General features: G+C 47.0%; 1 protein-coding gene and 1 long non-coding RNA gene across 2 annotated transcripts; one reads left to right on the top strand and one right to left on the bottom strand.

Moving 5' to 3' along the window:
* Nucleotides 1–67759: 67759 nt before the first annotated feature.
* Nucleotides 67760–279190, top strand: LOC131582243 (uncharacterized). Its single transcript, XM_058845199.1, has 9 exons — nt 67760–67924; nt 74908–75006; nt 75441–75548; nt 75832–75903; nt 159666–159737; nt 275341–275439; nt 277484–277658; nt 278186–278212; nt 279187–279190. The coding sequence occupies exons 1-9, from the start codon at nt 67828–67830 to the stop codon at nt 279188–279190; spliced, it is 753 nt and encodes a 250-aa protein (XP_058701182.1). The 5' UTR covers nt 67760–67827.
* LOC131582053 (uncharacterized) lies at nt 136102–136710 on the bottom strand. The gene is made up of 3 exons (XR_009278261.1): nt 136558–136710; nt 136203–136274; nt 136102–136120 (listed from the first exon to the last, which is right to left on the bottom strand). It is a non-coding gene; the product is annotated as an uncharacterized LOC131582053 (long non-coding RNA).
* Nucleotides 279191–288358: the final 9168 nt, after the last annotated feature.

The raw sequence follows: 288358 nt of genomic DNA, 5'->3' as shown, positions 1-288358 counted from the left end.
CACAAGACCTGGGCCTGTATCGCAGGGCAGTTGCCTACCTCTCCAAGCGGTTGGATGCAGCAGCTACAGGGTGGCCGGGGTGTCTCAGAGCCATTGCAGCAGTGGCAGTGAACGTCCAAGAAGCACACAAGTTCACCCTAGGCCAGAAGAGTATTGTGCTAGTGTCCCATGCAGTGTCAGTGGTCCTGGAGGTAAAAGGTGGACACTGGCTTTCCCTGCTGAGATTCCTGAAATATCAAGCCATTATGGTAGAACAAGATGATGTAGAAATTGCAGTAACTAATATTGTGAACCCAGCTTCCTTTCCTCAGTGGTAGCATGGGAGAACTGGTGATCCATGATTGCCTGGAGACCATCCAAGCCACCTACTCTGGTCACCCAGATCTCAAGGACACTGAGACCTGGTTTACTGAGGGAAGCAGTTATGTCAGCAGTGGAAAAAGACACCCGGGGTAAGCGGTTACCATGAGTCGAGACATAATAGAGTCTGGACCATTACCAACCAATACCACAGCATAGAAGGCTGAAATAATTGCCTTAACCCAGGCTTTAGAGCTGGCAATTGGAAAGAAATTAATATTCACACAGACTCGAGGTATGCTTTTGAGGAAGTTCATGCACATGGAGCCATCTGGAAAGAAAGAGGACTGTTGAAGTCACAAGGAAAAAGTATTAAATATGCACAAGAGATAATAAAACTGTTGGAGGCAGTCCAGTTACCCGAAAAGGTAGCCATCATGCATATCAAGGCACACCAACAAGTGAGCTCTGAATTGGAAGAAGGAAATGAGCTGCTGGGCAGAAAGGTAAAAGAAGCAGCTAAAGGTGAGGTGATTGTTGAGACAGTTGAGTCCGCTTTAATTCCAGATGGTTAAATTTCCACTGAAGGTAAGCCAAGGCATAGTAAAAAGACAAAAGATTTATTGAGAAAGAAAACGGAAGTTATAACCAAGAGGAGTGGGCTATTACAGATGAAGGGAAAGGGAAGCTTGTGATCCCCTCTTACATGTTATGGTCATTAGTGAAAGCAGAACATGAGAAATCACATTGGGGAATAGATGTTCTGTACAATTATTTGAAAGACAGAATTAAAGCCAGGAACTTGCAAAGTACAGTAATTCAGGTGACTTGACGATGCAGCCTTTGCTTCCAAACTAATCCCAAAAATATTCCTAAACCAAGGCTTGGGCAAACTGGGAAAGGACATGGACCTGGGCAGCAAGGGTAAATGGATTTTTCAGAATTACCCAGGAAGGGTGGGTACTGATACTGCTGTGAACAGATACCTTTTGTCATGGGGTAACTTTACCTTTAAGATAGCTTTGGGAGCTAAGGAAGTTGAAGCTGCTGGAAGCTGATGGGAGTCTTTTCTCCTGACCAATTATCAGTCATTTCTGAGAATGGGCGGTGGTTTTAACCATTCAGAAGTGAGATCAACTTGTGAACACCCCCTTAAGACGTAAAGTCAGAGCTCTCTTGTTCTCTTTGTTTCCTGTCTGTGAAAGGTAACAGAGCTCCGGCTGGCTTCCCGTCCCCTGCCCAGGCCATGCGGCCCGTGCAGGGGCTGGGCTGGGCCTGCCGCAGCTCCCGGCCGGGAGATGGGGCCTGCGGGGCTTGCCCCAGGCTCTGGCCGGGCCAGGCCGGTCCCTGGCTCCACTGCAGTTTTTGCTGTGATGAAATTCACCAGAGACTGATGAGTAAAGAAAGGAAAAAAGCTCTTGACCTGCGGCGTGCTGAGACAGTGACCACACTCTCCAGAGCAGCCATGAAGAATCTTCTATCGCAGACAGCTCCAGCTGCTGCTCCGGCAGAGATCACAGAACCTTCTACAAAAGCCTGGGCAAGATTTTAAACCTTTCATTAACCAGATGAGTCTTGCAGATTAATCTTTTATTTCCAGAGAAAGAAAAAGAGAGCCATCAACATGTAAAGAGACTTTATAAACTATCAGAGACAGTAAAGAAAAGAATTAAGCTTCAGAAGAGGTAGAGAATAAGGAGATGCTTTAATTAAGCTGAAATATTTTTCTGTTAAAGTTATGGAGATGGACAATAGTGTCCTGAAAAAACTCCTTTAATTCATGACAGAGTATATTGGGAGGAATGGAGTGTTCAAAGTGTGGATTTTGGGCAAAAGGTAGAGTAATTGTGATACAGTGAGGTGCTGGAACCGAGTGAGGCGAAGTAATAGTTGAAGATTTGAAGCCTTGAGAGGCAATGAGAAAATTCCTGTTTCCAGAGAAGCTCACAGAGACAGATGAAGAGAACTTTTGCCTTTGAATAACTCATCCTTAAAAATGACATCCCTAGAGTCATTGACCCATACACACCTCAGAGTGATGTGAAATGGGAGGAGAAAATCTGATGACATATTTCTGGGCAGCTGGCATCAGAGAAATAGAAAGCTACAACAGAAATAGTTTTCTTGTGAAAAACTCCATTGATTAGCAGAAGACTTCTGTTTCTCTACAGAGACTGATGAAAAGACTCTTATAACAATTGGGACTGATTTAAACACCAGAGTTCCAAGTTTTTTGTCCCTATGTTGTCATGTGAACAAGGGAATTTTTGAGTAGTGGGGGAGGAAGAGGTTTTCTGGAAGTTATTCTGGTGTTCTTTTTCTTGTAGTTCTGTTAATAAACTTTCTTTATTCCTTTTAAGTTTAAAGCCTGTTTTGCTCTTGCTCTAATCCATATCTCACAGCAAGAAATAAGTAAGTTTTCTAGTAATTTTTTAGTTACTGCTTTAAAACCACGACAACACTACTGTAGAACAGTACTGTACTACTGTACTGTATCGCAAGTGGCAAAAATTCCTTCCCAGGATGATTCCAGCAGGGGCAAGGCTGCAGACAATTGAATTAGGTTTTCAGGTACTGTGCAGTCTGTAGCCATCTGACCCAAGGGCACAGCTCACACACACACACATATATATATATATATATATATATATATACACTTTGAAACATCTAAGCATGGGAAAGAGTGCTCTGGCTTGCTAAAGAACTCAATGTTCAGCCACTTGCAGTGGGGCTGTTCTTAGGGGGCACTCAGAAATAAACCAAAATAAGGCCCTTTATGGCTTTGGGGGTTAGTGTTTCTTGGGGTTTGTTTTGTTCATTGAGGGGTGGATTTTTGAAGATGTGTAGAGAAATTCTAGGGGCAAGCACTTCACACTATTAGACCACGCTAGTTGTCTTACCACTGACCACAATGAAAAATAAATTACTTTTACCTGGAATTATTGGTGATTCAAGATGTGACAACACAAATCTTGTAGCCTTACAAAAGCAATGTGTATGGACATTCAGGTGAAAAAAACATGCATAAATATTCTATTCATAAAAATGAATCAGTTCCACATTTGCACACTTGTTTGTACAAAATTAAAGGGGCAAAGGACTGACTTTCAACTGATACTCCACATTCTTAAACAGAAAAAGTTACCAAAGGACAAATGTAACACTGGCCATTAAAGAAAGGAAAGGTTCCACCTTTCTTCTGATAAGCACTGGAAACAGCACACGGAATCAATCTCTCAGTGAGCTTATTCTTTGGAAAGGGGACTCCTCGTTCCCCAGGGGTGCCATGGTCTGTTGTGTGCCCACAGGTCACTGTCCTCACCTGCCTCCCAGCCTGGCAGCTGAGCAACAGGGCTTCTGGCTTTGGGTAGGGCACCATTTGAGACCATTTGAGTCTCGCAAACGAGACTGTAGGATCTGAAATAACATAAGGCTAAATTCAGGAACTTGTCAGACACAGCAGGTCAAGTTACTGAGCAGCACAAAGGGTTCTGTGTTTAAGAACCTGTCTTGAAAGAGACACCACGTGTGTCTTACCTGGAACTCAGCTGCTGGTGCTGGACTCATCAAAGCAGACACTGCCTGCTACCACACTGTCAAACAAACTTGAGGGTTGGGCTGGAGATGGAAGGAGAGGTAAACAATTAACAATTTGCCTAGAAAATGAGAACTGAATTTAAACCAATTTTTTGCCTTTTCCTCTGTTCCAAAACACAGAGAAATAGAAAGGAGAATCAGAGATTCCTTTCTTCCATCATGGTATTATCCAGTGCCCCCAGCTGTTTTAGATACCTGGAAGGTGGGGCCAGAGTTCAGGTCCTCAGCTTTTGTGACTTGCATTCACTCCTCAACCTCTGCCCATTCCTTAGGGTGCCAGGCTGCTTGGCAGTATCTTCACTCCAAGCCCAGCATCCTCACTGACAGCTAAGGCTGCTTCTGATTGTGCAGATGAAGCTCAGTACCAGTTGATGCAGCTCTCCAGCTCTCCAGTCTCCCTCTACAGCAGCCTCATTAATCGAAATGGATGTTGGCAAACTGCAGTAAATGCCAATGAAATTTCTTCAGTGTCTCCTAAGTTCTCTTGAAAACTGTGTACACGGAAATTCAGACGTTTCACTCGGCTGACCTGCACTGCTGACACTGCAGCACACTTTTTCAGAAAAGCAAAGGAAAACAAAATACAGAACCTTCTCCTGGCACATACAGGTCACAACTAAATGACTGAATGGAAAATGCTTGGTTTAACCAAGTTCTACTGAACAAGCCAGAGTGAAAGCTTCAGGACATCACCTTATGTCGGGGGGAGGGAAGAGCATATTAAAAATAAAAGCAGAGGAAGTGCCACAAATGCTTTCACTGCACTGAGCATCTCTGCGATTGGCCAGGGGAGCTGTTGCTCCATAAACTCTGCCTGCTCCTGCCCCACGGATTCAGCCCTGCTCCCTGTTACAACAGACTGAAGCACAGCACAGCAAGCTGTCCCCAATTACTAACCCTGATGGCCATCCTCCCTCAAGAACAGTAACAAGTTTGCCCGAGATCCTAAACTCTCTCAAACTGAGCTGTGCGCAGGCAGAAAATTATAGTCTGCAAACGTTTCATGCTAAGCCTAGCAAACTTGTGTTCTGTAACTTCTGGTTTCCTAAGCAACAGAACACGGTTAAAATCCCTCCTTGGGTATTATCAAATAGGAATCCCTTTCAAGTGTGTCATCATTGTAAGAAGGAAAAGCAGGGAAACAAAGGTGAAGCAATTTCAAAAGGTACTAAACTAAAGGCAGAAAATAAATTAAACACCCTCCTCAAAGAAAAGAAGCCTTGGGTTTACAACTAAAATACCTTTACAGAGGATTATTTTAGATTTTTAAGCTAAAGAAAAATGTTTTCCTTTTGTGTGGGACCCATGTATTAAAATCAGCACAGACAAAACTGTACCTGAGTGTCTAAAAGTCTCACCTGTCCCAGGAGGAACTCTGAATTGGAAATCAAAGGTGTGCCCTAGCCTGGGGAAAAGTGCTGAAAAAATACCTACTGCTTTAAGATATGAAATGGAAAAACTAACATCCTGCCTCTTCAGCTCCTACTCTAGTGCAAAGCAATGTTGAATTTGGAACTAACCCCAGAAACTTAATAAAATTAACAACTTTAATGTCCTGACAACTGATATGCTGCAGCAAGCCCTGAAGGGCCCATGGGATTCAGTAATACACTTTGATCATAAAAAGAGGTGTTAAAGTGAATGATCCCAAATACTGGACCGAGCTACTGAGAAAATTCCTTACATATAATTAAAAAGATTGAGTTAATAAGGATATTGCATTAATTTGGGTTCATCAAGAAAACAACTCTAACAGCTTTAGGTGTCATCTTGAAAACCAGCATTAATGTGGAAGTGTTGAGCAGAAAGTCAGACTTAAATAGCCAGCATTGAAACTCAGTTTATTTGTGGGGAATAGGAAATTTCTCATGCAATTACAAAAAGTAACTGGCCAAGAAGTCACAAGTCCTTCATCACAGGAGTCACATGTGGAAATTACAAGATATGCTTTCTTGGGGGAATTGCAGCAATACATGAGAGGTATATAATAAATAATTGCATGTACGAACAGGTTACCAATAAACCTGAATTATTTAGTTCTGGTTTGAAGAGTATTCTCACTCCTCAGTCTCACCACAGTTTTATTCCTATGCAAAGGCGCAGTAAAATGACTGTAGCAGCCAGGCTAGGGCCAGATGTGACTGCTTCGAGTTTTAGAAGCCTTTTAGGAAGCCCGGACACTTGCTCAGTTTGTGAACCCCCTCCAAACTCTGTGTTTCTATTTGGGTACTGTTGTACTCAGTCCAGCTAGATTAAAGCTAACTAGAGATGCCTTCTCAACATAGCAAAGCCATAGTCTCAGGCTCCCTGGGCTTGTAGGCAGCATGTCCTCACTCCCAAGCTGTACAAGCTATTTTTGGATTGCACAAAATGGATGTCAACAGACCTGCTGTAATCAAACACTGGTTAAAAACAGCACCTGTCTTCAGCAAAGAGACGGCTCGTGATGGCTTCCACAGATGTTCCTAAAATGCTCTGCTGCTCTAATCAGTTTTCCAAAGGTCCATGCATCACGCTCTGTAGGGAAGGGCAGAGTGTGCACATGGCAGACTGACATCAGGTGAGGAAGCAGAAGAAAACAGTATTACATAACAGAGACCTGGCTTTGAGTCTAGAAGCAACCGGTCTCTCGTTTGGCGTCTTTCTTTTGTCACCATCTTTCACACCCTCCCACTTACACTCCAAGGTCTGCAAGCCTTGTCTGGAAGCACACGGTGCCGGCGTGACACACAGCCCAGTGCCAGTGCAAGGCTCCACACAGTGGCAGTGTGGCACACGACAGCAGTGTGACACTCACGGCAGCACTAGGGTGACACACAAAACACTGCTGGTGTGACAGAGCTGGGACATGCGGGCAGAGCAGGAGGTCTCTGTGTGCCAGCTGAGGTGCAGAAAAACACAGCTGTCAATGTAAACACGTCAGTTCTTGATCCTGTGTGTAGGCAGACCTTGGACCTGCACAGTTGGCTAAAAAGCAAGTGCATTGCTTTACCCACAAAATGGAGTGGGCACGGTGCAGACATTTAAGATTGACTGCCTGGAATGCAGAGCTTGGGCACAGAAAGTCAAAGCTCAATAAGCACAGGTCTGACGAAAAATGCAAGGAAAGGACAGAACGAGGGGGCGATATAAAAAGCCGTGCTCGCTATGGCCGCCCTGGCTCCCCCCATTCAGCCTGGGCCGCGCAACAGAAACCACCATGTGCGGGAGCTGGGGCCGTCCTCAGGAAAACCTGCCATAGAGCGGGGCAGGGGCTGCCAGCCCTCAGGGAAACCCGCCATGGAGGGGGCAGGGGCTGCCAGTCCTCAGAGAAACCCGCCATGGAGGGGGCAGGGGCTGCCAGCCCTCAGAGAAACCCGCCATGGAGGGGGCAGGGGCTGCCAGCCCTAAGGGAAACCCGCCATGGAGGGGGCAGGGGCTGCCAGCCCTCAGAGAAACCCGCCATGGAGCGGGGCAGGGGCTACCAAGCCCTCAGAGAAACCCGCCATGGAGGGGGCAGGGGCTGCCAGCCCTCAGAGAAACCTGCCATGGAGGGGGCAGGGGCTGCCAAGCACTCAGAGAAACCCGCCATGGAGGGGGCAGGGGCTGCCAGTCCTCAGAGAAAGCCATCATGGGGCATTCCTGGGGCTGCCACCCCTCAGGGAAACCTGACAGGGCAGCCACCTCCAGAGGCTTTGATGTACTTGTTTCTTGGTTTAATTCAAAGATCAATTTAACATCTTTGCAAACACACATGACATATAAGGGTACTTAAAAATTGAGTCTGATCTAATTATCAAAGATAAAGCCTGTTCCCTCTAAACTTATCTTTTCATGATTACCAAACAACATGTGAAAACAATACTTTTCTTATATTTGACTTAAAACATCCGTAATGCCTTCATTCTGAAGGCAGGAGAAAAGAAAACAATAAAAATAGAATGTAGGCAATCTTCAAAAGGCACAGAGAAGAAAACAAAAATTAAATAGGAGAAGCTTAGAAAAAATAGTTTTTCTCCTTCAAATAGCAAATACTTAGAAGATGAACTTTTGTTGTCTTACTTATTCCTCACCAAACAAGGCACTTTACAGCTTTGTTGTCTCCAATCGCTGACTTGCCATTTAAGCTCCGGTTTAGTGAAAATACACAACAAGGGATTCTCCATGGAGGAAGGTTGCAAAAGCCTCTGGATTCCTGACCATTCACCTGTGCCAATGCTCACAGTTATCTCCTAACACACCTGAGCTTCCTGTCTTTCTGTGAGGGAAGGATTCGGCTCAAGTCTAGGAAACCGGGCAGGGGAGACCAAAAGCTTCCCCTGAGATGCTTTCTAGAAGGCCTGCAAGGACCCTGTCTTTCTTCGGGACAGAGTGTGATCATTGTGCACAGTGTCTTGCCCTAGATGCCCCTTCTATTCCAGAAGGACTTTTGTCCACTTCATCGCTTGTCTATCCCTCCAGTTCCAGGACCTCCAACCTGCTCTGTAAGGTACTAAATGTGAAAGTCGACTGCGAGGTTTCAGAATAAAGCAGTGAACATGGCTCTAACTAGGTTTTTAAAGTCAGGCTTACAATATATTTTGAGAAGGAATAGAGAAGGGGGAGATTCCACACCAGAATCCAGCACAGTCTGGCCAGCTTTCTCAGCTGGGTTCTTGAAGCACAATGCCCAGCGCTCGCACTACGCCGTCTTTACCTGTGTTCTGGTGACCAGGTCACCATCCCATGGTCAGGCCCAGGATGATGTTGGTGCCAAAGTCCTGTTGCCTGCAAACATCACACTCTTTTTTTACCTAGCTGGAGCTGAGTTCAGCCTATTTGCTGAGTTGACTTTATCCGTGTTTTCCTTATCTTTGCACTTCTACCAGATGTCTTTATGGCCCCTAAATCCTGCATCCTTTGTGTCCCCTGGCAGTGGGCATCCTTCTTCTCAAGCTTTGTCAGCCTCCCTCTGGGTCTGAGATCGCTGAAACTGAGCCTTAGAAAGACAATTCTAGCAACAAGTCCTTTACTTTCCTAACACCTGGACATCACTTGGAGCTCGCAGGCCGCTATTGTGTGTCACAGGTGAGATGTCTCTTCTTGTCGATCAGGCTTGAAAGCGTGTAAAGCTCAAGCATGAAAGGCCATCCTTTCTTCAGGAAATGTGACCGAGGCCGCAGTTTGCAACAGCTCCGCGCCCGCACCTTCCTGAGAGCCAGAACGCTGGCGGCGCCATTGCAGGGCTCAGGGCGCTCCCTGCTGGGCGAGAGCCGCCATGACAGCGCGGGCGCCGCGCGGCGGGGGCTGGAGGGCGGGAAGGGGAGGGCGGGCGCGAGGGGCGGGGCGGTTGGTGTCCAGAGCCGGGCTCGCGCTGCTCCCTCAGAGCGTTCCCGGCCCGCGGTGGGGAGCCGTGCGGCTCTTCCTCGGGCTCTGGGAGAAGCGTGCGGCCGCTGCTGGGCCCCGGCCCGCAGATCTCGCTACTGGCCGAGGCTGCAGGGCCGGAGCTGCCGTGCAGCGTGGCACTGCCAGGGCCTCCCGGCCGGGCCGGGCTTGAGGTGCCGACACCTGAGGGAAAGCCCGCCATGGCAGCGCTGGGGCCGCTCCTACCCCGGGGCCGCCGGCAGGAGCCACGGCTGGGACGTGCCGACAGACCAGCACTGCTTGGACGTCTTCAGTAGATGGAGACAGTGGCATCACAAGAGAGCAAACTACTACAAACACCTGATACAAAACTCCAGAGGGAAACCATAGAACTGAAAGGAAAATGAAGGTGTGCCAAAAGATAAAGAGCAAGAGAAGGAAGACTGAAAACACACCAAATCTTAATCTTCATAGTAATTTTTGCTATAACAAGGGAAACGTGATGATGGAAAAACCTACCAAACGTTTTGACAATAAAAAAGGGCCTGTTTCCTAATTTTACAAGCGTGTTAAACACTTAAAATAAAGCAGGCACCATTCCTTTGTCTGGTCATGCCAGTTTAATGATGCCATTTGATACAGTTGTCCCTCAAATACTTCACGTAAAGTGAGCTGAGTATTTAGATTCCAGGGAATCCATGCATAATTAGTAAAAGAAATCTGCCATTTTGTAGTAGTTCTGTAGTTAGCTAGTAAAAGAAGTCATCGTTTTGCCAGTGGTGCTGATCCGTGACCATCCACGCAGGTCGCCTGGAAACGGATTTTTTAGTAATGGACTGCTACAAAATAACGTGTTTTCTGCTGTTAGGCTGGTACAAACACATTCACTTTTATGGTAAAAACCCAAGTGACCCTAGCAGACTGCTCTTTCTTTTCCACTTGTCGTAGATGTAAATCCATGCAGGTTAAAATATGACCACACCTTGGTGCTCTGTCGCCTGCAGCATGCATCTGAGCCACCTGTGTGAGTCTGAGTCAGGCACCTGCAGCGACAAACGGGAGAAATACGGGCTCTGTTCCCGAGTGCTCTGCCTGGTGAGTGGCTCCAGGCACTCCCTCCAGCATTACAATGGGCAATCCCTGCCACCCTGTCCTCATCAGCTCTTGCCCTTCAGTATTTTGCCTCTCTGCTTTTTTGGCAAGAAAATGAACGTATTGGACTCGTGGGCTTTCACTCACGAGATATCCAAATTGCAGTCAGGTGTGGCGGGTGGCACGGAAGATGAGAGCCCGGCAAAAGAGCAGGAGGATTTGTGCCAGGAGAGGTTGGCCAGAGCTTAGCCCAGACCCCCAGCAAGAAAGGCCGGCCATGCAGCCGGCTGTGGGACAAAGTCTGGCTCCCAGCAGCTATATGGAGCCTCTGGCACAGGAGCTTCCCTCACCAGCTGGCTCTGTGGGTTGAGAGCCAGCAGCGGCCCCATCCTGCTCCCTGCCCGGAGCCCTGGGGCTGCCTGGGGAGGCCCCCAGGCTGCCGCTGATGGGGCTGCTTGGCTCATTCCAGCACTGCTGTGTCTGTGGCCAGAGCGGGGCCACCATCATGTGCTGCAAGGAAGGCTGCGACAGATGGTTCCACCTGCCCTGTGCCAAGGAGGGCGGCTGTGTTACACAGTACATTGCCCCATACAGGTAGCTCCTCTCCCATTCTGGCCAGCCCCGGGGAAGGACCCAGCAGTTCTCATTTTTCCCATTTCTTTGCCCCCAGGTCCTGCTGCCCTGAGCACCGCCCAGAGCAGGACTTGTTTGATGTGTTTGAGGCAGCAGTCTCAATTGTAGTTGTAGTAGTAGCTCCAGTTGTAGTAGTAGCGTAGCAGTTGTTGTTAGCAGCCTCAGGACACTTCTAGACGTGCTGGGCCTGACCACAGAGAAACAGCTCCTTCCAGCAAAGCTGAACCCTGAATCCACCTGTCCTGTCAAGGAGTTGCTGGCACAGGGACACTGTCAGGGACAATCCCCAGATGCAGCCACTCCCAGCAGCGACGTCGGGCCTCAACTCAGATCTGGCAAAGGAGCATGTAGCATTATCTTTTCTTTCTAGTGCGTTTGCTGCCATTAGGGAAGGTGAGCAAGGTCAATACAGGCAAAGATTTGAGATTTGCAGGTCTCTGGGAAAACCGTGTTAGCTCTTGCTGTTCCTATTGGCAGAAAAGAAATCTGTGCTTAAGACATCGATTTCTATGTCCCCGTGTATTAAGTGAGAAGTCATTTAAGGATGTAGCTAATTAAAAAGGACACTTGTTCCTGCCTTTTAGACTCCAACCACAAATGTTTCCCCACTGCTTACCTGTCTTGGTTTGAGACAAGTTAGGAGGAAATATCCTGAAAGGAGCATCTCTAAAGAAGGCAGATTTTGGCATGGCCTCCCCCCACCAAACAAAAGGAATTTCTTGGAGCAAAGGGAAAAAACCTGTTTATTTAACAAGCAGAGTGCACGCAAGCACGGAGGAAAATGGATACTGTTAAGTAATAGACCTTCTGGCTGCAGAGAAAGCTGGCAGATTTTAGAGTCCTGCTTGGCTCCTCCCAAGGTCCAGAGCTGGGATTTGGTGTCCTGTGGCCTCCCATGCCTGGACTGCGGCGTGGGGCTCCCAGTGATGGTCTGGTTTCTCAAACTGGAGCAAAGCTGAACAGTTGCAGAAGGAGCCACAGAAATGATCAGAGAAGCTGTATGCAGTCCTGAGAAACTTCTTGCCTCAGCTAGCAAAATTGAAGCTAGCTACAAGCAAGAATTTAACTCCCCCTATCTCTGCTGAGAAAGAATCAATGCTGAGAGTGGAGGAGAACCTGTGTTTGAACAGACAGCCAAAAGAACACCCCTGGTTTCCCCCCACCCCCTGGGCCTAGCTTAAAGCTGCAGGACCCATGTCTGGGCATAGAGCAGATGACAGGGGAGACAGTGTCATACAGTCAACCCAGACATTGCCCTTGAAAGGCAACCACTCCTTCATAGGCCTGGATACATTTAGGGAAACATGAAAAGCAAGGCAGTGCTTAGGGAAGCTGTGTTTTTTCAATATATTTGCTAGAAGGAAAACATGGACCAAACTAGCAACGTTCCTTTACTGTGGGAAAAACATCCTCCTGTTTTGGACTACTGAGACAAGGACGGTTGAAACTTTTCCAGTCAGACGTACACAGAAAACTCCCAAGGAATTCTCTGGGTTTCCACTGAGTCAGTGTAAAAGATGATGTTTCTCAGGAGCTTAACACTAATACTTAATACTAAATTTTTAATATGAAATGTCAAAGTCATTAGATTATTAGATGACAGGCAAATTGCGGTTGGGAGGCAGCTGCAGTGGTCCCCAGCTTTATCTCCTGTTCCCAACAGTGATCAGCACGGGCATGAAATCAGGTTCATCTCAGTTCACTGCAGTGAGGTCTTGAGGAAAATGTCGGTTCACCAAGAGCAGGTTTGGAATCTGTGCAGTGCAAGAGACTCTGCACAAGCTCTCTGGGCAACCGACTGCCAGGGGCAGGAGCCCTGGCATGGCCGTGCCTGAACAGCACCTTTCTGCCTACAGTGCCACCTTCGATGGCTGCCCTGGGGCCTGGGATTGGACCCTGCACTTGCTGCAGGAGTCTCTGGCCTGGTTCCGTGCTGACCAAAGGCTTGGAACCATCTCAGAACCTCGGTCCCCAAGGGGGCGGCCTCAAGCGGTTGCCGGGCATGTGAGGCCATGGCTGCCTCAATCTTGGGAGCAAGATGCTGATGTCAGAGGAGTGGCCATTGTGACACGTGTGACCAAAGCCCCAAAAGGGAAGGCTGGGCTCAGGCCGTGTGTCAGTGCGACCTGGCAACGGGAGGAGAAGGTAAGGCAGGGAGGCAGCTGCCCAGGGACCAGAGGGGCCCCACACCTCGGGCCTCTGGGCCCTTGCTGCAGGCTCACCTGCCTCTCCCTTCCCAGAATCAGCGCAGGAACATCCAGAGGAGACGGCGGTGTTCCTCAAGGCGACGACGGGAGCAGAAGGCGGACAGGAGCAGGGCTCACGCAGGGCTGACCAGGGAGTAGCACCCTCGTAGCTCTGGGCCTGTTCTCCAAACTCCCATCACTCTTCTTTCTCCCACAGAGAGAGAGGACCAGCACCTGGCAGAGACAGCGGCGTTCCTGGACAGGGACTCAGCGCTGACAGCCGCCATGTGCGACAGGGAGCAGGAGGGCCCTGATGGCAGGGAGCAAGGTGAGGGCAAAGCAGCCCCTCCCACAGCCTGGCCCAGGGGCTGTCGGGATGGCCAGCGTGGGGCCCAGAGCAGAGGCTGGGGGAGACAGGAACTGCTCAGCCAGGCCGGGGCTGGGAGCCTCCTTCCTCCTCAAGTGGGGCCCAGCTGGGCCAGGGGGCAGCTGGTGGGAGCCCCGTGCCCGCAATGGCCGCTACTCTCCAAGGCCTCCAGCCCTGCCCATCAGCCAGGCATGCAGGCAGGGACAGAGCAGCCCTTGGGGCCGATGCTGCGGGCTGAGACCCCCACAGAGCTGCTCACGCCCGCTGCCATTGGCTCTGTCCTCTGCAGCATGCCTGCTGTGTCGCCGTGCAGAGGCTGACCCGGACACCTGCGGCGACAAACAGGAGAAATACGGGCTCTATGCCCACATCTTCTGCCTGGTGAGTGGCTCCGGGCACTCCCTCCAGCATTGCAATGGGCACTCCCTGCCACCCTGTCCTCATCAGCTCTTCCCATTTTCTGCAGTATTTTGCCACGCTGCTTTGTCGGCAAGCAAAGAAATGTGTTGGACTCCTGGGTTTTCTTCTTCGAGATATCCAGCTTGCAGTCAGGCGGGCGGCATGGAAGGTGAGGGCCTGGCAAAAGAGCAGGGAGATTTGTGCCAGGAGAGGTTGGCCAGAGCTTAGCCCAGACCCCCAGCAAGGAAGGCCGGCCATGCAGCCGGCTGTGGGACAAAGTCTGGCTCCCAGAAGCTCCGTGGAGCCTCTGGCACAGGAGCTTCCCTCACCAGCTGGCTCTGTGGGTTGAGAGCCAGCAGCGGCCCCATCCTGCTCCCTGCCCGGAGCCCTGGGGCTGCCTGGGGAGGCCCCCAGGCTGCCGCTGATGGGGCTGCTTGGCTCATTCCAGCACTGCTGCGTCTGTGGCCAGAGCGGGGCCACCATCATGTGCTGCAAGGAAGGCTGCAGCAGATGGTTCCACCTGCCCTGTGCCAAGGAGGGCGGCTGTGTCACACAGTACATTGCCCCATACAGGTAGCTCCTCTCCCCTTCTGGCCACCCTCGGGGAAGGACCAAGTCGTTCTCATTATGCCCATCCCTTTGTCCCCAGGTCCTTCTGCCCTGAGCACCGTCCAGTGCAGATCGTGCAGGTGACTCCAGAGCCAGGCACCGAATGCCCCATCTGCATGGAGCCAGTGGAGGACAGGAAGACGTTCAACACCATAGTGTGCCCGACATGCAAAAGAGCCTGGTTCCACAGGGACTGCCTCCAGGTGGGAGCCATGCCCTCAGGCCTGGGACACAGCAGGTGCTCAGCAGCACCAGGGCCTGGCTCACACAGCTTCTGTTTGCCCTGCAGGGACAGGCCATGCGCGCTGGTCTTTTGTCCTTCCGCTGCCCCCTCTGCAGAGATGATGAGGAATTCCTTGTCGAAATGTTCCGCGTGGGCATCCGAACCCCCGTCAGGTTGGTGTCCTTCTGCAGGGCTCACAAGGCAGGAGGGTGCAAGTGCCGTGCTGTGCCAGGCCCTGCCCCAGCAGTCCAAGCCCTGCCCCATCCAGGGAGTCTGGTCTTCCGCTTCTCAGGGGACTTGGAAAAGCATTGGAGGAAGAACAGGGTCACCCTGTTACCTCCGTGAGGGCAGGGCAAAAGAAACACATCAGCTTTTCCTTTCTCCATCAGAGAGCCAACATGGGAGGACAACAACGCCTTTGCGGATCTAGGAGAGAGGCACAGCAGGTGCAATGCCAGGGAATGCCTTTACCCAGGAGGCAGGGAGGAGGCAGAGGAAGAGGGGTGAGTTGGGAAGCTGCACCCGGGGCTCTGCAGGGCACCTGTGTCTCAGGAAGGGCTCAAAGCAGAAGGAGCCAGTGGTGCTCGGCTGCACAATCCCGTGCTGGGACACTTTGTCTTCAGAGCCATCAACCCGTTTGTTTTCCCAGGCCCTGGGAGCTGCTCCTGTGCTCCTCCTGTGCTGCTGAGGGCACCCACAGGCGCTGCTCGGGCCTGAGAGTGAGGAGAACCCACTGGGAGTGTGAGAGCTGTGCTGGTCTCGGCACGGGTATGAGGCAAAGCAGGCGGGTGTCCCTGGGCTGGGGGCAGTTCCCAGGCTGGGCACAGCAAAGCCCATGGGCTCCTGGAGGGCTGGGGGCAGTGCTCTGGTCGGGCATGGCCTGCTCCAGGCCTGACAGGCCTCTGACATTCCTGTTTGGCCTTACAGCCGCCAGAGATGAGCCGGAGCTCAATGGCCCCAGCCTGACCAGACAGTCAGGACTGGAATCTTCTCGGTGCCTCTCAGAATCTGAGGCCATCAGCCCCACCAGCAGCCCGGTGTCATCGGGTCTGGCTCCCCGTTCTCCATCTCCAGAGGCCAGCAGCCACAGCAGCTCCCGGCGTGCAGCCTCATCCTTGGCAGACAGCGGCAGCCCAAGCACATCAAGGCCAAGACACAGCAGCTCCATGGGCCCTGGGGACAGGGTCCATTCCAGGCGTGCTGGGCCTGACCGCAGGCGAAGGCGCTCTCGCCAGCAGAGTCGGGCCCCAAATAGACCCGTCCGGTCGCAGAGTCGCCGTGACAGGAGCAGCAGGACAAGAGCAAGGGCTGAGAGGCCCAGGCACAGGGAGACACCATCGCAGGCTTCCCCCAGATGCAGCTGCTTCTGCTGTCAAGCTCGGGCCTTAAGTCCACCTGTCTGGTCAAGGAGTCACTGTGACCAGAGCAGCAGGAGAACATCAAGGACAGAGAGGCCCAGGCAAAGGCAGACACCATCGCGGGCAGCCCCCAGACTCAGCCGATCCCGCCAGGAAGCTCAGGCCCAGAGTCCACCTGCCCGGTCGAGGAGTCGCCGAGACAGGAGCAGCAGCACAACATCGAGGGCAGAGAGGCCCAGGCGAAGGGAGACACCATCGCAGGCAGCCCCCAGACGCAGCCGCTCCCGCCTGCCACGTCAAGTCTCGAATGGACCTGTCCAGTCCAGCGGTCTCCAGGACAGGAACAGGAGGACAGCAGCAAGTGCTGAGAGGCCCAGGCGAAGGGAGACATCCTCGGGGACGTCCCCCAGACGCAGCCGCTCCCGCCTGCAACGCCAGGCCTCAAACCGACCTGTCCGGTCCAGGAGTCGCCAGGACAGGAGCAGGAGGACAGCAGCAAGTGCTGAGAGGCCCAGGCCCAGGGGGACACCGTCGGGGAGGTCGCGCTGGAGCAACCGCTCCCGCCAGCCACGTCGGGCCTCAACTCAGACCTCTATCAGCAGCCCGTAGTGTCATCTTCTCTTTCTAGTCCCTCTGCTGCTGGAAGTGAAGGTGAGAAGGGTCAATACAGGCACCTTGAGATTTGCAGGTCTGTGGAAAACCCAGATTAGCTCTTGGCATTTCTATGATTCTTGATTTCTATGTTACCGTGTATTGTGAAGGGAAACGCCACCTGAGGACGTAGCTAATTAGAAAGGACACTCATTGCTGCCTTTAGACAGATATTTCCCCACTGCTTACCCTTGAAAGTGAACCGATCCTTAATGGCTTGGATACGTTTAGGGAGACATGACGAGCAAGGTGGCTCTTAGGGAAGCTGTCTTTGAAAAGGCCGTGTGCTGAGTTGCTAGCCTTGATCAATCTCATTTCAGTAAAGCCTTCCTTCAGTAAAGCGGAGGGAGAAGGAAGAGAGTGAGACACTGCCTCAGGTGTCTGGAGAAATCGATTGCGACACTGCTGCTGATTTAAAAGACTTGCTTGGACCTTCAAAGGTCAAACCGGAAAAGACAATGGAAATAGCCTGGGACAAAGAGGATGCGAAGGACTCTGCCCCAGACGAACGTCTGGGACCTTTGCCTGAAAACGACAGAACTCAGGAGTCCAGTGCTTTCCAGTTTTCCTTCTTTGGAGACACAGAGGAGTTGGGCATCAAAGAAGGTAACAGCAGAACCCTCCTAACGGAGCCATTTCTAAGGAACAGCTTCTGGCAGGCACTGTAGAGCAATATGGTGTGAAGAAGGTCACAATCCAGAGGATTTTCAGCAGCAGAAGTCAGTAATTATGCTGAAGCATTTTGATCTTCATTTCTACTTGCCAAGGTTGTGGGAGATTAATGAGAGGTAACTGCTGCTTGCATCTCAGGAATTTTGAGATGCACGCCTTGAGAAGGCATTGGGATTTTTGCAGAGTGGTGAAAAAGCTTGTTGTCGTGCCCTAAACTTCGCAAACAGGGGAAAAAGGTGACACAGCAGTCATACCAAGTTACATGGAACCCAAGAGGATTTGAAGGAAAATGGGTGTTAAGGTAGAGGGAGGAGCAAAATCCTGGAGTTGACCCCAAGCTCCATGAACATTCTGTTAGTTACTGAATTCTATTCCTGGACCTTCAGAAAAAGGAAACTGAATGACACTGAAGGATCATTGGGGTGTCCTAGCCTCAGATAAAATGAGGCCTTATGAAATGAAGATGAAGGAATGTTTAATCAAGTCACAGTCAGGTAGGAATGAAAGGAAACCATGCCGAGTTATCCAAAATCTTAAAAAACAACACCACAAAGCAACAAGCCCACCACACTTGTGCTGAATTCAGGAGCTATTCACTGTCTTCTGGATGCAATGATAAATATTGAAGAATACATAGGAGATGCCTAGAAGAAAGTGGAAGATCCTGGAGCAGAGCTACAGCTCAGGAAATCAGGGAGGAGAAGATTCCGTCCTTCCTAAATCTGTCTTCCCCAGTGTAAATATTTCACTTGAAAGGAGGAATTTTTCCTGGCAAGCAGAGAAATAATCTGGTTTTGGCTTTCTTTCTCTTTTGGTGCTGGTTTTGCAGAGCCTCACGTACTTGGAACGATAAAGCCGGAAAAAGTCCGGTGGCAAGAGGATGCACATTTCCAAGACATCACTTCTGAGGGTGCTGATGAGCCTGAGATGTCAGAAATTGAAAAGCACCAAGAAAGGCAAGTTCCATTTGTATTTGTTGTCTACTTGGCTGTAGTAGTTGGATGCTGTGGGAATATGAATGGCAGCACTGAGGAAATGGGAAACTGACACTGCACACCTCTGAGCAAGGAAAGTCATCTTGGAAAACCATTGGTGCTGTGTGGAGTCCAGAGTCCCAGCAGCCCATTGGATGTGAAGTTGAATGTGAAGAGAGAGAAGTTGAGCACAAGAAATTGACTGGGTTGTTTTGGTTTGGCCAACCCCAAACTGAGTTTTGCCAAAAGGCAAAGACACAGTCAGTTTTCTTGTAAAAAGTGGGGTTTTTTTTAATAGAAGGCTTTATTTGCATACTATGGAGTAGAGCTCTTCCATGTATACCATTTCTCTGAGGCACCACAGCTCTAACTCGTGCTCATGGCATTTGATAGGACCTTTTAGGATGCTAAAACCCCTTTGTACTTGTCTAGGGTTCTTTCTCTACCACGCACAGAAAGTGCTAGAGTTTTCTTCTTCTCCATAGATGACGAACGCCTAAGAGGTACGACACAACTTCTTCAGTCCCCTTTTGTATATTTTTCCCTTTTAAACCCTTACTGGACTTGAGTAAGGAGGAAAAAATGCTGCCTGGTTATGAATGCTCTGTAGTCAAAATTTGCCATCCTTTCTTGTGGTCAAAGTTGTGGTAGAATCCCATGAGAGAGTCCTGGTAAAAAATAAAGGCTGAGCAGCTTTCTGCCTTTCCTTTCTTTCAGATAATTACCTCATAGCTATAGGAACTTTTAGAGCTTAGCAGAAAAATAGTCACTAGACAGGTTACCGAGACATTTGGGATCCTTTCAGGTAGGTCTATCTCCTTGAACTTTTTTTCCCGTGTTTCTGGTGTTACCATTAGGAATGCCGAGTGTTCTTGTCAGCCACGTACGTCCGTGCGGTTCTTCATCCTAATGAATCTGGGGCTTTCTCTTCTGAAGCCAGTGAATTTTCTATTTAAAAACAAAGACAACAACAACAAAAGAAAACATACACAGCCCCAAAAAATTACACAGGCCACCAAAACAATTGCTTGTTCTATTTTGTAGAACATAGTCTCAAGACAGGCTTAAATGACGTTCGTTTCTTGAGACTTGTTAGATAACACTGATGAAATGTATGGCTGTGTTCATAGAGTTTCTGCCCTGCAATCTTCCAGCCCGTCTGATTTGCAGGATGTGTTAGAATGGAGATCTCAGCCCCTGGAAGGCAGCACTTCTGGGGGCAGCTGTGGGATTCTGCTGCTGAGCATTTAATGAAAGAGCTGCTGTTTCACTGCAATTTAGATTTCAGCATGTTCAGGGAGACAGCTGCTGCCTTTCATTTTTCTTAGTACACCAGGCTGCAGTAGGGAACATTTCTGTTGGAGCCGACATGTGGTGGGGGGCAAGAGAATAGGAGGGACGTGAAGAATAGAGCTTCTGACTTGACCGTTGTGTTGTTCATTCATGATTGTTGGGAGCAGCAGCAGAATCAGAAGGGTTGAACCCTATTGATTGGTGTTGTGTTTTCTTTTGTGCAGAGGGCCCAAAGTTATTTTTTGTAGATCCGTAGAGCTCAGTGAAGACAAAGTGGGTTGGGAAGACAGATGTAGATTATTGCTTGAGGTGAGTATGGAACATCTATCTGTTCCCTGGTAACTGTGGCTGAATGCTGAGCATGGGGAGGGAACACGGCTATGGATGTGCATGCAAAATTAATTCAGGACCTCCAGAAGAGCCTGAACCTTTGTAACTGTCAGGGAACAAATAGTTGCTAGTATACTGGTGTGTGTAACATGATGTTGTGATGTCCAGCCAAGTAAACCACTGCATCTCTCTATGTTACAGGAGCAGCTAGCTAACTAAATGTAAGGGACGTGTTTAAGAGAACCAGTGAATTTAGAGACTTCTGCGAGTAGTGGATTCAAAAACTTCGCCTAGGAATATGTTAGATTTTCATTAATTTCTGGATCGTCTAAGGAAGCATAAGAATTCCATACGGAAACTGAACCCAAACTAATAAACCCTTTCTTGAAAAGAATCGTGTCATATTTGTTCCTTGAAGAAGTCACCAAACAACCTTACCTTTTAAATCCTTTCAAGGATCTAACAGGAAAAAATATTGGCAAACCCGGTTAGGCAGTGTTTGCGAGCTGGCGCTGATGCTCTCGGGTTCCGGGGAGCCACGGGAAGGCTCCAGTCCAGACTGTCCGGTCAGGCTGGGGCCATTGAGCTCCAGCTCGGCCCTGGAGGCTGTGAGGGCAATCAGCAATGTCAAAGGCCTCCCAGGCCTGGGCCAGGCTGGGCCAGAGCAGTGCCCCCAGCCCTCCAGGAGCCTACGGGCTCTGCCAAGCCCAAAAGGACACTGCCCCCTGCCCAGGGGGCTTGGCCTGACAGCCGTGCCCAGAGCAACAGAGCTGTCACACTCTCCGCTGGTTCTGGTCGCTGTCAGGCGTGAGCAACGCCCGTGGGTGCCCTGGGCAGCACAGGAGCAGTACAGGGGCACTTGCCAGGGCCTGGGGAAGCACAGGAGTCAGCTTCTGCTCGGTGACACAGCAGGCATGCTGCAGAGGACAGAGCCAATGGCAGCGGGCGTGTGCAGCTCTGTGGGGCTCTCAGCCCGCAGCATCGACCCCAAGGGTCGCTCTGTCCCTGCCTGCGTGCCTGGCTGATGGGCAGGGCTGGAGGCCTTGGAGAGCAGCGGCCATTGCGGGCACGGGGCTCCCACCAGCTGCCCCCTGGCCCAGCTGGGCCCCACTTGAGGAGGAAGGAGGCTCCCAGCCCCGGCCTGGCTGAGCAGCTCCTGCCTGCCCCAGCCTCTGCTCTGGGCCCCACGCTGGCCATCCCGACAGCCCCTGGGCCAGGCTGTGGGAGGGGCTGCTTTGCCCTCACCTTGCTCCCTGCCATCAGAGCCCTTCTGCTCCCTGTTGCACTTGGCGGCTTACAGTCTCCAGGGATGAGCTGGAGGTCAATGGCCCCAGCCTAACCTGCCAGTCAGGACTGGAGTCTTCTTGGGGCCTCTCAGAATCTGAGGCCATCACCCCCAGCTCCAGCAGCCCAGTGACATCTGGTCTGGTTCTCCATCGCCAGGGACCAGCAGCCACAGCAGCCCCCGGCGTGCAGCCTCTTCCTTGGCAGACAGTGGCAGCCCAAGCACACCAAGGGCAAGATACAGCAGCTCCATGGACCCTGAGGACAGGGTCCATTCCAGGCGTGCTGGGCCTGACCGCAGGCGAAGCCGCTCTCGCCATCAGGGTCAGGCCTCAGATGGATCCGTCCGGTCGCGGAGTCGCCGTGACAGGAGCAGCAGGAGAACGTCAAGTGCAGAGAGGCCCAGGCGCAGGGACGCACCATCGCAGGATGACACATCCTGGTCATCCCCCGATGTCTTATCCATCCACCAACGTATCTCAATGCATCCCAATGTTCCACCAGCCACACTGGGCCTCGAGTCCAGCATTCCACTGCCCTCCAAAGTAGAGGCCCGACCCCCAGCAAGGAAGGCCGGCCATGCAGCCGGCTGTGGGACAAAGTCTGGCTCCCAGCAGCTACACGGAGCCTCTGGCACAGGAGCTTCTTCCACCAGCTGGCTCTGTGGGCTGAGAGCCAGCAGCGGCCCCATCCTGCTTTCTGCCTGCAGCCCTGGGGCTGCCTGGGGAGGCCCCCAGGCTGCCGCTGATGGGGCTGCTTGGCTCATTCCAGCACTGCTGCGTCTGTGGCCAGAGCGGGGCCACCATCATGTGCTGCAATGAAATCTGTGGCAGATGGGAGTGTGACAGCTGTGCTGGTATCGGCACGGGTATAAGGCCAAAGAGCCGGCTGCCCCTGGGCTGGGGGCAGTGCCCAGGCTGGGCTTGGCAGAGCCTGTCTGCTCCTTGGGGGCTGGGGGCTCTGCTCTGGCCTGGCCGAGGCCTGGGGAGCCCTTGGCTGTCCCGCTTGCCCTTAGAGCCTGCACTTGTGAGCCAGAGTTCAATGGCCCCAGCCTGACCAGACACTCAGGGCTGGAGCCTTCCTGTGGTTACGCAGAATCTGAGGCCATCAGAATCTGCCTCTGCACGCTCCACCTCCAGGGGCCAGCAACCACAGGAGCCCCAACATGAAGCATAACAACAGTCACTGCCATCTTGCTCTCTGGAGAGCAGCAGCTGCAGCACACAGAGTGAGGCAATAGCAGCGTCAACATACAGCAGCTCCCCAGACCATGGGCACCATGAGCAGTGCCTGTTGTAGTTATAGTAGTTGTAGTAGTAGCAGTACTAGTAGTAGTACTTAGCGGCCTCAGCACAGTTATAGACATGCTGGGCCTGACCACTGGGGAAACAGCTCCTTCCAGCAAAGGAAAAACCTACCAAATGTAACCAGTATTAAAAAGGGCCACCTTCATAATTTTGCAAGTATGTTAACCTCTACCAAGCAGTCATCTATTCCATTGTGCAGTTCTGATGAGTTTGGCGGGAGAAATGCAGCACTCAATATGAATGATCAGCAAGTCTCATTTATTGGTAACTCTAAAACCACTTATATAGCATCAATAATTAGGCTCATACATAGTGCAAAAGCAAGCTCATTATTGGATATTTTCATTTAAGGTCAGCTCCACCTAATTTCACATTCCTGTGATCGCTCATCTATGCTGAATTCACATTCTTCTGATCACAGAGTCCTGTTCTCAGTTAACAGTTATCACTAAGGTCTTCCTGACTTTGCAACATCTCACACTAACTGTACTCTATTGTCTAATTCTTTCCCAGCTAACTGCTGCATGGGAACATGAGCTTTGCTAGCTAGCCATTCCTCTATAATTCCCCTGTTTTCTTTTTGTACTAACAAAACTGTAGAAGTAGTCTTCTTTACCATGTTTTGCAAGCATTGCAGTATGCAAGGAATAAACAGTAACACAATCACAATGATCAATATAACAACAATTGCCATTTGTGCCAAATTTTTTAACCATCCTGTGAGACCTAGGAATTGAAACCATTCCTCTAATGGATTTGTTTCCATGGTTAATTTTTTCATATTGTTCTGTAGTTGTTGAAGACGAGCATGAATAGACACCGAATGGTCAGAAAGATTAATGCAACACATCCCATCAAAGTCTTCACAGCCATGGCCCTGTGCTAATAGCAAAAAATCAATAGCAGCTCTATTCTGCAATACAGCATGCCTAACACTCTTCATATCTAAAAGCAAATCAGACAAAACCTTTGATGTAATGTTAAACTATTTTCCTGTCCAACATGCCAGTCGTCGTAACTGTGTCAAGGCTTGAGCACTAGATACTCCAGGTGTAAAAATAGATGACACAATCACTGTAGGACATTCCCAAAGTTCAACCTGATCTTTGCATTCTGGCCCCAATTGGAACACACTTCTCTTTATTCGTAACCTGGTTCTATTGGCTCTTAACAGTTGCTGTATAGTGGGTGCAAACAATGTCAATTTCCCAAAATAACAAGGCCCTCCATAAATGTTTGCTGGCAGTCCTTGCCATGCACGATCTCCACAAATTAGAAAAATACCAGGTGATAATTGTAGAGGTGTACTGCTAGAATTTACTTTGTGAGACCAATTGCCACAGTATGCATCATTATTTTGCAAATATAGCAAATTTTGTGGAGAAACATTTGGCCCATGAGACCTTTGTGCATGATTGTTCCTAGCCCAATTGACAAAAGTTAAACAATAATTGCTAGGGGCTGAACCTAACAGTCTTAACTCTTGTGGTTCTGACCTTGTAACATTTAAACCTGTAGCAATGTACCAATTTTGAGCACCAATGGGATTTGCTGGAATTAAACCTGTGTCACAGATATTGATCATGAATTTACCTGATGGAATTTCACATAATGTTTTGTTTGCTTCCTTGGGTGTTTTCCAATTCTTTGTCCAGTTTTTAAACATTGTGGCATTAAGTGAATCATCTAAAGGTGCGCCCACCAAACAAGTTCGAAAAGGATCTGAAGGGGTAGCCATTGAAAGGCAAAAATTATCCTGCCCAGTTTGATTAGCCCACATTACCCACATATTTTGTCTTTCATCCATGTCGATCAAAAACCCTTCATTTCCCTTTATCATGGTAAACCACCACAACAACCTGATCAGAGACAGTCTTTTTTAAGGACTTTAAAAGGATTGCGGCAGTTCAGCCAGCATCTTGGCTGAATCCCATGTGAGATCTTGCTTCCCTTTTCTTTTACCCCTCTGCCTCGCCCGTCGATTCGGTTGCTTTGAACCACAGGGTGTTCCATCTTCTCGGCAGCAGGGATAACTTTCAAGGAAAGACCCTTTTTCTCGAGACTGCCGTTTTAAGAATTGCTCCCAATTTTTATTTTTTACCCCTGGAATATCACACCTGACTTGTGTCAGTGTTTTGCGACAACGTATTGCGGTTATTTCAATAATATATGGTAAAGGGGTATTAGGATGATAACAATAATTTTCTGGATTTATCCCAAAAGCATAAATCTCCCACCATCTCTCAGATCCTTTTTCAAATTGTCCTGTTTGCACACCTTCCTGTAATGCAATCTAAGTCAAATTTCTTTCAAAGTTGTAACACTCTGTACAAATCCCTCTGGGGGATCGACCCCACTTAGAATGTGTCCACCACTTTTCTTTACACACTTTACAAATGTAACATACAAAAGGATAACATTCACAATTTGGTACTGTATACAAGATTTGCATGTGAGAGTTCATCAGATCCCCTCTCTATGTTGATGGTAGAGAGCAAGAAGTATCTGCTAAATTTTCTGGATCAGCTGAAGGTAAATCACTGGGATCAGCAGGTTTAGTCCATCAGCTTCAGCACCCAGACAGGCCCTGTGGGGGTAGACACACAAAGATAACCACGTCCCCAATACAGTACCTTGCTGGGACCTCCCCACCGACCTGTTTTTGGATCTTTATAGCGATCCCATATTGGACTTTGGGTTTTCTCTGCTTCAGGTGCACTATGACGTATTGCTGCAGGCAAATCACTGTTTCCAAAAATACACAGAAAATTTAAAACAAATAAACAACGCAATAATCGTTCTTGTGGATCTTTGATCTCCCTAAATTTATTCAGATATTGTTTTAAAGTACCATTTGCTCGTTCTACTATTGCCTGACTTGTGGGGGAATGTGGAAACCCTGTTATGTGTTTGATTCCCCATGATTGCATCACCTGCTTAATTCTACTACTACAGTAAGCAGGTCCATTGTCTGTTTTAATAGAACGTGGAACTCCCATGACTGCAAAACAATTTACTAAATATCGCTCAACATTCCATGCTTTCTCACCAGATTGAGCTGTAGCCCAGATGTAATGACTATAAGTATCGATGGTGACATGTACATATTTAACTCTCCCAAACTCTGCAACATGAGTAATATCCATTTGCCACAACTCATTAGCCTGTAATCATCTAAGGTTTACCCCAAGACCCAATCCACTGCCTTGATTATGAAAACTACAAATAGGACATGCTTTGACAATAGCCCGAGCCTCCTCTAAAGGTATCTGAAACTCCCAATGGAGACCTTTTGCATTTTGATGAAAGATGGCATGAGCTTCTCTAGCTAATATCTGTGATGGGACAGGGCTATTTTGTGACAGTGAAACCAGTGAAACCTTATGGAGGCTAGCTTTAGAGCAAGCTGCAGGCCCCATGGCCTGTCAGCCCTGCCTGGGAAGCTAGCCTGGGAATTTCATGGGAGGATTCAAAACAATCCTCAAAGACAGAAAACAGCCTGCAGGTGCTGTTTTCTGATTCCCGTGTTTTCCTTGCAGGAGAAAGTCAGGGGGTGGTAAACCCCACTGACCAATGATGGTAATGTAGCACTATACTAACCAATAAGAGTTTCCTTTCTGTACTTTCGACGAACTAGTCTATATAACATGACTGAAGCAATAAACTAGATTCTAAAATAAACTAAATTCTCTCCTGTTCTGACTCCTTTGAGAGTCCGTGTCATTCTTCCCGCCGTTCCTAATTAGAACGACATCTGGCGACCCCGCGTGATGACGGACCGACCCTCCGAGGTCTGATAACCCGACGTGATGTGCAGCCGACCCCCGAGGTCAGAAAGCAACCTACGTAAAGACATCTGCTAATCCCCTGAGGGTAAGCAGCGAGCGGGGAAAAATACCAGCCCTTCCCCCTAGAGGGGAAAGTGGAATTCTCCCGGGCTTTCCAAGAGGAAGCTGGTTTCTAACCAACGGGATAGTGGAGCCTGCCGGAGAGCGGGCTTGGAACGGCCTATCTTGGTGAAGCAGAGCTTGAAATCCCGGGTCCAAGCCGATAGCGTTTGCATAATTGCATTCGCGGAGCCGCCAAGATAAAAAATTTTTCATAATGGAGAACTGTGATTTAGCTGATGAGCAACTTGTCAGCCTTGCATGGCAAGACGCCTTGCTGAGCATGGGACTCTGTATTCCTGAAGAAGATATACGCGCTTTGTTCCACTGGGTGAAAGCGCAGGAGTTTGCTATGACTGTGAATGATGTGTTTAACCTTGAGATTTGGTGGTCAGTGGGAGACCACCTGTGGACTAAGCTAGCTGCGGGAGATACCAGTGCGTGCAGCTTAGCAGCAACTTGGGGAGTGATTTTTAAGGCACTGGAACAGTGCCAGCCTAAAAACAGTGAAACCGAACTGTGTAGCAGTCCTTCAGCTCTGCCCGGACCCTTAGAGAACTTTAGCAGCGGGCAGGAGCAATCCGTAGACCAGAGATCTCCCTCTCCAGAAAAATTTAAGCGCCCGCTGTCCGCAGAGCTCGGCGTGCAAGTTTTACCAGCAGAAAAACAACGAAAGAGCAGAAATCGCGCAGCTCTGCCTTCACCGCACCCGCAGGTGCCGCCATCGCCAGCGCCGCGAGAGCCCCCTCTGCCTGCGCCCTCCGCGGAGCCTCCGCCGGCCCCTCCAGGACCAGCGTTGCGAGCACTGCTGCCAGCGGCTGCCGTGGAGCCTCCGCCGGTGCCCCGAGTACCTGCCAGGGCGGCCGCGAAAAACCCTCTCTTCAGCTTCCCCCGCTCCCAGGGGGCGAGGGGGCGCCGCCGCCATCGCGGAGCCAAGGCAGACGCCCGAGCACACAGAAGAGCCGCAGCCACCGGTAAAATCCCCACAGCGGCAGCAGCAGCGGCGAGAAAAAAACGAGAGAAAAGGTGGAAAAGAAGGAAAAAAAAAGCTAACTCAGGACGCCGCCCGCCGCCACCGGCCGCGGGCCGGGCGGCCAGCCGGGCCCCCTAGCTCCGGTCGGCTGCAAAAACCCCCTAAAAGCCGAGCCGAAGCCCGGATCTGGAGCCGGGGCCGGAGCCGTGGCGAGCATTCCCCCCCCACACACCCATCCAAAGTGCCGGCCGAAAAGCGGCGGGGGAGGGGGGGGGAGAGCCCAGGCCCCCTTTCGCTCGCGCGCGCGCGCCCTATGAGCTCCTTTCTTCTGTGCCGCCGGAAGCAGCGCGAAACCGGGGCACCCGCGTGGACGCCCCTGCTCCCCCCGCGCGTGCGCGCCCCGCGCGGAGCGAGCCGCGAGGGTCAGCGCGGAGCCGCGGGACCTGCACAACACCCCCGCTGCCCCGCGCTCGCCCGCGCTCCAGCGGGGAAGCGGCGGGGAAGACGGGGAGCGAACTTCGCTCCCCCCCCGCTCCCGTCAGCGCGGCCCGCGCGCGCACGGACCGTGCTACAGGCGCCGAGCCGGGTTCTGTTCTTCTGCGAACCCGAGCCGCCCCGCGAGACGGTGCCGGGGCTCGAGCAGTGCCCCGGCCAGCACGCATTCCCCCCGCCTTGCAGGGGGTGAACCGCACCAAAGTCCTGACCACTCTAGTGTTCTTTTAAACTACTATATTGACAAGTTAGACTGTCAGTTTGAACAGACTAACAATGTTTTGTATTAGTTCACTGAGTTAAGGGTATTTGACTCAACCGTCAAATCCTTGCAAGGAAAACAATCTTTAAACATCATCATAAACCAAAATTCCAAATTAAATATCCATTCCAATATCTAGTAAAAGAAACCACTTGTGCCGTGTTTGTTCTCCCTCCTGCAAGGGCCCAGCAGGATGTTACAAACACTGTACATTTTTTATTTTTTTCCTAAACCGAAAGGGTGAATTATGGAGGCTAGCTTTAGAGCAAGCTGCAGGCCCCATGGCCTGTCAGCCCTGCCTGGGAAGCTAGCCTGGGAATTTCATGGGAGGATTCAAAACAATCCTCAAAGACAGAAAACAGCCTGCAGGTGCTGTTTTCTGATTCCCGTGTTTTCCTTGCAGGAGAAAGTCAGAGGGTGGTAAACCCCACTGACCAATGATGGTAATGTAGCACTATACTAACCAATAAGAGTTTCCTTTCTGTACTTTCGACGAACTAGTCTATATAACATGACTGAAGCAATAAACTAGAGATTCTCTCCTGTTCTGACTCCTTTGAGAGTCCGTGTCGTTCTTCCCACCGTTCCTAATTAGAACGACAAAACCTAGCATTTCCTTCTCCTAAACCCACATCCCATTTGTGGCTACGAATATGGATAATAGCAAAGGCAGCAGTCCTCAACTTTACTGCTCTTTGAAGTTGCAAAAACACTTCATATAAACGAGGGTTTTTTACTTCCTTAATGTCTGCTTTTTCAATACGTTCACTTACTCCTGCAACATATAAAGAATCAGTTACCACATTAACAGGACTCTTAAACTGCACCAAAACCCAAACAACAGCGACTAATTCCAGAGTTTGTAATGTGTCCTCCTTTTGAGCTGGAATAATATGATGATTCCATTGTCCTTGTGAATCTTGCCATGTCGCAGCAGCTGTGCGAGATTTCTTTCCAGCATCAGTGAACACAGTTGATGCCCCTTGTAATGGCACAAATGATCGTTTGGGCTTTTCAATCCAATTCTGCTGACCTGTCCATTGTAGTGGTATTCGAGGCACTTCCTCAGTACTGACTACACTGCTGTTGTCAAGCAATGCTTCTTGCAGTGTGGAACTGTGAATTAAATACCAATCTAAAGTGTCCTTTTTTATTGGTATCTGAATTTCAGCTGGATCTGCACCCATAATTTGCCACAATCACTTCCGCCCTTGTTTTATCAAATTTGCTAAAATTTCAATTTTTTGAATTAAAGTATGTCTCTGTTGTAGCGGTGGCAACAACCACTCTAATACCCATATCTCCCCTGTTTTCTTTTGTTGCTGTGTTAAGGCACCGATGAGATGTTGAGGTCCAAACCATACAGTAAGGTTAATGTCCAAGTCTGGATCTCGCCTACGAACAACACCTGTCTGGATACAGTCCATTATTTTATTGAGAGCTTCCTGTTGTTCACTGGTGACCTGTATAGGTGCTGTAGGATCAGTACCTTTTAACAAAGGTCATAAAGATTGTAAAAGTTCAATAGGAATACCCACAACAGGTTTAAGCCATTGTAAATCTCCTAGCAATCGCTGAGCATCATGAACAGTATGAAGTGACATGTTTAATGACAGTTTCTGAGGGGCAACATAGTGCTCAGTTAAAGTCCACCCGAGATATTTCCATGGGGATGACTGCTGTATTTTCTCAGGTGCAACAACCAGTCTATTCTGAAGTAGTTGTGTTTGAATGTCGTTAACTTGTTTATCTGCAAAAGGTTGTGACTGAGCAAAAAGAATATCGTCCATATAATGATAAATAATAGTTGTAGGCCACCGAACACATAGTGGCTGCAAAGCATTATCAACATAAAGCTGACACAAGGTAGGAGAATTACGCATACCTTGTGGTAAAACTGTCCATTCAAATCTCTTGTCTGGTTCTGCTTGATTTAATGAAGGCAAGGTAAAAGCAAATCTGCAAGTATCCTGTTCATGCAGTGAGATAGTGAAAAAACAATCCTTTAAATCAATTATTAACTAGGGCCAATCTTTTGGTAACATTGCAGGATTGGGCAAACCAGGTTGTAGCGCCCCCATTGGCTCCATTTGTTCATTGACTGCACGTAAGTCATGCAGCAATCGATATTTTTCCAGACTTCTTTTTTATAACAAAAATAGGGGTATTCCAAGGACTTGTTGACAGCTTTAAATGTCCTTGTTGATATTGTTCCAGCACTAATTGATGAGCTTGTTGCGGACTTTCCCTTTTTAAAGGCCACTGTTCAACCCATACTGGTTCCTGAATTATTCATTTAAGTGGGAGTGGGAAAGTCCAAACAATGGCCTCTATTCTAAAGGGTGCTCATTTGTCAAAATAACACCAAGTTGTGACAAAATATCTCGCCCTATTAGACATTGAACTTTGTCTGATAATGGGACAATTGACAAAACAGAACTGATGACCTTCCCATCTAATTGAATCTGGATTTGTGGAGACTTTTTTGCTAAAGTTAAGCCTCCCACCCCTGTAACAGTAACCATACTAGGCAACAAAGGCCATTCCTGGGGCCAATACTGTGGAGCAACAATACTTGAGTCCACCCCAGTATCCAATAGTCCTTCTAATTGGTGGGATTCTCCGTTATAATTGAGAACAACTGTTCGCTTGGGTCGAGTGTTTAAGTCCAGAGTAAGTAATGTAAGTCCTCCTGTAGAACCAAATCCACCTGTACCCTGTAATTGATTTTTCAATGGTGTCAACTGATGGGTATATTGCGGTAGTGGCACCAATTGTGCAATTCGCTGTCCCTTATCAATTCTGGCTGGTGGTGCCAGTGTATATGCCATGATATATATTTCACCAGAATAGTCCACATCAATTACTCCAGGTAAAATAAACAGTCCCATTAGACTAGCAGATGAACGTCCCAACACTATTGCACCCATAGCTTTTCCATTTATTATCACTGGTCCAATAATTCCCGTGGGAATTTTGTAGGGTTGTGATGTCAATAAATCCACAGTCACTGAGGCTGCCAGGTCCAGGCCGAGGCTCCCTGCTGTGGCAGGCTGGAGGGAAGTTGCACTGATGTTCCAGCAGCTGCTATTTGTGTCCTGGCGCGGCGGCTCCTCGCGCTGACCTTCCCGTTTCCAGATCTCCGGCGGCAGTCATTATCAGCGTGGGTATTGGACCGACACTGATTGCACCAAACAGATGGTACAGTACATTCCTTCCGAATATGTCCAAGGTTGCCACAGCGAAAATATTGGAGTCGGGAGGCTGGAATCCTGCCATTGTTGGTTGTGGCCGCTTGTAGGGGTGCAAGAGCTGCTAAAACCTGACTTTGAGTAGATGCAGCCTGCTTCTTTAACCCTTGCCCTAGTTCTTTAATTGCCTGGACTAACATTGCCTGTGACCCCACTGGTATATTAGACATCCTTTCTAATGCCTCTTCAATAGTCCAGTTAGCATTTAGGGAATTTAAACCTGACCTGGTTGCTGGATTACAATTCTGTAATGCACATTGTTTTAATAATGCTTCCTTCATATATTCAGGAACACCTGCTCGCTCTATAGCTGTAGCTGCTTTATCAATAAATGCTCTAAATGGCTCATCTTGCCCTTGTTTAATACCCATATAAGATGAAATACCTCCTGGCTCCTTAATCCGATCAAATGCAGCTCGTGCTAACCGCATTCCTTCTCTCAACTTATCTGGTCGCAAAATAGCTTGTGCTTCCACTTGACTATATGCTCCTAAGCCCATAAGTTCTTCCAAAGTTAGCCCATGCAGTGGATCACCTGCCTGTCTTTGCACATTTACACTTTCTTGACAATAAGCTTGCCAGTGTGCATTAAACAACAGCTGCTAATGCTGACTAAGAATCAATTTCATAATACTCCTACAATCTGCAGGCAACAAAATCTGTGTCCCCCACAAATAATCAATCATTTGTCTAACCGGTTCACTGGTCACTCCAAACTGACTGACTGTAGATCGCAACTGTGATAACCACTTCCAATCTAAAGCTGTAATTTGAGTTTGCATTCCTCCCCCTTGAATCGGTGCAAAGGTTACGGGACATGCTACTTCCAATACAGCATCTGCTATTTCCTGATCTCCCTCTTGCAAAATATTCCATGCCAATGCAGCCCATGTCTCCCTTCTTTCCCGTGCAATAGCCTCACCTAACTCATTCCCTACCTCAGGATTTCTCATAGGGGAGGGTGGTAACGGTGCCGAAGGCTCCTCTCCAGAATTAAGGTTAGTAGGTGAAGGTATTGAAGATGGCACAAAAGGATTAATAGCTGTGGCAGGGGTCAGTGACTGCGTGGGGGGAGTCAAAAATACTGTATTTGTGGCGGGTGGCAATGGACACTCATTAATTCCCTCTAATAATCTATTTTTTGACATGGCTGCAGATGCCTTTGTGGCAGTTGCCTGTTCAGCCTGATACTGCAAAAGAACATTATGAACTGTCCGCCACAGTTTTCCCAATTTTTTACCAGTTCTATCATCATTTAAAAGAGCTTCCCACAATTTATGTCCAAATTTTCGCCACTCACTTAATTCATGAACTGTATGGGGATTTTGAAAACAACCCTGAGCATACCCATAAGCAAGAAGTCCAGGAAGCTCCTTGCGCAAATCAAAGTCTTTAACCTGTCGCTTTTCTAAAAAGCAAGTAAATAAATCATATGCTGCTTGCCTTCCCATCTTACCGTCAGCGCGCTGTTGCAGCCCCTACAAGGTTTCAGCAGCACGTTACGGCAGGACTGTCCCCTGAGGTCACCTGGGGCGCGGCAACGTTGCTGTGTGATCAGGACTCTCCTGTGAGGTTGCCTGGAATGCAGCACAGCTGTTGCATTTCGCCGTCCTTGCTGCGGAGGACCCGTACCCTGACACCAAATCCCTTGGCCGACTCCGACTCCTTTTTAAAGTCCTAAAAGTTCCAAAGGTCCCAAAGGTTCCAAGGGTCCCTAGGGTCTCAAAGGTCCCAAAGGTCCCTGTTGTTCGGGTGGCATTTTGATGAGTTTGGCGGGAGAAATGCAGCACTCAATACGAATGATCAGCAAGTATCATTTATTGGTAACTCTAAAACCACTTACATAGCATCAATAATTAGGCTCATACATAGTGCAAAAGCAAGCTCATTATTGGATATTTCATTTAAGGTCAACTCCACCTAATTCTACATTCCTGTGATTGCTCATCTATGCTGAATTCACATTCTTCTGATTACAGCGTCCTGTACTCAGTTAACAGTTATCACCAAGGCCTTCCTAACTCTGCAACATCTCACACCAACTGTACTCCATTGTCTAATTCTTTCCCAGCTAACTGTTGCATGGGAACGTGACCTTTGCTATCTAGCCATTCCTCTATATGAAGTCCCAACAGGCTGAGGTGACAGCATTCTCTGGGGTAACAGTAAACTCTGAGGTCACGGCAGGCTCAGGGAGCACAGCAGGTTGAGGTCACAGCAGTCTCTGCCGTCACAGAAAGCTGAGGTCACAGCAGGCTCTGGAAGCACCACAGGCTGAGGTGACGACAGGCTCTTAGGTCACAAAAGGCAGAGACCACAGCAGGACCTGAGGTCACAATAGGCTGACATCACAGCAGACTCTGAGGTCCCAGCAGGCTGCAGTCGGTGCAGGATAAGATCACAAAAGGCTCTGGGGTCCCAGCTGGCTGATGTCATAGCAGGCTCTGGGGTTACAACAGGCTGAGATCACAGCCGGCTCTGGAGACATAGCAGGCTCTGGGGTCACAGCAGGCTCTGAGGTCACAAAAGACTGAGGTCAGGGCAGTCTCTGAGGTCACAACAGGCCAAGATCAGGGCAATCTCAGGAGTCAAAACAAGCTGAGCTCACAGCAGACTCTGAGGTCACAGCAGCCTGAAGTCACAACAGGCTCAGGGAGCACAGCAGGCTGAGATCACAACAGACTCAGGTCACAGCAGGCTCCAGCGTCACAGCATCTGAGGTCACAGAAGGCTCTGGAGTCACAACAGGCTGAGGTCACAGCCGGCTCTTAGGTCACAAAAGGCTGAGATCACAGCAGGATCTGAGGTCACAACAGGCCAAGATCAGGGCAATCTCAGGGGTTACAACAAGCTGAGGTCACAGCAGGCTGAGGTCACAGAAGGCCCTGTGGTCACAGAGGTCCCAGAGCCCCGCTCTTGCACAGCACCACAAGGACCGAGCAGTCAGTCCTTGACCATGAATGTTGCGGCAGCTGCAGCAGCGGCGGCAGCAGTGGTGCAGACATTGGCACAGCGGTGACAGGACAGTGGTGGCAGCAAGAGCTGTGGGACGGGCAGAGGGCAAGGCATCATGGCCCTTGCTCTGTGCCTCTTCCTCCTGCTGCTCCTGGCAGGGGCCCTGCCTGACAGGGCTGCCCAGGCTGCTCCACAGCGAGCATGGCGAGCAGGTGAGCAGGCGGCCTGGTTGCCTTTCCCCGGATGGTGTTCCCTTCTCCCTGGGAACCGTTGGGGATCCCTGCCCCTGTTTGGGGCTTTCTGTCTCTGGATCTAAAGCTCAGTTGGTTCCCATGTTGAATAAATGGTTTCCTGAGGAGAAGCACCTCTCCTTGGAGTCCCATGCCTGTCACCAGCAACTGCAGCCTCCCTGGACTTGATCATGCAGGCCCGGAGCATAACACTTCTCAAGACCCGTCTGCTCCCAGGATGTGCTCAAATCCTGCATGATAGACACAGTAGTGACACTGTCCACTGTGCCACTTGTGCTTCTATGCTGCTATTTTGGGATCCAGAAAGTGTACAAGATCAGGAGGTAATTTGTTGATTTTTCTCCAGAGTTGTCTTAAAACTCTGCCCACAGCACTGGTAGCCTGACGCATAGTCATGCTGCTGTGCACTTGTTTGTAGTCAATGGTAGTCCACAGAATTCCGCTGAGAGTTCTGCTGCTGCCCAGGCCTTTCATTGCCCTCCTAACTGCTGGGCCTTGTCCTGGGGAGCCCGCTTGTGCTGCAGCCAATGCTGGCTCCCACGGAGGCTGCCTGGCCAAGAGCAGCCCCAGGAGCAGCAGGCAGAGGCAAAGCAAGGTGGGCAGGAGGAAGAGCGGGAACGAGATTGCCCTTGAAAGGAAGAAGCGCTCTGAGACCTGCTCCAGGCCAGGGACCCTGCCCAGAGCCATGCCCTGCTCGCCGGGCTCTTGAGGGGCAGCTCTCCAGCTGGGCCAAGCTGTGCCAGCAGCTGCAGCCGTGCTGGGTGATAAAAACAGGGCCAGGAGACCTTCTTCTCCTGTTTGAAAGACTTTATTCGAATCAGCTTTGGGTGGGGGCCCGACGGGTCGCGCGCACACCGCCGGCGCTCCCTGAAGCGACTCAGAGGAGGAGGAGGAATGCGGCTCTGCCTACGGGGTGCAATGGAGGCCAAGCCGGGATCTCCGTCCTCGTGGGTACACCTGGAGTCCCCTTTGGCTCGAAAGTCCAGGGGTGTCACCTCTAGCGAGTCTCTTTCCGGTCATGGCGAGGAAAGCGGAGTTGGTGGGTCGTGTCCCTTGATCCCGACCTTAGGGCATCGCTTTCAGTTTCTTTATTCAGTGTTCCGATGCTCCATAGATCGGGTTTTTTGTCCAAGGTGGTGTTTTTCGGCAGCTGATTTACATAACCCCCAATCGCCATTTCGGGAGGTCCTCCTGTCCGGCTGGTCCCGGGGTCGGGGATGCCCCGGCGCGACAACCGAAGCTGGGGGACTTCAACATGGCGACCGGAGGCTTCCCGAAGCGGCGGCCGGGAAGGAGAACCTCCCGAAATGGCGACTGGGGGTTATGTAAATCAGCTGCTGAAAAACACCGCTGGGACCTTACCCCAGAGAAAGGGTCGGGTGGACCCTAGGTTGGATAGGGGTATAGGGAGAGGCAGAGCTGTGAACCTGCTAGGACCTTACCTCAGAGAAAGGGTCGGGTGGACCCTAGGTTGGATAGGGGTATAGGGAGAGGCAGAGCTGTGAACCTGCTAGGACCTTACCTCAGAGAAAGGGTCGGGTGGACCCTAGGTTGGATAGGGGTATAGGGAGAGGCAGAGCTGTGAACCTGCTAGGACCTTACCTCAGAGAAAGGGTCGGGTGGACCCTAGGTTGGATAGGGGTATAGGGAGGGACAGAGCAGCAAACCTCGCTGGGACCTTACCCCAGAGAAAGGGTCAGGTGGACCCTGACTTACAGGGTTAAGTAGACCCTGACTTCAATTAAAGAGTAAGAAAGTTGAGTTGTTTTGAAGTTTTATCTGAAAGAAGCAAAGGTAAATTTTTTTTTAGGAGATATTTTCTTTTGGAAAGAGGCCAGGAGAGTTTAGTTGCAGTCCAGATTTGTGTTGCCCGTCATCAAATTTCAGTTCGGGTAGGGGCACCTTATCCATTATAGTTTGAGGCCTGGAAAACATAGGGGGTGTGTGAGTACCGGGAAAGTTGAGTTGTTTTGAGGTTTTGTTTGGAAAGAAGGAGAGGTAAATTTTTTTTTATTATTTATTTTTGAGAGATATCTTTTTTTAAGAGGCCAGGAAAGTTTAGTTGCAGTCCAGATTTGTGTTGCCCGTCATTAAATCTTAGTTCGGGTAGGGGCACCTTATCTATTTAGTTTGGGGGCCTGCAAATATGGGAGGGTGTGTAAGCAAAGAGAGTACTAAGAGAGCTAAGAGTATTCCTCCCAATAGTCCCTTAGCGAGATTGTTGGACAAATGGGACGATTGGGAAGTAATGAAGGAGCTGGATAAAATAAAGACAATCCACTTTTGTGTGGAGGTGTGGCCTAACTTGAACCTACCAGAACGGTGGCCATGGGTTGGGACACAGGACTAGTGTATGTGTAGGCAACTGAATGAACATCTAAAGGCACAGGACGGGTTTGACCTAGAAGAAATACGGTATGCTGCATGTTGGCTGGAGAATGTTACAAGAGATAGAGAAGTAAAAATCTGTAAGTTGCAGCATAAAGGGGAAAAGACTGAAGAGGAGGGGAGGAAGAACAAGGAGTGGGACCCCCTTGACTACTTGCCCCCTCCAAATGTTCCTGCCATTCCCCAGAGTGCATCTCCGGCTCCCTCTCAGGTGCACATGACTCGTCCTACAGCTATCCTTCCTTTACCACCTCCATCCTTTCCAACGACTACATCTCCTATAACTCCTTCCCCAGCCGTTGTTCCCTTACATCCTCCTAATTGGGGTCAGAGCAAACCAACACCACCATTGCCACTGTCACCTCTACAACCTTCTGGTGATCCTTCACCTACTGTCCCTCCACAGTCCAATGCTACTACTAGCCCTCAACAGGGATTTACTTCCCAAGCAGATGGTCCTAAGGCAGATGACGGACAATATTGTAACACTCGGTCCAAGGCTTCCAAACTGTTCCCTCTTAGGGAGGTTCCTATGGGAGGGGCAACTGGTGGCATCGGGTTTGTGAATGTTCCTTTGACTGCTTCAGAGGTCAGAAGTTTCAAGAAAGAAATAGGGAATTTGGTGGAGGACCCAGTTGGGATAGCCAAACAAGTGGACCAGTTTCTGGGACCCAACATGTATACGTGGGGGGAACTTAATTCAATCTTTAACATACTATTCTCCTCAGAAGAGGTCCGGCTAATAAGAATGGCAGGAATACGGATTTGGGAACAAGAAAATAGACCAGGACCCCCGGGAGATCAAAAAGTACCCATAGCAGATCCCCACTGGAACCCCAATGAGGAGGAAGGGAGGAGAAATATGAGGGAATACAGGTCCCTGATGGTGAGGGGCATGAAAGAGTCAGTCCCCAGAGGGAGTAATGCCAAATTGGCATTCGACGGCTCGCAGGAGAAGGATGAGACTCCGGCAGCCTGGCTAAATCGGCTAAAATGGAACTTTCAGCTGCATTCAAGTATTGACCCAGATGGCCCGGAAGGCCAGATGCTCCTGAAGGTGCAATTCGTGACAAGGGCTTGGCCGGATATCAGGAGAAAATTAGAGAAGATGGAGGGCTGGCAGGAAAAAGACATCAATGAACTCCTGAGGGAATCTCTCAGAGTATACCTAAGGAGAGAAGAAGAAAAAACTAGAACAAGGGCAAAGATAATGGTGGCAGTTGCCAGAGAAAGTGCAGGATCAGAAAAAAGAGCTCCGGCAGCAACAGGTCAAGAGAGGCCAGGGCCAGCAAAACCTCGGAAGAGGTATCCAGAAAGAACAGGGAAACCATGGGCCGGACGTTGCTTCTACTGCAATGAGGTTGGACATTTTCAGAAAGACTGTAAAAAGTTGCAGGTTGATGAAGCCATTGCCCGAGAACACGATGTTCTAGAGAAAGTTTTGAAAGGGGATGATTAGGGGTGTCGGGGGCTTTATATAGTAGAGGACCCCATGAAACACCTGACAGAGCCCTTGGCAAACTTTGAAGTGGGTCCATTGAGAGAGGACATGGAATTTTTAATAGACACTGGCGCAGAAAGATCTAGTATAAACAAGTTGCCATCAGGAGTCATCATAGGTGAAAAGACCTGTGAGGTAATAGGGGCAGAGGGGAGACCATTTAGAGCTCCGGTGATTGAAAATGTAGAGATAAGGGGAAACTCCAAGCAATGCAAGGTGAATTTCATTTACTTACCCAAGCTGGAAAGTAACCTACTAGGGAGAGACCTTCAAGTCCGTTTAGGTGTGGGAGTAATCCCTGAGGATGGGAAGATGGTGGTAAAAATTATGGCACTTACCCAAAACGAAATGGAGGAAATTAACCCAGAAGTGTGGGCTGGCCAAGGAGAGAGAGGACTTTTGGGGATACCCCCAATAGTGGTGGAGATGGTGAAAGATACCCCACCAGTGAGAGTTAAACAATACCCCATCTCACCGGAAGGAAGAGAGGAGTTAGCCCTAATAATCAGGCAACTGTTAGAAGAAGGGGTCTTGGAACCCTGTATGTCCCCTCACAATACACCCATTTTGGCTGTAAAGAAAGCCGATGGAAGTTATCGGCTGGTACAAGACCTACGAGAAGTCAACAAAAAGACTGTTTACAGGCATCCTGTTGTGCCAGATCCCTATACCCTCCTCAGCAAAGTGCCGAGAGAACATCAATGGTTTACCACCATAGATTTGAAAGATGCCTTTTGGACCTGTCCCCTCGCAGAGGAGAGTAGAGACTGGTTTGCTTTCGAATGGGATGATCCCGTCACCAGGAGGAAACAACAACTTAGGTGGACACGTCTCCCCCAGGGATTTTCAGAGTCTCCTAACCTCTTTGGGCAAGCATTAGAGAAGCTGTTAGAACAATTTGATTTGGAGGAAGGGGTACAACTGCTCCAATACGTAGATGACCTACTGGTCTCGGGAAAGAGCCAAAGTCAAGTAAAAGGTACCAGCATACGGCTTTTAAATTTCTTGGGCAAACAAGGATTGAGAGTATCACAAAATAAATTACAATTTGTGGAATCAGAGGTAAAGTTCTTAGGCCACCTGATTGGAAGTGGTTATAAAAAACTGAGCCCGGAGAGGATCTCGGGAATCCTGTCCATTGAGCCCCCAAAGACTAAGAGGGATGTGAGGAAACTGCTGGGGCTGGTAGGATATTGCAGGTGGTGGATAGAACGATACTCAGAATGTGTAAAATTTCTGTATGAGAAGTTGATCAGCCCGGAACCCGTACACTGGACAGAGAGAGATGAGGAGCAGTTGCGGAACTTAAAGAGCAAGTTATCCACAGCTCCAGTCCTGAGCCTGCCAGACTTAAGTAAAGGATTTGATTTATTTATAAACACAGAGGGTGGAGCAGCATATGGGGTACTGACCCAGGAATGGGGAAATTGCAACAAACCAGTGGCATACCTATCTAAGCTACTGGATCCAGTGGCCAGGGGATGGCCGGTGTGTCTGCAAGCAATTGCGGCTACTGCTATCCTACTGGAGGAGGCCCAGAGACTAACCCTATACGGAAAAATAAAAGTGCATACCCCACATGATTTAAGAACAGTGCTCAGCCAGCAAGCACAGCAATGGCTCACTGATGCCCGAATTTTGAAATATGAAATCATTCTGATGAATACAGACAATTTGGAGATCGCCACCTCCAAGTGCTTAAACCCAGCCCAGTTCCTTTCTGGGGAACCCCTAGAAAGCTTAGAACATGACTGTATTGAGCTTATATCTTTACAAACAAAAGTGAGAGAAGACCTGGGAGACACACCTTTGCCGCATGGTGAAATCATGTTTATAGATGGATCCTCAAGGATGACAGGGGGAATGAGGGCCTCAGGGTATGCCATAGTGGATGGGAAAACAATGCAGGTAATGGAAAAAGGAAAATTGCCATCAAATTGGTCGGCACAAAGTTGTGAACTTTATGCTCTAAAAAGAGGTTTAGAGTTGCTGGAAGAGAAATCGGGAACCATCTACACGAACTCAAGATATGCACTTGGAGTAGTACACATATTTGGAAAGATCTGGGAAGAAAGAGGTTATATCAGCTCGAAAGGGAAGAATATAATTCATGAAAAATTAGTTAAACTACTCCTAGAAGCCTTGAGAAAACCAGCAGAAATAGCCATAGTTCACATAAAAGGACACCAGAGAGCTGATACCCTGGAGGCAAGAGGAAATAGGATGGCTGACCAAGCAGCGAAAGAAGCAGCATTAGGGCTGGAGGACCCAGTTAAGTCTTTCCACTTGAAAGAAGCACAAGAACAAGAGGAAGGGGACATAGAACCTATATATAGTGAAAAAGAGAGAAAAGCAACCAGAGAACTGGGACTACATCAAGAGCAAGGGGGGAGATGGCTGACTTCAGATGGGAGACAGTTTTTAAATCAACCTTTAGCCAGGAGAGTACTCTCTGAATTACATGGACAAACACACTGGGGAGTACAGGGGTTATGTGACCATTTCCTGAGAGAGAATCTATGCATGGGAGTGTATGGGTTAGCTAAAGCTATCACTAAGGGGTGCATAACATGCCAAAAAGTAAATCAGAGGGCAATGAGAAAAACAGAACCAGGAGGGAGGGAAATAGCTCAAAGACCATTTCAGAGTGTGCAAATAGATTTTACCGAAATGCCTCTGTTGCAAGGTTACAAGCACCTCTTAGTCATAGTTGATCACCTAACCCACTGGGTGGAAGCATTTCCTACGAGAAAGGAGACAGCCCAAGTGGTAATTAAGGTCCTATTGGAAGACATCATCCCGCGATATGGATTGGTAAATCGCAAAGATTCAGATCGGGGCCCACATTTCACGGCTAAAATCTTACACCAGGTCATGAGAGCGTTGGGAATAAAGAGGGAATTGCATACCCCATGGCACCCTCAGAGTTCTGGCAGGGTGGAGCGAATGAATAAGACTTTGAAAAACGTGCTTACTAAGTTAATTGAGGAGACCAAAATGAACTGGTTAAAGTGCTTGCCTTTAGCTCTTTTACGGGTCAGGACCAGGCCTCGGGCGGACCTAGCAGTTTCCCCATATGAGATGCTGTTCGGGCTCCCATTTCTCACTACTTCCCTTGGAGTCGGGAGCTATTCAGATGGAGAAACAGCTACTCGGGAATACCTAAAAACTATAGGGAGAGCTCTAGAGGACTTACGTAAAAAAGGTTGTCTTCCTCAAACTTCCCCCTTAGATGTCAAAGTGCACAACATCAATCCGGGAAACTGGGTGTTAGTGAAATCCTGGACTATTGCCCCACTGACTCCTAAGTATGAGGGCCCCTTTCAGGTCCTCCTCACGACGAACACTGCAGTCCGGACACAAGAAAGAGGATGGACACACATCACTAGGGCGAAGGGACCAGTGACACCCCCTGACCCGGAACAAGATCATCCCAAACCCACTGTGAAGCCCCCTCAATGGACAGTGTCTAAGGACTCAGGGAATCTAAAGTTAACTTTCAAGAAGAAGACTCCCAGTAAGAGAGGAGTATAAAAGACTTTAATCTGAAGTTATCATTGAGTTGTTCAGACTGTTACCACGTTTTTAAAGTGTAAAGTTGTTACACCCTTAAATTGAAAAGTTGTTGTAAGGTTGTGGTTATACGTCTAACTTAAAATTGTTACAAAGTTGCTGTAGTTCAGTGGGAGAAGCTAACTTTGTTTCCACAAAAAGGAGTATTTTAGGGCTCTCCGAGGCTTAAGCCAAAACTCCCGCTAGGATCTCCCCTACAGAGAAGTTTGAGAAGAGGTTCAGAGCAGAAGGAACAAAAATAACTCCTCCCGTGCACCTCTTAGAAAATCCCAGGAGGCAAGACCAGGTAGGCTGATCTCCAGTGATGGCCTATACTGGACTCTTAGGGAGTGTGGTGTGGCTCTTGCTGATTCGGGTCTCTAAAGGAGATCCATCAGGACCATGCACCAGGTGCTACCAACCTCTCTACTACGAAGAGGAGAGAAGTTCCTTACTGCAAATCCATATGAATTTAAACCCTAAATGCATAAACTCTTCCGTAGCCATGCCATGTCAGGAGGACGGACAGCGATATTGGATGGCTAAAAACACTGCCACATACCGGCAGAGACTACTGGGGGAGTGTCCTGTGGGACAATGGCTGTGCTTCAGAGATGAACTCAGGCAGAACAGACCCATTGACCTGATAAAAGAAAAAGAAATAACTCATCCCAAGGATGTGGGAGGGGAATTGGACCTTCCAAGGGGGAAAAACCTATTTGTGGACCTGGTGGAGAGAATAAGCCAGGAATTAAATGTAACCAACTGCTGGGTGTGTGGTAACACCCAAATGACTGATATCTGGCCTTGGGAAGGTATCAGTTTAGGACCCTTGGAATTACTTAAGTGAAAGCAAAGTAAGCCAAAACTCCCATCTTTAGGAATAAGAAAAATAGAACAATGGAACCTAAAGAACAAGGTGATAGGAGAGGAATGTATTTTGAGGAGAGGAGAAATGTTTGACATCCCAGTAGGAAACATGGCATGTAAGCGTTATCTGAAGATCAAGAAAGGAATAACTCGATGGGTACCTAAGGCCCCCGTAAAGTACTGGTCTATAGAGAAAGATTCCCACAGTTGTACCTTTCACGAGGGACATCAATTATACGAATGTGCAGGTGGGGAGACAAACCCCTTCTGGGCAATGAAAGAACTGTCTAAATTCTGGCAGACCCCTTCAGCAATCAGTAGTAATTTCTGGGAAACACCAGAACATTTGTTCTGGATTTGCGGAGATACTGCATACACAAAACTTCCAGGCAGCTGGGCAGGAACATGCACGATCGGAATAGTGAAGCCTGCTTTCTTCCTATTGCCAAAAGAACTTGGAGCAAATCTGGGGATTCCACTGTTTGATGATTTAAAAAAGGACTTACACCGCCAAAAGAGAGGGACCATCCAAATGGGAGGTGACCAAGAATGGAAAGGAAAAATCTGGAGCCCAGAAGAGATCATCAAAACTTATGGACCTGCTACCTGGGCCCAAGACGGGTCCTGGGGATATCGGACCCCAATTTATATGCTGAATAGAATAATTCGGCTACAAGCAGTACTGGAAATAGTGTCCAATAAGACCGCCCTGGCTCTAGATCACATCAGTGACCAACTAACCCAAACTCGCTCCGTAATCTACCAAATCAGGCTAGCAGTTGACTATCTACTGGCTGATGAAGGAGGAATCTGTGGTAAGTTTAATAACTCTGAATGCTGCCTGGAAATAAATGACAGGAATGAGGTAATCAAAAATATATCCCAAGGGATCAGAAAGATCGCTTATGTGGGAACCTAACAGTGGACACCCCTGATCAGCACGAACTGGTGGGATGGGTTTTGGTCTTGGAAGGGAGAGTGGTGGAAGAAAATAGCCTTTATCATCATATGTGCTATTACTGGGTAAGTCTTCTTGCCATGCATACTTCCCTGTGTAACCCGACTGATTACCACCTCAGTGAAAGCCAGCCTTGAAGTTCCAGGAGGATTAAGACAATCAAAAGAAGTAAGTAAAATAATGGTACTAAACACTCCTGACAGCACAGAACAGGGGGACGCTAAAGAAATCTATCTTAGGTTTCAAAAACGAAAAGAAATTTACATCCCAGATGCTGAGGCACCAAACTGATGCGGGTTTACAACCCAATCAAAGTATTAGAGGGGGAATTGATATAAATAAGCCCACCTGCAGTCCACGTTCCGCAAATGTTCTCTCCAGTTCTCTCCAGCCTCTGTTCCAGGCGTTCCGGTTCTGGGCCCGTGCCAAGCTGTTCCCTCGTTACTCCTGTCCGGCAGCGCCCGGGGTCGGGGATGCCCCGGCGGCCGAAGCCGCCAGCCAGGTTTTTCCGTGTGTTTCCTTCCAGCTTCTGTTCCAGACATTCCGGTTCTGAGCCCGTGCCGAGCTGTTCCCTCGTTACTCCTGTCCGGCCGCGCCCCGGGTCAGGGATGCCCCGGCATGACAACCGAAGTTAGGGGACTTCCAACATGGTGACCGGAGGCTTCCCGAAGCGGCGGCCAGGAAGGAGAACCTCCCGAAATGGCAATTGGGGGTTATGTAAATCAGCTGCCGAAAAACACCACCTCGGACAAAAACCTGATCTATGGAGCATTGGAACGCTGAATAGAGAAACTGAGAGCGATGCCCTGTGGTCAGGATCAAGGGACACGACCCACCAACTCCGCTTTCCTCGCCATGACCGCAGAGAGACTCGCTAGAGGTGACACCCCTGGACTTTCGAGCCAAAGGGGACTCCGGGTGTACCCACGAGGACGGAGATCCCGGCTTGGCCTCCATTGCACCCCGTAGGCAGAGCCGCATTCCTTCTCCTCCGAGTCGCTTCAGGGAGCGCTGGCGGTGTGCGCGCGACCCGTCGGGCCCCCACCCAAAGCTGATTCGAATAAAGTCTTTCAAACAGGAGAAGAAGGTCTCCTGGCCCTGTTTTTATCATTTACCTTTAAGGTAGTTTTAAGAGCTAAGGAAGTCGAAGTTGCTGGGGACTGACGGGAGTCTTTTCTCCTGACCAATTATTGGTCATTGCTGAGAATTGACAGCAGATTTAACCATTGAAAGGTGGGATCAACTTGTGAACCCTACCTTAAGATGTAAAACCAGAGCTCTCTTGTTCTCTTTGTTTCCTGGCTGTGAAGGGTAACAGATCTCCAGCTGGCTTCCCATTCCCTGCCCAGGCCATGTGGCCAGGCGGGGGCTGGGCTGGGCCTGCCGCGGCTCCCGGCCAGGAGATGGGGGGGCCCTGCGGGGCTTGCCCCGGGCTCTGGCCGGGCCAGGCCGGTCCCTGGCTCCGCTGCAGTTTTTGCTGTGACGGAATTCACCAGAAACTGCCGAGTAAAGAAAGAAAGGGGCTCTGAACCTGCAGCAAGCAGAGACAGCAACCACACTCTCCAGAGCAGCTATGAAGAATCTTCTATCCAAGACAGCTCCAGCTCCTGCTCCAGCAGAGATCACCGAACCATCTACAAAAGCCTGGGCAAGATTTTAACTCCTTCATTACCCAGATGAGACTTGCAGATTAACCTTTTTATCCAGAGAGAGTAAAGGAGAGTGACCAACGTGAAAAGAGACTTTATAAACTACCAGTGACAAGAAAGAAAAGAAGCTTCAGAAAAGGTAGAGAATAAGGATGATGCTTTAATTAAGATGAAATATTTTTCTGTTAAAGCTATGGAGATGGACAATGAAGTCCTGAAAAGAACTCCTTTAATTCATGATAGAGTATGTAGGGAGGAATAGAGAGTTCAAAGTATAAATTTTGAGTAAAAAGTAGAGTAATTGTGATACAGTGAAGTGCTAGAAGATTTTGAAGCCTTGGGGGGCAATGAGAAAACTGTTTTCTAGTGAAGCTCACAGAAACAGAAGAAGAAGACTTTTTGCCTTTGAATAACTCATCCTTAAAATGCCATCCCTAGACTCATGGCCCATACGCACTTCAGAGTGATGTGAAATGGGAGGAGAGAGCTCTGATAACAGCAGTTCTGGGCAGCTGACATCAGGGCAATAAGAAACTATAACAGAAGTAGTTTTCTTGTGAGAAACTCCATAAATTAACAGAAAGAGACTTCTGTTTCTCTACAAAGACTGGTGAAAAGACTGTAGCAGGAATTGGGACTGTTTTAAACATCAAAGTTCTAAAGTTTTTGTCTCTGTTGTCATGTGAACAAAAGAATGGTGGGTAGTAGGGGATAAAAAGAGGTTTTCTGGAAGTTTATTCTGGTGCTCTTATTATTGTAGTTTGTTAATAAACTTTCTTTATTCCTTTTAAGTTTTATGCCTGTTTTGCTCTTGTTCTAATCCATATCTCACAGCAAGAAATAAGTAATCCTTTTCTTTAGTTACTGGTTTAAAACCACGACACCTGGTCCCCTGTGTGTCCTTCAGCCACCCAGTTCTGATGGCGCTGCGCAAACCATCAGGTCTCTATATCCTTCTTTTCCTAGCGTTGAAGAAAATGAACTGCTCTACCCCCACGGGGCTGAGAGCCAAGATGGCACTGGCCATGTGTTACCTGGCCACATGGTGAATCCTCCAGTGTATCCCCTTTCTCCTACCCACAATCCCTTCCACCCACGGGTTCCTGCTCACTACTCTTATCACAATCCCTTTCTTCCCTCTGACATTCCACTCCCTGCACCATACCCCTGCCCTGCCTCCCGATGTTGCAATCCTGCTCCCCATGCCTCCACCCCCTGTCTCCATGGGGAGGGTGGTGGTGGGAGAGAGAGCTACACCCCTTGTTCCTGCAGAGGGGCAGAGGGAAGGGTGTCCCAGCCCTGCTCCCTGGGGCGGGGGAACGGGCCCTCGCCCAGCTCCTGCGGGGGAGCAGCTGAGCCCCTCCACAGGCCCAGTGAGAGAACGGGGCCCCCAGAGCCCGGCAAGGGTGGGTGTGGGTGGGGAAACCCAGGGAATACCAGCCCTGGAGAAGATGAAGATATGCTTACAGCTGCTCCTGTAGTATATAATGCAAGCAGAGGAGTAATGCAAATCCAACCTCGGCCTTTCAGTTACCAAGTGATCAGAGAGTTATGTAAAATAAATAAAAAAAAAAAAAATTCGGTACGGATAGTGAGGTTTTAAGTGGAATAATAAGAACTATATTGAAATCACAGGATTTAATTCCTGCTGATCTTAAAGATTTATTCCAGTGTCTACTGACTCCTGCTGAATCATTCTAAATCATCCTCAGAATCACCCTAAAATAGGCACATTTGAAAGGAAAATATCACATGTGAATCACAAACACAAATCCAGTTTAGCAAAGAGGCAAGGCAACATGACAGGCAGTTCTGTGTTAGCATTAGCAGTCAGATTAAACAAATCTATTCTACGGAATACCCTCTTCTTCAGTGCCTGCCCTGATGCTCTGCCATCTCACACACTGGAGTGTGATTCACATACTGCAGGCCAGGGTTAGGTTTTTGCAATATTTTAAATGGGTGTGGTCAGCACGATTGCTGGGGATAAGTTACTAGAGAACTAAACAAAATGTGTGCACCATCCCAGGCTGGACTTGACTAGGCCCATGAATTTTAGAAAGATGAGGACAAGGTAGCAGAGCAAATAGAACAATATAAAAATCAGCTGAAAACAAAAGGAGGAAATGGTAAAGGAGTTATTTGTGCACTTTTGAGGGTTTATATTTCTTGGGTGCAAAGCAAAATCAAAACCTCCCAAATGCCCAAAAGATTGGAAATGTAGAATGTGCTCCATAGCAGACTGTCAGACCACTGGATCCTTCAAACAATTTTATCATGGTGCAACAGTGGCAGCTTGAGCTGGTGCCTCTGGGGGACCCTGAACCAAGAACCCCATGGCTTTTATACCCTCCCAGCCGAATTGTGATAGTCTGGGGTCTTCCTGCTGTGTGCCAGTCACTGTGTCCACAGGCCCTCTGCTGAGCTATCCCTCTCCTACAGTCAAGTTTAGTCCATCAAATTTGGCTTTCCTCTCTGATCCACCACAAGGACCACAAGAGCACACCGTCCTGAGGGTGTAAAAATACCTGCACTTGCTGGAATATTGCTACTGCATGTTAACTCTAAAGGCAGAGAGGGCATCTGTAGGGATGTGAACTCGTTTCCCTTGTCCCAGCTGTGCTGCACACAGCAGAGCTCCTGGGTGTTGGTGCTGGCTGGGACAGCACCACGGGCATGACAGGGAGTTGCAAACAAATTGTTTTCAAAAAATCTGCACTCATTAGAACACACTATATAGCCTGGGATTTGAAGTTGTTTCTCAGTTCATCTTTAGAAAGGCCTAAAGAAGTCTCCTATGAATTGTTTCTCTCCCTGGCATGTCCAGTTGCGGCCCCGAATCCCCCTCAGCATTCCCAAGGTGCTCACTCGGAGCCCCGTTCTGTGGGGAGAGCGCGGCACAGAGCGAGCCGCTCCCGCCCGGGCTGCCCACAGGCCCGGAGAGCCGGGCAGGCCCCACGGCTCCTCTGCCATCGGTTCTGTTCCCCTCAGAGCTGGCTGGGGCCCGGTGCCGCCGCTCTGCCGGCGGGGCTGTCTGTGTTCCCAGCACGGATGGAGGCAGTGCGGGCTGTGGCGCCTCATCTCGGGGTGCTCAGCACTGCCTGAGCCGTGCCCGTGCAGCGCCACCTCGGCCCCTCGGCACCGCCATCCCAGCACGGCGGCTGCCCCTGGGTACCCCTGGGCTGTGGCAGCCCTGAGCTGGACCTGCCCCAGGAGGGATCCCGGGAGTGACCCCGTCCCTTGAGTGCCTCAGAAGAGAAGTCTCAGAAGAGACTCCAGCCCCACTGCGTGCAGCAGGAGGGACACAAAGCACCAGCAGGCTGATGGGAGCCCACAGCCCTCTCCACATCTCAAATAAGAACGCAAACCCCCCTCATGTACCTCAGGAGAGACCCCATCACCCTGCACACCTTGGGAAAGATCCCAAACCCCCTGCATGCCTCACATAGGATTCCAAATCCCTTGCATGACTTACAGGGAACCCCAGTGCCCTCCATACCTCAGAGGGAACCTGAAATATCCCTGTGTGTCACACAAGGGACCCCAGCCTCTCGTGCACCTCATGGGGGACTCCAAAGCCCCCACGTGCCATACAGGGAAGCCCAGCCCAGCTACACCGAGTATTTTGACCTGGAAATCAAGTGTAATTGCAGCTGGGTTCTTGTGCCTCCAGTGCTGTTTGTTAGCCCCATTGGGGCCCACAGCTACATGGCCCTTCCCTTCCCTTCCCTTCCCTTCCCTTCCCTTCCCTTCCCTTCCCTTCCCTTCCCTTCCCTTCCCTTCCCTTCCCTTCCCTTCCCTTCCCTTCCCTTCCCTTCCCTTCCCTTCCCTTCCCTTCCCTTCCCTTCCCTTCCCTTCCCTTCCCTTCCCTTCCCTTCCCTTCCCTTCCCTTCCCTTCCCTTCCCTTCCCCAGAGCAGCAGACCCCGTGCAGCACCCTGCAGGATTGGTGATGGCCCATTGGTTAGGTCCTATCAAGTGGGTGTTAAGTGGGGAGAGACTTTGTTTTGCCTGATGACATTGCTGGTCAGGCTGTGTCCCTAGAGATGGTCTTGATGGTTCCCACATTTCCTGGGCACTCCAGTGGAGGAGGTGCAGGTTCAGGTGGTGCCACTGAAGGAAATGTGCCCTCACCCCAGGGACGCTCAGCTTGGACTCCCCCAGCCCCTTGGGGCCCCGCCGCTGGTCACCGATGCCCCTGCCTGGCTCCTGCCTGCCCACACCGTGGTCAGCCCCGGCAGCTCCTGGACATGGAGCTCAGCCAGGGCTGGTGCTGTCTGGGCTTTGCTGGCGGTACCAGGCGGACACTGGGCTAACAGCTAAAACTATTTATTTGAAGAGAAGAAGGGGCCATCACCTACATTGGTAGATGGGCTCACCTTCAGTATTGTTTAGAGGGCAGGGCCAGGGGGCTCAGGGACAGAGGAAGGGCCATGTTGGTCCCAGCTGGGGCTGGAGGGTACTGGGCTGGTCTTGGGGTCTCTACAAGAACTAAGGAACGGGATAGGCTGGGGCAGAGAGAGATCAAAAAAGGGAGTGAAGGCAGCTTGGGAATATCTATGAGGAAAAGAGGGGGCAGTGGGATCTACAGGGTTATAAGAGGTGTATTCAAAGAGAGCAGTCCTGGGATCCTCTTCTCAGAGTCCATGAGAGGGCTGCTCAGGCCCTTATTACTGCCAGAGGTGCTGCTCAAGCTGTCTGGGTGTTTAGTGCAGCCACTGTCCTTCAAATGCTGTCCAGAAGTGCTCCCGTGGAGAGAGGAGGTGGCTGAGGCCCCCAGCTGCCGCTGGCACACAGGGCCCCTCCTGCACAGCAGGGCCCAGAGCGGCCAAGGCTCCCCAGCACGGCTGCAGCTGCTGGCACAGCTTGGCCCAGCTGGAGAGCTGCCCCTCAAGAGCCCGGCGAGCAGGGCATGGCTCTGGGCAGGGTCCCTGGCCTGGAGCAGGTCTCAGAGCGCTTCTTCCTTTCAAGGGCAATCTCGTTCCCGCTCTTCCTCCTGCCCATCTTGCTTTGCCTCTGCCTGCTGCTCCTGGGGCTGCTCTTGGCCAGGCAGCCTCCGTGGGAGCCAGCATTGGCTGCAGCACAAGCGGGCTCCCCAGGACAAGGCCCAGCAGTTAGGAGGGCAATGAAAGGCCTGGGCAGCAGCAGAACTCTCAGCAGAGTTATTTGGGGAACCACTGACTACCCACAAGTCCACAGCAGCCTCCCTGGAAATGTTTTCTGTCTACAATAGGCTTTCTAAAGAAGCTGTTGGAGGGAAAGATGAACAAAACACTCACCGTTTTCTCTTGCAGGCATACCAGATTGCAAAGCAGCACAACATGAAGATAATCTCCATACAAAGCACAGCTGCTATTAGCTCTAGCCAACAGAAGAAAGCTCTAGCCAACAGACAGAAAGCCCTTTCAATGTCCTTTTGGGAATCAGGAACTTGTGTTGTGCTGGTTGCATCTGTGGGAGCAATGGGCAGTGTAAGCCTGTGATGTACTGCACTGCTGAGCAGGCACCATGCTGGGTATGTCTCAGACATTCTCCGTTTCCCCCAGAGCTGGGGCCTGCAGGCACCTTGCTGCCCCTTGGCACAGGCTGTGCCACCCAGCAGAGCCCAGAAGGCCGGGAGCAGAGCCCAGGGACAGCGCAGCTGCTTGGGCAGGGGCTCCTTCCAGGGACATGAGCCAAAGTGTCAGGGACCCTGAGCAGCCACAGCCACCCCAGACCCTCCCTGCTCTATGACAGCTCCCTCAGCCCAAGGGGACAGAGCCAGGCCCTGTCAGGAGCCAGTGCAGGCCCTGCCCAGTTGGGAGCCAGGGCTGGCTGTGGCCCTGGGCTCCCAGCAGGGCTCCCGCTCGGAGCTGCTCCTGTGCCTTGGGCCTCTGGGTGCTCAGTGCCAGCTCTGGGAGCAGCTGCAGAGGCAGTGATGCTGTTCCTCAAGTCCCATTTCCCAAGGGGTGGGAATGAGCTCCAGAGGCCTCAGAGCTGAGGCGCCTCCAGCTTTGGCTGCCGTCGGCCCTGGGGGGAGAGCTGCTGGCACACAGGCCCTCCGAGGGCTGAGCCCAGCACAGCAATCACCTCCTGTGTCTGGGCCCGTACTCATGTGTGCCATCACATTCCTTCCTGCAGCAGAGGCTGCCGACAAGTGACCGCTGCCTCCAGGAAATGCTGCCTTACACAGACCCTCTAGGTCCATGTCTTGAGAAAGATTGGAGGCAGCTGGATCATATGGAACTGTTCCCCATTTGTGTGGTGGCATCTTCAGGAGCCAGTATTTATCAATGAGATGGACCAGGAAAGTGCCCAGGTTATTTGGCCTCGGCCAGGGCCCTCCCTTCTCCAAACAGCTGCCCTTTCTGATCTGCTCAAAGACTGGGGAATTGCAGGGGATCTCAGGGTGTGCATGGCCTGTGCTGCAGTTTGGGCTCCCTGTCAGCTGATGCCAAATGCCTTCCTGTGGAGGCTGGGGAGAAGCTGCAGCCAGGCCAGGCTGGGAAACAGTCCTGCAGGGCATGAAAGCAGCAGGGGGCCATGCAGGGCACAGCATGTCCAGATGGATAGAGAAAGCCACCGGCTGCCGAGTCTCAGGAGGAGGCTTAGGGGGACATGAACCCACCAGGCCCTTTCTGCAGTTCCTCCAAAATTCGTTTCCTGATGTCGTCTGACTCCTGTGATTCCTTCTCTCCTCTACGTTTGTCCTTCTCTCTCAGAGGACATCAACAGAAAATATTTCCATTTCCCAGTGGTTCCCACAAAACCTGTGCTCATCCTGTGCGGTCAGCAGGGAGACCGTACTCACCCCTGCGATGGAAGTGGGGCTTCTGCACACCAATCAGCAAAGGAGCTGGGAAAGTCCTCCCTGCAGACACACCTGCAACTCAACAGCCACAGGAGATTCTGTTACCTGGTTCCTGCCATGTTGTCAATGATTATTTCTCCATGGGACACTGAGAACATACCTGCAGGAGGCGCAGAGGGCTTCAAAACTTTATGGAGCCAAGCTAATGGAGAAGCCTTGCCTGGAACCTTATCTGGAAGGGAGCACAGATGAGAACCTTTATCAGGGTTTCCTGGGATCCCTTTCTGCCTTAGGGATTTGGGCACTGCAATGGGGCTGGGTAAGGCCATGGGAGCCAGGTGTCAATGGACATGGCCAAAGCTGCAGAGAGGCCAGAGGAACTCTGGGCTGCCTCCTGGTCACTCTCAACACCCTTTCCATGCTCTGTGTAACATCCGTGAAGGCACTGCCAAGCAGCAGAGGTTGCAGCTCAAGCCTCAGCAGGGCTCAGGCCCAGAGGCACAGCAATTACCTCCTGGGACTGTGCCTGGCATGGCCTCCCTTCCTGCAGCAGAGTCTGGCACAGAATCACTGCTTCCTTCAGGAATTGCTTCCTGCTGCACAGGCTCTAATTTCATTCCTGGAGAATGGAAGAGGGACAGCTGGATCAGATGGAGGTGTTCCTCATTGCGGAGGTGCCATCTCCAGGAGGCAGTATTTGTGAAAGGCATGAATAAGGATCAGCAAACAGCCAGGATTTCAGGATTGTCCCTGGTTGGTCTCTTCTCCAAACAGGCCCTAGACCTGATCTACCCGGAGACTGGGAAATTGCAGGGGGTCTCATGGTGTGCATGGCCTGTAGGTGCTTTGTGGGGGAGTGGAGATTTTTATGGTGTAAGTTTTAGAAACATTTTAATCTCCTGCTCAAAATTTTATATATATATATATATATATATATAAAGGGGCAATTATTGTGAGGTGCCCCAGGAAGGCAAAGATTTAGTTTCAGATAAGCACTGTTAAAGTGGAGGCAGGGCTGAAATGCCTGGCTAGTGTGAATTTTGACCTTCTGCTTTGGGGGATGGGCTGTGTGAGGCCTGGATGAAGTTGCTCCATTCCAGACTCCCTGTGAGCAGTGGCCCAGGAGTTCTGGTTGGGTTTGACCCCCTGGGGTTTCTCCCTTGTTGTGTTTCTAGTGGTCCTTGACTCTGAACTCCACCCTAGTTCTGTCCCTCAAAACTCCTCACCCTGCCTTTGTTTGGGGCTGTAATAGATTGCTATTGTTTGTTAATCAAATTTATATAATAAGATTGTTTAATACAATATGATTGCTGAAACTCTTTGCTTAATACAATGTGAGAGCTGAATCTGCAGAAAGACCAAACCACAATATCCAGTTGTACAAACAATAATTAGAACATCTCCTCATCAGAAGTCGTATAACTGGTATAGAACCAATGCCTGCGCACTCACATCAAGAATGAGGCAGATTACAACCACCTAGCAACTAGTGACACAAGCGCAGGTGCAACCCAGGAAAAGTAATGAAGACACCTGTACAGGAAATATGAACTGTATAGAAGGGGAAACGTTATCAGCCAAGGCACACGCTGTTGGTGGAGCGGAGACTCCCCGGCCCGCTTGCTGAATTAATAAAATTGATTTTCATGAATGATCATTTAAATTGGCTCTTTGATTTAGTCACGACAATTTATAACAGTGGCTCTCTGTTTCTGAATCTGAGTTTGTTCCCATGCTGAATAAATGGTTTCATGAACTGAAGCCCGTCTCGTTCCTGTCCCATGCTGCTTCCTGGTAATTATAGCTTCTCTGGACATGATCCTGTGGTTGCAGACTGCAGCAATGGGTCTACCCATGTTCAGCTGTCTTGATGGCTGTTTTTGTGGTCAGCAACACTTGCACAGGTCTATGCTACTTTGCTTCTAGTGGTGCTTCTTTCCACTCCTTAACTAGGACCCAGTCTCCTGGCTGGATGTTGTGAACAGCAAAGTCCAAAGGCAAGGTCTGTGCCAGCTGAGTTTCCTGTTGAAGAGATTTCACAAGAGTCAGTATCTGGGCCACAAATTGTTTTAAATATACATCACTTATCTTTAGCCCTGCCCCAGGCTGAGAATTACAAGCATGAGGAATTCTAAACGTCATTTTAAAGGGAGATAATTCACTATCTTCCCTGGGTCTGGCCCTTATTCTTACTAAAGCCAGTGGCAAGAGCCGTACCTACAGCATCTTAGTTTCTATCACCAGCTTCAGAATGTGTTTCTTCATTTCCCCATTCATCTGTTCAACTTGGCCCGAACTCTGGGGGTGCCAGGGGGTTCCACTGTATCTCTAAAGCAGTCATTACTCCTTTAAGAATTTTTCCTGTAAAATGAATTCCCCTATCTATTGCCTCCACAATCCCATATCTTGGAATTATTTTTTTCCAAAAATACTTTAATAACTGACCCTGTAGTTGCTGAAATGTCTGGAAATGCATCTGGCCACCCTGTTAACTGGACATACTATTACCAGAAGATATTTAAATCTTGCCACTCAAGGCATTTCAGTAAAATCTACCAGGCATCTCTGGAAGGGATGTACAGGCCAAGGCCTCCCTCCCCTGGCAAGTTTCTTTGTAACTGTTATTTGTTTTAGCACAAATTAAACAATCTTTAATAGCTTGCTTTGCCAGGGTAAAAAGACTTACGGCAGCATACATTTTGAGGAAGACTTTTGCCAGTCTTTGGGAGCTTTAATGCCTTCTTTCACGAAGTTAACAATTGTAAGGCCAGAGCTTTTGGCATCTAATGTTTACCATTCCTTACAAACTAATTATTTTCACTTATCCTTTACCTTACTCTTTTTAATTATCTCAAGTTTCTCTGGTGGAAAAGACTGGTTTTTTGGTAGCAGTGCAGTTACTGGGAGCAAGGAGAAGATCTTCGAGACTTCTGGCAACAATGCAGCTTTCTGAACTTCTTTATCAGCCTGTCAGTTTCCTATTGCTTCCTCTGAGCACTGTGCCTGCTGTTCCTTGATGTGTATTATCGCCACCCTTTTTGGTAAGTTCACTACCTCCAATAGGTGGGAGACAAAATTCTCAAGAGCCAACATCTTTCCCCTGCAAGCTAATAAACTCTTTTTTTTTTTTTTTTTTTTTTTAGTTTCTCAAATGCATGTATTACTTCATATGCATATTTAGAATCAATAGAAACGTTTACTCTCTTGTCTGCTGTCTGAGCTGACCAGGTGGGCGGTAACCTCTGCCTTTTTTTAAAAATTGCTTTCTATTGATGATAGAGTATCTTGTAAATCATTTCTCTTCTAGCACTCTTGAAGACTCATTTACAAACACATTTTCTCCCTCAGGCCAGGGAGTATCTCATAAATCTTCTCTTGCTTGGATCTGGAGATTTACTACCTGAATGCAGTCATGGGTTTCTTCCTGTTCCCCCTCTTCAGGGTGATTCAAACAGGAGGCTGGGTTAAACCTTTTCCTAATTTTAAATTCTAAATCCTCTGGTTCCATTAAACAAGACTCATACTGGAATAACTGAGCACTGGTCATCTACTTAGAGGGTCTCTTAGTTAACAAAGCTTTAATCTGATGTGAAACTTTAACAATCAGATACCTTCCCCCTTGTCAGCTTCCAGGCTTTAGCCATGATCAGTGCTGTGGCTGCACAGTTTTGCAGACAAAGGGGCCAGCCTCTGGCCACCGGGTCTAAGGGCTTGGGAAAATAGGCAACAGGCCTCCGTGTTCCCCCATGCTCTTGCACCAGAATTCTTTTAGCATCACCCTGTTTTACATTCACATATAGTTCTAATTCTTTTTCTGAGTCTGGAAGACCTGAGACTAGGGCATTAACCAATTTGTATTTTAATTTTGTAAAGCTTTGCTTTCCTTCTGGTGTCCATAGGATGACATTAGGATTGTGTTGGGTTAAAAAGAAATATAAAGGTCTGGCCACAACAGAAAAACCTTCAGTCTATACTCTGCACTACCCCAATAACCCTAAAAACTGCTGTAACTCTTTTTTCAGCTGGGCTAATGGTACCAGTAAAATCTCTTTTATTGTTTCTGGATCAATACACCGTAACATTCCAGTCAGAATACATCCTCAACATTTGACCTTTTTTTCTACTAACTGTCCCCTTTTTTTGGACATTCAAGTCTTTTTTTAGCAAGAAAATTAAGCAGCTTTACAGTAGCCTCTTCAACTACCTTTTCCTGTTCCCCTTATAAAAGCAAATCATCCACATACTGCAACAACCTAACTCCTGAGGCTGGTGTAAACTCTTAATATTTTCTGCAAAGCTTTCCCAAACAAAACCGGTGACTCTGTATATCCCTGAAGGAGGACTCTCTATGTCAATTGTTGCTTCCCTATTTTCTTTCCTTCCTCTTGTTCCCACTCACAGGCAAAATACTCTTTACTGTCTTCTGGAATTGGACTCCCCTAGGAAGCATCCTTCAAATCCAGGACTGAATAATACTGATGTGAAGAAGGGATCTGGTTCAGGATTGTATAGGGATCTGGAACTGTGGGATGCCTTGATTTGACATTTCATTAATTATTTTTAAATCTTGTACTTTCTTGTAGGTTCTAGCTGGTGCTTTAACCAGCAGGATAGGGGTGTTGTAGGGAGACATACATGGCCCTAAAAGACCTGCTTGTAGCAGGGACTCAAGGACAGGCTGTAACCCCTTCTTTCCCTCCCTTGAAAGAGAGTATTGCTTTTTAGACACCACTTGTCCTGGTTGCTTCAAAGTAATTTGGAGAGGCTCTTTGTCTAGCTTTCTGTATTTCTCTGGGGCTACCCACACTACTGGGTTTATTTTAGCATAAGCCTTTTCAGACATTTTCCACAAAGATATTACAGTGTTGGACTCTGTGTCATTTTTTACAATCCTAATTTGCATTTTCACTCTAGCCATCAAATCTTTCCCTCTTAAATTACAATCACAATTAGGAAGAAACAGGAATTTATGCATTTTAAAGCTGTCCTCCACATCTATTAAGAGAGGTTGAATAAAATGCACTGCTTCATCCTTTCCACTCATTTCTTGAGTAACCAATGATCTTTTTGGCAGTTTCTGCCCCTTAGGTATAAAATTTAAGGTGGATCAAGAGGTCCTTGTGTGTGTACCAGAACACACCTCCTCTCGCTCCAGACCCACCTTAGAAGTTCTCAAGGGCTCTAAAGTGGTGGGTCCTTAATATCATGGGAGCTCCTGACACTCTTAACAATCCATTTTCATGATCTTCTGGACTTCCTCCTCCTGAGGGTCCAGCTGTTTCTGTGGACATTCCCTTTGCCAATGCCCTTCTGCCTTGCAGGCAGCACACTGGTTCCTCCCCAGCCGCTGTTTGGGTCGGCTCTCCCTGTCGAGGAGGGAATGCCTCTGCCACTTCCTGTGGCCAACCCCATCCCCTCTGCCCCGGGGGACCCCTTGAACCCTGTGGTGTACTCATTTGGGGTTGCAAAAAGTCTGCAAATATTTTCACCCTAGCCTTTGCTTTTTCCTCATCCCTCCTTACATATATTTGCTGGGTTTTCTTAACCAATTCCTCTAAAGGCTTATTGTGCCACTCTTGATCTTTTTGTAACACTTTCCTTATATCAGGCTAGGCCTTAGTAACAAATTGTACCTTCAGCAATGTGTCAAAGGCTGGTCCTTCAGCATCCATCCCCCCATGCTTCCACAAGGCGCCTCTAATCCTCTCTAACCAATGAGAGGGGCTTTCATGTTTTTCTTGTTCTAACCACATAGCCTTAGCTATGTTGTTAGTTCTGGGAGCTGCTGATTTGATTGCCCTAATCAAATAAGCACGCTAATTGCAGAGGTGAGCCACACTGGCCTGGTTATTTGGGTCCCTGTCGTGGTTTTAAAGCATTAGCTAAAAAATCACTAGAAAACTTACTCATTTCTTGCTGTGAGATATGGATTAGAAGAAAGAGCAAAACAGGGTTAAAACTTAAAAGGAATAAAGTTTATTAACAAAACTACCAGAATAAGAAACCAGAATAAAACTTCCAGAAACCCTTTTTCCCCACCACCCAACCATTCCCTTGTTCACATGACAACACAGAGACAAAAAAAACCTGGTGGTTTAAACAGTCTTAACTTTGCTATAGTCTTTTCATCAGTCTTTGTAGAGAAAAAGAAGTTCTCTTCTGCCAATCTATGGAGTTTTTCACAAGAAAACCATTTTTCTCATGCCTTTCTATTTTTCTGATGCCAGCCGCCCAGAAAACTCTGTCATCAGTTCTCTCTTCCCATTTCACACCACTCTGAGGTGTGTTATGGGTCCTAAGTCCAGGGGTGTCATTTTTAAGGATGAGTTATTCAAAGGCAAAAGTTCTCTTCATCTGTCTCTGTGAGCCTCTCTGGAAACAGAATTTTTCTTTTTCCCTCTTAAGGGCCACAAATCTTCAACAACTATTATTTCTCTTATTCTGTTCCAGCATCTCACAGGATCACAACTACTTCACCATTTGCTTAAATCTACACTTTGAAGTACTCCATTGCCCCCAAAATACTCTTTCATTAATTAAAGGAGTTTTTTTCAGAACATTCTTGTCCATCTCCATTGCTTTAACAAAAGAATATTTCAGCTTATTAAAGCATCTCCTTATTTCTCTCCCCATCTGAAGCTTAATTCTTCACTGTCTTTGATAGTTTATGTTGTCTCTTTACCTGTTGATTACTCTTTCTTGCCTTCTTCCTGGAAAAAGGATTAAATCTGCAAGTCTCATCTGGGTGGTAAAAGGGTTAAAATCTTGCTCAAGCCGCAGGTGTTGATGCTGCCCGGTTTCAGCTCAGCGGCACCTAGAGCCAGGGACCCCCCTGGGAAAAACTTCAGCCACTCCAGAGGCTTCCCAGGAGGCTGCAGCAGAGCTCGGCCCAGCCTGGGCTCGGGAGAAACCCCGCAGGTCCCATCTCCCGGCCGGGAGCCGTGGCAGGCCCAGCCCAGCCCCTGCTGGGGCTGCATGGGCTGGGCAGGGGATGGGAACCAGCTAGAGCTCTCTTACCGTTCACAGCCAGAAACAAAGAACAAAGAGAGCCAGAAATTCCCAGGCTTAGGTCTAAAGGTGGTGTTCACAGGTTGATCTCACTTTTAAATAGTCAAAACTTCTGTCAATTCTCAGAAAAGGCCAGTTATTGGCTAGGAGAAAAACTCCCGTCAGCCTCCAGCAGTTTTAACTTCTTTAGGTGTTTCTCTTTGTTTTCTTAAATGCCAATCTATCACAGTCCCACTGGGGCTCTGCCTGGGGGTTGGCATCATCCACTGTAGGTGCATTAGGTGCAGCCCCCCTCCACTGCTTGTGGATGTCCATCTTCCCACAGCTGCCGAGCTTTCTGCAAAATTGTTCAGTTCTCTGATGACCCAAACAAAACCCCCAGAAGAAAATCTCAGTCTTTCTCTGTATAATCCATGTTTCCCAAATCTTCCTCTATCTTTCCCCCACCCCAATGGGATCATCTTAATATGAGTGTAATTCTTTTTTCAATCCTCTTATATCCTGGGTGCTAAGTGCTACAATTACAAAGCCAAACCCTCCCCCCTGACCTCCCAAAGGAACTTGGCCGAGTGGCATCTGGTGTACCCCTGTCTTTGGGTCTGGGGGGCTTCTCATGTCCTAAACTGAGCTCCTCTTCTAGTTCTAGGGGATGATATGATATGATATGCTGCTCCCCTCTCACTACACCATTATTATTTGCAGGTGGGACCATAGGAACAGCATTTCCCTGATCCCTTTGCTCTGGAAGTTGAGGATACAGGGGACCTGCAGCTGGCAACACTGGGTTACAAGACAGGGGAAGGTGCTGAAAAACATCCTAATCTTCACTGTTTTCCTCTTCCTCCTCTTTTTCTTAACACATAGATTTCTCCTGCTGCTTGTCAAAACCGTATCAATCTACATTCCCTTTCAATCTATCTTTTCCAATTCTCCTCTACCTAGTTCCACAAAATTCGACACAAACAAATTCCATTTGTCTTATAAGGTGGCCATATAAGCCTCTTTGGCAATTTAAATTCTGGCCACACAAAATAAGAATATTTTACCATTATCTCCCCAGTTACCTCCGGGTGAATGCATAATCTGTCCCAAGAGCTCAGCATTCTCCCCAAGGGATTTTTGGAGGCTATTATGGGACTGTCATTCCTTTTGCTGGGGGCCCTTCCCAGCTTTACCTTTGCAACCCTCCATGGGTGCCCTCTCAGATTTACCTGTGCTACCCTCCATGGGTGCACTCTCAGGTTTGCTCCCCAAAGATCCCATTTTACTCACCAGTGAGATTTTCAGTGGTCCTTCCCTGTGGTCTCTTCATGGACCCCCCTGGTCCACCTCTCGTCTGTCTCCTGGACAGTCTCGGGAGCCCAATCGATCGCCCGGTGCTGGCCACCACCAAGGGCAGCTGACCACCAAAACTGGGTGAGGCGCCTTCAGCTGCGCTCACTGCCCACCGCCCTGGATGGTGGAAATATCCCAGACAGAGCTGCTATTTTGTCAGGAAAATTAATCTACAAACACCAGAGGTTTATGTCCAAAACGGAGACAGAGGAGTCCTTTTACTTTATTCGAATACAGAGGCCATGGGGCATTCCCCAGGGGTCTCTCCAATTTTTGGAGGATGCAGCCTCCTTTATATCCTAATTTCCTGGTGACACATCCCTCTCTCTTTCCCCATTGGCTGAGGTACTTGAGAGGTACAGACTTCCCAGAGTGCCTGATACCTAAGATTCCCCTCTAATGTTCCCTCTTAATTTTTAATTCTTATAGTATTTATGGTTTTTTGCCATTGTTTCTTTCCTCTTTCAATATCCAGTTTTATTCATCAGCAAACTTACAGTTTGTTTCTAAAGGCAAATATCTTTTTTCTATTAATCAATCAGTGGAATCTTCCCACTGTTTCTTTTATATCTCAATGCTAGTTTTATCTACCAGCAGACCCACGGCTTGTTTGTAAAGGCAAATGCGTCATTCCTCTCAGCCCCACAAAGATGCTGCTTAGATTCTGCAGACCCCATGTGCTGGAACCAAGCTCAAAGTTCTCCACAGAAGCCCAATTAGCCACAGGTGAGCCAAGAGCATCTCCAGAAGCTCCAAGGGATCCTGACAGATGAATTTCTGTCCCTCAGGAAGGCAGGGCTGGTTCTGAAGGTAAAGGGTCTGACCCTGCACCCACCGGTGCATGGCAGCAGCCGTCCCATGCTTTGTGCAAGGCACACAATGTGTGACACTTCATTCAGCACAATACTTTTGGAAGTAAAAATATTTGTTGGGATTAATGGTGTTAGCACTGGCTTAGTCAATCTTAGAAAGCTCTTTAAAAAATCAGCCTGGGCAAAAGCTTATTTTTTATGTTAGTTTGCTTTTGAGGTTCGTTCTTTGCTTTGGTGCTCAGAGATTATAGAGGGAGGGTCAGATTTTCTGTTCAACTTGCCTGTCAGTGTGCAGGGGGTGAGAAAAGAAGAACAGCTGTTCACCAGCTGCTTTAGGAGCTCAAAAAGCAATTGTGATGTCCCTAATGAAGGGGTGGGGGCACCGCTAACAGCCTGGATTGTCCCCACCTGTGTTCCTCTCCTTACCACAGTGCCGTGTAGATCCAGAGCCTTATACCTCGACATGATGGTGCAAAAGTGCCCCCAACACCCCCCTGTTTGCAAAAACAAAGGCTTTGTGCTCATTAATATGAAAAGCTGTATGGGTGGCCTGTAGTTAATGTTCTTTTGTTGCCTGGAGCCCTGTCAGTGCTCACATCTAAATGACTGACACAGCCTCAAACTGCTCTTAAGACTGATTTGATCAAAGGGACTGGAAGCTCTGTTGGCTAAAAATTCTCTAGGAAAACAAGCGCAGGAACTAGGAGAATATTGGTGACAAAAGCAGAGTGCAGAGCTGAAACTTTGAGGCCACCTCACTGCTGCCTGCCCCCACCCTTTTATTTTTAATTGATTTCATATTCTGAGTGCCAGTCCTTACCTGAAATGGGCCCTCAGCAAGGAGCTGCTGGGCCTCCTGGCTGTGTCCCTTTGTGCTCCCAGTGCTTCTGGTCTGCTTTGGCTGGGAAACTTGTCCATCATGCACTCTGGGGCTGTTTCCTGTCATTCCAATGCACAGCCCTTTCCTGCTGCTTGCCATAGAAATACTTGGATTATTTTATTGGTTAACTTATATCTTGCACTTGATGACATTAAATTGTGTTAATCAGACTCTGTCATATCTCGAGTTTCTGGAACACATTTTCAAGCCTTCCAGCTGCAGCCCAAGGGAAGCTGTTTCTGTCTGGCATCACAGAAGTGGCAGGTTTTTTGCAAAGACAGCCCTTTACAAAGGACTTCTTGCCTGCATCAACATCCAAGGAGGTGCTTTCAAAGACAGACAAAAAATCCACAAGGAAACAGCAAACCGACCAAACAACATATTATTTTTAGCTCTCACTTTTAATATTTTCCAATCTGTCCTCCTTTTCCACTGCAGTGTTTTTTCTTTGGACAGAAAAACAGCCTTGCCAGATGATGTGACTTAACAAGGAAAACAGAACTTACACACAGTGGATAGATTACAGGTAAACATGCAGAGCCCCATTATCACAGACATCATCTGCTATAATTTCTATGTCCCCTGCCTCTCTGTCACCACTATCTGCCCAGCAGCAGCCAGGGAGACAGAGGAGATAGTTTTAGCTTAGAAAAGAAGAACCTAAAAACAAGGCTCTTTCCCTTAGCTGAGATGCAAGTGCAGCTTTATTTCTTGGGGTCCCACGGAGAAGAGCAGGAGGGAAAGAGGAAGAGGTACCGATAAGCACCCCTTTTTCAAGGCAGGGGGAAGAGGGTGGTTTACATTCACACAACCAGTAAGGGGAACTGGGGAGAAAGAGATAAGGGAAAGAAACTTAAAATTCTGTATTTTCGGGGGTACATTCTTTGGGTCATACCATTTTTCCTAACTGCATTACAACATTGTCCTACAATCATCTTCAGCTAGGTCTTTAGCTACCTTTAATACCAATAGTTTTTCTGTCTCTGTCAGGGCATTGAGCAATAGCTGTAAATCTCCCCAATCTGGTGAATGCTGCTTAACCATAAACCTCAGTTTCTTAGCAATGCCTACTGGATCACTCTGATAACTCTCAGCAGTCTTTTCCCAAACCTCCAAATCCATTGTAGAAAAGGGAATCTTGACTAATCTTGTCGTTCCCTCAGGGGTCATTGCTTCTCTCAGAGGTGCTTGTATAACCTCTTTAACCTGCTTTCAGGTCCTGGAAGCTACGGGGCTTGGTGGGGGAGACCTAGTAGTTTTGGTATTTGATGAGGAAGGTCCAGGCTCCTCATCCTCACTGTCACTGCTAAGCAATGGTGGTTCTGAGCCTGCTTCCTCTTCCACCCCCCCTCTCTCTAATCTTCTAAGAGGTGGTCTTAACAAGCTTGCTGTTTCCCGTTCCAAAAGCTCTGTTTGGTATGCTTTATCAGGGTGAGTACATCTTTGATTTATTGAGCATGTTCTACAACTCAGTTTAGACTTTCCCTCTTTAGCTTTGTTATCTTTCTCCAGGGCTAATACCAAGGGATCAGACAGTGGTCTAATCCCACAATCCCTCTGCCACTCGGGCTGGCCACAAAGGCTGAAAAACATATCAGCATAAGTCACTTCCAGCCACTTCTGCTCACGCCAGAGGAAAAGCATTAACTGCAATCAAGTTTCATAGTCCAGCGTACCATTTACTGGCCACCTCACACCCCCATCCAGCCTATATATGGCCACCATTGCATACAGAACTTAACAAGCTCCCTCTTGGCTTCTGTACAACCATATCCCACTAGTTCTTTCCAATGTGCTAAAATACATCCTAAAGGACTACGCTTAGGAATTCCTTTACTCTCATTTGCTCCCATCCCAGAAATTCTTGTTCTCCTAACGTTTCTTTATCCCAACTTCAGAGTTTCACTTTGTAATATTCAGGTACCCAATTATCTTGGGCACACTCAACCCTAAGAATTTCAATTGGTTTCTTTAGGGTCCCTGAAACTCCGTTCTCTAATAACTCAAATATCTCACTGCTGCCACGGGTCACTCTACCAGTTACTAGCAAGATTTTTATTGCTATCTGGATGGCTTTATTCTCTTTTGTGCTACAAAAACAACAGAGTCCCTGCTTGGGGATCCTCCACCTAAATACTCATCGAAGCCAAGATTCTTGACAAGCTACACAGTGAAACACAATCCAAAGAGCTACAACCACAACCTTTCTTTAGACAAAAAAATTCCTTTTCTCTAGCTCTCCAACGCCCCTCCTGATCTCTAGGCATACAGTCTACAGTTATAACTCTTGTCAATAAATGGTGGTGTCTCCTCAAAAACATTTATCACAATGCAAACCACAAGGAAAAGGGGAGTTTTTATTAATGGGGTCTCATGCAATCAAACATACAACCCAACCGCTTCATCCTTTTCTAGCCGCTCGCGGTCATCCGGAGTGGAACCGTAGACAGGGACTCCCCACTCGCCCCGTGCCGATAGCATGTCTCAAACACACACTTTTGCTCACCTTTCAGGGCTCACACACACACAATGCTGGCTCTGTCACTCGAGCCTCTCCTGGTTCCAAGCCTCTCCCTCTTCAAAACTACCAGCCCAACAGCCCACCAGTTGCTATAGATCACCTCTGCTGAGCCTCTCTCACTAATAACATAAATCACTCTGCCAAGCCCCTCTCAGCTAAAAACACAACCCAAAATCAACCTTTATAGCTCTCACCAGGACCTTTCCTGTCCCCAAACCTATAATCATTACCACAAACTGTGACTTATCAAGCCGTTTTTTAATCACAAATTAAACAAAACAGGGACCACCACTGGACCAAAACACAACAAACCATCAATCCTGTTGTCACCACCGTTTCACTTCAAAAGACTAACTGTTAACCCCCAGTGCCGCTCCTGGCACTACTTAAAACACAAACCACTGGCAGCTTATGGTGCACTTCTTGCCCTTAACTTAAGAGCTCAAACTCTTAAAACCAATTTTTCTGTGGAAATATCAAAGCAAAGCCACAGAGGCATTTGTTGCACGTAAAGAGGTCTCTTTACTATTTACCAACAGCCTTTTAACCTTGCATATGCCTTACACCACTTCAGAGGTACCTGTTTCAATTTTAAACATACATTTACTGTCCATAGTCCTGGCAGTTCCTAGTCTTTCTCCAGAGTGTCAGTGAGGACACAGGAGCCCCCTTCTCCCAGAAATATCTGGGTGGGCCCAAGGGGGTCCCAGACCCCTGCTGGCCCCTCGGCTCTAGAGAGCAGAGTCCTGTCGCAGTCGCCAAAATGATTTACCAAAATATGGATATGATCTTGTATCAGTATCCAACTATAACGAACCAAGACTCTTTAACTGATTAGGGTTAAAAAATGTATGTTTATTGGCAGCGCTGGGCTGATGTGCAGGGTCACCCCTTAATTCACACGGCCCCAAATACAGGCAATTACAAACTTTTTATTTACCAAGATATTGAATACAAATACATATTCACAACCCAGTTACCACCCACTCCCTGCTTCCTATGCTAATTAAGAAAAATCAATTAAGCATGCGCAGTTTCTTCCTTGAAATGAGTCAGTGGTCTCGTTATGGAGAGTGGTCATACAAGGGAGGAAAGGATATGGCTCTTCCTCATTCTGACCTTTCTACCTCTTCAATACAAAGTGGCAAATGAACCCCTGGCCATGCTCCTAGTTTCATGTTTCCAAGTGGTTTCTGATTTGCAATTGTCTTACGTCCTTGAAGTTCCTTACAAGATTTCACGTTTCCCATTAAAAGCCCAGCTGAACAAACATAAGATTGACAGACAATTAGTTATTGGCTAATGATTAGCTCCTAAATCCAGTAGCGCCTCCCTATTAAATTTAACAAGGATTAGGTTTTTTTATTAGATTTAACAAAAATTAATTTTAATTAACGCCTTAGCTTTTCTAGTATCTCACATTCTTCAAAGTACATGTTTCAGTGTGAATGGCAAAAAGAATTTGCTTGTCAATAGATGATTATGTCCCACTCCAGAATGAACAAAATCTGCCGTTACTTGGAAGAAAGTAGACATGGAGCAATGCAGTATTTGGGTTTTATCCAGTGATAAATGGGGCAAGAAGCTGTAACAGCTTAGCTGTTTGACAGAACACAAGTACTGATAGAGCCAATAGTGCACCCAGTTTGAAGGCATCTTCAGGACATTCCTTTATTGCTTAACAAGGAATGGGCAGCAAAATGCTGGCATTTCTCTGAACTGGAAGCCATGTTCCTCTCCTGTTTCTCCTTGAGCACACTGCTTTTTGCAGACTTCACTGGCCAGCCCATCAATCCTCTCTTGGCCAATAGCTAAATGGCACAACTACCAAAACACAGGTGCCAGCATCATCACCCCAGCGTTATTCCAGCACTGCTTTGCACAGGAACACAGAACGGCTTGGCTTGCAAGGGACATTTAAAGGCCATCTAGTCCAATGCCCTGCAGTGAGCAGGGACACCTTTAGATCAGGTTGCTGAGTGCATGACCTTGAATGTAAGCAGGGATGGATGCCCACCTCTCTGAGCAACCTGTGCCAGGCTTTTAAAACCCACAGTGTAAAAAATGGCTTTCTTATGCCTAGGCTGAATCTACCATCATTTAGATTAAAAACATTCCTCCTCAGTCTTGTCACAACAGGCCCTACTAAAAAATCTGTCCCGTCTTTTTTACAAGCTTTCTTAAGGTTCTGAAAGGTAGCAGTCAGGTCTCTGTGGAGCCTTCTCTCTTCCAGGCTGAACACCCCCAGCTATCCCAGCCTGTCTCCAAAGCAGAGGGGCTCCAGCCCTCAGAGCATTTTGTCCCTCCTCTGGATTAGCTCCAACATGACCATGTCCTTCCTGTGCTGGGTGCCCAGAGGTGGATGCAGTACTCCAGGAGGGCTCGCAGCAGAGCAGAAGGGTGATGGAATCTCCTCCTTCAAGCTGCTGGGCACCCTTCTGTGAAGGCACATGGCTGGCTCATGCCCAGCCTCTCATCTAGCAGCAGCCACAAGTCCTTCTCAGCAGGGCTGCTCTCCATCCCTTCATCCCCAGCCTGTGAGATCAGATGGGCTGGAACCCTGTCATAGCCCTTGGACAGAGCTGCTGAGCAGGATGAGCTGCCTACTGAAGGAGGCAGATCCTACTCCCCACACAATTCCACAGTGGCCATGAAGTCACAGCAGGCACTGGGGTCACAGCAGGCTGAGGTCACAACAGGCTCTGAGGTCACAGAGGTCCCAGAGCCCTGTTCTTGCACAACACCACAAGGACGGAGCAGTCAGTCCTTGACTACGACTGTTGCAGCCAGCAGCGGCGACGGCAGCAGCGGCAGCAGCAGTGGTGCTGACATTTGAACAGCGGTGTCAGGACAGTGGTGGCAGCAAGAGCTGCAGGACTGGCAGAGGGCAAGGCATCATGGCCCTTGCTCTGCGCTTCTTCCTCCTGCTCCTCCTGGCAGCGGCCCTGCCTGACAGGGCTGCCCAGGCTGCTCCACAGCGAGCATGGCGAGCAGGTGAGCAGGCGGCCTGGCTCCCCTTTCCCGGGACGGTGCTCCCTTCTCCCTCAGCAGTGTTTGGGATGGTTTTCCACAGGGCTTTATGGAAGGTTTCCTCTGTGGGAGGGAGAGAGTCCCCAGAGGCCCCGGGCTGGTCCTGTTGAGGCCTGACCAGTGATGTTGCACAGGGCCTGCAAAGAGGGGGGAGAGAGATCGGAGCCAGCCAGAGTTCCCTGGGCCCCTCTCCAGCTTTGGCCATGTCCATTGACACGTGGCTCCCATGGCCTTACCCAACCCACTTGCAGTGCCCAGTTCCCTAAGGCAGAAGGGGATCCCAGCACACCATGGAATGGTTCTGATCTCTGCTTCCTTCTAGATTGGGACCGTGACAAGGAGTATATAAAAAAGCTGGTAAATGGTGGTTGGGAGACCTTTCCAGATGCTGGAGGCAAGTTCTCAATGTCCCCTTCAGCACAGAATAATCAGTGTCAATGTGTAAAAGTGCAGCCATGTGCCATTTCCCGTAAGAGTTTGAAGGTTGATGGATTCTGGAAGCCATTCTATGCTCCCTTTGGGAGCCCTGAGTGATCCCACAGCATGGCTGTGGGTGGGAGGAAGGAGCATTTAGCTGTCTTATGAGTCTTCTTCCCATGTGCAATGCCAGTGCGTCCATGTGCTCTGTGCAGCCATGGAGAAGAGCAGAGAGGGAAGGGGCCAGGCCCGGAGCTGTGCCCCAGGGCTGTGCTTTGCATGGCTCCTTTGCCAGCTCCAGGGAGCCTGACGATCTCCGACAGAGTCATGGGAGCTGTTCTGTCCTACCTTTCCTTGCAGCCAAGCCTCTTGGTGAAGGTGATCTGGCTTCCCAACTCATGTCCAAGACTGAGCCTCTGGGAGATGGTGAGGGTAGGTCAAGGCCTTTCCCCCTGGGAATGCTGCCAGCTCAGAGCCCAAAAGTCATCCTGATATCAGAGATGACAGAAGCTTCTGTGGCTGCTGAGTTACAGGTGTGTCTGCAGGGGGAATTTTCCCAGCTCCTTTTCTGGATGCTGCACCCAAGCCCCGCTCCCATCGCAGGGGTGAGTAGTGTGTCCCTGCTGACCCCAGAGCCTGAGCAATGATTTTGTGGAATCCATTCCTGGGAAATTTTCCTCTAAGGTCCTCCAACAGGAAGGAACAAAGCTACTGGACACAAGAAACCCCGTGAACCGTCTAATACCATGCAGCAAATGCTGAAGGAAATGCAAGGAGGACAAGGTGGGTCCATGTCCCTCAGCCTCCTCCTGAGACTCAGCAGCCGGGGGCTTTCTCTGCACATCTGGACACGCCGTGCCTGGCACAGCAGGAAGGGATCCATGGCAGCCTCACTGCCTTGCTGCTGCTTTCATGGCCTGCAGGGCTGTCTCCCAGACTGGCCTGGCTGCAGCTTCTCCCCAGCCTTTGCAGGAAGGCATTTGGCATCAGCTGACAGGGAGCCCAAAGTGCACCACGGGCCATGCACACCCTGAGAACCCCTGCAATTTCCCACTCTCAGGGTTGACCAGAAATGACAGCTGTTTCGAGAAGGATGGGTCCTGACCAATCCCAAAAGTTGATATGATTTCATGATCCTTATCCATGACTTTGACAAGCATTCCCTCCTGAAGATGCCACCTCCTATCTCTGAGACGGTTCCATCTGATCCGTTTGTAAAACTTTCTTTTTCCAGAGATGAACCAAAAGGCTGTGCTGAAGGCAGTGTTTCCCAGAGGAAACAGTGGCTCATGGGCAGCCTCTGCTGCAGGAAGGGAGGCCATGCCAGGCACAGTCCCAGGAGGTAATTGCTGTGTCCCTGGGCCTGAGCCCTGCTGAGGCTTGAGCTGCCATCTCTGCTGCTTGGCAGTGCCTGCCCTTCAGGGATGTTGCACAGAGCATGGAAAAGGGGTTGAGAGTGACCAGGAGCCAGCCCAGACTTCCCCAGGCCCCTCTGCAGTACTGGCCATGTCCATTGACATGGGGCTCCCATGGCCTTACCGAAACCCTTGCAGTGACCTGTTCCCTAAGTCTGAAGTGGATACCAGCACACCATAGAAATGGTTCTGATCTGTGATTCCTTCTAGATTGGGATCGAGACATGGAGTACATGAAAATGCTGGTCAGTGGTGGTTTGAAGACTTTGCCAGATACTGGAGGCAAGTTTTCAGTGTCTCTCTCTGCATGGAATAATCAGTGTCAATGTGGCAAGAGCCATGTCCATTGACATCTGGCTCCCACAGCATTACCCAAACCCCTTGCAGTGCCCAGATCCCAAAGGCAGAAGTTGATCTCAGCACACATTGGAATGGTTCTGATCTGTGCTCCCTTCTAGATGAGGGTGCTGAGACAGCTTCTCCAGCAGCTGGGATGGAAGATGGTTTGGAACCATTAGGAGGTTCTGCAGGTAAGTTCTCAGCTTCTGCTCAGAGCATAATCATTGACAACCTGCCAAGAAACAAGTGACAGCTGCTTCTGTGGCTGTTGAGTTACAGGTGTGTCTGCAGAGAGGACTTTCCCAGTTCCTTTCCTGACGCCTGAACGCAAGCTCGGCTCCCATCGCAGGGGTGAGTAGTGTGTCCCTGCTGACCCCACAGGCTGAGCCCTGGTTTGTGGGACACGTTCATCTGAAATGGAAATACTTTCTGTTAAGGTCCTCCTAGAGGGAGGAACAAACCTACAGAAGATATCAAGTCCCTGGAGACATCGAAACACATGGATGAGATGCTGAGTGATCTGGACAGACACCGTGGTAGGTGCATTCCTCTCAGCAGCTGGGGCCTTTCTCTGCACATCTGGACACGCTGTGCCTGGCACAGAAAGAAGGGATCCATGTCAGCCTGGCTGCCCCACTGCTGCTTTCACGGCCTGCAGGGCTGTTTCCCCAGCCTGGCCTGGCTGCAGCTTCTCCCCAGCCTCTGCAGGAAGGCATTTGGCATCAGTGGACAGGGAGCCCAAACTGCACCTTGGCCGTGCACACCCTGAGATCCCCTGCAATTTTTCAGTCTCAGGGTAAATCAAGATGGGCAGCTTCAGGAGGAGGGAGAGTCTTGTGTCAGCCCAAAGAGCCTTGGACTTTTCCTGATCAAGCAATCATGACCAAGACATGGATATGTCTTGGACAAGTATTACTTCCTGAAGAAGCCACCTCCATGATGGCCAGTAGTTCCATCTGATTCAGCTGTGCCTCTTCCTTTCTCCAGAGATGTACCAAAAGCCTTTGCAGGAAGCAGAACTTCCTGGAGAATGGAAGGGCTTCATGCCAGGTGCCTCTACACAAAGGGAGGAGATACCTGACAGTGCTACAGAAGGTATATTGCTGTGCCAGGCTCAGCCAGGCTGAGCAATCCTGCTGGGGCCCCTCCATACGAGACACGTCCCGAAACACCCTGGGAGCGGCTGCATCGGGTGTCCATGGCGGGGAAAGGGCAGAGGAGGAGGCCAGGGCTCCAGTGTGTCCTGACAGGGCCTGGCTCTGTCCCCTTGGGCTGGGGGAGCTGTCACGGGAAAGGGAGGGTCAGTGGTGGCTGTGGCTGCTCAGGGATGGCTTTGGCCTGTGTCCCAGGAAGAAGCCACTGCCCAAGCAGCTGCGCTGTCCCCGGGCTCTGCTCCCGACCTTCTGGGCTCTGTTGGGGGGCACAGCCTGTGCCAAGGGATGGCAAGGTGCCCGCAGGCCCCAGCTCAGGGGCAAACAGAGAACGTCCTGGCCGTATGCAGCGTGCTGCCAGCTCAGCAGTGGAGCACAGCTTGGGCTCAACGCTGCCCATTGCCCCCACAGATGTTATCACAGAAACAGGAGTTGATATTAAGAATCCAGTGCGCCTATCAAGAATTGTTGGCCCGCGGGACGTGCGCAAATCCTGTGTGAGAGACACAGTAATGACAGTCTTCACTGTTCAGCTTGTACTTATATGCTGTTATTTTGGGATCCGGAAAGTGTACAAGATCAGGAGGTAATTTGTTGATTTTTCTCCGGAGTTGTCTTCAAACTCTGCCCACAGCACTGGTAGCCTGACGCATAGTCATGCTGCTGTGCACTTGTTTGCAGTCAATGGTAGTCCACAGAATTCTGCTGAGAGTTCTGCTGCTGCCCAGGCCTTTCATTGCCCTCCTAACTGCTGGGCCTTGTCCTGGGGAGCCGGCTCGGGCTGCAGCCAATGCTGGCTCCCACGGAGGCTGCCTGGCCAAGAGCAGCCCCAGGAGCAGCAGGCAGAGGCAAAGCAAGGTGGGCAGGAGGAAGAGCGGGAACGAGATTGCCCTTGAAAGGAAGAAGCGCTCTGAGACCTGCTCCAGGCCAGGGACCCTGCCCAGAGCCATGCCCTGCTCGCCGGGCTCTTGAGGGGCAGCTCTCCAGCTGGGCCAAGCTGTGCCAGCAGCTGCAGCCGTGCTGGGGAGCCTTGGCCACTCTGGGCCCTGCTGTGCAGGAGGGGCCCTGTGTGCCAGCGGCAGCTGGGGGCCTCAGCCACCTCTTCTCTCCACAGGAACAGCTCTTCCGCTCCAGCAGCCTGGCGAAGAATGTGCCACTCTCCCTCGTCCACCGGAAGCTTAGAGACTGTCTGGTTTTACTGTGCCCATACAGGGTCTCAGAAGCAGGAGTTGTCTTGCAAAGAAGAGCAGCAGCACTCCCTGCCTCCCCCACGGTCCCCCAGCCCGGCTGTGATCCCTATTTCCCCCGAGATCCCCCCACCTCCTCCCCTCCCGAGCCGGCCGCCCTGGTCCAGCTAGGACTGAAAGCAGGCCAGCCACAGCAGGCCTTGGGCCACCAACAGCGTGCTCTTGGCTACAAATAACACTTGTTGCCTATGGGTAACAACCCATACAGAGGCAGTTTTCTTACTGTTTTCCCTTCAATAGGAAGGGCTGAATATTCTTCCCATGCCCACCTCATCCTTTGCTCTTTTGATTTTTATGCTGCTGGCTGCTGGCTGAATCTCTTCAAAGAGCTTTATAACTTCGCATGTTTTCCCCACCTACTAGGCCATAAAAAAAAAAAATTAAAAAAAATTTCAATTTATATTTCATTTTTAGAGTGATTGGGCCACTCCAATTTGGAGCAACTCATTTTCCATTTCCCTTTTCCTTCCTATCTACAAAAAGTTCATCTGGACATGCAAATCAAGAGAATTACTGAGATTCACCTCAAAGCCCAGAGGAGAATCTGGCACAAAATATTCTCCCTGTGTACTGCCCAGCAAGAAACATTCAGAGGAAAATACAGTGGCAGCTGAGGCTCGTGTAGCTCCCAGAATCCTGAGCCTGCAGAGGAGCCAAACACAGCCTGGTAGTGGCTGAGGGGACTTCTCCTCACAGACTCCTCTGCATGTGTGTCCCTTCTGGAGGGGAAAGCTTTTAAAGCTTTGCCTTACCTTCCTCCTGTGCTAAAATGTAAGGCTTCTCCTTACATTTACAGAGAAAATACTGAGCTACAAACAATTCTCCATTCCTCACCAAAGCTACTCAGGTGCTCGACTTCAACAGCAAAACCAAATGTGGTCAGAAATTTCCCATCAAAGCCCATTTGTAGAGAAACCTCACCATATGTCAGCAAATAATTATTAGCACCGTTCACTCAAGAGATTGCTCCTTTTTTATCCCAGAGAGAATATTAGAACCATTTGTTCTTGACAGGACTCCTTGGACAGCCCCCAGAGCTGCCTCCTCACCACGCCTTGCCTGGGCTGTTCATGCAGCCTGGTAGCACCACCTGACTTTGCCACCCTGTTCAGACCTTGGGCATGGCTGGTGCCACGGTCCCCTCTGGTGCCACGGTCCTCTCCTGGATCGTGGCGTGTCCCTGCTGCTGGAGGAGCCCTGCTCGTGCTGCTGCCTGTGTTCAACCAGGCCGGGGTGCTACTTCCCAGCCAAAGAGAGACTAAAGTCACTGCTTTGGGCAGCTCATTGGAATGAGTTTAACGCTTCCTCATCTCTATCAAAGACCACTTAAAAGCCACAAAGCAACAGCATAAAGTCACCTCATCTACAGAGGTGAGGAGGCCTGAGTGAACAGAAGGTCAGCTTTCAAGCACACTGGGTTTTTAATTTAGTGGAATCATTCAGTCTTTCACAAGCCTTACTTGTCAAACTGGACTGTGTCATGCTCCTGTCTAGCTTGTGCTAGAGAGGAGGCAGGGAGAAATTAGTTAAGGAACCAGAAACACTGGGGGTGCTTAGGCTTGGCTAACAAAGGGAGCATGGTGGCACTGGCCTACTTTGCCTGACAACTTTTGCCTGATATAATGCATCCCTTTTCCTGCTGGATAGAAGTGGACAAGGCTCCACTGAGGGCACCATGGAAATGGTTCTGATCTGTGATAGCTTCTAGATTGGGATCATGAAATGGATTATCTAGAAGTGCTGGTAAATGATGGTTTGAAGACCTTGCCAGATGCTGGAGGTAAGTTCTCAATGTCCCTTTCATTGCAGAATAATCAGAGTCAATGTGGCAAGAGCTCACTCATGTGCCATTTCCCTTAAGAGTCTGAAGATTGATGGATCGTGGAAACCTTTCAATGCTCCCTTTTGGAGCCCTGAGTGATCCCACAGCATGGCTGTGCTTGGGAGGAAGGAGCTTTTAGCTGTCAATCTTCTTCCCATGTGCAATGCCAGTGTCTCCTTCAGTGTGCTCTGTGCAGCCATGGAGAAGAGCAGAGGGAAGGGGCCAGGCCTGGAGCTGTGCCCTAGGGCCGTGCCTTGCATGGCTCCTTTGCCAGCCTCAGGGAACCTGAGCTGCTTCTGCTGCTGCTGTCAAGCCCTGGCCCTGCCTGGTGTTCAGGTCAGAGCTGCTGGCAGCTCCAGGGTTTCCTTTCTGCCCTGACTGTCCATGCATGTGGCTCCTTCCATCCCAGTGTGGGGCCACTCCAGGCACGTGGTCCTCCTGCCCCTGCTCCTGAGGGGAAGGCAGAGATGACAGAATGCCTTGGACGGTAGCAGTCACCCTGATGCACTTCATGCTCCTCCAGACTGAAGGAGAAATGGAACTGCTTTCCATTCAGGTCCTCCTACATGGACGAACCAAAACATAGAAGACGAGAAATCCCTGGAGGCATCCCGACTTCTGGACAAGATGTTGAGTGATCTGGAGACACGCCGTGGTGGGTGTAATTCCCTCAGCAGCTGGGGCCTTTCTCTGCACATCTGGACACGCTGTCCCCGGCACAGCAGGAAGGGATCCATGGCAGCCTGGCTGCCCTACTGCTGCTTTCACGGCCTGCAGGGCTGTCTCCCAGACTGGCCTGGCTGCAGCTTCTCCCCAGCCTCTGCAGGAAGGCATCTGGCATCAGCTGAAAGGGAGCCCAAACAGCAGCACGGTTCATGCACACCCTGAGATCCCCTGCAATTTCCCAGTCTCAGGGTAGTTTAGGTGTAGGTGCTGTTTGGAGGAGGAAAGGTCCTAGCTAATCCCAAACGTTGATATGATTTCCTAATCTTTATCCATGGTTTTGACCATTATTGTCGCATGATGATGCCACCTCCCTGGAAGGGGAACGGTTCTGTCTTATCCATCTGTGCCTCTTCCTTTCTCCAGAGATGAAGAAAATGGCTTTGCTGAAGGCAGTGTTTCCCGAAGGAAACAGTGGCACGTGGGCAGCCTCTGCAGAAGGAAGGGAGGCCATGCCAGGCACAGTCCCAGGAGGTAATTGCTGTGTCACTGGGCCTGAGCCCTGCTGAGGCTTGAGCTGCCATCTCTGCTGCTTGGCAGTGCCTGCCCTTCAAGGATGTTGCACAGAGCATGGAAAGGGTGTTGAGAGTGACCAGGAGCCAGCCCAGAGCTCCCCAGGTCCCTCTGCAGCTTTGGTCATGTCCACTGACATCTGGCTCCCACAGCATCACCCAAACCCCTTGCAGTGCCCAGATCCCAAAAGCAGAAGTTGATCTCGGCACACACTGGAATGGTTCTGATCTGTGCTCCCTTCTAGATGAGGGTGCTGAGACAGCTTCTCCAGCAGCTGGGATGGAAGATGGTTTGGAACCATTAGGAGGTTCTGCAGGTAAGTTTTCAACTTCTGCTCAGAGCATAATCATTGACAACCTGCCAAGAAACAAGTGACAGCTGCTTCTGTGGCTGTTGAGTTACAGGTGTGTCTGCAGAGAGGACTTTTCCAGCTACTTTCCTGACTCCTGAACGCAAGCTCGGCTCCCATCGCACGGGTGAGTAGTGTGTCCCTGCTGACCCCACAGGCTGAGCCCTGGTTTGTGGGACACGTTCATCTGAAATGGAAATACTTTCTGTTAAGGTCCTCCTAGAGGGAGGAACAAACCTACAGAAGATATCAAGTCCCTGGAGACATCGAAACACATGGATGTGATGCTGAGTGATCTGGACAGACGCCGTGGTGGGTGCATTTCTCTCAGCAGCTGGGGCCTTTCTCTGCACATCTGGACACGCTGTGCCTGGCACAGAGAGAAGGGATCCATGGCAGCCTGGCTGCCCCACTGCTGCTTTCACGGCCTGCAGGGCTGTTTCCCCAGCCTGGCCTGGCTGCAGCTTCTCCCCAGCCTCTGCAGGAAGGCATTTGGCATCAGTGGACAGGGAGCCCAAACTGCACCTTGGCCATGCACACTCTGAGATCCCCTGCAATTTCTCAGTCTCAGGGTAAATCAAGATGGGCAGCTTCAGGAGGAGGGAGAGTCTTGTGTCAGCACAAAGAGCCTTGGACTTTCCCTGATCAAGCAATCATGACCAAGACATGGATATGTCTTGGACAAGTATTACTTCCTGAAGAAGCCACCTCCATGATGGCCAGTAGTTCCATCTGATTCAGCTGTGCCTCTTCCTTTCTCCAGAGATGGACCAAAAGTCTTTGCAGAAGGCAGAAATTCCTGGAGAATGCCAGGGCTTCATGCCAGTTGCCTCTACACAAAGGGAGGAGATACCAGACAGTGCTACAGAAGGTATACTGCTGTGCCAGGCTCAGACAGGCTGAGTAGTCCTGCTGGGGCCCCTCCATACAAGACACGTCCCGAAACACCCTGGGAGCGGCTGCATCGGGTGTCCATGGCGGGGAAAGGGCAGAGGAGGAGGCCAGGGCTCCAGTGTGTCCTGACAGGGCCTGGCTCTGTCCCCTTGGGCTGGGGGAGCTGTCACAGGGAAGGGACGGTCAGGGGTGGCTGTGGCTGCTCAGGGATGGCTTTGGCCCATGTCCCTGGAAGGAACCACGGCCTGTTTGCTCTGAGGGAGCAAATTGGTGGCAGCACAGTGGCAGTGCCACACAGGGACAACTCGTGTGTCCCCTCCTGGCTCCTTTTGCTGGCCCTGCTGGAGCTGGCCCTCAGCAGTCCCCAGCTCATCCTTTCCTGGGGATGAAGGGGTGGAAGTGCCCAAAACCAGAGCCCCAAGGCAGTGCCCGTTCTGTCACCCCATACCCAGCCAGCAGCTGCCTTTCCCACCTGCCTTCTCCGCCCTTCTGTGCATGGTTCCAATCATGCTAACCCCTCCTACACCAGAGGGATTCGGTTTTGCCAAGGGGATGGGATGTGGCAGCCAGTGTTTCTGCAGCTTTTCTTCCCTGAATGAATGCCTGGAAATTCAGGCAGCAGCTTGGTGATAGCTGTGCATATCCCTCCTCCATCTGCCTGCCCTGACTCTCCACAGTCCTCCCAGTAGCAGACTCTCTTACAGCACAAGCTTTGTAGGTGATCAACAGATTACCTATCTTGCCTTATGCTTCCCTCCTCCCAAAAAAGACTGATTTCACACACAAACATCACTTTCGAGAAAAAAATTTACTTATCTACCCCTTTCAAAAACAAGCTGGAGTCCCCATGGGAGGCTGTGATCCTCAGAAAGCTGGGCTCCCAGTCCAGAGCCACTGATTTGCGGTTACAACAAGAACCAACACCAGGCAAGGTTCCCAGATCATACCCAGCTCTCAGCCACACTGTAAATACCCTCGTGCTCCTCAGGACACTGCCAGGAGCAGAGGCACCCAGGGGTAGCCTGTCAAGCAGCATTTAAAACTGCATGGACTCTGAGGAGGCTGAGACTGAGCTAATCAGTGTCACTGATGTGAGGAAATACACTACAGGCAACTCCTGCACTTCCACTGACACAAGGCAGTTACTCAGCAGCCCTGCAAATATTTGCTCTGTTTGGCACTCCTGCTGAATCACTGCCTGTGTTTGCTGTGCTGTTCCCTTCCCTTCCTTCTCCTGGCTGTCCTTTCAACTTTGTCAGTGTCGCATCTGCCTGCTTAGCAGCATGATTAAAGTCCAGACTGATATTTGCCTCTCTCATGCCTGGCTGGGGGTATCCCTCTTTGTGGTACTCAGCATGTTGCCCTGGATTTGCCTTGGGAATCTGAACCTCAGCTACTCAGAACTGCAGCCCCTGAGAAAACCTAAGGAAAACTTAGCAGTCACATCCTAAGGAAAGTGAAAAAGCCAGGGAAAAAAAGCTAGAAAAGGATGTCCTGCTGTAGAAGTAAAACTCAGGTTAAATGGATCTGGTTTTACAGATTTGTGTCCTGACATAATCCCAGACTGAAATTCAAAGACTGATCGAGGTTGTGGGGGAGACAAGGTGGGCAGGAGGAGAAGGTGCTCAGTGTATCCGCTTCAGTCCTTCATTAGAGGAAAGAGATACCCAGGTATACCTCGTTCCACCTTCCCTATAGCAGAGGATCTTTAAGACCACCTGAAGATCTGAAGATTAACATCCCTTCCAACCCAAACCACTCTCCAATTCCCAATTCCAGATGTGAAACCTGATGTGTGCTCAAGTCTAGCAGCCTGAAAGATGTAAAATGCATCAAGAGACTGGCTCTAGCTCAGAGACCATTCATGGTCTCTGAGAAAAGAATTTTTATGTGTTTTCATAGCTTTTCAAAATACCCATCCGAAAATCTGGCAAATTCTGATAAAAATGAATAGGTATGTGTGGCCTTAAGGGATCACAAAGTTAAAGCTCAGCTCAGAGACTGAAAACATAAAGCATGGACTGAAGCTAGACCATTATTGCAGGTATCTGTATCCCAGGATCTGCCTGTGTTCTGTGCACCATTGCACATAGGAACACACTTTAGAAAAAAAGAAATGGCCGGGCAATAAATGCCCAATGTAATCTCCGAGCATTAGGAAGTCACTTCTGTGGAGCAAACAACTTCAGCCTTTCACAGCATCGTTCTAAAACCACTTGAAAAATAATGTGTAGACGCTGGGACTGACTGTGGGTTGCAATCCCTCCTTGTTCCAGGAGAAAAACCTTCCCTGAAGGCTGCCTGAGCTTGGAGTGCTAATTGCCACCACAGCACCTATCACCCCTTTTGGGAACAGAGGTGTCAAGTGCTGTGGATCAGATTTCAGTGGAAAGACCCCAAACCCTTCACTAAATCTCCAGAATGAAAATCAGGCCCTGTGCTTTGTTTTGTGCAGAGCCTCTGCTCACAGCAGAACGTTTCAGGGAGGCTTTATGGTGTCCCATTAATCTTAACACTGAAAAATCTGGTACTCCCTGCACATCTGCTCTGCTTTTCCTCTCTGCACTTGACCCCATCACACGTCCTTGGCGTGAGTTCACACAACGTCAGAGTATCTGGGGCTCCACAGGGTGAGGTCAGCCGACTTTAAAGCGCCTTTGGCAGGTTTAAGCCAAGCTAAGCGCCTTTGACAGGTTTAAGCCAAGCTCTGAGTACAGAATTTTCACTCTCCTGGAGCTGGCAGGTGTGAAGGGCACTGCTTGGCACAAAACTACACGAGGCAGAAATAGGAGCAACCAGAGCAAAGCCAATGCTTATGAGAATCGCAGAAGAGGAGGTTTCGCTCCCCATTTCTGTGCCAGCAAACAGGCAAGGGTGGCACTTCCAACCAGTGTACATCTGTCATGTGGAGCATCACTCTGCTGTCACCCACGAGCCACCGTCACTATCTGAATGACATTGATAAATTAAATTTCAAAGTACACTTTAACATACAAGTAAGAAATAAAATTAAACCATTAACTTTGGCTTCTTGTTGAACAGGTAGTTCTCTTTGTTGCAAAGTATTTTTTCCTCAGATTTCTAAATCAACCAAACCAAAAAAAAAAAAAAAACAAAACAACAACAAACAAACCAAAAACGGAAAATATTCCAAATGTTATAAGCAATAGTTGGGAGACAAGCTGGTCCTTGGAGTCTGAAATGTCTGTGTGTCCATTAATGAATGTACATTGTCCTGTTTAACTCCTAATGCTGCCCACATTCCCCAGGAACAATTCCTTCAGCAGGGAAAAAAAAGAGTAAGAAAACCAAAATAAGAATGTTCTCCGTTTATTTTGTCAGTAAAACTGTGTCTGCACTTCTGGAGCCCTGGCAGGGATATTGCTGGGTAAATGCACGGACTTTGAACAAAAGACCTTTCAGCAGAGCCAGGGGTTGGGGGTCTCTCACAAAAGCTGTGATTAATCTCTCCACAGCAGAATTATGCACCAGGTTTATTCCTGTGCTGCCAACCTTGCACTTTGCTGCCTTCTTCCCTCTCCCCCTGTTCCCCGCCTGCTTTTCTCTCTTTCCTTTGCGGCTTTGTGTTCAACATCATTTACAGTTTCTAAAGAATGTTTCAAATGCTCTTAAAAAATAGGAAATTTGAAAATTAGATAAGTATAAAGCTTTTGAGCTAAACACTATGCAGGATACCAATGATCCAAGCTTTGATTTCGTATCAAAACCCCATCATTAAAGATATGAGACCCTTAGAGGTCAGACCTGTACTGTTTGTAAAATTGAGGAACTGTCAATCCATAAGCCTTGGCACTTGCTTTCAAGTACGAAAAACCATTTTAGACTGCAGTTCTCCAGCCTTACCAAGAAAGGCCCTGCTTCTGGCAAGCAGCAATATTTTGCATTCAAGAACTATTTGCTCCTAGTTAGGGTGCACCTTGCTTACAATCCAAATTACCTATCAAGTGGTGTCAATTTTAGAACAGAAAATTATTCATTCTGGAAAAGCAGCCTTCATTCCTTCCCATTCCAAGCAGAGGGAGCTTGCCTATAGCAGGTTCCCAGGGACCAGCTAAATAAATGGAGCTGCTCCCTGAGCGAGCAAAAATCACCAGCAAGTAATTGATGCTTTACTACCTCATGTTCTCAAGCCAAACCTTTAATTCTATTAATCCACATTTATCTGTCATTACATCCGGGAAATAAACAGCAAATAACCCTGAAACAGAGTCATTACCCCACGGGCAGAGCCTACACAACACCCTGAGCCTTCCAGTTTGTCTGGGCAGCGCCTGCAAGGCAGAGCTGAATTCCGCCCATCTCTAAAGGCTGTGGAGAGCAGAGCGGGGAGAAGGAGCAGCTCTGCTCTTCTACCGTCAGAAAGGAGCTGTCAAAGCATCGCTTCCTTTCCTCCCTCCTCCCTCGCCAGCCTCTTTCTGCCCGGGGACAGCAGCTCAGATCAAAGCGGGTGGGTGAGGGCTGCAGCTGCACACACCAAAGGCGGCGAGCGCGGATGGGCAGCGGCAGGCAGGCAGGCTAGCTCAGCACCACGGCACCACGCCGGGACAGGGACACACCTCGGGACAGGGACACACCTCGGGAGCAGCCTGAGCCCAGATCCGCCTCTCAGCCGATGCTCTGCGACACGCTAGAGCTGTCAGCACCAAGGCTGGAGGCCAGGAATGAGAAGGGGGCTCTTTGGGTGGGCCCCAGAGAGCAGCACCGCCACCAAATGTCACAACGACAGAAAACAGGGAACGAGGCTGTGTGAGGGCTCTTATCCTGGGAAGGATTAGGGGGAGGTTACAACTTCTCAGCAAATCAGGGAGAGCCAGGGGAGGTGCAGAAGGTGGGGTTTACAATGCTCTAACAAATGGCGAAACACAGGGAGGGGACACAGACTGACAAGCAGACAAACAATCCACTGGGGCGTCGTGGTTTAGGGGAATTCCAAAGGGGAGGGCCAAGCCGGGGGTCGGCACAAGGGGGGATTGACAGGGAACCCGCTGGAACAAGGGACAGGAATCGGGGTGGATTGGCACTCAAGGGGAAAGGCATAACGCAGGATTGACAGCCCGGGGGGGAGGCACAGGGAACATTTCAGGGTGAAGAGGCAGGGCAGGGACAGGGATTGGCAGGCGACTGAGGAGCTACAACTTGGGCCGAAGCAGCTGAGCTGGGGGGTGGCGGAACATACCAAGGGAAGGGAACACAGTATTCACAGCAGGAAGAGCACAGATGGCCACAACACTCATCTCTGGGTTCCTCCAGTTCGTGGGGCACAGAAATCCCTACCTCTTCCAGCCCTAATCCTGCCAGGGAGGCTCCTGCATGGAGAACAGCACCAGCCAGGTGTGCGTGTCACCTGTGCTCCAGGGGTGTCCTTGTCCTTGAGTCTCCTGAGGGAGCCTGCAGAAAGGCTCCAAATAACATTGAAATGGCTAGTTTTAATGGAGTTCTGTGTTGAAACAGCTCACAATGAGCAAGATGAATGTGAGCTGGGAGAGCTGCTGAAGTACATAAAGAAAACCAGGCACTGTGTTGTTTTTAAAGGCAGGTTTATGAACCATCCATCAACTCAACATGCAGACACCTGAGTTCTCTTGCAGGGGTTTATTATTTTTGGTGAAGGAAAGCAAACCAATGCTTTTGGAGTTTGGTTTGCATTTTAACCAAGCTTAGAATGAAGCAACTTTTTCAGTGACAGAAGTCTTCCCAGCACCCTGGGGACATATGCTGCCATGCCAAGCTTTACAAAAATGCTTTCTTTTTTCCATTGCTTTGGAAGTGAAACTGTAAACCTGTGATCTGGCCCAGAATATAATATATCAAGTGTGAGGTCTGGGGTGAGGGCTATAAAACAGGTGTAAAAAAGCTTATGTGGCTTAGATTGTGTATCCGTAAATTTAAAGGGCTTCCCATCCCTCCTTGATTAAACAAATTCATCTGCACACATTGGTAATGTAGTTAGTGGATGAGGTGCATTGTAAAATCACTCTAGATTTTATATTTTAGAAGATTAATTTGTCTTTTAAAAGCTGCACCCTGTCTGATGTTAAACCCCAGGATACATCAGCTTGTTTGTCTCTTGTTAAAGCCTGCAGAAGAGACCATTGGTCAGAGATGAGTCTGAACCCATCTCTGCAAGTAAAAACAGTGAAGTTCCAACTCAGTCATTTGATTCGTGTCTCCACTAAAAGTGCATTTGAACCACAAAGCTTGGATTCAGATCAGAATATCCACTGAGGGGGAGATGGAAACCTAACTTTGGCTTTATCCTAATTTCAACCACAATTGGTAGTCTGGAAACATGTTTTGTTTGGAGAAATCTGCTTTATATCACATGCTACGAAGAGCTACAATCCTGTGATTATGATTTGACTTTTAGGTGAAGTACTACTGGAAATAAAGATTTTAAAATTGCTCAGTTAGTCCAGATACAAAAAACCAGGATCAGCTGTGAAGAATCACAGAATGATCTTAGGACACTGAATGATGGGATGGTGGCAGGAACCACATATATGAAATCAGATTCATTTTGGGGGCTAAAAACCAAAATTAACCCCAAGCAATGCTTTCAGCTCCAGTGAAGCAAATACAGTAATGAACTTAGAGATTATTACAGCTGCTGAAGAGTTATATCCTTGAGCTTTATAACTCCAAGACTGCATCTGCAGTTATTAAGCTGCAGGGAGGAAAGCAAATAAAATATTAAAATGTGTTACAAAGGGAACAGAGAACAATACAAAGAAAATAATTATGCACCTTCACAGAACATGTGTATCAGAGCAAGGAAATTCATGATGGTTTCACTGAAACGAATTAAAGTGAAAGTGAAAAGAATAGGCAAGGAGACTAGCTCCATTTCTAATGCCTTTATTGAGGTCAGCTGTAGGTGGGGGAGCTTGACCACTGCTATTCACAATGAATGACCCAGAGGAGGCATTCAGCTTTGCCACATGGCAGAGCTAGGGCTTCCATCCTCATGAGAGTCCCTAGGAAGACACTGGCTCGTTGTAAATCTTGGGTAGTCATGGATAGCAAGTGTTGTTTTAGCTATGGCAACGAGGTGCAGAACATCAGTCAGCTGCGCAACGTTCTCCCTTGCTCCTCAATGTAGTTTGGAGTCCGGTTTGTGCTTTGGCTCGCTGATTCTAGGGGTCTTCAGCTGTTAATCCCACTTCTCCTGGGTGTTACCCCCCACGGGAGTTCGGCTCATCTACACACTGGGTGCTGTCATCAGTTGCCATTGGGGGTACTGGCTGCAGCAGAGGCAATAGACAAGGCCAGGTGGCATTAAAAAAGCTGTTACAACAACATTGATATTTACCAAACATGACACAGCATGAGGTATTTTAACAAAGAAGGCACCTTATGGTGACAACATTCTACTGTTTAAACTGTAAACATCTTTGTATACTGGTCAGGAGGTCACATTTTATTCCTCACAATATCCCTCCTCTATCTTTTTGATCGGGCCTTGGGCCCGCATCAGTTCGGCTCCTCTGGCTCCTGGAAATACAATTTTCTCAACTTCCAGTATTGATCATATACCATTTGGGCAGTTTGATGTTTTTGATTTCGATTTTCTACTCTCTTCATTTTGATTTGCTCTTGATCCCTTACCCCTGGGATTTGGAGGCTTGCTTGGACTGTAGATGTTACTGTTCATATTAGGCATGGGAATAGATATGGTAGGAACAGAAAACTTACGAATGTGCTAGCTATGATAAACACTGCTTTCTTCCACCATCCTCCTTCAAATGACCAAAAGTCATCCCACCAATTGGAATTTATCAGGGGAGTCCAATCTTGGGTACCCACGTATGCAATTTTACGTATTTCTTTAGAGGTATTTTTGATTACTTCAGCTTTGTCGTTGATCTCCAAGCAGCACTCCAATCAATTAAACTTCCCACAAACTCCCCCTTCATCAGCTAATAAATAATCTACTGCGAGCCAGATTTGGTAAACTACAGCTCGAGTCTGGGCTAACTGATTGCTAATGTGGTCTAGAGCAAGGGCTGTTTTGTTAGAGACAACCTCAAGTACTGCTTTGAGTCGAATTATTCTGTTCAACATGTAAATTGGAGTACAATAACTCCAAGATCCATCTTGGGCCCAAGTGGCTGGCCCATATGATCTGATTATTTTTTCTGGGGTCCAGATTTTTCCTTTCCATTCCTGAGCACTCCCCATGTCAATTATATGTCATTTCTTTTGGTTAGCTCTTTTTAGGTCATCATAGAGTGGGACTCCTAGACTTGATCCCGACTCCTTTGGGAGGAGGAAGAAAGCAGGTTTGATAATTCATACAGTGCAACTCCCTCCCCAGTCCCCAGGGAGATGAGTGTTTGCTGTATTCCCACAGATCAAAAATAGGTGTTCAGGAGCTTTCTGGAAATCATCTTGTACCTCGATAGGGCATTCCCAATATTTGGATATCTCTCTAACTCCCCAAAAGGGGTTTATCCCTTTCTCAGCACATTCGTATAGCCTATATTCTTCATGGTAAATACACTTTTTCCCCTTTTCCCATGGACCAATATTGATTGGGTCCTCGAGGAACCCAATGACTATTTACCTCCTTTACTATCAAGTACCTTTTGCAAGCCATTTTTCCTACTTGGGTTTTATACCTCTTCCCTGCTCTTTTTATACATTCTTCACCAATCACGATTTCAAACCCCACTGCTCTCTTCTCCTCTCTCCTATAGCTTGGGGTTTTTGTTCCATTAATTTCCATCTCAAAATTTCAAATGGTCCCAAACTGATTCCTTCCCATGGCCAAATTTCAGACATTTGGGTATTCTCACAAACTCAGCAGTTTGTAAGATTCAGTTCTTTACTGATCTTTCCTATTAAGTTTATGAACAGATTCTTTCCTAGAGGTTCATCTAAGGTTCCCTTTTTCCCTATTAGTGACTTTTCCTTTACCATGTCAACCAATCCCTCACATTCGAAACAGAACCAAGCTTCTTCTACAGGGCATTCCCCAAGCAGGCGCTGCCTAAATGAGGCAGCATTTCTCGTAACCCAATCTGTTTTCCCATTCTCTTGGAAGGTGCCCAATTGGGAATGATCAAAACAAGTGGGGTTAATGTTTGTATGGACCCTCATTAGGGACCCGAGGTTCTCTCCATCATAAAGAGGGTGATAGCACTTTGTACATCCAGCTCCTGTACCCTCTACAATGTTATTCATGAGTAGGACTAGTATCAGTCCTCCCAAGAGTCTGGTATGAGCCATTCGTGGTGTGGCAGGCTTCATGGCTCACCTGCTCTTTGGCCTCACCTGGTCTTGCCTCTTGGGTCTGGGAGTTTTCCTGGAAAAGATGGTAGAGCCCTCTCTTTGTTCCCACTTTCTATTAATTTAATAGCCCTTAGGGAATATTCTGCAGGAGATGTCGGTCTTCAATACCTTTCCTTTAACTTCCAATCTTATAATTTGGTTCCATAACAGTTAACAATAACCCTCAATATAACCGTCCCTACAATAACAGTTGACAATAAGCATTGGTATAACCGTTCCTACAATGACAGTTAAAAATAACCGTTGATATAACAGTTCTTATAATGACTGTTGGCAATAACCATCGATAGAACCGTTGTCCTAGAGTGACTTTACCTTTAGGATAGCTTTGAGAGCTAAAGAAGTTAAAGCTGCTGAAAGCTGCTGAGAGTTTTTTCTTCTGACCAATTATTGGTCATTTCTGAGAATTGGCAGCAGTTTTAACCATCAAGAAGTGAGATCAACTTGTGAGCACCACCTTAAGATGTAAAGCCAGAGTTCTCTTGTTTTCTTTAGTTTCCAGCTTCTGAGGAAATAACAAAGCTCTGTCTCAACCTCTCTCCCCACCCCCAGCCCCCCGCTCCAGGCCAGACAAAGCCGCAAAAAGCAAGGAAGAGAAAGGGAGCCAGCCAGCCTGACTTGGTTTGCAGTTTCTGCTGCTGAACTGAAACCTGACACCATGAACATCTGCAACTTTCCAAGACTTTAACTCTTTTACTACCTCGATGAAATTTACAGATTACTCCTTTTCCCAGAAAAAGAAAAAAGAAAGAACTATAATCAACATGAAAAAGACATCATAAAACCATCAAAGACAATGAAAAAAAGAGTTAAGTTTTAGATAAAGAAGAGAATAAAGAGATGCTTTAATTAAGCTGAAATATTTTTCTGTTAAAGCTATAGAAATGGACAATAGTGTTCTGAAAAAAACCCTTTAATTCATGACAGAGTATATTGAAAAGAATGGAGTGTTCAAAGTGTGAATTTTGAGCAAAAAGTGGAGTAGTTGTGATAGAGTGAAGTGCTGGAACAGAAGGGAAGAAGTAATAGTTGAAGATTTGAGGCTGTTTGAAGCAAAGAAAAAACTTGTTTCCAGAGAAGCTCACAGAGACAAATAAAGAGGACTTCTTCCTTTAAATAACTCATCCTTAAAAATGACCTCCCTAGACTCATTAGACCCATAACACACCTCAGAGTGATGTGAAATAAGAAAACTGATGGCAGATTTCCAGGCAGCTGGCATCAGAGAAATAGAAAGCTATAACAGAAAAAGTTTTCTTGTGAGAAACTCCATAAATTAGCAGAAAAAGACTTCTGTTTCTCTACAAAGACTGATGAAAAGACTAGCAAAAACTGAGACTGTTTTAAACACCAAAATTCCAAAGTTTTTTGTCTCTATGTTGTCATGTAAACAAAAGAATAGTTATGTAGTGAGAGAGAAAGGAGTTTTCTGGATGTTTTATTCTGATTTTCTTATTCTTGTAGTTTTCTTAATAAACTTTCTTTATTCCTTTTAAGTTTTAAGCCTGTTTTGCTCTTCTTCTAATCCATATCTGACAGCAAAAAATAAGTAAGTTTTCTAGTGATTTTTTAGTTACTGCTTTAAAACCACAACAACAGTTCTGCAGTCTATGGTATTTTTCAACTAGTCTTTGACTGTTTCCTAAAGGTCACTTTGAGATCTGCAGGATTTTGAATCGCAACCCACTCAGAAGAATTGGTGGGTGTCGCTGCTGGATCCAGTTTATCATCGGGAAGTGGTACAGGTCCTTTAATCCTGGTGATACGAGTCCAGCCCTTTTCCTGGGTCCGTACTGTGATGTGGGTGGTAAGCAACACCTGGAAGGGACCTTCGAATTTTGGAGTTAGTGGGATGCCATACCACGACTTAACCAATCCCCAATCCCCAGGGTTAATCTGATGGGCATTGGTGTCAAGGGGAGAGGTTTGGGAAAGGAATCCCTTTTTCCTGAGATTTTCTAATGTCCTTCCAATAATTCCTAAGTATTTACTTCGTGTTATTGCCTCTCCTTCTGAGTAATCTCCTGCACTGTATGGTGTTATCAGGAAAGGGAGCCTGAACATCATCTCACATGGGGAGACCCCAAGGTCTGATCGAAGCCTCGCCCTAACTTTTAAGAGGGCAAGGGGTAGACACTTGAGCCAGTTCATTTGGGTTTCAGCCATTAATTTGGTCAACACATTCTTTAGGGTTTTGTTCATCTTCTCCACCCTCCCTGAGCTCTGGGGGTGCCATGGAGTGTGTAATCTCCATGTCATTCCCGGAGCTCTGATTGTTGCTTGTAACATTGGGGCAATAAAATGTGGCCCTCTGTCTGCATCGAGGTTATTAACTAGCCCATATCTGGGAATGATATGCTCTAATATTATTTTGGCAACCACTTCTGCTGTTTCTTTCTTAGTTGGGAAGGCTTCTACCCAGTGAGTAAGATGATCAACTATTACTAATAGGTGTTTGTAACCTTGTATAGGAGGCATCTCTGTGAAGTATGCTTGTGTGTTTTGGAAAGGTCTAAAGGTTAGTTCTTTCCCTCCAGGCTCAGTTTTCCTCATTACCTTCTGGTTCACCTTTTGACAGATTATACACCCTTTGGTTATAGCTTTTGCTAAATCATATATCCCAATACACAGACTTTCCCTTAAGAAGTGGTCACATAAACCTTGGGTTCCCCAATGAGTCAATACATATGTCTTGGTTAGTATCTTTCAGGCTAAAGCATTGTTTAAAAATTTGTGGCCATCAGATGTAAACCACTTCTCTTGTTCCCCTTGATGTAGTCTCAATTCTTTTATTGCTTTTAGTTCTTTTTGACTGAATATTGGTTCTTCCCCCTTCTCTGTCCCAGGTGGTGTGTTATTTAATTTGAGAATTCTTATTGGCTCCTCCAGATCCAAGGCTGTTCCTTTGGCTATCCAGTCGGCTAATTGATTTCCCCTCTCTTCCAAGGTACTCCCTTTCTGATGTCCCCTGATGTGTACTACCGCTATTTGTACGGTAGTTTAGTAGTCTAGGTTTAGTAGACTAGGTAGTACGGTAGTCTAGGTTTAGGCAGAGATTCCAATACAGATCTTATTCATTCTTCATGTACCAAATTCTTCTCTTTTGAATTCAAATATCCCTGCTCTTCCCATATTTTCCCAAAAGTGTGGACTATTCCAAACACGTATCATGAATCGGTGTAAATAGTCCCTCTATCTCCTTCTAACAAATCCAATCCTCTTTTTAGGGCATATATTTCACAGCACTGGGCTGACCAGTTGAGAGGTAATTTCCCTTTCTCTAGAATTTCCATGTTTTCTCTTTCTGTCCTTACAATTACTGCATATCCCAAGTTTCTTTTGCCCTCCACTACTCTTGAGGACCCATCAACAAATAATATCTTTCCACAGGGCAGAGGTACGTCTTCTAGATCTTCCCTTACTTTAGTCTGTAGATTTACAAATTCTAGACAATCATGTTCTAGCTCAGGTAAGGGTTCCCCCGCTAGAAATTGTGCTGGATTTAAGCTTTATGAGGTGGCCAATTCTAAACTATTTGTATTCATCAAGATAATTTCATATTTCAATCTCCTGGAATCCTTTAGCCAATGTTGGGCCCTCTGACTCAGGACAGTTTTAAGATCATGTGAGTGTGAATTTTAAACTTTCCTTGCAAAGTCAATTTTTGGGTTTCTTCTATCAGAATAGCTGCCGCCTCTATTGCTTTTAGGCAGGTTGGCCACCCTCGAGCTACTGGATCTAATAGTTTTGACAGGTAAGCTACTGGCTTTTGGCACCCTCCCCACTCTTGAGTCAATACTCCGTAAGTGGCTCCTTCCTCTGCATTTATAAACAGATAAAATCCTTTCTTAAGGTCAGGTGGGCTTAAAATTGGTGCTGAAGATAACTTCTCTTTTAGATCACTCAGTTGCTTCTCATCTTCAACTGTCCATTCTATGGGTTCAGGATCCACTAGCTTATTATGGAGAAAGCTCACACTCTGGGTGTACTGGTCCAGCCACAATTTACAATACCCGAAAAGACCTAAGAGTTTCCTTACATCTCTTTTGGTTTTGGGTGGTATAGATAAGATGCCAGATACTCTTTCAGAGCTCAGCTTTTTGTATCCTTCCCCAATTATGTGCCCTAGGTAAGTGATTTTGTTTTCTACAAATTGCAGTTTGTCCTGGGACACTTTCATGCCTTTGGTCCCAAGGAAATTGAGAAGCTGGATCCTGGTCTCCCTTACCCCGCTTTTCTCTTTTCCAGATATTAGCAAATCATCCACATATTGTAGGATTTGTAATTAATTTTCAAGAATGAATTGTTCTAATAGTTCTTCCAATGCCCGCCCAAAGAGATCTGGGGATTCCGTAAACCCCTGGGGTAGGCGTGTCCATCTCAATTGTTGCTTTCTCCTTTTATCGGGGTAATCCCATTCAAATGCAAACCAATTTAAGTAATCCTCAGCTAATGGGCCTGCCCAAAATGCATCCTTCAGATCAATGACTGTAAACCATGCATGCTCCCTCGGGATTTGACTTAGGAGAGTATAAGGATTGGATACTACAGGGTGCCTAGTAATAGCTCTTTTGTTTACTTCTCTCAGGTCCTGGACCAGCCTGTATTTGCCTTCTGCCTTTTTAACTGCTAGTATGGGGGTGTTGTGAGGTGACATGCATGGTTCCAGGATACCTTCTGCTAGTAGACGTTCAATCACCAGGGCTATTCCCTTCCTGGCTTCTAGGGATATTGGGTATTGCCTGACCCAAATGGGAAGGGGTTTTTCTTGCATTTTTATTTTAATTGGTGGGATATCTAGATAGCCATAGTTTCCTTCTCCTGTCCATTCTTCTAGATTTATCTCTTCTATGTCTTTGGTAGTCAGCCTCATGATTGGATCCACCATTCTATTTGGAATAATTCCCACCCCTAGCTGGACTTGTAAGTCCCTTCCTAATAAATTGCATTCTAAAACTGGTAAATATACAAAGTCTGTAAAACACTGTCTGGAGATCCCTTTTACTTTGACATTTTCTACTACTGAAGCTTTAAATGGTCTTCCCTCTGCCCCAGTATATCACAGACCCATTTCCCAATAATAACTCCCTTTGGGAATCTGTTTATACTTGTTCAATCGGCTCCTGTGTCAACAGGAGAATTAAAGGAGAATTCAAATTCTTCACATTGGGAACCCACTTTAGAGTTTACCAGGGGCTCTTCTTGGTGGCTGATTGGGTCCCCTAAAGTATAAAGCCCCTGACACCCCTAATCGTCACTATCATCCCCTCTCAGGACCCTTTCTAGAGTATCTTGCTCTCAAGCTATGGCTTCATTGAGTGAGAGCTTCCAACAATCCTTTTTCAGGTTTTCTCACAATAATAGCATCTCCTGTTCTCTCCAGGCTTCCTGGTTTTAACCCAAGGTGGCACAGGTTTACTTTTATCCTCCCCAGGTGGGGGCCTCAGTTCATCTCCACTTGGCTGGTTTTTGCCTGCTCCTATGCTCTCCCTAGCCACGGCTACCATAACTCTTGCCTTTGTTTTAGCTTTTTCTTTTTCCCTTCTCAGATACACTTTCAAAGCCTCCTTCAACAATTCATTCATTCCTTTTTCCTACCGATCTTCTGTTTTTTCTAGTTTCCTCTTTATATAAGGCCACAATCTTGTAACAAATTGTACCTTCAAAAGGACTTGACCTTCAAGACTCTCAGGTCAATGTTTGAATACAATTGGAAATTCCTTCTTAATCTATTTAGCCAGGCTGCTGGGGTTTCATCCTTTACTTGCGTGCCATCGAAGGCTAGCTTCATATGGCTACCTTGAGGGAGGGATTCTCTTATCCCTTTTATCATCAGAGATTGGTAATCCTCCATATTCCTCCTCCCTTCCTCTTGATTTGGATTCCACCCAGGGTCAACTAGTGGCAACTTTTGGTCACCTGGAGGTCCCAATCTATTTTATCTTTTCCATACTCTTATCCCTGCCATCCAAATCATCCTGACTTCTTCTAGATTAAATAAGATATTTAGGATGGAATTTAACTCACCCCACGTATAGATGTAGGGACTTAAGAATTGATCTACCTGATTGGATATACCTATGGGGTCTTCTACAAGATTCCCCAACTCTTTTTTAAAACCCCGGACTTCAGAGGCCGTCAGTGGGGCCTTCACAAAACCAATTCCTCCAGCCACTTCACCCATCAGAACCTCCCTCAAGGGAAAGAGTCTCTCTACCTTACATGCCTTAGATCTAGTATTACAGTAGGGCCCTTCTGTAAGGTTTATCTTTTGATCAAGAGTGGGAGATAAAGGGGTTTGATGGATGCTAGAGGAGGGGCCAGGGTTAGACATGGATGAACCCAACTCCCAGCTGGGAGGAGGCAAAGGAACAGTAGTGGGTGAAGGAGAAGGGACCGAGTTAGTCAGAGAGGTCACAGGGGGTGGAGCTGAGGAGAATGGCAATGGGGTTAGGTGGAGGATCTGGGTAAATTGAGAGAGAGGTGGTAGTTGGAGGTGGTAAGGAGATTACAGCTGTTGGAGAAGGGATGGGTAAGGGTTTTGGAGGGGAAAGAACTGGGGTCTCAACAGAAGATATGATGGGGGTGTTCACGGAAAGGTAAAGCTGAGGGATCTAGGGGAAAGGCCTGGGGTGCTGCTGGGTAAACAGGAGAAGGGGTTGGTAAGTAATGAAGGGGGTCCCAGTTGCTATTAACTCTTTTCTCTTGTTTCTTTTCCCTTTTATTCTCTTCTTTTTGTTCTCATAATTTACAAATTCTTACAGTCTCACCACCCTTTGTCGTGTCCCTCTGCCAACAAGCTGTGTAGGATAGTTGTTCTAAATCAATGTCCTCTTGAGCCTTCAAATGCTGATTTAGTTGGGAGCACATCCATGGGTCCTTGGTTCCACACCATGGCCACTCCCCTTGTAGTTTTAACTTGGGCCAGACTTCCATGCAATAGTATATCGTTCTGATTTTGTCTAGACTCTTCGTGGCCTCTTGTGCCTCCCATCAATCTAACATTTGCCCCAGGGGGCTACTAGGGGGAATATTCTTTTTCTCTTACGCCTTCCTTTGGAGCTTATTTCCTTACTTACACACTTTCCCATCCCCCACTTCCTTAATCAGACCTTCACTAAAACTCTGAGGTGCCCCCACCCAAACAAAAAGTTAAAGATGGGCAACACAACTTATAAGTAACTTAAACTTACGTTGGTCCTCATACTCTCTGGCCTGCATTCTGCTGCCAGGGGAATGGAGAAAAATGCATTGGCAATGTCAATAGTGGCATACTACTTTGCTGCCTTGGACTCCAGCTTGTACTGGAGCTCCAGCATGTCCAGCACAGCAGCGCTCAGAGGTGGAGTCACTTCATTCAATGCACGATAGTCCACAGTCAATCTCCATTCTCTGTCAGACTTGTGCACAGGCCAAATGGGGCTGTTGAAGGGTGAGTGGGTTTTGCTGACCACCCCTTGGCTCTCCAGCTCTCGGATCATCTTGTGGATGGGGATCACAGCATCTCGATTTGTCTGATACTGCCAGCGGTGCACAGTCAAGGTGACAATTGGTACTTGCTGTTCTTCCACTTTCAGAAGTCCTACTGTAGATGGATTCTCGGACAGTCCAGGCAAGGTGTTCAGTTGCTGGACACCCTCTGTCTCCACAGCTGCTATTCCAAATGCCCACCTGAATCCTTTTGGGTCTTTGAAATACCCACTTCGGAGGTAGTCTATGCCCAAAATGCATGGGGCCTCTGGGCCAGTCACAATGGGGTGTTTCTTCCACTCACTTCCAGTCAGGCTCACATCAGCTTCCACCAAGGTAAAATCCTGCGATCCCCCTGTCACGCCAGCAATAGAAACAGATTCTGCTCCCACATGTCTTGATGGGATTAGCGTGCACTGTGCACCAGTGTCAACTAAAGCCTCATATTTTTGTGGTTCTGATGTGCCAGGCCAACAAATCCACACAGTCCAAAAAACACGGTTTTCCCTAGCCTCTACCTGGCTAGAGGCAGGGCCCCTCTAAGCCTGGTTATTCTTCTTTCCTTGGGTATGTGTCTTGGAAGTTCCTTCAAGGGGATCGGACATGTCATCATCATCATACCTGGCAGTTCGGCTACGGGCAACTGGAGCTGCTTCCCTTTTGGTGGAACTTCCTTTGTGACTCTTCTCCTCCTTCAATTCACGCACCTGTTGTGCCAGAGCTGCAGTAGATTTCCCATCCCATCTCCTCATTTTTTCTCCGCAATCACGCAGGTAGAACCACAGCTCAGCTCGTGGGGTATACCTTCTCTCCCGATCTGGGGAACGCCTGCGTTGAGTGCCAGGACCTCTGATCTGTACTGCTGAGATTTGGAGAAGGTCCTCTTTAATCTCATCTCTAAGTTTCTTGTCACTCTCCTCTATCTTATCTTCTAATATCAGCAGACGTGTTTCCACAGCTGCGATTCTTGCATGTGTGGGGCCATGCACGGCATCTGCGTATGCTCGAAGCTTCTTTGCCATATCAAGCACAGTCTCCTCTCTTTCATCCCACTTCATCATTGCTAAAGCAGATGCATATTCTTGCGGCCCAAGTCGTACCAATTTTTGCCACATCACGGATGTACATGGCACCAAGTCTGGATTCGAAGTTGGTATGTCATCTGAAAAGACAATCTCTGCCACTGCCATTTCTCTCTGGCATTGGATCCCTTGTTCGATGGTTTTCCACTGTGTTTGCTGCATGTAGAGATCATCTACACACAGATATCTTTGGGCTACACTTTCCAGGACCCGTGCCCAGAGACTGGGAGGGTTAGCTCCCCTCATCATCTCCTGGTCAATAACCGGATCATGTGACAGGGATCCCAGATGCCTCGCTTCAGTGCCATCCAGAACTGTAGCCTCACCTGCAGCATCCCACAGACGGACTAACTAACTAATTATAGATTCATCAGGTCATCGAGTGTAGTCCTTCTTCAGGCCATGAAGGTCTTTCAGGGAAAAGGACTCAATATTAGCCTCTGATCTTGTGCCAGTTGCTTTGACTCTTGATTTTATGTCAGGAGGCATTGAGGGTCCTTCTCCTGCATCATCATCATCATCATCCACTGGTCAATCTGTTTTGTCTGTGCACTTTCCACTTCTTGTGCTAGTAGCAACAGCCATTGGTTGAGGCTTGCTGTCTGGTTTAGCTACCAGCTTTGTAACTGGGAGGTTGGCTGCAGCCTGAGTAATTGGGGTAACTGTTGATTTATCTCCCTGTCCCCTTTCTCCTGTTTGCTGCCCTACAGTATCCAGCAATGTACGATAAGCATATGCTAGGTCCCAGCTTACTGCAATGATCTTTTTTTCCCTTGGAATCATCCTGACACTTCTCTTTCAGGTATTTCCCCACCTCAGCTGGATTCTGAATTTGTTCGTGTGGAAAGTCCTAAACTATAGGGTCAGAAAATTGCTTCAGAATTTGGCCCATATCCTCCCATTCTCCACACCACTCAGGATTTTCCATGCCTGGTTCAGGGGTCTCATCAGTCCCTCTAGAAATCTCAGCCCTCATTCTAGAGAGGCTGAAGACTGCATAGAGGAAACTTGCCAGATTAAATGCCAGAAAGATGGTCTCTTTAACATTCAGGGGAAACTGAATAATCTCCAATAGTGATGTAACAGATTCAGAGGAGAAGAAGGAAAGGAAATGTTGAAAAGCCTCATCCCCTTCTCCTCCTCTAACAAACTGGGTGCATAACCATACCCATGAATCCTTTGTACCTGGAACAGACTCCAGCACCTGAATAAACTTCTTAGAAATCCTAATCACTAGGCCCCGCCCAATAGCTATTCTAATCCGTGCCCCTCTACTGTAAAAGCTATGTGTTAGGGAAAATACCAGGGCTAGTTGTGGATAAGAAAATAAACCAAGGGACCATAAAGGTATTAAAACCTCAAAAAAGCCTAGCAACCAGAAACACATGAAGGCCTGCACCCCAAAAGACATTATTGATTCAAACAGCATGGCTGGATGGCTAGGGACTGCTTTATCTTATCCCAATACAAAGTAATTGCCACTTCAGTACAATCAGTACAGGGTTTTTCTACTCTCTCGTGCCCCACATTGGGCGACAATGAATTAACTACACTCCTGTCCTGCTTTAGGGCAAATTTGGGAGAAAAACCTCCAATGGGGCTCCCCCTGGAAGCAAACCCACGTGGCACCTTTTCTCCCACCCCCCAACTGGTTCGGGAAGAGATTTCTCTGAGAGAAGTGGAAAAAACCTGTTTATTTAACCCAGCACAAGAATGAATGATATCAAATTACAAAACCTCTCACCCTTCAGAAGAGATGACAAACTTCAGAGGGTCTCTTTCCTGTGGGTGTTCGCTCTGTTATCAGTCCCTCTGGTGCTGGAAAATGCCGCTGCCCAGGCTGGGCTCCTGGTAGTCCACGGCTGCAAGCTCCCGGTGCTCCCCCGAGTCCCCCGTCCAGAGCAGGTTCGATTTGTTTCAGAAAGGGGAAAGAAAACAGTCCAGGAAGACCTCTCTGCTCCGGCTAGCTGGAAAGCCAAGGCGATCTGTCTGTTGTTGTCTGTCTGTGCTGTAGTCAAAACCCTGTCCCGGGATGCGGGGGGAGCAAGTACAGTCTCTGATAACAGACTCGGTGGTTCTTCTCCACTCACTTTTACTCTTAGATGAAATTTTAAGAATGCAAAACCTGTCTCTGGGTTAGGTGGATGAATGGGGATACAATTTAACATCATATTCAACCCAGGACAAGTTCCATTAAAAATTAATACAATTTATTGAATTGAATAGCAATCTGGTATAAAAGAATACCATCTAGTAGAATAATACAATTTATGTATGTAATTTGACAGTAATTAGGTATGATTAAAACAGAAGCAAAACTGACCAGGGTATGGAGAGGGCTTCTCAGCCTACCTCACATACAAAACAAAGCAATTCAAACTAAACTTACATACTGTATGCTTATAAATATTCATTAATGATTCCCGTAAGTTTCCTCCTACTTCCAGTTCTTAAATTTTACATCACTATTCTTCATGGCACATGCCTCACTTGTTGCTAGGGGTCTCCAGTCTTCTTTTGGTGGTCTTTGGATGAAGGCTTACACTCATCCTCATTTTCCAGGATAACCTTACAGGTTGCAGTGTTCGTACTAAGCGTTGTGTTATGTAAATAAGCATTATATTCCATTAATTAGTCTTACATTTTATAATTTCAGGCCCTGTGCTTAAAGTTGCTCCAACTTTGTCCATCTCCAAGTCGATTTTGTCTTGGCACATTACTTACCTTAAACTACATCCTGTATCCTGTTTTTAACATGTAACATCTGTAAAGGGGTCCATCTGCCTTGTAACACTAAATCCTCTTATTGTTTTATAATAATAACTTTTTAAATAGTTAATATTTAATTAGCACAAACCATCTCCATTTATCACACCTTTTACAGCAAGTGGCTTCAGTTTGTTCATCTTGTCACCAATGATGGGAATCAATCTCTTTAACACCACTGTAGTATTAAGTGGCAGACATTACTTTCTTGAAGTGCTGCATGCACAGGCCATTGGGACCACAGGCACAAGGCACAGGAGCAGCCCCGAGCGGGAGCCCTGCCACAAGCCCAGGGCCACAGCCAGCCCTGGCTGCCAACTGGGCAGGGGCTGCACTGGCTCCTGACAGGGCCTGGTATTGAGAGACCTCCAGCTCTTCACCAGTCTTCACAGAAGTAATTGTGAATGCCATTTATTTCTATCTTTAGCACACCTTTTATAGGGTTCTACAGGGTCTGCAGGCAGAGCAAGCTACTATTGGCTAACACACACAGTTTACATTTTTTCTCTTACACACAGGGATATTGTTTTGCTTTACTCTCTCTTCTGCATGAAGGTTTCAAGGACTTTAGCCCTTAATATCACGACTTATTTCAAAGGCTGGTTTGTGCAGACAGGCCTTTACTAATATATAAAATATATCAACAATTCCCCCTTTCTCTTTTTGCACAAACCAGGCTTTGGATAAGATAACATACAACTTAGACTGTCATCTCAATTAACATTGTAAGTAAAGTCCATCCCCCTTCTAGCACAAGAGACTTCAACCATCCAGTGATGCCTCAGCGGGCGAACCAACTTCCGATGGGATCACTATCTTCCTTCAGGGCATGCAACCCATCCTGTAGCTGTTGTAGTTGCTCATGGATGGAAGCTGAATGATCAGTAAGATCCAAGAAGCACATGCCTTCAAACTCCCCACAACCATGTCCTTGTGCTAAGAGCAAAAGGTCAATTGCAACTTGATTTCATAATACTGCATGACATACACTACTCACATCAGCTGAAAGCTCACTCAGCATTGTGGATGTTAAGTTCAATTCTTCCTTAGTCTAACAAGCGAGCCTTTTTAGAGTTGCTAGGCCTTAATTCATTCAGGCTTCGCTTTGACTGTTTGATGTTCTTCATTTTGCTAGCTATATTCAACAATAGATGTAAGCTTGGGTGGAACAAAGTGAGTTTCCCAAGATAACAGGGTCTTCTATGTGGATTAGCAGGAATCTAATTCCATGGTCTATCTCCACAGATTAGGAATATGGAACTAGGTGATCGTTTTGGTAATTGTCCTGTGAGATTGCACCACGAATAAAGGCTTTACTTTCAATGGTAGTAATGAGATCAGCTATAGGGTTGACTGCAGCCCAGTGCCGCATTACTTTGTTAGAATGACTTTTTGTCAGGGGTTCAAACATTATCCATCCACCTGAGGTATTGGTGGAACATAACAAATCTAATTCTTCTGAGGGTTCTATGGTAACATTAAGAACTTTGGTAATTTTTGCTTGCCAACAGGCTTCAAGTTGTCTTAATGTGAAGCCAGCAGTGCGACTGCACTCTTGGAACATTGCCAATCGATTCAGTCGAGTCTCATCACTAATTAAACCTTTAAATGCTGGAGGATCCCATTCAGGGACTCCTACGAGACAGGTGCGAAAGGATCTCCAGGGGTGGCTAGGCTCAAACACATTGACCTTTGGCCAGTTCAGTGTGCCAGAGTGACCCATATGTTCTGTCACTTTTGGATGTTAGTTAGCAGACAGTTGGTCATGACTATACACAACACAATTACCATAAGCATTTTACCATGTAAATGACACCATATTTGCAAACTCACAGCTAAAGCTTCAATCGTTAAATGAACTTTCAAAGATGCTTACACTACCTCTTGAAGGGGGAATACTTATACTTTATACTAACATAACAATTACTACACAGGCTAAACTCTTTATCTGAAACTATTATCTAACTACTTTTAACACACGTGCTCTGGTATATATGTAGTCTAAGCGTGAAAGCAATTTGCTAAAAGGGTAAACACACAACTACAATTTGCTTTATATACAGTTAAATGAAGTCTCTACACCTCTTAGATCTTCTATAGAATTTCTCCAGCACGATTCAGTCCTGGAACTTTCACTGCTCCTGTGATGTCAGCTGGCAGTTGATCGGTGACTGAGGGCTTTGATGTTCAAGTTGTTCTTCAGATCCTTCTAAATCTTAAAACAAAGGATACCTGAAAAATTGGTAGAGACACAACATCATAATAACAACATAGAATTTCTGTTGGCAACTGTCTGTGTAGTGTTCAGACACAACTGTGTCCTGACAGCTCCACTTCTGATCCATGTCTGGAGTATCAAGGCTGTGTGATGACTTCTCTGTTCACTGGATCTCGTGTGTTCAGAGGCACACAGTCTGGTCAGATGGACAGGTGACCTTTCTGAACCTGCCAACAAAACACAGACACTTCTCTCCTTGAAGTTAATGAATTACACTAACCAAATGCTTTTAGGGCATCCATTTCCCCCGTTTTTCTTAAAAAAAGATAAAAATGAGATGTACTTCTGTTATAAACATCAACATCAACACAAAACCATATACACAATTACTAAGAACCTATACCAGTTAAAAATCAATTAAATCATAAACATTATTAATAAGATATGTAATATAAAACTACTAGTAATTACTAAAACACTGCACCAGCATCCCATAGTTAGCAAACAAACAGAAACAAAACAATCAGTGAAGGATTGGGTAATCACTTCCGGAAATGATTCTCCAAGCCCACTTCAAAATTGATCCAGCTGTCATATTAATAGGGTCAAATTGTTGAGTCAAAAAGTGACTCAAATACGGTTTTGGTACAGAAAACATCTGGATCTGTTAGCAAACATTCTGTCCAGGTAAAGTCAAGGCTTGGCCAGGGCCTGGCTTTAAACTGGAAAGATGCCTCTTAACTCATTTCTAAAACAAGGTTCTCAATAGTAGCAGCTATGAGATGTTTACACCACAGCAAACTGTTAAAATGCATTTGTACAAAGCAAATGATCAGAAGCCTTAGGTACCAGACCAATTAAACCAAGCAGCAGTTGGTTTAATCTGAAGCCTCTCCTATGGCAGCTGATCCTCAGCAATGGCACATCTTCTTAAAATTCTGGAAACACAAATAATAACAAAATAACACAAAAAATAACAAAAATAAGAAAGCTATGACAAACAAAAACTGCAGAGATTGCAACAACCAATAGAACTCCCAATGAAGTCAAGGGTGTCACAGACTGCATTCACTTCTATCCACAAGCAGGTGTTTGCCAGTGTTCCATCACAGCTGTCTCAGCTGTGGCCGTCCTCCTCTCTCTAGGAAAACAACTATACTTTGCAGTTTAAACAAGTGTCTCCAACAAAGCACAAAACAATTTCAATCAAACAATATCTAAACCAAACAATAATTATATATGACAAAAGGAAATAACAAACTTAACCTTAAAAGAATATCTAAGTTAGAAAACTTAACTTAAAAACATTCAAGCCTAAACATTATAAAACTTGACTATCCTTAATTTTATTAACACTTAATCTATATTAAATGAAAACATAACTTAATCTTATTCTGTTACTACAAAAAGCAACTAAAAGTTTGATACATACCTTTCAAACACAATATAACAGTAACATGGATTCACTATAAAGATTATAAAAATGTAACAAATACATCACAATTCTATGTCATCTAGCTTTGAGAATAACCCACAATAACTGCAAATGTTACTAAAAATACTTATTCATAACAGGAATTTACCTAGTATATGCTGAAATTGGTTAGGATTTTAAAGTGCAGCTTTTCTAGAGAAAAACCACAACACAGGATTTGGCAAGTTGCCATCCAGCTTTTGTAGCACTTTTCAAGAGTACTACATTTACATTTTTCCAGAAACATTAAGTCCAATTCTTAAACTAAAATCTAAAATCCAAATTGGTATATATGCAGTTATATGTGTTTTATATAACAAAAGGACTCACATTGAAATTATCTTCTTAAAATTGTGGAAAAAACAAGCAAATGGCTAACATATGCTCTAACTTAACTTTGTCTTGTACAGCAAAGTTCTCTTAACTAATTATTTTTTAAACCACAAATCTCTTCTGTAGATAACATTAATTGAAAGGTTTTCCTACAAGCTGTAAATCACACCATGTTTTAACTTTAGGTTCTAAAACCAATTATTGCAAGGCAACTTCTGTTAAACACTTTTTTTTTTTTTTTTTTTTTTAACTTTCGAAAAACCACAATAATTTCTCCAGTAAAACTCTAAAAACTGCAATTGCATGAACTCATAATTACTTAAAACACAAACTTAACTCTACAATGGTATATAAAAACATTTTGAAAACCCAATAAATCATGACTTTTTAACAAACTGGGTACTATCCCCCTGCTTTTTCTTAGAGAGGGAGCGGGGGGGTGAGCTGCCCACTTTGCTGCTGCTGCAGCTCTGCTCTTATCTTTCTTCACATTCTCCACATACTCTCGCAGAGAGGAAAAATGGAGAGAAAGAAAAAAAAACCTCACAAAGTTAACTTTAACAAATGCAGTTTTTTCTCTCAATCTCTCTTGTTGTTCGCTGATAGAGGAAAAAAGGGCACGATTTTACAAAAGCAGGCGATGTTACAGGAAAAGTCTCTCACGGCCAGATGTTAACAACGGCGATCCTCGCAGCTTATCAGCGTGGCCTTGGAACTTTTCTTGCGCTGCTTCTACCCCCAGGGTGTAGAAGCACCCCAGGGTGCTCTGCGCCCACCTTGCTCCCCCATGTCCCCCTGGTTCGGGTGGAAACCAATCTAAATTTGGCTTCTTTTCTTCCAGGGTGGTAAAGATGGAACTTCAATAAGGTTGTAATGCTAAAAGGGACTCCAAAAATGAAGCAAATATTTCTGGATGTATCACATCCTGCCATAACTGAACAGATTCTGTTCATTGTTTCAGCGTTCGCTGTGGAACTTTTTTTTTTTTTTCATTATTTTCTCTCTTTGACTCTCCCTCCCTCTCTCCATGGGCAGCATAGATAGGAGAGCTTTCCCAGCGGTGGGAGATAAAGGCATCTGCCGCTGTGACGCAGGGAGAATTACGGGGCTCACAGCCTCAGCATATCTCACTTTTCTGGTTTTTAAGGTATTAATTACAATTTGCCAAGTTCGACCGAGAAACACAGTGTCCTCGCTCTTTTCCGTAATTGTAGTTTCCCATATCAGAGCCGATATATCAGTCCGTTCTTGCACCGCAAAAAGCAGTGAGCACTGCAAATGCTCATGACAATTAGCCTATATAATGAGCATATCCAGGTCCTTTTTCTTGGCTGCTCCGCCTCGTTTAACGAGGATGCAGAGAAGCAGTTTATCTGCCGCTGCAAATTCCACATCCATGCTAACGGCTCGCGGCAGGAGGGAAGGTTGCGAGCCTTCTACCACGCCCCTGCCTTCGGACTCCCCCAGTGACTCACGCCCGTTGATTCGTGAGCCGCCTATCTGGTACCGATCCAAGGCAGCATCTGTCTGCACTCAGATCCGCTCCACCAACCTCGGTCCAAGGCTCCGTCCCACCGTGCGTGGCTCCACTGAAGCCCCCCTGCCCGCAGGGTGTCCCTTTCAGAGCGCCAAATATTGAGAGACCGCCAGCTCTTCACCAGTCTTCACAGAAGTAATTGTGAATGCCGTTTATTTCTATCTTTAGCACACCTTTTATAGGGTTCTACAGGGTCTGCAGGCAGAGCAAGCTACTATTGGCTAACACACACAGTTTACATTTTTTCTCTTACACACAGGGATATTGTTTTGCTTTACTCTCTCTTCTGCATGAAGGTTTCAAGGACTTTAGTCCCTAATATCACGACTTACTTCAAAGGCTGGTTTGTGCATACAGGCCTTTACTAATATATAAAATATAGCAACAGCCTGGCTCTGTCCCCTTGGGCAGGGAGAGCTGTCACGGTGTTATAGATAAGTTGGCTTTCGTAGGTGGAGTTAGGAATTTTTAATAATATAATTAATAAATGTTAAAAAGTTATGAATTTTTAATGATATAATTAATGTACTGAGTATTTAAGTTAAATGTGCTGATTTACAGGTATGTAACCACTAGATGGGGTGTAGAAAGGATCAAATAGATTTAACAGGAGAAACCTAGAATATTGCCTCATGGAGAAAAAGGGATGACGACAATACCCTAAAGTGTGACTGGAGAACGAGCAAACCAACAGAATGGACTTATTCTGAAATGATTGGTCAGAACTGCACAGCAGTGTGGACCAACCAGTGAACAGAAAAGAGACCAGCCAGCAGGAGGATTGAGAAATGCACCAATCCAGGAGACTGGAAGACTTTGAAGCCCCCCCGGGTGCTCAGCACCTGCTCCTCCTGTGGAATTTGAAGTCCTAAGGAGCACCCCAGGTGTCAGTCCGTTTATTGTTACTCTGGCTTGTCACACTGGCCCTGGGCTTATCTTGGGGCCTCATTTCCAATTGTTCATTGTTCCCAATAAACATGCTTACCTTTTGGAAGTTACCAGCCTCGTTTATTTTTAACAGGGGACAGCATTTACTGTAACAGGCAATGTTCATTTTAAAAGGGTCTGAACTCCGAGAGCTGTTTGGGTGTTTTTGTCTGTGAAATTTGAGATATTGAGGTTGAGTGCTTTAGTATAGTGTGTTTGTAAGTGTTTCCCGTGAGAATAATAAGATGGTGGCGTTAGTCTGCATGGAAGAGACGCTTTGTGTGTAAGTGACTTGAATTTGTTTTGCAAGCTGTGGTGTATTTTTGAGGCAACACTGCTATCCTGTGTCAAAAGTTGTAAGTGCAGTACATACTGAGTGAAGCAGTAGAAGTAGTCTGTTTGGAGGAGCTGATTAGTCTGTGAGAGCTGAGACGTGAATGTTTTTGAAGTAGATTGAGGACCGACAAAGGATAGTTTGGCAAGGAGGAGTAGAAGCCCTTGATAAGAGCTTGTAACTTTTCTCTATAAAGTCTTTTTCAGTTTCTCTGTTTCTGCTGCATCTCTTCTGTATTTTTCTTTTTATTCTTGAATTTCTCAGCCTCCTTTGGACTGAATTCTTTTGGGATCCTCCCACATTGGGGAGCCCTGCTTATCTCAGTTCTTATGATTTGAAGAAAACTCCCGAGCTCGTTAGAATCTTGTTTCTCATGTTTATTAGAAGGTCACCACAAAACTTAACAGGTCCCTCCAGGCTGGCTACACAAGGTTAATCTTTGCAATCTGGTACATTTCTTTCTTCTGATGGTACAAACAAGGCCTTGTGGCACACTTCGTGTCTGATGCACAAAATGGCCCTAAAATATGCAGTTCTTTTATCTTTATACCTATTTTTGCCCAATTAACAATAGACACGTATATTATTTTTCTTAATGACCCAATGACCCATCACCTCTGTGATGCACTGGGGCATTCTCTATCCAATCACTTACTATTACCCAAAAACCTGTAGGAGAAGAACATGAAGAAGAAAGAAGGGACAAGAGACAACACCCTAAATCCTCCATCTTGTCTCCTGTTCTCTAAACTAACCTTTTCACCCAGTGATTTAAAAAACTTTCTAATCTACACAATTACACTTTTCGCTTTTTCTAACTTTAACATTTGTTTTCATGTATCACCATGAAAACATGCTCATGAATTTCATATTATATGAAATTCAGTGTTTTTCTGGATCTTATAACTAAGTATCAGAAACAAGGGCACACACTCTGTATTCCAGATGCCAACATTTGCCCCTCTCGTTAAAAAAAAAAAAATTAAAAAAAAAAAAAATCAACCCAAACCTTTTCTTTGATTACTTTTCAAGAAGGGTTATTTTTCCTTCACTCATGCCCTATGCACCAACAACAGAACTGCTGCTCTGTTCTACAGAGCGCTCTGCCTCCAGTTTTGAACATCGGTTAACTAACCACTCAAAGCTAGAAAAATAGATCTAGGTTGCTTACTTAACCAGTAGCTTAATTTGTCTAATTGCTTTAAAGTTTCTGCTGAAGCTACTTGAATTGAAAGCTGAGTTGTTATAAATGTCTATCTGAAATTTCATGAGTCAAACTCTTCACAATCAGGTGTGACTAAGATTGATATAAGGTTACACTAAGATGTTGCCTTTTTGTATAGAGCATGATTTGGGGTGACATTCATGATCTCATCTTCATTCTGTTTTAACACAGAAAAATTGAATATTATACAAATATACTTTATTTTCACTGAGATAAGGTATACTTTCTTTTGAGTTAACTAAAAGAAGTGATGCAGGTGAAATTGCATCACAAAGTGATCCACAAAATGATATAGCTCAAGCTTGATACCTGATTCACCTTCATATTCAAGGACTCTCGTGCAAGATTCTGAATCTTGACACAGTTCACACCGTGCTTTAACAAATGAGGCTTTAAAATATCGATTTTCCCACACTTTCACATGAAACCCAAAGTTCATTGCTCTTGCATGTGTGATCAAAGTTGTTCAGCTGTCAACTGTGGTCTTGATACAGTTCACATCTGCGCGCTTGCTCTTCTGCTCTTTGGGCAGTCTGCTTGTCTCTGCAGCTGATCAGTTTCCATGTATTCCATGTAACTTCACTAGGAAGTTACTTCTGCTTTGAACCTGTGAATACACAAACATACACTTTTCTCCAAATTATTAATTGAAATGAATTTTTAATCTTCTTGCTGCTGAACCTTTGACAGAAACCAAAGAATTCTCTCTCAACTTTGCTTGAGTTCTGTTAGAAGAACACCTGATAATTGATGGAACTGGCTTCGTGAAAGACTTGTTTAAAAAGGACTGTTCAAGAATTATTTGCAATAGATACATAATCTTTGCATTTTTTCCAAAATCTAAAATACGTACATAGTGTTCCCATGCTTCTGAACTGCAACCTCTGTTTCCTCCCCCTCTCTTGTAAACAAAGGTAAAATATCCTCTGTCTTGTTCTGACAATGAAAAACCATCAAAGTAAAACACGTGCACATGTATACATATAGGAAATAACACTTTTACAGCAATCAAAAACTTATTAAGAAGATGCATAATTAATATTATGCGATATTAAACTAATTTAAATAATCTGTAATATGATTTACTGAATATGCTAAATATATACTCTCATCCCAGAGTCTGCCACAGCCGGTAAATCAAGAGAAGATTGGAAAATCATGTCCAGATAACAATTTTCCAAGCCCACTGTAAAAATCCAGCTGCTATATTAATTCACTAATTGCCAAGTCAAATTGACCTGAATATTGTTTTGATGCAGAAAACTTCTGGGTTTATTGGTAAATTCTCCATCCAGGTAAAGTCAAGGCTTGGCCAGGGCCTAGGCTTTATACTGGAAAGATGCCTCTTAACTCATTTTTAAAACTCTTAACTGATAACTAAGCTCAACAGAGCTTAGTTGTGATACCTGGGCACTGCAAGGCCCTGAGTCAGCATAATCTGAAGCCACCCTTGCAAGAATAAGGGTAGCTTTGGTCTGAGAAATCAGTCTGGCCAGATGAATAGAAGGAATCTCTTTGCCTGAGTGGTTTGGGGCTTGACTTGTGGGAGTTTGTGAATTCAGCAAGCTGGTGGATGTTGGAGTCTGAAATACAGACTGTGTGCCCTTGCTTTTAATGTTTAGTTCTGAGATTCAAGAAAACACTGAATTTCATATAACATGAAATTCATGAGCATGTTTTCATAGTAATACATGAAAACAAATGCTAAAGTTAGATAAGAAAGGTAGGTGTGTAGATTAGAAAGTTTCTTAAATCACTGGGTGAAAAAGTAGTTTAGAGAACAGGAGACAATATGGAGGATTTAGGGTGTTGTCCCTTGTCCTTTTTCTTTCTTCTTCATGTTCTGCTCCTGGAGGTTTTTGGGTAATAGTTAGTAATTGGATAGAAAATGCCGCAGTGCATCACAGAGGTGATGGGTCATTGGGTCATTAAGAAAAATAATATACGTGTCTATTGTTAATTGGGTAAAAATAGGTATAAAGATAAAAGAACTGCGTAATTCGGGGCCATTTTGTGTATCAGACATGAAGTGTGCCACAAGGCCTTGTTTGTACCATCAGAAGAAAGAAATGTACCAAATTGCAAAGATTAACCTTGTAACCAGCCTGAAGAAACCTGTTAACTTTTGTGAGGATCCTTCAATAAACACGAGAAACAAGATTCTAACGAGCTCCAGAGTTTACTTCAAATAATGAGAACTGAGATAAGTGGAACTCCCCACGAGGGAGGATCCCGGGAGAATTCAGCCCAGAGGAGGCTGGGGAATTAGAGAAGAACTGTATTCACAGAGAATTCAGCCCAGAGAAGGCTGGGGAACTATAGAAAGGCTGTATCTACAGAAGAATTCAGCCCAGAGGAGGCTGGGAGACTATAGAAAGCTGTATTCACAGAGAATTGAGCCCAGAGAAGGCTGAGAGACAAAGAAAAGATATATCCACAGAGAACAGAGCCCAAAGGAGGCAAGGAAAAGAGAGACAGAGGTAACAAGTGGTGCCCCGTGTGAGGACAAACTCACAGAAGCTTCAATCAACACCTGCAGGATCACAGCAACCAGTTCCTGAAAGAAATCCGTCTGGAGAAAAACATCTGCTATCACATTCCGAAATTCCAAGGGCCCTGGACTCGGAACACTGGATTCTGCTGGTCGGTAATCTGAAGATAGCCAGGTCTGGTAAGCTGTATACAGTCTAGATAATGGGGTTGGATATTTATAAAGAGAGATTGTTTAAACCCAGGATTTGGGGGAAAATATAGATATGATGTTTAAAGAGTTAAGAGCCCCGGGAATATGGGGAGATGAACTGCCCTTTCTGAAAGCGCGGGAAACCCAGATAATTCCCCAGCGGCGTGGTTCCCCTGCCCCTGTCCCTTCAGAGAGCGTGGGGGGACGAGGGAGGAATGCGAGGGAAAACTGAACACCGGGAAGCTTGTGTTACTTCAGAAAGCAGAGTGAGCAGTTTGTTATATTGTTAGAGGTTAAAAAAATTGCATGGAGAGATATGATGGTTTCTATAGAGTCTTTTTGGAATTATTACAGTTAGAAGAAATCGCGGGGGGGGAATGGAGAAAAAAAAAAAGTTAGAAAAGTTCCACACTGTTTCTGAAACCACGCCTTTAGAACAGCCCCCTGCACCCTCCATGCACGTCAGAGGAGCCAGAGCGAGGGAAGGAGCCTACCCCGCCCTCTGACGAATTTAATAACACAGAGATGTTAAAAAAGGCTGGTAAAGGTGTGTCTGCCCAAGAGGGGACACGGAGGGGGGTATTTGCTCAGCAGGCAACCCCGAAAATACCCGCCCATCAGGCGGAGTTAGAAGCTGCCCAAAGAGGAAAGGCTTCAAAGAGCGGCGGGAGACGGCGGGATGGCCGCGCCGCGGAGTGACCCCGAGCGAAGGGGGGAGAGATTAGAAAAAAGAAATATATTAGAACGCTGCCATAGACAGACAGCGAAAGAAAAGGGGCTGGCCAAAGTTATAAAGGCACACCCCGGAGGGAAAGCACAGCCGGGATCTATAAAGGGGAGGACCCGGCCCTCCAGAGGGGAGATTGGCGGGGGTCCCTGTCGAGCCGCGCATGCGCGTTTCGGCACTGAAGCCGAGCCTGTGAAGTTCGGGAAATCAGCCCGGCTGGCTCAGCCGGCAGAGCCTGAGACTCTTGATCTCAGGGTCGTGGGTCCGTTTTCTGGGACAAACAGCAGTCACCCAAAAAGGGATTTATCTCCTGAAAAGGAGTTTCTTCCTAAATATAAGTTTTTAGAGTTTTTTCTCAGATTTAAAAGCAGCACTTGATAGTACACAGCAGCCAGAAACGCTGTCGCCATGACAACCACCGGTAAAACAACTCAAGCAACTTCGATGAAGGAACAGAAAGCTGGACATCTCAGAGAGGGACAAAAAAGAGAGTGTTTTAATTGGACAATTCAAAAATTAGAAGCTTTGCAAATTGTATTGTTAGTAAATCAGCAAATTGTTGTAATCATAATTGAGTTTTAAAAAGAAGTCTCTATTGAATGAAGTGCCTTCAAAAATAGATCAAAAAAGTTTATAGATATTTTATAGTGAAATATATATAGATGTTGTATTTCTAATAATATCTGCTGGTTTTGTTTTTACAAAATAGCATGGGAAATGATATTTATACATCCCAAGAAATTTAAAAGATTTTTATTCTGTTTCAGTATTCCTAATATATGAAGGTTTTGAAAAGGTTATCTTCTCTATACATCTACTGATAATGTAATACTGTATCATGTGGAGTGATCATCAAGCATTATTACTGTACTTACAGTCAGTTTCTGCAAGAAGCATTTCTTTAAAATTGAATTAAAAGATCATATGATTAACCCTACAGAAAAAGGATTGAATGACAAGTTTTCTTATATTTTTAACCTTTCTTTTCATTTGAGTATGTGTATTGTGGAGTTAGTTCAATACAGTTTTCAGTAATCTCAAAATTATGTTAACCATATCTTATCCATTTGCTTGGTATTTTTTTATAATTAGGCAATTTTCATGTGAGTCCTTTTGTTATAAAAAAACATGTATAACAGCATATATATCAATTTGGATTTTGAATTTTAGTTAAAAAGTTAAACTTAATGTTTCTGAGAAGTACTACAAAAGCTGAATAACAAATTACCAAATCTGTGGTGCTGTATTTTTTTTCTAGTGAAACTGCATTCTAAAAATCCTAACAAATGTAAACATGTACCAAGCAGATTCTTGTTATGAATTGGTATTTTTAATAACATCTACAATTATTATGAGTTATTCTCAAAACCAGATAACACAGAATAATGATAAATTTGTTGCATCCCTATAATCTCTATAGTGAATCAATATTCCTATTATATTGTGTTCAAAGAAGTGTATACCAAACTTTTAATTGCCTTTTTTTAATAATAATAGAGTAAGATTAAGTTGTATTGTCATCTGATATAGATTAAGAGTTAATAGAATGAATCAAAGTTAAATTTCACTATGTTTAAGTGTTTTTAAGTTAAGTTATAACTTTGGTAATTTTTAATGTTAAGTTTTGTTACTTCCTTTTATCATAATTAATTTCTAACAGGTTTAAATTTAAATTGCTTTATGTTTTATTGAAGATGTTTGTTTAAATTGCAAAGTATAGTTATTTTCCTAAAAAGATGAAGATGAACACCTGCTTGTGGACAGAAGTGAATGCAGTCAGTGACACCTTTGACTTCATTGAGAGTTCTATTGTTTGTTGTTATATTATTATTGTTATATTGTTATATTGTTGATATATTGTTATTGCTATTGTTATAGCTTTCTTATTTTTCAGTGTTTTCAGAATTTTAAGAAGATGTACCATTGCTGAGGGTCAGCTGCCATGAGAGAAACTTCAGATTAAACCAACTGCTGCATGGTTTAATTGATCTGGTACCTAAGGCTTCTTGTCATTTGCTTTATACAAATGCTTTTTAAAAGTTTGCTGTGTTTTAAGCATCTTATAGTTGTTATTTTTAAACCCCTTGCTTTGAAAATGAGTTAGGAAACATCTTTCCAGATGAAGCCTAAGGCTCTGGCCAAGCCTTGACTTTACCTGGATGGAAAATTTACCAATAAACCCAGAAGTTTTCTGCATCAAAACAATATTCAGGTCAATTTGACTTGGCAATTAGTGAATTAATATAGCAGCTGGATTTTACATTGGGCTTGGAAAATTGTTATCCGGACATGATTTTCCAATCTTCTCTTGATTTACCGGCTGTGGCAGACTCTGGGATGAGAGTATATATTTAGTACATTTATCAACTCATATTACAGATTATTTAGATAAGTTTAATATCGCATAATATTAATTATGCATCTTCTTAATAAGTTTTGATTTCTGTAAAAGTGTTATTTCCTATGTGTATACATGTGCAAGTGTTTTACTTTGATGGTTTTTCATTTTCATAACAAAAAACCAAATACCTTAATTATATAAAGAAAAAGGGGGGGACCAAGGCTATGCCTCGGAAGTATAAAAACCTTATATATCTTAAATTTTTGGAAAAAGCATAAAGATTTTACATCTATTGCAAACAATTCTTGAACAGTCCTTTTTAAACAAGTCTTTTACGAAGCCAGTTCCATCAATTATTAGGTATTGTTCTAACAGTACTCAAGCAAAGTTGAGAGAGATCTCTTAAGTTCTGGTCAAAAGTTTAAAAGCAAGAGAATTAAAAAATCTATTTCAATTAATAATTTGGAGGAAAGTGTATGTTTGTGTATTCACAGGTCCAAAGCAAAAGTAACTTCCTAGTAAAGAACATGGAAACTCATCAGCTGCAAAGACAAGCAGACAGCCCAAAGAGCAGAAGAGCGAGCATGCAGATGTGAACTGTATCAAGACCACAGTCAACAGCGGAACAGCTTGGATCCAACATGCAAGAACAATGAACTTTGGGTTTCATGTGAAACAGTGGGAAAGTCGATATTTTAAAGCCTCATTTGTTAAAGCATGGTGTGAATTGTGTCAAGATTCAGAATCTTGCACGAGAGATAAAGTCCTTGAATATGAAGGTGAATCAGGTATCACCCTTGAGCTATATCATTTTGTTGATCACTTTGTGATGCAATTTCACCTGCATCACTTCTTTTAGATAACTCAAAGAAAAGTATACCTTATCTCAGAAAATAGATTCTAGTATAATATCCAATTTTTCTGTGTTAAAACAGAATGAAGATGAGATAATGAATGTTACTCCAAATCATGCTCTATACAAAGAGGCAACATCTTAGTGTGATCTTATATCAATCTCAGTCACACCTGATTGTGAAGAGTTTAACTTTTGAAATTTTAGATAGAGATTTATAACAACTTAGCTTTCAATTCAATTAACTTCAGCAGAAACTTTAGAGCAATTAGACAAATTAAGCTACTGGTCAAGTAAGCAACCTAGATCTATTTCTCTAGCTTTGGGTAGTTAGTTAACTGATGATTAAAACTAGAGATAGAGTGCTCTGTAGAACAGAGCAGCAGTTCTGTTGTTGGTGCATAAGGCATGAGTAAAGGAAAAATAACCCTTCTTGAAAAGTAATCAAAGAAAAGCTTTGAGTTGATTTTTTTTAATTTTTTTTTAAAGAGAGGGGCAGATGTTGGAGTCTGAAATACAGACTGTGTGCCCTTGCTTTTAATGTTTAGTTCTGAGATTCAAGAAAACACTGAATTTCATATAACATGAAATTCATGAGCATGTTTTCATAGTAATACATGAAAACAAATGCTAAAGTTAGATAAGAAAGGTAGGTGTGTAGATTAGAAAGTTTCTTAAATCACTGGGTGAAAAAGTAGTTTAGAGAACAGGAGACAATATGGAGGATTTAGGGTGTTGTCCCTTGTCCTTTTTCTTTCTTCTTCATGTTCTGCTCCTGGAGGTTTTTGGGTAATAGTTAGTAATTGGATAGAAAATGCCGCAGTGCATCACAGAGGTGATGGGTCATTGGGTCATTAAGAAAAATAATATACGTGTCTATTGTTAATTGGGTAAAAATAGGTATAAAGATAAAAGAACTGCGTAATTCGGGGCCATTTTGTGTATCAGACATGAAGTGTGCCACAAGGCCTTGTTTGTACCATCAGAAGAAAGAAATGTACCAAATTGCAAAGATTAACCTTGTAACCAGCCTGAAGAAACCTGTTAACTTTTGTGAGGATCCTTCAATAAACACGAGAAACAAGATTCTAACGAGCTCCAGAGTTTACTTCAAATAATGAGAACTGAGATAAGTGGAACTCCCCACGAGGGAGGATCCCGGGAGAATTCAGCCCAGAGGAGGCTGGGGAATTAGAGAAGAACTGTATTCACAGAGAATTCAGCCCAGAGAAGGCTGGGGAACTATAGAAAGGCTGTATCTACAGAAGAATTCAGCCCAGAGGAGGCTGGGAGACTATAGAAAGCTGTATTCACAGAGAATTGAGCCCAGAGAAGGCTGAGAGACAAAGAAAAGATATATCCACAGAGAACAGAGCCCAAAGGAGGCAAGGAAAAGAGAGACAGAGGTAACAGTGGATAGATAGGGGAAATGAGAGAATATATTTAGAAGGTTTCTATTGGACATCTGCTGGGGGACTTGTGTCTTTGGATTGGGAAGAGCAGGCTGTGGAGAATTTAGAAAATCAAGGAGTGAATGGAATAGCTTGTATTTTCCTGCAGCTTTTGGTGCATCTAGAGCTTTTTGTGCATGGGTGCTGTTGCAGTGTAACATTTGTGCAGGATGTTACTGTTGTTCTTTTGCTAATCAGTACAGAGAGTGTACCCAGTGTTGACAGATGGAGTTGATTTAGAACCGAAGATTTTGAAGCTGGTGTGTGGAATGTCACATTCAGTACCTGAGCTGAGGGCTGTGCGGGAAAAAGACTGAGAAAGAACTGTACGGATCCATGAAGCTAGGTTTGGTTGGAAGTGAGACAGAAAGCAAAGGAGGAGACAATAGGGATCAGAATAAAGTGCTGATTCTTGTTAAGGAGTGATGGGAAGTAACCAGAGTAAAGAGATCCCTAAAACTAGTCCTTGAGGGTGTATTTTGGCACATTGGAAGGAGCTTGCAGAGTATGGGTGTACAGAGAATAAAAGGGCCCTTGTTAAGTTCTCTCCTCAGTGGTGGCCACTTTACAAGCTTGAGGGGGGCGTCAGGTGGCCCTCAGATGGAACTTTACATTAGGAGACTCTTTTGCAGCTTATGTTGTTTTTGAGACAGGAGCGGAAACGGGAGGAGGTGACGTATGTTGACATGTTTTTCTGCATCTGGAACCACCCTGAGTGGCAGAGAAACCTTGGGCTTAGGGCCCCTTTGGACCCCTTGGTATTGGCCTGGGAAAAAGACAATAAGGCCAAGCTAAAATGATGTTGCAGTACATGCTCCATAAATCAACGCCGTACACACCCTGTACGTAAGGTGTACCCAGCCGACCCACTGGAGCAAGAGTTGGGAGATCCCTTTGACTTTAACTACTCCACTTACTCTTTAATTTCTCCCTGCTGCCTAGCAGTGACAGTGAGGAAGAGGAGCCCTCTCCAATGGGTCCTACAACAACCCGGACTCAGAAACAAACCAAAGAAATTATACAAGCACCTTTGAGGGAGGCAGCAAATCCTGAAGGGAAAACAATGCTAGTTAAGATCCCTTTTTCTACAATGGATTTAGAGGTTAGGGAAAAGATTGCTAAATGTTATTGAAGTGGCCCAATAAGTGTGGCAAAGAGGTTGAAGTTTATGATTAAACAGCATCGACCTGACTGGTTAGATCTCCAGCTGTTGTTGGATGCCTTAACAGAGAGAGAAAAACAATGGTTTTTGAAAGTAGCTGGGGGTTTAGCAGAAGATGCTTGCAGAATAACACAGAGCAGAATCAATGAAATTTTTCCTCTCCGGGATCCACAGTGGAATCGTAATAATGATGATGATATGAGAAAATTAGAAGATTATCAATATTTTATAGTAAAGAGGTTGGAAAGGTCAATTCCTAAAACAATAAGCTGGTCAGGCCTATATGCAATTAAACAAGGTCCCTCTGAAACACCTTCTGAATGTTTAGAACATTTAGGAGATGCAATGCGTTGCCATATGACTTTAGGTCCTGAGTCTGAGGAAGGGACACAACAACTAGTGGGTTTATTTTTAGGACAATCGACAAGGAACATCAGATAAAAACTTCAGAAGCCAACAGCATGGATTTGGAGATTTGGCTAAAATAGGCATGGAGAGTTTCATCAATCGCAAAGAGTGTAAAGAAGGGATGAGAAAATTAGTAGCAGTAGTAAAAGAAGAAGAACAAGGGAGGCGTGGACAAGGGTTGCAAAAGCAAGAGCCCCATGGCTAGGGAGAGATCAATGTGCACACTGCAAGAAAACTGGACACTGAAAAAGCCAGTGTCCAGAACAAAGAAAAGGTGATGATCAAAGAATTAGAGATGGAAAAGGGGAGGCAGTGCTTGCTCATGTTAAGGAAGACTGAGGTGGGCCAGAGGATCTTACCTTAGGAGACCCTCTGGTAAAAATGAAACTAGGGAACAAAGAAAAAGAGAGAGAGTGTTTGATAGACATGGGAACAACATACTTTGTGTTAAATAAAGCTTTAATACCCATAACAGATGATTATGTTATGGTAAAGGGAGCCACTGGCCAATCTGAACGAGCCTATTTTTGCAGGCCATTGAAATATAAACTTGGGAAACAATGGGGAATTCACAGGTTTTTATATATGCCCAGTGCACCATCAGCACTTTTGGGTAGAGATCTGGAAAGGAACTATTAGAGGCAAAAATAATATTTAAAAATGGGGAGATTACTTTAGAGGTTAAGATTCAACAATATGTGAAATTGCTAAGCTTGCTGTTGATGGCTAATGAGGCTAAAGTTGAAAGTGAAGGTGAAATTTATAGAAAAAGAGTGGATCCGGTATTTCCTGGGGTTTGGGCTTCTAAGATACCAGGGAGAGCAAAGAATGCACTCCCAGTGCAAGTGAAACTTAAGGAAGGAAAAGAGCCAGTTCAAGTTAGACAATATCCCTTAAAGAAAGAAGACAGAGAAGGAATTAGTCCTGTAATTGTAAATATTTGACAAATGAAGTTATTAAGAGAATGTCAGTGGGAGTTCAATACTCCTATACTACCCATTTAAAAGCCTGAGGGGTCATACTGAAGAGTACAAGATTTAGGAGCTGTTAATAGGATAACTGAGGATTTGTAGCCAGTGGTTGCCAATCCTGACACTTTGTTAACTTGTTTAACACCTGAACTATCATGGTTTTCTCTTCTAGATTTAAAGGATGCTTTCTTTTGCCTTCCTCTCCATGAGGCCAGACAGAAAATATTTGCATTTGAATGGGAAAGTCCCAAAACTGGACACAAGACTCAGCTCACGTGGTGTGTACTCCCACAGGGCTACAAGAACTTGCCCACAATATTTGGAGAACAACTGGCAAAAGATCTGGAATCCTGGGAAGCTCCATCAAGAGAAGGACAGATATTACAGAATTTGGATGAGCTCCTGATAGCTCCCAAAACTCAAGAGGCATGTGTGGAGCGGACGGTAAGCCTGCTAAACTTTTTGGGTCTGCAGGGGTATTGAGTATCCCAGAAGAAAGCCCAGATATTGAAACAAACAGTTATTTATTTGGGCTATGAGGTTATTGCTGGCCAAAGAACCTTAGGAACCATAAGGAAACAATATGCCAGACCCCAAAAGCCCAGAGAGTAAAAGAACTGAGAACCTTTTTGGGCATGATGGGGTGGTGTAGACTGTGGATTTACAATTATGGGCTGTTAGTTAGACCCCTAGATGCCGTGATTACAGAAGGAAACAGAAACCTCCAATGGACAAAAGAAGCAACGTGAGCCTTTGACCAACTAAAGAAGGCCCTCATGACAGCTCCAGTCCTGGGACTTCCAGATGTGAGTAAACCATTCCTTTTGTTCTCTCAGGAAAAGCAGGGGATTGCCTTGGGAATACTAGCACAAGACCTGGGCCTGTATCGCCGGGCAGTCGCCTACCTCTCCAAGCGGTTGGATGCAGCAGCTACAGGGTGGCCGGGGTGTCTCAGAGCCATTGCAGCAGTGGCAGTGAACGTCCAAGAAGCACACAAGTTCACCCTAGGCCGGAAGAGGATTGTGCTAGTGTCCCATGCAGTGTCAGCGGTCCTGGAGGTAAAAGGTGGACACTGGCTTTCCCTGCTGAGATTCCTGAAATATCAAGCCATTATGGTAGAACAAGATGATGTAGAAATTGCAGTAACTAATATTGTGAACCCAGCTTCCTTTCCTCAGTGGTAGCATGGGAGAACTGGTGATCCATGATTGCCTGGAGACCATCCAAGCCACCTACTCTGGTCACCCAAATCTCAAGGACACTGAGACCTGGTTTACTGAGGGAAGCAGTTATGTCAGCAGTGGAAAAAGACACCCGGGGTAAGCGGTTACCATGAGTCGAGACATAATAGAGTCTGGACCATTACCAACCAATACCACAGCATAGAAGGCTGAAATAATTGCCTTAACCCAGGCTTTAGAGCTGGCAATTGGAAAGAAATAAATATTCACACAGACTCCAGGAAATGCTTTTGAGGAAATTCATGCACATGGAGCCATCTGGAAAGAAAGAGGACTGTTGAAGTCACAAGGAAAAAGTATTAAATATGCACAAGAGATAATAAAACTGTTGGAGGCAGTCCAGTTACCCGAAAAGGTAGCCATCATGCATATCAAGGCACACCAACAAGTGAGCTCTGAATTGGAAGAAGGAAATGAGCTGCTGGGCAGAAAGGCAAAAGAAGCAGCTAAAGGTGAGGTGATTGTTGAGACAGTTGAGTCCGCTTTAATTCCAGATGGTTAAATTTCCACTGAAGGTAAGCCAAGGCATAGTAAAAAGACAAAAGATTTATTGAGAGAAAATGGAAGTTATAACCAAGAGGAGTGCACTATTACAAAGGAAGGGAAAGGAAGGCTTGTGATCCCCTCTTACATGTTATGGTCATTAGTGAAAGCAGAACATGAGAAAACACATTGGGGAATAGATGCTCTGTACAATTATTTGAAAGACAGAATTATAGCCAGGAACTTGCGAAGTACAGTAAGTCAGGTGACTTGACAATGCAGCCTTTGCCTCCAAACTAATCCCAAAAATATTCCTAAACCAAGGCTTGGGCAAACTGGGAAAGGATATGGACCTGGGCAGCAAGGGCAAATGGATTTTTCAGAATTACCCAAGAAAGGTGGGTACTGATACTTACTACTGTGAACCTTTTTAGGGTGGCCAGAAGCCTTCCTTACCAGAACTGCCAAAGCACAAGAGGTAACCAAAGCATTGTTACAAGAAATAATACCACACTTTGGAGTCCCAGCTACAATGTCCTCAGATAGGGGGCCACATTTTCTTTCAAAAATTGTGCAGCAAATTAGCCACCATTTAGGCATAGACTGGGAACTTCATACTCCATATCATCCTCAGTCAAGCAGCCAAGTGGAGAAAATGAACCATTTGATTAAGCAGCAAATTATAAGATTGGCACAAGAGGCAAAGCTACCTTGGCCTCAGGCTCTTCCATTAGCATTATTACAAATTTGGACTAAGCCAAGAGTAAAAGAAAAACTAAGCCCTTTTGAAATATTGTATGGAAGGCCATATGGAATTCAAGAAGGAACAACATTCACTCAGGTAGGGGAAGAAACCCTACACAGATATATGATAGCCCTAAACAAGCAGCTTAGAGAAATTGAGAAACATGTGGCTGGGGCTCGAAGCAGAGAATTAGATGGACCAGTACATGATGTGCAGCCTGGGGATTATGTATATGTTAAGTCTTTTGCAGAAAAAGCTTTGGAACCACAGTGGGAAAGACCATTCCAAGTGCTCCTCACCACCTTTACTGCAATCGAGATCAAGGAACAAAGCACCTGGATCCATCACTCCTGAGTGAAGAAGGCTCCTGAAGGACTCTGGAAAGTTATACTGGGTGATAATGAACTGAAACAAAAGCTTTCTCAGGAAAATACATAAGAGTATGGGTGGAATAGTAAGTATAATATAGCAACTCTCTGAAAAAGAGAAGAGTTTGTAGTTGTAATGGATAATCAAGTAATTATAGCCTGGAGAGTTGTGACATTTACATTCATCTCTCTAGCCACAGCTAATGCAGCACCACTTGTATAAAATGTGTCTGGTATATATGAGTGCAAAAGAAAAGCTTATGATTTTGAATTACGTGAGTGTCTGATTCAGATGCTAAAAGTTACAAATGCAACTGTGTGGGAAGGAAGAAATGTTTGGGGATTGTGAATATGCATTTGTCCAAGATGGATTCCTTGAATCTCATCAGAAACACATGAAACCTATTTGAATTGGCCCTGAATGCTGTGACAAATGCTTAACTAACTCTTCTGAGTTTAGGCTCAAAATAGAAGGACGTGCAATTAAAGACCTGAAGATTAATTTTAATATAACTCAAGTTTGTAGTGCTCCCCTAAAAGATGAAGTTATGATAACCACCTTGACCAGTGCTAACATTAGAAGAACCACAACGGATGAGTCAAGACACTTTATAACCCCCATAATTACCAAAATTGGGCCATATGCTGTTAAGAAGACAGGCATTCAAAAACCGCTGGTTAATCCAATTTGGTCATTGAAACGGGTAGAGATGGCAATGCAGGTCTGATATTCGGCCCGAGTGTGCTCCATTTTTAAGGACCTCTTTTCTGGATTTGACCACCTGGCTGCAGCAGCGTAAACCTTGTATGTCCAAACAGAAGAGAGACCTTACTGAATTATTTGGGATGGGACTAGGGGTTCTAAACACCATGGATTTGGAAGTATTAATGGACAAATTGACAGTAATTGACAGTGATATAGTTAAACTGAAACAACCTTTACAATATTCCTTATTGGCATTAGGTGCCAGACAGTGGAAGTTGTCTAAAATATTACCAGAAAGAGAAAATATAGAAGGGTGGGACAGAATGTGGGCACAAAAAGTTAAAGGAAGGTGGCTGAACCATTAATTTCGAATCCTGTTCGATGAGGGAGCAATTGGGGTTTATATGTGAGGGCAATGTAAGTAATAATAAAAGATACTTGTTTGGATAGGGAGCAAAGCATTTGTCCCTTTGAAATGCATCCCATTAATCAAACAACTCTGCTTGTACATACAGGACAAGGTTGTGTCTGTGTTAGTACAGCATGCCCCACTATAGTGGTAGATGAGATCATTGTGAATGAAAGTCAGTTTAACTTGTGCATTTGTAACTTTGTCAAAATTTGAAGGATGTGATTTTTCCTATCAGGCACCTGTCATATTGCTTCAACATACAAAGGCAAACTTGACTACTGTGCAAGAAATCACCTATGCCTATAGGGATGAACTTAACTTCAGTTGCACAATTATTGAAACACAATGAATTGAAATAAATTCTTAAAGAAATTAAAAATTAAGAGAAGAAAACTTTAATTATGATGAATCATGACACAGAGATTATATAGAGAGTATTTTAAAAGTTAGAAGAAGGCCCACCCCAGTATTGGTAGGATGTGCTTTTTGGGTGGTCACCAATGGCAACCGGTCTGCTTAATACCTTGGTTCACTCAATTCCTGTTTTGCTTATTTTAGTTAGTCTAAGTTTGATTCTGTCTGTTATAATACTTGTATGAAATTGGAGAATGCTGAAGCGAGTAGCAGCTTTAACTTCAATATCAAGAGCATACGGTATGGTCTTAAAGTACGCCTACCACACAGCTTTGCTAGGTGAAGAAGAATCTGTATATTAGTAAAAGAATTTACTAACTTTAAAAAGGAGTGGGGAAATGAATCATGATTTTTGGAGAGTTAAGATTTTAGCTAAGAGTTAGAAGCAACTTAGATTAAGTCAGATAAGCAAATGATAGGTTAATGATTATTAGATGCTTAAGCCAGAGCTAATTGTTACATTGCTTGCTATTATGAGCTGGTTTCTAAAAGAAAGTGGAGTAAGTGAACCGTTATAAGAACAGGTTGAAACCAGTGAGAACAATGACCAGCACCTGGACTCTATACCAATCAATCACCAAACAGGGGACCTTGGATCGTGCCAAAGGGTCACAGAAACCTGATAAAGATTTTCCTAACTTCATCCTTTGAAGACAACTGACTCAATTTGAGACCACAGTCCCAAATCAAGAGAAGAATTGTGCACATGTGCAGGACTAATAGATTCATTTTAATATTGAATGGGGACAGGAGGTGCTGGGATTAGGCATATGTGTTGTATGTAAGATCTTGGGAAGTAAATGTCCTGGGTTGAATATGATGTTAAATTGTATCCCCAGTTGTCCACCTAACCCAGACACAGGTTTTGTATTCTTAAAATTTCATCTAAGAGTAAAAGTGAGTGGAGAAGAACCACCGAGTCTGTTATCAGAGACTGTACTTGCTCCCCCCGCATCCCGGGACAGGGTTTTGACTACAGCACAGACAGACAACAAGAGACAGATCGCCTTGGCTTTCCAGCTAGCCGGAGCAGAGAGGTCTTCCTGGACTGTTTTCTTTCCCCTTTCTGAAACAAATCGAACCTGCTCTGGACTGGGGACTCGGGGGAGCACCGGGAGCTTGCAGCCGTGGACTACCGGGAGCCCAGCCTGGGCAGCAGCATTTTCCAGCACCAGAGGGACTGATAACAGAGCGAACACCCACAGGAAAGAGACCCTCTGAAGTTTGTCATCTTTTCAGAGCTGCGAGAGGTTTTGTAATCTGATACTGTTCTTGTGCTGGGTAGTGCTGTGCCTGTGAAATAAACAGTTTTTTTCCACTTCTCTCAGAGAAATCTCTTCCCGAACCAGTTGGGGGATGGGAGAAAGGTGCCACGTGGGTTTGCTTCCCGGGGGGGGGGTGGGGGCATTGGAAGTTTTCTCCCAAATTTGCCCTAAACCAGGACAAATACATTCATTGGGGCCCAATGTGGGGCACGAGAGAGTAGAAAAACCCTGTACTGATTGTACTGAAGTGGCAATTACTTTGTATTGGGATAAGATAAAGCAGTCCCTAGCCATCCAGCCATGCTGCTTGAATTAATAAAGTCTTTTGGGGTGCAGGCCTTCATGTGTTTCTGGTTGCTAGGCTTTTTTGAGGTTTTAATACCTTTATGGTCCCTTGGTTTATTTTCTTATCCACAACTAGCCCTGGTATTTTCCCTAACACATAGCTTTTACAGTAGAGGGGCACGGATTAGAATAGCTATTGGGCGGGGCCTAGTGATTAGGATTTCTAAGAAGTTTATTCAGGTGCTGGAGTCTGTTCCAGGTACAAAGGATTCATGGGTATGGTTATGCACCCAGTTTGTTAGAGGAGGAGCAGGGGATGAGGCTTTTCAACATTTCCTTTCCTTCTTCTCCTCTGAATCTGTTACATCACTATTGGAGATTGTTCAGTTTCCCCTGAATGTTAAAGAGACCATCTTTCTGGCATTTAATCTGGTAAGTTTCCTCTGTACAGTCTTCAGCCTCTCTAGAATGAGGGCTGAGATTTCTAGAGGGACTGATGAGACCCCTGAACCAGGCATGGAAAATCCTGAGTGGGGTGGAGAATGGGAGGATATGGGCCAAATTCTGAAGCAATTTTCTGACCCTATAGTTTAGGACTTTCCACACGAACAAATTCAGAATCCAGCTGAGGTGGGGAAATACCTGAAAGAGAAGTGTCAGGATGATTCCAAGGGAAAAAAAGATCATTGCAGTAAGCTGGGACCTAGCATATGCTTATCGTACATTGCTGGATACTGTAGGGCAGCAAACAGGAGAAAGGGGACAGGGAGATAAATCAACAGTTACCCCAATTACTCAGGCTGCAGCCAACCTCCCAGTTACAAAGCTGGTAGCTAAACCAGACAGCAAGCCTCAACCAATGGCTGTTGCTACTAGCACAAGAAGTGGAAAGTGCACAGACAAAACAGATTGACCAGTGGATGATGATGATGATGATGCAGGAGAAGGACCCTCAATGCCTCCTGACATAAAATCAAGAGTCAAAGCAACCGGCACAAGATCAGAGGCTAATATTGAGTTCTTTTCCCTGAAAGACCTTCATGGCCTGAAGAAGGACTACGCTCGACGACCTGATGAATCTATAATTAGTTAGTTAGTCCGTCTGTGGGATGCTGCAGGTGAGGCTACAGTTCTGGATGGCACTGAAGCGAGGCATCTGGGATCCCTGTCACACGATCCGGTTATCGACCAGGAGATGATGAGGGGAGCTAACCCTCCCAGTCTCTGGGCACGGGTCCTGGAAAGTGCAGCCCAAAGATATCTGTGTGTAGATGATCTCTACATGCAGCAAACACAGTGGAAAACCATTGAACAAGGGATCCAACGCCTGAGAGAAATGGCAGTGGCAGAGATTGTCTTTTCAGATGACACCAAAGGGTGTATAATCTGTCAAAAGGTGAACCAGAAGGTAATGAGGAAAACTGAGCCTGGAGGGAAAGAACTAACCTTTAGACCTTTCCAAAACACACAAGCATACTTCACAGAGATGCCTCCTATACAAGGTTACAAACACCTATTAGTAATAGTTGATCATCTTACTCACTGGGTAGAAGCCTTCCCAACTAAGAAAGAAACAGCAGAAGTGGTTGCCAAAATAATATTAGAGCATATCATTCCCAGATATGGGCTAGTTAATAACCTCGATGCAGACAAAGGGCCACATTTTATTGCCCCAGTGTTACAAGCAACAATCAGAGCTCCGGGAATGACATGGAGATTACACACTCCATGGCACCCCCAGAGCTCAGGGAGGGTGGAGAAGATGAACAAAACCCTAAAGAATGTGTTGACCAAATTAATGGCTGAAACCCAAATGAACTGGCTCAAGTGTCTACCCCTTGCCCTCTTAAAAGTTAGGGCGAGGCTTCGATCAGACCTTGGTGTTATAAATTCACATGGTCTCCCCATGTGAGATGATGTTCAGGCTCCCTTTCCTGATAACACCATACAGTGCAGGAGATTACTCAGAAGGAGAGGCAATAACACGTAAATACTTAGGAATTATTGGAAGGACATTAGAAAATCTCAGGAAAAAGGGATTCCTTTCCCAAACCTCTCCCCTTGACACCAATGCCCATCAGATTAACCCTGGGGATTGGGGATTGGTTAAGTCGTGGTATGGCATCCCACTAACTCCAAAATTCGAAGGTCCCTTCCAGGTGTTGCTTACCACCCACATCACAGTACGGACCCAGGAAAAGGGCTGGACTCATATCACCAGGATTAAAGGACCTGTACCACTTCCCGATGATAAATTGGATCCAGCAGCGACACCCACCAATTCTTCTGAGTGGGTTGCGATTCAAAATCCTGCAGATCTCAAAGTGACCTTTAGGAAACAGTCAAAGACTAGTTGAAAAATACCATAGACTGCAGAACTGTTGTTGTGGTTTTAAAGCAGTAACTAAAAAATCACTAGAAAACTTACTTATTTTTTGCTGTGAGTTATGGATTAGAACAAGAGCAAAACAGGCTTAAAACTTAAAAGGAAGAAAGAAAGTTTATTAAGAAAACTACAAGAATAAGAAAATCAGATTAAAACATCCAGAAAACTCCTTTCTCTCTCACTACTTAACTATTCTTTTGTTTACATGACAACATAGAGACAAAAAACTTTGGAATTTTGGTGTTTAAAACAGTCTCAGTTTTTGCTAGTCTTTTCATCAGTCTTTGTAGAGAAACAGAAGTCTTTTTCTGCTAATTTATGGAGTTTCTCACAAGAAAACTTTTTCTGCTATAGCTTTCTATTTCTCTGATGCCAGCTGCCTGGAAATCTGCCATCAGTTTTCTCTTCCTATTTCACATCACTCTGAGGTGTGTTATGGGTCTAATGAGTCTAGGGAGGTCATTTTTAAGGATGAGTTATTTAAAGGAAGAAGTCCTCTTTATTTGTCTCTGTGAGCTTCTCTGGAAACAAGTTTTTTCTTTGCTTCAAACAGCCTCAAATCTTCAACTATTACTTCTTCCCTTCTGTTCCAGCACTTCACTCTATCACAACTACTCCACTTTTTGCTCAAAATTCACACTTTGAACACTCCATTCTTTTCAATATACTCTGTCATGAATTAAAGGGTTTTTTTCAGAACACTATTGTCCATTTCTATAGCTTTAACAGAAAAATATTTCAGCTTAATTAAAGCATCTCTTTATTCTCTTCTTTATCTAAAACTTAACTCTTTTTTTCACTGTCTTTGATGGTTTTATGATGTCTTTTTCATGTTGATTATAGTTCTTTCTTTTTTCTTTTTCCTTTTCTGGGAAAAGGAGTAATCTGTAAATTTCATCGAGGTAGTAAAAGAGTTAAAGTCTTGGAAAGTTGCAGATGTTCATGGTGTCAGGTTTCAGTTCAGCAGCAGAAACTGCAAACCAAGTCAGGCTGGCTGGCTCCCTTTCTCTTCCTTGCTTTTTGCGGCTTTGTCTGGCCTGGAGCGGGGGGCTGGGGGTGGGGAGAGAGGTTGAGACGGAGCTTTGTTATTTCCTCAGAAGCTGGAAACTAAAGAAAACAAGAGAACTCTGGCTTTACATCTTAAGGTGGTGTTCACAAGTTGATCTCACTTCTTGATGGTTAAAACTGCTGCCAATTCTCAGAAATGACCAATAATTGGTCAGAAGAAAAAACTCTCAGCAGCTTTCAGCAGCTTTAACTTCTTTAGCTCTCAAAGCTATCCTAAAGGTAAAGTCACTCTAGGACAACGGTTCTATCGATGGTTATTGCCAACAGTCATTATAAGAACTGTTATATCAACGGTTATTTTTAACTGTCATTGTAGGAACGGTTATACCAATGCTTATTGTCAACTGTTACTGTAGGGACGGTTATATTGATGGTTATTGTTAACTGTTATGGAACCAAATTATAAGATTGGAAGTTAAAGGAAAGGTATTGAAGACCGACATCTCCTGCAGAATATTCCCTAAGGGCTATTAAATTAATAGAAAGTGGGAACAAAGAGAGGGCTCTACCATCTTTTCCAGGAAAACTCCCAGACCCAAGAGGCAAGACCAGGTGAGGCCAAAGAGCAGGTGAGCCATGAAGCCTGCCACACCACGAATGGCTCATACCAGACTCTTGGGAGGACTGATACTAGTCCTACTCATGAATAACATTGTAGAGGGTACAGGAGCTGGATGTACAAAGTGCTATCACCCTCTTTATGATGGAGAGAACCTCGGGTCCCTAATGAGGGTCCATACAAACATTAACCCCACTTGTTTTGATCATTCCCAATTGGGCACCTTCCAAGAGAATGGGAAAACAGATTGGGTTACGAGAAATGCTGCCTCATTTAGGCAGCGCCTGCTTGGGGAATGCCCTGTAGAAGAAGCTTGGTTCTGTTTCGAATGTGAGGGATTGGTTGACATGGTAAAGGAAAAGTCACTAATAGGGAAAAAGGGAAGCTTAGATGAACCTCTAGGAAAGAATCTGTACATAAACTTAATAGGAAAGATCAGTAAAGAACTGAATCTTACAAACTGCTGAGTTTGTGAGAATACCCAAATGTCTGAAATTTGGCCATGGGAAGGAATCAGTTTGGGACCATTTGAAATTTTGAGATGGAAATTAATGGAACAAAAACCCCAAGCTATAAGGGAGAGGAGAAGAGAGCAGTGGGGTTTGAAATCGTAAGTGATTGGTGAAGGATGTATAAAAAGAGCAGGGAAGAGGTATAAAACCCAAGTAGGCAAAATGGCTTGCAAAAGGTACTTGATAGTAAAGGAGGTAAATAGTCATTGGGTTCCTCGAGGACCCAATCAATATTGGTCCATGGGAAAAGGGGAAAAAGTGTATTTACCATGAAGAATATAGGCTATACGAATGTGCTGAGAAAGGGATAAACCCCTTTTGGGGAGTTAGAGAGATATCCAAATATTGGGAATGCCCTATCGAGGTACAAGATGATTTCCAGAAAGCTCCTGAACACCTATTTTTGATCTGTGGGAATACAGCAAACACTCATCTCCCTGGGGACTGGGGAGGGAGTTGCACTGTATGAATTATCAAACCTGCTTTCTTCCTCCTCCCAAAGGAGTCGGGATCAAGTCTAGGAGTCCCACTCTATGATGACCTAAAAAGAGCTAACCAAAAGAAATGACATATAATTGACACGGGAAGTGCTCAGGAATCGAAAGGAAAAATCTGGACCCCAGAAAAAATAATCAGATCATATGGGCCAGCCACTTGGGCCCAAGATGGATCTTGGAGTTATTGTACTCCAATTTACATGTTGAACAGAATAATTCGACTCAAAGCAGTACTTGAGGTTGTCTCTAACAAAACAGCCCTTGCTCTAGACCACATTAGCAATCAGTTAGCCCAGACTCGAGCTGTAGTTTACCAAATCTGGCTCACAGTAGATTATTTATTAGCTGATGAAGGGGAGTTTGTGGGAAGTTTAATTGATTGGAGTGCTGCTTGGAGATCAACGACAAAGCTGAAGTAATCAAAAATACCTCTAAAGAAATACGTAAAATTGCATACGTGGGTACCCAAGATTGGACCCCCCTGATAAATTCCAATTGGTGGGATGACTTTTGGTCATTTGAAGGAGGATGGTGGAAGAAAGCAGTGTTTATCATAGCTAGCACATTCGTAAGTTTTCTGTTCCTACCATATCTACTCCCATGCCTAATATGAACAGTAACATCTACAGTCCAAGCAAGCCTCCAAATCCCAGGGGTAACGGATCAAGTGCAAATCAAAATGAAGAGAGTAGAAAATCGAAATCAAAACCATCAAACTGCCCAAAAGGTATATGATCAATACTGGAAGTTGAGAAAATTGTATTTCCAGGAGCCAGAGGAGCCGAACTGATGCGGGCCCAAGGCCCAATCAAAAAGATAGAGGAGGGATATTGTGAGGAGTAAAATGTGACCTCCTGACCAGTATACAAAGATGTTTACAGTTTAAACAGCAGAATGTTGTCACCATAAGGTGCCTTCTTTGTTAAAATACCTCATGCTGTGTCATGTTTGGTAAATATCAATGTTGTTGTAACAGCTTTTTTAATGCCACCTGGCCTTGTCTATTGCCTCTGCTGCAGCCAGTACCCACAATGGCAACTGATGACAGCACCCAGTGTGTAGATGAGCCGAACTCCCATGGGGGGTAGCACCCAGGAGAAGTGGGATTAACAGCTGAAGACCCCTAGAATCAGCGAGCCAAAGCACAAACCGGACTCCAAACTACATTGAGGAGCAAGGGAGAACGTTGCGCAGCTGACTGATGTTCTGCACCTCATTGCCATAGCTAAAACAACACTTGCTATCCATGACTACCCAAGATTTACAACGAGCCAGTGTCTTCCTAGGGACTCTCATGAGGATGGAAGCCCTAGCTCTGCCATGTGGCAAAGCTGAATGCCTCCTCTGGGTCATTCATTGCGAATAGCAGTGGTCAAGCTCCCCCACCTACAGCTGACCTCAATAAAGGCATTAGAAATGGAGCTAGTCTCCTTGCCTATTCTTTTCACTTTCACTTTAATTCGTTTCAGTGAAACCATCATGAATTTCCTTGCTCTGATACACATGTTCTGTGAAGGTGCATAATTATTTTCTTTGTATTGTTCTCTGTTCCCTTTGTAACACATTTTAATATTTTATTTGCTTTCCTCCCTGCAGCTTAGTAACTGCAGATGCAGTCTTGGAGTTATAAAGCTCAAGGATATAACTCTTCAGCAGCTGTAATAATCTCTAAGTTCATTACTGTATTTGCTTCACTGGAGCTGAAAGCATTGCTTGGGGTTAATTTTGGTTTTTAGCCCCCAAAATGAATCTGATTTCATATATGTGGTTCCTGCCACCATCCCATCATTCAGTGTCCTAAGATCATTCTGTGATTCTTCACAGCTGATCCTGGTTTTTTGTGTCTTGACTAACTGAGCAATTTTAAAATCTTTATTTCCAGTAGTATTTCACCTAAAAGTCAAATCATATTCACAGGATTGTAGCTCTTCGTAGCATGTGATATAAAGCAGATTTCTCCAAACAAAACATGTTTCCAGACTACCAATTGTGGTTGAAATTAGGATAAAGCCAAAGTTAGGTTTCCATCTCCCCCTCAGTGGATATTCTGATCTGAATCCAAGCTTTGTGGTTCAAATGCACTTTTAGTGGAGACACGAATCAAATGACTGAGTTGGAACTTCACTGTTTTTACTTGCAGAGATGGGTTCAGACTCATCTCTGACCAATGGTCTCTTCTGCAGGCTTTAACAAGAGACAAACAAGCTGATGTATCCTGGGGTTTAACATCAGACAGGGTGCAGCTTTTAAAGGAAAAAATAATCTTCTAGAATATAAAATCTAGAGTGATTTTACAATGCACCTCATCCACCAACTACATTACCAATGTGTGCAGATGAATTTGTTTAATCAAGGAGGGATGGGAAGCCCTTTAAATTTACGGATACACAATCTAAGCCACATAAGCTTTTTTACACCTGTTTTATAGCCCTCACCCCAGACCTCACACTTGATATATTATATTCTGGGCCAGATCACAGGTTTACAGTTTCACTTCCAAAGCAATGGAAAAAAGAAAGCATTTTTGTAAAGCTTGGCATGGCAGCATATGTCCCCAGGGTGCTGGGAAGACTTCTGTCACTGAAAAAGTTGCTTCATTCTAAGCTTGGTTAAAATGCAAACCAAAATCCAAAAGCATTGGTTTGCTTTCCTTCACCAAAAATAATAAACCCCTGCAAGAGAACTCAGGTCTCTGCATGTTGAGTTGATGGATGGTTCATAAACCTGCCTTTAAAAACAACGCAGTGCCTGGTTTTCTTTATGTACTTCAGCAGCTCTCCCAGCTCACATTCATCTTGCTCATTGTGAGCTGTTTCAACACAGAACTCCATTAAAACTAGCCATTTCAATGTTATTTGGAGCCTTTCTGCAGGCTCCCTCAGGAGACTCAAGGACAAGGACACCCCTGGAGCACAGGTGACACGCACACCTGGCTGGTGCTGTTCTCCATGCAGGAGCCTCCCTGGCAGGATTAGGGCTGGAAGAGGTAGGGATTTCTGTGCCCCACGAACTGGAGGAACCCAGAGATGAGTGTTGTGGCCATCTGTGCTCTTCCTGCTGTGAATACTGTGTTCCCTTCCCTTGGTATGTTCCGCCACCCCCCAGCTCAGCTGCTTCGGCCCAAGCTGTAGCTCCTCAGTCGCCTGCCAATCCCTGTCCCAGCCCTGCCTCTTCACCCTGAAATGTTCCCTGTGCCTCCCCCCCGGGCTGTCAATCCTGCGTTATGCCTTTCCCCTTGAGTGCCAATCCACCCCGATTCCTGTCCCTTGTTCCAGCGGGTTCCCTGTCAATCCCCCCTTGTGCCGACCCCCAGCTTGGCCCTCCCCTTTGGAATTCCCCTAAACCACGACGCCCCAGTGGATTGTTTGTCTGCTTGTCAGTCTGTGTCCCCTCCCTGTGTTTCGCCATTTGTTAGAGCATTGTAAACCCCACCTTCTGCACCTCCCCTGGCTCTCCCTGATTTGCTGAGAAGTTGTAACCTCCCCCTAATCCTTCCCAATATAAGAGCCCTCACACAGCCTCGTTCCCTGTTTTCTGTCGTTGTGACATTTGGTGGCGGTGCTGCTCTCTGGAGCCCACCCAAAGAGCCCCCTTCTCATTCCTGGCCTCCAGCCTTGGTGCTGACAGCTCTAGCGTGTCGCAGAGCATCGGCTGAGAGGCGGATCTGGGCTCAGGCTGCTCCCGAGGTGTGTCCCTGTCCCGAGGTGTGTCCCTGTCCCGGTGTGGTGCCGTGGTGCTGAGCTAGCCTGCCTGCCTGCCGCTGCCCATCCGCGCTCGCCGCCTTTGGTGTGTGCAGCTGCAGCCCTCACCCACCCGCTTTGATCTGAGCTGCTGTCCCCGGGCAGAAAGAGGCTGGCGAGGGAGGAGGGAGGAAAGGAAGCGATGCTTGGACAGCTCCTTTCTGACGGTAGAAGAGCAGAGCTGCTCCTTTTCCGCGCTTTGCTCTCCACAGCCTTTAGAGATGGGCGGAATTCAGCTTTGCTTTCCAGGCGCTGCCCAGACAAACTGGAAGGCTCAGGGTGTTGTGTAGGCTCTGCCCGTGGGGTAATGACTCTGTTTCAGGGTTATTTGCTGTTTATTTCCCGGATGTAATGACAGATAAATGTGGATTAATAGAATTAAAGGTTTGGCTTGAGAACATGAGGTAGTAAAGCATCAATTACTTGCTGGTGATTTCTGCTCGCTCAGGGAGCAGCTCCATTTATTTAGCTGGTCCCTGGGAACCTGCTATAGGCAAGCTCCCTCTGCTTGGAATGGGAAGGAATGAAGGCTGCCTTTCCAGAATGAATAATTTTCTGTTCTAAAATTGACACCACTTGATAGGTAATTTGGATTGTAAGCAAGGTGCACCCTAACTAGGAGCAAATAGTTCTTGAATGCAAAATATTGCTGCTTGCCAGAAGCAGGGCCTTTCTTGGTAAGGCTGGAGAACTGCAGTCTAAAATGGTTTTTCGTACTTGAAAGCAAGTGCCAAGGCTTATGGATTGACAGTTCCTCAATTTTACAAACAGTACAGGTCTGACCTCTAAGGGTCTCACATCTTTAATGATGGGGTTTTGATACGAAATCAAAGCTTGGATCATTGGTATCCTGCATAGTGTTTAGCTCAAAAGCTTTATACTTATCTAATTTTCAAATTTCCTATTTTTTAAGAGCATTTGAAACATTCTTTAGAAACTGTAAATGATGTTGAACACAAAGCTGCAAAGGAAAGAGAGAAAAGCAGGCGGGGAACAGGGGGAGAGGGAAGAAGGCAGCAAAGTGCAAGGTTGGCAGCACAGGAATAAACCTGGTGCATAATTCTGCTGTGGAGAGATTAATCACAGCTTTTGTGAGAGACCCCCAACCCCTGGCTCTGCTGAAAGGTCTTTTGTTCAAAGTCCGTGCATATTTACCCAGCAATATCCCTGCCAGGGCTCCAGAAGTGCAGACACAGTTTTACTGACAAAATAAACTGAGAACATTCTTATTTTGGTTTTCTTACTCTTTTTTTTCCCTGCTGAAGGAATTGTTCCTGGGGAATGTGGGCAGCATTAGGAGTTAAACAGGACAATGTACATTCATTAATGGACACACAGACATTTCAGACTCTAAGGACCAGCTTGTCTCCCAACTATTGCTTATAACATTTGGAATATTTTCCGTTTTTGGTTTGTTTGTTGTTGTTTTGTTTTTTTTTTTTGGTTTGGTTGATTTAGAAATCTGAGGAAAAAATACTTTGCAACAAAGAGAACTACCTGTTCAACAAGAAGCCAAAGTTAATGGTTTAATTTTATTTCTTACTTGTATGTTAAAGTGTACTTTGAAATTTAATTTATCAATGTCATTCAGATAGTGACGGTGGCTCGTGGGTGACAGCAGAGTGATGCTCCACATGACAGATGTACACTGGTTGGAAGTGCCACCCTTGCCTGTTTGCTGGCACAGAAATGGGGAGCGAAACCTCCTCTTCTGCGATTCTCATAAGCATTGGCTTTGCTCTGGTTGCTCCTATTTCTGCCTCGTGTAGTTTTGTGCCAAGCAGTGCCCTTCACACCTGCCAGCTCCAGGAGAGTGAAAATTCTGTACTCAGAGCTTGGCTTAAACCTGCCAAAGGCGCTTAGCTTGGCTTAAACCTGCCAAAGGCGCTTTAAAGTCGGCTGACCTCACCCTGTGGAGCCCCAGATACTCTGACGTTGTGTGAACTCACGCCAAGGACGTGTGATGGGGTCAAGTGCAGAGAGGAAAAGCAGAGCAGATGTGCAGGGAGTACCAGATTTTTCAGTGTTATGATTAATGGGACACCATAAAGCCTCCCTGAAACGTTCTGCTGTGAGCAGAGGCTCTGCACAAAACAAAGCACAGGGCCTGATTTTCATTCTGGAGATTTAGTGAAGGGTTTGGGGTCTTTCCACTGAAATCTGATCCACAGCACTTGACACCTCTGTTCCCAAAAGGGGTGATAGGTGCTGTGGTGGCAATTAGCACTCCAAGCTCAGGCAGCCTTCAGGGAAGGTTTTTCTCCTGGAACAAGGAGGGATTGCAACCCACAGTCAGTCCCAGCATCTACACATTATTTTTCAAGTGGTTTTAGAACGATGCTGTGAAAGGCTGAAGTTGTTTGCTCCACAGAAGTGACTTCCTAATGCTCGGAGATTACATTGGGCATTTATTGCCCGGCCATTTCTTTTTTTCTAAAGTGTGTTCCTATGTGGAATGGTGCACAGAACACAGGCAGATCCTGGGATACAGATACCTGCAATAATGGTCTAGCTTCAGTCCATGCTTTATGTTTTCAGTCTCTGAGCTGAGCTTTAACTTTGTGATCCCTTAAGGCCACACATACCTATTCATTTTTATCAGAATTTGCCAGATTTTCGGATGGGTATTTTGAAAAGCTATGAAAACACATAAAAATTCTTTTCTCAGAGACCATGAATGGTCTCTGAGCTAGAGCCAGTCTCTTGATGCATTTTACATCTTTCAGGCTGCTAGACTTGAGCACACATCAGGTTTCACATCTGGAATTGGGAATTGGAGAGTGGTTTGGGTTGGAAGGGATGTTAATCTTCAGATCTTCAGGTGGTCTTAAAGATCCTCTGCTATAGGGAAGGTGGAACGAGGTATACCTGGGTATCTCTTTTCTCTAATGAAGGACTGAAGCGGATACACTGAGCACCTTCTCCTCCTGCCCACCTTGTCTCCCCCACAACCTCGATCAGTCTTTGAATTTCAGTCTGGGATTATGTCAGGACACAAATCTGTAAGACCAGATCCATTTAACCTGAGTTTTACTTCTACAGCAGGACATCCTTTTCTAGCTTTTTTTCCCTGGCTTTTTCACTTTCCTTAGGATGTGACTGCTAAGTTTTCCTTAGGTTTTCTCAGGGGCTGCAGTTCTGAGTAGCTGAGGTTCAGATTCCCAAGGCAAATCCAGGGAAACATGCTGAGTACCACAAAGAGGGATACCCCCAGCCAGGCATGAGAGAGGCAAATATCAGTCTGGACTTTAATCATGCTGCTAAGCAGGCAGATGCGACACTGACAAAGTTGAAAGGACAGCCAGGAGAAGGAAGGGAAGGGAACAGCACAGCAAACACAGGCAGTGATTCAGCAGGAGTGCCAAACAGAGCAAATATTTGCAGGGCTGCTGAGTAACTGCCTTGTGTCAGTGGAAGTGCAGGAGTTGCCTGTAGTGTATTTCCTCACATCAGTGACACTGATTAGCTCAGTCTCAGCCTCCTCAGAGTCCATGCAGTTTTAAATGCTGCTTGACAGGCTACCCCTGGGTGCCTCTGCTCCTGGCAGTGTCCTGAGGAGCACGAGGGTATTTACAGTGTGGCTGAGAGCTGGGTATGATCCGGGGACCTTGCCTGGTGTTGGTTCTTGTTGTAACCGCAAATCAGTGGCTCTGGACTGGGAGCCCAGCTTTCTGAGGATCACAGCCTCCCATGGGGACTCCAGCTTGTTTTTGAAAGGGGTAGATAAGTAAATTTTTTTCTCGAAAGTGATGTTTGTGTGTGAAATCAGTCTTTTTTGGGAGGAGGGAAGCATAAGGCAAGATAGGTAATCTGTTGATCACCTACAAAGCTTGTGCTGTAAGAGAGTCTGCTACTGGGAGGACTGTGGAGAGTCAGGGCAGGCAGATGGAGGAGGGATATGCACAGCTATCACCAAGCTGCTGCCTGAATTTCCAGGCATTCATTCAGGGAAGAAAAGCTGCAGAAACACTGGCTGCCACATCCCATCCCCTTGGCAAAACCGAATCCCTCTGGTGTAGGAGGGGTTAGCATGATTGGAACCATGCACAGAAGGGCGGAGAAGGCAGGTGGGAAAGGCAGCTGCTGGCTGGGTATGGGGTGACAGAACGGGCACTGCCTTGGGGCTCTGGTTTTGGGCACTTCCACCCCTTCATCCCCAGGAAAGGATGAGCTGGGGACTGCTGAGGGCCAGCTCCAGCAGGGCCAGCAAAAGGAGCCAGGAGGGGACACACGAGTTGTCCCTGTGTGGCACTGCCACTGTGCTGCCACCAATTTGCTCCCTCAGAGCAAACAGGCCGTGGTTCCTTCCAGGGACATGGGCCAAAGCCATCCCTGAGCAGCCACAGCCACCCCTGACCGTCCCTTCCCTGTGACAGCTCCCCCAGCCCAAGGGGACAGAGCCAGGCCCTGTCAGGACACACTGGAGCCCTGGCCTCCTCCTCTGCCCTTTCCCCGCCATGGACACCCGATGCAGCCGCTCCCAGGGTGTTTCGGGACGTGTCTCGTATGGAGGGGCCCCAGCAGGACTACTCAGCCTGGCTGAGCCTGGCACAGCAGTATACCTTCTGTAGCACTGTCTGGTATCTCCTCCCTTTGTGTAGAGGCACCTGGCATGAAGCCCTGGCATTCTCCAGGAATTTCTGCCTTCTGCAAAGACTTTTGGTCCATCTCTGGAGAAAGGAAGAGGCACAGCTGAATCAGATGGAACTACTGGCCATCATGGAGGTGGCTTCTTCAGGAAGTAATACTTGTCCAAGACATATCCATGTCTTGGTCATGATTGCTTGATCAGGGAAAGTCCAAGGCTCTTTGGGCTGACACAAGACTCTCCCTCCTCCTGAAGCTGCCCATCTTGATTTACCCTGAGACTGAGAAATTGCAGGGGATCTCAGAGTGTGCATGGCCAAGGTGCAGTTTGGGCTCCAGCCAGGCCAGGCTGGGGAAACAGCCCTGCAGGCCGTGAAAGCAGCAGTGGGGCAGCCAGGCTGCCATGGATCCCTTCTCTCTGTGCCAGGCACAGCGTGTCCAGATGTGCAGAGAAAGGCCCCAGCTGCTGAGAGAAATGCACCCACCACGGCGTCTGTCCAGATCACTCAGCATCACATCCATGTGTTTCGATGTCTCCAGGGACTTGATATCTTCTGTAGGTTTGTTCCTCCCTCTAGGAGGACCTTAACAGAAAGTATTTCCATTTCAGATGAACGTGTCCCACAAACCAGGGCTCAGCCTGTGGGGTCAGCAGGGACACACTACTCACCCGTGCGATGGGAGCCGAGCTTGCGTTCAGGAGTCAGGAAAGTAGCTGGAAAAGTCCTCTCTGCAGACACACCTGTAACTCAACAGCCACAGAAGCAGCTGTCACTTGTTTCTTGGCAGGTTGTCAATGATTATGCTCTGAGCAGAAGTTGAAAACTTACCTGCAGAACCTCCTAATGGTTCCAAACCATCTTCCATCCCAGCTGCTGGAGAAGCTGTCTCAGCACCCTCATCTAGAAGGGAGCACAGATCAGAACCATTCCAGTGTGTGCCGAGATCAACTTCTGCCTTTGGGATCTGGGCACTGCAAGGGGTTTGGGTAATGCTGTGGGAGCCAGATGTCAGTGGACATGACCAAAGCTGCAGAGGGACCTGGGGAGCTCTGGGCTGGCTCCTGGTCACTCTCAACACCCTTTCCATGCTCTGTGCAACATCCTTGAAGGGCAGGCACTGCCAAGCAGCAGAGATGGCAGCTCAAGCCTCAGCAGGGCTCAGGCCCAGGGACACAGCAATTACCTCCTGGGACTGTGCCTGGCATGGCCTCCCTTCCTTCTGCAGAGGCTGCCCACGTGCCACTGTTTCCTTCGGGAAACACTGCCTTCAGCAAAGCCATTTTCTTCATCTCTGGAGAAAGGAAGAGGCACAGATGGATAAGACAGAACCGTTCCCCTTCCAGGGAGGTGGCATCATCATGCGACAATAATGGTCAAAACCATGGATAAAGATTAGGAAATCATATCAACGTTTGGGATTAGCTAGGACCTTTCCTCCTCCAAACAGCACCTACACCTAAACTACCCTGAGACTGGGAAAAATTGCAGGGGATCTCAGGGTGTGCATGAACCGTGCTGCTGTTTGGGCTCCCTTTCAGCTGATGCCAAATGCCTTCCTGCAGAGGCTGGGAAGAAGCTGCAGCCAGGCCAGGCTGGGGAAACAGCCCTGCAGGCCGTGAAAGCAGCAGTGGGGCAGCCAGGCTGCCATGGATCCCTTCCTGCTGTGCCGGAGACAGCGTGTCCAGATGTGCAGAGAAAGGCCCCAGCTGCTGAGGGAATTACACCCACCACGGCGTGTCTCCAGATCACTCAACATCTTGTCCAGAAGTCGGGATGCCTCCAGGGATTTCTCGTCTTCTATGTTTTGGTTCGTCCATGTAGGAGGACCTGAATGGAAAGCAGTTCCATTTCTCCTTCAGTCTGGAGGAGCATGAAGTGCATCAGGGTGACTGCTACCGTCCAAGGCATTCCGTCATCTCTGCCTTCCCCTCAGGAGCAGGGGCAGGAGGACCACGTGCCTGGAGTGGCCCCACACTGGGATGGAAGGAGCCACATGCATGGACAGTCAGGGCAGAAAGGAAACCCTGGAGCTGCCAGCAGCTCTGACCTGAACACCAGGCAGGGCCAGGGCTTGACAGCAGCAGCAGAAGCAGCTCAGGTTCCCTGGGGCTGGCAAAGGAGCCATGCAAGGCACGGCCCTAGGGCACAGCTCCAGGCCTGGCCCCTTCCCTCTGCTCTTCTCCATGGCTGCACAGAGCACACTGAAGGAGACACTGGCATTGCACATGGGAAGAAGATTGACAGCTAAATGCTCCTTCCTCCCAAGCACAGCCATGCTGTGGGATCACTCAGGGCTCCAAAAGGGAGCATTGAAAGGTTTCCACAATCCATCAATCTTCAGACTCTTAAGGGAAATGGCACATGAGTGAGCTCTTGCCACATTGACTCTGATTATTCTGCAATGAAAGGGACATTGAGAACTTACCTCCAGCATCTGGCAAGGTCTTCAAACCACCATTTACCAGCACTTCTAGATAATCCATGTCATGATCCCAATCTAGAAGGGATCACAGATCAGAACCATTTCCATGGTGCCCTCAGTGGAGCCTTGTCCACTTCTATCCAGCAGGAAAAGGGATGCATTATATCAGGCAAAATTTGTCAGGCAAAGTAGGCCGGTGCCACCATGCTCCCTTTGTTAGCCAAGCCTAAGCACCCCCAGTGTTTCTGGTTCCTTAACTAATTTCTCCCTGCCTCCTCTCTAGCACAAGCTAGACAAGAGCATGACACAGTCCAGTTTGACAAGTAAGGCTTGTGAAAGACTGAATGATTCCACTAAATTAAAAACCCAGTGTGCTTGAAAGCTGACCTTCTGTTCACTCAGGCCTCCTCACCTCTGTAGATGAGGTGACTTTATGCTGTTGCTTTGTGGCTTTTAAGTGGTCTTTGATAGAGATGAGGAAGCGTTAAACTCATTCCAATGAGCTGCCCAAAGCAGTGACTTTAGTCTCTCTTTGGCTGGGAAGTAGCACCCCGGCCTGGTTGAACACAGGCAGCAGCACGAGCAGGGCTCCTCCAGCAGCAGGGACACGCCACGATCCAGGAGAGGACCGTGGCACCAGAGGGGACCGTGGCACCAGCCATGCCCAAGGTCTGAACAGGGTGGCAAAGTCAGGTGGTGCTACCAGGCTGCATGAACAGCCCAGGCAAGGCGTGGTGAGGAGGCAGCTCTGGGGGCTGTCCAAGGAGTCCTGTCAAGAACAAATGGTTCTAATATTCTCTCTGGGATAAAAAAGGAGCAATCTCTTGAGTGAACGGTGCTAATAATTATTTGCTGACATATGGTGAGGTTTCTCTACAAATGGGCTTTGATGGGAAATTTCTGACCACATTTGGTTTTGCTGTTGAAGTCGAGCACCTGACTAGCTTTGGTGAGGAATAGAGAATTGATTGTAGCTCAGTATTTTCTCTGTAAATGTAAGGAGAAGCCTTACATTTTAGCACAGGAGGAAGGTAAGGCAAAGCTTTAAAAGCTTTCCCCTCCGGAAGGGACACACATGCAGAGGAGTCTGTGAGGAGAAGTCCCCTCAGCCACTGCCAGGCTGTGTTTGGCTCCTCTGCAGGCTCAGGATTCTGGGAGCTACACGAGCCTCAGCTGCCACTGTATTTTCCTGTGAATGTTTCTTCCTGGGCAGTACACAGGGAGAATATTTTGTGCCAGATTCTCCTCTGGGCTTTGAGGTGAATCTCAGTAATTCTGTTGATTTGCATGTCCAGATGAACTTTTTGTAGATAGGAAGGAAAAGGGAAATGGAAAATGAGTTGCTCCAAATTTGAGTGGCCCAATCACTCTAAAAATGAAATATAAATTGAAATTTTTTTTAATTTTTTTTTTTTATGGCCTAGTAGGTGGGGAAAACATGCAAAGCTATAAAGCTCTTTGAAGAGATTCAGCCAGCACCCAGCAGCATAAAAATCAAAAGAGCAAAGGATGAGGTGGGCATGGGAAGAATATTCAGCCCTTCCTATTGAAGGGAAAACAGAAAGAAAACTGCCTCTGTATGGGTTGTTACCCATAGGCAACAAGTGTTATTTGTAGCCAAGAGCAAGCTGTTGGTGGCCCAAGGCCTACCGTGGCTGGCCCACTTTCAGTCCTAGCTGGAGCAGGGCGGCCGGCTCGGGAGGGGAGGAGGTGGGGGGATCTCGGGGGAAATAGGGATCACGGCCGAGCTGGGGGACTGTGGGGGAGGCAGGGAGTGCTGGTGCTCTTCTTTGCAAGGCAACTCCTGCTTCTGAGACCCTGTATGGGCACAGTAAAACCAGACAGTCTCTAAGCTTCCGGTGGACGAGGGAGAGTGGCACATTCTTCGCCAGGCTGCTGGAGCGGAAGAGCTGTTCCTGTGGAGACAAGAGGTGGCTGAGGCCCCCAGCTGCCGCTGGCACACAGGGCCCCTCCTGCACAGCAGGGCCCAGAGCGGCCAAGGCTCCCCAGCACGGCTGCAGCTGCTGGCACAGCTTGGCCCAGCTGGAGAGCTGCCCCTCAAGAGCCCGGCGAGCAGGGCATGGCTCTGGGCAGGGTCCCTGGCCTGGAGCAGGTCTCAGAGCGCTTCTTCCTTTCAAGGGCAATCTCGTTCCCGCTCTTCCTCCTGCCCACCTTGCTTTGCCTCTGCCTGCTGCTCCTGGGGCTGCTCTTGGCCAGGCAGCCTCCGTGGGAGCCAGCATTGGCTGCAGCACAAGCGGGCTCCCCAGGACAAGGCCCAGCAGTTAGGAGGGCAATGAAAGGCCTGGGCAGCAGCAGAACTCTCAGCAGAATGCTGTGGACTACCATTGACTACAAACAAGTGCACAGCAGCATGACTATGCGTCAGGCTACCAGTGCTGTGTGCAGAGTTTGAAGACAACTCCGGAGAAAAATCAACAAATTACCTCCTGATCTTGTACACTTTCCGGATCCCAAAATAACAGCATATAAGTACAAGCTGAACAGTGAGGACTGTCATTACTGTGTCTCTCACACAGGATTTGCGCACGTCCCGCGGGCCAACAATTCTTGATAGGCGCACTGGATTCTTAATATCAACTCCTGTTTCTGTGATAACATCTGTGGGGGCAATGGGCAGCGTTGAGCCCAAGCTGTGCTCCACTGCTGAGCTGGCAGCACGCTGCATACGGCCAGGACGTTCTCTGTTTGCCCCTGAGCTGGAGCCTGCAGGCACCTTGCCATCCCTTGGCACAGGCTGTGCCCCCCAACAGAGCCCAGAAGGCCGGGAGCAGAGCCCGGGGACAGCGCAGCTGCTTGGGCAGTGGCTTCTTCCTGGGACACAGGCCAAAGCCATCCCTGAGCAGCCACAGCCACCACTGACCCTCCCTTTCCCGTGACAGCTCCCCCAGCCCAAGGGGACAGAGCCAGGCCCTGTCAGGACACACTGGAGCCCTGGCCTCCTCCTCTGCCCTTTCCCCGCCATGGACACCCGATGCAGCCGCTCCCAGGGTGTTTCGGGACGTGTCTCGTATGGAGGGGCCCCAGCAGGATTGCTCAGCCTGGCTGAGCCTGGCACAGCAATATACCTTCTGTAGCACTGTCTGGTATCTCCTCCCTTTGTGTAGAGGCACCTGGCATGAAGCCCTTCCATTCTCCAGGAAGTTCTGCTTCCTGCAAAGGCTTTTGGTACATCTCTGGAGAAAGGAAGAGGCACAGCTGAATCAGATGGAACTACTGGCCATCATGGAGGTGGCTTCTTCAGGAAGTAATACTTGTCAAAGACATATCCATGTCTTGGTCATGATTGCTTGATCAGGAAAAGTCCAAGGCTCTTTGGGCTGACACAAGATTCTCCCTCCTCCTGAAGCTGCCCCTCTTGATTTACCCTGAGACTGAAAAATTGCAGGGGATCTCAGGGTGTGCACGGCCAAGGTGCAGTTTGGGCTCCCTGTCCACTGATGCCAAATGCCTTCCTGCAGATGCTGGGGAGAAGCTGCAGCCAGGCCAGGCTGGGGAAACAGCCCTGCAGGCTGTGAAAGCAGCAGCAGGGCAGCCAGGCTGACATGGATCCCTTCTTTCTGTGCCAGGCACAGCGTGTCCAGATGTGCAGAGAAAGGCCCCAGCTGCTGAGAGGAATGCACCTACCACGGTGTCTGTCCAGATCACTCAGCATCTCATCCATGTGTTTCGATGTCTCCAGGGACTTGATATCTTCTGTAGGTTTGTTCCTCCCTCTAGGAGGACCTTAACAGAAAGTATTTCCATTTCAGATGAACGTGTCCCACAAACCAGGGCTCAGCCTGTAGGGTCAGCAGGGACACACTACTCACCCCTGCGATGGGAGCCGAGCTTGCGTTCAGGCGTCAGGAAAGGAACTGGGAAAGTCCTCTCTGCAGACACACCTGTAACTCAACAGCCACAGAAGCATCTGTCACCTGTTTCTTGGCAGGTTGTCAATGATTATGCTCTGAGCAGAAGCTGAGAACTTACCTGCAGAACCTCCTAATGGTTCCAAACCATCTTCCATCCCAGCTGCTGGAGAAGCTGTCTCAGCACCCTCATCTAGAAGGGAGCACAGATCAGAACCATTCCAGTGTGTGCCAAGATCAACTTCTGCCTTTGGGATCTGGGCACTGCAAGGGGTTTGGGTAATGCTGTGGGAGCCAGATGTCAATGGACATGGCTCTTGCCACATTGACACTGATTATTCCATGCAGAGAGAGACACTGAAAACTTGCCTCCAGTATCTGGCAAAGTCTTCAAACCACCACTGACCAGCATTTTCATGTACTCCATGTCTCGATCCCAATCTAGAAGGAATCACAGATCAGAACCATTTCTATGGTGTGCTGGTATCCACTTCAGACTTAGGGAACAGGTCACTGCAAGGGTTTCGGTAAGGCCATGGGAGCCCCATGTCAATGGACATGGCCAGTACTGCAGAGGGGCCTGGGGAAGTCTGGGCTGGCTCCTGGTCACTCTCAACCCCTTTTCCATGCTCTGTGCAACATCCCTGAAGGGCAGGCACTGCCAAGCAGCAGAGATGGCAGCTCAAGCCTCAGCAGGGCTCAGGCCCAGGGACACAGCAATTACCTCCTGGGACTGTGCCTGGCATGGCCTCCCTTCCTGCAGCAGAGGCTGCCCATGAGCCACTGTTTCCTCTGGGAAACACTGCCTTCAGCACAGCCTTTTGGTTCATCTCTGGAAAAAGAATGTTTTGCAAACGGATCAGATGGAACCGTCTCAGAGATAGGAGGTGGCATCTTCAGGAGGGAATGCTTGTCAAAGTCATGGATAAGGATCATGAAATCATATCAACTTTTGGGATTGGTCAGGACCCATCCTTCTCGAAACAGCTGTCATTTCTGGTCAACCCTGAGAGTGGGAAATTGCAGGGGTTCTCAGGGTGTGCATGGCCCGTGGTGCACTTTGGGCTCCCTGTCAGCTGATGCCAAATGCCTTCCTGCAAAGGCTGGGGAGAAGCTGCAGCCAGGCCAGGCTGGGAGACAGCCCTGCAGGCCATGAAAGCAGCAGCAAGGCAGTGAGGCTGCCATGGATCCCTTCCTGCTGTGCCAGGCACGGCGTGTCCAGATGTGCAGAGAAAGCCCCCGGCTGCTGAGTCTCAGGAGGAGCTGAGGGACATGGACCCACCTTGTCCTCCTTGCATTTCCTTCAGCATTTGCTGCATGGTATTAGACGGTTCACGGGGTTTCTTGTGTCCAGTAGCTTTGTTCCTTCCTGTTGGAGGACCTTAGAGGAAAATTTCCCAGGAATGGATTCCACAAAATCATTGCTCAGGCTCTGGGGTCAGCAGGGACACACTACTCACCCCTGCGATGGGAGCGGGGCTTGGGTGCAGCATCCAGAAAAGGAGCTGGGAAAATTCCCCCTGCAGACACACCTGTAACTCAGCAGCCACAGAAGCTTCTGTCATCTCTGATATCAGGATGACTTTTGGGCTCTGAGCTGGCAGCATTCCCAGGGGGAAAGGCCTTGACCTACCCTCACCATCTCCCAGAGGCTCAGTCTTGGACATGAGTTGGGAAGCCAGATCACCTTCACCAAGAGGCTTGGCTGCAAGGAAAGGTAGGACAGAACAGCTCCCATGACTCTGTCGGAGATCGTCAGGCTCCCTGGAGCTGGCAAAGGAGCCATGCAAAGCACAGCCCCGGGGCACAGCTCCGGGCCTGGCCCCTTCCCTCTCTGCTCTTCTCCGTGGCTGCACAGAGCACATGGACGCACTGGCATTGCACATGGGAAGAAGACTCATAAGACAGCTAAATGCTCCTTCCTCCCACCCACAGCCATGCTGTGGGATCACTCAGGGCTCCCAAAAGGAGCATAGAATGGCTTCCAGAATCCATCAACCTTCAAACTCTTACGGGAAATGGCACATGGCTGCACTTTTACACATTGACACTGATTATTCTGTGCTGAAGGGGACATTGAGAACTTGCCTCCACCATCTGGAAAGGTCTCCCAACCACCATTTACCAGCTTTTTTATATACTCCTTGTCACGGTCCCAATCTAGAAGGAAGCAGAGATCAGAACCATTCCATGGTGTGCTGGGATCCCCTTCTGCCTTAGAGAACTGGGCACTGCAAGTGGGTTGGGTAAGGCCATGGGAGCCACGTGTCAATGGACATGGCCAAAGCTGGAGAGGGGCCCAGGGAACTCTGGCTGGCTCCGATCTCTCTCCCCCCTCTTTGCAGGCCCTGTGCAACATCACTGGTCAGGCCTCAACAGGACCAGCCCGGGGCCTCTGGGGACTCTCTCCCTCCCACAGAGGAAACCTTCCATAAAGCCCTGCGGAAAACCATCCCAAACACTGCTGAGGGAGAAGGGAGCACCGTCCCGGGAAAGGGGAGCCAGGCCGCCTGCTCACCTGCTCGCCATGCTCGCTGTGGAGCAGCCTGGGCAGCCCTGTCAGGCAGGGCCGCTGCCAGGAGGAGCAGGAGGAAGAAGCGCAGAGCAAGGGCCATGATGCCTTGCCCTCTGCCAGTCCTGCAGCTCTTGCTGCCACCACTGTCCTGACACCGCTGTTCAAATGTCAGCACCACTGCTGCTGCCGCTGCTGCCGTCGCCGCTGCTGCTGCAACAGTCGTAGTCAAGGACTGACTGCTCCGTCCTTGTGGTGTTGTGCAAGAATAGGGCTCTGGGACCTCTGTGACCTCAGAGCCTGTTGTGACCTCAGCCTGCTGTGACCCCAGTGCCTGCTGTGACTTCATGGCCACTGTGGAATTGTGTGGGGAGTAGGATCTGCCTCCTTCAGTAGGCAGCTCATCCTGCTCAGCAGCTCTGTCCAAGGGCTATGACAGGGTTCCAGCCCATCTGATCTCACAGGCTGGGGATGAAGGGATGGAGAGCAGCCCTGCTGAGAAGGACTTGTGGCTGCTGCTAGATGAGAGGCTGGGCATGAGCCAGCCATGTGCCTTCACAGAAGGGTGCCCAGCAGCTTGAAGGACGAGATTCCATCACCCTTCTGCTCTGCTGTGAGCCCTCCTGGAGTACTGCATCCACCTCTGGGCACCCAGCACAGGAAGGACATGGTCATGTTGGAGCTAATCCAGAGGAGGGACAAAATGCTCTGAGGGCTGGAGCCCCTCTGCTTTGGAGACAGGCTGGGATAGCTGGGGGTGTTCAGCCTGGAAGAGAGAAGGCTCCACAGAGACCTGACTGCTACCTTTCAGAACCTTAAGAAAGCTTGTAAAAAAGACGGGACAGATTTTTTAGTAGGGCCTGTTGTGACAAGACTGAGGAGGAATGTTTTTAATCTAAATGATGGTAGATTCAGCCTAGGCATAAGAAAGCCATTTTTTACACTGTGGGTTTTAAAAGCCTGGCACAGGTTGCTCAGAGAGGTGGGCATCCATCCCTGCTTACATTCAAGGTCATGCACTCAGCAACCTGATCTAAAGGTGTCGCTGCTCACTGCAGGGCATTGGACTAGATGGCCTTTAAATGTCCCTTGCAAGCCAAGCCGTTCTGTGTTCCTGTGCAAAGCAGTGCTGGAATAACGCTGGGGTGATGATGCTGGCACCTGTGTTTCGGTAGTTGTGCCATTTAGCTATTGGCCAAGAGAGGATTGATGGGCTGGCCAGTGAAGTCTGCAAAGAGCAGTGTGCTCAAGGAGAAACAGGAGAGGAACATGGCTTCCAGTTCAGAGAAATGCCAGCATTTTGCTGCCCATTCCTTGTTAAGCAATAAAGGAATGTCCTGAAGATGCCTTCAAACTGGGTGCACTATTGGCTCTATCAGTACTTGTGTTCTGTCAAACAGCTAAGCTGTTACAGCTTCTTGCCCCATTTATCACTGGATAAAACCCAAATACTGCATTGCTCCATGTCTACTTTCTTCCAAGTAACGGCAGATTTTGTTCATTCTGGAGTGGGACATAATCATCTATTGACAAGCAAATTCTTTTTGCCATTCACACTGAAACATGTACTTTGAAGAATGTGAGATACTAGAAAAGCTAAGGCGTTAATTAAAATTAATTTTTGTTAAATCTAATAAAAAAACCTAATCCTTGTTAAATTTAATAGGGAGGCGCTACTGGATTTAGGAGCTAATCATTAGCCAATAACTAATTGTCTGTCAATCTTATGTTTGTTCAGCTGGGCTTTTAATGGGAAACGTGAAATCTTGTAAGGAACTTCAAGGACGTAAGACAATTGCAAATCAGAAACCACTTGGAAACATGAAACTAGGAGCATGGCCAGGGGTTCATTTGCCACTTTGTATTGAAGAGGTAGAAAGGTCAGAATGAGGAAGAGCCATATCCCTTCCTCCCTTGTATGACCACTCTCCATAACGAGACCACTGACTCATTTCAAGGAAGAAACTGCGCATGCTTAATTGATTTTTCTTAATTAGCATAGGAAGCAGGGAGTGGGTGGTAACTGGGTTGTGAATATGTATTTGTATTCAATATCTTGGTAAATAAAAAGTTTGTAATTGCCTGTATTTGGGGCCGTGTGAATTAAGGGGTGACCCTGCACATCAGCCCAGCGCTGCCAATAAACATACATTTTTTAACCCTAATCAGTTAAAGAGTCTTGGTTTGTTATAGTTGGATACCGATACAAGATCATATCCATATTTTGGTAAATCATTTTGGCGACTGCGACAGGACTCTGCTCTCTAGAGCCGAGGGGCCAGCAGGGGTCTGGGACCCCCTTGGGCCCACCCAGATATTTCTGGGAGAAGGGGGCTCCTGTGTCCTCACTGACACTCTGGAGAAAGACTAGGAACTGCCAGGACTATGGACAGTAAATGTATGTTTAAAATTGAAACAGGTACCTCTGAAGTGGTGTAAGGCATATGCAAGGTTAAAAGGCTGTTGGTAAATAGTAAAGAGACCTCTTTACGTGCAACAAATGCCTCTGTGGCTTTGCTTTGATATTTCCACAGAAAAATTGGTTTTAAGAGTTTGAGCTCTTAAGTTAAGGGCAAGAAGTGCACCATAAGCTGCCAGTGGTTTGTGTTTTAAGTAGTGCCAGGAGCGGCACTGGGGGTTAACAGTTAGTTTTTTGAAGTGAAACGGTGGTGACAACAGGATTGATGGTTTGTTGTGTTTTGGGCCAGTGGTGGTCCCTGTTTTGTTTAATTTGTGATTAAAAAACGGCTTGATAAGTCACAGTTTGTGGTAATGATTATAGGTTTGGGGACAGGAAAGGTCCTGGTGAGAGCTATAAAGGTTGATTTTGGGTTGTGTTTTTAGCTGAGAGGGGCTTGGCAGAGTGATTTATGTTATTAGTGAGAGAGGCTCAGCAGAGGTGATCTATAGCAACTGGTGGGCTGTTGGGCTGGTAGTTTTGAAGAGGGAGAGGCTTGGAACCAGGAGAGGCTCGAGTGACAGAGCCAGCATTGTGTGTGTGTGTGAGCCCTGAAAGGTGAGCAAAAGTGTGTGTTTGAGACATGCTATCGGCACGGGGCGAGTGGGGAGTCCCTGTCTACGGTTCCACTCCGGATGACCGCAAGCGGCTAGAAAAGGATGAAGCGGTTGGGTTGTATGTTTGATTGCATGAGACCCCATTAATAAAAACTCCCCTTTTCCTTGTGGTTTGCGTTGTGATAAATGTTTTTGAGGAGACACCACCATTTATTGACAAGAGTTATAACTGTAGACTGTATGCCTAGAGATCAGGAGGGGCGTTGGAGAGCTAGAGAAAAGGAATTTTTTTGTCTAAAGAAAGGTTGTGGTTGTAGCTCTTTGGATTGTGTTTCACTGTGTAGCTTGTCAAGAATCTTGGCTTCGATGAGTATTTAGGTGGAGGATCCCCAAGCAGGGACTCTGTTGTTTTTGTAGCACAAAAGAGAATAAAGCCATCCAGATAGCAATAAAAATCTTGCTAGTAACTGGTAGAGTGACCCGTGGCAGCAGTGAGATATTTGAGTTATTAGAGAATGGAGTTTCAGGGACCCTAAAGAAACCAATTGAAATTCTTAGGGTTGAGTGTGCCCAAGATAATTGGGTACCTGAATATTACAAAGTGAAACTCTGAAGTTGGGATAAAGAAACGTTAGGAGAACAAGAATTTCTGGGATGGGAGCAAATGAGAGTAAAGGAATTCCTAAGCGTAGTCCTTTAGGATGTATTTTAGCACATTGGAAAGAACTAGTGGGATATGGTTGTACAGAAGCCAAGAGGGAGCTTGTTAAGTTCTGTATGCAATGGTGGCCATATATAGGCTGGATGGGGGTGTGAGGTGGCCAGTAAATGGTATGCTGGACTATGAAACTTGATTGCAGTTAATGCTTTTCCTCTGGCGTGAGCAGAAGTGGCTGGAAGTGACTTATGCTGATATGTTTTTCAGCCTTTGTGGCCAGCCCGAGTGGCAGAGGGATTGTGGGATTAGACCACTGTCTGATCCCTTGGTATTAGCCCTGGAGAAAGATAACAAAGCTAAAGAGGGAAAGTCTAAACTGAGTTGTAGAACATGCTCAATAAATCAAAGATGTACTCAGCCTGATAAAGCATACCAAACAGAGCTTTTGGAACGGGAAACAGCAAGCTTGTTAAGACCACCTCTTAGAAGATTAGAGAGAGGGGGGGTGGAAGAGGAAGCAGGCTCAGAACCACCATTGCTTAGCAGTGACAGTGAGGATGAGGAGCCTGGACCTTCCTCATCAAATACCAAAACTACTAGGTCTCCCCCACCAAGCCCCGTAGCTTCCAGGACCTGAAAGCAGGTTAAAGAGGTTATACAAGCACCTCTGAGAGAAGCAATGACCCCTGAGGGAACGACAAGATTAGTCAAGATTCCCTTTTCTACAATGGATTTGGAGGTTTGGGAAAAGACTGCTGAGAGTTATCAGAGTGATCCAGTAGGCATTGCTAAGAAACTGAGGTTTATGGTTAAGCAGCATTCACCAGATTGGGGAGATTTACAGCTATTGCTCAATGCCCTGACAGAGACAGAAAAACTATTGGTATTAAAGGTAGCTAAAGACCTAGCTGAAGATGATTGTAGGACAATGTTGTAATGCAGTTAGGAAAAATGGTATGACCCAAAGAATGTACCCCCGAAAATACAGAATTTTAAGTTTCTTTCCCTTATCTCTTTCTCCCCAGTTCCCCTTACTGGTTGTGTGAATGTAAACCACCCTCTTCCCCCTGCCTTGAAAAAGGGGTGCTTATCGGTACCTCTTCCTCTTTCCCTCCTGCTCTTCTCCGTGGGACCCCAAGAAATAAAGCTGCACTTGCATCTCAGCTAAGGGAAAGAGCCTTGTTTTTAGGTTCTTCTTTTCTAAGCTAAAACTATCTCCTCTGTCTCCCTGGCTGCTGCTGGGCAGATAGTGGTGACAGAGAGGCAGGGGACATAGAAATTATAGCAGATGATGTCTGTGATAATGGGGCTCTGCATGTTTACCTGTAATCTATCCACTGTGTGTAAGTTCTGTTTTCCTTGTTAAGTCACATCATCTGGCAAGGCTGTTTTTCTGTCCAAAGAAAAAACACTGCAGTGGAAAAGGAGGACAGATTGGAAAATATTAAAAGTGAGAGCTAAAAATAATATGTTGTTTGGTCGGTTTGCTGTTTCCTTGTGGATTTTTTGTCTGTCTTTGAAAGCACCTCCTTGGATGTTGATGCAGGCAAGAAGTCCTTTGTAAAGGGCTGTCTTTGCAAAAAACCTGCCACTTCTGTGATGCCAGACAGAAACAGCTTCCCTTGGGCTGCAGCTGGAAGGCTTGAAAATGTGTTCCAGAAACTCGAGATATGACAGAGTCTGATTAACACAATTTAATGTCATCAAGTGCAAGATATAAGTTAACCAATAAAATAATCCAAGTATTTCTATGGCAAGCAGCAGGAAAGGGCTGTGCATTGGAATGACAGGAAACAGCCCCAGAGTGCATGATGGACAAGTTTCCCAGCCAAAGCAGACCAGAAGCACTGGGAGCACAAAGGGACACAGCCAGGAGGCCCAGCAGCTCCTTGCTGAGGGCCCATTTCAGGTAAGGACTGGCACTCAGAATATGAAATCAATTAAAAATAAAAGGGTGGGGGCAGGCAGCAGTGAGGTGGCCTCAAAGTTTCAGCTCTGCACTCTGCTTTTGTCACCAATATTCTCCTAGTTCCTGCGCTTGTTTTCCTAGAGAATTTTTAGCCAACAGAGCTTCCAGTCCCTTTGATCAAATCAGTCTTAAGAGCAGTTTGAGGCTGTGTCAGTCATTTAGATGTGAGCACTGACAGGGCTCCAGGCAACAAAAGAACATTAACTACAGGCCACCCATACAGCTTTTCATATTAATGAGCACAAAGCCTTTGTTTTTGCAAACAGGGGGGTGTTGGGGGCACTTTTGCACCATCATGTCGAGGTATAAGGCTCTGGATCTACACGGCACTGTGGTAAGGAGAGGAACACAGGTGGGGACAATCCAGGCTGTTAGCGGTGCCCCCACCCCTTCATTAGGGACATCACAATTGCTTTTTGAGCTCCTAAAGCAGCTGGTGAACAGCTGTTCTTCTTTTCTCACCCCCTGCACACTGACAGGCAAGTTGAACAGAAAATCTGACCCTCCCTCTATAATCTCTGAGCACCAAAGCAAAGAACGAACCTCAAAAGCAAACTAACATAAAAAATAAGCTTTTGCCCAGGCTGATTTTTTAAAGAGCTTTCTAAGATTGACTAAGCCAGTGCTAACACCATTAATCCCAACAAATATTTTTACTTCCAAAAGTATTGTGCTGAATGAAGTGTCACACATTGTGTGCCTTGCACAAAGCATGGGACGGCTGCTGCCATGCACCGGTGGGTGCAGGGTCAGACCCTTTACCTTCAGAACCAGCCCTGCCTTCCTGAGGGACAGAAATTCATCTGTCAGGATCCCTTGGAGCTTCTGGAGATGCTCTTGGCTCACCTGTGGCTAATTGGGCTTCTGTGGAGAACTTTGAGCTTGGTTCCAGCACATGGGGTCTGCAGAATCTAAGCAGCATCTTTGTGGGGCTGAGAGGAATGACGCATTTGCCTTTACAAACAAGCCGTGGGTCTGCTGGTAGATAAAACTAGCATTGAGATATAAAAGAAACAGTGGGAAGATTCCACTGATTGATTAATAGAAAAAAGATATTTGCCTTTAGAAACAAACTGTAAGTTTGCTGATGAATAAAACTGGATATTGAAAGAGGAAAGAAACAATGGCAAAAAACCATAAATACTATAAGAATTAAAAATTAAGAGGGAACATTAGAGGGGAATCTTAGGTATCAGGCACTCTGGGAAGTCTGTACCTCTCAAGTACCTCAGCCAATGGGGAGAGAGGGATGTGTCACCAGGAAATTAGGATATAAAGGAGGCTGCATCCTCCAAAAATTGGAGAGACCCCTGGGGAATGCCCCATGGCCTCTGTATTTGAATAAAGTAAAAGGACTCCTCTGTCTCCGTTTTGGACATAAACCTCTGGTGTTTGTAGATTAATTTTCCTGACAAAATAGCAGCTCTGTCTGGGATATTTCCACCATCCAGGGCGGTGGGCAGTGAGCGCAGCTGAAGGCGCCTCACCCAGTTTTGGTGGTCAGCTGCCCTTGGTGGTGGCCAGCACCGGGCGATCGATTGGGCTCCCGAGACTGTCCAGGAGACAGACGAGAGGTGGACCAGGGGGGTCCATGAAGAGACCACAGGGAAGGACCACTGAAAATCTCACTGGTGAGTAAAATGGGATCTTTGGGGAGCAAACCTGAGAGTGCACCCATGGAGGGTAGCACAGGTAAATCTGAGAGGGCACCCATGGAGGGTTGCAAAGGTAAAGCTGGGAAGGGCCCCCAGCAAAAGGAATGACAGTCCCATAATAGCCTCCAAAAATCCCTTGGGGAGAATGCTGAGCTCTTGGGACAGATTATGCATTCACCCGGAGGTAACTGGGGAGATAATGGTAAAATATTCTTATTTTGTGTGGCCAGAATTTAAATTGCCAAAGAGGCTTATATGGCCACCTTATAAGACAAATGGAATTTGTTTGTGTCAAATTTTGTGGAACTAGGTAGAGGAGAATTGGAAAAGATAGATTGAAAGGGAATGTAGATTGATACGGTTTTGACAAGCAGCAGGAGAAATCTATGTGTTAAGAAAAAGAGGAGGAAGAGGAAAACAGTGAAGATTAGGATGTTTTTCAGCACCTTCCCCTGTCTTGTAACCCAGTGTTGCCAGCTGCAGGTCCCCTGTATCCTCAACTTCCAGAGCAAAGGGATCAGGGAAATGCTGTTCCTATGGTCCCACCTGCAAATAATAATGGTGTAGTGAGAGGGGAGCAGCATATCATATCATCCCCTAGAACTAGAAGAGGAGCTCAGTTTAGGACATTAGAAGCCCCCCAGACCCAAAGACAGGGGTACACCAGATGCCACTCGGCCAAGTTCCTTTGGGAGGTCAGGGGGGAGGGTTTGGCTTTGTAATTGTAGCACTTAGCACCCAGGATAAAAGAGGATTGAAAAAAGAATTACACTCATATTAAGATGATCCCATTGGGGTGGGGGAAAGGTAGAGGAAGATTTGGGAAACATGGATTATACAGAGAAAGACTGAGATTTTCTTCTGGGGGTTTTGTTTGGGTCATCAGAGAACTGAACAATTTTGCAGAAAGCTCGGCAGCTGTGGGAAGATGGACATCCACAAGCAGTGGAGGGGGGCTGCACCTAATGCACCTACAGTGGATGATGCCAACCCCCAGGCAGAGCCCCAGTGGGACTGTGATAGATTGGCATTTAAGAAAACAAAGAGAAACACCTAAAGAAGTTAAAACTGCTGGAGGCTGACGGGAGTTTTTCTCCTAGCCAATAACTGGCCTTTTCTGAGAATTGACAGAAGTTTTGACTATTTAAAAGTGAGATCAACCTGTGAACACCACCTTTAGACCTAAGCCTGGGAATTTCTGGCTCTCTTTGTTCTTTGTTTCTGGCTGTGAACGGTAAGAGAGCTCTAGCTGGTTCCCATCCCCTGCCCAGCCCATGCAGCCCCAGCAGGGGCTGGGCTGGGCCTGCCACGGCTCCCGGCCGGGAGATGGGACCTGCGGGGTTTCTCCCGAGCCCAGGCTGGGCCGAGCTCTGCTGCAGCCTCCTGGGAAGCCTCTGGAGTGGCTGAAGTTTTTCCCAGGGGGGTCCCTGGCTCTAGGTGCCGCTGAGCTGAAACCGGGCAGCATCAACACCTGCGGCTTGAGCAAGATTTTAACCCTTTTACCACCCAGATGAGACTTGCAGATTTAATCCTTTTTCCAGGAAGAAGGCAAGAAAGAGTAATCAACAGGTAAAGAGACAACATAAACTATCAAAGACAGTGAAGAAAGGAATTAAGCTTCAGATGGGGAGAGAAATAAGGAGATGCTTTAATAAGCTGAAATATTCTTTTGTTAAAGCAATGGAGATGGACAAGAATGTTCTGAAAAAAACTCCTTTAATTAATGAAAGAGTATTTTGGGGGCAATGGAGTACTTCAAAGTGTAGATTTAAGCAAATGGTGAAGTAGTTGTGATCCTGTGAGATGCTGGAACAGAATAAGAGAAATAATAGTTGTTGAAGATTTGTGGCCCTTAAGAGGGAAAAAGAAAAATTCTGTTTCCAGAGAGGCTCACAGAGACAGATGAAGAGAACTTTTGCCTTTGAATAACTCATCCTTAAAAATGACACCCCTGGACTTAGGACCCATAACACACCTCAGAGTGGTGTGAAATGGGAAGAGAGAACTGATGACAGAGTTTTCTGGGCGGCTGGCATCAGAAAAATAGCAAGGCATGAGAAAAATGGTTTTCTTGTGAAAAACTCCATAGATTGGCAGAAGAGAACTTCTTTTTCTCTACAAAGACTGATGAAAAGACTATAGCAAAGTTAAGACTGTTTAAACCACCAGGTTTTTTTTGTCTCTGTGTTGTCATGTGAACAAGGGAATGGTTGGGTGGTGGGGAAAAAGGGTTTCTGGAAGTTTTATTCTGGTTTCTTATTCTGGTAGTTTTGTTAATAAACTTTATTCCTTTTAAGTTTTAACCCTGTTTTGCTCTTTCTTCTAATCCATATCTCACAGCAAGAAATGAGTAAGTTTTCTAGTGATTTTTTAGCTAATGCTTTAAAACCACGACAGGGACCCAAATAACCAGGCCAGTGTGGCTCACCTCTGCAATTAGCGTGCTTATTTGATTAGGGCAATCAAATCAGCAGCTCCCAGAACTAACAACATAGCTAAGGCTATGTGGTTAGAACAAGAAAAACATGAAAGCCCCTCTCATTGGTTAGAGAGGATTAGAGGCGCCTTGTGGAAGCATGGGGGGATGGATGCTGAAGGACCAGCCTTTGACACATTGCTGAAGGTACAATTTGTTACTAAGGCCTAGCCTGATATAAGGAAAGTGTTATAAAAAGATCAAGAGTGGCACAATAAGCCTTTAGAGGAATTGGTTAAGAAAACCCAGCAAATATATGTAAGGAGGGATGAGGAAAAAGCAAAGGCTAAGGTGAAAATATTTGCAGACTTTTTGCAACCCCAAATGAGTACACCACAGGGTTCAAGGGGTCCCCCGGGGCAGAGGGGATGGGGTTGGCCACAGGAAGTGGCAGAGGCATTCCCTCCTCGACAGGGAGAGCCGACCCAAACAGCGGCTGGGGAGGAACCAGTGTGCTGCCTGCAAGGCAGAAGGGCATTGGCAGAGGGAATGTCCACAGAAACAGCTGGACCCTCAGGAGGAGGAAGTCCAGAAGATCATGAAAATGGATTGTTAAGAGTGTCAGGAGCTCCCATGATATTAAGGACCCACCACTTTAGAGCCCTTGAGAACTTCTAAGGTGGGTCTGGAGCGAGAGGAGGTGTGTTCTGGTACACACACAAGGACCTCTTGATCCACCTTAAATTTTATACCTAAGGGGCAGAAACTGCCAAAAAGATCATTGGTTACTCAAGAAATGAGTGGAAAGGATGAAGCAGTGCATTTTATTCAACCTCTCTTAATAGATGTGGAGGACAGCTTTAAAATGCATAAATTCCTGTTTCTTCCTACTTGTGATTGTAATTTAAGAGGGAAAGATTTGATGGCTAGAGTGAAAATGCAAATTAGGATTGTAAAAAATGACACAGAGTCCAACACTGTAATATCTTTGTGGAAAATGTCTGAAAAGGCTTATGCTAAAATAAACCCAGTAGTGTGGGTAGCCCCAGAGAAATACAGAAAGCTAGACAAAGAGCCTCTCCAAATTACTTTGAAGCAACCAGGACAAGTGGTGTCTAAAAAGCAATACTCTCTTTCAAGGGAGGGAAAGAAGGGGTTACAGCCTGTCCTTGAGTCCCTGCTACAAGCAGGTCTTTTAGGGCCATGTATGTCTCCCTACAACACCCCTATCCTGCTGGTTAAAGCACCAGCTAGAACCTACAAGAAAGTACAAGATTTAAAAATAATTAATGAAATGTCAAATCAAGGCATCCCACAGTTCCAGATCCCTATACAATCCTGAACCAGATCCCTTCTTCACATCAGTATTATTCAGTCCTGGATTTGAAGGATGCTTCCTAGGGGAGTCCAATTCCAGAAGACAGTAAAGAGTATTTTGCCTGTGAGTGGGAACAAGAGGAAGGAAAGAAAATAGGGAAGCAACAATTGACATAGAGAGTCCTCCTTCAGGGATATACAGAGTCACCGGTTTTGTTTGGGAAAGCTTTGCAGAAAATATTAAGAGTTTACACCAGCCTCAGGAGTTAGGTTGTTGCAGTATGTGGATGATTTGCTTTTATAAGGGGAACAGGAAAAGGTAGTTGAAGAGGCTACTGTAAAGCTGCTTGATTTTCTTGCTAAAAAAAGACTTGAATGTCCAAAAAAAGGGGACAGTTAGTAGAAAAAAAGGTCAAATGTTGAGGATGTATTCTGACTGGAATGTTACGGTGTATTGATCCAGAAACAATAAAAGAGATTTTACTGGTACCATTAGCCCAGCCGAAAAAAGAGTTACAGCAGTTTTTAGGGTTATTGGGGTAGTGCAGAGTATAGACTGAAGGTTTTTCTGTTGTGGCCAGACCTTTATATTTCTTTTTAACCCAAGACAATCCTAATGTCATCCTATGGACACCAGAAGGAAAGCAAAGCTTTACAAAATTAAAATACAAATTGGTTAATGCCCTAGTCTCAGGTCTTCCAGACTCAGAAAAAGAATTAGAACTATATGTGAATGTAAAACAGGGTGATGCTAAAAGAATTCTGGTTCAAGAGCATGGGGGAACACGGAGGCCTGTTGCCTATTTTCCCAAGCCCTTAGACCCGGTGGCCAGAGGCTGGCCCCTTTGTCTGCAAAACTGTGCAGCCACAGCACTGATCATGGCTAAAGCCTGGAAGCTGACAAGGGGGAAGGTATCTGATTGTTAAAGTTTCACATCAGATTAAAGCTTTGTTAACTAAGAGACCCTCTAAGTAGATGACCAGTGCTCAGTTATTCCAGTATGAGTCTTGTTTAATGGAACCAGAGGATTTAGAATTTAAAATTAGGAAAAGGTTTAACCCAGCCTCCTGTTTGAATCACCCTGAAGAGGGGGGACAGGAAGAAACCCATGACTGCATTCAGGTAGTAAATCTCCAGATCCAAGCAAGAGAAGATTTATGAGATACTCCCTGGCCTGAGGGAGAAAATGTGTTTGTAAATGAGTCTTCAAGAGTGCTAGAAGAGAAATGATTTACAAGATACTCTATCATCAATAGAAAGCAATTTTTAAAAAAAGGCAGAGGTTACCGCCCACCTGGTCAGCTCAGACAGCAGACAAGAGAGTAAACGTTTCTATTGATTCTAAATATGCATATGAAGTAATACATGCATTTGAGAAACTAAAAAAAAAAAAAAAAAAAGAGTTTATTAGCTTGCAGGGGAAAGATGTTGGCTCTTGAGAATTTTGTCTCCCACCTATTGGAGGTAGTGAACTTACCAAAAAGGGTGGCGATAATACACATCAAGGAACAGCAGGCACAGTGCTCAGAGGAAGCAATAGGAAACTGACAGGCTGATAAAGAAGTTCAGAAAGCTGCATTGTTGCCAGAAGTCTCGAAGATCTTCTCCTTGCTCCCAGTAACTGCACTGCTACCAAAAAACCAGTCTTTTCCACCAGAGAAACTTGAGATAATTAAAAAGAGTAAGGTAAAGGATAAGTGAAAATAATTAGTTTGTAAGGAATGGTAAACATTAGATGCCAAAAGCTCTGGCCTTACAATTGTTAACTTCGTGAAAGAAGGCATTAAAGCTCCCAAAGACTGGCAAAAGTCTTCCTCAAAATGTATGCTGCCGTAAGTCTTTTTACCCTGGCAAAGCAAGCTATTAAAGATTGTTTAATTTGTGCTAAAACAAATAACAGTTACAAAGAAACTTGCCAGGGGAGGGAGGCCTTGGCCTGTACATCCCTTCCAGAGATGCCTGGTAGATTTTACTGAAATGCCTTGAGTGGCAAGATTTAAATATCTTCTGGTAATAGTATGTCAGTTAACAGAGTGGCCAGATGCGTTTCCAGACATTTCAGCAACTACAGGGTCAGTTATTAAAGTATTTTTGGAAAAAAATAATTCCAAGATATGGGATTGTGGAGGCAATAGATAGGGGAATTCATTTTACAGGAATTCTTAAAGGAGTAATGACTGCTTTAGAGATACAGTGGAACCCCCTGGCACCCCCAGAGTTCGGGCCAAGTTGAAAAGATGAATGGGGAAATGAAGAAACACATTCTGAAGCTGGTGATAGAAACTAAGATGCTGTAGGTACGGCTCTTGCCACTGGCTTTAGTAAGAATAAGGGCCAGACCCAGGGAAGATAATGAATTATCTCCCTTTAAAATGACGTTTAGAATTCCTCATGCTTGTAATTCTCAGCCTGGGGCAGGGCTAAAGATAAGTGATGTATATTTAAAACAATTTGTGGCCCAGATACTGACTCTTGTGAAATCTCTTCAACAGGAAACTCAGCTGGCACAGACCTTGCCTTTGGACTTTGCTGTTCACAACATCCAGCCAGAAGACTGGGTCCTAGTTAAGGAGTGGAAAGAAGCACCACTAGAAGCAAAGTAGCATAGACCTGTGCAAGTGTTGCTGACCGCAAAAACAGCCATCAAGACAGCTGAACATGGGTAGACCCATTGCTGCAGTCTGCAACCACAGGATCATGTCCAGAGAAGCTATAATTACCAGGAAGCAGCATGGGACAGGAACGAGACGGGCTTCAGTTCATGAAACCATTTATTCAGCACGGGAACAAACTCAGATTCAGAAACAGAGAGCCACTGTTATAAATTGTCGTGACTAAATCAAAGAGCCAATTTAAATGATCATTCATGAAAATCAATTTTATTAATTCAGCAAGCGGGCCGGGGAGTCTCCGCTCCACCAACAGCGTGTGCCTTGGCTGATAACGTTTCCCCTTATATACAGTTCATATTTCCTGTACAGGTGTCTTCATTACTTTTCCTGGGTTGCACCTGCGCTTGTGTCACTAGTTGCTAGGTGCTTGTAATCTGCCTCATTCTTGATGTGAGTGCGCAGGCATTGGTTCTATACCAGGTATACGACTTCTAATGAGGAGATGTTCTAATTATTGTTTGTACAACTGGATATTGTGGTTTGGCCTTTCTGCAGATTCAGCTCTCACATTGTATTAAGCAAAGAGTTTCAGCAATCATATTGTATTAAACAATCTTATTATATAAATTTGATTAACAAACAATAGCAATCTATTACAGCCCCAAACAAAGGCAGGGTGAGGAGTTTTGAGGGACAGAACTAGGGTGGAGTTCAGAGTCAAGGACCACTAGAAACACAACAAGGGAGAAACCCCAGGGGATCAAACCCAACCAGAACTCCTGGGCCACCGCTCACAGGGAGTCTGGAATGGAGCAACTTCATCCAGGCCTCACACAGCCCATCCCCCAAAGCAGAAGGTCAAAATTCACACTAGCCAGGCATTTCAGCCCTGCCTCCACTTTAACAGTGCTTATCTGAAACTAAATCTTTGCCTTCCTGGGGCACCTCACAATAATTGCCCCTATGTATATATATATATATATATATATATATATAAAATTTTGATCAGGAGCTTAAAATGTTTCTAAAACTTACACCATAAAAATCTCCACTCCCCCACAAAGCACCTACAGGCCATGCACACTATGAGACCCCCTGCAATTTCCCAGTCTCCGGGTAGATCAGGTCTAGGGGCTGTTTGGAGAAGAGACCAACCAGGGACAATCCTGAAATCCTGGCTGTTTGCTGATCCTTATCCATGCCTTTCACAAATACTGCCTTCTGGAGATGGCACCTCCCCAATGAGGAACACCTCCATCTGATCCAGCTCTCCCTCCTCCATTCTCCAGGAATGAAATGAGAGCCTGTGCAGCAGGAAGCAATTCCTGAAGGAAGCAGTGATTCCAGCAGTGCCAGACTCTGCTGCAGGAAGGGAGGCCATGCCAGGTACAGTCCCAGGAGGTAATTGCTGTGCCTCTGGGCCTGAGCCCTACTGAGGCTTGAGCTGCCACCTCTGCTCCTTGGCAGTGCCTGCCCTTCAGGGATGTTGCACAGAGCATGGAAAGGGTGTTGAGAGTGACCAGGAGGCAGCCCAGAGTTCCTCTGGCCTCTCTGCAGCTTTGGCCATGTCCATTGACACCTGGCTCCCATGGCCTTACCCAGCCCCATTGCAGTGCCCAAATCCCTAAGGCAGAAAGGGATCCCAGGAAACCCTGATAAAGGTTCTCATCTGTGCTCCCTTCCAGATAAGGTTCCAGGCAAGGCTTCTCCATTAGCTTGGCTCCATAAAGTTTTGAAACCCTCTGCGCCTCCTGCAGGTATGTTCTCAGTGTCCCATGGAGAAATAATCATTGACAACATGGCAGGAACCAGGTAACAGAATCTCCTGTGGCTGTTGAGTTGCAGGTGTGTCTGCAGGGAGGACTTTCCCAGCTCCTTTGCTGATTGGTGTGCAGAAGCCCCACTTCCATCGCAGGGGTGAGTAGGGTCTCCCTGCTGACTGCACAGGATGAGCACAGGTTTTGTGGGATCCATTCCTGGGAAATGGAAATATTTTCTGTTGATGTCCTCCGAGAGAGAAGGACAAACGTAGAGGAGAGAAGGAATCACTGGAGTCAGACAACATCGGGAAACGAATTTTGGAGGAACTGCAGAAAGGGCCTGGTGGGTTCATGTCCCCCTAAGCCTCCTCCTGAGACTCAGCAGCCGGGGGCTTTCTCTATCCATCTGGACACGCTGTGCCTGGCACAGCAGCAGCCCCTGCTGCTTTCATGCCCTGCAAGGCTCATGAAAGCTGGCCTGGCTGCAGCTTCTTCCCAGCCTCCACAGGAAGGCATTTGGCATCAGCTGACAGGGAGCCCAAACTGCAGCACAGGCCATGCACACCCTGAGATCCCCTGCAATTCCCCAGTCTTTGAGCAGATCAGAAAGGGCAGCTGTTTGGAGAAGGGAGGGCCCTGGCCGAGGCCAAATAACCTGGGCACTTTCCTGGTCCATCTCATTGATAAATACTGGCTCCTGAAGATGCCACCACACAAATGGGAAACAGTTCCATATGATCCAGCTGCCTCCATTCTTTCTCAAGACATGGACCTAGAGGGTCTGTGGAAGGCAGCATTTCCTGGAGGCAGCGGTCACTCGTCGGCAGCCTCTGCTGCAGGAAGGAATGTGATGGCACACATGAGTACGGGCCCAGACACAGGAGGTAACTGCTGTGCTGGGCTCAGCCCTCGGAGGGGCTGTGTGCCAGCAGCTCTCCCCCCAGGGCCGATGGCAGCCAAAGCTGGAGGCACCTCAGCTCTGAGGCCTCTGGAGCTCATTCCCACCCCTTGGGAAATGGGACTTGAGGAACAGCATCACTGCCTCTGCAGCTGCTCCCAGAGCTGGCCCTGAGCGCCCAGAGGCCCAAGGCACAGGAGCAGCTCCGAGCGGGAGCCCTGCCATGAGCCCAGGGCCACAGCCAGCCCTGGCTCCCAACTGGGCAGGGCCTGCACTGGCTCCTGACAGGGCCTGGCTCTGTCCCCTTGGGCTGGGGAAGCTGTCACAGAGCAGGGAGGGTCAGGGGTGGCTGTGGCTGCTCAGGGATGGCTTTGGCCTGAGTCCCTGGAAGGAGCCCCTGCCCAAGCGGCTGCGCTGTCCCTGGGCTCTGCTCCCGGCCTTCTGGGCTCTGCTGGGTGGCACAGCCTGTGCCAAGGGGCAGCAAGGTGCCTGCAGACCCCAGCTCTGGGGGAAACGGAGAATGTCCGAGACATACCCAGCATGGTGCCTGCTCAGCAGTGCAGCACAGCACGGGTTCACACTGCCCATTGCTCCCACAGATGCAACCAGCACAACACAAGTTCCTGATTCCCAGAAGGACATTGAAAGGGCTTCCTGTCAGGGAATCTTCTGTTGACTAGAGCTAATAGCAGGTGTGCTTTGTTTGAAGATTATCTTCATGTTGTGCTGCTTTAGAATCTGGTATGCCTGCAAGAGAAAACGATGAGTGTTTTGTTCATCTTTCCCTCCAACAGCTTCTTTAGAAAGCCTATTGTAGACAGAAAACATTTCCAGTGAGGCTGCTGTGGACTTGTGGGTAGTCAGTGGTTTCCCAAATAACTCTGCTGAGAGTTCTGCTGCTGCCCAGGCCTTTCATTGCCCTCCTAACTGCTGGGCCTTGTCCTGGGGAGCCCGCTTGTGCTGCAGCCAATGCTGGCTCCCACGGAGGCTGCCTGGCCAAGAGCAGCCCCAGGAGCAGCAGGCAGAGGCAAAGCAAGGTGGGCAGGAGGAAGAGCGGGAACGAGATTGCCCTTGAAAGGAAGAAGCACTCTGAGACCTGCTCCAGGCCAGGGACCCTGCCCAGAGCCATGCCCTGCTCGCCGGGCTCTTGAGGGGCAGCTCTCCAGCTGGGCCAAGCTGTGCCAGCAGCTGCAGCCGTGCTGGGGAGCCTTGGTCACTCTGGGCCCTGCTGTGCAGGAGGGGCCCTGTGTGCCAGCAGCAGCTGGGGGCCTCAGCCACCTCTTCTCTCCACAGGAACTCTTCTGTAGCTCCAGCATCCTGGCCAAGAATGTGCCACTCTCCATCATCCACAGGAAGCTTAGAGACTGTCTGGTTTTACTGTGCTCCTTCAGGGTCTCAGAAGCAGGAGTCACCCTGGAAAGCAGCGAACCAGCACTCCCTGCCTCCCCCACAGTCCCCCAGCCCGGCTGTGATCCCTATTTCCCCTGAGATCCCCCACCTCCTCCCCTCCCGAGCCGGCCGCCCTGCTCCAGCTAGGACTGAAAGTGGGCCGGCCACAGCAGGCCTTGGGCCACCAACAGCGTGCTCTTGGCTACAAATAACACTTGTTGCCTATGGGTAACAACCAGAGGTAGTTTTCTTACTGTTTTCCCTTCAATAGGAAGGGCTGAACATTCTTCCCATGCCCTGTCCCTTCCTTTGCTCTTTTGATTTTCACACTGCTGAGTGCTGGCTGAATATCTTCAAAACCTTCGTAACTCTGTAGGTTTTACCCCACCTACTAGGCAAAAAAAATAAAAATTAAAAAAAACAAAAAAAATTCTTCTGTTTAGGTGTCTTTTTCACTGCGGTTGGGCCACTCAAATGTGTGTACCACAGAAGGGACGAGAAAGGAGGATGTACCTGACAGTGCCACAGAAGGTATATTGCTGTGCAAGGCTCAGCCAGGCTGAGTCCCCTCCATACGAGACACGTCCCGAAACACCCTGGGAGCGGCTGCATCGGGTGTCCATGGCGGGGAAAGGGCAGAGGAGGAGGCCAGGGCTCCAGTGTGTCCTGACAGGGCCTGGCTCTGTCCCCTTGGGCTGGGGGAGCTGTCACGAGGAAGGGACGGTCAGTGGTGGCTGTGGCTGCTCAGGGATGGCTTTGGCCTGTGTCCCAGGAAGAAGCCACTGCCCAAGCAGCTGCGCTGTCCCCGGGCTCTGCTCCCGGCCTTCTGGGCTCTGTTGGAAGGCACAGCCTGTGCCAAGGGATGGCAAGGTGCCTGCAGGCCCCAGCTCAGGGGCAAACAGAGAACGTCCTGGCCGTATGCAGCGTGCTGCCAGCTCAGCCCATGACGCCTGATCTTGCAGAGCCCGGCAGGAGTCGGTGCTCTGAAGGTTCTGCAGTGGCATTGCCTTTCCCCTGCAGTTCCCCACTCCTGGCGACTGCCCGTGCCGGAGTTGCACCATAGAGCTAGCCCGGAGCTCCTGTGCGGCCAAGAGCAGTGTCACTCACAGATGTTTTGACAGAAACAGGAGTCAATGTTAAGGATCCAGTGCGCCTCTCAAGAATTGTCGGCCCGCGGGACGTGCGCAAATCCTGCGTCATAGACGCAGTGTTGACCGTCCTCACTGTGCAACTTGTGCTGATATGCGGCTTTTTTGGGATCCGGAAAGTGTACAAGATCAGACGGTAATTTGTTGATTTTTCTCCAGAGTTGTCTTAAAACTCTGCCCACAGCACTGGTAGCCTGACGCATAGTCATGCTGCTGTGCACTTGTTTGTAGTCAATGGTAGTCCACAGAATTCCGCTGAGAGTTCTGCCGCTGCCCAGGCCTTTCATTGCCCTCCTAACTGCTGGGCCTTGTCCTGGGGAGCCCGCTTGTGCTGCAGCCAATGCTGGCTCCCACGGAGGCTGCCTGGCCAAGAGCAGCCCCAGGAGCAGCAGGCAGAGGCAAAGCAAGGTGGGCAGGAGGAAGAGCGGGAACGAGATTGCCCTTGAAAGGAAGAAGCGCTCTGAGACCTGCTCCAGGCCAGGGACCCTGCCCAGAGCCATGCCCTGCTCGCCGGGCTCTTGAGGGGCAGCTCTCCAGCTGGGCCAAGCTGTGCCAGCAGCTGCAGCCGTGCTGGGGAGCCTTGGTCACTCTGGGCCCTGCTGTGCAGGAGGGGCCCTGTGTGCCAGCGGCAGCTGGGGGCCTCAGCCACCTCTTCTCTCCACAGGAACAGCTCTTCCGCTCCAGCAGCCTGGCGAAGAATGTGCCACTCTCCCTCGTCCACCGGAAGCTTAGAGACTGTCTGGTTTTACTGTGCTCCTTCAGGGTCTCAGAAGCAGGAGTCACCCTGGAAAGCAGTGAACCAGCACTCCCTGCCTCCCCCACAGTCCCCCAGCCCAGCTGTGATCCCTATTTCCCCTGAGATCCCCCATCTCCTCCCCTCCCGAGCCGGCCGCCCTGCTCCAGGGCTAGGACTGAAAGTGGGCCAGCCACAGCAGGCCTTGGGCCACCAACAGCGTGCTCTTGGCTACAAATAACACTTCTTACTGTTTTCCCTTCAATAGGAAGGGCTGAATATTCTTCCCATGCCCACCTCATCCTTTGCTCTTTTGATTTTTATGCTGCTGGGTGCTGGCTAAATCTCTTCAAAGAGCTTTATAACTTTGCATGTTTTCCCCACCTACTAGGCCATAATAAAAATAAAAAAATAAAAAATTCTTCAGTTTAGATTTCATTTTCACTGCAGTTGGGCCACTCAAATGTGTGTGCCATGGAAGGGACGAGAAAAAAGGACATACCAGTCAGTGCCACAGAAGGTATACTGCTGTGCCAGGCTCAGCCAGGCTGAGTAGTCCTGCTGGGGCCCCTCCATACGAGACACGTCCCGAAACACCCTGGGAGCGGCTGCATCGGGTGTCCATGGCGGGGAAAGGGCAGAGGAGGAGGCCAGGGCTCCAGTGTGTCCTGACAGGGCCTGGCTCTGTCCCCTTGGGCTGGGGGAGCTGTCACAGGGAAGGGACAGTCAGTGGTGGCTGTGGCTTTGGCCCGTGTCCCTGGAAGGAACCACGGCCTGTTTGCTCTGAGGGAGCAAATTGGTGGCAGCACAGTGGCAGTGCCACACAGGGACAACTCGTGTGTCCCCTCCTGGCTCCTTTTGCTGGCCCTGCTGGAGCTGGCCCTCAGCAGTCCCCAGCTCATCCTTTCCTGGGGATGGAGGGGTGGAAGTGCCCAAAACCAGAGCCCCAAGGCAGTGCCCGTTCTGTCACCCCATACCCAGCCAGCAGCTGCCTTTCCCAGCTGCCTTCTCCAGCCTTCTGTGCATGGTTTCAATCATGCTAACCCCTCCTACACCAGAGGGATTCGTTTTTGCCAAGGGGATGGGATGTGGCAGCCAGTGTTTCTGCAGCTTTTCTTCCCTGAATGAATGCCTGGAAATTCAGGCAGCAGCTTGGTGATAGCTGTGCATATCCCTCCTCCATCTACCTGCCCTGACTCTCCACAGTCCTCCCAGCAGCAGACTCTCTTACAGCACAAGCTTTGTAGGTGATCAACAGATTACCTATCTTGCCTTATGCTTCCCTCCTCCCAAAAAAGACTGATTTCACACACAAACATCACTTTCGAGAAAAAAATTTACTTATCTACCCCTTTCAAAAACAAGCTGGAGTCCCCATGGGAGGCTGTGATCCTCAGAAAGCTGAGCTCCCAGTCCAGAGCCACTGATTTGCGGTTACAGCAAGAACCAACACCAGGCAAGGTTCCCAGATCATACCCAGCTCTCAGCCACACTGTAAATACCCTCGTGCTCCTCAGGACACTGCCAGGAGCAGAGGCACCCAGGGGTAGCCTGTCAAGCAGCATTTAAAACTGCATGGACTCTGAGGAGGCTGAGACTGAGCTAATCAGTGTCACTGATGTGAGGAAATACACTACAGGCAACTCCTGCACTTCCACTGACACAAGGCAGTTACTCAGCAGCCCTGCAAATATTTGCTCTGTTTGGCACTCCTGCTGAATCACTGCCTGTGTTTGCTGTGCTGTTCCCTTCCCTTCCTTCTCCTGGCTGTCCTTTCAACTTTGTCAGTGTCGCATCTGCCTGCTTAGCAGCATGATTAAAGTCCAGACTGATATTTGCCTCTCTCATGCCTGGCTGGGGGTATCCCTCTTTGTGGTACTCAGCGTGTTTCCCTGGATTTGCCTTGGGAATCTGAACCTCAGCTACTCAGAACTGCAGCCCCTGAGAAAACCTAAGGAAAACTTAGCAGTCACATCCTAAGGAAAGTGAAAAAGCCAGGGAAAAAAAGCTAGAAAAGGATGTCCTGCTGTAGAAGTAAAACTCAGGTTAAATGGATCTGGTCTTACAGATTTGTGTCCTGACATAATCCCAGACTGAAATTCAAAGACTGATCGAGGTTGTGGGGGAGACAAGGTGGGCAGGAGGAGAAGGTGCTCAGTGTATCCGCTTCAGTCCTTCATGAGAGAAAAGAGATACCCAGGTATACCTCGTTCCACCTCCCCTATGGCAGAGGATCTTTAAGACCACCTGAAGATCTGAAGATTAACATCCCTTCCAACCCAAACCACTCTCCAATTCCCAATTCCAGATGTGAAACCTGATGTGTGCTCAAGTCTAGCAGCCTGAAAGATGTAAAATGCATCAAGAGACTGGCTCTAGCTCAGAGACCATTCATGGTCTCTGAGAAAAGAATTTTTATGTGTTTTCATAGCTTTTCATAATACCCATCTGAAAATCTGGCAAATTCTGATAAAAATGAATAGGTATGTGTGGCCTTAAGGGATCACAAAGTTAAAGCTCAGCTCAGAGACTGAAAACATAAAGCATGGACTGAAGCTAGACCATTATTGCAGGTATCTGTATCCCAGGATCTGCCTGTGTTCTGTGCACCATTCCACATAGGAACACACTTTAGAAAAAAAGAAATGGCCGGGCAATAAATGCCCAATGTAATCTCCGAGCATTAGGAAGTCACTTCTGTGGGGCAAACAACTTCAGCCTTTCACAGCATCGTTCTAAAACCACTTGAAAAATAATGTGTAGACGCTGGGACTGACTGTGGGTTGCAATCCCTCCTTGTTCCAGGAGAAAAACCTTCCCTGAAGGCTGCCTGAGCTTGGAGTGCTAATTGCCACCACAGCACCTATCACCCCTTTTGGGAACAGAGGTGTCAAGTGCTGTGGATCAGATTTCAGTGGAAAGACCCCAAACCCTTCACTAAATCTCCAGAATGAAAATCAGGCCCTGTGCTTTGTTTTGTGCAGAGCCTCTGCTCACAGCAGAACGTTTCAGGGAGGCTTTATGGTGTCCCATTAATCATAACACTGAAAAATTTGGTACTCCCTGCACATCTGCTCTGCTTTTCCTCTCTGCACTTGACCCCATCACACGTCCTTGGCGTGAGTTCACACAACGTCAGAGTATCTGGGGCTCCACAGGGTGAGGTCAGCCGACTTTAAAGCGCCTTTGGCAGGTTTAAGCCAAGCTAAGCGCCTTTGGCAGGTTTAAGCCAAGCTCTGAGTACAGAATTTTCACTCTCCTGGAGCTGGCAGGTGTGAAGGGCACTGCTTGGCACAAAACTACACGAGGCAGAAATAGGAGCAACCAGAGCAAAGCCAATGCTTATGAGAATCGCAGAAGAGGAGGTTTCGCTCCCCATTTCTGTGCCAGCAAACAGGCAAGGGTGGCACTTCCAACCAGTGTACACCTGTCATGTGGAGCATCACTCTGCTGTCACCCACAAGCCACCGTCACTATTTGAATGACATTGATAAATTAAATTTCAAAGTACACTTTAACATACAAGTAAGAAATAAAATTAAACCATTAACTTTGGTTTCTTGTTGAACAGGCAGTTCTCTTTGTTGCAAAGTATTTTTTCCTCAGATTTCTAAATCAACCAAATAAAAAAAAAAAAAAAAAAAAAACAACAAACAAACCAAAAACGGAAAATATTCCAAATGTTATAAGCAATAGTTGGGAGACAAGCTGGTCCTTAGAGTCTGAAATGTCTGTGTGTCCATTAATGAATATACATTGTCCTGTTTAACTCCTAATGCTGCCCACATTCCCCAGGAACAATTCCTTCAGCAGGGAAAAAAAAGAGTAAGAAAACCAAAAATAAGAATGTTCTCCGTTTATTTTGTCAGTAAAACTGTGTCTGCACTTCTGGAGCCCTGGCAGGGATATTGCCAGGTAAATGCACGGACTTTGAACAAAAGACCTTTCAGCAGAGCCAGGGGTGGGGGTCTCTCACAAAAGCTGTGATTAATCTCTCCACAGCAGAATTATGCACCAGGTTTATTCCTGTGCTGCCAACCTTGCACTTTGCTGCCTTCTTCCCTCTCCCCCTGTTCCCCGCCTGCTTTTCTCTCTTTCCTTTGGGGCTTTGTGTTCAACATCATTTCCAGTTTCTAAAGAATGTTTCAAATGCTCTTAAAAAATAGGAAATTTGAAAACTAAGTAAGTATAAAGCTTTTGAGCTAAACACTATGCAGGATACCAATGATCCAAGCTTTGATTTCGTATCAAAACCCCATCATTAAAGATATGAGACCCTTAGAGGTCAGACCTGTACTGTTTGTAAAATTGAGGAACTGTCAATCCATAAGCCTTGGCACTTGCTTTCAAGTACGAAAAACCATTTTAGACTGCAGTTCTCCAGCCTTACCAAGAAAGGCCCTGCTTCTGGCAAGCAGCAATATTTTGCATTCAAGAACTATTTGCTCCTAGTTAGGGTGCACCTTGCTTACAATCCAAATTACCTATCAAGTGGTGTCAATTTTAGAACAGAAAATTATTCATTCTGGAAAGGCAGCCTTCATTCCTTCCCATTCCAAGCAGAGGGAGCTTGCCTATGGCAGGTTCCCAGGGACCAGCTAAATAAATGGAGCTGCTCCCTGAGCGAGCATGACTCACAGAGCAGAAATCACCAGCAAGTAATTGATGCTTTACTACCTCATGTTCTCAAGCCAAACCTTTAATTCTATTAATCCACATTTATCTGTCATTACATCCGGGAAATAAACAGCAAATAACCCTGAAACAGAGTCATTACCCCACGGGCAGAGCCTACACAACACCCTGAGCCTTCCAGTTTGTCTGGGCAGCGCCTGGAAAGCAAAGCTGAATTCCGCCCATCTCTAAAGGCTGTGGAGAGCAAAGCGCGGAGAAGGAGCAGCTCTGCTCTTCTACCGTCAGAAAGGAGCTGTCAAAGCATCGCTTCCTTTCCTCCCTCCTCCCTCGCCAGCCTCTTTCTGCCCGGGGACGGCAGCTCAGATCAAAGCGGGTGGGTGAGGGCTGCAGCTGCACACACCAAAGGCGGCGAGCGCGGATGGGCAGCGGCAGGCAGGCAGGCTGGCTCAGCACCACGGCACCACGCCGGGACAGGGACACACCTCGGGACAGGGACACACCTCGGGACAGGGACACACCTCGGGACAGGGACACACCTCGGGACAGGGACACACCTCGGGAGCAGCCTGAGCCCAGATCCGCCTCTCAGCCGATGCTCTGCGACACGCTAGAGCTGTCAGCACCAAGGCTGGAGGCCAGGAATGAGAAGGGGGCTCTTTGGGTGGGCTCCAGAGAGCAGCACCGCCACCAAATGTCACAACGACAGAAAACAGGGAACGAGGCACTGTGAGGGCTCTTATCCTGGGAAGGATTAGGGGGAGGTTACAACTTCTCAGCAAATCAGGGAGAGCCAGGGGAGGTGCAGAAGGTGGGGTTTACAATGCTCTAACAAATGGCGAAACACAGGGAGGGGACACAGACTGACAAGCAGACAAACAATCCACTGGGGCGTCGTGGTTTAGGGGAATTCCAAAGGGGAGGGCCAAGCCGGGGGTCGGCACAAGGGGGGATTGACAGGGAACCCGCTGGAACAAGGGACAGGAATCGGGGTGGATTGGCACTCAAGGGGAAAGGCATAACGCAGGATTGACAGCCCGGGGGGGAGGCACAGGGAACATTTCAGGGTGAAGAGGCAGGGCTGGGACAGGGATTGGCAGGCGACCGAGGAGCTACAACTTGGGCCGAAGCAGCTGAGCTGGGGGGTGGCGGAACATACCAAGGGAAGGGAACACAGTATTCACAGCAGGAAGAGCACAGATGGCCACAACACTCATCTCTGGGTTCCTCCAGTTCGTGGGGCACAGAAATCCCTACCTCTTCCAGCCCTAATCCTGCCAGGGAGGCTCCTGCATGGAGAACAGCACCAGCCAGGTGTGCGTGTCACCTGTGCTCCAGGGGTGTCCTTGTCCTTGAGTCTCCTGAGGGAGCCTGCAGAAAGGCTCCAAATAACATTGAAATGGCTAGTTTTAATGGAGTTCTGTGTTGAAACAGCTCACAATGAGCAAGATGAATGTGAGCTGGGAGAGCTGCTGAAGTACATAAAGAAAACCAGGCACTGCGTTGTTTTTAAAGGCAGGTTTATGAACCATCCATCAACTCAACATGCAGAGACCTGAGTTCACTTGCAGGGGTTTATTATTTTTGGTGAAGGAAAGCAAACCAATGCTTTTGGAGTTTGGTTTGCATTTTAACCAAGCTTAGAATGAAGCAACTTTTTCAGTGACAGAAGTCTTCCCAGCACCCTGGGGACATATGCTGCCATGCCAAGCTTTACAAAAATGCTTTCTTTTTTCCATTGCTTTGGAAGTGAAACTGTAAACCTGTGATCTGGCCCAGAATATAATATATCAAGTGTGAGGTCTGGGGTGAGGGCTATAAAACAGGTGTAAAAAAGCTTATGTGGCTTAGATTGTGTATCCGTAAATTTAAAGGGCTTCCCATCCCTCCTTGATTAAACAAATTCATCTGCACACATTGGTAATGTAGTTAGTGGATGAGGTGCATTGTAAAATCACTCTAGATTTTATATTCTAGAAGATTATTTTTTCCTTTAAAAGCTGCACCCTGTCTGATGTTAAACCCCAGGATACATCAGCTTGTTTGTCTCTTGTTAAAGCCTGCAGAAGAGACCATTGGTCAGAGATGAGTCTGAACCCATCTCTGCAAGTAAAAACAGTGAAGTTCCAACTCAGTCATTTGATTCGTGTCTCCACTAAAAGTGCATTTGAACCACAAAGCTTGGATTCAGATCAGAATATCCACTGAGGGGGAGATGGAAACCTAACTTTGGCTTTATCCTAATTTCAACCACAATTGGTAGTCTGGAAACATGTTTTGTTTGGAGAAATCTGCTTTATATCACATGCTACGAAGAGCTACAATCCTGTGATTATGATTTGACTTTTAGGTGAAGTACTACTGGAAATAAAGATTTTAAAATTGCTCAGTTAGTCCAGATACAAAAAACCAGGATCAGTTGTGAAGAATCACAGAATGATCTTAGGACACTGAATGATGGGATGGTGGCAGGAACCACATATATGAAATCAGATTCATTTTGGGGGCTAAAAACCAAAATTAACCCCAAGCAATGCTTTCAGCTCCAGTGAAGCAAATACAGTAATGAACTTAGAGATTATTACAGCTGCTGAAGAGTTATATCCTTGAGCTTTATAACTCCAAGACTGCATCTGCAGTTATTAAGCTGCAGGGAGGAAAGCAAATAAAATATTAAAATGTGTTACAAAGGGAACAGAGAACAATACAAAGAAAATAATTATGCACCTTCACAGAACATGTGTATCAGAGCAAGGAAATTCATGATGGTTTCACTGAAACGAATTAAAGTGAAAGTGAAAAGAATAGGCAAGGAGACTAGCTCCATTTCTAATGCCTTTATTGAGGTCAGCTGTAGGTGGGGGAGCTTGACCACTGCTATTCGCAATGAATGACCCAGAGGAGGCATTCAGCTTTGCCATATGGCAGAGCTGGGGCTTCCGTCCTCATGAGAGTCCCTAGGAAGACACTGGCTCGTTGTAAATCTTGGGTAGTCATGGATAGCAAGTGTTGTTTTAGCTATGGCAATGAGGTGCAGAACATCAGTCAGCTGCGCAACGTTCTCCCTTGCTCCTCAATGTAGTTTGGAGTCCAGTTTGTGCTTTGGCTCGCTGATTCTAGGGGTCTTCAGCTGTTAATCCCACTTCTCCTGGGTGTTACCCCCCATGGGAGTTCGGCTCATCTACACACTGGGTGCTGTCATCAGTTGCCATTGGGGGTACTGGCTGCAGCAGAGGCAATAGACAAGGCCAGGTGGCATTAAAAAAGCTGTTACAACAACATTGATATTTACCAAACATGACACAGCATGAGGTATTTTAACAAAGAAGGCACCTTATGGTGACAACATTCTACTGTTTAAACTGTAAACATCTTTGTATACTGGTCAGGAGGTCACATTTTACTCCTCACAATATCCCTCCTCTATCTTTTTGATCGGGCCTTGGGCCCGCATCCGTTCGGCTCCTCTGGCTCCTGGAAATACAATTTTCTCAACTTCCAGTATTGATCATATACCATTTGGGCAGTTTGATGTTTTTGATTTCGATTTTCTACTCTCTTCATTTTGATTTGCTCTTGATCCGTTACCCCTGGGATTTGGAGGCTTGCTTGGACTGTAGATGTTACTGTTCATATTAGGCATGGGAGTAGATATGGTAGGAACAGAAAACTTACGAATGTGCTAGCTATGATAAACACTGCTTTCTTCCACCATCCTCCTTCAAATGACCGAAAGTCATCCCACCAATTGGAATTTATCAGGGGAGTCCAATCTTGGGTACCCACGTATGCAATTTTACGTATTTCTTTAGAGGTATTTTTGATTACTTCAGCTTTGTCGTTGATCTCCAAGCAGCACTCCAATCAATTAAACTTCCCACAAACTCCCCCTTCATCAGCTAATAAATAATCTACTGCGAGCCAGATTTGGTAAACTACAGCTCGAGTCTGGGCTAACTGATTGCTAATGTGGTCTAGAGCAAGGGCTGTTTTGTTAGAGACAACCTCAAGTACTGCTTTGAGTCGAATTATTCTGTTCAACATGTAAATTGGAGTACAATAACTCCAAGATCCATCTTGGGCCCAAGTGGCTGGCCCATATGATCTGATTATTTCTTCTGGGGTCCAGATTTTTCCTTTCCATTCCTGAGCACTCCCCATGTCAATTATATGTCATTTCTTTTGGTTAGCTCTTTTTAGGTCATCATAGAATGGGACTCCTAGACTTGATCCCGACTCCTTTGGGAGGAGGAAGAAAGCAGGTTTGATAATTCATACAGTGCAACTCCCTCCCCAGTCCCCAGGGAGATGAGTGTTTGCTGTATTCCCACAGATCAAAAATAGGTGTTCAGGAGCTTTCTGGAAATCATCTTGTACCTCGATAGGGCATTCCCAATATTTGGATATCTCTCTAACTCCCCAAAAGGGGTTTATCCCTTTCTCAGCACATTCGTATAGCCTATATTCTTCATGGTAAATACACTTTTTCCCCTTTTCCCATGGACCAATATTGATTGGGTCCTCGAGGAACCCAATGACTATTTACCTCCTTTACTATCAAGTACCTTTTGCAAGCCATTTTGCCTACTTGGGTTTTATACCTCTTCCCTGCTCTTTTTATACATCCTTCACCAATCACTTACGATTTCAAACCCCACTGCTCTCTTCTCCTCTCTCCTATAGCTTGGGGTTTTTGTTCCATTAATTTCCATCTCAAAATTTCAAATGGTCCCAAACTGATTCCTTCCCATGGCCAAATTTCAGACATTTGGGTATTCTCACAAACTCAGCAGTTTGTAAGATTCAGTTCTTTACTGATCTTTCCTATTAAGTTTATGAACAGATTCTTTCCTAGAGGTTCATCTAAGGTTCCCTTTTTCCTTATTAGTGACTTTTCCTTTACCATGTCAACCAATCCCTCACATTCGAAACAGAACCAAGCTTCTTCTACAGGGCATTCCCCAAGCAGGCGCTGCCTAAATGAGGCAGCATTTCTCGTAACCCAATCTGTTTTCCCATTCTCTTGGAAGGTGCCCAATTGGGAATGATCAAAACAAGTGGGGTTAATGTTTGTATGGACCCTCATTAGGGACCCGAGGTTCTCTCCATCATAAAGAGGGTGATAGCACTTTGTACATCCAGCTCCTGTACCCTCTACAATGTTATTCATGAGTAGGACTAGTATCAGTCCTCCCAAGAGTCTGGTATGAGCCATTCGTGGTGTGGCAGGCTTCATGGCTCACCTGCTCTTTGGCCTCACCTGGTCTTGCCTCTTGGGTCTGGGAGTTTTCCTGGAAAAGATGGTAGAGCCCTCTCTTTGTTCCCACTTTCTATTACTTTAATAGCCCTTAGGGAATATTCTGCAGGAGATGTTGGTCTTCAATACCTTTCCTTTAACTTCCAATCTTATAATTTGGTTCCATAACAGTTAACAATAACCCTCAATATAACCGTCCCTACAGTAACAGTTGACAATAAGCGTTGGTATAACCGTTCCTACAATGACAGTTAAAAATAACCGTTGATATAACAGTTCTTATAATGACTGTTGGCAATAACCATCGATAGAACCGTTGTCCTAGAGTGACTTTACCTTTAGGATAGCTTTGAGAGCTAAAGAAGTTAAAGCTGCTGAAAGCTGCTGAGAGTTTTTTCTTCTGACCAATTATTGGTCATTTCTGAGAATTGGCAGCAGTTTTAACCATCAAGAAGTGAGATCAACTTGTGAACACCACCTTAAGATGTAAAGCCAGAGTTCTCTTGTTTTCTTTAGTTTCCAGCTTCTGAGGAAATAACAAAGCTCCGTCTCAACCTCTCTCCCCACCCCCAGCCCCCCGCTCCAGGCCAGACAAAGCCGCAAAAAGCAAGGAAGAGAAAGGGAGCCAGCCAGCCTGACTTGGTTTGCAGTTTCTGCTGCTGAACTGAAACCTGACACCATGAACATCTGCAACTTTCCAAGACTTTAACTCTTTTACTACCTCGATGAAATTTACAGATTACTCCTTTTCCCAGAAAAAGAAAAAAGAAAGAACTATAATCAACATGAAAAAGACATCATAAAACCATCAAAGACAATGAAAAAAAGAGTTAAGTTTTAGATAAAGAAGAGAATAAAGAGATGCTTTAATTAAGCTGAAATATTTTTCTGTTAAAGCTATAGAAATGGACAATAGTGTTCTGAAAAAAACCCTTTAATTCATGACAGAGTATATTGAAAAGAATGGAGTGTTCAAAGTGTGAATTTTGAGCAAAAAGTGGAGTAGTTGTGATAGAGTGAAGTGCTGGAACAGAAGGGAAGAAGTAATAGTTGAAGATTTGAGGCTGTTTGAAGCAAAGAAAAAACTTGTTTCCAGAGAAGCTCACAGAGACAAATAAAGAGGACTTCTTCCTTTAAATAACTCATCCTTAAAAATGACCTCCCTAGACTCATTAGACCCATAACACACCTCAGAGTGATGTGAAATAAGAAGAGAAAACTGATGGCAGATTTCCAGGCAGCTGGCATCAGAGAAATAGAAAGCTATAACAGAAAAAGTTTTCTTGTGAGAAACTCCATAAATTAGCAGAAAAAGACTTCTGTTTCTCTACAAAGACTGATGAAAAGACTAGCAAAACCTGAGACTGTTTTAAACACCAAAATTCCAAAGTTTTTTGTCTCTATGTTGTCATGTAAACAAAAGAATAGTTAAGTAGTGAGAGAGAAAGGAGTTTTCTGGATGTTTTATTCTGATTTTCTTATTCTTGTAGTTTTCTTAATAAACTTTCTTTATTCCTTTTAAGTTTTAAGCCTGTTTTGCTCTTGTTCTAATCCATATCTGACAGCAAAACATAAGTAAGTTTTCTAGTGATTTTTTAGTTACTGCTTTAAAACCATGACAACAGTTCTGCAGTCTATGGTATTTTTCAACTAGTCTTTGACTGTTTCCTAAAGGTCACTTTGAGATCTGCAGGATTTTGAATCACAACCCACTCAGAAGAATTGGTGGGTGTCGCTGCTGGATCCAGTTTATCATCGGGAAGTGGTACAGGTCCTTTAATCCTGGTGATACGAGTCCAGCCCTTTTCCTGGGTCCGTACTGTGATGTGGGTGGTAAGCAACACCTGGAAGGGACCTTCGAATTTTGGAGTTAGTGGGATGCCATACCACGACTTAACCAATCCCCAATCCCCAGGGTTAATCTGATGGGCATTGGTGTCAAGGGGAGAGGTTTGGGAAAGGAATCCCTTTTTCCTGAGATTTTCTAATGTCCTTCCAATAATTCCTAAGTATTTACTTCGTGTTATTGCCTCTCCTTCTGAGTAATCTCCTGCACTGTATGGTGTTATCAGGAAAGGGAGCCTGAACATCATCTCACATGGGGAGACCCCAAGGTCTGATCGAAGCCTCGCCCTAACTTTTAAGAGGGCAAGGGGTAGACACTTGAGCCAGTTCATTTGGGTTTCAGCCATTAATTTGGTCAACACATTCTTTAGGGTTTTGTTCATCTTCTCCACCCTCCCTGAGCTCTGGGGGTGCCATGGAGTGTGTAATCTCCATGTCATTCCCAGAGCTCTGATTGTTGCTTGTAACATTGGGGCAATAAAATGTGGCCCTCTGTCTGCATCGAGGTTATTAACTAGCCCATATCTGGGAATGATATGCTCTAATATTATTTTGGCAACCACTTCTGCTGTTTCTTTCTTAGTTGGGAAGGCTTCTACCCAGTGAGTAAGATGATCAACTATTACTAATAGGTGTTTGTAACCTTGTATAGGAGGCATCTCTGTGAAGTATGCTTGTGTGTTTTGGAAAGGTCTAAAGGTTAGTTCTTTCCCTCCAGGCTCAGTTTTCCTCATTACCTTCTGGTTCACCTTTTGACAGATTATACACCCTTTGGTTATAGCTTTTGCTAAATCATATATCCCAATACACAGACTTTCCCTTAAGAAGTGGTCACATAAACCTTGGGTTCCCCAATGAGTCAATACATGTGTCTTGGTTAGTATCTTTCAGGCTAAAGCATTGTTTAAAAATTTGTGGCCATCAGATGTAAACCATTTCTCTTGTTCCCCTTGATGTAGTCTCAATTCTTTTATTGCTTTTAGTTCTTTTTGACTGAATATTGGTTCTTCCTCCTTCTCTGTCCCAGGTGGTGTGTTATTTGAGAATTCTTATTGGCTCCTCCAGATCCAAGGCTGTTCCTTTGGCTATCCAGTCGGCTAATTGATTTCCCCTCTCTTCCAAGGTACTCCCTTTCTGATGTCCCCTGATGTGTACTACCGCTATTTGTACGGTAGTTTAGTAGTCTAGGTTTAGTAGACTAGGTAGTACGGTAGTCTAGGTTTAGGCAGAGATTCCAATACAGATCTTATTCATTCTTCATGTACCAAATTCTTCTCTTTTGAATTCAAATATCCCTGCTCTTCCCATATTTTCCCAAAAGTGTGGACTATTCCAAACACGTATCATGAATCGGTGTAAATAGTCCCTCTATCTCCTTCTAACAAATCCAATCCTCTTTTTAGGGCATATATTTCACAGCACTGGGCTGACCAGTTGAGAGGTAATTTCCCTTTCTCTAGAATTTCCATGTTTTCTCTTTCTGTCCTTACAATTACTGCATATCCCAAGTTTCTTTTGCTCTCCACTACTCTTGAGGACCCATCAACAAATAATATCTTTCCACAGGGCAGAGGTACGTCTTCTAGATCTTCCCTTACTTTAGTCTGTAGATTTACAAATTCTAGACAATCATGTTCTAGCTCAGGTAAGGGTTCCCCCGCTAGAAATTGTGCTGGATTTAAGCTTTATGAGGTGGCCAATTCTAAACTATTTGTATTCATCAAGATAATTTCATATTTCAATCTCCTGGAATCCTTTAGCCAATGTTGGGCCCTCTGACTCAGGACAGTTTTAAGATCATGTGAGTGTGAATTTTAAACTTTCCTTGCAAAGTCAATTTTTGGGTTTCTTCTATCAGAATAGCTGCCGCCTCTATTGCTTTTAGGCAGGTTGGCCACCCTCGAGCTACTGGATCTAATAGTTTTGACAGGTAAGCTACTGGCTTTTGGCACCCTCCCCACTCTTGAGTCAATACTCCGTAAGTGGCTCCTTCCTCTGCATTTATAAACAGATAAAATTCTTTCTTAAGGTCAGGTGGGCTTAAAATTGGTGCTGAAGATAACTTCTCTTTTAGATCACTCAGTTGCTTCTCATCTTCAACTGTCCATTCTATGGGTTCAGGATCCACTAGCTTATTATGGAGAAAGCTCACACTCTGGGTGTACTGGTCCAGCCACAATTTACAATACCCAAAAAGACCTAAGAGTTTCCTTACATCTCTTTTGGTTTTGGGTGGTATAGATAAGATGCCAGATACTCTTTCAGGGCTCAGCTTTTTGTATCCTTCCCCAATTATGAGCCCTAGGTAAGTGATTTTGTTTTTTACAAATTGCAGTTTGTCCTGGGACACTTTCATGCCTTTGGTCCCAAGGAAATTGAGAAGCTGGATCCTGGTCTCCCTTACCCCGCTTTTCTCTTTTCCAGATATTAGCAAATCATCCACATATTGTAGGATTTGTAATTAATTTTCAAGAATGAATTGTTCTAATAGTTCTTCCAATGCCCGCCCAAAGAGATCTGGGGATTCCGTAAACCCCTGGGGTAGGCGTGTCCATCTCAATTGTTGCTTTCTCCTTTTATCGGGGTAATCCCATTCAAATGCAAACCAATTTCAGTAATCCTCAGCTAATGGGCCTGCCCAAAATGCATCCTTCAGATCAATGACTGTAAACCATGCATGCTCCCTCGGGATTTGACTTAGGAGAGTATAAGGATTGGATACTACAGGGTGCCTAGTAATAGCTCTTTTGTTTACTTCTCTCAGGTCCTGGACCAGCCTGTATTTGCCTTCTGCCTTTTAAACTGCTAGTATGGGGGTGTTGTGAGGTGACATGCATGGTTCCAGGATACCTTCTGCTAGTAGACGTTCAATCACCAGGGCTATTCCCTTCCTGGCTTCTAGGCATATTGGGTATTGCCTGACCCAAATGGGAAGGGGTTTTTCTTGCATTTTTATTTTAATTGGTGGGATATCTAGATAGCCATAGTTTCCTTCTCCTGTCCATTCTTCTAGATTTATCTCTTCTATGTCTTTGGTAGTCAGCCTCATGATTGGATCCACCATTCTATTTGGAATAATTCCCACCCCTAGCTGGACTTGTAAGTCCCTTCCTAATAAATTGCATTCTAAAACTGGTAAATATACAAAGTCTGTAAAACACTGTCTGGAGATCCCTTTTACTTTGACATTTTCTACTACTGAAGCTTTAAATGGTCTTCCCTCTGCCCCAGTATATCACAGACCCATTTCCTAATAATAACTCCCTTTGGGAATCTGTTTATACTTGTTCAATCGGCTCCTGTGTCAACAGGAGAATTAAAGGAGAATTCAAATTCTTCACATTGGGAACCCACTTTAGAGTTTACCAGGGGCTCTTCTTGGTGGCTGATTGGGTCCCCTAAAGTATAAAGCCCCTGACACCCCTAATCGTCACTATCATCCCCTCTCAGGACCCTTTCTAGAGTATCTTGCTCTCAAGCTATGGCTTCATTGAGTGAGAGCTTCCAACAATCCTTTTTCAGGTTTTCTCACAATAATAGCATCTCCTGTTCTCTCCAGGCTTCCTGGTTTTAACCCAAGGTGGCACAGGTTTACTTTTATCCTCCCCAGGTGGGGGCCTCAGTTCATCTCCACTTGGCTGGTTTTTGCCTGCTCCTATGCTCTCCCTAGCCACGGCTACCATAACTCTTGCCTTTGTTTTAGCTTTTTCTTTTTCCCTTCTCAGATACACTTTCAAAGCCTCCTTCAACCATTCATTCATTCCTTTTTCCTACCGATCTTCTGTTTTTTCTAGTTTCCTCTTTATATAAGGCCACAATCTTGTAACAGATTGTACCTTCAAAAGGACTTGACCTTCAAGACTGTCAGGTCAATGTTTGAATACAATCGGAAATTCCTTCTTAATCTATATAGCCAGGCTGCTGGGGTTTCATCCTTTACTTGCGCGCCATCGAAGGCTAGCTTCATATGGCTACCTTGAGGGAGGGATTCTCTTATCCCTTTTATCATCAGAGATTGGTAATCCTCCATATTCCTCCTCCCTTCCTCTTGATTTGGATTCCACCCAGGGTCAACTAGTGGCAACTTTTGGTCACCTGGAGGTCCCAATCTATTTTATCTTTTCCATACTCTTATCCCTGCCATCCAAATCATCCTGACTTCTTCTAGATTAAATAAGATATTTAGGATGGAATTTAACTCACCCCACGTATAGATGTAGGGACTTAAGAATTGATCTACCTGATTGGATATACCTATGGGGTCTTCTACAAGATTCCCCAACTCTTTTTTAAAACCCCGGACTTCAGAGGCCGTCAGTGGGGCCTTCACAAAACCAATTCCTCCAGCCACTTCACCCATCAGAACCTCCCTCAAGGGAAAGAGTCTCTCTACCTTACATGCCTTAGATCTAGTATTACAGTAGGGCCCTTCTGTAAGGTTTATCTTTTGATCAAGAGTGGGAGATAAAGGGGTTTGATGGATGCTAGAGGAGGGGCCAGGGTTAGACATGGATGAACCCAACTCCCAGCTGGGAGGAGGCAAAGGAACAGTAGTGGGTGAAGGAGAAGGGACCGAGTTAGTCAGAGAGGTCACAGGGGGTGGAGCTGAGGAGAATGGCAATGGGGTTAGGTGGAGGATCTGGGTAAATTGAGAGAGAGGTGGTAGTTGGAGGTGGTAAGGAGATTACAGCTGTTGGAGAAGGGATGGGTAAGGGTTTTGGAGGGGAAAGAACTGGGGTCTCAACAGAAGATATGATGGGGGTGTTCACGGAAAGGTAAAGCTGAGGGATCTAGGGGAAAGGCCTGGGGTGCTGCTGGGTAAACAGGAGAAGGGGTTGGTAAGTAATGAAGGGGGTCCCAGTTGCTATTAACTCTTTTCTCTTGTTTCTTTTCCCTTTTATTCTCTTCTTTTTGTTCTCATAATTTACAAATTCTTACAGTCTCACCACCCTTTGTCGTGTCCCTCTGCCAACAAGCTGTGTAGGATAGTTGTTCTAAATCAATGTCCTCTTGAGCCTTCAAATGCTGATTTAGTTGGGAGCACATCCATGGGTCCTTGGTTCCACACCACGGCCACTCCCCTTGTAGTTTTAACTTGGGCCACACTTCCATGCAATAGTATATCGTTCTGATTTTGTCTAGACTCTTCGTGGCCTCTTGTGCCTCCCATCAATCTAACATTTGCCCCAGAGGGCTACTAGGGGGAATATTCTTTTTCTCTTACGCCTTCCTTTGGAGCTTATTTCCTTACTTACACACTTTCCCATCCCCCACTTCCTTAATCAGACCTTCACTAAAACTCTGAGGTGCCCCCACCCAAACAAAAAGTTAAAGATGGGCAACACAACTTATAAGTAACTTAAACTTACGTTGGTCCTCATACTCTCTGGCCTGCATTCTGCTGCCAGGGGAATGGAGAAAAATGCATTGGCAATGTCAATAGTGGCATACTACTTTGCTGCCTTGGACTCCAGCTTGTACTGGAGCTCCAGCATGTCCAGCACAGCAGCGCTCAGAGGTGGAGTCACTTCATTCAATGCACGATAGTCCACAGTCAATCTCCATTCTCTGTCAGACTTGTGCACAGGCCAAATGGGGCTGTTGAAGGGTGAGTGGGTTTTGCTGACCACCCCTTGGCTCTCCAGCTCTCGGATCATCTTGTGGATGGGGATCACAGCATCTCGATTTGTCTGATACTGCCAGCGGTGCACAGTCAAGGTGACAATTGGTACTTGCTGTTCTTCCACCTTCAGAAGTCCTACTGTAGATGGATTCTCGGACAGTCCAGGCAAGGTGTTCAGTTGCTGGACACCCTCTGTCTCCACAGCTGCTATTCCAAATGCCCACCTGAATCCTTTTGGGTCTTTGAAATACCCACTTCGGAGGTAGTCTATGCCCAAAATGCATGGGGCCTCTGGGCCTGTCACAATGGGGTGTTTCTTCCACTCACTTCCAGTCAGGCTCACATCAGCTTCCACCAAGGTAAAATCCTGTGATCCCCCTGTCACGCCAGCAATAGAAACAGATTCTGCTCCCACATGTCTTGATGGGATTAGCGTGCACTGTGCACCAGTGTCAACTAAAGCCTCATATTTTTGTGGTTCTGATGTGCCAGGCCAACAAATCCACACAGTCCAAAAAACACGGTTTTCCCTAGCCTCTACCTGGCTAGAGGCAGGGCCCCTCTAAGCCTGGTTATTCTTCTTTCCTTGGGTATATGTCTTGGAAGTTCCTTCAAGGGGATCGGACATGTCATCATCATCATACCTGGCAGTTTGGCTACGGGCAACTGGAGCTGCTTCCCTTTTGGTGGAACTTCCTTTGTGACTCTTCTCCTCCTTCAATTCACGCACCTGTTGTGCCAGAGCTGCAGTAGATTTCCCATCCCATCTCCTCATTTTTTCTCTGCAATCATGCAGGAAGAACCACAGCTCAGCTCGTGGGGTATACCTTCTCTCCCGATCTGGGGAACGTCTGCGTTGAGTGCCAGGACCTCTGATCTGTACTGCTGAGATTTGGAGAAGGTCCTCTTTAATCTCATCTCTAAGTTTCTTGTCACTCTCCTCTATCTTATCTTCTAATTTCAGCAGACGTGTTTCCACAGCTGCGATTCTTGCATGTGTGGGGCCATGCACGGCATCTGCGTATGCTCGAAGCTTCTTTGCCATATCAAGCACAGTCTCCTCTCTTTCATCCCACTTCTGCATTGCTAAAGCAGATGCATATTCTTGTGGCCCAAGTCGTACCAATTTTTGCCACATCACGGATGTACATGGCACCAAGTCTGGATTCGAAGTTGGTATGTCATCTGAAAAAACTATCTCTGCCACTGCCATTTCTCTCTGGCGTTGGATCCCTTGTTCGATGGTTTTCCACTGTGTTTGCTGCATGTAGAGATCATCTACACACAGATATCTTTGGGCTACACTTTCAAGGACCCGTGCCCAGAGACTGGGAGGGTTAGCTCCCCTCATCATCCCCTGGTCGATAACCGGATCGTGTGACAGGGATCCCAGATGCCTCGCTTCAGTGCCATCCAGAACTGTAGCCTCATCTGCAGCATCCCACAGACGGACTAACCAACTAATGATAGATTCATCAGGTCATCGAGTGTAGTCCTTCTTCAGGCCATGAAGGTCTTTCAGGGAAAAGGACTCAATATTAGCCTCTGATCTTGTGCCGGTTGCTTTGACTCTTGATTTTATGTCAGGAGGCATTGAGGGTCCTTCTCCTGCATCATCATCATCATCATCATCCACTGGTCGATCGGTTTTGTTTGTGCACTTTCCACTTCTTGTGCTAGTAGCAACAGCCATTGGTTGAGGCTTGCTGTCTGGTTTAGCTACCAGCTTTGTAACTGGGATGTTGGCTGCAGCCTGAGTAATTGGGGTAACTGTTGATTTATCTCCCTGTCCCCTTTCTCCTGTTTGCTGCCCTACAGTATCCAGCAATGTACGATAAGCATATGCTAGGTCCCAGCTTACTGCAATGATCTTTTTTTCCCTTGGAATCATCCTGACACTTCTCTTTCAGGTATTTCCCCACCTCAGCTGGATTCTGAATTTGTTCGTGTGGAAAGTCCTAAACTATCGGGTCAGAAAATTGCTTCAGAATTTGGCCCATATCCTCCCATTCTCCACACCACTCAGGATTTTCCATGCCTGGTTCAGGGGTCTCATCAGTCCCTCTAGAAATCTCAGCCCTCATTCTAGAGAGGCTGAAGACTGCATAGAGGAAACTTGCCAGATTAAATGCCAGAAAGATGGTCTCTTTAACATTCAGGGGAAACTGAACAATCTCCAACAGTGATGTAACAGATTCAGAGGAGAAGAAGGAAAGGAAATTTTGAAAAGCCTCATCCCCTGCTCCTCCTCTAACAAACTGGGTGCATAACCATACCCATGAATCCTTTGTACCTGGAACAGACTCCAGCACCTGAATAAACTTCTTAGAAATCCTAATCACTAGGCCCAGCCCAATAGCTATTCTCATCTGTGCCCCTCTACTGTAAAAGCTATGTGTTAGGGAAAATACCAGGGCTAGTTGTGGATAAGAAAATAAACCAAGGGACCATAAAGGTATTAAAACCTCAAAAAAGCCTAGCAACCAGAAACACATGAAGGCCTGCACCCCAAAAGACATTATTGATTCAAACAGCATGGCTGGATGGCTAGGGACTGCTTTATCTTATCCCAATACAAAGTAATTGCCACTTCAGTACAATCAGTACAGGGTTTTTCTACTCTCTCGTGCCCCACATTGGGCGACAATGAATTAACTACACTCCTGTCCTGCTTCAGGGCAAATTTGGGAGAAAAACCTCCAATGGGGCTCCCCCCAGGAAGCAAACTCACGTGGCACCTTTTCTCCCACCCCCCAACTGGTTCGGGAAGAGATTTCTCTGAGAGAAGTGGAAAAAACCTGTTTATTTAACCCAGCACAAGAATGAATGATATCAAATTACAAAACCTCTCACCCTTCAGAAGAGATGACAAACTTCAGAGGGTCTCTTTCCTGTGGGTGTTCGCTCTGTTATCAGTCCCTCTGGCGCTGGAAAATGCCACTGCCCAGGCTGGGCTCCTGGTAGTCCACGGCTGCAAGCTCCCGGTGCTCCCCTGAGTCCCCAGTTCAGAGCAGGTTCGATTTGTTTCAGAAAGGGGAAAGAAAACAGTCCAGGAAGACCTCTCTGCTCCGGCTAGCTGGAAAGCCAAGGCGATCTGTCTGTTGGTGTCTGTCTGTGCTGTAGTCAAAACCCTGTCCCGGGATGCGGGGGGAGCAAGTACAGTCTCTGATAACAGACTCGGTGGTTCTTCTCCACTCACTTTTACTCTTAGATGAAATTTTAAGAATGCAAAACTTGTGTCTGGGTTAGGTGGATGAATGGGGATACAATTTAACATCATATTCAACCCAGGACAAGTTCCATTAAAAATTAATACAATTTATTGAATTGAATAGCAATTTGGTATAAAAGAATACCATTTAGTAGAATAATACAATTTATGTATGTAATTTGACAGTAATTAGGTATGATTAAAACAGAAGCAAAACTGACCAGGGTATGGAGAGGGCTTCTCAGCCTACCTCACATACAAAACAAAGCAATTCAAACTAAACTTACATACTGTATGCTTATAAATATTCATTAATAATTCCCGTAAGTTTCCTCCTACTTCCAGTTCTTAAATTTTACATCACTATTCTTCATGGCACATGCCTCACTTGTTGCTAGGGGTCTCCAGTCTTCTTTTGGTGGTCTTTGGATGAAGGCTTACACTCGTCCTCATTTTCCAGGATAACCTTACAGGTTGCAGTGTTCGTACTAAGCGTTGTGTTATGTAAATAAGCATTATATTCCATTAATTAGTCTTACATTTTATAATTTCAGGCCCTGTGCTTAAAGTTGCTCCAACTTTGTCCATCTCCAAGTCGATTTTGTCTTGGCACATTACTTACCTTAAACTACATCCTGTATCCTGTTTTTAACATGTAACATCTGTAAAGGGGTCCATCTGCCTTGTAACACTAAATCCTCTTATTGTTTTATAATAATAACAACTTTTTAAATAGTTAATATTTAATTAGCACAAACCATCTCCATTTATCACACCTTTTACAGCAAGTGGCTTCAGTTTGTTCATCTTGTCACCAATGATGGGAATCAATCTCTTTAACACCACTGTAGTATTAAGTGGCAGACATTACTTTCTTGAAGTGCTGCATGCACAGGCCATTGGCATCACAGGCACAAGGCACAGGAGCAGCCCCGAGCGGGAGCCCTGCCACAAGCCCAGGGCCACAGCCAGCCCTGGCTGCCAACTGGGCAGGGGCTGCACTGGCTCCTGACAGGGCCTGGTATTGAGAGACCGCCAGCTCTTCACCAGTCTTCACAGAAGTAATTGTGAATGCCGTTTATTTCTATCTTTAGCACACCTTTTATAGGGTTCTACAGGGTCTGCAGGCAGAGCAAGCTACTATTGGCTAACACACACAGTTTACATTTTTTCTCTTACACACAGGGATATTGTTTTGCTTTACTCTCTCTTCTGCATGAAGGTTTCAAGGACTTTAGCCCTTAATATCACGACTTATTTCAAAGGCTGGTTTGTGCAGACAGGCCTTTACTAATATATAAAATATAGCAACAATTCCCCCTTTCTCTTTTTGCACAAACCAGGCTTTGGATAAGATAACATACAACTTAGACTGTCATCTCAATTAACATTATAAGTAAAGTCCGTCCCCCTTCTAGCACAAGAGACTTCAACCATCCAGTGATGCCTCAGCGGGCGAACCAACTTCCGATGGGGTCACTACCTTCCTTCAGGGCATGCAACCCATCCTGTAGCTGTTGTAGTTGCTCATGGGTGGAAGCTGAATGATCAGTAAGATCCAAGCAGCACATGCCTTCAAACTCCCCACAACCATGTCCTTGTGCTAAGAGCAAAAGGTCAATTGCAACTTGATTTCATAATACTGCATGACATACACTACTCACATCAGCTGAAAGCTCACTCAACATTGTGGATGTTAAGTTCAATTCTTCCTTAGTCTAACAAGCGAGCCTTTTTAGAGTTGCTAGGCCTTAATTCATTCAGGCTTCGCTTTGACTGTTTGATGTTCTTCATTTTGCTAGCTATATTCAACAATAGATGTAAGCTTGGGTGGAACAAAGTGAGTTTCCCAAGATAACAGGGTCTTCTATGTGGATTAGCAGGAATCTAATCCCATGCTCTATCTCCACAGATTAGGAATATGGAACTAGGTGATCGTTTTGGTAATTGTCCTGTGAGATTGCACCACGAATAAAGGCTTTACTTTCAATGGTAGTAATGAGATCAGCTATAGGGTTGACTGCAGCCCAGTGCCGCATTACTTCGTTAGAATGACTTTTTGTCGGGGGTTCAAACATTATCCATCCACCTGAGGTATTGGTGGAACTTAACAAATCTAATTCTTCTGAGGGTTCTATGGTAACATTAAGAACTTTGGTAATTTTTGCTTGCCAACAGGCTTCAAGTTGTCTTAATGTGAAGCCAGCAGTGCGACTGCACTCTTGCAACATTGCCAATTGATTCAGTCGAGTCTCATCACTAATTAAACCTTTAAATGCTGGAGGATCCCATTCAGGGACTCCTACGAGACAGGTGTGAAAGGATCTCCAGGGGTGGCTAGGCTCAAACACATTGACCTTTGGCGAGCTCAATGTGCCAGAGTGACCCATATGTTCTGTCACTTTTGGATGTTAGTTAGCAGACAGTTGGTCATGACTATACACAACACAATTACCATAAGCATTTTACCATGTAAATGACACCATATTTGCAAACTCACAGCTAAAGCTTCAATCGTTAAATGAACTTTCAAAGATGCTTACACTACCTCTTGAAGGGGGAATACTTATACTTTATACTAACATAACAATTACTACACAGGCTAAACTCTTTATCTGAAACTATTATCTAACGACTTTTAACACATGTGCTCTGGTATATATGTAGTCTAAGCGTGAAAGCAATTTGCTAAAAGGGTAAACACACAACTACAGTTTGCTTTATATACAGTTAAATGGAGTCTCTACACTTCTTAGATCTTCTATAGAATTTCTCCAGCACGATTCAGTCCTGGAACTTTCACTGCTCCTGTGATGTCAGCTGGCAGTTGATCGGTGACTGAGGGCTTTGATGTTCAAGTTGTTCTTCAGATCCTTCTAAATCTTAAAACAAAGGATACCTGAAAAATTGGTAGAGACACAACATCATAATAACAACATAGAATTTCTGTTGGCAACTGTCTGTATAGTGTTCTGACACAACTGTGTCCTGACAGCTCCACTTCTGATCCATGTCTGGAGTACCAAGGCTGTGTGATGACATCTCTGTTCACTGGATCTTGTGTGTTCAGAGGCACACAGTCTGGTCAGATGGACAGGTGACCTTTCTGAACCTGCCAACAAAACACAGGCACTTCTGTCCTTGAAGTTAATGAATTACACTAACCAAATGCTTTTAGGGCATCCATTTCCCCCGTTTTTCTTAAAAAAAGATAAAAATGAGATGTACTTCTGTTATAAACATCAACATCAACACAAAACCATATACACAATTACTAAGAACCTATACCAGTTAAAAATCAATTAAATCATAAACATTATTAATAAGATATGTAATATAAAACTACTAGTAATTACTAAAACACTGCACCAGCATCCCATAGTTAGCAAACAAACAGAAACAAAACAATCAGTGAAGGATTGGGTAATCACTTCCGGAAATGATTCTCCAAGCCCACTTCAAAATTGATCCAGCTGTCATATTAATAGGGTCAAATTGTTGAGTCAAAAAGTGACTCAAATACGGTTTTGGTACAGAAAACATCTGGATCTGTTGGCAAACATTCTGTCCAGGTAAAGTCAAGGCTTGGCCAGGGCCTGGCTTTAAACTGGAAAGATACCTCTTAACTCATTTCTAGAACAAGGTTCTCAATAGTAGCAGCTATGAGATGCTTACACCACAGCAAACTGTTAAAATGCATTTGTACAAAGCAAATGATCAGAAGCCTTAGGTACCAGACCAATTAAACCAAGCAGCAGTTGGTTTAATCTGAAGCCTCTCCTATGGCAGCTGATCCTCAGCAATGGCACATCTTCTTAAAATTCTGGAAACACAAATAATAACAAAATAACACAAAAAATAACAAAAATAAGAAAGCTATGACAAACAAAAACTGCAGAGATTGCAACAACCAATAGAACTCCCAATGAAGTCAAGGGTGTCACAGACTGCATTCACTTTTATCCACAAGCAGGTGTTTGCCAGTGTTCCATCACAGCTGTCTCAGCTGTGGCCGTCCTCCTCTCTCTAGGAAAACAACTATACTTTGCAGTTTAAACAAGTGTCTCCAACAAAGCACAAAACAATTTCAATCAAACAATATCTAAACCCAACAATAATTACATATGACAAAAGGAAATAACAAACTTAACCTTAAAAGAATATCTAAGTTAGAAAACTTAACTTAAAAACATTCAAGCCTAAACATTATAAAACTTGACTATCCTTAATTCCATTAACACTTAACCTATATTAAATGAAAACATAACTTAATCTTATTCTGTTACTACAAAAAGCAACTAAAAGTTTGATACATACCTTTCAAACACAATATAACAGTAACATGGATTCACTATAAAGATTATAAAAATGTAACAAATACATCACAATTCTATGTCATCTAGCTTTGAGAATAACCCACAATAACTGCAAATGTTACTAAAAATGCTTATTCATAACAGGAATTTACCTAGTATATGCTGAAATTGGTTAGGATTTTAAAGTGCAGCTTTTCTAGAGAAAAACCATAACACAGGATTTGGCAAGTTGCCATCCAGCTTTTGTAGCACTTTTCAAGAGTACTACATTTACATTTTTCCAGAAATATTAAGTCCAATTCTTAAACTAAAATCTAAAATCCAAATTGGTATATATGCAGTTATATGTGTTTCATATAACAAAAGGACTCACATTGAAATTATCTTCTTAAAATTGTGGAAAAAACAAGCAAATAGCTAATATATGCTCTAACTTAACTTTGTCTTGTACAGCAAAGTTCTCTTAACTAATTATTTTTTAAACCACAAATCTCTTCTGTAGATAACATTAATTAAAAGGTTTTCCTACAAGCTGTAAATCACACCATGTTTTAACCTTAGGTTCTAAAACCAATTATTGCAAGGCAACTTCTGTTAAACACTTTTTTTTTTTTTTTTTAAACTTTCGAAAAACCACAATAATTTCTCCAGTAAAACTCTAAAAACTGCAATTGCATGAACTCATAATTACTTAAAACACAAACTTAACTCTACAATGGTATATAAAAACATTTTGAAAACCCAATAAATCATGACTTTTTAACAAACTGGGTACTATCCCCCTGCTTCTTCTTAGAGAGGGAGCGGGGGGGTGAGCTGCCCACTCTGCTGCTGCTGCAGCTCTGCTCTTATCTTTCTTCACATTCTCCACATACTCTCGCAGAGAGGAAAAATGGAGAGAAAGAAAAAAAACCTCACAAAGTTAACTTTAACAAATGCAGTTTTTTCTCTCAATCTCTCTTGTTGTTCGCTGATAGAGGAAAAAAGGGCACGATTTTACAAAAGCAGGCGATGTTACAGGAAAAGTCTCTCATGACCAGGTGTTAACAATGGCGATCCTCGCAGCTTATCAGCGTGGCCTTGGAACTTTTCTTGCGCTGCTTCTACCCCCAGGGTGCCTTTGTTCTCTGCACCCACCTCGCTCCCCCATGTCCCCCTGGTTCGGGTGGAAACCAATCTAAATTTGGCTTCTTTTCTTCCAGGGTGGTAAAGATGGAACTTCAATAAGGTTGTAATGCTAAAAGGGACTCCAAAAATGAAGCAAATATTTCTGGATGTATCACATCCTGCCATAACTGAACAGATTCTGTTCATTGTTTCAGCGTTCGCTGTGGAACTTTTTTTTTTTTTTCATTATTTTCTCTCTTTGACTCTCCCTCCCTCTCTCCATGGGCAGCATAGATAGGAGAGCTTGCCCAGCGGTGGGAGATAAAGGCATCTGCCGCTGTGACGCAGGGAGAATTACGGGGCTCACAGCCTCAGCATATCTCACTTTTCTGGTTTTTAAGGTATTAATTACAATTTGCCAAGTTCGACCGAGAAACACAGTGTCCTCGCTCTTTTCCGTAATTGTAGTTTCCCATATCAGAGCCGATATATCAGTCCGTTCTTGCACCGCAAAAAGCAGTGAGCACTGCAAATGCCCATGACAATTAGCCTATATAATGAGCATATCCAGGTCCTTTTCCTTGGCTGCTCCGCCTCGTTTAACGAGGATGCAGAGAAGCAGTTTATCTGCCGCTGCAAATTCCACATCCATGCTAACGGCTCGCGGCAGGAGGGAAGGTTGCGAGCCTTCTACCACGCCCCTGCCTTCGGACTCCCCCAGTGACTCACGCCCGTTGATTCGTGAGCCGCCTATCTGGTACCGATCCAAGGCAGCATCTGTCTGCACTCAGATCCGCTCCACCAACCTCGGTCCAAGGCTCTGTCCCACCGTGCGTGGATCCACTGAAGCCCCCCTGCCTGCAGGGTGTCCCTTTCAGAGCGCCAAATATTGAGAGACCGCCAGCTCTTCACCAGTCTTCACAGAAGTAATTGTGAATGCCGTTTATTTCTATCTTTAGCACACCTTTTATAGGGTTCTACAGGGTCTGCAGGCAGAGCAAGCTACTATTGGCTAACACACACAGTTTACATTTTTTCTCTTACACACAGGGATATTGTTTTGCTTTACTCTCTCTTCTGCATGAAGGTTTCAAGGACTTTAGTCCCTAATATCACGACTTACTTCAAAGGCTGGTTTGTGCATACAGGCCTTTACTAATATATAAAATATAGCAACAGCCTGGCTCTGTCCCCTTGGGCAGGGAGAGCTGTCACGGTGTTATAGATAAGTTGGCTTTCGTAGGTGGAGTTAGGAATTTTTAATAATATAATTAATAAATGTTAAAAAGTTATGCATTTTTAATGCTATAATTAATGTACTGAGTATTTAAGTTAAATGTGCTGATTTACAGGTATGTAACCACTAGATGGGGGTGTAGAAAGGATCAAATAGATTTAACAGGAGAAACCTAGAATATTGCCTCATGGAGAAAAAGGGATGACGACAATACCCTAAAGCGTGACTGGAGAACGAGCAAACCAACAGAATGGACTTATTCTGAAATGATTGGTCAGAACTGCACAGCAGTATGGACCAACCAGTGAACAGAAAAGAGACCAGCCAGCAGGAGGATTGAGAAATGCACCAATCCAGGAGACTGGAAGACTTTGAAGCCCCCCCCAGGTGCTCAGCACCTGCTCCTCCTGTGGAATTTGAAGTCCTAAGGAGCACCCCAGGTGTCACTCCGTTTACTGTTACTCTGGCTTGTCACACTGGCCCTGGGCTTATCTTGGGGCCTCATTTCCAATTGTTCATTGTTCCCAATAAACATGCTTACCTTTTGGAAGTTACCAGCCTCGTTTATTTTTAACAGGGGACAGCATTTACTGTAACACGCGAGCTTCATGTTAAAAGGGTTTGCACTCCAAGAGTTGTTTGCTTTTTGTCTGTGAAATTTGAGATATTGAGGTTGAGTGCTTTAGTATAGTGTGTTTGTAAGTGTTTCCCGTGAGAATAATAAGATGGTGGCGTTAGTCTGCATGGAAGAGACGCTTTGTGTGTAAGTGACTTGAATTTGTTTTGCAAGCTGTGGTGTATTTTTGAGGCAACACTGCTATCCTGTGTCAAAAGTTGTAAGTGCAGTACATACTGAGTGAAGCAGTAGAAGTAGTCTGTTTGGAGGAGCTGATTAGTCTGTGAGAGCTGAGACGTGAATGTTTTTGAAGTAGATTGAGGACAGACAAAGGATAGTTTGGCAAGGAGGAGTAGAAGCCCTTGATAAGAGCTTGTAACTTTTCTCTAAAAAGTCTTTTTCAGTTTCTCTGTTTCTGCTGCATCTCTTCTGTATTTTTCTTTTTATTCTTGAATTTCTCAGCCTCCTTTGGACTGAATTCTTTTGGGATCCTCCCTCGTGGGGGGCCCTGCTTATCTCAGTTCTTATGATTTGAAGAAAACTCCCGAGCTCGTTAGAATCTTGTTTCTCATGTTTATTAGAAGGTCACCACAAAACTTAACAGGTCTCTCCAGGCTGGCTACACAAGGTTAATCTTTGCAATCTGGTACATTTCTTTCTTCTGATGGTACAAACAAGGCCTTGTGGCACACTTCGTCTCTGATGCACAAAATGGCCCTGAAATATGCAGTTCTTTTATCTTTATACCTATTTTTACCCAATTAACAATAGACACGTATGTTATTTTTCTTAATGACCCAATGACCCATCACCTCTGTGATGCACTGTGGCATTCTCTATCCAATCACTTACTATTACCCAAAAACCTGTAGGAGAAGAACATGAAGAAGAAAGAAGGGACAAGAGACAACACCCTAAATCCTCCGTCTTGTCTCCTGTTCTCTAAACTAACTTTTTCACCCAGTGATTTAAAAAACTTTCTAATCTACACACTTACACTTTTCGCTTTTTCTAACTTTAACATTTGTTTTCATGTATCACCATGAAAACATGCTCATGAATTTCATATAATATGAAATTCAGTGTTTTTCTGGATCTTATAACTAAGTATCAGAAACAAGGGCACACACTCTGTATTCCAGATGCCAACATTTGCCCCTCTCATTAAAAAAAAAAAAAAAAAAAAAAAAAATCAACCCAAACCTTTTCTTTGATTACTTTTCAAGAAGGGTTATTTTTCCTTCACTCATGCCCTATGCACCAACAACAGAACTGCTGCTCTGTTCTACAGAGCGCTCTGCCTCCAGTTTTGAACATCGGTTAACTAACCACCCAAAGCTAGAAAAATAGATCTAGGTTGCTTACTTAACCAGTAGCTTAATTTGTCTAATTGCTTTAAAGTTTCTGCTGAAGCTACTTGAATTGAAAGCTGAGTTGTTATAAATGTCTATCTGAAATTTCATGAGTCAAACTCTTCACAATCAGGTGTGACTAAGATTGATATAAGGTTACACTAAGATATTGCCTTTTTGTATAGAGCATGATTTGGGGTGACATTCATTATCTCATCTTCATTCTGTTTTAACACAGAAAAATTGAATATTATACAAATATACTTTATTTTCACTGAGATAAGGTATACTTTCTTTTGAGTTAACTAAAAGAAGTGATGCAGGTGAAATTGCATCACAAAGTGATCCACAAAATGATATAGCTCAAGCTTGATACCTGATTCACCTTCATATTCAAGGACTCTCGTGCAAGATTCTGAATCTTGACACAGTTCACACCATGCTTTAACAAATGAGGCTTTAAAATATCGATTTTCCCACACTTTCACATGAAACCCAAAGTTCATTGCTCTTGCATGTGGGATCAAAGTTGTTCAGCTGTCAACTGTGGTCTTGATACAGTTCACATCTGCGCGCTCGCTCTTCTGCTCTTTGGGCAGTCTGCTTGTCTCTGCAGCTGATCAGTTTCCATGTATTCCATGTAACTTCACTAGGAAGTTACTTCTGCTTTGAACCTGTGAATACACAAACATACACTTTTCTCCAAATTATTAATTGAAATGAATTTTTAATCTTCTTGCTGCTGAACCTTTGACAGAAACCAAAGAATTCTCTCTCAACTTTGCTTGAGTTCTGTTAGAAGAACACCTGATAATTGATGGAACTGGCTTCGTGAAAGACTTGTTTAAAAAGGACTGTTCAAGAATTATTTGCAATAGATACATAATCTTTGCATTTTTTCCAAAATCTAAAATACGTACATAGTGTTCCCATGCTTCTGAACTGCAACCTCTGTTTCCTCCCCCTCTCTTGTAAACAAAGGTAAAATATCCTCTGTCTTGTTCTGACAATGAAAAACCATCAAAGTAAAACACGTGCACATGTATACATATAGGAAATAACACTTTTACAGCAATCAAAAACTTATTAAGAAGATGCATAATTAATATTATGCGATATTAAACTAATTTAAATAATCTGTAATATGATTTACTGAATATGCTAAATATATACTCTCATCCCAGAGTCTGCCACAGCCGGTAAATCAAGAGAAGATTGGAAAATCATGTCCAGATAACAATTTTCCAAGCCCACTGTAAAAATCCAGCTGCTATATTAATTCACTAATTGCCAAGTCAAATTGACCTGAATATTGTTTTGATGCAGAAAACTTCTGGGTTTATTGGTAAATTCTCCATCCAGGTAAAGTCAAGGCTTGGCCAGGGCCTAGGCTTTATACTGGAAAGACGCCTCTTAACTCATTTTTAAAACTCTTAACTGATAACTAAGCTCAACAGAGCTTAGTTGTGATACCTGGGCACTGCAAGGCCCTGAGTCAGCATAATCTGAAGCCACCCTTGCAAGAATAAGGGTAGCTTTGGTCTGAGAACTCAGTCTGGCCAGATGAATAGAAGGAATCTCTTTGCCTGAGTGGTTTGGGGCTTGACTTGTGGGAGTTTGTGAATTCAGCAAGCTGGTGGATAGATAGGGGAAATGAGAGAATATATTTAGAAGGTTTCTATTGGACATCTGCTGGGGGACTTGTGTCTTTGGATTGGGAAGAGCAGGCTGTGGAGAATTTAGAAAATCAAGAAGGAGTGAATGGAATAGCTTGTATTTTCCTGCAGCTTTTGGTGCATCTAGAGCTTTTTGTGCATGGGTGCTGTTGCAGTGTAACATTTGTGCAGGACGTTACTGTTGTTCTTTTGCTAATCAGTACAGAGAGTGTACCCAGTGTTGACAGATGGAGTTGATTTAGAACCAAAGATTTTGAAGCTGGTGTGTGGAATGTCACATTCAGTACCTGAGCTGAGGGCTGTGCGGGAAAAAGACTGAGAAAGAACTGTACGGATCCGTGAAGCTAGATTTGGTTGGAAGTGAGACAGAAAGCAAAGGAGGAGACAGTAGGGATCAGAATAAAGTGCTGATTCTTGTTAAGGAAATGAGGAGTGATGGGAAGTAACCAGAGTAAAGAGATCCCTAAAACTAGTCCTTGAGGGTGTATTTTGGCACATTGGAAGGAGCTCGCAGAGTATGGGTGTACAGAGAATAAAAGGGCCCTTGTTAAGTTCTCTCCTCAGTGGTGGCCACTTTACAAGCTTGAGGGGGGCGTCAGGTGGCCCTCAGATGGAACTTTACATTAGGAGACTTTTGCAGCTTATGTTGTTTTTGAGACAGGAGCGGAAACGGGAGGAGGTGACGTATGTTGACATGTTTTTCTGCATCTGGAACCACCCTGAGTGGCAGAGAAACCTTGGGCTTAGAGCCCCTTTGGACCCCTTGGTATTGGCCTGGGAAAAAGACAATAAGGCCAAGCTAAAATGATGTTGCAGTACATGCTCCATAAATCAACGCCGTACACACCCTGACAAGGTGTACCCAGCCGACCCACTGGAGCAAGAGTTGGGAGATCCCTTTGACTTTAACTACTCCACTTACTCTTTAATTTCTCCCTGCTGCCTAGCAGTGACAGTGAGGAAGAGGAGCCCTCTCCAATGGGTCCTACAACAACCCGGACTCAGAAACAAACCAAAGAAATTATACAAACACCTTTGAGGGAGGCAGCAAATCCTGAAGGGAAAACAATGCTAGTTAAGATCCCTTTTTCTACAGTGGATTTAGAGGTTAGGGAAAAGACTGCTAAATGTTATTGAAGTGGCCCAATAAGTGTGGCAAAGAGGTTGAAGTTTATGATTAAACAGCATCAACCGGACTGGTTAGATCTCCAGCTGTTGTTGGATGCCTTAACAGAGAGAGAAAAACAATGGTTTTTGAAAGTAGCTGGGGGTTTAGCAGAAGATGCTTGCAGAATAACACAGAGCAGAATTAATGAAATTTTTCCTCTCCGGGATCCACAGTGGAATCGTAATAATGATGATGATATGAGAAAATTAGAAGATTATCAATATTTTATAGTAAAGAGGTTGGAAAGGTCAATTCCTAAAACAATAAGCTGGTCAGGCCTATATGCAATTAAACAAGGTCCCTCTGAAACACCTTCTGAATGTTTAGAACATTTAGGAGAAGCAATGCGTTGCCATATGACTTTAGGTCCTGAGTCTGAGGAAGGGACACAACAACTAGTGGGTTTATTTTTAGGACAATCTACAAGGGACATCAGATAAAAACTTCAGAAGCCAACAGCATGGGATTTGGAGACTTGGCTAAAATAGGCATGGAGAGTTTCAGCAATCGCAAAGAAAAGTGTAAAGAAGGGATGAGAAAATTAGTAACAGTAGTAAAAGAAGAAGAACAAGGGAGGCGTGGACAAGGGTTGCAAAAGCAAGAACCCCATGGCTAGGGAGAGATCAATGTGCACACTGCAAGAAAATTGGACACTGAAAAAGCCAGTGTCCAGAACAAAGAAAAGGTGATGATCAAAGAATTAGAGATGGAAAAGGGGAGGCAGTGCTTGCTCATGTTAAGGAAGACTGAGGTGGGCCAGAGGATCTTACCCTAGGAGACCCTCTGGTAAAAATGAAACTCGGGAACAAAGAAAAAGAGAGTGTTTGATAGACATGGGGACAACATACTTTGTGTTAAATAAAGCTTTAATACCCATAGCAGATGATTATGTTATGGTAAAGGGAGCCACTGGCCAATCTGAACGAGCCTATTTTTGCAGGCCATTGAAATATAAACTTGGGAAACAATGGGGAATTCACAGTGTCATGAGTTAGCTTCACCTTTAAGATCGAGTAAAAAAAAAAGGGAAGTTGAAGCTACTGGTGACTGATGGGAGTTTTTCTTCTTGACCAATTATCAGTCATTTCAAGAATTGACAGCAGATCTGACCATTAAAAAGTGAATTCAACTTGTAAACACTCCCTTAAGAAGTACACTCAGAGCTGTCTCGTTCTCTTTTTGTTTCCGGCTTTTGAGAGGTAACAAGCTCCGTCTTGGCTTTCCTCCCCCCCCTCCCAGGCCCGGGACAAGGCCGCAGGGAGGGGGGGGAAGGAGAGAAAAGCAGTTTAGCAGTTTAGTTTAGTTTTCAAGGTCTGTTGCTAGACTGAAACCAGACACTATGAACTTTTGTAGCTTTCTTCTTTTAACTCCTTTATTACCTAGATAAACAACAGATTACTCCTTTTTCTTAGAACAGACAGAGAAAGAGAGACAATTAACATGTAAGACATCATAAACCTACCAAAGACAGTGAAGAAAAGAGTTAAGTTTAAATAAGAAAGAGAGAAAAAGAAGATGCTTGTTGCTGAAAAGTCTTTCTGTTACAGCTATAGAGATGGACAGTAGTTTAAAGACTCCTTTAATTCATGGCTAGAGTATGGGAGGAATAGAGTATTCAAAGTGTGGACTTTAAAGAAAAGAAAGATGATTGTGATGCTGTGAGTTGCTGGAACTTGCAAGTGAAGTGAAGATTTTAAAGCCTTAAAGGAGCCAGGGAGATGGCTGTTTTCCAGGAGGGCTCACAGAGACAACTGAAAAAGATTTCTACCTTTGAATCACTTATCCTTAAAAATAGCATCCCTAGATTCAATTTGACCCATTGCACACCTCAGAGTGGTGTGAGATTGGAGGAGTAGACTCTAGAAACTCCATGGATTAGCAGAAAGAGACTTCTGTTTCTCTACGGGGACTGATGAAAAGACTCTAAAATTGAGACTGTTTTTGACCACCAAGATTGTAAAACTTTTTTTTGTCTCTATGTTGTTATGTGTACAAAGAAATAATCAAGTAGTGAAAAGTAAAAGAGTTCTCTGAAAGTTTATTTTGGTATTCTTATTCTAGTAGTTTGTTAATAAACTGTCTTTATTCCTTTTAAGTTTTAAGCCTGTTTTGCTCTTATTTTAATCCATATCTCTAGCAAAAAATAAGTAAGTTTTTGTTACTAGTTTAAAACCACAACACACAGGTTTTTATATATGCCCAGTGCACCATCAGCACTTTTGGGTAGAGATCTGGAAAGGAACTATTAGAGGCAAAAATAATATTTAAAAATGGGGAGATTACTTTAGAGGTTAAGATTCAACAATATGTGAAATTGCTAAGCTTACTGTTGATGGCTAATGAGGCTAAAGTTGAAAGTGAAGGTGAGATTTATAGAAAAAGAGTGGATCCGGTATTTCCTGGGGTTTGGGCTTCTAAGATACCAGGGAGAGCAAAGAATGCACTCCCAGTGCAACTGAAACTTAAGGAAGGAAAAGAGCCAGTTCAAGTTAGACAATATCCCTTAAAGAAAGAAGACAGAGAAGGAATTAGTCCTGTAATTGTAAATATTTGACAAATGAAGTTATTAAGAGAATGTCAGTGGGAGTTCAATACTCCTATACTACCCATTTAAAAGCCTGAGGGGTCATACTGAACAGTACAAGATTTAGGAGCTGTTAATAGGATAACTGAGGATTTGTAGCCAGTGGTTGCCAATCCTGACACTTTGTTAACTTGTTTAACACCTGAACTATCATGGTTTTCTCTTCTAGATTTAAAGGATGCTTTCTTTTGCCTTCCTCTCCATGAGGCCAGACAGAAAATATTTGCATTTGAATGGGAAAGTCCCAAAACTGGACACAAGACTCAGCTCACGTGGTGTGTACTCCCACAGGGCTACAAGAACTTGCCCACAATATTTGGAGAACAACTGGCAAAAGATCTGGAATCCTGGGAAGCTCCATCAAGAGAAGGACAGATATTACAGAATTTGGATGAGCTCCTGATAGCTCCCAAAACTCAAGAGGCATGTGTGGAGCGGACGGTAAGCCTGCTAAACTTTTTGGGTCTGCAGGGGTATTGAGTATCCCAGAAGAAAGCCCAGATGGTGAAACAAACAGTTATTTATTTGGGCTATGAGGTTAGTGCTGGCCAAAGAACCTTAGGAACCATAAGGAAACAATATGCCAGACCCCAAAAGCCCAGAGAGTAAAAGAACTGAGAACCTTTTTGGGCATGATGGGGTGGTGTAGACTGTGGATTTACAATTATGGGCTGTTAGTTAGACCCCTAGATGCCGTGATTACAGAAGGACACAGAAACCTCCAATGGACAAAAGAAGCAACGTGAGCCTTTGACCAACTAAAGAAGGCCCTCATGACAGCTCCAGTCCTGGGACTTCCAGATGTGAGTAAACCATTCCTTTTGTTCTCTCAGGAAAAGCAGGGGATTGCCTTGGGAATACTAGCACAAGACCTGGGCCTGTATCGCAGGGCAGTTGCCTACCTCTCCAAGCAGTTGGATGCAGCAGCTACAGGGTGGCCGGGGTGTCTCAGAGCCATTGCAGCAGTGGCAGTGAACGTCCAAGAAGCACACAAGTTCACCCTAGGCCAGAAGAGTATTGTGCTAGTGTCCCATGCAGTCAGTGGTCCTGGAGGTAAAAGGTGGACACTGGCTTTCCCTGCTGAGAGTCCTGAAATATCAAGCCATTATGGTAGAACAAGATGATGTAGAAATTGCAGTAACTAATATTGTGAACCCAGCTTCCTTTCCTCAGTGGTAGCATGGGAGAACTGGTGATCCATGATTGCCTGGAGACCATCCAAGCCACCTACTCTGGTCACCCAAATCTCAAGGACACTGAGACCTGGTTTACTGAGGGAAGCAGTTATGTCATGAGTGGAAAAAGACACCCGGGGTAAGCGGTTACCATGAGTCGAGACATAATAGAGTCTGGACCATTACCAACCAATACCACAGCATAGAAGGCTGAAATAATTGCCTTAACCCAGGCTTTAGAGCTGGCAATTGGAAAGAAATTAATATTCACACAGACTCGAGGTATGCTTTTGAGGAAGTTCATGCACATGGAGCCATCTGGAAAGAAAGAGGACTGTTGAAGTCACAAGGAAAAAGTATTAAATATGCACAAGAGATAATAAAACTGTTGGAGGCAGTCCAGTTACCCGAAAAGGTAGCCATCATGCATATCAAGGCACACCAACAAGTGAGCTCTGAATTGGAAGAAGGAAATGAGCTGCTGAGCAGAAAGGCAAAAGAAGCAGCTAAAGGTGAGGTGATTGTTGAGACAGTTGAGTCCGCTTTAATTCCAGATGGTTAAATTTCCACTGAAGGTAAGCCAAGGCATAGTAAAAAGACAAAAGATTTATTGAGAAAGAAAACGGAAGTTATAACCAAGAGGAGTGGGCTATTACAGATGAAGGGAAAGGGAAGCTTGTGATCCCCTCTTACATGTTATGGTCATTAGTGAAAGCAGAACATGAGAAATCACATTGGGGAATAGATGTTCTGTACAATTATTTGAAAGACAGAATTAAAGCCAGGAACTTGCAAAGTTCAGTAATTCAGGTGACTTGACAATGCAGCCTTTGCTTCCAAACTAATCCCAAAAATATTCCTAAACCAAGGCTTGGGCAAACTGGGAAAGGACATGGACCTGGGCAGCAAGGGTAAATGGATTTTTCAGAATTACCCAGGAAGGGTGGGTACTGATACTGCTGTGAACAGATACCTTTTGTCATGGGGTAACTTTACCTTTAAGATAGCTTTGGGAGCTAAGGAAGTTGAAGCTGCTGGAAGCTGATGGGAGTCTTTTCTCCTGACCAATTATCAGTCATTTCTGAGAACTGGCGGTGGTTTTAACCATTCAGAAGTGAGATCAACTTGTGAACACCCCCTTAAGACGTAAAGTCAGAGCTCTCTTGTTCTCTTTGTTTCCTGTCTGTGAAAGGTAACAGAGCTCCGGCTGGCTTCCCGTCCCCTGCCCAGCCCATGCGGCCCGTGCAGGGGCTGGGCTGGGCCTGCCGCGGCTCCCGGCCGGGAGATGGGGCCTGCGGGGCTTGCCCCAGGCTCTGGCCGGGCCAGGCCGGTCCCTGGCTCCACTGCAGTTTTTGCTGTGATGAAATTCACCAGAGACTGACGAGTAAAGAAAGGAAAAAAGCTCTTGACCTGCGGCGTGCTGAGACAGTGACCACACTCTCCAGAGCAGCCATGAAGAATCTTCTATCGCAGACAGCTCCAGCTGCTGCTCCGGCAGAGATCACAGAACCTTCTACAAAAGCCTGGGCAAGATTTTAAACCTTTCATTACCCAGATGAGACTTGCAGATTAATCTTTTATTTCCAGAGAAAGAAAAAGAGAGCCATCAACATGTAAAGAGACTTTATAAACTATCAGAGACAGTAAAGAAAAGAATTAAGCTTCAGAAGAGGTAGAGAATAAGGAGATGCTTTAATTAAGCTGAAATATTTTTCTGTTAAAGTTATGGAGATGGACAATAGTGTCCTGAAAAAACTCCTTTAATTCATGACAGAGTATATTGGGAGGAATGGAGTGTTCAAAGTGTGGATTTTGGGCAAAAGGTAGAGTAATTGTGATACAGTGAGGTGCTGGAACCGAGTGAGGCGAAGTAATAGTTGAAGATTTGAAGCCTTGAGAGGCAATGAGAAAATTCCTGTTTCCAGAGAAGCTCACAGAGACAGATGAAGAGAACTTTTGCCTTTGAATAACTCATCCTTAAAAATGACATCCCTAGAGTCATTGACCCATACACACCTCAGAGTGATGTGAAATGGGAGGAGAAAATCTGATGACATATTTCTGGGCAGCTGGCATCAGAGAAATAGAAAGCTACAACAGAAATAGTTTTCTTGTGAAAAACTCCATTGATTAGCAGAAGACTTCTGTTTCTCTACAGAGACTGATGAAAAGACTCTTATAACAATTGGGACTGATTTAAACACCAGAGTTCCAAGTTTTTTGTCCCTATGTTGTCATGTGAACAAGGGAATTTTTGAGTAGTGGGGGAGGAAGAGGTTTTCTGGAAGTTATTCTGGTGTTCTTTTTCTTGTAGTTCTGTTAATAAACTTTCTTTATTCCTTTTAAGTTTAAAGCCTGTTTTGCTCTTGCTCTAATCCATATCTCACAGCAAGAAATAAGTAAGTTTTCTAGTAATTTTTTAGTTACTGCTTTAAAACCACGACAACACTACTGTAGAACAGTACTGTACTACTGTACTGTATCGCAAGTGGCAAAAATTCCTTCCCAGGATGATTCCAGCAGGGGCAAGGCTGCAGACAATTGAATTAGGTTTTCAGGTACTGTGCAGTCTGTAGCCATCTGACCCAAGGGCACAGCTCACACACACACAGATATATATATATATATATATATATATATATACACTTTGGAACATCTAAGCATGGGAAAGAGTGCTCTGGCTTGCTAAAGAACTCAATGTTCAGCCACTTGCAGTGGGGCTGTTCTTAGGGGGCACTCAGAAATAAACCAAAATAAGGCCCTTTATGGCTTTGGGGGTTAGTGTTTCTTGGGGTTTGTTTTGTTCATTGAGGGGTGGATTTTTGAAGATGTGTAGAGAAATTCTAGGGGCAAGCACTTCACACTATTAGACCACGCTAGTTGTCTTACCACTGACCACAATGAAAAATAAATTACTTTTACCTGGAATTATTGGTGATTCAAGATGTGACAACACAAATCTTGTAGCCTTACAAAAGCAATGTGTATGGACATTCAGGTGAAAAAAACATGCATAAATATTCTATTCATAAAAATGAATCAGTTCCACATTTGCACACTTGTTTGTACAAAATTAAAGGGGCAAAGGACTGACTTTCAACTGATACTCCACATTCTTAAACAGAAAAAGTTACCAAAGGACAAATGTAACACTGGCCATTAAAGAAAGGAAAGGTTCCACCTTTCTTCTGATAAGCACTGGAAACAGCACACGGAATCAATCTCTCAGTGAGCTTATTCTTTGGAAAGGGGACTCCTCGTTCCCCAGGGGTGCCATGGTCTGTTGTGTGCCCACAGGTCACTGTCCTCACCTGCCTCCCAGCCTGGCAGCTGAGCAACAGGGCTTCTGGCTTTGGGTAGGGCACCATTTGAGACCATTTGAGTCTCGCAAACGAGACTGTAGGATCTGAAATAACATAAGGCTAAATTCAGGAACTTGTCAGACACAGCAGGTCAAGTTACTGAGCAGCACAAAGGGTTCTGTGTTTAAGAAGCTGTCTTGAAAGAGACACCACGTGTGTCTTACCTGGAACTCAGCTGCTGGTGCTGGACTCATCAAAGCAGACACTGCCTGCTACCACACTGTCAAACAAACTTGAGGGTTGGGCTGGAGATGGAAGGAGAGGTAAACAATTAACAATTTGCCTAGAAAATGAGAATTGAATTTAAACCAATTTTTTGCCTTTTCCTCTGTTCCAAAACACAGAGAAATAGAAAGGAGAATCAGAGATTCCTTTCTTCCATCATGGTATTATCCAGTGCCCCCAGCTGTTTTAGATACCTGGAAGGTGGGGCCAGAGTTCAGGTCCTCAGCTTTTGTGACTTGCATTCACTCCTCAACCTCTGCCCATTCCTTAGGGTGCCAGGCTGCTTGGCAGTATCTTCACTCCAAGCCCAGCATCCTCACTGACAGCTAAGGCTGCTTCTGATTGTGCAGACACAGGTGAGTACCAGTTGATGCAGCTCTCCAGCTCTCCAGTCTCCCTCTACAGCAGCCTCATTAATCAAAATGGATGTTGGCAAAGTGCAGTAAATGCCAATGAAATTTCTTCAGTGTCTCCTAAGTTCTCTTGAAAACTGTGTACACGGAAATTCAGACGTTTCACTCGGCTGCGCTGCACTGCTGACACTGCAACACACTTTTTCAGAAAAGCAAAGGAAAACAAAATACAGAACCTTCTCCTGGCACATACAGGTCACAACCAAATGACTGAATGGAAAATGCTTGGTTTAACCAAGTTCTACTGAACAAGCCAGAGTGAAAGCTTCAGGACATCACCTTATGTGGGGGGGAGGGAAGAGCATATTAAAAATAAAAGCAGAGGAAGTGCCACAAATGCTTTCACTGCACTGAGCATCTCTGCGATTGGCCAGGGGAGCTGTTGCTCCATAAACTCTGCCTGCTCCTGCCCCACGGATTCAGCCCTGCTCCCTGTTACAACAGACTGAAGCACAGCACAGCAAGCTGTCCCCAATTACTAACCCTGATGGCCATCCTCCCTCAAGAACAGTAACAAGTTTGCCCGAGATCCTAAACTCTCTCAAACTGAGCTGTGCGCAGGCAGAAAATTATAGTCCGCAAACGTTTCATGCTAAGCCTAGCAAACTTGTGTTCTGTAACTTCTGGTTTCCTAAGCAACAGAACACGGTTAAAATCCCTCCTTGGGTATTATCAAATAGGAATCCCTTTCAAGTGTGTCATCATTGTAAGAAGGAAAAGCAGGGAAACAAAGGTGAAGCAATTTCAAAAGGTACTAAACTAAAGGCAGAAAATAAATTAAACACCCTCCTCAAAGAAAAGAAGCCTTGGGTTTACAACTAAAATACCTTTACAGAGGATTATTTTAGATTTTTAAGCTAAAGAAAAATGTTTTCCTTTTGTGTGGGCCCCATGTATTAAAATCAGCACAGACAAAACTGTACCTGAGTGTCTAAAAGTCTCACCTGTCCCAGGAGGAACTCTGAATTGGAAATCAAAGGTGTGCCCTAGCCTGGGGAAAAGTGCTGAAAAAATACCTACTGCTTTAAGATATGAAATGGAAAAACTAACATCCTGCCTCTTCAGCTCCTACTCTAGTGCAAAGCAATGTTGAATTTGGAACTAACCCCAGAAACTTAATAAAATTAACAACTTTAATGTCCTGACAACTGATATGCTGCAGCAAGCCCTGAAGGGCCCATGGGATTCAGTAATACACTTTGATCATAAAAAGAGGTGTTAAAGTGAATGATCCCAAATACTGGACCGAGCTACTGAGAAAATTCCTTACATATAATTAAAAAGATTGAGTTAATAAGGATATTGCATTAATTTGGGTTCATCAAGAAAACAACTCTAACAGCTTTACGTGTCATCTTGAAAACCAGCATTAATGTGGAAGTGTTGAGCAGAAAGTCAGACTTAAATAGCCAGCATTGAAACTCAATTTATTTGTGGGGAATAGGAAATTTCTCATGCAATTACAAAAAGTAACTGGCCAAGAAGTCACAAGTCCTTCATCACAGGAGTCACATGTGGAAATTACAAGATATGCTTTCTTGGGGGAATTGCAGCAATACATGAGAGGTATATAATAAATAATTGCATGTACGAACAGGTTACCAATAAACCTGAATTATTTAGTTCTGGTTTGAAGAGTATTCTCACTCCTCAGTCTCACCACAGTTTTATTCCTATGCAAAGGCGCAGTAAAATGACTGTAGCAGCCAGGCTAGGGCCAGATGTGACTGCTTCGAGTTTTAGAAGCCTTTTAGGAAGCCCGGACACTTGCTCAGTTTGTGAACCCCCTCCAAACTCTGTGTTTCTATTTGGGTACTGTTGTACTCAGTCCAGCTAGATTAAAGCTAACTAGAGATGCCTTCTCAACATAGCAAAGCCATAGTCTCAGGCTCCCTGGGCTTGTAGGCAGCATGTCCTCACTCCCAAGTTGTACAAGCTATTTTTGGATTGCACAAAATGGATGTCAACAGACCTGCTGTAATCAAACACTGGTTAAAAACAGCACCTGTCTTCAGCAAAGAGACGGCTCGTGATGGCTTCCACAGATGTTCCTAAAATGCTCTGCTGCTCTAATCAGTTTTCCAAAGGTCCATGCATCACGCTCTGTAGGGAAGGGCAGAGTGTGCACATGGCAGACTGACATCAGGTGAGGAAGCAGAAGAAAACAGTATTACATAACAGAGACCTGGCTTTGAGTCTAGAAGCAACCGGTCTCTCGTTTGGCGTCTTTCTTTTGTCACCATCTTTCACACCCTCCCACTTACACTCCAAGGTCTGCAAGCCTTGTCTGGAAGCACACGGTGCCGGCGTGACACACAGCCCAGTGCCAGTGCAAGGCTCCACACAGTGGCAGTGTGGCACACGACAGCAGTGTGACACTCATGGCAGCACTAGGGTGACACACAAAACACTGCTGGTGTGACAGAGCTGGGACATGCGGGCAGAGCAGGAGGTCTCTGTGTGCCAGCTGAGGTGCAGAAAAACACAGCTGTCAATGTAAACACGTCAGTTCTTGATCCTGTGTGTAGGCAGACCTTGGACCTGCACAGTTGGCTAAAAAGCAAGTGCTTTGCTTTACCCACAAAATGGAGTGGGCACGGTGCAGACGTTTAAGATTGACTGCCTGGAATGCAGAGCTTGGGCACAGAAAGTCAAAGCTCAATAAGCACAGGTCTGACGAAAAATGCAAGGAAAGGACAGAACGAGGGGGCGATATAAAAAGCCGTGCTCGCTATGGCCGCCCTGGCTCCCCCCATTCAGCCTGGGCCGCGCAACAGAAACCACCATGTGCGGGAGCTGGGGCCGTCCTCAGGAAAACCCGCCATGGAGCGGGGCAGGGGCTGCCAGCCCTCAGGGAAACCCGCCATGGAGCAGGGCAGGGGCTGCCAGCCCTAAGGGAAACCCGCCATGGAGGGGGCAGGGGCTGCCAGCCCTAAGGGAAACCCGCCATGGAGGGGGCAGGGGCTGCCAGCCCTCAGAGAAACCCGCCATGGAGCGGGGCAGGGGCTGCCAAGCCCTCAGAGAAACCTGCCATGGAGGGGGCAGGGGCTGCCAAGCACTCAGAGAAACCCGCCATGGAGGGGGCAGGGGCTGCCAGTCCTCAGAGAAAGCCATCATGGGGCATTCCTGGGGCTGCCACCCCTCAGGGAAACCTGACAGGGCAGCCACCTCCAGAGGCTTTGATGTACTTGTTTCTTGGTTTAATTCAAAGATCAATTTAACATCTTTGCAAACACACATGACATATAAGGGTACTTAAAAATTGAGTCTGATCTAATTATCAAAGATAAAGCCTGTTCCCTCTAAACTTATCTTTTCATGATTACCAAACAACATGTGAAAACAATACTTTTCTTATATTTGACTTAAAACATCCGTAATGCCTTCATTCTGAAGGCAGGAGAAAAGAAAACAATAAAAATAGAATGTAGGCAATCTTCAAAAGGCACAGAGAAGAAAACAAAAATTAAATAGGAGAAGCTTAGAAAAAATAGTTTTTCTCCTTCAAATAGCAAATACTTAGAAGATGAACTTTTGTTGTCTTACTTATTCCTCACCAAACAAGGCACTTTACAGCTTTGTTGTCTCCAATCGCTGACTTGCCATTTAAGCTCCGGTTTAGTGAAAATACACAACAAGGGATTCTCCATGGAGGAAGGTTGCAAAAGCCTCTGGATTCCTGACCATTCACCTGTGCCAATGCTCACAGTTATCTCCTAACACACCTGAGCTTCCTGTCTTTCTGTGAGGGAAGGATTCGGCTCAAGTCTAGGAAACCGGGCAGGGGAGACCAAAAGCTTCCCCTGAGATGCTTTCTAGAAGGCCTGCAAGGACCCTGTCTTTCTTCGGGACAGAGTGTGATCATTGTGCACAGTGTCTTGCCCTAGATGCCCCTTCTATTCCAGAAGGACTTTTGTCCACTTCATCGCTTGTCTATCCCTCCAGTTCCAGGACCTCCAACCTGCTCTGTAAGGTACTAAATGTGAAAGTCGACTGCGAGGTTTCAGAATAAAGCAGTGAACATGGCTCTAACTAGGTTTTTAAAGTCATGCTTACAATATATTTTGAGAAGGAATAGAGAAGGGGGAGATTCCACACCAGAATCCAGCACAGTCTGGCCAGCTTTCTCAGCTGGGTTCTTGAAGCACAATGCCCAGCGCTCGCACTACGCCGTCTTTACCTGTGTTCTGGTGACCAGGTCACCATCCCATGGTCAGGCCCAGGATGATGTTGGTGCCAAAGTCCTGTTGCCTGCAAACATCACACTCTTTTTTTACCTAGCTGGAGCTGAGTTCAGCCTATTTGCTGAGTTGACTTTATCCGTGTTTTCCTTATCTTTGCACTTCTACCAGATGTCTTTATGGCCCCTAAATCCTGCATCCTTTGTGTCCCCTGGCAGTGGGCATCCTTCTTCTCAAGCTTTGTCAGCCTCCCTCTGGGTCTGAGATCGCTGAAACTGAGCCTTAGAAAGACAATTCTAGCAACAAGTCCTTTACTTTCCTAACACCTGGACATCACTTGGAGCTCGCAGGCCGCTATTGTGTGTCACAGGTGAGATGTCTCTTCTTGTCGATCAGGCTTGAAAGCGTGTAAAGCTCAAGCATGAAAGGCCATCCTTTCTTCAGGAAATGTGACCGAGGCCGCAGTTTGCAACAGCTCCGCGCCCGCACCTTCCTGAGAGCCAGAACGCTGGCGGCGCCATTGCAGGGCTCAGGGCGCTCCCTGCTGGGCGAGAGCCGCCATGACAGCGCGGGCGCCGCGCGGCGGGGGCTGGAGGGCGGGAAGGGGAGGGCGGGCGCGAGGGGCGGGGCGGTTGGTGCCCAGAGCCGGGCTCGCGCTGCTCCCTCAGAGCGTTGCCGGCCCGCGGTGGGGAGCCGTGCGGCTCTTCCTCGGGCTCTGGGAGAAGCGTGCGGCCGCTGCTGGGCCCCGGCCCGCAGATCTCGCTACTGGCCGAGGCTGCAGGGCCGGAGCTGCCGTGCGGCGTGGCACTGCCAGGGCTTCCCGGCCGGGCCGGGCTTGAGGTGCCGACACCTGAGGGAAAGCCCGCCATGGCAGCGCTGGGGCCGCTCCTACCCCGGGGCCGCCGGCAGGAGCCACGGCTGGGACGTGCCGACAGACCAGCACTGCTTGGACGTCTTCAGTAGATGGAGACAGTGGCATCACAAGAGAGCAAACTACTACAAACACCTGATACAAAACTCCAGAGGGAAACCATAGAACTGAAAGGAAAATGAAGGTGTGCCAAAAGATAAAGAGCAAGAGAAGGAAGACTGAAAACACACCAAATCTTAATCTTCATAGTAATTTTTGCTATAACAAGGGAAACGTGATGATGGAAAAACCTACCAAACGTTTTGACAATAAAAAAGGGCCTGTTTCCTAATTTTACAAGCGTGTTAAACACTTAAAATAAAGCAGGCACCATTCCTTTGTCTGGTCATGCCAGTTTAATGATGCCATTTGATACAGTTGTCCCTCAAATACTTCACGTAAAGTGAGCTGAGTATTTAGATTCCAGGGAATCCATGCATAATTAGTAAAAGAAATCTGCCATTTTGTAGTAGTTCTGTAGTTAGCTAGTAAAAGAAGTCATCGTTTTGCCAGTGGTGCTGATCCGTGACCATCCACGCAGGTCGCCTGGAAACGGATTTTTTAGTAATGGACTGCTACAAAATAACGTGTTTTCTGCTGTTAAGCTGGTACAAACACATTCACTTTTATGGTAAAAACCCAAGTGACCCTAGCAGACTGCTCTTTCTTTTCCACTTGTCGTAGATGTAAATCCATGCAGGTTAAAATATGACCACACCTTGGTGCTCTGTCGCCTGCAGCATGCATCTGAGCCACCTGTGTGAGTCTGAGTCAGGCACCTGCAGCGACAAACGGGAGAAATACAGGCTCTGTTCCCGAGTGCTCTGCCTGGTGAGTGGCTCCAGGCACTCCCTCCAGCATTACAATGGGCAATCCCTGCCACCCTGTCCTCATCAGCTCTTGCCCTTCAGTATTTTGCCTCTCTGCTTTTTTGGCAAGAAAATGAACGTATTGGACTCGTGGGCTTTCACTCACGAGATATCCAAATTGCAGTCAGGTGTGGCGGGTGGCACGGAAGATGAGAGCCCGGCAAAAGAGCAGGAGGATTTGTGCCAGGAGAGGTTGGCCAGAGATTAGCCCAGACCCCCAGCAAGAAAGGCCGGCCATGCAGCCGGCTGTGGGACAAAGTCTGGCTCCCAGCAGCTATATGGAGCCTCTGGTACAGGAGCTTCCCTCACCAGCTGGCTCTGTGGGTTGAGAGCCAGCAGCGGCCCCATCCTGTACTCTGCCTGCAGCCCTGGGGCTGCCTGGGGAGGCCCCCAGGCTGCCGCTGATGGGGCTGCTTGGCTCATTCCAGCACTGCTGTGTCTGTGGCCAGAGCGGGGCCACCATCATGTGCTGCAAGGAAGGCTGCGACAGATGGTTCCACCTGCCCTGTGCCAAGGAGGGCGGCTGTGTTACACAGTACATTGCCCCATACAGGTAGCTCCTCTCCCATTCTGGCCAGCCCCGGGGAAGGACCCAGCAGTTCTCATTTTTCCCATTTCTTTGCCCCCAGGTCCTGCTGCCCTGAGCACCGCCCAGAGCAGGACTTGTTTGATGTGCTTGAGGCAGCAGTCTCAATTGTAGTTGTAGTAGTAGCTCCAGTTGTAGTAGTAGCGTAGCAGTTGTTGTTAGCAGCCTCAGGACACTTCTAGACGTGCTGGGCCTGACCACAGAGAAACAGCTCCTTCCAGCAAAGCTGAACCCTGAATCCACCTGTCCTGTCAAGGAGTTGCTGGCACAGGGACACTGTCAGGGACAATCCCCAGATGCAGCCACTCCCAGCAGCGACGTCGGGCCTCAACTCAGATCTGGCAAAGGAGCATGTAGCATTATCTTTTCTTTCTAGTGCGTTTGCTGCCATTAGGGAAGGTGAGCAAGGTCAATACAGGCAAAGATTTGAGATTTGCAGGTCTCTGGGAAAACCGTGTTAGCTCTTGCTGTTCCTATTGGCAGAAAAGAAATCTGTGCTTAAGACATCGATTTCTATGTCCCCGTGTATTAAGTGAGAAGTCATTTAAGGATGTAGCTAATTAAAAAGGACACTTGTTCCTGCCTTTTAGACTCCAACCACAAATGTTTCCCCACTGCTTACCTGTCTTGGTTTGAGACAAGTTAGGAGGAAATATCCTGAAAGGAGCATCTCTAAAGAAGGCAGATTTTGGCATGGCCTCCCCCCACCAAACAAAAGGAATTTCTTGGAGCAAAGGGAAAAAACCTGTTTATTTAACAAGCAGAGTGCACGCAAGCACGGAGGAAAATGGATACTGTTAAGTAATAGACCTTCTGGCTGCAGAGAAAGCTGGCAGATTTTAGAGTCCTGCTTGGCTCCTCCCAAGGTCCAGAGCTGGGATTTGGTGTCCTGTGGCCTCCCATGCCTGGACTGCGGCGTGGGGCTCCCAGTGATGGTCTGGTTTCTCAAACTGGAGCAAAGCTGAACAGTTGCAGAAGGAGCCACAGAAATGATCAGAGAAGCTGTATGCAGTCCTGAGAAACTTCTTGCCTCAGCTAGCAAAATTGAAGCTAGCTACAAGCAAGAATTTAACTCCCCCTATCTCTGCTGAGAAAGAATCAATGCTGAGAGTGGAGGAGAACCTGTGTTTGAACAGACAGACAAAAGAACACCCCTGGTTTCCCCCCACCCCCTGGGCCTAGCTTAAAGCTGCAGGACCCATGTCTGGGCATAGAGCAGATGACAGGGGAGACAGTGTCATACAGTCAACCCAGACATTGCCCTTGAAAGGCAACCACTCCTTCATAGGCCTGGATACATTTAGGGAAACATGAAAAGCAAGGCAGTGCTTAGGGAAGCTGTGTTTTTTCAATATATTTGCTAGAAGGAAAACATGGACCAAACTAGCAACGTTCCTTTACTGTGGGAAAAACATCCTCCTGTTTTGGACTACTGAGACAAGGACGGTTGAAACTTTTCCAGTCAGACGTACACAGAAAACTCCCAAGGAATTCTCTGGGTTTCCACTGAGTCAGTGTAAAAGATGATGTTTCTCAGGAGCTTAACACTAATACTTAATACTAAATTTTTAATATGAAATGTCAAAGTCATTAGATTATTAGATGACAGGCAAATTGCGGTTGGGAGGCAGCTGCAGTGGTCCCCAGCTTTATCTCCTGTTCCCAACAGTGATCAGCACGGGCATGAAATCAGGTTCATCTCAGTTCACTGCAGTGAGGTCTTGAGGAAAATGTCGGTTCACCAAGAGCAGGTTTGGAATCTGTGCAGTGCAAGAGACCCTGCACAAGCTCTCTGGGCAACCGACTGCCAGGGGCAGGAGCCCTGGCGTGACCGTGCCTGAACAGCACCTTTCTGCCTACAGTGCCACCCTCGATGGCTGCCCTGGGGCCTGGGATTGGACCCTGCACTTGCTGCAGGAGTCTCTGGCCTGGTTCCGTGCTGACCAAAGGCTTGGAACCATCTCAGAACCTCGGTCCCCAAGGGGGCGGCCTCAAGCGGTTGCCGGGCATGTGAGGCCATGGCTGCCTCAATCTTGGGAGCAAGATGCTGATGTCAGAGGAGTGGCCATTGTGACACGTGTGACCAAAGCCCCAAAAGGGAAGGCTGGGCTCAGGCCGTGTGTCAGTGCGACCTGGCAACGGGAGGAGAAGGTAAGGCAGGGAGGCAGCTGCCCAGGGACCAGAGGGGCCCCACACCTCGGGCCTCTGGGCCCTTGCTGCAGGCTCACCTGCCTCTCCCTTCCCAGAATCAGCGCAGGAACATCCAGAGGAGACGGCGGTGTTCCTCAAGGCGACGACGGGAGCAGAAGGCGGACAGGAGCAGGGCTCACGCAGGGCTGACCAGGGAGTAGCACCCTCGTAGCTCTGGGCCTGTTCTCCAAACTCCCATCACTCTTCTTTCTCCCACAGAGAGAGAGGACCAGCACCTGGCGGAGACAGCGGCGCTCCTGGACAGGGACTCAGCGCTGACAACCGCCATGTGCGACAGGGAGCAGGAGGGCCCTGATGGCAGGGAGCAAGGTGAGGGCAAAGCAGCCCCTCCCACAGCCTGGCCCAGGGGCTGTCGGGATGGCCAGCGTGGGGCCCAGAGCAGAGGCTGGGGGAGACAGGAACTGCTCAGCCAGGCCGGGGCTGGGAGCCTCCTTCCTCCTCAAGTGGGGCCCAGCTGGGCCAGGGGGCAGCTGGTGGGAGCCCCGTGCCCGCAATGGCCGCTGCTCTCCAAGGCCTCCAGCCCTGCCCATCAGCCAGGCATGCAGGCAGGGACAGAGCAGCCCTTGGGGCCGATGCTGCGGGCTGAGAGCCCCACAGAGCTGCTCACGCCCGCTGCCATTGGCTCTGTCCTCTGCAGCATGCCTGCTGTGTCGCCGTGCAGAGGCTGACCCGGACACCTGCGGCGACAAACAGGAGAAATACGGGCTCTATGCCCACATCTTCTGCCTGGTGAGTGGCTCCGGGCACTCCCTCCAGCATTGCAATGGGCACTCCCTGCCACCCTGTCCTCATCAGCTCTTCCCATTTTCTGCAGTATTTTGCCACGCTGCTTTGTCGGCAAGCAAAGAAATGTGTTGGACTCCTGGGTTTTCTTCTTCGAGATATCCAGCTTGCAGTCAGGCGGGCGGCATGGAAGGTGAGGGCCTGGCAAAAGAGCAGGGAGATTTGTGCCAGGAGAGGTTGGCCAGAGCTTAGCCCAGACCCCCAGCAAGGAAGGCCGGCCATGCAGCCGGCTGTGGGACAAAGTCTGGCTCCCAGAAGCTCCGTGGAGCCTCTGGCACAGGAGCTTCCCTCACCAGCTGGCTCTGTGGGTTGAGAGCCAGCAGCGGCCCCATCCTGCTCCCTGCCCGGAGCCCTGGGGCTGCCTGGGGAGGCCCCCAGGCTGCCGCTGATGGGGCTGCTTGGCTCATTCCAGCACTGCTGCGTCTGTGGCCAGAGCGGGGCCACCATCATGTGCTGCAAGGAAGGCTGCGACAGATGGTTCCACCTGCCCTGTGCCAAGGAGGGCGGCTGTGTCACACAGTACATTGCCCCATACAGGTAGCTCCTCTCCCCTTCTGGCCACCCTCGGGGAAGGACCAAGTCGTTCTCATTATGCCCATCCCTTTGTCCCCAGGTCCTACTGCCCTGAGCACCGTCCAGTGCAGATCGTGCAGGTGACTCCAGAGCCAGGCACCGAATGCCCCATCTGCATGGAGCCAGTGGAGGACAGGAAGACGTTCAACACCATAGTGTGCCCGACGTGCAAAAGAGCCTGGTTCCACAGGGACTGCCTGCAGGTGGGAGCCATGCCCTCAGGCCTGGGACACAGCAGGTGCTCAGCAGCACCAGGGCCTGGCTCACACAGCTTCTGTTTGCCCTGCAGGGACAGGCCATGCGCGCTGGTCTTTTGTCCTTCCGCTGCCCCCTCTGCAGAGATGATGAGGAATTCCTTGTCGAAATGTTCCGCGTGGGCATCCGAACCCCCGTCAGGTTGGTGTCCTTCTGCGGGGCTCACAAGGCAGGAGGGTGCAAGTGCCGTGCTGTGCCAGGCCCTGCCCCAGCAGTCCAAGCCCTGCCCCATCCAGGGAGTCTGGTCTTCCGCTTCTCAGGGGACTTGGAAAAGCATTGGAGGAAGAACAGGGTCACCCTGTTACCTCCGTGAGGGCAGGGCAAAAGAAACACATCAGCTTTTCCTTTCTCCATCAGACAGCCAACATGGGAGGACAACAACGCCTTTGCGGATCTAGGAGAGAGGCACAGCAGGTGCAATGCCAGGGAATGCCTTTACCCAGGAGGCAGGGAGGAGGCAGAGGAAGAGGGGTGAGTTGGGAAGCTGCACCCGGGGCTCTGCAGGGCACCTGTGTCTCAGGAAGGGCTCAAAGCAGAAGGAGCCAGTGGTGCTCGGCTGCACAATCCCGTGCTGGGACACTTTGTCTTCAGAGCCATCAACCCGTTTGTTTTCCCAGGCCCTGGGAGCTGCTCCTGTGCTCCTCCTGTGCTGCTGAGGGCACCCACAGGCGCTGCTCGGGCCTGAGAGTGAGGAGAACCCACTGGGAGTGTGAGAGCTGTGCTGGTCTCGGCACGGGTATGAGGCAAAGCAGGCGGGTGTCCCTGGGCTGGGGGCAGTTCCCAGGCTGGGCACAGCAAAGCCCATGGGCTCCTGGAGGGCTGGGGGCAGTGCTCTGGTCGGGCATGGCCTGCTCCAGGCCTGACAGGCCTCTGACATTCCTGTTTGGCCTTACAGCCGCCAGAGATGAGCCGGAGCTCAATGGCCCCAGCCTGACCAGACAGTCAGGACTGGAATCTTCTCGGCGCCTCTCAGAATCTGAGGCCATCAGCCCCACCAGCAGCCCGGTGTCATCGGGTCTGGCTCCCCGTTCTCCATCTCCAGAGGCCAGCAGCCACAGCAGCTCCCGGCGTGCAGCCTCATCCTTGGCAGACAGCGGCAGCCCAAGCACATCAAGGCCAAGACACAGCAGCTCCATGGGCCCTGGGGACAGGGTCCATTCCAGGCGTGCTGGGCCTGACCGCAGGCGAAGGCGCTCTCGCCAGCAGAGTCGGGCCCCAAATAGACCCGTCCGGTCGCGGAGTCGCCGTGACAGGAGCAGCAGGACAAGAGCAAGGGCTGAGAGGCCCAGGCACAGGGAGACACCATCGCAGGCTTCCCCCAGATGCAGCTGCTTCTGCTGTCAAGCTCGGGCCTTAAGTCCACCTGTCTGGTCAAGGAGTCACTGTGACCAGAGCAGCAGGAGAACATCAAGGACAGAGAGGCCCAGGCAAAGGCAGACACCATCGCGGGCAGCCCCCAGACTCAGCCGATCCCGCCAGGAAGCTCAGGCCCAGAGTCCACCTGCCCGGTCGAGGAGTCGCCGAGACAGGAGCAGCAGCACAACATCGAGGGCAGAGAGGCCCAGGCGAAGGGAGACACCATCGCAGGCAGCCCCCAGACGCAGCCGCTCCCGCCTGCCACGTCAAGTCTCGAATGGACCTGTCCAGTCCAGCGGTCTCCAGGACAGGAACAGGAGGACAGCAGCAAGTGCTGAGAGGCCCAGGCGAAGGGAGACATCCTCGGGGACGTCCCCCAGACGCAGCCGCTCCCGCCTGCAACGCCAGGCCTCAAACCGACCTGTCCAGTCCAGGAGTCGCCAGGACAGGAGCAGGAGGACAGCAGCAAGTGCTGAGAGGCCCAGGCCCAGGGGGACACCGTCGGGGAGGTCACGCTGGAGCAACCGCTCCCGCCAGCCACGTCGGGCCTCAACTCAGACCTCTATCAGCAGCCCGTAGTGTCATCTTCTCTTTCTAGTCCCTCTGCTGCTGGAAGTGAAGGTGAGAAGGGTCAATACAGGCACCTTGAGATTTGCAGGTCTGTGGAAAACCCAGATTAGCTCTTGGCATTTCTATGATTCTTGATTTCTATGTTACCGTGTATTGTGAAGGGAAACGCCACCTGAGGACGTAGCTAATTAGAAAGGACACTCATTGCTGCCTTTAGACAGATATTTCCCCACTGCTTACCCTTGAAAGTGAACCGATCCTTAATGGCTTGGATACGTTTAGGGAGACATGACGAGCAAGGTGGCTCTTAGGGAAGCTGTCTTTGAAAAGGCCGTGTGCTGAGTTGCTAGCCTTGATCAATCTCATTTCAGTAAAGCCTTCCTTCAGTAAAGCGGAGGGAGAAGGAAGAGAGTGAGACACTGCCTCAGGTGTCTGGAGAAATCGATTGCGACACTGCTGCTGATTTAAAAGACTTGCTTGGACCTTCAAAGGTCAAACCGGAAAAGACAATGGAAATAGCCTGGGACAAAGAGGATGCGAAGGACTCTGCCCCAGACGAACGTCTGGGACCTTTGCCTGAAAACGACAGAACTCAGGAGTCCAGTGCTTTCCAGTTTTCCTTCTTTGGAGACACAGAGGAGTTGGGCATCAAAGAAGGTAACAGCAGAACCCTCCTAACGGAGCCATTTCTAAGGAACAGCTTCTGGCAGGCACTGTAGAGCAATATGGTGTGAAGAAGGTCACAATCCAGAGGATTTTCAGCAGCAGAAGTCAGTAATTATGCTGAAGCATTTTGATCTTCATTTCTACTTGCCAAGGTTGTGGGAGATTAATGAGAGGTAACTGCTGCTTGCATCTCAGGAATTTTGAGATGCACGCCTTGAGAAGGCATTGGGATTTTTGCAGAGTGGTGAAAAAGCTTGTTGTCGTGCCCTAAACTTCGCAAACAGGGGAAAAAGGTGACACAGCAGTCATACCAAGTTACATGGAACCCAAGAGGATTTGAAGGAAAATGGGTGTTAAGGTAGAGGGAGGAGCAAAATCCTGGAGTTGACCCCAAGCTCCATGAACATTCTGTTAGTTACCGAATTCTATTCCTGGACCTTCAGAAAAAGGAAACTGAATGACACTGAAGGATCATTGGGGTGTCCTAGCCTCAGATAAAATGAGGCCTTATGAAATGAAGATGAAGGAATGTTTAATCAAGTCACAGTCAGGTAGGAATGAAAGGAAACCGTGCCGAGTTATCCAAAATCTTAAAAAACAACACCACAAAGCAACAAGCCCACCACACTTGTGCTGAATTCAGGAGCTATTCACTGTCTTCTGGATGCAATGATAAATATTGAAGAATACATAGGAGATGCCTAGAAGAAAGTGGAAGATCCTGGAGCAGAGCTACAGCTCAGGAAATCAGGGAGGAGAAGATTCCGTCCTTCCTAAATCTGTCTTCCCCAGTGTAAATATTTCACTTGAAAGGAGGAATTTTTCCTGGCAAGCAGAGAAATAATCTGGTTTTGGCTTTCTTTCTCTTTTGGTGCTGGTTTTGCAGAGCCTCACGTACTTGGAACGATAAAGCCGGAAAAAGTCCGGTGGCAAGAGGATGCACCTTTCCAAGACATCACTTCTGAGGGTGCTGATGAGCCTGAGATGTCAGAAATTGAAAAGCACCAAGAAAGGCAAGTTCCATTTGTATTTGTTGTCTACTTGGCTGTAGTAGTTGGATGCTGTGGGAATATGAATGGCAGCACTGAGGAAATGGGAAACTGACACTGCACACCTCTGAGCAAGGAAAGTCATCTTGGAAAACCATTGGTGCTGTGTGGAGTCCAGAGTCCCAGCAGCCCATTGGATGTGAAGTTGAATGTGAAGAGAGAGAAGTTGAGCACAAGAAATTGACTGGGTTGTTTTGGTTTGGCCAACCCCAAACTGAGTTTTGCCAAAAGGCAAAGACACAGTCAGTTTTCTTGTAAAAAGTGGGGTTTTTTTTAATAGAAGGCTTTATTTGCATACTATGGAGTAGAGCTCTTCCATGTATACCATTTCTCTGAGGCACCACAGCTCTAACTCGTGCTCATGGCATTTGATAGGACCTTTTAGGATGCTAAAACCCCTTTGTACTTGTCTAGGGTTCTTTCTCTACCACGCACAGAAAGTGCTAGAGTTTTCTTCTTCTCCATAGATGACGAACGCCTAAGAGGTACGACACAACTTCTTCAGTCCCCCTTTGTATATTTTTCCCTTTTAAACCCTTACTGGACTTGAGTAAGGAGGAAAAAATGCTGCCTGGTTATGAATGCTCTGTAGTCAAAATTTGCCATCCTTTCTTGTGGTCAAAGTTGTGGTAGAATCCCATGAGAGAGTCCTGGTAAAAAATAAAGGCTGAGCAGCTTTCTGGCTTTCCTTTCTTTCAGATAATTACCTCATAGCTATAGGAACTTTTAGAGCTTAGCAGAAAAATAGTCACTAGACAGGTTACCGAGACATTTGGGATCCTTTCAGGTAGGTCTATCTCCTTGAACTTTTTTTCCCGTGTTTCTGGTGTTACCATTAGGAATGCCGAGTGTTCTTGTCAGCCACGTACGTCCGTGCGGTTCTTCATCCTAATGAATCTGGGGCTTTCTCTTCTGAAGCCAGTGAATTTTCTATTTAAAAACAAAGACAACAACAACAAAAGAAAACATACACAGCCCCAAAAAATTACACAGGCCACCAAAACAATTGCTTGTTCTATTTTGTAGAACATAGTCTCAAGACAGGCTTAAATGACGTTCGTTTCTTGAGACTTGTTAGATAACGCTGATGAAATGTATGGCTGTGTTCATAGAGTTTCTGCCCTGCAATCTTCCAGCCCGTCTGATTTGCAGGATGTGTTAGAATGGAGATCTCAGCCCCTGGAAGGCAGCACTTCTGGGGGCAGCTGTGGGATTCTGCTGCTGAGCATTTAATGAAAGAGCTGCTGTTTCACTGCAATTTAGATTTCAGCATGTTCAGGGAGACAGCTGCTGCCTTTCATTTTTCTTAGTACACCAGGCTGCAGTAGGGAACATTTCTGTTGGAGCCGACATGTGGTGGGGGGCAAGAGAATAGGAGGGACGTGAAGAATAGAGCTTCTGACTTGACCGTTGTGTTGTTCATTCATGATTGTTGGGAGCAGCAGCAGAATCAGAAGGGTTGAACCCTATTGATTGGTGTTGTGTTTTCTTTTGTGCAGAGGGCCCAAAGTTATTTTTTGTAGATCCGTAGAGCTCAGTGAAGACAAAGTGGGTTGGGAAGACAGATGTAGATTATTGCTTGAGGTGAGTATGGAACGTCTGTTCCCTGGTAACTGTGGCTGAATGCTGAGCATGGGGAGGGAACACGGCTATGGATGTGCATGCAAAATTAATTCAGGACCTCCAGAAGAGCCTGAAACTTTGTAACTGTCAGGGAACAAATAGTTGCTAGTATACTGGTGTGTGTAACATGATGTTGTGATGTCCAGCCAAGTAAACCACTGCATCTCTCTATGTTACAGGAGCAGCTAGCTAACTAAATGTAAGGGACGTGTTTAAGAGAACCAGTGAATTTAGAGACTTCTGCGAGTAGTGGATTCAAAAACTTCTCCTAGGAATATGTTAGATTTTCATTAATTTCTGGATCGTCTAAGGAAGCATAAGAATTCCATACGGAAACTGAACCCAAACTAATAAACCCTTTCTTGAAAAGAATCGTGTCATATTTGTTCCTTGAAGAAGTCACCAAACAACCTTACCTTTTAAATCCTTTCAAGGATCTAACAGGAAAAAATATTGGCAAACCCGGTTAGGCAGTGTTTGCGAGCTGGCGCTGATGCTCTCGGGTTCCGGGGAGCCACGGGAAGGCTCCAGTCCAGACTGTCCGGTCAGGCTGGGGCCATTGAGCTCCAGCTCGGCCCTGGAGGCTGTGAGGGCAATCAGCAATGTCAAAGGCCTCCCAGGCCTGGGCCAGGCTGGGCCAGAGCAGTGTCCTCAGCCCTCCAGGAGCCTACGGGCTCTGCCAAGCCCAAAAGGACACTGCCCCCTGCCCAGGGGGCTTGGCCTGACAGCCGTGCCCAGAGCAACAGAGCTGTCACACTCCCCGCTGGTTCTGGTCGCTGTCAGGCGTGAGCAACGCCCGTGGGTGCCCTGGGCAGCACAGGAGCAGTACAGGGGCACTTGCCAGGGCCTGGGGAAGCACAGGAGTCAGCTTCTGCTCGGTGACACAGCAGGCATGCTGCAGAGGACAGAGCCAATGGCAGCGGGCGTGTGCAGCTCTGTGGGGCTCTCAGCCCGCAGCATCGACCCCAAGGGTCGCTCTGTCCCTGCCTGCGTGCCTGGCTGATGGGCAGGGCTGGAGGCCTTGGAGAGCAGCGGCCATTGCGGGCACGGGGCTCCCACCAGCTGCCCCCTGGCCCAGCTGGGCCCCACTTGAGGAGGAAGGAGGCTCCCAGCCCTGGCCTGGCTGAGCAGCTCCTGCCTGCCCCGGCCTCTGCTCTGGGCCCCACGCTGGCCATCCCGACAGCCCCTGGGCCAGGCTGTGGGAGGGGCTGCTTTGCCCTCACCTTGCTCCCTGCCATCAGAGCCCTTCTGCTCCCTGTTGCACTTGGCGGCTTACAGTCTCCAGGGATGAGCTGGAGGTCAATGGCCCCAACCTAACCAGCCAGTCAGGACTGGAGTCTTCTTGGGGCCTCTCAGAATCTGAGGCCATCACCCCCAGCTCCAGCAGCCCAGTGACATCTGGTCTGGTTCTCCATCGCCAGGGAGCAGGAGCCACAGCAGCCCCCGGCGTGCAGCCTCTTCCTTGGCAGACAGTGGCAGCCCAAGCACACCAAGGGCAAGATACAGCAGCTCCATGGACCCTGAGGACAGGGTCCATTCCAGGCGTGCTGGGCCTGACCGCAGGCGAAGCCGCTCTCGCCATCAGGGTCAGGCCTCAGATGGATCCGTCCGGTCGCGGAGTCGCCGTGACAGGAGCAGCAGGAGAACGTCAAGTGCAGAGAGGCCCAGGCGCAGGGACGCACCATCGCAGGATGACACATCCTGGTCATCCCCCGATGTCTTATCCATCCACCAACGTATCTCAATGCATCCCAATGTTCCACCAGCCACACTGGGCCTCGAGTCCAGCATTCCACTGCCCTCCAAAGTAGAGGCCCGACCCCCAGCAAGGAAGGCCGGCCATGCAGCCGGCTGTGGGACAAAGTCTGGCTCCCAGCAGCTACACGGAGCCTCTGGCACAGGAGCTTCTTCCACCAGCTGGCTCTGTGGGCTGAGAGCCAGCAGCGGCCCCATCCTGCTCCCTGCCCGGAGCCCTGGGGCTGCCTGGGGAGGCCCCCAGGCTGCCGCTGATGGGGCTGCTTGGCTCATTCCAGCACTGCTGCGTCTGTGGCCAGAGCGGGGCCACCATCATGTGCTGCAATGAAATCTGTGGCAGATGGGAGTGTGACAGCTGTGCTGGTATTGGCACGGGTATAAGGCCAAAGAGCCGGCTGCCCCTGGGCTGGGGGCAGTGCCCAGGCGGGGCTTGGCAGAGCCTGTCTGCTCCTTGGGGGCTGGGGGCTCTGCTCTGGCCTGGCCGAGGCCTGGGGAGCCCTTGGCTGTCCCGCTTGCCCTTAGAGCCTGCACTTGTGAGCCAGAGTTCAATGGCCCCAGCCTGACCAGACACTCAAGGCTGGAGCCTTCCTGTGGTTACGCAGAATCTGAGGCCATCAGAATCTGCCTCTGCACGCTCCACCTCCAGGGGCCAGCAACCACAGGAGCCCCAACATGAAGCATAACAACAGTCACTGCCATCTTGCTCTCTGGAGAGCAGCAGCTGCAGCACACAGAGTGAGGCAATAGCAGCGTCAACATACAGCAGCTCCCCAGACCATGGGCACCATGAGCAGTGCCTGTTGTAGTTATAGTAGTTGTAGTAGTAGCAGTACTAGTAGTAGTACTTAGCGGCCTCAGCACAGTTATAGACATGCTGGGCCTGACCACTGGGGAAACAGCTCCTTCCAGCAAAGGAAAAACCTACCAAATGTAACCAGTATTAAAAAGGGCCACCTTCATAATTTTGCAAGTATGTTAACCTCTACCAAGCAGTCATCTATTCCATTGTGCAGTTCTGATGAGTTTGGCGGGAGAAATGCAGCACTCAATATGAATGATCAGCAAGTCTCATTTATTGGTAACTCTAAAACCACTTACATAGCATCAATAATTAGGCTCATACATAGTGCAAAAGCAAGCTCATTATTGGATATTTTCATTTAAGGTCAGCTCCACCTAATTTCACATTCCTGTGATCGCTCATCTATGCTGAATTCACATTCTTCTGATCACAGAGTCCTGTTCTCAGTTAACAGTTATCACTAAGGTCTTCCTGACTTTGCAACATCTCACACTAACTGTACTCTATTGTCTAATTCTTTCCCAGCTAACTGCTGCATGGGAACATGAGCTTTGCTAGCTAGCCATTCCTCTATAATTCCCCTGTTTTCTTTTTGTACTAACAAAACTGTAGAAGTAGTCTTCTTTACCATGTTTTGCAAGCATTGCAGTATGCAAGGAATAAACAGTAACACAATCACAATGATCAATATAACAACAATTGCCATTTGTGCCAAATTTTTTAACCATCCTGTGAGACCTAGGAATTGAAACCATTCCTCTAATGGATTTGTTTCCATGGTTAATTTTTTCATATTGTTCTGTAGTTGTTGAAGACGAGCATGAATAGACACCGAATGGTCAGAAAGATTAATGCAACACATCCCATCAAAGTCTTCACAGCCATGGCCCTGTGCTAATAGCAAAAAATCAATAGCAGCTCTATTCTGCAATACAGCATGCCTAACACTCTTCATATCTAAAAGCAAATCAGACAAAACCTTTGATGTAATGTTAAACTATTTTCCTGTCCAACATGCCAGTCGTCGTAACTGTGTCAAGGCTTGAGCACTAGATACTCCAGGTGTAAAAATAGATGACACAATCACTGTAGGACATTCCCAAAGTTCAACCTGATCTTTGCATTCTGGCCCCAATTGGAACACACTTCTCTTTATTCGTAACCTGGTTCTATTGGCTCTTAACAGTTGCTGTATAGTGGGTGCAAACAATGTCAATTTCCCAAAATAACAAGGCCCCCCATAAATGTTTGCTGGCAGTCCTTGCCATGCACGATCTCCACAAATTAGAAAAATACCAGGTGATAATTGTAGAGGTGTACTGCTAGAATTTACTTTGTGAGACCAATTGCCACAGTATGCATCATTATTTTGCAAATATAGCAAATTTTGTGGAGAAACATTTGGCCCATGAGACCTTTGTGCATGATTGTTCCTAGCCCAATTGACAAAAGTTAAACAATAATTGCTAGGGGCTGAACCTAACAGTCTTAACTCTTGTGGTTCTGACCTTGTAATATTTAAACCTGTAGCAATGTACCAATTTTGAGCACCAATGGGATTTGCTGGAATTAAACCTGTGTCACAGATATTGATCATGAATTTACCTGATGGAATTTCACATAATGTTTTGTTTGCTTCCTTGGGTGTTTTCCAATTCTTTGTCCAGTTTTTAAACATTGTGGCATTAAGTGAATCATCTAAAGGTGCGCCCACCAAACAAGTTCGAAAAGGATCTGAAGGGGTAGCCATTGAAAGGCAAAAATTATCCTGCCCAGTTTGATTAGCCCACATTACCCACATATTTTGTCTTTCATCCATGTCGATCAAAAACCCTTCATTTCCCTTTATCATGGTAAACCACCACAACAACCTGATCAGAGACAGTCTTTTTTAAGGACTTTAAAAGGATTGCGGCAGTTCAGCCAGCATCTTGGCTGAATCCCATGTGAGATCTTGCTTCCCTTTTCTTTTACCCCTCTGCCTCGCCCGTCGATTCGGTTGCTTTGAACCACAGGGTGTTCCATCTTCTCGGCAGCAGGGATAACTTTCAAGGAAAGACCCTTTTTCTCGAGACTGCCGTTTTAAGAATTGCTCCCAATTTTTATTTTTTACCCCTGGAATATCACACCTGACTTGTGTCAGTGTTTTGCGACAACGTATTGCGGTTATTTCAATAATATATGGTAAAGGGGTATTAGGATGATAACAATAATTTTCTGGATTTATCCCAAAAGCATAAATCTCCCACCATCTCTCAGATCCTTTTTCAAATTGTCCTGTTTGCACACCTTCCTGTAATGCAATCTAAGTCAAATTTCTTTCAAAGTTGTAACACTCTGTACAAATCCCTCTGGGGGATCGACCCCACTTAGAATGTGTAAACCACTTTTCTTTACACACTTTACAAATGTAACATACAAAAGGATAACATTCACAATTTGGTACTGTATACAAGATTTGCATGTGAGAGTTCATCAGATCCCCTCTCTATGTTGATGGTAGAGAGCAAGAAGTATCTGCTAAATTTTCTGGATCAGCTGAAGGTAAATCACTGGGATCAGCAGGTTTAGTCCATCGGCTTCGGCACCCAGACAGGCCCTGTGGGGGTAGACACACAAAGATAACCACGTCCCCAATACAGTACCTTGCTGGGACCTCCCCACCGACCTGTTTTTGGATCTTTATAGCGATCCCATATTGGACTTTGGGTTTTCTCTGCTTCAGGTGCACTATGACGTATTGCTGCAGGCAAATCACTGTTTCCAAAAATACACAGAAAATTTAAAACAAATAAACAACGCAATAATCATTCTTGTGGATCTTTGATCTCCCTAAATTTATTCAGATATTGTTTTAAAGTACCATTTGCTTGTTCTACTATTGCCTGACTTGTGGGGGAATGTGGAAACCCTGTTATGTGTTTGATTCCCCATGATTGCATCACCTGCTTAATTCTACTACTACAGTAAGCAGGTCCATTGTCTGTTTTAATAGAACGTGGAACTCCCATGACTGCAAAACAATTTACTAAATATCGCTCAACATTCCGTGCTTTCTCACCAGATTGAGCTGTAGCCCAGATGTAATGACTATAAGTATCGATGGTGACATGTACATATTTAACTCTCCCAAACTCTGCAACATGAGTAATATCCATTTGCCACAACTCATTAGCCTGTAATCATCTAAGGTTTACCCCAAGACCCAATCCACTGCCTTGATTATGAAAACTACAAATAGGACATGCTTTGACAATAGCCCGAGCCTCCTCTAAAGGTATCTGAAACTCCCAATGGAGACCTTTTGCATTTTGATGAAAGATGGCATGAGCTTCTCTAGCTAATATCTGTGATGGGACAGGGCTATTTTGTGACAGTGAAACCAGTGAAACCTTATGGAGGCTAGCTTTAGAGCAAGCTGCAGGCCCCATGGCCTGTCAGCCCTGCCTGGGAAGCTAGCCTGGGAATTTCATGGGAGGATTCAAAACAATCCTCAAAGACAGAAAACAGCCTGCAGGTGCTGTTTTCTGATTCCCGTGTTTTCCTTGCAGGAGAAAGTCAGGGGGTGGTAAACCCCACTGACCAATGATGGTAATGTAGCACTATACTAACCAATAAGAGTTTCCTTTCTGTACTTTCGACGAACTAGTCTATATAACATGACTGAAGCAATAAACTAGATTCTAAAATAAACTAAATTCTCTCCTGTTCTGACTCCTTTGAGAGTCCGTGTCATTCTTCCCGCCGTTCCTAATTAGAACGACATCTGGCGACCCCGCGTGATGACGGACCGACCCTCCGAGGTCTGATAACCCGACGTGATGTGCAGCCGACCCCCGAGGTCAGAAAGCAACCTACGTAAAGACATCTGCTAATCCCCTGAGGGTAAGCAGCGAGCGGGGAAAAATACCAGCCCTTCCCCCTAGAGGGGAAAGTGGAATTCTCCCGGGCTTTCCAAGAGGAAGCTGGTTTCTAACCAACGGGATAGTGGAGCCTGCCGGAGAGCGGGCTTGGAACGGCCTATCTTGGTGAAGCAGAGCTTGAAATCCCGGGTCCAAGCCGATAGCGTTTGCATAATTGCATTCGCGGAGCCGCCAAGATAAAAAATTTTTTCATAATGGAGAACTGTGATTTAGCTGATGAGCAACTTGTCAGCCTTGCATGGCAAGACGCCTTGCTGAGCATGGGACTCTGTATTCCTGAAGAAGATATACGCGCTTTGTTCCACTGGGTGAAAGCGCAGGAGTTTGCTATGACTGTGAATGATGTGTTTAACCTTGAGATTTGGTGGTCAGTGGGAGACCACCTGTGGACTAAGCTAGCTGCGGGAGATACCAGTGCGTGCAGCTTAGCAGCAACTTGGGGAGTGATTTTTAAGGCACTGGAACAGTGCCAGCCTAAAAACAGTGAAACCGAACTGTGTAGCAGTCCTTCAGCTCTGCCCGGACCCTTAGAGAACTTTAGCAGCGGGCAGGAGCAATCCGTAGACCAGAGATCTCCCTCTCCAGAAAAATTTAAGCGCCCGCTGTCCGCAGAGCTCGGCGTGCAAGTTTTACCAGCAGAAAAACAACGAAAGAGCAGAAATCGCGCAGCTCTGCCTTCACCGCACCCGCAGGTGCCGCCATCGCCAGCGCCGCGAGAGCCCCCTCTGCCTGCGCCCTCCGCGGAGCCTCCGCTGGCCCCTCCAGGACCAGCGTTGCGAGCACTGCTGCCAGCGGCTGCCGTGGAGCCTCCGCCGGTGCCCCGAGTACCTGCCAGGGCGGCCGCGAAAAACCCTCTCTTCAGCTTCCCCCGCTCCCAGGGGGCGAGGGGGCGCCGCCGCCATCGCGGAGCCAAGGCAGACGCCCGAGCACACAGAAGAGCCGCAGCCACCGGTAAAATCCCCACAGCGGCAGCAGCAGCGGCGAGAAAAAAACGAGAGAAAAGGTGGAAAAGAAGGAAAAAAAAAGCTAACTCAGGACGCCGCCCGCCGCCACCGGCCGCGGGCCGGGCGGCCAGCCGGGCCCCCTAGCTCCGGTCGGCTGCAAAAACCCCCTAAAAGCCGAGCCGAAGCCCGGATCTGGAGCCGGGGCCGGAGCCGTGGCGAGCATTCCCCCCCCACACACCCATCCAAAGTGCCGGCCGAAAAGCGGCGGGGGAGGGGGGGGGAGAGCCCAGGCCCCCTTTCGCTCGCGCGCGCGCGCCCTATGAGCTCCTTTCTTCTGTGCCGCCGGAAGCAGCGCGAAACCGGGGCACCCGCGTGGACGCCCCTGCTCCCCCCGCGCGTGCGCGCCCCGCGCGGAGCGAGCCGCGAGGGTCGGCGCGGAGCCGCGGGACCTGCACAACACCCCCGCTGCCCCGCGCTCGCCCGCGCTCCAGCGGGGAAGCGGCGGGGAAGACGGGGAGCGAACTTCGCTCCCCCCCCGCTCCCGTCAGCGCGGCCCGCGCGCGCACGGACCGTGCTACAGGCGCCGAGCCGGGTTCTGTTCTTCTGCGAACCCGAGCCGCCCCGCGAGACGGTGCCGGGGCTCGAGCAGTGCCCCGGCCAGCACGCATTCCCCCCGCCTTGCAGGGGGTGAACCGCACCAAAGTCCTGACCACTCTAGTGTTCTTTTAAACTACTATATTGACAAGTTAGACTGTCAGTTTGAACAGACTAACAATGTTTTGTATTAGTTCACTGAGTTAAGGGTATTTGACTCAACCGTCAAATCCTTGCAAGGAAAACAATCTTTAAACATCATCATAAACCAAAATTCCAAATTAAATATCCATTCCAATATCTAGTAAAAGAAACCACTTGTGCCGTGTTTGTTCTCCCTCCTGCAAGGGCCCAGCAGGATGTTACAAACACTGTACATTTTTTATTTTTTTCCTAAACCGAAAGGGTGAATTATGGAGGCTAGCTTTAGAGCAAGCTGCAGGCCCCATGGCCTGTCAGCCCTGCCTGGGAAGCTAGCCTGGGAATTTCATGGGAGGATTCAAAACAATCCTCAAAGACAGAAAACAGCCTGCAGGTGCTGTTTTCTGATTCCCGTGTTTTCCTTGCAGGAGAAAGTCAGAGGGTGGTAAACCCCACTGACCAATGATGGTAATGTAGCACTATACTAACCAATAAGAGTTTCCTTTCTGTACTTTCGACGAACTAGTCTATATAACATGACTGAAGCAATAAACTAGAGATTCTCTCCTGTTCTGACTCCTTTGAGAGTCCGTGTCGTTCTTCCCACCGTTCCTAATTAGAACGACAAAACCTAGCATTTCCTTCTCCTAAACCCACATCCCATTTGTGGCTACGAATATGGATAATAGCAAAGGCAGCAGTCCTCAACTTTACTGCTCTTTGAAGTTGCAAAAACACTTCATATAAACGAGGGTTTTTTACTTCCTTAATGTCTGCTTTTTCAATACGTTCACTTACTCCTGCAACATATAAAGAATCAGTTACCACATTAACAGGACTCTTAAACTGCACCAAAACCCAAACAACAGCGACTAATTCCAGAGTTTGTAATGTATCCTCCTTTTGAGCTGGAATAATATGATGATTCCATTGTCCTTGTGAATCTTGCCATGTCACAGCAGCTGTGCGAGATTTCTTTCCAGCATCAGTGAACACAGTTGATGCCCCTTGTAATGGCACAAATGATCGTTTGGGCTTTTCAATCCAATTCTGCTGACCTGTCCATTGTAGTGGTATTCGAGGCACTTCCTCAGTACTGACTACACTGCTGTTGTCAAGCAATGCTTCTTGCAGTGTGGAACTGTGAATTAAATACCAATCTAAAGTGTCCTTTTTTATTGGTATCTGAATTTCAGCTGGATCTGCACCCATAATTTGCCACAATCACTTCCGCCCTTGTTTTATCAAATTTGCTAAAATTTCAATTTTTTGAATTAAAGTATGTCTCTGTTGTAGCGGTGGCAACAACCACTCTAATACCCATATCTCCCCTGTTTTCTTTTGTTGCTGTGTTAAGGCACCGATGAGATGTTGAGGTCCAAACCATACAGTAAGGTTAATGTCCAAGTCTGGATCTCGCCTACGAACAACACCTGTCTGGATACAGTCCATTATTTTATTGAGAGCTTCCTGTTGTTCACTGGTGACCTGTATAGGTGCTGTAGGATCAGTACCTTTTAACAAAGGTCATAAAGATTGTAAAAGTTCAATAGGAATACCCACAACAGGTTTAAGCCATTGTAAATCTCCTAGCAATCGCTGAGCATCATGAACAGTATGAAGTGACATGTTTAATGACAGTTTCTGAGGGGCAACATAGTGCTCAGTTAAAGTCCACCCGAGATATTTCCATGGGGATGACTGCTGTATTTTCTCAGGTGCAACAACCAGTCTATTCTGAAGTAGTTGTGTTTGAATGTCTTTAACTTGTTTATCTGCAAAAGGTTGTGACTGAGCAAAAAGAATATCGTCCATATAATGATAAATAATAGTTGTAGGCCACCGAACACATAGTGGCTGCAAAGCATTATCAACATAAAGCTGACACAAGGTAGGAGAATTACGCATACCTTGTGGTAAAACTGTCCATTCAAATCTCTTGTCTGGTTCTGCTTGATTTAATGAAGGCAAGGTAAAAGCAAATCTGCAAGTATCCTGTTCATGCAGTGAGATAGTGAAAAAACAATCCTTTAAATCAATTATTAACTAGGGCCAATCTTTTGGTAACATTGCAGGATTGGGCAAACCAGGTTGTAGCGCCCCCATTGGCTCCATTTGTTCATTTACTGCACGTAAGTCATGCAGCAATCGATATTTTTCCAGACTTCTTTTTTATAACAAAAATAGGGGTATTCCAAGGACTTGTTGACAGCTTTAAATGTCCTTGTTGATATTGTTCCAGCACTAATTGATGAGCTTGTTGCGGACTTTCCCTTTTTAAAGGCCACTGTTCAACCCATACTGGTTCCTGAATTATTCATTTAAGTGGGAGTGGGAAAGTCCAAACAATGGCCTCTATTCTAAAGGGTGCTCATTTGTCAAAATAACACCAAGTTGTGACAAAATATCTCGCCCTATTAGACATTGAACTTTGTCTGATAATGGGACAATTGACAAAACAAAACTGATGACCTTCCCATCTAATTGAATCTGGATTTGTGGAGACTTTTTTGCTAAAGTTAAGCCTCCCACCCCTGTAACAGTAACCATACTAGGCAACAAAGGCCATTCCTGGGGCCAATACTGTGGAGCAACAATACTTGAGTCCACCCCAGTATCCAATAGTCCTTCTAATTGGTGGGATTCTCCGTTATAATTGAGAACAACTGTTCGCTTGGGTCGAGTGTTTAAGTCCAGAGTAAGTAATGTAAGTCCTCCTGTAGAACCAAATCCACCTGTACCCTGTAATTGATTTTTCAATGGTGTCAACTGATGGGTATATTGCGGTAGTGGCACCAATTGTGCAATTCGCTGTCCCTTATCAATTCTGGCTGGTGGTGCCAGTGTATATGCCATGATATATATTTCACCAGAATAGTCCACATCAATTACTCCAGGTAAAATAAACAGTCCCATTAGACTAGCAGATGAACGTCCCAACACTATTGCACCCATAGCTTTTCCATTTATTATCACTGGTCCAATAATTCCCGTGGGAATTTTGTAGGGTTGTGATGTCAATAAATCCACAGTCACTGAGGCTGCCAGGTCCAGGCCGAGGCTCCCTGCTGTGGCAGGCTGGAGGGAAGTTGCACTGATGTTCCAGCAGCTGCTATTTGTGTCCTGGCGCGGCGGCTCCTCGCGCTGACCTTCCCGTTTCCAGATCTCCGGCGGCAGTCATTATCAGCGTGGGTATTGGACCGACACTGATTGCACCAAACAGATGGTACAGTACATTCCTTCCGAATATGTCCAAGGTTGCCACAGCGAAAATATTGGAGTCGGGAGGCTGGAATCCTGCCATTGTTGGTTGTGGCCGCTTGTAGGGGTGCAAGAGCTGCTAAAACCTGACTTTGAGTAGATGCAGCCTGCTTCTTTAACCCTTGCCCTAGTTCTTTAATTGCCTGGACTAACATTGCCTGTGACCCCACTGGTATATTAGACATCCTTTCTAATGCCTCTTCAATAGTCCAGTTAGCATTTAGGGAATTTAAACCTGACCTGGTTGCTGGATTACAATTCTGTAATGCACATTGTTTTAATAATGCTTCCTTCATATATTCAGGAACACCTGCTCGCTCTATAGCTGTAGCTGCTTTATCAATAAATGCTCTAAATGGCTCATCTTGCCCTTGTTTAATACCCATATAAGATGAAATACCTCCTGGCTCCTTAATCCGATCAAATGCAGCTCGTGCTAACCGCATTCCTTCTCTCAACTTATCTGGTCGCAAAATAGCTTGTGCTTCCACTTGACTATATGCTCCTAATCCCGTAAGTTCTTCCAAAGTTAGCCCATGCAGTGGATCACCTGCCTGTCTTTGCACATTTACACTTTCTTGACAATAAGCTTGCCAGTGTGCATTAAACAACAGCTGCTAATGCTGACTAAGAATCAATTTCATAATACTCCTACAATCTGCAGGCAACAAAATCTGTGTCCCCCACAAATAATCAATCATTTGTCTAACCGGTTCAGTGGTCACTCCAAACTGACTGACTGTAGATCGCAACTGTGATAACCACTTCCAATCTAAAGCTGTAATTTGAGCTTGCATTCCTCCCCCTTGAATCGGTGCAAAGGTTACGGGACATGCTACTTCCAATACAGCATCTGCTATTTCCTGATCTCCCTCTTGCAAAATATTCCATGCCAATGCAGCCCATGTCTCCCTTCTTTCCCGTGCAATAGCCTCACCTAACTCATTCCCTACCTCAGGATTTCTCATAGGGGAGGGTGGTAACGGTGCCAAAGGCTCCTCTCCAGAATTAAGGTTAGTAGGTGAAGGTATTGAAGATGGCACAAAAGGATTAATAGCTGTGGCAGGGGTCAGTGACTGCGTGGGGGGAGTCAAAAATACTGTATTTGTGGCGGGTGGCAATGGACACTCATTAATTCCCTCTAATAATCTATTTTTTGACATGGCTGCAGATGCCTTTGTGGCAGTTGCCTGTTCAGCCTGATACTGCAAAAGAACATTATGAACTGTCCGCCACAGTTTTCCCAATTTTTTACCAGTTCTATCATCATTTAAAAGAGCTTCCCACAATTTATGTCCAAATTTTCGCCACTCACTTAATTCATGAACTGTATGGGGATTTTGAAAACAACCCTGAGCATACCCATAAGCAAGAAGTCCAGGAAGCTCCTTGCACAAATCAAAGTCTTTAACCTGTCGCTTTTCTAAAAAGCAGGTAAATAAATCATATGCTGCTTGCCTTCCCATCTTACCGTCAGCGCGCTGTTGCAGCCCCTACAAGGTTTCAGCAGCACGTTACGGCAGGACTGTCCCCTGAGGTCACCTGGGGCGCGGCAACGTTGCTGTGTGATCAGGACTCTCCTGTGAGGTTGCCTGGAATGCAGCACAGCTGTTGCATTTCGCCGTCCTTGCTGCGGAGGACCCGTACCCTGACACCAAATCCCTTGGCCGACTCCGACTCCTTTTTAAAGTCCTAAAAGTTCCAAAGGTCCCAAAGGTTCCAAGGGTCCCTAGGGTCTCAAAGGTCCCAAAGGTCCCTGTTGTTCGGGTGGCATTTTGATGAGTTTGGCAGGAGAAATGCAGCAGTCAATACGAATGATCAGCAAGTATCATTTATTGGTAACTCTAAAACCACTTACATAGCATCAATAATTAGGCTCATACATAGTGCAAAAGCAAGCTCATTATTGGATATTTCATTTAAGGTCAACTCCACCTAATTCTACATTCCTGTGATCGCTCATCTATGCTGAATTCACATTCTTCTGATTACAGCGTCCTGTACTCAGTTAACAGTTATCACCAAGGCCTTCCTAACTCTGCAACATCTCACACCAACTGTACTCCATTGTCTAATTCTTTCCCAGCTAACTGTTGCATGGGAACGTGACCTTTGCTATCTAGCCATTCCTCTATATGAAGTCCCAACAGGCTGAGGTGACAGCATTCTCTGGGGTAACAGTAAACTCTGAGGTCACGGCAGGCTCAGGGAGCACAGCAGGTTGAGGTCACAGCAGTCTCTGCCGTCACAGAAAGCTGAGGTCACAGCAGGCTCTGGAAGCACCACAGGCTGAGGTGACGACAGGCTCTTAGGTCACAAAAGGCAGAGACCACAGCAGGACCTGAGGTCACAATAGGCTGACATCACAGCAGACTCTGAGGTCCCAGCAGGCTGCAGTCAGTGCAGGATAAGATCACAAAAGGCTCTGGGGTCCCAGCTGGCTGATGTCATAGCAGGCTCTGGGGTTACAACAGGCTGAGATCACAGCCGGCTCTGGAGACATAGCAGGCTCTGGGGTCACAGCAGGCTCTGAGGTCACAAAAGACTGAGGTCAGGGCAGTCTCTGAGGTCACAACAGGCCAAGATCAGGGCAATCTCAGGAGTCAAAACAAGCTGAGCTCACAGCAGACTCTGAGGTCACAGCAGCCTGAAGTCACAACAGGCTCAGGGAGCACAGCAGGCTGAGATCACAACAGACTCAGGTCACAGCAGGCTCCAGCGTCACAGCATCTGAGGTCACAGAAGGCTCTGGAGTCACAACAGGCTGAGGTCACAGCCGGCTCTTAGGTCACAAAAGGCTGAGATCACAGCAGGATCTGAGGTCACAACAGGCTGAGGTCACAGCTGGCTCTTAGGTCACAAAAGGCTGAGATCACAGCAGGATTTGAGGTCACAACAGGCTGACGTCGCAGCAGGCTCTGAGGTCACAACAGGCCAAGATCAGGGCAATCTCAGGGGTTACAACAAGCTGAGGTCACAGCAGGCTGAGGTCACAGAAGGCCCTGTGGTCACAGAGGTCTTAGAGCCCCGCTCTTGCACAGCACCACAAGGACCGAGCAGTCAGTCCTTGACCATGAATGTTGCGGCAGCTGCAGCAGCGGCGGCAGCAGTGGTGCAGACATTGGCACAGCGGTGACAGGACAGTGGTGGCAGCAAGAGCTGTGGGACGGGCAGAGGGCAAGGCATCATGGCCCTTGCTCTGTGCCTCTTCCTCCTGCTGCTCCTGGCAGGGGCCCTGCCTGACAGGGCTGCCCAGGCTGCTCCACAGCGAGCATGGCGAGCAGGTGAGCAGGCGGCCTGGTTGCCTTTCCCCGGATGGTGTTCCCTTCTCCCTGGGAACCGTTGGGGATCCCTGCCCCTGTTTGGGGCTTTCTGTCTCTGGATCTAAAGCTCAGTTGGTTCCCATGTTGAATAAATGGTTTCCTGAGGAGAAGCACCTCTCCTTGGAGTCCCATGCCTGTCACCAGCAACTGCAGCCTCCCTGGACTTGATCATGCAGGCCCGGAGCATAACACTTCTCAAGACCCGTCTGCTCCCAGGATGTGCTCAAATCCTGCATGATAGACACAGTAGTGACACTGTCCACTGTGCCACTTGTGCTTCTATGCTGCTATTTTGGGATCCAGAAAGTGTACAAGATCAGGAGGTAATTTGTTGATTTTTCTCCAGAGTTGTCTTAAAACTCTGCCCACAGCACTGGTAGCCTGACGCATAGTCATGCTGCTGTGCACTTGTTTGTAGTCAATGGTAGTCCACAGAATTCTGCTGAGAGTTCTGCTGCTGCCCAGGCCTTTCATTGCCCTCCTAACTGCTGGGCCTTGTCCTGGGGAGCCCGCTCGGGCTGCAGCCAATGCTGGCTCCCACGGAGGCTGCCTGGCCAAGAGCAGCCCCAGGAGCAGCAGGCAGAGGCAAAGCAAGGTGGGCAGGAGGAAGAGCGGGAACGAGATTGCCCTTGAAAGGAAGAAGCGCTCTGAGACCTGCTCCAGGCCAGGGACCCTGCCCAGAGCCATGCCCTGCTCGCCGGGCTCTTGAGGGGCAGCTCTCCAGCTGGGCCAAGCTGTGCCAGCAGCTGCAGCCGTGCTGGGTGATAAAAACAGGGCCAGGAGACCTTCTTCTCCTGTTTGAAAGACTTTATTCGAATCAGCTTTGGGTGGGGGCCCGACGGGTCGCGCGCACACCGCCAGCGCTCCCTGAAGCGACTCGGAGGAGGAGGAATGCGGCTCTGCCTACGGGGTGCAATGGAGGCCAAGCCGGGATCTCCGTCCTCGTGGGTACACCTGGAGTCCCCTTTGGCTCGAAAGTCCAGGGGTGTCACCTCTAGCGAGTCTCTTTCCGGTCATGGCGAGGAAAGCGGAGTTGGTGGGTCGTGTCCCTTGATCCCGACCTTAGGGCATCGCTTTCAGTTTCTTTATTCAGTGTTCCGATGCTCCATAGATCGGGTTTTTTGTCCAAGGTGGTGTTTTTCGGCAGCTGATTTGCATAACCCCCAATCGCCATTTCGGGAGGTCCTCCTGTCCGGCTGGTCCCGGGGTCGGGGATGCCCCGGCGCGACAACCGAAGCTGGGGGACTTCAACATGGCGACCGGAGGCTTCCCGAAGCGGCGGCCGGGAAGGAGAACCTCCCGAAATGGCGACTGGGGGTTATGTAAATCAGCTGCTGAAAAACACCGCTGGGACCTTGCCCCAGAGAAAGGGTCGGGTGGACCCTAGGTTGGATAGGGGTATAGGGAGAGGCAGAGCTGTGAACCTGCTAGGACCTTACCTCAGAGAAAGGGTTGGGTGGACCCTAGGTTGGATAGGGGTATAGGGAGAGGCAGAGCTGTGAACCTGCTAGGACCTTACCTCAGAGAAAGGGTCGGGTGGACCCTAGGTTGGATAGGGGTATAGGGAGGGACAGAGCAGCAAACCTCGCTGGGACCTTACCCCAGAGAAAGGGTCAGGTGGACCCTGACTTACAGGGTTAAGTAGACCCTGACTTCAATTAAAGAGTAAGAAAGTTGAGTTGTTTTGAAGTTTTATCTGAAAGAAGCGAAGGTAAATTTTTTTTTAGGAGATATTTTCTTTTGGAAAGAGGCCAGGAGAGTTTAGTTGCAGTCCAGATTTGTGTTGCCCGTCATCAAATTTCAGTTCGGGTAGGGGCACCTTATCCATTATAGTTTGAGGCCTGGAAAACATAGGGGGTGTGTGAGTACCGGGAAAGTTGAGTTGTTTTGAGGTTTTGTTTGGAAAGAAGGAGAGGTAAATTTTTTTTTATTATTTATTTTTGAGAGATATCTTTTTTTAAGAGGCCAGGAAAGTTTAGTTGCAGTCCAGATTTGTGTTGCCCGTCATTAAATCTTAGTTCGGGTAGGGGCACCTTATCTATTTAGTTTGGGGGCCTGCAAATATGGGAGGGTGTGTAAGCAAAGAGAGTACTAAGAGAGCTAAGAGTATTCCTCCCAATAGTCCCTTAGCGAGATTGTTGGACAAATGGGACGATTGGGAAGTAATGAAGGAGCTGGATAAAATAAAGACAATCCACTTTTGTGTGGAGGTGTGGCCTAACTTGAACCTACCAGAACGGTGGCCATGGGTTGGGACACAGGACTAGTGTATGTGTAGGCAACTGAATGAACATCTAAAGGCACAGGACGGGTTTGACCTAGAAGAAATACGGTATGCTGCATGTTGGCTGGAGAATGTTACAAGAGATAGAGAAGTAAAAATCTGTAAGTTGCAGCATAAAGGGGAAAAGACTGAAGAGGAGGGGAGGAAGAACAAGGAGTGGGACCCCCTTGACTACTTGCCCCCTCCAAATGTTCCTGCCATTCCCCAGAGTGCATCTCCGGCTCCCTCTCAGGTGCACATGACTCGTCCTACAGCTATCCTTCCTTTACCACCTCCATCCTTTCCAACGACTACATCTCCTATAACTCCTTCCCCAGCCGTTGTTCCCTTACATCCTCCTAATTGGGGTCAGAGCAAACCAACACCACCATTGCCACTGTCACCTCTACAACCTTCTGGTGATCCTTCACCTACTGTCCCTCCACAGTCCAATGCTACTACTAGCCCTCAACAGGGATTTACTTCCCAAGCAGATGGTCCTAAGGCAGATGACGGACAATATTGTAACACTCGGTCCAAGGCTTCCAAACTGTTCCCTCTTAGGGAGGTTCCTATGGGAGGGGCAACTGGTGGCATCGGGTTTGTGAATGTTCCTTTGACTGCTTCAGAGGTCAGAAGTTTCAAGAAAGAAATAGGGAATTTGGTGGAGGACCCAGTTGGGATAGCCAAACAAGTGGACCAGTTTCTGGGACCCAACATGTATATGTGGGGGAACTTAATTCAATCTTTAACATACTATTCTCCTCAGAAGAGGTCCGGCTAATAAGAATGGCAGGAATACGGATTTGGGAACAAGAAAATAGACCAGGACCCCCGGGAGATCAAAAAGTACCCATAGCAGATCCCCACTGGAACCCCAATGAGGAGGAAGGGAGGAGAAATATGAGGGAATACAGGTCCCTGATGGTGAGGGGCATGAAAGAGTCAGTCCCCAGAGGGAGTAATGCCAAATTGGCATTTGACGGCTCGCAGGAGAAGGATGAGACTCCGGCAGCCTGGCTAAATCGGCTAAAATGGAACTTTCAGCTGCATTCAAGTATTGACCCAGATGGCTCGGAAGGCCAGATGCTCCTGAAGGTGCAATTCGTGACAAGGGCTTGGCCGGATATCAGGAGAAAATTAGAGAAGATGGAGGGCTGGCAGGAAAAAGACATCAATGAACTCCTGAGGGAATCTCTCAGAGTATACCTAAGGAGAGAAGAAGAAAAAACTAGAACAAGGGCAAAGATAATGGTGGCAGTTGCCAGAGAAAGTGCAGGATCAGAAAAAAGAGCTCCGGCAGCAACAGGTCAAGAGAGGCCAGGGCCAGCAAAACCTCGGAAGAGGTATCCAGAAAGAACAGGGAAACCATGGGCCGGACGTTGCTTCTACTGCAATGAGGTTGGACATTTTCAGAAAGACTGTAAAAAGTTGCAGGTTGATGAAGCCATTGCCCGAGAACACGATGTTCTAGAGAAAGTTTTGAAAGGGGATGATTAGGGGTGTCGGGGGCTTTATATAGTAGAGGACCCCATGAAACACCTGACAGAGCCCTTGGCAAACTTTGAAGTGGGTCCATTGAGAGAGGACATGGAATTTTTAATAGACACTGGCGCAGAAAGATCTAGTATAAACAAGTTGCCATCAGGAGTCATCATAGGTGAAAAGACGTGTGAGGTAATAGGGGCAGAGGGGAGACCATTTAGAGCTCCGGTGATTGAAAATGTAGAGATAAGGGGAAACTCCAAGCAATGCAAGGTGAATTTCATTTACTTACCCAAGCTGGAAAGTAACCTACTAGGGAGAGACCTTCAAGTCCGTTTAGGTGTGGGAGTAATCCCTGAGGATGGGAAGATGGTGGTAAAAATTATGGCACTTACCCAAAACGAAATGGAGGAAATTAACCCAGAAGTGTGGGCTGGCCAAGGAGAGAGAGGACTTTTGGGGATACCCCCAATAGTGGTGGAGATGGTGAAAGATACCCCACCAGTGAGAGTTAAACAATACCCCATCTCACCGGAAGGAAGAGAGGAGTTAGCCCTAATAATCAGGCAACTGTTAGAAGAAGGGGTCTTGGAACCCTGTATGTCCCCTCACAATACACCCATTTTGGCTGTAAAGAAAGCCGATGGAAGTTATCGGCTGGTACAAGACCTACGAGAAGTCAACAAAAAGACTGTTTACAGGCATCCTGTTGTGCCAGATCCCTATACCCTCCTCAGCAAAGTGCCGAGAGAACATCAATGGTTTACCACCATAGATTTGAAAGATGCCTTTTGGACCTGTCCCCTCGCAGAGGAGAGTAGAGACTGGTTTGCTTTCGAATGGGATGATCCCGTCACCAGGAGGAAACAACAACTTAGGTGGACACGTCTCCCCCAGGGATTTTCAGAGTCTCCTAACCTCTTTGGGCAAGCATTAGAGAAGCTGTTAGAACAATTTGATTTGGAGGAAGGGGTACAACTGCTCCAATACGTAGATGACCTACTGGTCTCGGGAAAGAGTCAAAGTCAAGTAAAAGATACCAGCATACGGCTTTTAAATTTCTTGGGCAAACAAGGATTGAGAGTATCACAAAATAAATTACAATTTGTGGAATCAGAGGTAAAGTTCTTAGGCCACCTGATTGGAAGTGGTTATAAAAAACTGAGCCCAGAGAGGATCTCGGGAATCCTGTCCATTGAGCCCCCAAAGACTAAGAGGGATGTGAGGAAACTGCTGGGGCTGGTAGGATATTGCAGGTGGTGGATAGAACGATACTCAGAATGTGTAAAATTTCTGTATGAGAAACTGATCAGCCCGGAACCCGTACGCTGGACAGAGAGAGATGAGGAGCAGTTGCGGAACTTAAAGAGCAAGTTATCCACAGCTCCAGTCCTGAGCCTGCCAGACTTAAGTAAAGGATTTGATTTATTTATAAACACAGAGGGTGGAGCAGCATATGGGGTACTGACCCAGGAATGGGGAAATTGCAACAAACCAGTGGCATACCTATCTAAGCTACTGGATCCAGTGGCCAGGGGATGGCCGGTGTGTCTGCAAGCAATTGCGGCTACTGCTATCCTACTGGAGGAGGCCCAGAGACTAACCCTATACGGAAAAATAAAAGTGCATACCCCACATGATTTAAGAACAGTGCTCAGCCAGCAAGCACAGCAATGGCTCACTGATGCCCGAATTTTGAAATATGAAATCATTCTGATGAATACAGACAATTTGGAGATCGCCACCTCCAAGTGCTTAAACCCAGCCCAGTTCCTTTCTGGGGAACCCCTAGAAAGCTTAGAACATGACTGTATTGAGCTTATATCTTTACAAACAAAAGTGAGAGAAGACCTGGGAGACACACCTTTGCCGCATGGTGAAATCATGTTTATAGATGGATCCTCAAGGATGACAGGGGGAATGAGGGCCTCAGGGTATGCCATAGTGGATGGGAAAACAATGCAGGTAATGGAAAAAGGAAAATTGCCATCAAATTGGTCGGCACAAAGTTGTGAACTTTATGCTCTAAAAAGAGGTTTAGAGTTGCTGGAAGAGAAATCGGGAACCATCTACACGAACTCGAGATATGCACTTGGAGTAGTACACATATTTGGAAAGATCTGGGAAGAAAGAGGTTATATCAGCTCGAAAGGGAAGAATATAATTCATGAAAAATTAGTTAAACTACTCCTAGAAGCCTTGAGAAAACCAGCAGAAATAGCCATAGTTCACATAAAAGGACACCAGAGAGCTGATACCCTGGAGGCAAGAGGAAATAGGATGGCTGACCAAGCAGCGAAAGAAGCAGCATTAGGGCTGGAGGACCCAGTTAAGTCTTTCCACTTGAAAGAAGCACAAGAACAAGAGGAAGGGGACATAGAACCTATATATAGTGAAAAAGAGAGAAAAGCAACCAGAGAACTGGGACTACATCAAGAGCAAGGGGGGAGATGGCTGACTTCAGATGGGAGACAGTTTTTAAATCAACCTTTAGCCAGGAGAGTACTCTCTGAATTACATGGACAAACACACTGGGGAGTACAGGGGTTATGTGACCATTTCCTGAGAGAGAATCTATGCATGGGAGTGTATGGGTTAGCTAAAGCTATCACTAAGGGGTGCATAACATGCCAAAAAGTAAATCAGAGGGCAATGAGAAAAACAGAACCAGGAGGGAGGGAAATAGCTCAAAGACCATTTCAGAGTGTGCAAATAGATTTTACCGAAATGCCTCTGTTGCAAGGTTACAAGCACCTCTTAGTCATAGTTGATCACCTAACCCACTGGGTGGAAGCATTTCCTACGAGAAAGGAGACAGCCCAAGTGGTAATTAAGGTCCTATTGGAAGACATCATCCCGCGATATGGATTGGTAAATCGCATAGATTCAGATCGGGGCCCACATTTCACGGCTAAAATCTTACACCAGGTCATGAGAGCGTTGGGAATAAAGAGGGAATTGCATACCCCATGGCACCCTCAGAGTTCTGGCAGGGTGGAGCGAATGAATAAGACTTTGAAAAACGTGCTTACTAAGTTAATTGAGGAGACCAAAATGAACTGGTTAAAGTGCTTGCCTTTAGCTCTTTTACGGGTCAGGACCAGGCCTCGGGCGGACCTAGCAGTTTCCCCATATGAGATGCTGTTCGGGCTCCCATTTCTCACTACTTCCCTTGGAGTCGGGAGCTATTCAGATGGAGAAACAGCTACTCGGGAATACCTAAAAACTATAGGGAGAGCTCTAGAGGACTTACGTAAAAAAGGTTGTCTTCCTCAAACTTCCCCCTTAGATGTCAAAGTGCACAACATCAATCCGGGAAACTGGGTGTTAGTGAAATCCTGGACTATTGCCCCACTGACTCCTAAGTATGAGGGCCCCTTTCAGGTCCTCCTCACGACGAACACTGCAGTCCGGACACAAGAAAGAGGATGGACACACATCACTAGGGCGAAGGGACCAGTGACACCCCCTGACCCGGAACAAGATCATCCCAAACCCACTGTGAAGCCCCCTCAATGGACAGTGTCTAAGGACTCAGGGAATCTAAAGTTAACTTTCAAGAAGAAGACTCCCAGTAAGAGAGGAGTATAAAAGACTTTAATCTGAAGTTATCATTGAGTTGTTCAGACTGTTACCACGTTTTTAAAGTGTAAAGTTGTTACACCCTTAAATTGAAAAGTTGTTGTAAGGTTGTGGTTATACGTCTAACTTAAAATTGTTACAAAGTTGCTGTAGTTCAGTGGGAGAAGCTAACTTTGTTTCCACAAAAAGGAGTATTTTAGGGCTCTCCGAGGCTTAAGCCAAAACTCCCGCTAGGATCTCCCCTACAGAGAAGTTTGAGAAGAGGTTCAGAGCAGAAGGAACAAAAATAACTCCTCCCCTGCACCTCTTAGAAAATCCCAGGAGGCAAGACCAGGTAGGCTGATCTCCAGTGATGGCCTATACTGGACTCTTAGGGAGTGTGGTGTGGCTCTTGCTGATTCGGGTCTCTAAAGGAGATCCATCAGGACCATGCACCAGGTGCTACCAACCTCTCTACTATGAAGAGGAGAGAAGTTCCTTACTGCAAATCCATATGAATTTAAACCCTAAATGCATAAACTCTTCCCTAGCCATGCCATGTCAGGAGGACGGACAGCGATATTGGATGGCTAAAAACACTACCACATACCGGCAGAGACTACTGGGGGAGTGTCCTGTGGGACAATGGCTGTGCTTCGGAGATGAACTCAGGCAGAACAGACCCATTGACCTGATAAAAGAAAAAGAAATAACTCATCCCAAGGATGTGGGAGGGGAATTGGACCTTCCAAGGGGGAAAAACCTATTTGTGGACCTGGTGGAGAGAATAAGCCAGGAATTAAATGTAATCAACTGCTGGGTGTGTGATAACACCCAAATGACAGATATCTGGCCTTGGGAAGGTATCAGTTTAGGACCCTTGGAATTACTTAAGTGAAAGCAAAGTAAGCCAAAACTCCCATCTTTAGGAATAAGAAAAATAGAACAATGGAACCTAAAGAACAAGGTGATAGGAGAGGAATGTATTTTGAGGAGAGGAGAAATGTTTGACATCCCAGTAGGAAACATGGCATGTAAGCGTTATCTGAAGATCAAGAAAGGAATAACTCAATGGGTACCTAAGGCCCCCGTAAAGTATTGGTCTATAGAGAAAGATTCCCACAGTTGTACCTTTCACGAGGGACATCAATTATACAAATGTGCAGGTGGGGAGACAAACCCCTTCTGGGCAATGAAAGAACTGTCTAAATTCTGGCAGACCCCCTCAGCAATCAGTAGTAATTTCTGGGAAACACCAGAACATTTGTTCTGGATTTGCGGAGATACTGCATACACAAAACTTCCAGGCAGCTGGGCAGGAACATGCACGATCGGAATAGTGAAGCCTGCTTTTTTCCTATTGCCAAAAGAACTTGGAGCAAATCTGGGGATTCCACTGTTTGATGATTTAAAAAAGGACTTACACCGACAAAAGAGAGGGACCATCCAAATGGGAGGTGACCAAGAATGGAAAGGAAAAATCTGGAGCCCAGAAGAGATCATCAAAACTTATGGACCTGCTACCTGGGCCCAAGACGGGTCCTGGGGATATCGGACCCCAATTTATATGCTGAATAGAATAATTCGGCTACAAGCAGTACTGGAAATAGTGTCCAATAAGACCGCCCTGGCTCTAGATCACATCAGTGACCAACTAACCCAAACTCGCTCCATAATCTACCAAATCAGGCTAGCAGTTGACTATCTACTGGCTGATGAAGGAGGAATCTGTGGTAAGTTTAATAACTCTGAATGCTGCCTGGAAATAAATGACAGGAATGAGGTAATCAAAAATATATCCCAAGGGATCAGAAAGATCGCTTATGTGGGAACCCAACAGTGGACACCCCTGATCAGCACGAACTGGTGGGATGGGTTTTGGTCTTGGAAGGGAGAGTGGTGGAAGAAAATAGCCTTTATCATCATATGTGCTATTACTGGGTAAGTCTTCTTGCCATGCATACTTCCCTGTGTAACCCGACTGATTACCACCTCAGTGAAAGCCAGCCTTGAAGTTCCAGGAGGATTAAGACAATCAAAAGAAGTAAGTAAAATAATGGTACTAAACACTCCTGACAGCACAGAACAGGGGGACGCTAAAGAAATCTATCTTAGGTTTCAAAAACGAAAAGAAATTTACATCCCAGATGCTGAGGCACCAAACTGATGCGGGTTTACAACCCAATCAAAGTATTAGAGGGGGGAATTGATATAAATAAGCCCACCTGCAGTCCACGTTCCGCAAATGTTCTCTCCAGTTCTCTCCAGCCTCTGTTCCAGGTGTTCCGGTTCTGGGCCCGTGCCAAGCTGTTCCCTCGTTACTCCTGTCCGGCAGCGCCCAGGGTCGGGGATGCCCCGGCGGCCGGAGCCGCCAGCCAGGTTTTTCCGTGTGTTTCCTTCCAGCTTCTGTTCCAGACATTCCGGTTCTGAGCCCGTGCCGAGCTGTTCCCTCGTTACTCCTGTCCGGCAGCGCCCGGGGTCAGGGATGCCCCGGCACGACAACCGAAGTTAGGGGACTTCCAACATGGCGACCGGAGGCTTCCCGAAGCGGCGGCCAGGAAGGAGGACCTCCCGAAATGGCAATTGGGGGTTATGTAAATCAGCTGCCGAAAAACACCACCTCGGACAAAAAACCTGATCTATGGAGCATTGGAACGCTGAATAGAGAAACTGAGAGCGATGCCCTGTGGTCAGGATCAAGGGACACGACCCACCAACTCCGCTTTCCTCGCCATGACCGGAAAGAGACTCGCTAGAGGTGACACCCCTGGACTTTCGAGCCAAAGGGGACTCCAGGTGTACCCACGAGGACGGAGATCCCGGCTTGGCCTCCATTGCACCCCGTAGGCAGAGCCGCATTCCTCCTCCTCCGAGTCGCTTCAGGGAGCGCTGGCGGTGTGCGCGCGACCCGTCGGGCCCCCACCCAAAGCTGATTTGAATAAAGTCTTTCAAACAGGAGAAGAAGGTCTCCTGGCCCTGTTTTTATCATTTACCTTTAAGGTAGTTTTAAGAGCTAAGGAAGTTGAAGTTGCTGGGGACTGACGGGAGTCTTTTCTCCTGACCAATTATTGGTCATTGCTGAGAATTGACAGCAGATTTAACCATTGAAAGGTGGGATCAACTTGTGAACCCTACCTTAAGATGTAAAACCAGAGCTCTCTTGTTCTCTTTGTTTCCTGGCTGTGAAGGGTAACAGAGCTGTGGCTGGCTTCCCATTCCCTGCCCAGGCCATGTGGCCAGGCGGGGGCTGGGCTGGGCTGGGCCTGCCGCGGCTCCCGGCCAGGAGATGGGGGGGCCCTGCGGGGCTTGCCCCGGGCTCTGGCCGGGCCAGGCCGGTCCCTGGCTCCGCTGCAGTTTTTGCTCTGACGGAATTCACCAGAAACTGCCGAGTAAAGAAAGAAAGGGGCTCTGAACCTGCAGCAAGCAGAGACAGCAACCACACTCTCCAGAGCAGCTATGAAGAATCTTCTATCCAAGACAGCTCCAGCTCCTGCTCCAGCAGAGATCACCGAACCATCTACAAAAGCCTGGGCAAGATTTTAACTCTTTCATTACCCAGATGAGACTTGCAGATTAACCTTTTTATCCAGAGAGAGTAAAGGAGAGTGACCAACGTGAAAAGAGACTTTATAAACTACCAGTGACAAGAAAGAAAAGAAGCTTCAGAAAAGGTAGAGAATAAGGATGATGCTTTAATTAAGATGAAATATTTTTCTGTTAAAGCTATGGAGATGGACAATGAAGTCCTGAAAAGAACTCCTTTAATTCATGATAGAGTATGTAGGGAGGAATAGAGTGTTCAAAGTATAAATTTTGAGTAAAAAGTAGAGTAATTGTGATACAGTGAAGTGCTAGAAGATTTTGAAGCCTTGGGGGGCAATGAGAAAACTGTTTTCTAGTGAAGCTCACAGAAACAGAAGAAGAAGACTTTTTGCCTTTGAATAACTCATCCTTAAAATGCCATCCCTAGACTCATGGCCCATACACACTTCAGAGTGATGTGAAATGGGAGGAGAGAGCTCTGATAACAGCAGTTCTGGGCAGCTGACATCAGGGCAATAAGAAACTATAACAGAAGTAGTTTTCTTGTGAGAAACTCCATAAATTAACAGAAAGAGACTTCTGTTTCTCTACAAAGACTGGTGAAAAGACTGTAGCAGGAATTGGGACTGTTTTAAACATCAAAGTTCTAAAGTTTTTGTCTCTGTTGTCATGTGAACAAAAGAATGGTGGGTAGTAGGGGATAAAAAGAGGTTTTCTGGAAGTTTATTCTGGTGCTCTTATTATTGTAGTTTGTTAATAAACTTTCTTTATTCCTTTTAAGTTTTATGCCTGTTTTGCTCTTGTTCTAATCCATATCTCACAGCAAGAAATAAGTAATCCTTTTCTTTAGTTACTGGTTTAAAACCACGACACCTGGTCCCCTGTGTGTCCTTCAGCCACCCAGTTCTGATGGCGCTGCGCAAACCATCAGGTCTCTATATCCTTCTTTTCCTAGCGTTGAAGAAAATGAACTGCTCTACCCCCACGGGGCTGAGAGCCAAGATGGCACTGGCCATGTGTTACCTGGCCACATGGTGAATCCTCCAGTGTATCCCCTTTCTCCTACCCACAATCCCTTCCACCCACGGGTTCCTGCTCACTACTCTTATCACAATCCCTTTCTTCCCTCTGACATTCCACTCCCTGCACCATACCCCTGCCCTGCCTCCCGATGTTGCAATCCTGCTCCCCATGCCTCCACCCCCTGTCTCCATGGGGAGGATGGTGGTGGGAGAGAGAGCTACACCCCTTGTTCCTGCAGAGGGGCAGAGGGAAGGGTGTCCCAGCCCTGCTCCCTGGGGCGGGGGAACGGGCCCTCGCCCAGCTCCTGCGGGGGAGCAGCTGAGCCCCTCCACAGGCCCAGTGAGAGAACGGGGCCCCCAGAGCCCGGCAAGGGTGGGTGTGGGTGGGGAAACCCAGGGAATACCAGCCCTGGAGAAGATGAAGATATGCTTACAGCTGCTCCTGTAGTATATAATGCAAGCAGAGGAGTAATGCAAATCCAACCTCGGCCTTTCAGTTACCAAGTGATCAGAGAGTTATGTAAAATAAATAAAAAAAAAAAAAATTCGGTACGGATAGTGAGGTTTTAAGTGGAATAATAAGAACTATATTGAAATCACAGGATTTAATTCCTGCTGATCTTAAAGATTTATTCCAGTGTCTACTGACTCCTGCTGAATCATTCTAAATCATCCTCAGAATCACCCTAAAATAGGCACATTTGAAAGGAAAGTATCACATGTGAATCACAAACACAAATCCAGCTTAGCAAAGAGGCAAGGCAACATGACAGGCAGTTCTGTGTTAGCATTAGCAGTCAGATTAAACAAATCTATTCTACGGAATACCCTCTTCTTCAGTGCCTGCCCTGATGCTCTGCCATCTCACACACTGGAGTGTGATTCACATACTGCAGGCCAGGGTTAGGTTTTTGCAGTATTTTAAATGGGTGTGGTGAGCACGATTGCTGGGGATAAGTTACTAGAGAACTAAACAAAATGTGTGCACCATCCCAGGCTGGACTTGACTAGGCCCATGAATTTTAGAAAGATGAGGACAAGGTAGCAGAGCAAATAGAACAATATAAAAATCAGCTGAAAACAAAAGGAGGAAATGGTAAAGGAGTTATTTGTGCACTTTTGAGGGTTTATATTTCTTGGGTGCAAAGGAAAATCAAAAGCTCCCAAATGCCCAAAAGATTGGAAATGTAGAATGTGCTCCATAGCAGACTGTCAGACCACTGGATCCTTCAAACAATTTTATCATGGTGCAACAGTGGCAGCTTGAGCTGGTGCCTCTGGGGGACCCTGAACCAAGAACCCCATGGCTTTTATACCCTCCCAGCCGAATTGTGATAGTCTGGGGTCTTCCTGCTGTGTGCCAGTCACTGTGTCCCCAGGCCCTCTGCTGAGCTATCCCTCTCCTACAGTCAAGTTTAGTCCATCAAATTTGGCTTTCCTCTCTGATCCACCACAAGGACCACAAGAGCACACCGTCCTGAGGGTGTAAAAATACCTGCACTTGCTGGAATATTGCTACTGCATGTTAACTCTAAAGGCAGAGAGGGCATCTGTAGGGATGTGAACTCGTTTCCCTTGTCCCAGCCGTGCTGCACACAGCAGAGCTCCTGGGTCTTGGTGCTGGCTGGGACAGCACCACGGGCCTGACAGGGAGTTGCAAACAAATTGTTTTCAAAAAATCTGCACTCATTAGAACACACTATATAGCCTGGGATTTGAAGTTGTTTCTCAGTTCATCTTTAGAAAGGCCTAAAGAAGTCTCCTATGAATTGTTTCTCTCCCTGGCATGTCCAGTTGCGGCCCCGAATCCCCCTCAGCATTCCCAAGGTGCTCACTCGGAGCCCCGTTCTGTGGGGAGAGCGCGGCACAGAGCGAGCCGCTCCCGCCCGGGCTGCCCACAGGCCCGGAGAGCCGGGCAGGCCCCACGGCTCCTCTGCCTTCGGTTCTGTTCCCCTCAGAGCTGGCTGGGGCCCGGTGCCGCCGCTCTGCCGGCGGGGCTGTCTGTGTTCCCAGCACGGATGGAGGCAGTGCGGGCTGTGGCGCCTCATCTCGGGGTGCTCAGCACTGCCTGAGCCGTGCCCGTGCAGCGCCACCTCGGCCCCTCGGCACCGCCATCCCAGCACGGCGGCTGTCCCTGGGTACCCCTGGGCTGTGGCAGCCCTGAGCTGGACCTGCCCCAGGAGGGATCCCGGGAGTGACCCCGTCCCTTGAGTGCCTCAGAAGAGAAGTCTCAGAAGAGACTCCAGCCCCACTGCGTGCAGCAGGAGGGACACAAAGCACCAGCAGGCTGATGGGAGCCCACAGCCCTCTCCACATCTCAAATAAGAACGCAAACCCCCCTCATGTACCTCAGGAGAGACCCCATCACCCTGCACACCTTGGGAAAGATCCCAAACCCCCTGCATGCCTCACATAGGATTCCAAATCCCTTGCATGACTTACAGGGAACCCCAGTGCCCTCCATACCTCAGAGGGAACCTGAAATATCCCTGTGTGTCACACAAGGGACCCCAGCCTCTCGTGCACCTCATGGGGGACTCCAAAGCCCCCACGTGCCATACAGGGAAGCCCAGCCCAGCTACACCGAGTATTTTGACCTGGAAATCAAGTGTAATTGCAGCTGGGTTCTTGTGCCTCCAGTGCTGTTTGTTAGCCCCATTGGGGCCCACAGCTACATGGCCCTTCCCTTCCCTTCCCTTCCCTTCCCTTCCCTTCCCTTCCCTTCCCTTCCCTTCCCTTCCCTTCCCTTCCCTTCCCTTCCCTTCCCTTCCCTTCCCTTCCCTTCCCTTCCCTTCCCTTCCCTTCCCTTCCCTTCCCTTCCCTTCCCTTCCCTTCCCTTCCCTTCCCTTCCCTTCCCTTCCCTTCCCTTCCCTTCCCTTCCCTTCCCTTGCCCAGAGCAGCAGACCCTGTGCAGCACCCTGCAGGATTGGTGATGGCCCATTGGTTAGGTCCTATCAAGTGGGTGTTAAGTGGGGAGAGACTTTGTTTTGCCTGCTGACATTGCTGGTCAGGCTGTGTCCCTAGAGATGGTCTTGATGGTTCCCACATTTCCTGGGAACGCCAGTGGAGGAGGTGCAGGTTCAGGTGGTGCCACTGAAGGAAATGTGCCCTCACCCCAGGGACACTCAGCTTGGACTCCCCCAGCCCCTTGGGGCCCCGCCGCTGGTCACCGCTGCCCCTGCCTGGCTCCTGCCTGCCCACACCGTGGTCAGCCCCGGCAGCTCCTGGACATGGAGCTCAGCCAGGGCTGGTGCTGTCTGGGCTTTGCTGGCGGTACCAGGCAGACACTGGGCTAACAGCTAAAACTATTTGAAGAGAAGAAGGGGCCATCACCTACATTGGCAGATGGGCTCACCTTCAGTATTGTTTAGAGGGCAGGGCCAGGGGGCTCAGGGACAGAGGAAGGGCCATGTTGGTCTCCGTTGGGGCTGGAGGGTGCTGGGCTGTTCTTGGGGTCTCCACAAGAACTAAGGAACGGGATAGGCTGGGGCAGAGAGAGATCAAAAAAGGGAGTGAAGGCAGCTTGGGAATATCTATGAGGAAAAGAGGGGGCAGTGGGATCTACAGGGTTATAAGAGGTGTATTCAAAGAGAGCAGTCCTGGGATCCTCTTCTCAGAGTCCGTGAGAGGGCTGCTCAGGCCCTTATTACTGCCAGAGGTGCTGCTCAAGCTGTCTGGGTGTTTAGTGCAGCCACTGTCCTTCAAATGCTGTCCAGAAGTGCTCCCGTGGAGAGAGGAGGTGGCTGAGGCCCCCAGCTGCCGCTGGCACACAGGGCCCCTCCTGCACAGCAGGGCCCAGAGCGGCCAAGGCTCCCCAGCACGGCTGCAGCTGCTGGCACAGCTTGGCCCAGCTGGAGAGCTGCCCCTCAAGAGCCCGGCGAGCAGGGCATGGCTCTGGGCAGGGTCCCTGGCCTGGAGCAGGTCTCAGAGTGCTTCTTCCTTTCAAGGGCAATCTCGTTCCCGCTCTTCCTCCTGCCCACCTTGCTTTGCCTCTGCCTGCTGCTCCTGGGGCTGCTCTTGGCCAGGCAGCCTCCGTGGGAGCCAGCATTGGCTGCAGCACAAGCGGGCTCCCCAGGACAAGGCCCAGCAGTTAGGAGGGCAATGAAAGGCCTGGGCAGCAGCAGAACTCTCAGCAGAGTTATTTGGGCAACCACTGACTATCCACAAGTCCACAGCAGCCTCCCTGGAAATGTTTTCTGTCTACAATAGGCTTTCTAAAGAAGCTGTTGGAGGGAAAGATGAACAAAACACTCACCGTTTTCTCTTGCAGGCATACCAGATTGCAAAGCAGCACAACATGAAGATAATCTCCATACAAAGCACAGCTGCTATTAGCTCTAGCCAACAGAAGAAAGCTCTAGCCAACAGACAGAAAGCCCTTTCAATGTCCTTTTGGGAATCAGGAACTTGTGTTGTGCTGGTTGCATCTGTGGGAGCAATGGGCAGTGTGAACCCGTGCTGTGCTGCACTGCTGAGCAGGCACCATGCTGGGTATGTCTCAGACATTCTCCGTTTCCCCCAGAGCTGGGGCCTGCAGGCACCTTGCTGCCCCTTGGCACAGGCTGTGCCTTCCAACAGAGCCCAGAAGGCCGGGAGCAGAGCCCAGGGACAGCGCAGCCGCTTGGGCAGGGGCTCCTTCCAGGGACTCAGGCCAAAGCCATCCCTGAGCAGCCACAGCCACCCCAGACCCTCCCTGCTCTGTGACAGCTCCCTCAGCCCAAGGGGACAGAGCCAGGCCCTGTCAGGAGCCAGTGCAGGCCCTGCCCAGTTGGGAGCCAGGGCTGGCTGTGGCCCTGGGCTCATGGCAGGGCTCCCGCTCGGAGCTGCTCCTGTGCCTTGGGCCTCTGGGTGCTCAGTGCCAGCTCTGGGAGCAGCTGCAGAGGCAGTGATGCTGTTCCTCAAGTCCCATTTCCCAAGGGGTGGGAATGAGCTCCAGAGGCCTCAGAGCTGAGGCGCCTCCAGCTTTGGCTGCCGTCGGCCCTGGGGGGAGAGCTGCTGGCACACAGCCCCTCCGAGGGCTGAGCCCAGCACAGCAATCACCTCCTGTGTCTGGGCCCGTACTCATGTGTGCCATCACATTCCTTCCTGCAGCAGAGGCTGCCGACAAGTGACCGCTGCCTCCAGGAAATGCTGCCTTCCACAGACCCTCTAGGTCCATGTCTTGAGAAAGAATGGAGGCAGCTGGATCATATGGAACTGTTCCCCATTTGTGTGGTGGCATCTTCAGGAGCCAGTATTTATCAATGAGATGGATCAGGAAAGTGCCCAGGTTATTTGGCCTCGGCCAGGGCCCTCCCTTCTCCAAACAGCTGCCCTTTCTGATCTGCTCAATGACTGGGGAATTGCAGGGGATCTCAGGGTGTGCATGGCCTGTGCTGCAGTTTGGGCTCCCTGTCAGCTGATGCCAAATGCCTTCCTGTGGAGGCTGGGGAGAAGCTGCAGCCAGGCCAGGCTGGGAAACAGTCCTGCAGGGCATGAAAGCAGCAGGGGGCCATGCAGGGCACAGCATGTCCAGATGGATAGAGAAAGCCACCGGCTGCCGAGTCTCAGGAGGAGGCTTAGGGGGACATGAACCCACCAGGCCCTTTCTGCAGTTCCTCCAAAATTCGTTTCCTGATGTCGTCTGACTCCTGTGATTCCTTCTCTCCTCTACGTTTGTCCTTCTCTCTCAGAGGACATCAACAGAAAATATTTCCATTTCCCAGTGGTTCCCACAAAACCTGTGCTCATCCTGTGCGGTCAGCAGGGAGACCGTACTCACCCCTGCGATGGAAGTGGGGCTTCTGCACACCAATCAGCAAAGGAGCTGGGAAAGTCCTCCCTGCAGACACACCTGCAACTCAACAGCCACAGGAGATTCTGTTACCTGGTTCCTGCCATGTTGTCAATGATTATTTCTCCATGGGACACTGAGAACATACCTGCAGGAGGCGCAGAGGGCTTCAAAACTTTATGGAGCCAAGCTAATGGAGAAGCCTTGCCAGGAATGTTATCTGGAAGGGAGCACAGATGAGAACCTTTATCAGGGTTTGCTGGGATCCCTTTCTGCCTTAGGGATTTGGGCACTGCAATGGGGCTGGGTAAGGCCATGGGAGCCAGGTGTCAATGGACATGGCCAAAGCTGCAGAGAGGCCAGAGGAACTCTGGGCTGCCTCCTGGTCACTCTCAACACCCTTTCCATGCTCTGTGTAACATCCGTGAAGGCACTGCCAAGCAGCAGAGGTTGCAGCTCAAGCCTCAGCAGGGCTCAGGCCCAGAGGCACAGCAATTACCTCCTGGGACTGTGCCTGGCATGGCCTCCCTTCCTGCAGCAGAGTCTGGCACAGAATCACTGCTTCCTTCAGGAATTGCTTCCTGCTGCACAGGCTCTAATTTCATTCCTGGAGAATGGAAGAGGGACAGCTGGATCAGATGGAGGTGTTCCTCATTGCGGAGGTGCCATCTCCAGGAGGCAGTATTTGTGAAAGGCATGGATAAGGATCAGCAAACAGCCAGGATTTCAGGATTGTCCCTGGTTGGTCTCTTCTCCAAACAGGCCCTAGACCTGATCTACCTGGAGACTGGGAAATTGCAGGGGGTCTCATGGTGTGCATGGCCTGTAGGTGCTTTGTGGGGGAGTGGAGATTTTTATGGTGTAAGTTTTAGAAACATTTTAAGCTCCTGATCAAAATTTTATATATATATATATATATATATATATATATATAAAGGGGCAATTATTGTGAGGTGCCCCAGGAAGGCAAAGATTTAGTTTCAGATAAGCACTGTTAAAGTGGAGGCAGGGCTGAAATGCCTGGCTAGTGTGAATTTTGACCTTCTGCTTTGGGGGATGGGCTGTGTGAGGCCTGGATGAAGTTGCTCCATTCCAGACTCCCTGTGAGCAGTGGCCCAGGAGTTCTGGTTGGGTTTGACCCCCTGGGGTTTCTCCCTTGTTGTGTTTCTAGTGGTCCTTGACTCTGAACTCCACCCTAGCTCTGTCCCTCAAAACTCCTCACCCTGCCTTTGTTTGGGGCTGTAATAGATTGCTATTGTTTGTTAATCAAATTTATATAATAAGATTGTTTAATACAATATGATTGCTGAAACTCTTTGCTTAATACAATGTGAGAGCTGAATCTGCAGAAAGGCCAAACCACAATATCCAGTTGTACAAACAATAATTAGAACATCTCCTCATTAGAAGTCGTATAACTGATATAGAACCAATGCCTGCGCACTCACATCAAGAATGAGGCAGATTACAACCACCTAGCAACTAGCGACACAAGTGCAGGTGCAACCCAGGAAAAGTAATGAAGACACCTGTACAGGAAATATGAACTGTATATAAGGGGAAACTTTATCAGCCAAGGCACACGCTGTTGGTGGAGCGGAGACTCCCTGGCCCGCTTGCTGAATTAATAAAATTGATTTTCATGAATGATCATTTAAATTGGCTCTTTGATTTAGTCACGACAATTTATAACAGTGGCTCTCTGTTTCTGAATCTGAGTTTGTTCCCATGCTGAATAAATGGTTTCATGAACTGAAGCCCGTCTCGTTCCTGTCCCATGCTGCTTCCTGGTAATTATAGCTTCTCTGGACATGATCCTGTGGTTGCAGACTGCAGCAATGGGTCTACCCATGTTCAGCTGTCTTGATGGCTGTTTTTGTGGTCAGCAACACTTGCACAGGTCTATGCTACTTTGCTTCTAGTGGTGCTTCTTTCCACTCCTTAACTAGGACCCAGTCTCCTGGCTGGATGTTGTGAACAGCAAAGTCCAAAGGCAAGGTCTGTGCCAGCTGAGTTTCCTGTTGAAGAGATTTCACAAGAGTCAGTATCTGGGCCACAAATTGTTTTAAATATACATCACTTATCTTTAGCCCTGCCCCAGGCTGAGAATTACAAGCATGAGGAATTCTAAACGTCATTTTAAAGGGAGATAATTCACTATCTTCCCTGGGTCTGGCCCTTATTCTTACTAAAGCCAGTGGCAAGAGCCGTACCTACAGCATCTTAGTTTCTATCACCAGCTTCAGAAGGTGTTTCTTCATTTCCCTATTCATCTTTTCAACTTGGCCCGAACTCTGGGGGTGCCAGGGGGTTCCACTGTATCTCTAAAGCAGTCATTACTCCTTTAAGAATTTTTCCTGTAAAATGAATTCCCCTATCTATTGCCTCCACAATCCCATATCTTGGAATTATTTTTTTCAAAAATACTTTAATAACTGACCCTGTAGTTGCTGAAATGTCTGGAAATGCATCTGGCCACCCTGTTAACTGGACATACTATTACCAGAAGATATTTAAATCTTGCCACTCGAGGCATTTCAGTAAAATCTACCAGGCATCTCTGGAAGGGATGTACAGGCCAAGGCCTCCCTCCCCTGGCAAGTTTCTTTGTAACTGTTATTTGTTTTAGCACAAATTAAACAATCTTTAATAGCTTGCTTTGCCAGGGTAAAAAGACTTACGGCAGCATACATTTTGAGGAAGACTTTTGCCAGTCTTTGGGAGCTTTAATGCCTTCTTTCACGAAGTTAACAATTGTAAGGCCAGAGCTTTTGGCATCTAATGTTTACCATTCCTTACAAACTAATTATTTTCACTTATCCTTTACCTTACTCTTTTTAATTATCTCAAGTTTCTCTGGTGGAAAAGACTGGTTTTTTGGTAGCAGTGCAGTTACTGGGAGCAAGGAGAAGATCTTCGAGACTTCTGACAACAATGCAGCTTTCTGAACTTCTTTATCAGCCTGTCAGTTTCCTATTGCTTCCTCTGAGCACTGTGCCTGCTGTTCCTTGATGTGTATTATCGCCACCCTTTTTGGTAAGTTCACTACCTCCAATAGGTGGGAGACAAAATTCTCAAGAGCCAACATCTTTCCCCTGCAAGCTAATAAACTCTTTTTTTTTTTTTTTTTTTTTTTAGTTTCTCAAATGCATGTATTACTTCATATGCATATTTAGAATCAATAGAAACGTTTACTCTCTTGTCTGCTGTCTGAGCTGACCAGGTGGGCGGTAACCTCTGCCTTTTTTTAAAAATTGCTTTCTATTGATGATAGAGTATCTTGTAAATCATTTCTCTTCTAGCACTCTTGAAGACTCATTTACAAACACATTTTCTCCCTCAGGCCAGGGAGTATCTCATAAATCTTCTCTTGCTTGGATCTGGAGATTTACTACCTGAATGCAGTCATGGGTTTCTTCCTGTCCCCCCTCTTCAGGGTGATTCAAACAGGAGGCTGGGTTAAACCTTTTCCTAATTTTAAATTCTAAATCCTCTGGTTCCATTAAACAAGACTCATACTGGAATAACTGAGCACTGGTCATCTACTTAGAGGGTCTCTTAGTTAACAAAGCTTTAATCTGATGTGAAACTTTAACAATCAGATACCTTCCCCCTTGTCAGCTTCCAGGCTTTAGCCATGATCAGTGCTGTGGCTGCACAGTTTTGCAGACAAAGGGGCCAGCCTCTGGCCACCGGGTCTAAGGGCTTGGGAAAAAAGGCAACAGGCCTCCGTGTTCCCCCATGCTCTTGCACCAGAATTCTTTTAGCATCACCCTGTTTTACATTCACATATAGTTCTAATTCTTTTTCTGAGTCTGGAAGACCTGAGACTAGGGCATTAACCAATTTGTATTTTAATTTTCTAAAGCTTTGCTTTCCTTCTGGTGTCCATAGGATGACATTAGGATTGTCTTGGGTTAAAAAGAAATATAAAGGTCTGGCCACAACAGAAAAACCTTCAGTCTATACTCTGCACTACCCCAATAACCCTAAAAACTGCTGTAACTCTTTTTTCGGCTGGGCTAATGGTACCAGTAAAATCTCTTTTATTGTTTCTGGATCAATACACCGTAACATTCCAGTCAGAATACATCCTCAACATTTGACCTTTTTTTCTACTAACTGTCCCCTTTTTTTGGACATTCAAGTCTTTTTTTAGCAAGAAAATTAAGCAGCTTTACAGTAGCCTCTTCAACTACCTTTTCCTGTTCCCCTTATAAAAGCAAATCATCCACATACTGCAACAACCTAACTCCTGAGGCTGGTGTAAACTCTTAATATTTTCTGCAAAGCTTTCCCAAACAAAACCGGTGACTCTGTATATCCCTGAAGGAGGACTCTCTATGTCAATTGTTGCTTCCCTATTTTCTTTCCTTCCTCTTGTTCCCACTCACAGGCAAAATACTCTTTACTGTCTTCTGGAATTGGACTCCCCTAGGAAGCATCCTTCAAATCCAGGACTGAATAATACTGATGTGAAGAAGGGATCTGGTTCAGGATTGTATAGGGATCTGGAACTGTGGGATGCCTTGATTTGACATTTCATTAATTATTTTTAAATCTTGTACTTTCTTGTAGGTTCTAGCTGGTGCTTTAACCAGCAGGATAGGGGTGTTGTAGGGAGACATACATGGCCCTAAAAGACCTGCTTGTAGCAGGGACTCAAGGACAGGCTGTAACCCCTTCTTTCCCTCCCTTGAAAGAGAGTATTGCTTTTTAGACACCACTTGTCCTGGTTGCTTCAAAGTAATTTGGAGAGGCTCTTTGTCTAGCTTTCTGTATTTCTCTGGGGCTACCCACACTACTGGGTTTATTTTAGCATAAGCCTTTTCAGACATTTTCCACAAAGATATTACAGTGTTGGACTCTGTGTCATTTTTTACAATCCTAATTTGCATTTTCACTCTAGCCATCAAATCTTTCCCTCTTAAATTACAATCACAATTAGGAAGAAACAGGAATTTATGCATTTTAAAGCTGTCCTCCACATCTATTAAGAGAGGTTGAATAAAATGCACTGCTTCATCCTTTCCACTCATTTCTTGAGTAACCAATGATCTTTTTGGCAGTTTCTGCCCCTTAGGTATAAAATTTAAGGTGGATCAAGAGGTCCTTGTGTGTGTACCAGAACACACCTCCTCTTGCTCCAGACCCACCTTAGAAGTTCTCAAGGGCTCTAAAGTGGTGGGTCCTTAATATCATGGGAGCTCCTGACACTCTTAACAATCCATTTTCATGATCTTCTGGACTTCCTCCTCCTGAGGGTCCAGCTGTTTCTGTGGACATTCCCTTTGCCAATGCCCTTCTGCCTTGCAGGCAGCACACTGGTTCCTCCCCAGCCACTGTTTGGGTCGGCTCTCCCTGTCGAGGAGGGAATGCCTCTGCCACTTCCTGTGGCCAACCCCATCCCCTCTGCCCCGGGGGACCCCTTGAACCCTGTGGTGTATTCATTTGGGGTTGCAAAAAGTCTGCAAATATTTTCACCTTAGCCTTTGCTTTTTCCTCATCCCTCCTTACATATATTTGCTGGGTTTTCTTAACCAATTCCTCTAAAGGCTTATTGTGCCACTCTTGATCTTTTTGTAACACTTTCCTTATATCAGGCTAGGCCTTAGTAACAAATTGTACCTTCAGCAATGTGTCAAAGGCTGGTCCTTCAGCATCCATCCCCCCATGCTTCCACAAGGCGCCTCTAATCCTCTCTAACCAATGAGAGGGGCTTTCATGTTTTTCTTGTTCTAACCACATAGCCTTAGCTATGTTGTTAGTTCTGGGAGCTGCTGATTTGATTGCCCTAATCAAATAAGCACGCTAATTGCAGAGGTGAGCCACACTGGCCTGGTTATTTGGGTCCCTGTCGTGGTTTTAAAGCATTAGCTAAAAAATCACTAGAAAACTTACTCATTTCTTGCTGTGAGATATGGATTAGAAGAAAGAGCAAAACAGGGTTAAAACTTAAAAGGAATAAAGTTTATTAACAAAACTACCAGAATAAGAAACCAGAATAAAACTTCCAGAAACCCTTTTTCCCCACCACCCAACCATTCCCTTGTTCACATGACAACACAGAGACAAAAAAAACCTGGTGGTTTAAACAGTCTTAACTTTGCTATAGTCTTTTCATCAGTCTTTGTAGAGAAAAAGAAGTTCTCTTCTGCCAATCTATGGAGTTTTTCACAAGAAAACCATTTTTCTCATGCCTTTCTATTTTTCTGATGCCAGCCGCCCAGAAAACTCTGTCATCAGTTCTCTCTTCCCATTTCACACCACTCTGAGGTGTGTTATGGGTCCTAAGTCCAGGGGTGTCATTTTTAAGGACGAGTTATTCAAAGGCAAAAGTTCTCTTCATCTGTCTCTGTGAGCCTCTCTGGAAACAGAATTTTTCTTTTTCCCTCTTAAGGGCCACAAATCTTCAACAACTATTATTTCTCTTATTCTGTTCCAGCATCTCACAGGATCACAACTACTTCACCATTTGCTTAAATCTACACTTTGAAGTACTCCATTGCCCCCAAAATACTCTTTCATTAATTAAAGGAGTTTTTTTCAGAACATTCTTGTCCATCTCCATTGCTTTAACAAAAGAATATTTCAGCTTATTAAAGCATCTCCTTATTTCTCTCCCCATCTGAAGCTTAATTCCTTTCTTCACTGTCTTTGATAGTTTATGTTGTCTCTTTACCTGTTGATTACTCTTTCTTGCCTTCTTCCTGGAAAAAGGATTAAATCTGCAAGTCTCATCTGGGTGGTAAAAGGGTTAAAATCTTGCTCAAGCCGCAGGTGTTGATGCTGCCCGGTTTCAGCTCAGCGGCACCTAGAGCCAGGGACCCCCCTGGGAAAAACTTCAGCCACTCCAGAGGCTTCCCAGGAGGCTGCAGCAGAGCTCGGCCCAGCCTGGGCTCGGGAGAAACCCCGCAGGTCCCATCTCCCGGCCGGGAGCCGTGGCAGGCCCAGCCCAGCCCCTGCCGGGGCCGCATGGGCTGGGCAGGGGATGGGAACCAGCTAGAGCTCTCTTACCGTTCACAGCCAGAAACAAAGAACAAAGAGAGCCAGAAATTCCCAGGCTTAGGTCTAAAGGTGGTGTTCACAGGTTGATCTCACTTTTAAATAGTCAAAACTTCTGTCAATTCTCAGAAAAGGCCAGTTATTGGCTAGGAGAAAAACTCCCGTCAGCCTCCAGCAGTTTTAACTTCTTTAGGTGTTTCTCTTTGTTTTCTTAAATGCCAATCTATCACAGTCCCACTGGGGCTCTGCCTGGGGGTTGGCATCATCCACTGTAGGTGCATTAGGTGCAGCCCCCCTCCACTGCTTGTGGATGTCCATCTTCCCACAGCTGCCGAGCTTTCTGCAAAATTGTTCAGTTCTCTGATGACCCAAACAAAACCCCCAGAAGAAAATCTCAGTCTTTCTCTGTATAATCCATGTTTCCCAAATCTTCCTCTATCTTTCCCCCACCCCAATGGGATCATCTTAATATGAGTGTAATTCTTTTTTCAATCCTCTTATATCCTGGGTGCTAAGTGCTACAATTACAAAGCCAAACCCTCCCCCCTGACCTCCCAAAGGAACTTGGCCGAGTGGCATCTGGTGTACCCCTGTCTTTGGGTCTGGGGGGCTTCTCATGTCCTAAACTGAGCTCCTCTTCTAGTTCTAGGGGATGATATGATATGATATGCTGCTCCCCTCTCACTACACCATTATTATTTGCAGGTGGGACCATAGGAACAGCATTTCCCTGATCCCTTTGCTCTGGAAGTTGAGGATACAGGGGACCTGCAGCTGGCAACACTGGGTTACAAGACAGGGGAAGGTGCTGAAAAACATCCTAATCTTCACTGTTTTCCTCTTCCTCCTCTTTTTCTTAACACATAGATTTCTCCTGCTGCTTGTCAAAACCGTATCAATCTACATTCCCTTTCAATCTATCTTTTCCAATTCTCCTCTACCTAGTTCCACAAAATTCGACACAAACAAATTCCATTTGTCTTATAAGGTGGCCATATAAGCCTCTTTGGCAATTTAAATTCTGGCCACACAAAATAAGAATATTTTACCATTATCTCCCCAGTTACCTCCGGGTGAATGCATAATCTGTCCCAAGAGCTCAGCATTCTCCCCAAGGGATTTTTGGAGGCTATTATGGGACTGTCATTCCTTTTGCTGGGGGCCCTTCCCAGCTTTACCTTTGCAACCCTCCATGGGTGCCCTCTCAGATTTACCTGTGCTACCCTCCATGGGTGCACTCTCAGGTTTGCTCCCCAAAGATCCCATTTTACTCACCAGTGAGATTTTCAGTGGTCCTTCCCTGTGGTCTCTTCATGGACCCCCCTGGTCCACCTCTCGTCTGTCTCCTGGACGGTCTCGGGAGCCCAATCGATCGCCCGGTGCTGGCCACCACCAAGGGCAGCTGACCACCAAAACTGGGTGAGGCGCCTTCAGCTGCGCTCACTGCCCACCGCCCTGGATGGTGGAAATATCCCAGACAGAGCTGCTATTTTGTCAGGAAAATTAATCTACAAACACCAGAGGTTTATGTCCAAAACGGAGACAGAGGAGTCCTTTTACTTTATTCGAATACAGAGGCCATGGGGCATTCCCCAGGGGTCTCTCCAATTTTTGGAGGATGCAGCCTCCTTTATATCCTAATTTCCTGGTGACACATCCCTCTCTCTTTCCCCATTGGCTGAGGTACTTACTTCCCAGAGTGCCTGATACCTAAGATTCCCCTCTAATGTTCCCTCTTAATTTTTAATTCTTATAGTATTTATGGTTTTTTGCCATTGTTTCTTTCCTCTTTCAATATCCAGTTTTATTCATCAGCAAACTTACAGTTTGTTTCTAAAGGCAAATATCTTTTTTCTATTAATCAATCAGTGGAATCTTCCCACTGTTTCTTTTATATCTCAATGCTAGTTTTATCTACCAGCAGACCCACGGCTTGTTTGTAAAGGCAAATGCGTCATTCCTCTCAGCCCCACAAAGATGCTGCTTAGATTCTGCAGACCCCATGTGCTGGAACCAAGCTCAAAGTTCTCCACAGAAGCCCAATTAGCCACAGGTGAGCCAAGAGCTTCTCCAGAAGCTCCAAGGGATCCTGACAGATGAATTTCTGTCCCTCAGGAAGGCAGGGCTGGTTCTGAAGGTAAAGGGTCTGACCCTGCACCCACAGGTGCATGGCAGCAGCCGTCCCATGCTTTGTGCAAGGCACACAATGTGTGACACTTCATTCAGCACAATACTTTTGGAAGTAAAAATATTTGTTGGGATTAATGGTGTTAGCACTGGCTTAGTCAATCTTAGAAAGCTCTTTAAAAAATCAGCCTGGGCAAAAGCTTATTTTTTATGTTAGTTTGCTTTTGAGGTTCGTTCTTTGCTTTGGTGCTCAGAGATTATAGAGGGAGGGTCAGATTTTCTGTTCAACTTGCCTGTCAGTGTGCAGGGGGTGAGAAAAGAAGAACAGCTGTTCACCAGCTGCTTTAGGAGCTCAAAAAGCAATTGTGATGTCCCTAATGAAGGGGTGGGGGCACCGCTAACAGCCTGGATTGTCCCCACCTGTGTTCCTCTCCTTACCACAGTGCCGTGTAGATCCAGAGCCTTATACCTCGACATGATGGTGCAAAAGTGCCCCCAACACCCCTCTGTTTGCAAAAACAAAGGCTTTGTGCTCATTAATATGAAAAGCTGTATGGGTGGCCTGCAGTTAATGTTCTTTTGTTGCCTGGAGCCCTGTCAGTGCTCACATCTAAATGACTGACACAGCCCCAAACTGCTCTTAAGACTGATTTGATCAAAGGGACTGGAAGCTCTGTTGGCTAAAAATTCTCTAGGAAAACAAGCGCAGGAACTAGGAGAATATTGGTGACAAAAGCAGAGTGCAGAGCTGAAACTTTGAGGCCACCTCACTGCTGCCTGCCCCCACCCTTTTATTTTTAATTGATTTCATATTCTGAGTGCCAGTCCTTACCTGAAATGGGCCCTCAGCAAGGAGCTGCTGGGCCTCCTGGCTGTGTCCCTTTGTGCTCCCAGTGCTTCTGGTCTGCTTTGGCTGGGAAACTTGTCCATCATGCACTCTGGGGCTGTTTCCTGTCATTCCAATGCACAGCCCTTTCCTGCTGCTTGCCATAGAAATACTTGGATTATTTTATTGGTTAACTTATATCTTGCACTTGATGACATTAAATTGTGTTAATCAGACTCTGTCATATCTCGAGTTTCTGGAACACATTTTCAAGCCTTACAGCTGCAGCCCAAGGGAAGCTGTTTCTGTCTTGCATCACAGAAGTGGCAGGTTTTTTGCAAAGACAGCCCTTTACAAAGGACTTCTTGCCTGCATCAACATCCAAGGAGGTGCTTTCAAAGACAGACAAAAATCCACAAGGAAACAGCAAACCGACCAAACAACATATTATTTTTAGCTCTCACTTTTAATATTTTCCAATCTGTCCTCCTTTTCCACTGCAGTGTTTTTTCTTTGGACAGAAAAACAGCCTTGCCAGATGATGTGACTTAACAAGGAAAACAGAACTTACACACAGTGGATAGATTACAGGTAAACATGCAGAGCCCCATTATCACAGACATCATCTGCTATAATTTCTATGTCCCCTGCCTCTCTGTCACCACTATCTGCCCAGCAGCAGCCAGGGAGACAGAGGAGATAGTTTTAGCTTAGAAAAGAAGAACCTAAAAACAAGGCTCTTTCCCTTAGCTGAGATGCAAGTGCAGCTTTATTTCTTGGGGTCCCACGGAGAAGAGCAGGAGGGAAAGAGGAAGAGGTACCGATAAGCACCCCTTTTTCAAGGCAGGGGGAAGAGGGTGGTTTACATTCACACAACCAGTAAGGGGAACTGGGGAGAAAGAGATAAGGGAAAGAAACTTAAAATTCTGTATTTTCGGGGGTACATTCTTTGGGTCATACCATTTTTCCTAACTGCATTACAACATTGTCCTACAATCATCTTCAGCTAGGTCTTTAGCTACCTTTAATACCAATAGTTTTTCTGTCTCTGTCAGGGCATTGAGCAATAGCTGTAAATCTCCCCAATCTGGTGAATGCTGCTTAACCATAAACCTCAGTTTCTTAGCAATGCCTACTGGATCACTCTGATAACTCTCAGCAGTCTTTTCCCAAACCTCCAAATCCATTGTAGAAAAGGGAATCTTGACTAATCTTGTCGTTCCCTCAGGGGTCATTGCTTCTCTCAGAGGTGCTTGTATAACCTCTTTAACCTGCTTTCAGGTCCTGGAAGCTACGGGGCTTGGTGGGGGAGACCTAGTAGTTTTGGTATTTGATGAGGAAGGTCCAGGCTCCTCATCCTCACTGTCACTGCTAAGCAATGGTGGTTCTGAGCCTGCTTCCTCTTCCACCCCCCCTCTCTCTAATCTTCTAAGAGGTGGTCTTAACAAGCTTGCTGTTTCCCGTTCCAAAAGCTCTGTTTGGTATGCTTTATCAGGGTGAGTACATCTTTGATTTATTGAGCATGTTCTACAACTCAGTTTAGACTTTCCCTCTTTAGCTTTGTTATCTTTCTCCAGGGCTAATACCAAGGGATCAGACAGTGGTCTAATCCCACAATCCCTCTGCCACTCGGGCTGGCCACAAAGGCTGAAAAACATATCAGCATAAGTCACTTCCAGCCACTTCTGCTCACGCCAGAGGAAAAGCATTAACTGCAATCAAGTTTCATAGTCCAGCGTACCATTTACTGGCCACCTCACACCCCCATCCAGCCTATATATGGCCACCATTGCATACAGAACTTAACAAGCTCCCTCTTGGCTTCTGTACAACCATATCCCACTAGTTCTTTCCAATGTGCTAAAATACATCCTAAAGGACTACGCTTAGGAATTCCTTTACTCTCATTTGCTCCCATCCCAGAAATTCTTGTTCTCCTAACGTTTCTTTATCCCAACTTCAGAGTTTCACTTTGTAATATTCAGGTACCCAATTATCTTGGGCACACTCAACCCTAAGAATTTCAATTGGTTTCTTTAGGGTCCCTGAAACTCCGTTCTCTAATAACTCAAATATCTCACTGCTGCCACGGGTCACTCTACCAGTTACTAGCAAGATTTTTATTGCTATCTGGATGGCTTTATTCTCTTTTGTGCTACAAAAACAACAGAGTCCCTGCTTGGGGATCCTCCACCTAAATACTCATCGAAGCCAAGATTCTTGACAAGCTACACAGTGAAACACAATCCAAAGAGCTACAACCACAACCTTTCTTTAGACAAAAAAATTCCTTTTCTCTAGCTCTCCAACGCCCCTCCTGATCTCTAGGCATACAGTCTACAGTTATAACTCTTGTCAATAAATGGTGGTGTCTCCTCAAAAACGTTTATCACAACGCAAACCACAAGGAAAAGGGGAGTTTTTATTAATGGGGTCTCATGCAATCAAACATACAACCCAACCGCTTCATCCTTTTCTAGCCGCTCGCGGTCATCCGGAGTGGAACCGTAGACAGGGACTCCCCACTCGCCCCGTGCCGATAGCATGTCTCAAACACACACTTTTGCTCACCTTTCAGGGCTCACACACACACACAATGCTGGCTCTGTCACTCGAGCCTCTCCTGGTTCCAAGCCTCTCCCTCTTCAAAACTACCAGCCCAACAGCCCACCAGTTGCTATAGATCACCTCTGCTGAGCCTCTCTCACTAATAACATAAATCACTCTGCCAAGCCCCTCTCAGCTAAAAACACAACCCAAAATCAACCTTTATAGCTCTCACCAGGACCTTTCCTGTCCCCAAACCTATAATCATTACCACAAACTGTGACTTATCAAGCCGTTTTTTAATCACAAATTAAACAAAACAGGGACCACCACTGGCCCAAAACACAACAAACCATCAATCCTGTTGTCACCACCGTTTCACTTCAAAAAACTAACTGTTAACCCCCAGTGCCGCTCCTGGCACTACTTAAAACACAAACCACTGGCAGCTTATGGTGCACTTCTTGCCCTTAACTTAAGAGCTCAAACTCTTAAAACCAATTTTTCTGTGGAAATATCAAAGCAAAGCCACAGAGGCATTTGTTGCACGTAAAGAGGTCTCTTTACTATTTACCAACAGCCTTTTAACCTTGCATATGCCTTACACCACTTCAGAGGTACCTGTTTCAATTTTAAACATACATTTACTGTCCATAGTCCTGGCAGTTCCTAGTCTTTCTCCAGAGTGTCAGTGAGGACACAGGAGCCCCCTTCTCCCAGAAATATCTGGGTGGGCCCAAGGGGGTCCCAGACCCCTGCTGGCCCCTCGGCTCTAGAGAGCAGAGTCCTGTCGCAGTCGCCAAAATGATTTACCAAAATATGGATATGATCTTGTATCAGTATCCAACTATAACGAACCAAGACTCTTTAACTGATTAGGGTTAAAAAATGTATGTTTATTGGCAGCGCTGGGCTGATGTGCAGGGTCACCCCTTAATTCACACGGCCCCAAATACAGGCAATTACAAACTTTTTATTTACCAAGATATTGAATACAAATACATATTCACAACCCAGTTACCACCCACTCCCTGCTTCCTATGCTAATTAAGAAAAATCAATTAAGCATGCGCAGTTTCTTCCTTGAAATGAGTCAGTGGTCTCGTTATGGAGAGTGGTCATACAAGGGAGGAAGGGATATGGCTCTTCCTCATTCTGACCTTTCTACCTCTTCAATACAAAGTGGCAAATGAACCCCTGGCCATGCTCCTAGTTTCATGTTTCCAAGTGGTTTCTGATTTGCAATTGTCTTACGTCCTTGAAGTTCCTTACAAGATTTCACGTTTCCCATTAAAAGCCCAGCTGAACAAACATAAGATTGACAGACAATTAGTTATTGGCTAATGATTAGCTCCTAAATCCAGTAGCGCCTCCCTATTAAATTTAACAAGGATTAGGTTTTTTTATTAGATTTAACAAAAATTAATTTTAATTAACGCCTTAGCTTTTCTAGTACCTCACATTCTTCAAAGTACATGTTTCAGTGTGAATGGCAAAAAGAATTTGCTTGTCAATAGATGATTATGTCCCACTCCAGAATGAACAAAATCTGCCGTTACTTGGAAGAAAGTAGACATGGAGCAATGCAGTATTTGGGTTTTATCCAGTGATAAATGGGGCAAGAAGCTGTAACAGCTTAGCTGTTTGACAGAACACAAGTACTGATAGAGCCAATAGTGCACCCAGTTTGAAGGCATCTTCAGGACATTCCTTTATTGCTTAACAAGGAATGGGCAGCAAAATGCTGGCATTTCTCTGAACTGGAAGCCATGTTCCTCTCCTGTTTCTCCTTGAGCACACTGCTCTTTGCAGACTTCACTGGCCAGCCCATCAATCCTCTCTTGGCCAATAGCTAAATGGCACAACTACCAAAACACAGGTGCCAGCATCATCACCCCAGCGTTATTCCAGCACTGCTTTGCACAGGAACACAGAACGGCTTGGCTTGCAAGGGACATTTAAAGGCCATCTAGTCCAATGCCCTGCAGTGAGCAGGGACACCTTTAGATCAGGTTGCTGAGTGCATGACCTTGAATGTAAGCAGGGATGGATGCCCACCTCTCTGAGCAACCTGTGCCAGGCTTTTAAAACCCACAGTGTAAAAAATGGCTTTCTTATGCCTAGGCTGAATCTACCATCATTTAGATTAAAAACATTCCTCCTCAGTCTTGTCACAACAGGCCCTACTAAAAAATCTGTCCCGTCTTTTTTACAAGCTTTCTTAGGGTTCTGAAAGGTAGCAGTCAGGTCTCTGTGGAGCCTTCTCTCTTCCAGGCTGAACACCCCCAGCTATCCCAGCCTGTCTCCAAAGCAGAGGGGCTCCAGCCCTCAGAGCATTTTGTCCCTCCTCTGGATTAGCTCCAACATGACCATGTCCTTCCTGTGCTGGGTGCCCAGAGGTGGATGCAGTACTCCAGGAGGGCTCGCAGCAGAGCAGAAGGGTGATGGAATCTCCTCCTTCAAGCTGCTGGGCACCCTTCTGTGAAGGCACATGGCTGGCTCATGCCCAGCCTCTCATCTAGCAGCAGCCACAAGTCCTTCTCAGCAGGGCTGCTCTCCATCCCTTCATCCCCAGCCTGTGAGATCAGATGGGCTGGAACCCTGTCATAGCCCTTGGACAGAGCTGCTGAGCAGGATGAGCTGCCTACTGAAGGAGGCAGATCCTACTCCCCACACAATTCCACAGTGGCCATGAAGTCACAGCAGGCACTGGGGTCACAGCAGGCTGAGGTCACAACAGGCTCTGAGGTCACAGAGGTCCCAGAGCCCTGTTCTTGCACAACACCACAAGGACGGAGCAGTCAGTCCTTGACTACGACTGTTGCAGCAGCAGCGGCGACGGCAGCAGCGGCAGCAGCAGTGGTGCTGACATTTGAACAGCGGTGTCAGGACAGTGGTGGCAGCAAGAGCTGCAGGACTGGCAGAGGGCAAGGCATCATGGCCCTTGCTCTGCGCTTCTTCCTCCTGCTCCTCCTGGCAGTGGCCCTGCCTGACAGGGCTGCCCAGGCTGCTCCACAGCGAGCATGGCGAGCAGGTGAGCAGGCGGCCTGGCTCCCCTTTCCCGGGACGGTGCTCCCTTCTCCCTCAGCAGTGTTTGGGATGGTTTTCCGCAGGGCTTTATGGAAGGTTTCCTCTGTGGAAGGGAGAGAGTCCCCAGAGGCCCCGGGCTGGTCCTGTTGAGGCCTGACCAGTGATGTTGCACAGGGCCTGCAAAGAGGGGGGAGAGAGATCGGAGCCAGCCAGAGTTCCCTGGGCCCCTCTCCAGCTTTGGCCATGTCCATTGACACGTGGCTCCCATGGCCTTACCCAACCCACTTGCAGTGCCCAGTTCCCTAAGGCAGAAGGGGATCCCAGCACACCATGGAATGGTTCTGATCTCTGCTTCCTTCTAGATTGGGACCGTGACAAGGAGTATATAAAAAAGCTGGTAAATGGTGGTTGGGAGACCTTTCCAGATGCTGGAGGCAAGTTCTCAATGTCCCCTTCAGCACAGAATAATCAGTGTCAATGTGTAAAAGTGCAGCCATGTGCCATTTCCCGTAAGAGTTTGAAGGTTGATGGATTCTGGAAGCCATTCTATGCTCCCTTTGGGAGCCCTGAGTGATCCCACAGCATGGCTGTGGGTGGGAGGAAGGAGCATTTAGCTGTCTTATGAGTCTTCTTCCCATGTGCAATGCCAGTGCGTCCATGTGCTCTGTGCAGCCACGGAGAAGAGCAGAGAGGGAAGGGGCCAGGCCCGGAGCTGTGCTCCAGGGCTGTGCTTTGCATGGCTCCTTTGCCAGCTCCAGGGAGCCTGACGATCTCCGACAGAGTCATGGGAGCTGTTCTGTCCTACCTTTCCTTGCAGCCAAGCCTCTTGGTGAAGGTGATCTGGCTTCCCAACTCATGTCCAAGACTGAGCCTCTGGGAGATGGTGAGGGTAGGTCAAGGCCTTTCCCCCTGGGAATGCTGCCAGCTCAGAGCCCAAAAGTCATCCTGATATCAGAGATGACAGAAGCTTCTGTGGCTGCTGAGTTACAGGTGTGTCTGCAGGAGGAATTTTCCCAGCTCCTTTTCTGGATGCTGCACCCAAGCCCCGCTCCCATCGCAGGGGTGAGTAGTGTGTCCCTGCTGACCCCAGAGCCTGAGCAATGATTTTGTGGAATCCATTCCTGGGAAATTTTCCTCTAAGGTCCTCCAACAGGAAGGAACAAAGCTACTGGACACAAGAAACCCCGTGAACCATCTAATACCACGCAGCAAATGCTGAAGGAAATGCAAGGAGGACAAGGTGGGTCCATGTCCCTCAGCCTCCTCCTGAGACTCAGCAGCCGGGGGCTTTCTCTGCACATCTGGACACGCCGTGCCTGGCACAGCAGGAAGGGATCCATGGCAGCCTCACTGCCTTGCTGCTGCTTTCATGGCCTGCAGGGCTGTCTCCCAGACTGGCCTGGCTGCAGCTTCTCCCCAGCCTTTGCAGGAAGGCATTTGGCATCAGCTGACAGGGAGCCCAAAGTGCACCACGGGCCATGCACACCCTGAGAACCCCTGCAATTTCCCACTCTCAGGGTTGACCAGAAATGACAGCTGTTTCGAGAAGAATGGGTCCTGACCAATCCCAAAAGTTGATATGATTTCATGATCCTTATCCATGACTTTGACAAGCATTCCCTCCTGAAGATGCCACCTCCTATCTCTGAGACGGTTCCATCTGATCCGTTTGTAAAACTTTCTTTTTCCAGAGATGAACCAAAAGGCTGTGCTGAAGGCAGTGTTTCCCAGAGGAAACAGTGGCTCATGGGCAGCCTCTGCTGCAGGAAGGGAGGCCATGCCAGGCACAGTCCCAGGAGGTAATTGCTGTGTACCTGGGCCTGAGCCCTGCTGAGGCTTGAGCTGCCATCTCTGCTGCTTGGCAGTGCCTGCCCTTCAGGGATGTTGCACAGAGCATGGAAAAGGGGTTGAGAGTGACCAGGAGCCAGCCCAGACTTCCCCAGGCCCCTCTGCAGTACTGGCCATGTCCATTGACATGGGGCTCCCATGGCCTTACCGAAACCCTTGCAGTGACCTGTTCCCTAAGTCTGAAGTGGATACCAGCACACCATAGAAATGGTTCTGATCTGTGATTCCTTCTAGATTGGGATCGAGACATGGAGTACATGAAAATGCTGGTCAGTGGTGGTTTGAAGACTTTGCCAGATACTGGAGGCAAGTTTTCAGTGTCTCTCTCTGCATGGAATAATCAGTGTCAATGTGGCAAGAGCCATGTCCATTGACATCTGGCTCCCACAGCATTACCCAAACCCCTTGCAGTGCCCAGATCCCAAAGGCAGAAGTTGATCTCGGCACACACTGGAATGGTTCTGATCTGTGCTCCCTTCTAGATGAGGGTGCTGAGACAGCTTCTCCAGCAGCTGGGATGGAAGATGGTTTGGAACCATTAGGAGGTTCTGCAGGTAAGTTCTCAGCTTCTGCTCAGAGCATAATCATTGACAACCTGCCAAGAAACAGGTGACAGATGCTTCTGTGGCTGTTGAGTTACAGGTGTGTCTGCAGAGAGGACTTTCCCAGTTCCTTTCCTGACGCCTGAACGCAAGCTCGGCTCCCATCGCAGGGGTGAGTAGTGTGTCCCTGCTGACCCTACAGGCTGAGCCCTGGTTTGTGGGACACGTTCATCTGAAATGGAAATACTTTCTGTTAAGGTCCTCCTAGAGGGAGGAACAAACCTACAGAAGGTATCAAGTCCCTGGAGACATCGAAACACATGGATGAGATGCTGAGTGATCTGGACAGACACCGTGGTAGGTGCATTCCTCTCAGCAGCTGGGGCCTTTCTCTGCACATCTGGACACGCTGTGCCTGGCACAGAAAGAAGGGATCCATGTCAGCCTGGCTGCCCCACTGCTGCTTTCACAGCCTGCAGGGCTGTTTCCCCAGCCTGGCCTGGCTGCAGCTTCTCCCCAGCCTCTGCAGGAAGGCATTTGGCATCAGTGGACAGGGAGCCCAAACTGCACCTTGGCCGTGCACACCCTGAGATCCCCTGCAATTTTTCAGTCTCAGGGTAAATCAAGATGGGCAGCTTCAGGAGGAGGGAGAGTCTTGTGTCAGCCCAAAGAGCCTTGGACTTTTCCTGATCAAGCAATCATGACCAAGACATGGATATGTCTTTGACAAGTATTACTTCCTGAAGAAGCCACCTCCATGATGGCCAGTAGTTCCATCTGATTCAGCTGTGCCACTTCCTTTCTCCAGAGATGTACCAAAAGCCTTTGCAGGAAGCAGAACTTCCTGGAGAATGGAAGGGCTTCATGCCAGGTGCCTCTACACAAAGGGAGGAGATACCAGACAGTGCTACAGAAGGTATACTGCTGTGCCAGGCTCAGCCAGGCTGAGCAATCCTGCTGGGGCCCCTCCATACGAGACACGTCCCAAAACACCCTGGGAGCGGCTGCATCGGGTGTCCATGGCGGGGAAAGGGCAGAGGAGGAGGCCAGGGCTCCAGTGTGTCCTGACAGGGCCTGGCTCTGTCCCCTTGGGCTGGGGGAGCTGTCACGGGAAAGGGAGGGTCAGTGGTGGCTGTGGCTGCTCAGGGATGGCTTTGGCCTGTGTCCCAGGAAGAAGCCACTGCCCAAGCAGCTGCGCTGTCCCTGGGCTCTGCTCCCGGCCTTCTGGGCTCTGTTGGGGGGCACAGCCTGTGCCAAGGGATGGCAAGGTGCCTGCAGGCCCCAGCTCAGGGGCAAACAGAGAACGTCCTGGCCGTATGCAGCGTGCTGCCAGCTCAGCAGTGGAGCACAGCTTGGGCTCAACGCTGCCCATTGCCCCCACAGATGTTATCACAGAAACAGGAGTTGATATTAAGAATCCAGTGCGCCTATCAAGAATTGTTGGCCCGCGGGACGTGCGCAAATCCTGTGTGAGAGACACAGTAATGACAGTCCTCACTGTTCAGCTTGTACTTATATGCTGTTATTTTGGGATCCGGAAAGTGTACAAGATCAGGAGGTAATTTGTTGATTTTTCTCCAGAGTTGTCTTAAAACTCTGCCCACAGCACTGGTAGCCTGACGCATAGTCATGCTGCTGTGCACTTGTTTGTAGTCAATGGTAGTCCACAGAATTCAGCTGAGAGTTCTGCTGCTGCCCAGGCCTTTCATTGCCCTCCTAACTGCTGGGCCTTGTCCTGGGGAGCCCGCTTGTGCTGCAGCCAATGCTGGCTCCCACGGAGGCTGCCTGGCCAAGAGCAGCCCCAGGAGCAGCAGGCAGAGGCAAAGCAAGGTGGGCAGGAGGAAGAGCGGGAACGAGATTGCCCTTGAAAGGAAGAAGCGCTCTGAGACCTGCTCCAGGCCAGGGACCCTGCCCAGAGCCATGCCCTGCTCGCCGGGCTCTTGAGGGGCAGCTCTCCAGCTGGGCCAAGCTGGGCCAGCAGCTGCAGCCGTGCTGGGGAGCCTTGGCCGCTCTGGGCCCTGCTGTGCAGGAGGGGCCCTGTGTGCCAGCGGCAGCTGGGGGCCTCAGCCACCTCTTCTCTCCACAGGAACAGCTCTTCCGCTCCAGCAGCCTGGCGAAGAATGTGCCACTCTCCATCATCCACCGGAAGCTTAGAGACTGTCTGGTTTTACTGTGCCCATACAGGGTGGTCTCAGAAGCAGGAGTTGCCTTGCAAAGAAGAGCACCAGCACTCCCTGCCTCCCCCACGGTCCCCCAGCCCACCTGTGATCCCTATTTCCCCCGAGATCCCCCCACCTCCTCCCCTCCCGAGCCGGCCGCCCTGGTCCAGCTAGGACTGAAAGTGGGCCAGCCACGGTAGGCCTTGGGCCACCAACAGCTTGCTCTTGGCTACAAATAACACTTGTTGCCTATGGGTAACAACCCATACAGAGGCAGTTTTCTTACTGTTTTCCCTTCAATAGGAAGGGCTGAATATTCTTCCCATGCCCACCTCATCCTTTGCTCTTTTGATTTTTATGCTGCTGGCTGCTGGCTGAATCTCTTCAAAGAGCTTTATAACTTCGCATGTTTTCCCCACCTACTAGGCCATAAAAAAAAAAATTAAAAAAAATTTCAATTTATATTTCATTTTTAGAGTGATTGGGCCACTCCAATTTGGAGCAACTCATTTTCCATTTCCCTTTTCCTTCCTATCTACAAAAAGTTCATCTGGACATGCAAATCAACAGAATTACTGAGATTCACCTCAAAGCCCAGAGGAGAATCTGGCACAAAATATTCTCCCTGTGTACTGCCCAGCAAGAAACATTCAGAGGAAAATACAGTGGCAGCTGAGGATGGTGGAGCTCCCAGAATCCTGAGCCTGCAGAGGAGGCAAACACAGCCTGGCAGTGGCTGAGGGGACTTCTCCTCACGGACTCCTCTGCATGTGTGTCCCTTCCGGAGGGGAAAGCTTTTAAAGCTTTGCCTTACCTTCCTCCTGTGCTAAAATGTAAGGCTTCTCCTTACATTTACAGAGAAAATACTGAGCTACAAACAATTCTCCATTCCTCACCAAAGCTACTCAGGTGCTCGACTTCAACAGCAAAACCAAATGTGGTCAGAAATTTCCCATCAAAGTCCATTTGTAGAGAAACCTCACCATATGTCAGCAAATAATTATTAGCACCGTTCACTCAAGAGATTGCTCCTTTTTTATCCCAGAGAGAATATTAGAACCATTTGTTCTTGACAGGACTCCTTGGACAGCCCCCAGAGCTGCCTCCTCACCACGCCTTGCCTGGGCTGTTCATGCAGCCTGGTAGCACCACCTGACTTTGCCACCCTGTTCAGACCTTGGGCATGGCTGGTGCCACGGTCCCCTCTGGTGCCACGGTCCTCTCCTGGATCGTGGCGTGTCCCTGCTGCTGGAGGAGCCCTGCTTGTGCTGCTGCCTGTGTTCAACCAGGCCGGGGTGCTACTTCCCAGCCAAAGAGAGACTAAAGTCACTGCTTTGGGCAGCTCATTGGAATGAGTTTAACGCTTCCTCATCTCTATCAAAGACCACTTAAAAGCCACAAAGCAACAGCATAAAGTCACCTCATCTACAGAGGTGAGGAGGCCTGAGTGAACAGAAGGTCAGCTTTCAAGCACACTGGGTTTTTAATTTAGTGGAATCATTCAGTCTTTCACAAGCCTTACTTGTCAAACTGGACTGTGTCATGCTCTTGTCTAGCTTGTGCTAGAGAGGAGGCAGGGAGAAATTAGTTAAGGAACCAGAAACACTGGGGGTGCTTAGGCTTGGCTAACAAAGGGAGCATGGTGGCACCGGCCTACTTTGCCTGACAACTTTTGCCTGATATAATGCATCCCTTTTCCTGCTGGATAGAAGTGGACAAGGCTCCACTGAGGGCACCATGGAAATGGTTCTGATCTGTGATCCCTTCTAGATTGGGATCATGACATGGATTATCTAGAAGTGCTGGTAAATGGTGGTTTGAAGACCTTGCCAGATGCTGGAGGTAAGTTCTCAATGTCCCTTTCATTGCAGAATAATCAGAGTCAATGTGGCAAGAGCTCACTCATGTGCCATTTCCCTTAAGAGTCTGAAGATTGATGGATTGTGGAAACCTTTCAATGCTCCCTTTTGGAGCCCTGAGTGATCCCACAGCATGGCTGTGCTTGGGAGGAAGGAGCTTTTAGCTGTCAATCTTCTTCCCATGTGCAATGCCATGCAATGTCTCCTTCAGTGTGCTCTGTGCAGCCATGGAGAAGAGCAGAGGGAAGGGGCCAGGCCTGGAGCTGTGCCCTAGGGCCGTGCCTTGCATGGCTCCTTTGCCAGCCCCAGGGAACCTGAGCTGCTTCTGCTGCTGCTGTCAAGCCCTGGCCCTGCCTGGTGTTCAGGTCAGAGCTGCTGGCAGCTCCAGGGTTTCCTTTCTGCCCTGACTGTCCATGCATGTGGCTCCTTCCATCCCAGTGTGGGGCCACTCCAGGCACGTGGTCCTCCTGCCCCTGCTCCTGAGGGGAAGGCAGAGATGACGGAATGCCTTGGACGGTAGCAGTCACCCTGATGCACTTCATGCTCCTCCAGACTGAAGGAGAAATGGAACTGCTTTCCATTCAGGTCCTCCTACATGGACGAACCAAAACATAGAAGACGAGAAATCCCTGGAGGCATCCCGACTTCTGGACAAGATGTTGAGTGATCTGGAGACACGCCGTGGTGGGTGTAATTCCCTCAGCAGCTGGGGCCTTTCTCTGCACATCTGGACACGCTGTCTCCGGCACAGCAGGAAGGGATCCATGGCAGCCTGGCTGCCCCACTGCTGCTTTCACGGCCTGCAGGGCTGTTTCCCCAGCCTGGCCTGGCTGCAGCTTCTTCCCAGCCTCTGCAGGAAGGCATCTGGCATCAGCTGAAAGGGAGCCCAAACAGCAGCACGGTTCATGCACACCCTGAGATCCCCTGCAATTTCCCAGTCTCAGGGTAGTTTAGGTGTAGGTGCTGTTTGGAGGAGGAAAGGTCCTAGCTAATCCCAAACGTTGATATGATTTCCTAATCTTTATCCATGGTTTTGACCATTATTGTCGCATGATGATGCCACCTCCCTGGAAGGGGAACGGTTCTGTCTTATCCATCTGTGCCTCTTCCTTTCTCCAGAGATGAAGAAAATGGCTTTGCTGAAGGCAGTGTTTCCCGAAGGAAACAGTGGCACGTGGGCAGCCTCTGCAGAAGGAAGGGAGGCCATGCCAGGCACAGTCCCAGGAGGTAATTGCTGTGTCCCTGGGCCTGAGCCCTGCTGAGGCTTGAGCTGCCATCTCTGCTGCTTGGCAGTGCCTGCCCTTCAAGGATGTTGCACAGAGCATGGAAAGGGTGTTGAGAGTGACCAGGAGCCAGCCCAGAGCTCCCCAGGTCCCTCTGCAGCTTTGGTCATGTCCACTGACATCTGGCTCCCACAGCATTACCCAAACCCCTTGCAGTGCCCAGATCCCAAAGGCAGAAGTCGATCTCAGCACACATTGGAATGGTTCTGATCTGTGCTCCCTTCTAGATGAGGGTGCTGAGACAGCTTCTCCAGCAGCTGGGATGGAAGATGGTTTGGAACCATTAGGAGGTTCTGCAGGTAAGTTTTCAACTTCTGCTCAGAGCATAATCATTGACAACCTGCCAAGAAACAAGTGACAGCTGCTTCTGTGGCTGTTGAGTTACAGGTGTGTCTGCAGAGAGGACTTTTCCAGCTACTTTCCTGACTCCTGAACGCAAGCTCGGCTCCCATCGCACGGGTGAGTAGTGTGTCCCTGCTGACCCCACAGGCTGAGCCCTGGTTTGTGGGACACGTTCATCTGAAATGGAAATACTTTCTGTTAAGGTCCTCCTAGAGGGAGGAACAAACCTACAGAAGATATCAAGTCCCTGGAGACATCGAAACACATGGATGTGATGCTGAGTGATCTGGACAGACGCCGTGGTGGGTGCATTTCTCTCAGCAGCTGGGGCCTTTCTCTGCACATCTGGACACGCTGTGCCTGGCACAGAGAGAAGGGATCCATGGCAGCCTGGCTGCCCCACTGCTGCTTTCACGGCCTGCAGGGCTGTTTCCCCAGCCTGGCCTGGCTGCAGCTTCTCCCCAGCCTCTGCAGGAAGGCATTTGGCATCAGTGGACAGGGAGCCCAAACTGCACCTTGGCCATGCACACTCTGAGATCCCCTGCAATTTCTCAGTCTCAGGGTAAATCAAGATGGGCAGCTTCAGGAGGAGGGAGAGTCTTGTGTCAGCACAAAGAGCCTTGGACTTTCCCTGATCAAGCAATCATGACCAAGACATGGATATGTCTTGGACAAGTATTACTTCCTGAAGAAGCCACCTCCATGATGGCCAGTAGTTCCATCTGATTCAGCTGTGCCTCTTCCTTTCTCCAGAGATGGACCAAAAGTCTTTGCAGAAGGCAGAAATTCCTGGAGAATGCCAGGGCTTCATGCCAGTTGCCTCTACACAAAGGGAGGAGATACCAGACAGTGCTACAGAAGGTATACTGCTGTGCCAGGCTCAGCCAGGCTGAGTAGTCCTGCTGGGGCCCCTCCATACGAGACACGTCCCAAAACACCCTGGGAGCGGCTGCATCGGGTGTCCATGGCGGGGAAAGGGCAGAGGAGGAGGCCAGGGCTCCAGTGTGTCCTGACAGGGCCTGGCTCTGTCCCCTTGGGCTGGGGGAGCTGTCACGAGGAAGGGACGGTCAGTGGTGGCTGTGGCTGCTCAGGGATGGCTTTTGCCTGTGGCCTCAGCCACCTCTTCTCTCCACAGGAACTCTTCTGTAGCTCCAGCATCCTGGCCAAGAATGTGCCACTCTCCATCATCCACAGGAAGCTTAGAGACTGTCTGGTTTTACTGTGCTCCTTCAGGGTCTCAGAAGCAGGAGTCACCCTGGAAAGCAGCGAACCAGCACTCCCTGCCTCCCCCACGGTCCCCCAGCCCACCTGTGATCCCTATTTCCCCTGAGATCCCCCACCTCCTCCCCTCCCGAGCCGGCCACCCTGCTCCAGCTAGGACTGAAAGTGGGCCAGCCACAGCAGGCCTTGGACCACCAACAGCGTGCTCTTGGCTACAAATAACACTTGTTGCCTATGGGTAACAACCAGAGGTAGTTTTCTTACTGTTTTCCCTTCAATAGGAAGGGCTGAACATTCTTCCCATGCCCTGTCCCTTCCTTTGCTCTTTTGATTTTCACACTGCTGAGTGCTGGCTGAATATCTTCAAAACCTTCGTAACTCTGTAGGTTTTACCCCACTTACCCCTACTAGGCAAAAAAAATTAAAATTAAAAAAACAAAAAAAATTTCTTCTGTTTAGGTTACTTTTTCACTGCAGTTGGGCCACTCAAATGTGTGTACCACAGAAGGGACGAGAAAGGAGGATGTACCTGACAGTGCCACTGAAGGTATATTGCTGTGCAAGGCTCAGCCAGGCTGAGTCCCCTCCATACGAGACACGTCCCGAAACACCCTGGGAGCGGCTGCATCGGGTGTCCATGGCGGGGAAAGGGCAGAGGAGGAGGCCAGGGCTCCAGTGTGTCCTGACAGGGCCTGGCTCTGTCCCCTTGGGCTGGGGGAGCTGTCACGAGGAAGGGACGGTCAGGGGTGGCTGTGGCTGCTCAGGGATGGCTTTGGCCTGTGTCCCAGGAAGAAGCCACTGCCCAAGCAGCTGCGCTGTCCCCGGGCTCTGCTCCCGACCTTCTGGGCTCTGTTGGAAGGCACAGCCTGTGCCAAGGGATGGCAAGGTGCCTGCAGGCCCCAGCTCAGGGGCAAACAGAGAACGTCCTGGCCGTATGCAGCGTGCTGCCAGCTCAGCCCATGACGCCTGATCTTGCAGAGCCCGGCAGGAGTCGGTGCTCTGAAGGTTCTGCAGTGGGATTGCCTTTCCCCTGCAGTTCCCCACTCCTGGCGACTGCCCGTGCCGGAGTTGCACCATAGAGCTAGCCCGGAGCTCCTGTGCGGCCAAGAGCAGCGTCACTCACAGATGTTATGACAGAAACAGGAGTCAATGTTAAGGATCCAGTGCGCCTCTCAAGAATTGTCGGCCCGCGGGACGTGCGCAAATCCTGCGTCATAGACACAGTGTTGACTGTCCTCACTGTGCAACTTGTGCTGATATGCGGCTTTTTTGGGATCCGGAAAGTGTACAAGATCAGACGGTAATTTGTTGATTTTTCTCCAGAGTTGTCTTCAAACTCTGCCCACAGCACTGGTAGCCTGACGCATAGTCATGCTGCTGTGCACTTGTTTGTAGTCAATGGTAGTCCACAGAATTCCGCTGAGAGTTCTGCTGCTGCCCAGGCCTTTCATTGCCCTCCTAACTGCTGGGCCTTGTCCTGGGGAGCCCGCTTGTGCTGCAGCCAATGCTGGCTCCCACGGAGGCTGCCTGGCCAAGAGCAGCCCCAGGAGCAGCAGGCAGAGGCAAAGCAAGGTGGGCAGGAGGAAGAGCGGGAACGAGATTGCCCTTGAAAGGAAGAAGCGCTCTGAGACTGCTCCAGGCCAGGGACCCTGCCCAGAGCCATGCCCTGCTCGCCGGGCTCTTGAGGGGCAGCTCTCCAGCTGGGCCAAGCTGTGCCAGCAGCTGCAGCCGTGCTGGGGAGCCTTGGCTGCTCTGGGCCCTGCTGTGCAGGAGGGGCCCTGTGTGCCAGCGGCAGCTGGGGGCCTCAGCCACCTCTTCTCTCCACAGGAATTCTTCTGTAGCTCCAGCATCCTGGCGAAGACTGCCACTCTCCATCATCCACAGGAAGCTTAGAGACTGTCTGGTTTTACTGTGCTCCTTCAGGGTCTCAGAAGCAGGAGTCACCCTGGAAAGCAGCGAACCAGCACTCCCTGCCTCCCCCACGGTCCCCCAGCCCGGCTGTGATCCCTATTTCCCCTGAGATCCCCCACCTCCTCCCCTCCCGAGCCGGCCGCCCTGCTCCAGAGCTAGGACTGAAAGTGGGCCAGCCACAGCAGGCCTTGGGCCACCAACAGCGTGCTCTTGGCTACAAATAACACTTCTTACTGTTTTCCCTTCAATAGGAAGGGCTGAATATTCTTCCCATGCCCACCTCATCCTTTGCTCTTTTGATTTTTATGCTGCTGGGTGCTGGCTAAATCTCTTCAAAGAGCTTTATAACTTTGCATGTTTTCCCCACCTACTAGGCCATAATAAAAATAAAAAAATAAAAAATTCTTCCGTTTAGATTTCATTTTCACTGCAGTTGGGCCACTCAAATGTGTGTGCCATGGAAGGGACGAGAAAAAAGGACATACCACTCAGTGCCACAGAAGGTATACTGCTGTGCAAGGCTCAGACAGGCTGAGTAGTCCTGCTGGGGCCCCTCCATACGAGACAGGTTTAAGCCAAGCTCTGAGTACAGAATTTTCACTCTCCTGGAGCTGGCAGGTGTGAAGGGCACTGCTTGGCACAAAACTACACGAGGCAGAAATAGGAGCAACCAGAGCAAAGCCAATGCTTATGAGAATCGCAGAAGAGGAGGTTTCGCTCCCCATTTCTGTGCCAGCAAACAGGCAAGGGTGGCACTTCCAACCAGTGTACATCTGTCATGTGGAGCATCACTCTGCTGTCACCCACGAGCCACCGTCACTATCTGAATGACATTGATAAATTAAATTTCAAAGTACACTTTAACATACAAGTAAGAAATAAAATTAAACCATTAACTTTGGCTTCTTGTTGAACAGGTAGTTCTCTTTGTTGCAAAGTATTTTTTCCTCAGATTTCTAAATCAACCAAACCAAAAAAAAAAAAAACAAAACAACAACAAACAAACCAAAAACGGAAAATATTCCAAATGTTATAAGCAATAGTTGGGAGACAAGCTGGTCCTTAGAGTCTGAAATGTCTGTGTGTCCATTAATGAATGTACATTGTCCTGTTTAACTCCTAATGCTGCCCACATTCCCCAGGAACAATTCCTTCAGCAGGGAAAAAAAAGAGTAAGAAAACCAAAATAAGAATGTTCTCCGTTTATTTTGTCAGTAAAACTGTGTCTGCACTTCTGGAGCCCTGGCAGGGATATTGCTGGGTAAATGCACGGACTTTGAACAAAAGACCTTTCAGCAGAGCCAGGGGTTGGGGTCTCTCACAAAAGCTGTGATTAATCTCTCCACAGCAGAATTATGCACCAGGTTTATTCCTGTGCTGTCAACCTTGCACTTTGCTGCCTTCTTCCCTCTCCCCCTGTTCCCTGCCTGCTTTTCTCTCTTTCCTTTGCGGCTTTGTGTTCAACATCATTTACAGTTTCTAAAGAATGTTTCAAATGCTCTTAAAAAATAGGAAATTTGAAAATTAGATAAGTATAAAGCTTTTGAGCTAAACACTATGCAGGATACCAATGATCCAAGCTTTGATTTCGTATCAATACCCCATCATTAAAGACGTGAGACCCTTAGAGGTCAGACCTGTACTGTTTGTAAAATTGAGGAACTGTCAATCCATAAACCTTGGCACTTGCTTTCAAGTACTAAAAACCATTTTAGACTGCAGTTCTCCAGCCTTACCAAGAAAGGCCCTGCTTCTGGCAAGCAGCAATATTTTGCATTCAAGAACTATTTGCTCCTAGTTAGGGTGCACCTTGCTTACAATCCAAATTACCTATCAAGTGGTGTCAATTTTAGAACAGAAAATTATTCATTCTGGAAAGGCAGCCTTCATTCCTTCCCATTCCAAGCAGAGGGAGCTTGCCTATGGCAGGTTCCCAGGGACCAGCTAAATAAATGGAGCTGCTCCCTGAGCGAGCAGAAATCACCAGCAAGTAATTGATGCTTTACTACCTCATGTTCTCAAGCCAAACCTTTAATTCTATTAATCCACATTTATCTCTCATTACATCCGGGAAATAAACAGCAAATAACCCTGAAACAGAGTCATTACCCCACGGGCAGAGCCTACACAACACCCTGAGCCTTCCAGTTTGTCTGGGCAGCGCCTGGAAAGCAAAGCTGAATTCCGCCCATCTCTAAAGGCTGTGGAGAGCAAAGCGGGGAGAAGGAGCAGCTCTGCTCTTCTACCGTCAGAAAGGAGCTGTCAAAGCATCGCTTCCTTTCCTCCCTCCTCCCTCGCCAGCCTCTTTCTGCCCGGGGACGGCAGCTCAGATCAAAGCGGGTGGGTGAGGGCTGCAGCTGCACACACCAAAGGCGGCGAGCGCGGATGGGCAGCGGCAGGCAGGCAGGCTAGCTCAGCACCACGGCACCACGCCGGGACAGGGACACACCTCGGGACAGGGACACACCTCGGGACAGGGACACACCTCGGGACAGGGACACACCTCGGGACAGGGACACACCTCGGGAGCAGCCTGAGCCCAGATCCGCCTCTCAGCCGATGCTCTGCCACACGCTAGAGCTGTCAGCACCAAGGCTGGAGGCCAGGAATGAGAAGGGGGCTCTTTGGGTGGGCTCCAGAGAGCAGCACCGCCACCAAATGTCACAACGACAGAAAACAGGGAACGAGGCACTGTGAGGGTTCTTATCCTGGGAAGAATTAGGGGGAGGTTACAACTTCTCAGCAAATCAGGGAGAGCCAGGGGAGGTGCAGAAGGTGGGGTTTACAATGCTCTAACAAATGGCGAAACACAGGGAGGGGACACAGACTGACAAGCAGACAAACAATCCACTGGGGCGTCGTGGTTTAGGGGAATTCCAAAGGGGAGGGCCAAGCCGGGGGTCGGCACAAGGGGGGATTGACAGGGAACCCGCTGGAACAAGGGACAGGAATCGGGGTGGATTGGCACTCAAGGGGAAAGGCATAACGCAGGATTGACAGCCCGGGGGGGAGGCACAGGGAACATTTCAGGGTGAAGAGGCAGGGCTGGGACAGGGATTGGCAGGCGACCGAGGAGCTACAACTTGGGCCGAAGCAGCTGAGCTGGGGGGTGGCGGAACATACCAAGGGAAGGGAACACAGTATTCACAGCAGGAAGAGCACAGATGGCCACAACACTCATCTCTGGGTTCCTCCAGTTCGTGGGGCACAGAAATCCCTACCTCTTCCAGCCCTAATCCTGCCAGGGAGGCTCCTGCATGGAGAACAGCACCAGCCAGGTGTGCGTGTCACCTGTGCTCCAGGGGTGTCCTTGTCCTTGAGTCTCCTCAGGCAGCCTGCAGAAAGGCTCCAAATAACATTGAAATGGCTAGTTTTAATGGAGTTCTGTGTTGAAACAGCTCACAATGAGCAAGATGAATGTGAGCTGGGAGAGCTGCTGAAGTACATAAAGAAAACCAGGCACTGCGTTGTTTTTAAAGGCAGGTTTATGAACCATCCATCAACTCAACATGCAGAGACCTGAGTTCACTTGCAGGGGTTTATTATTTTTGGTGAAGGAAAGCAAACCAATGCTTTTGGATTTTGGTTTTCATTTTAACCAAGCTTAGAATGAAGCAACTTTTTCAGTGACAGAAGTCTTCCCAGCACCCTGGGGACATATGCTGCCATGCCAAGCTTTACAAAAATGCTTTCTTTTTTCCATTGCTTTGGAAGTGAAACTGTAAACCTGTGATCTGGCCCAGAATATAATATATCAAGTGTGAGGTCTGGGGTGAGGGCTATAAAACAGGTGTAAAAAAGCTTATGTGGCTTAGATTGTGTATCCGTAAATTTAAAGGGCTTCCCATCCCTCCTTGATTAAACAAATTCATCTGCACACATTGGTAATGTAGTTAGTGGATGAGGTGCATTGTAAAATCACTCTAGATTTTATATTCTAGAAGATTAATTTGTCTTTTAAAAGCTGCACCCTGTCTGATGTTAAACCCCAGGATACATCAGCTTGTTTGTCTCTTGTTAAAGCCTGCAGAAGAGACCATTGGTCAGAGATGAGTCTGAACCCATCTCTGCAAGTAAAAACAGTGAAGTTCCAACTCAGTCATTTGATTCGTGTCTCCACTAAAAGTGCATTTGAACCACAAAGCTTGGATTCAGATCAGAATATCCACTGAGGGGGAGATGGAAACCTAACTTTGGCTTTATCCTAATTTCAACCACAATTGGTAGTCTGGAAACATGTTTTGTTTGGAGAAATCTGCTTTATATCACATGCTACGAAGAGCTACAATCCTGTGATTATGATTTGACTTTTAGGTGAAGTACTACTGGAAATAAAGATTTTAAAATTGCTCAGTTAGTCCAGATACAAAAAACCAGGATCAGCTGTGAAGAATCACAGAATGATCTTAGGACACTGAATGATGGGATGGTGGCAGGAACCACATATATGAAATCAGATTCATTTTGGGGGCTAAAAACCAAAATTAACCCCAAGCAATGCTTTCAGCTCCAGTGAAGCAAATACAGTAATGAACTTAGAGATTATTACAGCTGCTGAAGAGTTATATCCTTGAGCTTTATAACTCCAAGACTGCATCTGCAGTTATTAAGCTGCAGGGAGGAAAGCAAATAAAATATTAAAATGTGTTACAAAGGGAACAGAGAACAATACAAAGAAAATAATTATGCACCTTCACAGAACATGTGTATCAGAGCAAGGAAATTCATGATGGTTTCACTGAAACGAATTAAAGTGAAAGTGAAAAGAATAGGCAAGGAGACTAGCTCCATTTCTAATGCCTTTATTGAGGTCAGCTGTAGGTGGGGGAGCTTGACCACTGCTATTCACAATGAATGACCCAGAGGAGGCATTCAGCTTTGCCACATGGCAGAGCTAGGGCTTCCATCCTCATGAGAGTCCCTAGGAAGACACTGGCTCGTTGTAAATCTTGGGTAGTCATGGATAGCAAGTGTTGTTTTAGCTATGGCAATGAGGTGCAGAACATCAGTCAGCTGCGCAACGTTCTGCCTTGCTCCTCAATGTAGTTTGGAGTCCGGTTTGTGCTTTGGCTCGCTGATTCTAGGGGTCTTCAGCTGTTAATCCCACTTCTCCTGGGTGCTACCCCCCATGGGAGTTCGGCTCATCTACACACTGGGTGCTGTCATCAGTTGCCATTGGGGGTACTGGCTGCAGCAGAGGCAATAGACAAGGCCAGGTGGCATTAAAAAAGCTGTTACAACAACATTGATATTTACCAAACATGACACAGCATGAGGTATTTTAACAAAGAAGGCACCTTATGGTGACAACATTCTACTGTTTAAACTGTAAACATCTTTGTATACTGGTCAGGAGGTCACATTTTATTCCTCACAATATCCCTCCTCTATCTTTTTGATCGGGCCTTGGGCCCGCATCCGTTCGGCTCCTCTGGCTCCTGGAAATACAATTTTCTCAACTTCCAGTATTGATCATATACCATTTGGGCAGTTTGATGTTTTTGATTTCGATTTTCTACTCTCTTCATTTTGATTTGCTCTTGATCCGTTACCCCTGGGATTTGGAGGCTTGCTTGGACTGTAGATGTTACTGTTCATATTAGGCATGGGAGTAGATATGGTAGGAACAGAGAACTTACGAATGTGCTAGCTATGATAAACACTGCTTTCTTCCACCATCCTCCTTCAAATGACCGAAAGTCATCCCACCAATTGGAATTTATCAGGGGAGTCCAATCTTGGGTACCCACGTATGCAATTTTACGTATTTCTTTAGAGGTATTTTTGATTACTTCAGCTTTGTCGTTGATCTCCAAGCAGCACTCCAATCAATTAAACTTCCCACAAACTCCCCCTTCATCAGCTAATAAATAATCTACTGCGAGCCAGATTTGGTAAACTACAGCTCGAGTCTGGGCTAACTGATTGCTAATGTGGTCTAGAGCAAGGGCTGTTTTGTTAGAGACAACCTCAAGTACTGCTTTGAGTCGAATTATTCTGTTCAACATGTAAATTGGAGTACAATAACTCCAAGATCCATCTTGGGCCCAAGTGGCTGGCCCATATGATCTGATTATTTCTTCTGGGGTCCAGATTTTTCCTTTCCATTCCTGAGCACTCCCCATGTCAATTATATGTCATTTCTTTTGGTTAGCTCTTTTTAGGTCATCATAGAATGGGACTCCTAGACTTGATCCCGACTCCTTTGGGAGGAGGAAGAAAGCAGGTTTGATAATTCATACAGTGCAACTCCCTCCCCAGTCCCCAGGGAGATGAGTGTTTGCTGTATTCCCACAGATCAAAAATAGGTGTTCAGGAGCTTTCTGGAAATCATCTTGTACCTCGATAGGGCATTCCCAATATTTGGATATCTCTCTAACTCCCCAAAAGGGGTTTATCCCTTTCTCAGCACATTCGTATAGCCTATATTCTTCATGGTAAATACACTTTTTCCCCTTTTCCCATGGACCAATATTGATTGGGTCCTCGAGGAACCCAATGACTATTTACCTCCTTTACTATCAAGTACCTTTTGCAAGCCATTTTTCCTACTTGGGTTTTATACCTCTTCCCTGCTCTTTTTATACATCCTTCACCAATCACTTACGATTTCAAACCCCACTGCTCTCTTCTCCTCTCTCCTATAGCTTGGGGTTTTTGTTCCATTAATTTCCATCTCAAAATTTCAAATGGTCCCAAACTGATTCCTTCCCATGGCCAAATTTCAGACATTTGGGTATTCTCACAAACTCAGCAGTTTGTAAGATTCAGTTCTTTACTGATCTTTCCTATTAAGTTTATGAACAGATTCTTTCCTAGAGGTTCATCTAAGCTTCCCTTTTTCCCGATTAGTGACTTTTCCTTTACCATGTCAACCAATCCCTCACATTCGAAACAGAACCAAGCTTCTTCTACAGGGCATTCCCCAAGCAGGCGCTGCCTAAATGAGGCAGCATTTCTCGTAACCCAATCTGTTTTCCCATTCTCTTGGAAGGTGCCCAATTGGGAATGATCAAAACAAGTGGGGTTAATGTTTGTATGGACCCTCATTAGGGACCCGAGGTTCTCTCCATCATAAAGAGGGTGATAGCACTTTGTACATGCAGCTCCTGTGCCCTCTACAATGTTATTCATGAGTAGGACTAGTATCAGTCCTCCCAAGAGTCTGGTATGAGCCATTCGTGGTGTGGCAGGCTTCATGGCTCACCTGCTCTTTGGCCTCACCTGGTCTTGCCTCTTGGGTCTGGGAGTTTTCCTGGAAAAGATGGTAGAGCCCTCTCTTTGTTCCCACTTTCTATTACTTTAATAGCCCTTAGGGAATATTCTGCAGGAGATGTCGGTCTTCAATACCTTTCCTTTAACTTCCAATCTTATAATTTGGTTCCATAACAGTTAACAATAACCATCAATATAACCGTCCCTACAGTAACAGTTGACAATAAGCATTGGTATAACCGTTCCTACAATGACAGTTAAAAATAACCGTTGATATAACAGTTCTTATAATGACTGTTGGCAATAACCGTCGATAGAACCGTTGTCCTAGAGTGACTTTACCTTTAGGATAGCTTTGAGAGCTAAAGAAGTTAAAGCTGCTGAAAGCTGATGAGAGTTTTTTCTTCTGACCAATTATTGGTCATTTCTGAGAATTGGCAGCAGTTTTAACCATCAAGAAGTGAGATCAACTTGTGAACACCACCTTAAGATGTAAAGCCAGAGTTCTCTTGTTTTCTTTAGTTTCCAGCTTCTGAGGAAATAACAAAGCTCTGTCTCAACCTCTCTCCCCACCCCCAGCCCCCCGCTCCAGGCCAGACAAAGCCGCAAAAAGCAAGGAAGAGAAAGGGAGCCAGCCAGCCTGACTTGGTTTGCAGTTTCTGCTGCTGAACCTGACACCATGAACATCTGCAACTTTCCAAGACTTTAACTCTTTTACTACCTCGATGAAATTTACAGATTACTCCTTTTCCCAGAAAAAGAAAAAAGAAAGAACTATAATCAACATGAAAAAGACATCATAAAACCATCAAAGACAATGAAAAAAAGAGTTAAGTTTTAGATAAAGAAGAGAATAAAGAGATGCTTTAATTAAGCTGAAATATTTTTCTGTTAAAGCTATAGAAATGGACAATAGTGTTCTGAAAAAAACCCTTTAATTCATGACAGAGTATATTGAAAAGAATGGAGTGTTCAAAGTGTGAATTTTGAGCAAAAAGTGGAGTAGTTGTGATAGAGTGAAGTGCTGGAACAGAAGGGAAGAAGTAATAGTTGAAGATTTGAGGCTGTTTGAAGCAAAGAAAAAACTTGTTTCCAGAGAAGCTCACAGAGACAAATAAAGAGGACTTCTTCCTTTAAATAACTCATCCTTAAAAATGACCTCCCTAGACTCATTAGACCCATAACACACCTCAGAGTGATGTGAAATAAGAAAACTGATGGCAGATTTCCAGGCAGCTGGCATCAGAGAAATAGAAAGCTATAACAGAAAAAGTTTTCTTGTGAGAAACTCCATAAATTAGCAGAAAAAGACTTCTGTTTCTCTACAAAGACTGATGAAAAGACTAGCAAAAACTGAGACTGTTTTAAACACCAAAATTCCAAAGTTTTTTGTCTCTATATTGTCATGTAAACAAAAGAATAGTTATGTAGTGAGAGAGAAAGGAGTTTTCTGGATGTTTTATTCTGATTTTCTTATTCTTGTAGTTTTCTTAATAAACTTTCTTTATTCCTTTTAAGTTTTAAGCCTGTTTTGCTCTTCTTCTAATCCATATCTGACAGCAAAAAATAAGTAAGTTTTCTAGTGATTTTTTAGTTACTGCTTTAAAACCACGACAACAGTTCTGCAGTCTATGGTATTTTTCAACTAGTCTTTGACTGTTTCCTAAAGGTCACTTTGAGATCTGCAGGATTTTGAATCGCAACCCACTCAGAAGAATTGGTGGGTGTCGCTGCTGGATCCAATTTATCATCGGGAAGTGGTACAGGTCCTTTAATCCTGGTGATATGAGTCCAGCCCTTTTCCTGGGTCCGTACTGTGATGTGGGTGGTAAGCAACACCTGGAAGGGACCTTCGAATTTTGGAGTTAGTGGGATGCCATACCACGACTTAACCAATCCCCAATCCCCAGGGTTAATCTGATGGGCATTGGTGTCAAGGGGAGAGGTTTGGGAAAGGAATCCCTTTTTCCTGAGATTTTCTAATGTCCTTCCAATAATTCCTAAGTATTTACGTGTTATTGCCTCTCCTTCTGAGTAATCTCCTGCACTGTATGGTGTTATCAGGAAAGGGAGCCTGAACATCATCTCACATGGGGAGACCCCAAGGTCTGATCGAAGCCTCGCCCTAACTTTTAAGAGGGCAAGGGGTAGACACTTGAGCCAGTTCATTTGGGTTTCAGCCATTAATTTGGTCAACACATTCTTTAGGGTTTTGTTCATCTTCTCCACCCTCCCTGAGCTCTGGGAGTGCCATGGAGTGTGTAATCTCCATGTCATTCCCGGAGCTCTGATTGTTGCTTGTAACATTGGGGCAATAAAATGTGGCCCTCTGTCTGCATCGAGGTTATTAACTAGCCCATATCTGGGAATGATATGCTCTAATATTATTTTGGCAACCACTTCTGCTGTTTCTTTCTTAGTTGGGAAGGCTTCTACCCAGTGAGTAAGATGATCAACTATTACTAATAGTGTTTGTAACCTTGTATAGGAGGCATCTCTGTGAAGTATGCTTGTGTGTTTTGGAAAGGTCTAAAGGTTAGTTCTTTCCCTCCAGGCTCAGTTTTCCTCATTACCTTCTGGTTCACCTTTTGACAGATTATACACCCTTTGGTGTCATCTGAAAAGACAATCTCTGCCACTGCCATTTCTCTCTGGCATTGGATCCCTTGTTCGATGGTTTTCCACTGTGTTTGCTGCATGTAGAGATCATCTACACACAGATATCTTTGGGCTACACTTTCCAGGACCCGTGCCCAGAGACTGGGAGGGTTAGCTCCCCTCATCATCTCCTGGTCGATAACCGGATCGTGTGACAGGGATCCCAGATGCCTCGCTTCAGTGCCATCCAGAACTGTAGCCTCACCTGCAGCATCC

Source organism: Poecile atricapillus, chromosome 9, assembly GCF_030490865.1.
Source record: "Poecile atricapillus isolate bPoeAtr1 chromosome 9, bPoeAtr1.hap1, whole genome shotgun sequence".
Taxonomy (NCBI): Eukaryota; Metazoa; Chordata; class Aves; order Passeriformes; family Paridae; genus Poecile; species Poecile atricapillus.
This window is presented reverse-complemented; position numbering and strand designations above follow the sequence as displayed.

Bases quoted from the DNA above. Each gene is read 5' to 3' on its own strand.
- LOC131582243 (XM_058845199.1), top strand. From the start codon at position 67,828: ATGGCCCTTGCTCTGCGCTTCTTCCTCCTGCTCCTCCTGGCAGCGGCC. The intron at 75,549-75,831 runs GTAATTGCTGTG...GCTCCCTTCTAG, and splicing joins GCCAGGCACAGTCCCAGGAG to ATGAGGGTGCTGAGACAGCT. The intron at 277,659-278,185 runs GTAATTTGTTGA...TTCTCTCCACAG, and splicing joins AAAGTGTACAAGATCAGACG to GAATTCTTCTGTAGCTCCAG.